This window comes from Macaca fascicularis, chromosome 9 (assembly GCF_037993035.2).
Source record: "Macaca fascicularis isolate 582-1 chromosome 9, T2T-MFA8v1.1".
Classification (NCBI taxonomy): Eukaryota; Metazoa; Chordata; class Mammalia; order Primates; family Cercopithecidae; genus Macaca; species Macaca fascicularis.
Window position 1 is genome coordinate 16,635,208 of NC_088383.1, and position 288,358 is coordinate 16,923,565.

The following is a 288,358-nucleotide window of genomic DNA, read 5'->3' on the forward strand; positions in this document are numbered from 1 at the left end:
GTTCAAGTGAGTCTCCTGCCTCAGCCTCCTTAGTAGCTGGGACTACAGGCGTCTGCCACCATGCCGGGCTACTTTTTTGTATTTTTAGTAGAGACGGGGTTTCACCATGTTAGCCAGGATGGTCTTGATCTCCCGACCTCGTGATCCGCCCACCTCGGCCTCCCAAAGTGCTGGGATTATTATTTTAGAATAATGCCTGCATTATTGAATGGGGTCCTTATGATATAGGCACTGTTGTTATTCTCATTTACTGAGACACAGAGGTGTTTACTGACTCACACAACATCATGCAATGGGTAAGTGATTGGGGTACCATTTAAATCCAGGGACACAGCCTGGGCAATGTAACAAACGTAGCAAGTCCTTGTCTCTACCAAAAACAAAAACAAATAGCTGGGCATGGTGGTGTGCACCAGTAATCCCAGCTACTTGGGAAGCTAAGGTGGGAGGACTGCTTGAGCCCCAGAGATTGATGCTGCACTCTAGTCTGGATGACAGAGTGAGAACCTGTCTCAAATACATACAAATAAACAGGCAGGGCGCAGTGGTTCATGCCTGTAATCCCAGCACTTTGGGAGGCTGAGGAGGGCAGATCACCTGAAGTCAGGAGTTTGAGACCAGCCTGGCCAACATGGAAAAACACCATCTCTACTAAAAATACAAAATTAACCAGGTGTGCTGGCATGTGCCTGTAATCCCAGCTACTCAGGAGGCGGAGGCAAGAGAATCGCTTGAACCTGGGAGGTGGAGGTTGCAGTGAGACGAGATCATGCCACTGCACTCCAGCCTGGGCGACAGAGCAAGATTCCGTCTCAAAAAATAATAAAAACAAATACATGAAAATAAATGAAGCCAAGGACTTGGATCCCAGAACACTAGGATTCCTAGTCACTATAATATTGATAAAAGTATTATTTTAGGGTTGATAAATACTATCCTATTTTTCTCTTTCCACTTAAAACTTTGTATGATGCTTAAAATATATATCTGTAGTGTTTTCTTATTAAAATTCTAAAAGGAAAAGCAGGTTTCTTTCTTCTTCTTCTTTTTTTTTTTTTTAAGGAAAATGGTGCAGTAGGCATTCACTAGCCGCTTCTGTAGCGTCCATCACCTCTCTTTCTCATTTATACAGTGAAGCTCTTCTTCCCGTCTTTTCTCCTTGCCCCTTTACAGAGCATCCAGGTGGGATGAACTCATCATCAATTCTATGGGTGGGCTCTGATTGGCATAAGCCAAACAACATGTCCTATTCCTTTGGCCACAATGATTGGTAGGGCTAAGGTTAGTGCTTCAGGCATGAACCAATCAGTGCCTCAGGCATGAACCAATCAGTGCCTGGCATTCAAATCACCACCCCGACTGGTTTAGGCTCAAATAGGAAGTAGAGATGGTGAGAAGTGAGGCTCCGTCTCCTCCTGGTTGGGAAAGAGGAAGCCCATAATCCCAATAGCTGCCAGTAACTATCAGGAGGAGCGTGGAACGTGAGAGCAGTGTGGGTAAGTGGAGTCAGCGTTGTCACCAAACCGTGCCTAATTTCTGCCTCTCTTCTGGACTCTTCAGTTATGTGAGTCATACTCTTTATTGTATTTCTGTAAGTCATTTTGGAGTTTGTTATACTTTCACCCCAAACCATGTTATCTGATTACAAATAATTTCTTGTGATTTATGCATATACATCATAAATATTGAAGTAGGTTTTTAAGAAAACAAACTCACAAGAAACTTAAAAAAAAAAATCTGAATTATCCAGAGGGCTTCAAATATCCAGAGAACATTTGCAAACAAATTGGGATCCCTGACGTATGTGCAATAAAGGTAATAATAATAATATAAATAATAAAGGAAAATAAAATACCCATAGCCCAGGTGATTTGTTTGCTTCACATGTGAGGACAATCAAGATTGCGAGTTAGTAGTTTGGGGCCAGATGTAACAGATGCTCACTTAATTGGCCCACAGCATGCTGGTTTCAGATTGTCCTGTACAGTTGTCTTGGATTTTGTTGCTAAAAACACTCCTGTTTTTGCCAAACAATACTGTTTTGGAGGTTTGCCACCACAAACAGAGAGCTTGCTGTGATGAAGATTTGTTCTTTTTGTGGGACCACAGAATACCATTAGATTATAATAATGTGAGAGGGAAGATATCGGCCTGTCTGTGTTCAGTTTATCACACACTACTCACTAGATTTAAAAGCATAGTTTTATTCTCAATAGCTAGCAACCAAGAGTGAAGATAATAGTGATGTGATTGGGCTTTTAAAATGCACGGGAAGTTGCATTCTATCAGAGTCTGTACGCGTCCAAGGACATTCCTTCCACAGCCAATTTAATGTTCCGTGGGATCTTAGCCTATGCAGAACAGAAGGCCAAAACTAATTGAGAATCGTTGGGATGTAGCACAACAAAGCTCAGCTTATAGCCAGCTGGGGAGACAGAGCCTGTCAAGGAGTTAGCTCTCTAACGGAGCCATCCCATTATGTTTTCAGCTTCATTATCTGCTTTGTTGGCTCAAACCTGGCAGCTTTCCGCTCTGTTCCTAGAACAAAATATTAAGAAAATAGAGGTCACTTTGGGAGGCCAAGGCGGGCAGATCACCTGAGGTCAGAAGTTCGAGACCAGCCTGACCAACATGGTGAAACTTCGTCTCTACTAAAAATACAAAATGATAATAATTAGCTGGTCATGGTGGCAAGCGTCTATAGTCTGAGCCGAGATTGTGCCACTGCACTCCAGCCTGGGTAACAGAGCGAGACTCTGTCAAAAAAAACTAAAAAGAAGTTGGTCTGACAGTGGTAAAAATAAATAAAAAACAGAAGTGGATAGAAGTTTTTTTTCATTTTTATTTCTTTTAACATTAACTACTGTATCTGACATTTGGGATGGGGATAGACATAAATCATAAATTTATTCCCTTAGGAATAAAATACATCTGGAACTCTATTAAAACTAATGAGGATGAAACGTCGAGTGTGAGTATAAAAACATCGTAGGCAAGCACAGCCCAAACTCTGACAGACTGTGCTCCCAAAGTCAGCTTTTATGGGTTGTATGGAACTTGGAGCACATCTTCTGATGCACACAAGCATGATGGTCAAAAACTCAGCCTGCTTGTTCAGAATGGCTTGAATAGCAAAACGGTAAAGCCCAAAGCCCAAACACAGTGTGTCAAGGTTGCTTCTAGGGGAAGTGGTTCGGACTTCACACTTGGCTTGCTGTTTGTCCCGGCTGCACTGAGCTTGGGCGTTCCTTGGCAGTTCCCCAGGAGCTTACTTAGAGCAGTGTGGGGGAGGCTGTTGATGAGTGGAAACAGACAAGGACTCAGGTGTGGAGGGAACTAGCACTGACGGGGATGTGAGTGTGAGCCAGTCAGGGCACAAGAAAGTTTGTGGCTCCTAACGGCATAAGCTGTAAGGTCTCTGCTTGTGATTCATCTCCCTTTTAAAAATTCTTACCTTCAAGGGCAAAATCAGAGAGGCAGACCTTGCCTCAGGTCACTTCGTTGGTAAAGGAAATGATGGGATATGTATTCAACTCAAAGAATTGTGGGTGATGTCCAGTGAATATAAGCCCGGACTCTTGACACAGTGAGCTTCAGAATTCTGATTCTGGGGACTACCACAGAGTTTTGTGTAGTAGAATAATCCCACTTCTTATCAAAACATGAGCAGAATGTTTTATTTTTTATAAATCTTAAGTTCCTTTTTTTTTTTTTTCTTTTTTGAGACAGAGTCTAGCTCTGTCTCTCAGGCTGGAGTGCAGTGGCGCTATCTCAGCTCACTGCAGCCATCACCTCCCAGATTCAAGTGATTCTCCTGCCTCAGCCTCCTGAGTAGCTGGGATTATAGTCATGCACCTGGCTAATTTTTGTATTTTTAGAAGAGATGGGGTTTCCCCATGTTGGCCAGGCTGGTCTCGAACTCCTGACCTCAGGTGATCTGCCCGCCTCGGCCTTCCAAAGTACTGGGATTACAGGCATCAGCCACCGTGCCCAGCCCCTAAATTCGATTTCTATTTTAGGAAGTACACCTTAATTTTTTACTGAAAATCATAAGTACACTTCTTCTGTATATAATTTGTGTATGTCAGCAAAACACATTTAGAATGAAATCAATTATATAAACATTTTTTTCTTGAGAGAGTACCTACCTTTTGATCAGCTCTTCAAAATGTTAATAACCCTGGAAAAACCAAGATTCACTGTTGTACAAAGACAGAGTAGTAATTAATTATGGGTGCAGTTATAGTTAGAGAGTGATGGATGGTTTTTCAGAAGAGCTAGAGATTTTTCAGCAGCATCCATAATGATGACTTTGGGACATATTCATTTGAAAGCACTAAAGTCTCAATTTGTTTTAAGATGACAAAAGCAAAATTTAAATATGATGCTTGTGAGGTTTTAATTGCATGATCTTGCAGTTTATTAAGGGGAATGGTTATAAATACACAATTATATTACAGGTATTTAAAGGTATGTGAACATATAAGTTATCAGATAGTAATTCCTGATTATTATTATTTTGAGATGGAGTCTTACTCTCTCACCCAGGCTGGAGTACAGTGGTGTCATCTCAACTCACCACAACCTCTGCCTCCCAGGTTCAAGTCATTCTCCTGCCTCACCCTCCTGAGTAGCTGGGATTACAGGTGCGCACCACCACTTCCAGCTAATTTTTTGATTTTTAGTAGAGACGGAGTTTTGCCATGTTGGCCAGGCTGGTCTTGAACTGCTGACCTCAAGTGATCCACCTGCCTTGGCCTCCCAAAGTGCTGGGATTACAGGCATGAGCCACCATGCCCGGCCCTGATTATTAAATGATTATTTCTTTCTATGACACTATGTCCAGGTTGTTGTTAATGAAAAAGTATGGTGTGTGAGCTCTTTGGGACTGGGAGCTCTACCTTCCCTGTTCTTTCAATTTCCCTAAAGACCTACTGTCTTGGTCTCCATTTTTTTAATATCCTCCATAATCTATTCCACAGCCAGGTAGGATAAGTACTTGTTCTGGGTTTGGTTCTCTTGCTTGCTTTCTGTCTTCTTCCTGCCTCCACATAATCAATATCTTAGTGATTCTCTTCAGGTGTTTTTCCCTTTGTCAATATCCTCTGCTACTCCTCTAAATTCTCCTCTAATTTTTTTTTCTGATATTCTGTTGTAATCTTTGCTCACTTAACCAGCTTTCTCTTGTCAAAGGCCTCCTTAAATTCCCCCACGCTCCAATGTCTTTGCTTGACAAGGAAGATCAAGAACATGAGCATTCAACAAGCATTCCCTCAACACACTGGTTTGTGGCAGGCAATATGCTGGGTGCTGGGGATGAGATGCACAGTCTCTACCCTCCAGGAGTTGAAATCCAGGCAGGTTAAACAGTCTGGCAAGATCTCCCAGGACCTTCTGTCACTTACCAAGGAAGGAAACGGGCTGTTGAAAATGAATAGTTTGGGTGCCACCCATTCTGCCATTTTATCCCGTGATGTCCCTAACCTTTGTGTGGGTGCTAAATAAGCCATTTCTCAGTCTCGTGTTACAGAAGAAAAGCAAAACTACACAGATGGTGACCATTGTAAAAATAAATTCATTTTTAAAAGTCAGTCATCCTGAGAATAGTCCAATTTCCCCCACCATCTCCAAAAAAGCCTGATTCCTTGCCAACCACTTGAGGATGCATTAATACTTTTATTTCATTTTTCACTTTATTTTTTAGAGTTTTAACTTTCATATTTAGTTCAGGGGTACAGGCGCAGGTTGGTTACATAGGTAACCTTGTGTCATGGGGGTTTGTTGTACAGATTATTTCACCACCCAGGCATTAAGCCTAGTACGCGTTAGGTTTTTTTTTTATCCTCTTCCTCCCACCCTCCAAAAGGCCCCACGTGTGTTCCCTTCTGTGTCCACGTGTTCTCATCATTTAGTTCCCACTTATAAGTGAGAACTCGTTGTATTTGTTCCTCTGTTCCTGCTTTAGTTAGCTAAGGATAACAGCCCTGCAAAAGACACGATCTTGTTCCTTTTTATGGCTACATGGTATTCCATGGTGTCTATGTACCTCATTTTCTTTATCCTGTCTATCATTGATGAGTATTTAAGTGGATTCCATGTCTTTGCTATTATAAATAGCACTGCAATGAACATATGCATGCATGTGTCTTTATAATAGAATGATTTCGGTTCCTTTGGGTATATACCCAGTAATGGGATATGCATCAATACTTTGAGGAAGATTGCTTTGGACTGTAATCCATCAGTCAGTGAACAAATGTTTACTGAGCACAGGTTGTTAGGTTCCAGGCACTGAGGACACAGAAGAGCCCAGGACAGAACCTGTGCCCTGAAGAATTTGGGATGTACTGTGGAGACAGCATATGAGGGATCTAATCCATCACTACCTGCCTCATTTCTCTCAGGCCTGGTCTAATTTCCTTCAAGTCAGATAAGTCCTATAAATAGCTGGTTTGTTTTGCTCAGCAGAACCAAACTTGAACTCCTGATTTCAAAGCCCTTGGGGGTATGGTGAGGCCCCTTCAAGTGGCTCCCTCAGTTGCCGAACAATGACCTGTCTGCGGTTGCTGCTGATTTCACTGACTGTGTGGGATCACTTTTCAATAGAGAGACGGCTGTAACCTTAACCACACTGCATTGAGTCACAACAATATATTTTTTTTGCCAAATTCTCCAACCAGAGGGGCTGTCTCCCACTCGTGTGTACTCCTGTGAAACTCATAAAAGTGGATGTGATTCATCATATTGCTAAGGCTTTTTCCAGAAATATCTTCATTCGATTTCTGTGAAAACAAATGAAGCAAGTTTTCTCCTTCAAAAGCATGGGATACAGGCTTCAAAGCACTTAAAGGTAAACATGCCATCAGAATGAGGTTTTAACCATGTGAGATTCCGTACTTCCCTTCACCCTATACAATCTACACTTTGCTCCAATGCTTTGAGACCTCACACATGTTCCTCTATTCTCATTCAAGCCCCTAGACTAACATACTCTGGATATGACAAAGGCTTTCTATAAATGACACTGTTGGTCTTTCTTGTTTTTACCAACACAAGGAATGAATACCATTCTGGCCAGATTGGTAGTCCTATAGATTGGGGGTCTGTCTGCACTCAGTTCTTTTAGCCATCCCTCTGGAGCCCTGTTGCTGAGTCCCTGTGCCTTTAATGGTATTCTGGGCTGATGAGGGCATCCACTCAGTGCCAAGACTGATTGTTTGGTCAACAGATGTCTGGGCCACCGAGATATCCTCACAGGGAGTCCTTTGGTCCCAAAACTTTGTGATGTTGTAGCTCCGGATAGCAGATAGATTGCTAGGTGTAGTTACCCTGCCTTGAAATAAGAAGGCAGTCATGGGAAGTGGAGAGTGCAGAGGAGAGGATGGAGAGTGTGTTAGGCAATTTTTACATTGCTATAAAGAAATACCTGAGGCTGGGTAATTGACAAAGTAGGTTTATTTGGGTCATGGTTCTGCAGGGTGTACAGGAAGCATGGTGTTGGCATCTGCCTCTGGTAAGGGCCTCAGGAAGCTTCCTATCATGGCGGAAGGTGACAGCGAGTAGGCACATCACGTGGTGAGAATGGGAGCAAGAGAAAGAGAAGGAGAAAGCCTAAGACTCTTCTAAACAAGCAGATCTCAGGTGAATTGGGCAAGAACTCACTTACCACCAAGAGGGGATGGTGCCAAACCATTCATGAGGGATTTGGCCCCATGATCCAATCACCTCCCAGCAGGCCCCACCTCCAACACGGGGAATAATATTTCAGCGTGTGATTTGGAGGGCATAAACATCTAAACCGTAACAGGGAGAGAAAGTGGCCCTAGGTATCAACCAAGGAGGCCCCAGCCCAGGTACTTGGCCTGCGTCATGGCACTGCACCCACTGACCACTGGGTCTATTTAAAACATTGAATGTGATCCAAAGAGACTTTTGGTGACCTTGCATCTGTCATGACATTTCAGCATGCTGCCATCTAGTGGATGTGTCTGTGGCTTGACTGACTAGTTAGAGGAATTTGGACCCTTGGATCATCTTCCTCTTGATCACATTGAGCACTTAGCACTGGGAACTTTGAAATGAAATGTGATCTCCTTACTGGAAATTGTAGCAAAAGAAGGAAGTGGAGACAATAATGGACTATATATGATCCAGTCTTCCACCCAAGCTCCCTAGGAGGATATTTTCATGGGTGGGGTGTAGGTGGCTGGCACATGATGTTAACAATCCCCTTGTGCTTGGCTTGATTGCTGCTGGAATATCAGTTTTTCCTTGCTTTCCCTATGAGGAAATCTGCTAAAGAAGTTGAATCTCTTCAACATGTTCCCTGCAGTGGGTACCATTCTCAAAGGACTCTACTTTCTCATGGCAACTGCTTCACCTCCTTCTGTCCCTCCACTCCCACTGTGATCAGAGCAGAACCTCACTTTCACTGGTAGCTCTTCTTGTTCAGTTAGAAAGTCTTTATGAGCCAGTGGCCTGCTTATTAAAATCCAGTCAGAAGAGTAGTGATCCAAATGCTATTAATCCCACCTCATTTAACTTAGTGAATTAAATACTTAGGAATACAGGGTGTATCTGGCTAGGTCAAGGTGACCAGAACAAGGTTATCTATGATCGATTATATATTTTAAAATATTATCAATATCTAAGCTTAAACATATTCACTGTGACTCAATTCTCTTCCAACAGAAATATTAATAATCCAAATAATATTCTTTGGGAAAGAACCTGAGCACAGACTAAAATTTGTCCTTCTCTCCCCTTGTACCTCCTAAAGTGAAATAATCTCAAACAGAAGTGGAAGTCATTGCCCATTAGTCCTATGGCAAATGTACATTTATCTCCCACTAATCTCTGTGTCACAACTGCCACCGAGTCTGTGAAGCTGGTCTTCTGCTTCCACAGATTTCCTAAGTCTAAAACACTTCCACAGATGACCTGGCTTCAGCTTCATGGACCACATAATATCAGAAATCAGCCCTCATTTTGCCTCCCAATTTGGGAAAGCATTGTTCCACAGTGGAGGCTTACTTACATCCTTGGCTGTGCCTCAAAATCGCTTGAGTTTTAAAAATGTAAAAGGACTCTCCAAGGAAACAACAGATGCTATCTTCAAGGTCCTTACACCCCAAGCATTCTACTCATGCTCATCCAAGACTCAATTATGTGCCATAATTTGACACCCGAATATTCTGATTCTTTAGACTTAGGACGAGGTCAATTGTCTGTAGTCGTAACTCCAATGATTTGTTGTCAGAACAAACAGCCGACTGTTCTAGAACTTCCAAGTCTAGTTCCAAATGTTCGCTGCCTGTTGTATACACACCATTAGCCATATGGAATGGATCAATTCATACTCAAATGGTAACTCCAGAATAGCACCTCTTACTAAAAAATAGACAAATGCTCAATGTATTCCCAACAGAATTCAGTTGTGGTGACTCACCACAGTTCGCTGGCCAGAACACTCCCTTTGGAATCCATCACTCTTCCACTTCTACTGGTCCTCCGCCACCCCTGGCACCACTGTTACCCCAACAGCTGGTCAGTATTAAGCTGTCGTCATATACATATAAGGAATTCAATAACTAGTGCTGGGGACTCGGGGGAGATTTGTGAGTCTTGGCTTGATTCCAGATGCAATGCACATTTTGCCCTAGCCAGCTGCTGGGAGACCACAACTTCTGACTCTCCAAGGAAACAACAGATGCTATCTTCAAGGTCCTTACACCCCAAGCATTCTACTCATGCTCATCCAAGACTCAGGACTCCCTTCTCTACCTTGAACCCTTATGTATGTGTTAGAAGAGGTTCTGGGAACACAGTGACATTAAAATCAACCACTGGGCCAAAGAGCTAGGTGAAGAAACCCTTCTTCCACTTCAGAAATGTTCTGGGGCACATTAGGGCCTGCCCTGCATGAACCTGGGGGAAGCTAAATCCCTCTCTGGTTGGTGGGAGGTGGTGTCTCAATTCAGAAAGCCCCTTGTGTAATTCATCCTACTAAAACCCAAGGGTGCAATTACCTTTAATAAAAGCTACTCACTGCAGCCATTTTCTCTGACTTGGAAAACGTTCCCAGACTCTGTGCCCACACCCTGGTTTCCTTGGCTTCCAGATGGTGGCCTCCCTCGCACCTGTATTCTCTCTCTCTGTCCCCAATCCTAGCCTGGGATTGCATTTCTGATCAGCCATCCTATAGGGTTCTGATCTAAAGATGCTGCTTCCTGGGTCTCCAGTGGTCAAGCGACTTTTTCCCCTAACATCCTTTCCAGCTTCCTGGCATAGAACATCATGGCTCAGGCCTCATATGCAAACTCCAATTTTTTGAGTAGGTGAAGGGGCTAGCCCCAAGGACTCAGTAAGAAAAATTAATACCCCTTCCTGAATGTTTGGAAGGAGCTGCAGAAGAACACTTAATCCCAGTGGGAGTCTTCCCCTCAATTCCCCAAGCTGTGACTACCAGTCCTGAGCTCTTTCCTTATTGCTGCATCATTTTAATTTATGACTTTTCATCTTCTTTCATCTGACCAGATTGTTAGATCTCTGATGGCAACAATGCACTCCCTAAACTTCGTTTCTTCATAGTATCTGCCGTAACCTTTTACTTCAAATAGGGGATCAAATAAATATCAATACATATAGATGCTATGAAATATGCAAACATCACTAGTGCCCTCTCTACACAAAGGTAGAGGTAAATGTGATGGGTTCAGGGGTTTCTGTGATTTTAGGTAAGATGTGCTGGTTGGGTAATCAGGCTTCTAGAGGGAGTCAATGACAGGGCGGGACTGCTCAGCCCTCACAGGAGGGGGAGTGTATTAGTCTGTTTTCATGCTGCTGATAAAGACATACCTGAGACTGGGTAATTTATAGAGAAAAACAGGTTTAATGGACTCACAGTTCCACGTGGCTAGGAGGTCTCACAATCATGGCAGAAGGCGAAACACACATCTTACATGGTAGAAAGCAAGAGAGAGAATGAGAACCAAGTGAAAGGGGTTTCCCCTTATAAAACCATCAGGTATCATGAGACTTATTCACTACCATGAGAACAATATGGGGAGAACTGCCCCTGTGGTTCCATTATCTCCCACCAGGTCCCTCCCATCACATGTGGGAATTATGGGAGCTATGATTCAAGATGAAACTTGAGTGGGGACAGCAAAAGGATATCAGGGAGAGCATCTGACAAATGCAATGGACAGATGTCTTGAGAATGCTTGAGTTCATATCCCAAATGAGAACCATATGCAATTTCCTATAGATTTTTCCAGATCTCCCCCTCAAAGCAATAAGGGGTATCTGCTGGATGGCTGTAACCATGTTCAGTTCTTCCTCATTCATCAACCTGTGAGGGCATTCACTGGAGTGGGCTCAGACTCTTGCGTGGAATCTTCTTTCTCCAGGCCTGAGCTTTGTTCTGCACCAGCTGTGCTGTGACATCTTTTATTTTCCCCCTTCAAAGTCCACATGACTAAGCACAGAAAGGAACTGGTCTTTTCTGATGTAATTGTTTTTAGCACAGCCTGTAAGTCATGAATCTTTACCTGTTGATTTTCAAGAAAAAAATTTTTTTCCCAATGTGTTATGCAAAATGCTGGCTATATTCTCTTCAAATAAAGTTGCATTTCTCTGTGTTTCTCTACCTAGATGAACTTCTACTTGGATTCTCTTTGCAAGCTTTATTCTCTGTGGGCAAGAAGGATCTCTTTGCCCAGTGAACATACTGTGTGCAGTTGTTTTACATAGCTCTTGTGGGTGCAACTGCTGCTTGCTTGCAGTCTGAGTTGAAAATGGATCTTCCTCTATGCTTCTGTGATACTCCCTGTGGCCGGGAATGAAACAGTTTGAAGTATTCTCGCCATCCACTCACTGTGGGCTATGTGGCAGGCCTGTAGGAGGTGTGGTTAACAGGAGGATGAAGAGGAGGAGAGTTGCTGGTGCTGTTCGTAATTAGAGGCTAAGGTTGTTTGATGAGGAGGATAAAGAGTACATAAGAAATGTCTTTACAACCCATAATCAATTCGATGTGATCAAAACAATAAATATAATGTAATCACTGCAGAGCCAGTAATAGTTTGTGAAGACAGAGTAGCAGGTGTAAGAGGACGTAGGAGGGGGTAGAGGGCAGGAAAGTCAATGAGGAATTCACTGGGGCAGCTGGGTCTTATGGCGGCATAATGTAACAAAGGAAATACCTGGGAATGAAAGGAATGAGAGGAAAGGTTAAGTACCTGGAACCTCAAAAGGATCCTTTATTTTTTTGAGATAAGGTCTCACTCTGTCACCCAGGCTTGAGTGCAGTGTTGTGATCATGGCTTACTACAGCCTCAACCTCCTGGGCTCAAGCAATCCTCCCACCTTAGCCTCCGAGTGGCGGTGACTACAAGGGTGTGACACCATGTGCCACTATTTTTTTTTTTTTTTTTTTTTAAGTAGAGATGTGGTCCTGCTATCTGGCCCAGGCTGGTCTCAAACTTATGGGCTCAAGCGATCCTCCTGATTTGACCTCCCATAGTGCTAGGCTTTCAGGCATGAGCCACCACGCCTGGGTGACCCTCAAAAGAACCTTGACACCACTGCCAACACTCAGAAACTCTGAGAAGTTGGAAGCTGGCTCTGAGTTAATGAGCTGAGTTTGTGAGTCTTTTTGACAAGAGGTCAACTGCTATGCTCATGGACTCGTGCGTTGCTCCGTCTTGGGTTCTTGAGTTTGGCCTTAGCCCCAGCCCATCCCTGTGGGTACAGGTTTTATGGACTGATCGATCCATGTGACTGCTTATTTTCCGCCATACTTTCTACCAGCAGTTCATGGAGAACTCTGCTTGCTGCCAGCCTGTATGTATCTTCAAGGACTTGTGTGACTTACTTTCTTCTGTAGTGCTATTATCAGAAGACTATATTTTCTTTAAGTGATTTTTCCATATCAGGCAGCTCTATAAAAATGATAACAGTGGGTGGAAAATAAATTTTACACGAATTCTTAAAAAATATCCTACCTGGTGGCATTCTTTTTCATTTGCATTTGGAGGGGACTGAAGGCTGGGTTAGCAAGTGAGAAAAAGGGACAACTTAGGAGATGCATTTTTGGCAATAGAAGAGGAGGCTTTTCTGGTGTGTGGCTTGGGGGTTCGTTGTTTTGTTTTGTTTTTCTTTCTTTCTTTTCTTAGAGACAGAGTCTCATTCTGTTACCCAGGCTGGAGTGCAGAGGTGCCATCCCTGCTCACTGCAATCTCTGCCTTCTGGGTTCAAGCAATTCACCTGCTACAGCCTCCCAAGTAGCTGGGATTATAGGCATGCACCACCATGCCCTGCTAACTTTTATATTTTTAGTAGAGACAAGGTTTCACCATGTTGGATGGGCTGGTCTCAAACTGACCTCAAGTGATCTGCCTGCCTTGGCCTCTCAAAGTGCTGGGATTACAGGCGTGAGCCACTGTGCCCCCACCCCGCCTTGTTTTGTTTTGTTTTGGAAAGCAATAAAGCCCAAAGCTCAATTTGTTTTTGATTAGCTGCAGTTGCTGAAAAGAAACTCTTTGTCTCCAGCAAAGACAGAGAGGAGGAGTTTATGTAGCAGTAACGTGATCACGGATATTTGATGTGGCCTGCATAATAAGCCAACAGTGAGAAGCAAAGACAGTTCTCTAGAGGAGACCAAGGCCATAACAGGTAAATGAACACTGTGCTAGATTCAGAAGATGGGATTTCAGGCTGGGTGTGGTGGCTCATGTCACTAATCCCAGTACTTTGGGAGGACGAGGTAGGTGAAGTACTTGAGCCCAGGAGTTTGAGAGCAGCCTGAGCAACATGGCAAAATTCCATCTCTACAAAAAATAAAAAAATTAGCAGAGCGTGGTGGTGTCTGCCTCTGGCCCCAGCTACTCAGGAGGCTGAGGCAGGAGGATCACCTTAGCCCCATACTGCAGTGGGCTGTGATTGTGCCACTGTACTCCAGCCTGGGTGACAGAGTGAGACCCTATCTCAAAAGAAAAAGAAAAAACAATGGGATTTTGAATGCATCTGGAATTATGGCTGAGTTGTCTCTTGTAACATAGGTGAGCCATTGAAATCAGAGGTCCTGGGTTCTGAATAGGGCTGAGCTACATCTGTTCTCATGAAGTTCTGGAGAGCAGCTGCTTGTGTGTATAGCTTAGTTCTAAGAGCTAGGTTATGAGAGCCTGTCTTATATTTTTTTCTTTTGGTGTTACATAATAAGTTTCTTCTTTTCTTTTCTTTTTTTTTTTTTTTTTTGAGATTGAGTTTTGCTTTTATTGTCCAGCCTGGAGTACAGTGGCGTGATCTCAGCTTACTGCAAGCTCCACTTCCCGGGTTCAGTCGATTCTCCTGCCTCAGCCTCCGGAGTTGCTGGGATTACTGGTGGGCGCCACCACGCCTGGCTAATTTTGTACTTTTAGAAGAGACGGGGTTTCGCCATGTTGGTCAGGCTGGTCTTGAACTCCTGACCTCAGGTGATCCGCCTGCTTCAGCCTACCTGCTTGCTGGGATTATAGGCATGAGCCACTGCGCCCAGCCAATAAGTTATTTCTTTTCACAACTGAGACATTCTGGGGTTCATGTGGAAGCATTCAAAAATACAATCACTGGAAAGACTTTAGTCAAGCCATTAACAGCTTGCTGGCACAAAATAAGGAACTGAGAGACGATCTCAGTGGTACTGTGAATCTTTGTGTGAACTGAGAAGGTTTTCCTAGTCACAGGACAAGGCTGTCTGCCCTTCAGTTTGTCCCCCCCACCACATCTGTCCTGTACACAGCTGGCAGCTCTCATGAGCTGTGTCCTGAAAGAATAACCAAACATCCTTTGTTTCTCACTAAAGTTCTTCAGCAATTCCCCTTCTTCCCCAACCCCTCCCAGTTCAGCATGTATATTTAAATCAAGAATGGTTCATATTTTAAGAAAGTGAAATACATAAAAAGTTTAAAAATCTCAATTTAAGTATAAATCGCATCTGTCATTATGCTGCCACCTTGCTACCGTAATCACATAATCTTGGCAGCCAATGGACAAATTTGAAACATGTCAATAAGTCCTTGAAGTTGTGACATCACACATGTAATTCTACTGAACGGAACAGATTCATGGAGAATCTCCCATTTTTACTGACAGCACCAAAAACATATGCTAATACAATGGTGTGAGTCGCTATTCATTAAACACTTATATTGTATTTCCAATGACAATTGTCAAGGCATGAAAGTGCAAAACATACGCCCAGGTAGAACTTCTGGAGCGCTGGCAAATTAAGACCCTGTCATGTCTTGGAGGGCAGAAGATTTTATCGTATTGGCGGCATTGCTAATATAATAGATAATTATAATGCTATATATTATATGTCATATTAGCATTATAATTAGCTATTATATATATTATATATAATATATAATCCATATTATATATGGTGTTTTTAAATATGGTTATAATCCATATTATATATTATATATAATCCATATTATATATTATATATAGTAATGAATAATATGCAATATATAATATATATAATACATAATATAGTATATAATATATAATAGTCAATATTTGGGAAAGTTTTCTACACATGTTAATAGTTGCAAAACCATATTTCTTTTTTTTTTTTTTTTCCCGAGACAAAGTTTTGCTCTTGTTTCCCAGGCTGGAGTGCAATGGTGCGATCTCGGCTCACTGTGACCTCTGCCTTCCTAGGTTCAAGTGATTGTTCTGCCTCAGTCTCCCCAGTAGCTGGGATTACAGGCATGTGCCACTGTGCCTGGCTAATTTTGTATTTTTAGTAGAGACAGATTTCTCCATATTGGTCAGGCTGGTCTCGAACTCTTAACCTCAGGTGATACTCCCGCCTCGGCCTCCCAAAGTGCTGGGATTACAGGCGTTAGCCACCACGCCCGGCCTAGAACTGTTGTTTTCAGGGGAAGGGAATGTGGGTGTATTAGTCCGTTCTCACACTGCTATAAAGAAATACCCAAGACTGGGTATTTGGAATATGCCTGACCATATTCCATTTTTTTAAGGTCCAATTGAGAGAAATGTATTTTTATTATAAAATCACAAATATTTATGGAAAAATTAGAATATACAACTAAGCATAAAAAATAAAAGAAATTGGCCAGGCGCTGTGGCTCACGCCTGTAATCCCAGCACTTTGGGAGGCTGAGGTGGACGGATCACGAGGCCAGGAGATAAAAACATGGTGAAACCCCGTCTCTACTAAAAATACAAAAAATTAGCCGGGTATGGTGGCGGGCGCCTATAATCCCAGCCACTGGGAAGGCTGAGGTAGGAGAATTGGGGAGGCGGAGGTTGCAGTGAGCTGAGATTATGCCACTGTACTCCAGCCTGGGTGACAGAGTGAGACTCCGTCTCAAAAAAATAAAAATAAAAAAATAAAAAATCAATAACTCTTCTTTCCCAGAATTAAATACTATTAAAGCCTTGATGCACATCTTGCCAGGTCCTTGGCTGTGTATGTGTGTTGTAGAGTGACCAGCTGTGGCAGCCTGCCTGGCACTGGGGAGTGTCCTGGGTTACTGGGCTTTCAGATCTAAAACTGGACAGTGTTGAGTAAACTGGGAGAACTGGATCGTATGGACAGACTCCTGTGCACACACAGATTTACCCACACCATAATATGTGAAATTATTTTATTGAGGACTCAAGGGCAGGGCCAAAGAACATTAAGCTTTTTCTATGCATTATTAGTATTCTCAGTTTTCAAGAGGGAAACCAGCTGCACTCATGCCTGTAATCCGAGGACTTTGGGAGGCCAAGTTGTCAATTGTTTGAGGCCAGGAGTTGAAGACCAGCTTGGGTGTTTGAGAACCAGTCTCTACAAAGAATGATCTGGGTGTGGTGGTACACACCTGTAGTCCCACTTACTCAAAAGGCTGAGGCAGGAGGATCGTTTGAGCCCAGCAGTTTGAGGTTGCAGTGAGCCGTGATTGCACCACTGCACTCCAGCCTGGGTGACAGAGCAAGACCTTGTCTCTTAAGGAAAAATAAAAAAGGAGGGAAACCAAGGCTTAGAATGGTGTTTTTATTTGTATTTTAAATGAGAGAGTCTCGCTCTGTTGCCCAGGCTGGAGTGCAGTGTCCTGATCTCGGCTCACTGCAACCTCTGCCTCCCGGGTGCAAGAGATTCTCCTGCCTCAGCCTCCCAAGTAGCTGGGATTACAGGCGCCCACCACCACCCCTGGCTGATTTTTGTGTTTTTGGTAGAGATGGGTTTTCACCCTGTGTTGGCCAGGCTGGTCTTGAACTTCTGACTTCAGGTGATCCACCTGCCTCAGCCTCCCAAAGTGTTTGGGATTATAGGCATGAGCCGCTGCACCCAGCCAGAATGGTGTTTTTAAATTAATGTCCTGTTAAAATGTTAGGTCTATTTTCCTGTTGGAGTAGAGTAGTGATGTAAACTATTAGACACGTACATGCATGTTTTTTCCTAGTTTGTCATAAAAAAAAATGTTAATTGGGGTTTTCCATATACAGACATTATATCATTTATGTATTAGTGCTTTCATTTTCCCTTTTTTTTTTTTTTGAGACAGAGTCTCACTCTGTTGCCCGGGCTGGAGTGCAGTGGCGCAATCTTGGCTCACTGCAGTCTCCAACTCCTGGGTTCAGGTGATTCTCTTGCCTCAGCCTCCTGAGTAGCTGGAACTACAGGCGCGTACCACCATGCCCAGCTAATTTGTTTTTTGTATTTTTAGTAGAGACGGGGTTTCACCACGTTGGCCAGCATGGTCTCGATCTCCTGATCTCATGATCCACCCGCCTCGGCCTCCCAAAGTGCTGGGATTACAGGCGTGATATCATTTTCCTATTTTATGTGACGCTTTAGAAAGTCTTTTTCCCTCCTGAGGCCATATAAAAAGTCACTTGTAACTTTTTATCAGAATTCTTAGGGTATCACATGCATTTGGGATATACTTTAGTGTAAGATACAAGGTAAGGATTTAACTATTTTTTTTCTCATATGGATACAGGTTGACAAATAATCCATCCTTTTCCCTTTTCTTTAAAGTTCACATATTTTACACACGCAGACACAGACATGTGTACACACATGTCCACATATATGAACACATTTCTATACCTTCTATTCTGCTCCATCAGTGTATTTCAGAAGCTGTATCCCATTATGCTAATTATTATAGCTTGACGATAAGAAGTATTACTTGACCAGGTGCAGTGGCTCACGCCTGTAATCCCAGTACTTTGGGAGGCCAAGGCAGGCAGATCACCTGAGGTCAGGAGTTCAAGACCAGCCTGGCCAACATGGCAAAACCCTGTCTCTAGTAAAAATACAAAAATTAGCTGGGTGTGGTGGCAGACGCCTATAATCCCAGCTACTTGGGAGGCTGAGGCAGGGAGAATCACTTGAACTTGGCAGGTAGAGGTTGCAGTGAGCCAATATCGTGCCACTGCACTCCAGCCTGGGCAACAGAGTAAGGCTCCGTTTTTTAAAAAATTAACCTTAACCCTAGGAAATATGAGAGTAAAGATGAACCTGTAGATAACAATTTAGCCATGAAAGATTTCCTCCAGCTCAACCCTACCGTATGTGTCTGGGGATGGTCCGTGGGGGTAACAGTCTATGTTTCAAAGTTGTGTGTTGATGATTTGCAGTTCCCATAGAGACAGGCCATGGAGACCTACAACAAGATATAGCCTTGTAAAGCTCTTAATTGCTGTAACAGACAAGTTTTAGCCTTCTGTCTGTTTCACTGCTACATAGCACCACACGGGGATGGAACAGTGTTCTTTCATGTCGAAGGTTTGGAGCTCTTCTGTTTTTTTCCCCTTGGATTCCTTCTATTTTCTAGCTACACAAGAAGGTTTGAAGGGATAATGAGGACAGTGATACCAAAACTGCAGAAAACAAATTGTTGCAGTTTTAAGGGTATTGCAAAATCGGAGATTCTGGTCCTATTTTTGAGTGGCTCAATGGAGTATTCCCAGTTTTCTTTTTTCATCTTTAGTTTTCCTTTTCATCCTTAACTATGGTATCAACAATTATTAAAAGATAGAAAGGAAAATATCAGTGACACTGCTTAGTTATAGTGATAGATGGGTTTTCTTATTCAGTGGTGCTCATAAGAGCCTAACACTGTTTTCTTTCTCTTTGTTCAGTAAATGTAATTGAAGCCATTTCATGTTTTTTTTTTTTTTTTTTTTTTTGAGGCGGAGTCTCGCTCTGTCGCCCAGGCTGGAGTGCAGTGGCGCGATCTCGGCTCACTGCAAGCTCCGCCTCCCGGGTTCCCGCCATTCTCCTGCCTCAGCCTCCCGAGTAGCTGGGACTACAGGCGCCGCCACCACGCCCGGCTAATTTTTTTGTATTTTTAGTGGAGACGGGGTTTCATTGTGTTAGCCAGGATGGTCTCGATCTCCTGACCTCGTGATCCGCCCGTCTCGGCCTCCCAAAGTGCTGGGATTACAGGCTTGAGCCACCGCGCCCGGCCATGTGTTTTTTTTTTTTTTAAGGCACTGAGCAAACAGACAAGTGATTTCTCATTTTGCTATAATTTCTTAGTGATAGCAAATTGATGTCTTATCAAAAACATGCCTGGCTTGTTTGCAGTTTGCTTTGGCTATTGAACTAATAATAGTAGTTTTTAAAGTTTATCAGGTTTTGATAAACATGACAGTTGTTTTCTGTTCAAGTCTTTAAGAGTGGGTAGAGTTTTTTGTTTTTGTTTTGCTTTTTCACTTAGATGTAGTGATGTAGTCTATAAGCAAAGGCATCTGAAAATAGCCTAAAAGACAAACAGCTATGATTCAGGCTTTGCTGGAGCTTATAATCAACTCCATGCATCCTAAAAAAACTTAATTTAGTTCATAAAGACTGCATTAAGCAAATAAGGTTTAAAAGTCACATATCAATGAAAGATATAAAACATGTATCAGTTTGGGCCATCAGTGCACAATAATAAAAGAGGCAGGAACTTCCTTAATAAAATAGTGGAATGTGCCATTTGTTCTAAAAATGGTAAAACTGTGCTAGGAGACATTCCAGCAGCCTCCGTTGCTCACTTTTCCATTTCTTTTTCACATTCACCTTCAAACATTTGGAAATTTCTTCTATTTGCACAGTCAGTAATTCGTTCAACAAGGAATGTTCAAGTGCCTGGGATGTGCCAGACACTAGGTCCTGAGGACACAGCAGTGGGTAGATCATAGCCTCTGCCCTCCTGAGACTTACATTCTAGGGAGGAGAGACACACAATAAAATAATGAACCATTCAAGGCAGAAAATGCCAAGTAGTAAAAAGTGCCATGGAGAAAAATAATACAAGGTAAAGGGGATAGCAAATGCCTGGCCAGTAGTTGTGGGTGGCAGTGGGGGGATGGGGGAAGGGGGGCATGCTGTTGCGATTTTAATGAAAGTAGAGAAGAAGGCATTGTGTAAAGAGCTGGAGAAAACGAGGGTGTGACTCACATAGGTGCCCTGAGGAGGAACATTTCAGACAGAAAGACCAAGAAGCACAAAGGCCATGCCTGGCGAATTCCTGGAGGAACAAGTTGGGGATGTGAGTGGAGTACAGGAAGAGCTGGGAGGGGAGGAGAGGCTGATAGGAATGATCTGAGATAAGACTACACAGTTGTGGATGCTTTTTGGCCATGAAAGGATGTTGTTGGTTTTTCGCTGAGTGAGAAGGGAAGACTTTGGGAGATTTTGAGTGGGGACATGACCTTGGCCTAAGTTTTAATAGGATCCCTGGGCTCCATTATTGAGCATAGACCCTAGGTAGTCAAAGGAGTGTGGGGTGCAGGGGTCTCATCATGAAGCTACTGTAATAAACGAGGAAGAGGAGGAGGCTGGCTGGTGGAGATGGGGAGAAGTGATTAGCATCTTCATTCACTTTGAAGACACAGCCAAAGGTATTTGCTGATGGACTGGATGAGGGATATGAGAGAGAAGAGGAATGAAGATGGTGCCATGGTTTGTGGCTAGGCAACAGGAAGAGTGGAGTGGAGCTAACAAATTGCAGCAACCATCCTTATCTGACTGATGGCTCTAGTTGTGGTTCTGGGTCTCTTTCCTTTTGTCTTAGACCCTACTTCTCTGCTCATCTCACTTTTAAAAACATTAATGAAATTTGATTTTTACAGCAGTTTTAGGTTCATAGCAAAATTGAGTAGAAAGCACAGAGAGTTCCCATATATCCTCTGTCCCCACCCACATATAACCTCCCCTACTAATGGACATCCGCCAGTGGCACATGTACTACAACTGATGAACCTGCCGTGATACATCATTGTCCCCCAAAGTCCAGAGTTGACATTAGGGTTCACTCTGTGCTGTGCATTCTATGGATTTGGACAAATGTATTATACCACTGTAGCATCATACAGAATAATTTTACTGCCCTAAAAATCCTCTGTGTACCTAGTCATCCTTCCCCCCAAACCTTTCTCCTAGCAACCACTGATCTTTTTCATGTATACATAGTTTTGCCTTTTCAAGAATGTAAATTTCCTCCACATCTTTTCATGGCTTGATACTTAATTTGTTTTTACAGGGAATAATTGTATGTACCAGAGTTCATGTATCCATTCACTCACTGAAAGACGTTTTGCTTGCTTACAAGTTTTGCCAATTATAAATTAAGCATAAACAAACATCCTCGTGTGAGTTTTTGTGTAGACCTGAGTTTTCCATTCATTCGGGTAAATACTAAGAAGCACGATTGTTGGAGTGTATCATAAGAGTATGTTTAGTTTTGCAAAAAACTACCAAACTGTCTTCCAAAGGGGTTGTACCGTTTTGCACACCCACCAGCAATGCATGAGAGTTCCTGTTTGCTCCACAGTCTTGTCAGCATTTGATGTCAATGTTTTGGACTTTGTCCATTCTACTAGGGTATATTGGTGTCTTGTTGTTAATTGATTTCAATTTCAAGACTTTCAGTTTGCCAAGCCTTCCTTTTAAAAATGACACTTTCCAAGCCCTTGTCCTTCTGGATCAGTAAGGCCTTTGAAACATCCTCAGTTATTTCAAAGTCCCAGATTAAACAAACCAATTGCAGCCCCCTGCAATGGGCTTTGCTAGTGGATGAAGTCATCTGAGACCCAGTGCCTGTATTTACACAGCTTCAGTCCACCTCGGCCTCTCCCTGCTCAGGTCATTGGTCTCTGTGAATGGCCCTATGGCTCTCCTTAATCCTGCTAATTTCTAAATAAGAATACCCACCTTTCCATGAATTGCTCTTCCTGTTCTACGCTTAGCCTATTAGTGTGTATGAACATTTGAGCCATCACATTTAGGCTGATAAGTTTCCAATTTACATCTGCAATTCTAACCTTTCATCTAACTTCTATCCCTGTATTTCTAGGTACCTAGAGAAGCCTCCCATCTTGAAAATCTTGCTATTCTTTCTCTTGCTGTCTCTCAAAACCTGCATGTGTTTTTCTCTCCCTCTCTCTCAGTGCCTCTCATTTTCTGTCTGTCTGTCTCTCTCTCTCTAGGCTCTTCAGGTACCAGTCTTGTAAGATTACGTTCTTTTCCTCACCTCCCACCTTAAGTCCATCAGCAAGTCCTATTGGCTCTTCTATCACAAAGTTTATCTACCAATTGGACAGTGCTCAGCTCCTCTGCTGCCAGCACGTAATCCAGGCCAACAGCTCTTGCTGAAGTCCTGCAGTAGCATTCTAACTTACCTCTTGGGTCCACTTTTGGTGCTTTATATTACACTCCCCACAGAGCAGAGTGATCTTTTAAATCAAATCCTAACACTTTCGTGTTTCATGTTCTCCAGTGGTGCCCCGTAGCTATGAGTATGAAATCCAAACTTCTCTCCGTAGCCTAAAACTCTGATGTCAACAGACCTCTGCCTGCCATCCTCCAACTAGTCTTCTACCTTGTCTCCTTCATTTCCAACTTTCTTTTCTTCTTCTTTTTTTTTTTTGAGTTGATAATTTTCCCTATTAATCAAACAGAGTCAAATTTAATAGACTATAATGTAAAGATGGGAACAAATTATAGTTTTCCTTATTGTTTTTGCTTGAACATGCATAACTTTTGAGCCTCCATTCGCATAGATGTCAGAAAGACACTTAGATTTGACAAGTAAAGATAATGGTCTTTTGCTCTTTAAAATAGCTCCTTCCAGGTAAATTGATTCAATTAATAAACTTCAAATTCCCTGTCAGGGTCTTTCCTCCCGCTCATCCTTCCCACAATGTCGCCTGAATGAAAAGAGAAGTTCATGAATTTCTGGGAAGCAGAGACGCCCTCTCCTTCCTGGTCGCTTTGTACCCTGCACAGGGACCTGCTGAAGTGTTACGTCTTGTGTGGCATCCTCCTGGTGCCTTCTGGGGAATTCTGTCCTCCTGAACTCTGAGATGTCTTTGGACAGACTCCAGACCTCCTCAGGCCATTGGTTCCCTCAGCATTTTCATTTGAGAGTCTGTTGAGGGAAGCAGGATACTCACAAGCATAAGAAACGCTATGAAGGAGGAAGCAGCATAAGAAACACTATGAAGGAGGAAGCACTCAGTGTCAGGAAGCACCATTTCTATGAAAATATAAACTATTTCCCACTTTCAAACATGCAAACCTAGTTCGCAGCTTAGAGCCTTTCTACTTGCTGTTCTTTCTACCTGGAATGCCTCCCCTCGAGATGGTTCCTTAGTGAGTTCATTCATATCATCCCCGTCTCGGGCTTTCCCTGACTTCCCCAGGTCATGAAGTTACCACCTCTCCATCAATCCCATTCACTGTCTGTCTTATTTCCAACTTTTATTTTCTTGATAGCATTTATATGTTATCAGAAATTATTTTGTTTGCTTAGATGGTTGCAGTATGCCTCTCTCCAGTGGAACATGAGCTGCCTGAAGGCACAAACCTTGTCTCATTTGCCACTGGAGCCTAGAGCTTAGAATTGTGTCTGGCAGTTAATGTTAGCTAAAAAAACATCTGTTGAATGAATAACTATATTTAAAATTGAATGTGGCCCTCAAATAACTTATCCTGCTACTCCTTCTGATTCCAGATTATTTTTTCCTCTAATTCCATTATCAACCCCTGAAATAAAAAAGTCGAAATCATCTTTATGTCCTCCTTCTCTTTGTACCCCATATCCAATGAAACCCTCAAACCCCATCCTGTTGATCTTTCTTTCCTGTGCTTGTTCATCTTTCTTTTTCCCTTCCCTAGTCAGGGGCCTCACCATTAGTTTATTTTTCCATCGTTGGTCTTTCTTTTCCTAACAATCTGATAAGTGATGCCAGACTGATGTTTCTAAACACTTGTTTTCAAGTTTTATTGTTTTTTTTTTTTGTTTTTTTTTTTTTTTGAGATGGAGTTTGGCTCTTGTTGCCCAGGCTGGAGTGCAATGGCACTATCTCGGCTCACTACAACCTCCACCTCCCAGTTTCAAGCAATTTTCCTGCCTCAGCCTCCCGAGTAGCTGGATTACAGGCATGTGCCACCACGCCCAGCTAATTTTGTATTTTCAGTAGAGATGGGATTTCTCCTTATTGGTCAGGCAGGTCTTGAACTCCCGGCCTCAGGTGATCTGCCCGCCTCAGCCTCCCAAAGTGCTGGAATTACAGGCATGAGTCACTGTGCCCTGGCTTGTTTTCAATTTTATGCCCGAATAGGGTCCAGTCCTTTTAGGGATTGGAAGCACGTGCAAAAATATCACTCGCTGCAGCTGATGTGAAGAAGCAGCATCAGGATTTGAATGTGATTAGCTATTAGGGTCACTAATCAACTGTGAGGCGTTATGTACATATTGTGGTTGAAACCAGTATCCTTGAATTTCTTCCAGAAACCACCAATTTAAACTAGAACTAGTAGAAGATATGTCCCTGGTTACCTGGTGCTATTTAATTCTGGCATAATGATTGCATGAGGTCATATTAAATCTTTACAGAAGAAATTTTGCAGGTGAAACCTGGTTTCCTTGTCTGTTGTACTGGAGGCTCCTTATATCGACTTTAATTGCGAGTTTCAGTGAGTGAGATGGAAGTATTCTTTAACTTAGGGAAAGGTGAAAACACCCTGCATCACTGACTTGCTGTAAGTGTCCTTTGACCACAGTTTCCTTTTTGCTATGTATTTGCTCTCCAAACAACCTGTAATTTGGTCTCTTACTGCCCCTCACCCACTGTGAAGATCTGTCACGTGCGCATAGACGGTACTGAGTTTTGATCTTGGCATATTTACTTTTTCTTTCTTTTCTTTTCTTTTCTTTCCCTCCCTCCCTGCCTCCCTTCTTCCTCTTTTCTTTCTCTCTTTCTCTTCTCTTCTCTCTTCCTTTCCTTCTCTTCTCCTGTCCTTCTTTCTTCTCATTTCTTTTCTTTTCCTTCCCTTTCCCTTTCTTTTCCCTTTCCTTTCCCTTTCTTTTCTTCAGAGTGTTGCTCTATCACCCAGACTGTGTCATAATCTTGGCTCACTGCAACTTCCGCCTCCCAGGTTCAAGCGATTCTCCTACCTCAGCCTCCTGAGTAGCTGGGACTACAGGTGCACACCATCACACCTGGCTAATTTTTGTATTTTTAGTGGAGATGATGTTTCACCATGTTAGCCAAGCTGATCTCAAACTCCTGGCCTCAAGTGATCTGCCCGCCTCGGCCCCCCGAAGTGCCGGGACTACAGGAGTGAGTCAACATGCCCAGCCCAGATTTTGGCATATTTTCTAAGAGAACTCAAGAAATTTATATTACCATTTACAAATCTGGCTTTTGCAAAGTTGTCTGTGTGAAAGGACCTCCTGAATTAGTTCACAATTGGGTAAAGAGATAAGTTTGAGATTTTTGGATATTGAATCTGTCTTTGGTGCAGACGCTGCCCGAGATGGCCTGTGTGTGACTTTGGCGGCCTCCAGTGACCCGTTCTCCCTAGAGCTCATGTCCTGGCGTGGTCACCTCCCTCACTGACTCTGAGCTTGGCCATGTGTCTAACCTTGGCCAATGGAACATCAGCAAACATACAAGTGAAGGTGTGCTTGGCTCTTACACTCTGGGACTTGTCCTCTTGGATTGCCCCCTTCTAGAATCCAGCTTCTGTGCTGTGGGGAAGTCCATCTGAAGAAGAACTGAGAACCCTGGATGCAACCCCAGCTGAACTCCCAGTCAGCAGCTAGGGCCAGCTGTCAGCTGTGCAAACAAGGCTATCTGGAACTTTCCACCATCACAGGGACCCAGCCTTGACAAAGGCTTCTCCATTCTCAAAATATCATTGATGTTTATATCATAATTTCAATTATGGTATAACCGATAATGATAACAGGCATAATAGCAAACCTGAACGCAGCATTTGCTCTGCCCCCAGCACACAGATAAATTGTTGATTGTGTGATTACAGCTCTGGTGGTAAAAATATTGTACTTTTTTTTTTCTTGATCACTGACTTAAACCACACTTGATCAAATTTCCTTTACCCATCTTTTGACCAGTTCTTTGCAGGAGTAATTCATTCAACACATGCTTATTGAATTCCCACTGTGTGTTAAACACAGTTTATACAGTACTGAACAAAACAAGCAAACATCCTTGCTTTCACTGAGTCTATATCCTAGTGGAAAATATAGATAATAAAGAGTGGATGAGTTAGCTTGGAATTAGTTATATACTGGAAATATTCTTTGTGTTTTTGTTGTTGTTGTTGTTGTTGTTGTTTGTTTTTTGAGATGAAGTCTCCCTCTGACAACCAGGTTGGAGTGCAGTGGTGTGATCTCCGCTCACTGCACACCCTGCCTCCCAGGTTCAAGCGATTTTCCTGCCTCACCCTCCCAAGTAGCTGGGATTACAGGCACCCGCCATCTTGCCTGGCTCATCTATCTATCTGTCTGTCTGTCTGTCTGTCTATCTATCTATCTATCTATCTATCTATCTATCTATCTATCTATCTGTCTATCTGTCTGTCTGTCTGTCTATATATCTATATTTTAGTGGAGACAGGGTTTTGCTATGTTGTCCAGGCTGGTCTCAAACTCCTGACCTCAAGTGTGCCACCTGCCTTGGCCTCCCAAAGTGCTGGGATTATAGACATGAGCCACTGCACCTGGCGGGAAATATTCTATGACTTAGAGAATGGTGAAAACATCCAGCATTAATAGCTTGCTGTAAATTTCCTTTTGACAATGCAGAGCTTCCTTTTTTCTGATTCTTTTCCCATCAAACAACTGGTAATTTAGTCTCTTATTGAGCCTTCCCCACCATGAGGATGGGCCACATGCACATGGATGGTGCAACCTAAATACAGCAATGAGTTTACATTATGTGCCTTTGTAGGCTGCAGCTCTCATCGTAGCACCTTCAAGGTCAGGGAGAACGCCCTCCTTGGGATGTGCTGGTCTGATGGCAGAGGGAGAAGAGAGGTGATAAAGCCATAGGATGGCTTTGCAGCTTCTGCTTAGGGGTAGCATGCATCACTTCCTCTGGCATTTAATTGGCCAAAACAGGTCGTATGAACACTCCTGACTGGACTGGGAAACAAACAGTTGAAAGTATAAATGTATATTCTACCACAGTTAGCAGAACATGCCAGATGTAGATAAGGGTTAAGTAGAGGAGAAGAAGAAGAAGAGGAAGAAGAAGAAGAAGAGGAGGAGGAGGAGGAAGAGGGGAGGAAGACAAAGAAGGAGAAGAAAGAAGAAGGAGAAGAAGGAGAAGGAGACCTGGAGAGAAGAAGTTCAATTTTAAATCGCATGGCCAGGGTGGACTTCTTTGGAAGGAGACATTTAAGCAATATAAAGGAGGTAAAGGGAGGAATCTTGGAATATCCGAATGAAGAGTTTCAATAGCCAGGTGTGGCAGCGGATGCCTGTAATCCCAGCTACATGGGAGGCTGAGCCACGAGAATTGCTTGAACCCAGGAGACAGAGTTTGCAGTGAACCGAGATCGCGCCACTGCACTCCAGCCTGGGCAACAGAGCGAGACTCCGTCTCAAAAAAAAAAAAAAAAACTGAAAAGTCTTATGAAGAGGGAAAGCAAGTGCAAAGGCCCTGAGACAGCATGCATGGTGATTTGAAGAACGGCAGAGAGGCCAGTTGTAGCTGGAACATATGAATGTCTTTGTGGGGTAGTTACTGGAAATAGAATCAGAGAAGAAATGAGGGTAGGTGAAGATCATGTGTCAGACAAGCACAGGAGGGTTTTGAACAGGGGAGTGACACAATCTGACTTGCGTTTAATAGGATCATTCTGTCTGCTGTGTTATAAATAGACGTAGCAGGGCAAGGTGGGAAGCTGGAATGTAAATGGGGGAGGCTTTGTGTAGTCATTCAGTTGATAGCTAAGGTGGCTGTATCAGAATGGAAGCAGTGTGATAGTGAGAAGCAGATGGATTGTGGATATCCTTTGAAGGTAGAACTGAGCCTCTTTTGGTGGTTTATGGGATGGAGAGAGAGATTAAAGATGATGCTAAGGTTTCCTAACTTCCTAACTTTCCACTCAAAGTTACTAAAATCAATTTAATCTAAAGCCTCAGTTTCAAACTCAGCTTCCCCCATATCCCATCCTGCCTGGGTTAGTACAGGCCTGAATGGGGAATTTGGCTGCTTGGATTGAGGGTGAGGGAAGTGCTGGGGGTGGGTCCAGGAAACTACCTCCCACATTCATGGTTGATATTACAAGGTGCCAGGGCGAGGAGGGAGGAAAGGGAAAGTGATGTACCCTTCTTTCTAGGAGCAGAAAGTCTTGTAGTCCTCTGTTGGAGGGTGGCCTCTTCTTTTCTGGCTAACACTGAGCCACCATTGGTGTTCTTTGTTCAGTGGGTTCCCAAATGCTGCTCTCTCAGGTGGGTACTTGGGCAGGTTCTTTGTGTGCTGAGGTGCCTCCCTTCTGCACAGGTTTTCGATTGATGAAGTACTAGACTCCTGATTGACTGCTGTCCCAGCTGGACCACCTGGAGATCAATCAAGCATGGCTCCCTTCCCCAGGGCCCTAGAAAGTAGAAATGCAGGCTGCCCTACTGCCATGCCATACCTTCTCCAGTTCTCTTCCTTTCTGTTCAGCAGGGCATGCCCCCTTCTCTGCTGTCTAAGAAGGTCCCTTATTCTTGCAAACACCCACTGTCTCAAAAAGTGTTTCTTTTGATGCATCGCTCACTTAGTTTCAGGGAAGGGAGGCAGCCCACTGGCTCCGAGACCCAGGATGCGGAAGGAGGGCATGGTCTCTCACCATGAATATTATACTTGTGCAAAGGTGACAACCCCAGAAAGGCCCTCTCTGCTCCTCCTTTTTCCTGTCTCATTTTCTTACACAAAGAAAGGGAGGTAGGACCCTGGCTCATGAACCAAGAAGCAGAGCTGAATCCAAAACACCAAGTAGGATTTTTTTTTTTTTTTTTTTTTTTTAAGAGAGCCTCGCTCTGTCACCCAGGCTGGAGTACAATGGCACGATCTTGGCTCACTGCAATCTCCACCTCCCAGGTTCAAGCGATTCTCCTGCCTCAGTCTCCTGAGTGGCTGGGATTACAGGCATGCACCACCATGCCTAGCTAATTTTTATAATTTTAGTAGAGATGGGGTTTTGCCACGTTGCCCAGGTTGGTCTCGAACTCCTGACCTCAAGCCATCTGCCCACCTTGGCCTCCAAAAGTGCTGGGATTCCAGGTGTAAGCCACTTCACCCTGTCGCAGTTAGAATATTGCACGTCCAGGTGGCAGGGAACTGACTGCAGAAGGAAAAGTATAATCTCCTCTGTGCTTTGCCTATGAAGACCATGGACTCTCTACTCATTGGTCTTGCCTTGCAGTGGGCTCAAGGACAAGTAGGTCCAGTGTTGCTACTAACTGGGGCCTTCACTTCTGGATTTTGCTGTCTCATCTGTGTGGCAGGGATGCAGCATGAGCTCTACCTGGTACCCTCAGTCTCCCTTTCTAGATAGCCCCCTCCTCCCTGCTGCTTGGAAATTCCCCCATCTCCAATTCCACCTCTTTGGGGCTGTCTGGTTTTGGCTCCTAACTACCTTTGATGTTGCCTGTCCTGGTTATGATACTGTTTCTTCTTAAAAATATTTAACTAGGTGTTTGCATTTGGCCTTCACCCTCTTCCTTTCCTGCCAATCCTCACCTCCTTTCCTCGGTGTCCTCCCGAGACATCTGGGTACCAGTCGGGCTCACCCTCACCTCCTGTCCTCCATGGAAGTCGGTCATGGGCCCCGCGTCACCCTGCTCCACTGTGATCTCAAACCCCTCTGTAGCCAAACCAGAGTCTCAAGGTTTGGCTCGCTGTTAGGAGAGAGACAGCACCCTTTCACCTAAAGCAGTCTTTCCTATCTCATTGCCAGAGGTTTGACCAATCTTGCAACGAACCTGAGAATCTCACCAATGAAGATTCATTTGAATCACCCAATATTGTCATTTTTGGGTATATGGGAGCTGGAGTCAGTTGTGTCTTAGTATGTTACTTTCATTCCATGTCTTCTCCTATCCAAGGTTATTCCAGCTGTTACACTTACCCAGGATAAGAAAACTCATATCCCGAGTTTGATAGAAAAATCAGTTCCTGAAAATTTCCTTCAGTGAACGAAGATTATAATGGATAGCAAGTGGGTGTTAATATTAAATAACCATTCAACACACCACTATTGAGTCCCAATTTTGTTTCATAAAGTGTTACTAGAACTACAGATATAAAAAGATCTGGTTGCTGTATCTGAAAGGCTCCAAACTTATTGCAGTGCTTGTTAACGTTGTGAGACCACAAACCCATTTTTAGAAATATGCTAGAGGCTGGGTGTGGTGGCTCACACCTGTGATCCCAACACTTTGGGAGGCCAAGAAGGGTGGATCACCTGAGGTCAGGAGTTCGAGACCAGCCTGACCAACATGGAGAAACCCCATCTCTACTAAAAATACAAAATTAGCGAGGCGTGGTGGTGCGTGCCTGTAATCCCAGATACTCGGGAGGCTGAGGCAGGAGAATCGCTTAAACCCGGGAAGTGGAGGTTGCAGTGAGCCGAGATTGCGCCATTGCACTCCAGCCTGGGCAGCAAGAGCAAAACTCCGTCTCAAAAAAAAAAAAAAAAAAAAAAATGCTGGAAACTGTTCCCCTCATTGCCCCATTCCCTAAAATGTTGGATTGTTGGAGAGCTTGAATATTTTATTTTGGAACTTACTTGTCCAAGGCTGCGTGGCTAGGACCTCTGTCTGTCAGGGATCCACTCTGACCTCAGAGTCGTCTACTATGCTAACTTCTAGCCCCAGGCTCTCGTAAAGAAATGCTGTACATTTCAATTAGGATTTCAGGACTCTATCAGCTAGGAAAAGATAGTATCAATTTTCTTGAAATTGTAAAAATAAGTGGATTAAAAAGGTGTGATAGTAAGTAAATGAGACTATATAGGAATTGCAGTAAATAAAAATAAACACTATTATGTTGTTTTGTTTTTCCAGAGCAGTGTGATTTTTACTGGGACATATTTCTTCTATTAAGTTTCACCATGAGTATAGATGTATTTATAGACAAAATGTTTTAATTCCACAAGGCAGCTGGAAATCGCTCACATTTGCTTTTTGATTCAAAATATTTGTTTATAATTAGTCGATTTAATATGTAACACTAGTGCGAACAAGAAGTGCAATTGACAGGGAGGAAAACATTACTGCGTATATAAGTGCATAAGCAATGTGTTGATAGAATGAGTTGGTGTTCTTCAGTATAGATGTTTAATATTAACTCTGGTTCAGAATATAGTGAAAAAATATTTGTACTTTTGGTTTTATACTCAGATCAAAATTCCTTCAGAGCAGATTTTTTTCATGCTTAGGAAATTAAGTTATATAACCTGACATGATAAGTACTATGTTACATGTCAGTGAGCCACGTATGTATTTTTCTTCTGTTAAATTTAAACTGATTTTCCATAGATTGAGCTGGTGTAAATTTTGTACGCAGTTGGAAGTGTCTCCTAGGGACATGTGGTAACATGTCTTCCCCTTTCTATCCACTTCATGAGGAAGAGACCGGCAGACAGAACAAACATTTGTTGACCAGCTAATATGAGCTAGCATGATTTATGCTTAATATCTTATTTAGTACCTATAGCCGTGTTCAATTAATTCTTGTGAATGAATGAAGATGAATATTATTTTCAACTCCTTTCTATTTATGGAAGGGTTCAGTGAATTACCTAAATTCGTACTAGGAAGGAAGTGGTGAGATGTGAATCTCACCTCTGGTCTGGTCTTCATTGCTTTGTGCCTTGCAAAATTGCCTGATTGTTGAAGGTATAGGTGATGTTGACTGTCCTCATGGCTTGGCACCAAACCGTGGTTCACAGGGGGTCAGAGCACAGCAGCCGTCCAGCTGGCCTCACTTCTTAGCACTGCCATGTTCTGATTGTGTGGTTATGGGCATTCATTTTCTGCATTTCAGGTGCCCCATTTACAAAACAGGGACTCTCATGCTATAGGATTGTGGAAAGGCCACGGAGCAAACCTAGTTACTGACTCAAAGGCACTGTGAGAAATGGTATCTATACTTATAACTTAAAGACTGAGAAAGTAATACTGGACAAACTGGGGGAGCTCATGCTGACATTTATTACGGTGTGACTTTTTTTTTTTTTTGCCTTTTTTGTTTTTATGTTTTGTGTTTTTCTATTTCTTTGACTGTCCAATCCCCATCGATTTATGCTTCCTGCCCATCAGGTATCTCTTTATCGCAACCTGCTCTCGGTGATTGTGTAAGGCGACACTTTACATGTTGTCTCCCTGAAACCACCTCTTGACCCCACAATTCTTTTAAATTTGCATATATTTTTTTTTTTTGAGAAGGGTCTTGCTCTGTTGCCCAGGCTGAAGCGCAGTGGTGCAATTGTGGCTCACTGTAGCCATGATTACCCTAAATCCATGCCCTCACTCTTCCTTGCTAGACTGCCACTGAGGTCCCCACTTCAGGTGTTCACTAATCAGAAACAGGCACCTCAGTGGCAGTTTAGTGGAAACCCTGATTGGGAATAAATTCAGTGAATGATGTGCAACTTTCTACACTGAAAACTAGAGAGCATTGCTAAGGGACAAAGCAGTAAATAAATGGAGTAATACACCACGCTCATAGACTGGAAGACTCAATATCACAAAGAGTCAATTCTTCCCGAATTGAGATTTAAATTCAATGAAATCCTAATTAGAATCTCATTAGAGTTTTTTTGTTTTGTTTTGTTTTGGTGGATTTGATTATCTGATTCTTCAATTTATATAGACAGTGAAAGGGACTGAAAGTAGCCAAGATAATCTTGAAGTAGAAAAACAAAGTTGGAGAAATTAATTTGTCAGATTTCAAGATTTTGTATAGTTGCAGTAATTATATGTGGTGTGTGTACAAGGAGAGATGAACCAGTGGAACAAAATGGTTCAGGAACAGACTCGCAAACACACCTGATTTTTAACAAAGGCTCCACTACAATGAAATAGAAGGTGAGTCTTGTTGATAAATATTGTTGATCGGTGTTTATTTGAAAATAATGAGCCTTAGACTTGTCTTATTTCATATACAGAAATTTAATTTAAAATGGATCATAGAGCTAATGTGAAAATAAAACCATAAGCTTCTAAAAATTAGGATAATTTGTGACTTTGCAGTAGTCAGATTTCTTTAAAAAGATATACAAAAATACTATTCATAAAAGGATGATAAATAGGACCTTATTGAGAATTTGTTCATTAAAATACAACATTAAGAGAGTAAAAAGGCAATACAGAGACCAGAAAAAGATATCTCCATTTTATGTATATGAAACAAAGGACTTATATTCAGAATATATAAAGAACTCCTACCAATCAAAAAGAAAAAGGCAACCAAATGTAAAAATGGGCAAGAGACTCGAATTATCCAGCAAGGAAATGCAAATTAAAACTACAATGAGGTGTTACCACACCTTCAGCCAAATCAGCTAAAATTAAAAGGAGTAATAATACAAAGTGTTGCTGACAATGTGGAAAAACAGGAACTCTTATATTGCTGATGGGAGCATAACTTGATGCAATATTTTTGGCACATTTATTTAGGCATATCAGCTGAAGTTGAATACAGCTATACCTCCCTTATGACTCAACAATTTCACCCCTGAGTTTGTAATCAACACAAACGAATGCTACATTCACCAAAAGTCATATATTACAAATGTTTGGGGCTATTTTCTCCATAATAACCCCAAACTGGAAATGATAAATATCCATCAACATATCCCAAATAGTATTAAGAATTCATACAATGGATAACTACATAATAAGAAATAATGAATCTGATGCATGCAAAAGGTGGGAGAATTTCAGAGATACAATTTTAAGCCACAAAAAAAAAAAAAAAAAAAAAAAAAAAAAAAGCCTGATACAAAAGAGTATGTGTGTTACTCTAATTATATGAAAGTCAAGAACCGGTGACATTGACCTATGACAATGGCAGTCAGAATAGTGTTACTTTTTCAGGTGATATTGACTAGGAGAGGGAAGGAAATATTCCCTATCTATCTTTATCTTGGCAGTGGCTATGTAATATGTAATTGTCTATTGTGTGAATTCATATTCCTAGGTATGTGGGGTTTTTTGATGCTACAAAAAAGTTAAAATTTTTTCTCATTGCCTGTTTCATGTCTATAAAAATAGTTTTTGTATATTGACCTTATATCCAGCAACTGGCTGAATCTACTTATGAATTCTAAGCATTTGTGTCTGTGTATCTGTTAATCATGTTATCTATCAATGATGACACCTTAACATTTTTCTAATTGTTTGATATTTTATTTCTTTTAATTGCACTGGCCAGAACTTCCACAGGACAGTGCCGTACGGAAGAGGTGAAATGACACAGTTGTCATGATCCTGAACTTGGGGGAGAAAGCATTTAATATTTTACCATTAAGAATGTTTTTTTTTTTTTCTAAACACTCTTTATCATATTAAAAAAGCTCCCTTCTAGTCTAAGTTTACTGAGATTAAAAAAATCATAAACAAGTTTTAAATATATATCAAATGCTTTTTCTGCTTCTGTTGAATCATGACTTTTCTCCTATTAATGTGAAAAATGCTTATTTTTAATATTAAACCAACTTATCACTTCTGCCATACTCCCCACTTAATCATGATGTATTATGTATACACACATACATGTATATATAATTTATTCATGTTTCATATTTGTATAGGATTTTTGTTCCCATGATCATGGGAAATATTTGTCTATAATTTTTAATGTCTTCGTCAGGTTTTAGTATTATATTAGGGTCATTCTGGATTCATAACTGGAATTATGAAGTTATTCCTTCTATTTCCTGGGAGCATTTAAAATTGGTATTAATTTTTCTTTAAGTGTTTGAAAGCATTTGTTAGTGAAGCCATCCAGGCCAGGGATTTTTCTTTGAGGAAAGTTTTTAAATTATTGATTACATTTCTTTAAGACATACAGAATTTCTTGTGTCAGTTCTGCTTCTGCTGTTTTTTTTCAAATTGTCTGTTTGATCTGAATTTTTAAATTTAATTTGGTATAAGATAGCTCACAATCTCCTCCAATTATTTTAATATCCAGATAACTTAATGTTTCCCTTTTTGTTCCTGATGCTAATGCTTTCTCATTTTTTCTTGACCTTGTTAGATTTATCAATTAGATTGATTTTTTTCAGAGACTTAAGTTTTGGATTTGCTGACTTTTTTTCCATTATGTATCTATTTTCTATTGTTTCCCCATTTATCTTTTATTCTCACAATTAAGTGGTTTTTAGTATATTCAGAGTTGCACAACTCTCACCATAATCTAATCTTAGAACATTGCATCACCCCAAAAAGAAATTCCATACACATTAGCAGTCACTCTTCAATCCTGTTAACCTACTCTGTCCCCCCTCCAGCTGCTGCAAATCCACTATGTTTGCCTATTCTGGACATTCCACATAAATGGAATCAGGCACACAGCCTTTGTGACTGGCTTCTTCCACGTAGCATCATGTTTTTAAGGGTCTTCTATGTTGTAGCCTATGTCAGTAATTCATTCTTTTTAAATGCCAAATAAGGTTCCATTGTATATATATACAGATGCTCTTTGACTTACTGTGGGGTTATGTCCTGATAAATCCATAATCAGTCAAAAATATCATAAGTCAAAAATGCATTTAATACCCTGACAAACCCATTGTAAGAGTTGAAAAATTGCTAAGTTGAATCACCGTAAGTTGGAGACCATCTATACTACATTTGTTTATCCATCTATTAGCTGATCAACAGGTTGTTTCCACTTTGTGGTTATTATCAAATAATACAGGTATGAACATTCACAAAAAGTTTCGTGAATATATTTTCATCATTTCTCTTGGTTATATACCTAGGAGTTGGGATTGGTGAGGCATGTGCCATCTCTGTATTTTTTTGAGCAGCTACGAAACTGAATCTGCCATGTCTTCACCATTTTACACCCCCGCCAGCAACGTGTGAAGGTTCCAGTTTCTCCCCATCTTCATCAACACTTGCTTTTGTAGATTTTTTTTTATTTTAGTCATCCCAATGACTATGATGTGATATCTCATGGTTTTCATTGGTATTTCTCTAAGGACCAATCTTCTTTGGGGGAAATATCTCTTCATATCATTTGTCTATTTAAAAGTATTTTTTTGTTGTCAGTTTATATATGCTGTATTCAAATTTCTTAATATAATTTACAAATATTTTCCCCATTCTATGGGTTGTCATGTCACTTTCTTGAGGGTGTCCTTTGACACACACAAGTTTTTAAGTCCAATTTATCTTTGTTGTCATTTGTGTTTTTTATCTTATCTAAGAAACCACTACCTAACCCAAGGTCATGAAGATTTGCTCCTTTGTTTTCTTCTAGGGATTTTATAGTTTCAGCTTTTATAATTAGATAAATAATCATTTTAAGTTACTTTTTGCAAATGGTGTGAGGTAAGGGTCCAAATTCATTCTTTTGTATATGGATATTCTTTTATGATTTACTTCATCTTATTTTGGGTTTGTTATTGAGATAAAAGCTTAGGTTCCCAATTTTCAAACATTTTACTTTTCTAATATATAGTATTTAATGCTATCTATTTATTTTTGCTATGTCATATTTTCATTAACACTCAGTAGAGAGTATGTTCTAATTTCCATTGCAATTTCTCTTTGACCCTTTGGTTATTCATTAGTGTGTCACTTAATTTCCAAGCTTTTGAGATTTTCTAGACTTTATTGCCAGCATATAATCTAGTTTGGAAAGCAGCCCAAGTGCATGTGGAAAGGAAATGTCCCCGTGGTTGTTTAATGTAGTGTTCTACAGCAATGATACCAAGCTAAGGTCCAGTCATGACTGCCATGTTAGTAGAGACAGCTTCAGATAATTCTAGCCCCTGGCTGCTGACTGAAGCAGACAAGCCATGCATCCGCACCTTGCCCCATTTGGATTCCTGAGCAAACAATTTGTACATTTAATAAAATGGTGGTTTTATGCCATAAAGTTTTGGGATAATTTGTTAAGTAACAATGTTAAGACTATTCTATTTCGTAGGCTTGATGTTTATGAGAAAATCTATGATTTTGTGTAATCCTTATGGAATATGGGATTATTAAACCAGAGTTTTGAGAAACTAATTCTAGCATAATATATTTTATACAGATTTGGAAGTAGCCTAGACCAAAATATTGACATTTGAAAGCTGTAAGTTTAGTAGGTAGTATCACACTCCCGAACAGAATGTCACCAAAAGTTATACACAAAATCTCATGCCTTTACCTATGCTTAATTATATTGTAATTGTGTATGAAAGAAAACAAAACCCAAACAGAAATTCACACAGGAACTATACTATTGAAGGTGACGTTCAGTTCTGAAATGTGTAAGAGGATACTACATATAATTATCTGCTTTACAAGTGGAGGAAAAAAAGTATTAATGGCTATTGTGATTTCAAATTGCTGGGCCATAAACCTATTGGAATACAGCAAATCTCTGCATCTTTGCTCACTGGTCTAGACAGCTGCCATGTGGGTTCTCGTGCTTCTGGCTGGCTGAGTTAGCAAAGCTCTTAGGTTAGCATAAGGCCTGGTCTCTTATTCGAGGTCCTGTATGACTTCATTAGCCATTTGTAGTACTCTGTGCTCTCAAGGTTGCTGGGTAGAAACATTTAGAAGTACGTACTTGTTTATTGTGAGCCACAAAGGTAAAAAATGCAAGGGTACAGTTAAAGAAAAAGGTGTTTATTTAGGCCATCAACTAGGATCATAATAAATAACACAATATACTAACGTAATAACAGATGTTCTCATGCATTTATCGTGTTTATAAATATAGACGAAAGCTGGCTTACAGGGCTGTTGGGATGAATTTGGAAAAGTGTATTTGGCAATTATACAGTAAAAGTTAACAGTGTTGACTATCAGATTCTATCAGTTTTTAGAATACATCCCCTATACATCTGTGAATAAATGGTAATGGTCTCTGAGAGTTTCTACTTTTTGTGAACATGCCAGAGTTAAGTCAATTGTCAAAGGATCCAAACTGACAATTTGTTATTTGTCAATATTTCTAATGAAAAACAGATCTTAGAAAAATGAACTCTTCTGCATTTCAGTGTAGAGGCTGGTATATGACAAGCTGGAATCCTTCAAACAATAAAAAAATGTGCCTCAATGAAATAAAACCCAAAAGTAGAAGTTTATAAAGAGTAACTCTGATACTCAATATACAAATGCTATAGTATTGCGTTTGTAATCTGGTAAGTAAATGACCAAATATCTGAATGCAAAAGTGATGAACTTTGATTAAAGCTTAATTTTGCTAGTAAATTTCACACAAAGGGTTAAAATAGGCTAATCTTTAACATAAAGCTTTAGGACAAATAATTTAAACATATCAAACACTAAAAATGTGTTTTTAATTGTTATGTACAGTTAATGATACCAGTGTTTAGCTTAATCCAGCCAATTGCCAGTCTTGACCCCCTCTTTCAACATCTGTTATTAAGATCCTCCTTATAAATACGTAGGCAAATTAATTTAGTGAAGGAGAGCGATCTGTGGTCCAGAGTAACTCAATGTACGGCCATTTGGTTTGGAGACAGCGTTTAATAGGAGTGTCGTCTGTCTGTAGCATGGGATCTTCAAAACCCATTACAACTGCAGTCCCTTCTACATACATGACCTGTTGAATAAAATAAAGCCACCAAGGTCAATCAACAGTCTTAGCAAATTCTTACGTGGAATGAAAACAATTTTTAGAGACTAGCAAATAAGGTATTACATATTGTTGCAGATGAAACTTTACAAGTAATTTTATTTTGTTAGAAATGAGCAGGAATATCTGCTTACTGATTTGTGTCAAAGTAAATTTGTAAATGATATTTAATTGCTAGCTGGCCAGGTGATTTTTAAAAATTCAAGATCGTGTGAATCATAAAACACAGACTGTTTCTAAGAAAAAAACATTCTTCAATAGATCTATACCATCGGAAAGAAATGTTTAATTATCATATTTACATATAATTTATATAGGTCCTACTGCTTTTATACTGAGGTTCTCAGATGCTCATACTGCCTCATGAAATGGAGAGCTATAAAAGGAATATAGCTATTATGTTCTCAGGAACATGTTTCTCCTTCTAATTTAACTATTGAATTTCTAGAGCTGAAAACAATTTGAATGTCAACAAAATTTGCTATTATGGTATTAAATATTCCTGAAATGCAATTCCATGAGTGCATTCTGTACAGCATGAAAAATCATGGAGAAAAAATTTAAAAAGATGTCAGGACAGAAAGAAAAGTAAAATAGAGGTTGAAGATCAAACTAACCAGATACTGTATATGCAGTGGCAATGATCACATAAATACATACTGACTGGCAGGTGAATACCAAGAATAATTTTATTCTGATTAATTTACAATGAAACATATTTAAAAAGTATTTTGGACATAACATAACAAAAACCCTAAGTCATTACCAAGGGCTCACTGTGGACATTAATGCACTCCTCGGTGGTTAATTTCTTTTTGCACCAAGACAAATTCTGATGCTGTGTAATTTAAAAGAAACAGACATAGATAGTCTTCTTCCCAAGTATGTAAACTTATTTTTACACATTCACTGGCTGATACACAGTGTAATTATGTTCTTCCAAAATAAAAGCCATAAGCTATTTAACTAAGAAGCCAAAAGAAACAACTTTATTATCCTTAAATGGTAGTTGCCTCTAAAACACATTAAATATAGGAACAGAATATATTACTAGATCAGATAATCTTGTGTCATGAATCTACTCATTCCTAAGAAAGCGCTAAAGCTATATTGTAATGTGAAATACATTTTTCTGGCATCTTTATTTAATATATTAGTTTCTAGTGTTGATGAAATAAATTGACATTGAAACTACAACTCTGGCTTTTCAGTCCCCAAAGCAAAACGGCCTTTTCTGAAAAGTTATACACCAATATAATTCAAGTTATTAAGTTAAATACAACCGGCTCTGTTTGTCACAAAGAACTTCATGTGCTCATGTCATTAGAGCAGAAGTGCTTGGGCAAGGTACCATGACCCACCTCCACGGCCTCAATCAGGCTCGGATGCCTGGTGGCTCAGACTCCACCTCACTTTGCCAGCATTCTCCTTTTGTCTGTTACCTTTTTAAATAGAACCTTGCTATGCAGCTTTAATTTTAGCTCTTGAATAACTTCAAAACATACTTCTGTGACTTAATGACTTCCATACTTTGCTTTATAGCTGTTGTATATTACCGTCATTCTAACAGTTCATCCTATTTGTTTTCTCATCTTTTTGTTAGTGTGTCAGAAGCTTGTCCCAAGCATGATTTGAAAACTTACACTATATACAGGTAGAGTGGCCAAGCAGACCAAGGACAGGATTGGGAATCAGGAACTCAGTTCCAATCCCTGCTCTGCCAATGACATGCTGTGTGACTCTGGGTGAGTCACTTAATCTCCCTGTCTCAGATGCCTCATCTGTAAAATATGGATAATATTTGAGATACATCTGGTAGGGATTGTATAGGTGAACAATTAGTGATTATAATGTACCTCCTATTACAAAGCTGTGCAAACATCAAACTCTAGATGAAGCACTCATTCGCACATTAGAAAACAGCATCCAAATTTTCTTGACAATGTACATTCTTTGCATATATATATATCTCTCTCTCTCTTTGGACCTGATAAAATTATCTAATTTATATTTTGTTATAAAGATAACAGTAAATTTTAGTCTTTTAGATTTGGTCTAATTAAAATTATGTACTTAATTTACACTATCTGTTTTCTGTAACCTTCCACAATTTAGATACATGAAGTCAGCATGGGCAGATCAAATTAAAAAGGAATGTTAGACCTTATTCCTTTAAAATTGGGTGTAACTAATATATATACTATAATTAGTATCTACTGTAACTGATACTTGAATAAATGCAAAGATAATAGACACTCAAAAAGGGGTAATTGATGCAACCGAACTCTAGCGTTAAGCCAGGTTGAGTACAGCTGGCAGTGAATCACCTATGTGCTTTGTCAGTGGTTAGCAAAGGAAAGCTGTGAAGCATCATGAGTAGGAGCAGGGGCTCTGAGCTGGACTAAGTTTCACTCCCAGCTCTGTCATTTCCTGGCTGCTTGACCTGTGAAATGGGGATATACAGACAACACTTACTTCATAAGGTGGTGTGGTGGTGTGAAACTTAAGCAAAGTACTTAACACAATTTTGGGTAAATGCTCAATAAATGCTGGCTACGAAGGTTGTTTATTTAAAAATATTTTTTTCCAACAAAAAATCTCACTGTTACCTCTTTCTTCCTTTAAATGGATCAGTAACAACTTTCACTGGACTAACTACAATGTTAATTAGAAACATGCTACATTGCCAAAGGGTAACGATCTGTATGGGGGTGTATTTAGTCACGGTGAAGCTACTGCTCTGAAGTCCAATGTCAATCTCCAATGTAGACTAACATCTACTGGTCAAATCGAAAGATGACCAATTCTAAAATGTGTCATCATAGTAAAGAGACTCTTGGAATAATCTCAGGTAGCAATTGTATGGGAATCGAATGTTGTTATATACTCACATACTTATTTCATCAACCCAGTTGAAGACCGACGACTACGTGAATTATCATACCTTTTCATTATAATTTGACTGCTTCAATCCATTGTAGTGGTAGACAGTAAAAGATTCTGGACCACTGGAGCCCTATTATAAATAAAGGACTATTAAAACTTTAAATTATATTTATATCAGGCAATTTCTAATCAACTGAAAGTAAAACACATGTTTCTCAAATCCTTGTCCTTTGATTGGGGACTCATTTGACAAAAGAAGGAACTTAGGTTTATGGAGTTATAACTACCAGAAAGCCCTGAAGCTGAAAGTGTTGCCTCTGAAGATGATGCTGGAAAGGAGGGAAGGTTGATTTCCATTATAAGCTCTTCCACACTAACTTAATGTTTTTAATTATGCATGTATCACTATAACTGTTTTTCAAAAGACAAGCTTCTGAAACAAAAATATTTCCTAAAATTTATCTTTCTATGTAAATAATTTGTTCCTCTCAATGAATTGAGAAAAGCAGTAGCATCACTTTTACTCAGACTAAATACACTTCCAGTATGTACCAATACTTCAAATTTGGCCCACAATATTGAATTAGTGGTTTCTTTTCCAAAAAATATCCAATATTTGAATATTGTCAACCATTAATTAGTGAAAAGAGCACTGTGAGAAATGAAAGCATACTTTAATGCTTAAGGCAACTTCAGTAATATTCAATAAAGGACATTATATCACTAACAGAGTAAGCTTATAGAAAAATGGGTCATGTTATTCCCACTATCTTAACCTTGCTTTTCAATTAGCTAAAGACCATGTTCAACCCTCCTAACTTGGCGTTCAAGGCCATTATGGGCCTGGCTCCCAGGGATTCTCCTCAGGGCCTCTGCTGGATAGATCCCCCTTGGCTTCCTGGCCATATCCGATGGATACAAGCAGGCATGTGGCCCTCCTTAGAATTTTTCCAACTGGAATTAAGGGAAGACAGCTGCTGGCAACTGGAGCTTCAGCTCCTACAGAAAGCTAGGCTGTGAGAATGTAGCCACTTTAGAAGAGGGGATGGGAGGTGGAGACGCTCCCAGTGCTGTTCAAGGACTCCAGGAGCACCTTCCCAGTGCTTCTTCAATTCACCTGAGCTACTCCTTTCCCTTCGTGTATTTTCCCCCTCACTTATGCCAATTTAGGCTGGGGTTCTGTGACCTGCAATCATGAGTCTTAAAATCGTACAGGGCTTTATCTACCTTTTTAGTCTTATCTCTAATTACTCACCTTTCTGAATTCTGTTTTGGACAAGCATGACTCATTTCCCTACGAAAAGATCTTTTGTTGGCCTTTTGCACATTCATGAATTTTTTTTTACTCTTCTCTAAAATGCCCTCCTCTCCTTCCTTTTTCCAGACCTGGTTTAAATCTTACTTTTTCTGTGAAGTGTTTCCTGAACACACTAGTTGGTTTTTTACTACACTGGAACTTAACCTTTATCATAACAATTGTCTAAATAATTTGAGAATGAATCATATAGTACTACCTTGTATCATCTCGTCTATTGTTATTTTGAAAGACTGTTTAACTTTTTATGTCTTACATTCCCAACCAGAGCCTAAACTCTTAAATGTTTTTTGTATCCCACTCAAAATGACTTACAGAAAATAGAAAAATCAATTTGATCCTTTCCTTAATTACGTGAGTCAATGCAATTAGTTACATAATTTGACTCTTGACTATCAAATTATTTAAACTTAAAAAATAACCATTTTCCTGTAATCGAATACAATTTATATTCCCTATTTCCAGTAATTAACTGGCATAAAATACAGAAATACCAACAAAAGGTAGTGTAGCCCAGTGGCAAAGTGCGTAGACTCTGGTTCGACAGACTATGATTCAGATTCCTGAATCAGCTACTAAAATACCTAGTGTAAGACCTTCAACAATTGTCTTAAGTTCTCTAATGCTCAATTTCCTCATTGTCAAAATGGGGAAAATAATAGTATGGAGTTTAGAAGGCACACAGTGCCTGATGGAGAGTATGTGCTTGGGAAATGGGAGCTGCTACTGCTATTCTTATTTAAACGAATGACCTTGAAAAGCTTATAAATATTCCAATTTTTTTCTCCTGCGTCAGCCTCTACCTCATAGCAAAGAAATGTTCTTCCGTAGGACCTACTTGAAGCATTGTAAAGATTACTGAAGTTAAATATTTTCCTGGCTGTCCTTGTCACTCCAGTTTCACAACTTCATTTATTTGTGGTTGATTAAATAAATGTTTACTGGGCCAGGTGCAGTGGCTCATGCCTGTAATCCCAGCACTTTGGAAGGCCCGGGTGGGTGGAACACCTGAGGTCAGGAGTTTGAGACCAGCCTGACCAACAAGGTGAAACTCCATCTCTACTAAAGATACAAAAATTAGCCAGGCATGGTGGCAGGCCACCGTGTGTAGTCCCAGCTATGCAGGAGGCTGAGGCAGGAGAATTGCTTGGACCAGGGAGGCGGAGGCTGCAGTGAGCTGACATCGTGCCACTGCACTCCAGCCTGCTTGACGGAGCGAGACTCCATCTTAAATAAATAAACAGTTTACTGAATGATCACTATATTCATCTGTTAGGGACAAGACAGTATGTGATTAATTGCCAAAAGGAGTGCTGAGTCACTATGCATTTTGTGGCTACAGGAGAAAGGGGACATCAGTGGTATGTAGGGCATGATCGAAAAAGATCTATGACACAGAGGGCGTCTGAGCTGCTACAGGATGGGAATAGGTGGTACTGTGACAGGTCTTCCTCTAAAGCAGCTGTTCTGTAACTTGGGCCTCCAGATCACCTGCAGGGCTTGTTAGACCACACTGCTGCACCCACCCTTAAAGTCTCTGCTTCAGGGAGAAACCTGAGAATCTGCATTTCTAACAAGCTCTTGGAGATCACACTGAGAACTCACTGCTCTAAAGGTAATCAGGAGCAGGATCACATGCTCTGAGGAGGGAAACAGCATGAACTATACAGAGGCAACGAGACAAACCAGGCTCAGGTGGAGAGTGTCTTCAGAATAGGCAACAAGCAAACAGAGAGGAACACAGAGGGAACAAACAGTACAACCAAATGGAAATGTCTGTTACAGGCGAAGGAGAAGGGACTGGAACCCTCTTATTACCTAAAAAATTACTACAACTGTCTCACTTTACATTTTTCACTTCAAAATCTTCCCCAAATTAAATAAAAAACAGGAATATTGTATTTTTACTGTATTTATAACTAAGAATATTTCTATCAAATGTTCCCATAGCCTTGAAATATAATTAAAATTAATACTGTATCAAAGTTTAAAATGCTATAATTTATTATTTATCCAGATATCTAGAACATCAGATTCCAATAAAAAAAAAATCTAGTAGTCAGAATGTCAACAAAGAGGCTATCACACTGAAGGGTCTAATGTCGGAAAATACAATCTAATTTTTCATGAAGTCTTTGCCAAAGTTTTAAAAAGTCCAGTGGTCTACACTGTGATATCCTCAGTTACTTTTTGAATCTTACCTCTTTAACAATTTTATCTAGAATTTAACAATCTTTCTTAACAATCACATCTTGAATTCTAGTAATTTTCCCTCTAGCTTTTAAATTATTTCTATTTGTCAATCTCTCTAATAGCGGTAAAATAGAAATTGGAATGTCTGTTCCAACAATGAACTTCAGTGCAAACTACACTGATATCTGATAAAATGACCATGATGTATATTATCTACTTAAGTAATTTGATTTAGTGGTAAAATGCTTCACTTAGAGAACAAAGACAGGTGTTGGATATAGAACTGGCTTGCCAGTGATACAGATATAACCCAAAAACATTAACGTTGGCACAGATGCCTCTGCTATTCCAGGTAACTGAACTATCGAAGCCCAGTGGAAGATATGTTCCAATGGGAAACAGCACAGACCCACTTAGGTTTTCTTCCACGCAACTGAAATTCTCCTGGAGCTTAGCTTCATTAGGTAGGGGCTTCTACTACCCACAGCCACCTTGACCTTCTCTCACAGTATTTAACAGTTTCCCAAGAGAAGAAAAGTGGGGGTGGGAGTGGAGAAAGATAATCTTTCTCTTTTTACTCCACAAACTTCCGAACTGTTCTCTCCATATCATTACGTGTATAGACTGGTGTCTGCATCATCTTCTGCTACCCTACCCATCAAGGCACTGCGTTACTGTATTCGAACACACATTCCCTCTGTCTGGGAAGGTTTCCATGTAACAGTGCTTTCTCAGTCTCATATCTGCGCATTAGGACATTGTACAGAGAGAGAAAATGCTGCAAACAATCACAGGTAATCATCCCAACAGAGTAACAGTAAATATATTTCCTCAACTATGTTACCTGATCAGGAAAAAATTCTTGAAGAAATGGGCCCAATAATATGATTCCTAATCCTTCTGGATCTAATTTATTCTTCATGAGATTTATACTATGGGGAGAAAAAAGAAAAACAGTGGATACCAGAGGAAAAAAAAGCTGCTTTTCTTTCATGATTAAATTACTGATACTACAACACATTCAACTGCCAAAAATACTAAGAGCTGTTCTTTTTAGAACCTTAATGACAAATACACAGGAATGACATCTAATTTGCCAAAACTTGGTTATTTTTAAACTAGAGTAATCTGTTACTATTTAAAATTTAAATTGTGACGACTTTGGAATTGTTCCTTATTAGGTAAAGTAATTTAAAAACCAAGGCTTATAAACTCAAGCTTGTAACTTCCCAAAGGCAAATTCTCTTTGCTTCATAGGTATGCCTGAATTTAACAATCAAATAAGGCATTTAACTAACAAAATGTTTATTTTAAGCCCAAGCAGAAAAAGAAACACGGTCAAAAGGCAGTGGAACATCAGATAATAGAAAACATCTCTTAAAAAGCTTACTTTTAAGAACTAATAGAAGCTTAAAATTCATAGACAATGTAATTTGAAGGTTAAAGAGCTACATTAATTCTCAAAGAGCTAATGTGTCATGAATGACAGTGAGTGATATATACTGTATTGGTCCGCAGCAGCCTAAACTGCGTACCAGCCCTTACGATGTAGGTGTACCAAGACTGGTGACAGGTGGTGGTATGTGTGACTAGAAAGAAGGCAGAAAAAAGCAGACTGCAGTTTAATTGGTTTAAAAATGGAAATAGTTTTCAGAAAAGTTTTATTTTCTATGCTATCTCAAACTATAAAGGACGAGTTAAATCTACCTTACTACACAACATGTAAAGTGTTATGTTTGGACATTTCAGGTGATTCTAGTCAACCACCTTCCTCAGGGGCAACTTCTCTCCTTTGAGTTTGCTGCTTCGGTCTGGGTCAGTTACCAGGTGTGCCTTTCACAAAAGGAGCTGAAGCTATTCTTGTGAGGGTCAACTGTTTTTAAGGTTTATGAAAGCTGCATCTGTGCTGACATAGCCGTCTCTCTGGGAAACACCTGGGTCAGGCTGCCTCACAGTCCTGCTACCTGACATGTAGTATTGGCCTTGTGAGATGCTTTTGTGGGCCCGTGGCTATCATTCTTGTATAGCATACTGTACAAAGGATATGGCATTTTAATGAGTCTGAGTAAGGCCAGGAGGTTATGATGAAGCAAATGAAGGCAGGGTCATATTACATTTAATTCATTTAATCCTTAGGATGGCCCAGTTATTTTATGGGCCATCCTGTATTATAACTGTAACTAGGCCAAAGTAGAGTGAATACTTCAGTCCAATCTTTCAGCTACTTCAAGAAAAACAACCTGAATCAAATGTACTAACTTTATGATTCAAGGTACGTTTTCTATCTGATAAAACAAGGAAAATTAGGTAGATGACATATAGCTACGTAAGAATTTGGAAAAAAAACCCACAACTTTTTATTCTTTCTCTTCCTTAGTCTGGTCAGTAGCAAAAATTACTTGAGTTAATTCTCTTTTGCAAATTAGAGCAGTGTAAACAAGAAGGTCTCTACTTGGAAATAAAGTTAGAAGAAGTGTAGTAATTAGTATCATACCATTTGTTGGACTAGGTCAACACTCTGAATTTCTGTTTAAATTGAAAACAATTATTAATATTCATTTGTTAATATTTCTATTGAGAATGGATGAAATCACAGCTCTAGTAAGATTGAGACAGATTAATTCAGATGTGGTTGGTTTATAAATGTTTATATGTATTGCATACTTTCAAAGAAAGCATGACTGAACTCATCTAAAAACAGAACAGGATCAAATTGTAAAAATGGTGTCTACCAATATTTCCTGTTGCTTTTGCTGAACCCTTTCATTATGTTCGATAAGCTCACGTTTTCTCATTCTTAGAAAAACTTACGGAAGGAAAAACTATGCTGAAAAAAGGAGTACAGATCCTATCTTAACTTTTATTCCCATATTTGATCAATACATATATCCACTTAACAAGAGTTATTTTTTCATGGATAATAACTAAAGATCTTAATCTACAGAGGAAGTTGTAGATGTAACAATGTATAAAACATAACAGTGAGAATGAAGACAATGACAGGATCCTAAGAAATACTGATATGCCATAATATATTGCAGCCACTCCCACGAGTTTCAGGTCAGTTAATCATTTAGAAATGTTAGGTATCTTTGATCATCTTTATTTAAGAGGGAAAGTCAGAGGCCTGGTGGTTATTTAAGCAGGGCAACTAGCACTATCTACATAGAACCGTCATTACTGAAGATACTAAAGTCACATAGAATTTTAAGACATGGGGAAGTCTTTGCAGAGAAAAAACTTTTTAAAGTTTATAGAAAGACACTTTTAGCATTTTTTAAAAAGCAGGACAATAACTGCTGGGTGGGAATGGAAATTCAATTTAAGTATGTCAAGTCTGCTATAACATTGGATTAGTTCGATTTCTTTCTAAATCTTTGCTTTACATGGATTGCTATGCTTCGTATATGCAGATATAGATTTTTAAAAAGGTAAAAATGTACAATATGTCTTAAACTTAAATGAATCTTTTTGAGTTGGCTAAATAACACTTCCTGTTTAGCTTACTATTCAGGATCTGAAACAAGGTCCAATGCTTTCATCACATCTTCCAGAAGTGAATCGGGTATGAATCCATTATCTGGGGGGAAAAAAAATCAGAAACAACTTGAAATAAGAATTTACTTCAAGAAATGCCGTTACTGCTGATCAGATTCCAGGAAAAAAATCGCATAAAAAATACAAAGAGTTAAAGAATAGTATGCTGCTTATTTTAGGCATCATACCTGTTGTTATTAGAGATTCTCTTCTATTAGTTTTCTAGGAAACATCGGCAAATATTTATTTTCTAGGTTAGTTTCAAATAAAAACATTTTATAACTTGAGAACCCCGAGAAAGCTTAAAGTCAAATTATTTGACCTTTAAACAGTGTTACAGCGTTAAGCGGGGAAAATATTTTTCTTTAGCGGGGAAAATATTTTTCTACTTAATCTTTCAATAAACAAAGTAAACCTTTACATTCCCATTTAAAAGTTCATTTAAAAGAATTCTTTACCAACAAATTCCCTTTGTCACAATGTTATTTAGTTTCCTGAAGGAATGTTAGCGATCCACTGATATTTAGACAACTGACAGATTAACAGCAAAGATATTCTAAAACAGACTTGGTGATTTAAATAAAAGCTGTAGGTTTTTTTTGAAAAAAAAAAAAACACCAAAAAATCCTGAAATGAAGAGTCAAACTAATGCTGATGATGACTACTTTATGGAACATGGCCCAAACTCTGATGATGCAACAGACCATGACACACACAAAGTCCTTGTGGGGTAGTTTGAAATGAGAGTGGTTTTAAACAAGTAACTTGTTTATTCCTTAAATGTACAGTGCCCAATTTCCCCTATCCATTTACTCATGCCTGAAGACTCTCAGCTTTAAATCAGCTTCCAATGTCCTTCAGGGATTAGATGATTAAAAAAAAATCTTGCCATGGAGAACAAGATGTCCAAAAGCCCTGCTCCTACAATCAAACTACAGAATAAAGTGTGCAGTTGCTCTTTCAGGATGTGGAATTGTACACTATCACTATCAGAAAGGAATGAAGTTACGATTGTAGACTGGTCTTTTCTATTCTTAAACCTCATAAGGAGCTGTTTATCCATTTGAAGACAGATTGGCCTTGACTAAAAGGTTATGAGTCATCTAGGATAATTAAAAATGTGCAATTTTTTAAGTGAAGGGTTAGAGTAATTCCAGTTTGTTAAGTTACCAGTAATTTGAGGTATTGAGAATAAAGAAGACCTTGGTTGAAGGCACTTGTAAAAACATTCAAGCTCTGTGGGCTTAGCTTTGATGAGTCTGATCACGATTTTGCTTAAGTTAGGTCACAGCTAAAAAGGCTCAGCATCTCCAAATGTGAAACAGGCTTTATGTGGCCACCAGCAGACAGGAACAATTAGGTTTCTGTGTTTATAGGCTATATCCATTTGGTAGTACAGGTGGAGTCTCCCTCATCCAAAACACTTGGTTCTAGAAGTGTTTTAGATTTCAGATTTCTTCTGGTTTTCGAATATTTGCAAATACATAATGGTTGAACATCCCCAATCTGGTCCAAAATCTGAAATGCTCCACAGGGTCATATAGGCACTCAAAATTTTGGAGGATCAAACTTTCGGGTTAGGGGTGTTCAATTTGTACAACGTTCTTCAGGAGCACTAACAGCATGTACTTTGTCACAGCTGTCAGCCTTTCGGCAGAAACTATAACCTGCAACTCAGCTCCCACCCCAAGAAAAAGTTAATTGGCAAATGACAACAAAAACAACGTGACCTTCTTAACAACATGCTTAAAATACTAATTTTAAAACTAAAGATGTAATAGAATTTTCTCAATAATTCAAAGACTTTTAATATAGTCAAGATTAGAAAGAGATTTCAAAATTATTCTCCTTTGTAGAAAACTTACTTTGATATGTTAATCATACCTACAAAAAAATTCTTTAGAAAAAGACCAGAATCGTTAAGTGTAAAAACAGATGAAACGTAGGTCATGTGACATTTCGTCAACTGACTCCCTAGAGAATAAGGAAACAGAGGCACAAAGACGAAAAGACGACCTGAAAGTCAACAGCAAAGGAAATCTCAGAATGCCATTTGATTAGTCAAGCAGATCTATGAAGAACTAAAATAAAAAAATAGAACTTGCATGCGTTGGTAAATTAACTACATAGATATCAACACAAAAGAATGGGGACTATGAAAAGAGGGCAGAGCAGCCAATGGCTAGCACATACATACTGTAATACTGTCGGATTGTGGCTGACAGGAGGAAAAAAGCTGTTGGTTTAAAATTTTTAAAGATTTTTACCAGTTAAATATCCAGATTGCTAAAAGTGTCAAGTCCTTAGAGATTGTGGGGAGGAATAACTCAATGCAAAAGAGTGCTGATGAAGGAGAGTGAAAGTGAGGCGTGTCATTTACTGGATAAGACAACTGTTTCATAACTGGGAGGAAACCTGAGTTGGGCTTTCAAAGGAAATATAAAACAATCAGGATTTCTGTTCTGAAAGATTAAGAAAGAAACAGGAGAGACCAGCAGGTCTCAATTTTAACAGAGATACTAGCTAAACTGGACACTGCAGGAAGAAGGCAAATATCAAATACTCAAAATTAACAGAGAAGCTGGAAAAAGGTTTCTCAAGAGTTTTGCAACAAATAGCTTATAAGGAAACTGTGAAGCCCAGCATACTTGAGGCTAACATTTTCCATATACTGTGGGAGAGGGAGACTATGGTTTCTTGGGAATCAAAAAAAATTAGAATTTAATGTCATTGTAGTCAAATATTAAGTGATTTTATTTTAAACATTGTATATTTATGTAGCAACATACCATTAAAACCTTAATATAGATCTACAATTTAATAAATACTCTTATTGAAAAAGCAAGTGACCTCTTCCCCAAGGCCAAGTCACACAGACACAGAGTTGAGCTTTTCCGGACCTCTTTGGCATTAACTTCTGGCTGGCCCACCTGGCTCCCCAGTGGGCAATGAGTTTTGGAGGGCAGGGAGTCCAGATCCCCAGGGCCTACCACAGTGCTTGACTCATAGCTGCTCGATAACATTTGTTACTTTTAATGATACAAGCTCAGAAGTAGCTCGTTTATAGCTCGTACTGCAAATTCATTTGTATTATGTGATGGAAAAGGTACAAAATATGGTGGCAATATACAGAAAACTGTTAGCTGGGGCTGCCTGACAGAAACAGTGATGACAGTGACAGGAGTGCAGGGAGGCCACAGCAAGGGCACAGGGAGGAGCATTTATTTAAAAGGAACAGAAAAGACAAGGCAATTCTGGAGGATGTCTAGGGAATGGTGTATATTAAGCTCAATCTACAATAGTCCAATTATTCTTAAAGACTGGGATATTTTAAAAGAAATGGTGTTGCTTCCTGACATGTAATTGTACAAGGGGGAGGGGATAAAGGAGAAAGAAGAAAACAAAATCCATTATGTATAATGTGAAAACCTGTGATGAGCACTTCAGACACTCCCTATGCAGACCTTGATGTCTTTGGAGATTATGGAATAAGCTCTGTGCCACACATTTTTAAAAAACAACACAACGGTTAAGGTATTGAGTACTGACTAATTCATATAAAGTAGTTGCTATTAAGTCCATTTTACAGTTGAAAAACTGAGTTAGGAACTTGTCCAACATCACACAGCTAGTAAGGAGTAACAGAGATGGTATCCAGAGTCACTAGAGAATTCTTGTTCAGTATCTTTGATCATATTAATGTATCTTCATCCTTATCATTTTACAAAAATTCCTATAAAACATGTACCTGAATACAAAGCACATATCCAAACACTTTCTTCCACAAAAAAGATCCACAAAAATAAACACTGTGGCCTTTCTCCGAAGCTCATGTGGAACACTTTGAATAGGCCTAATACCTGATTCTCTTTAAGCTGAGTACGTATGCTAGTCTCCCCTTTCTGAATGTGAGATTAAACTGAGCCAATTATCTAGAGGAGATACATCAAGGTCCCGCAGAAAGTACAATTTTGCTAGTATTCTAAATGAGAAACTAACAGTTAAAAAATATATTTTTGACCTTGTTTTATAAGTATGCTTGATATCAAAATAAGTATTGGGCTCCTAAGATCCTCAAGATTCTGAAACGGGCAGAAATTGCTCAACTAGAAATGGGAGTATCAAATCCTTACTCCGTTAAATTAACAGTTCAAAGTAAACTTAAATTTAGAAAGGTTAAAAAGTACCTCTTTATGACTTTAGCCCTTCAGAAAGATACTGGTAGTAGAGAGAAGGGGAAAGATTGCTGAAACACTTAAAATCTAGTCTTGGTTCTCACATTTAGGTATGTGGCTCTGGAGAAGTGACTCAAACCATCACAAGGTTGTTCTCTAAAGAACAAAACGATGATGATCCCTGCCTATCTCCTAGGTTTGTGGCAAGGTTTTAATGAGGACATGGAGGTAAAGTGCTTTAGAAATTGTAACATTCCATGCAAATGCCACACATCATTCTTAGACAGATCCCCACTTACATACCAGGTTTATGTTCCAAATGATCAGTACTAAATCACTTGTTTAGGTTATGGAAGATGTGGTCTCATAGAGGCAATGCTATAAATAGTGATTCGCCTGTACATGTCTATTTAATTAGGAATATACCCACAGCACAGTGTTAACAGTGTGACTGCAAATCCACCCAGTCAGATACCCGGGTTTAGCAACCAGGGGTGGGAGCTAAAAGTGAGATAAAAATATAAAAATACTCCTGGGTACCTTCAGTGTCCCTCTAGGTCAGTTATTCTACGAGCATTCTGAAGAGGGTGACAAAGGATAACTGTCCCTATACCAGTCTCTGCTAAATGGAAACTGTATCTAAATGCTTGTAAGAACTTTTTGTACACTAAGTGTTGCTTACATCTTGAAACAAAAGCATACCATTTGGAGAAAGAAAATTAAATTAGCAGATTAGTCTGTAAGTGATTGAAAAGAATAAAAACTGAAAAATTAATCTACTTTTAATCCTTCTACTTCTTAGAGCTATCACATAGCTAAACCGTGAACAATGTGATATTTAGATGAAAAGTAGATTTTATCTTCTTCCTAAGTCATATATAGAGGCATAGTTTCTAAGCTATCTGAATAAATTTTGCTTAATAATTCAGTTTATAGTCCTGATAAGTTGTTACACATAACTCTGTAGATTAAAACCATTTAATTTTCTTTGTCTAGTAGAAATACAGCAAATTTATTTTCATATGCATCTCTCACAACTCAATTCTGAAATAACTGCACTGATTATAAGTTATGTTTTAGTATTGGTAATCTGAGAAGTTCTAATTTTCCTTGGTACATTGTAAAAGAATAGTACAAGCCTGCTACCTCATTAGTGATTACTGAAAGCAAACAAAACTACTACTTTTGACAACTGTCTCCTACTTTAACAACCTTAACTTCAGTATCTTTGCAGCATTGATGAAATTTTTTTAGTCTTACAACATCAGCCTTCTAAAGTTGAGTGCTCCTTTGTCTGCTCTGAAGGCATTTTTTCATGCCTTTATTCTTTAATAGTTATTATCTCCTAAGATTTTCTGATCCTCTCCTTGTATGTTTCTTTTCTCAAGAAACTCATTCACTCCCAGTTTCCCATATGAAGGTTCCCAAATCTTCACTAGTAAAACACAACACAACACTTAACGATTACATGAAAGCTATGTGTTTGGTTTTGGAATGTTCGTAGTTATACTGGGTTAAGAATATGACTATCATCTTGGACAATCGCTTGTACCACTGGGCAAGGTGCTTTCTACATTATTCATTTAATATTCATAATGCCTCTAAGAACTAGGTATAGTCGTTCTAACAATGATACCTAAGAAAACAGCAGACCTAAAAGTAACTAGCCTAAAGTTATTTGCTAGTAAGTGCTAAGAGTATATTCTTAGAAATTTGCATGACATGGATTTTCAGAGAGGAAAAGAGCAGATCGCTAAGTGTAAAAAGTTTCAAGACAGAAGAAAGTATATTCATAAAGATAGCTGAATCCATTCAGGTGTCCACAAGGACTTCACTGATCCAGCAACTTCCATTTCTACATGGTACTTTGTAAGGGAACTTTCAAGTATGACAACTTAGTTTTGAAGTTATACTTGAAAGGTGAGTTAGCTATAATAAAGTCGTAACTGTTACCTAAATATGTAAACACAAAAGTGATCAAAACAACCTCGGTGACAATGACTCAGCAGACATTTTAATGATATATAAAACTATACTTTGTTAGGTAGAACAGCTAAACATAGGCTCCAAAGTGAATGATTCAGATGATCTTCCTCTGCTTCTTTATCCTGGGAGGTCAATTATATAGAAATATCCTGGAAGATCTGTTTATTTAATATTCGTTTGGACAAGTAAAGAAGAAAATGACTTACTTTTCAAACAGTTTGTTCAAAAGGTGGTATTTTTTCCCTGTTTGGGGTCAAGATTAATCAGAGGTCAACTATACCTTCAGTACTCCAAGAAACCCAACTCAACAAGGACTTGTGTGCTATTTCATTTGTTCACATTTTCACTATTTTCCTTTTAAAATGTTCAAGAAACACAACTTACGTTTCATTAAATAACCCAATATATCTTTTGAATAAAATCAGGTAGGTATCAATGTCTTTCAAACACATGAAGACAGAAAACAGAGATGATGTTAATAAAATCTTTTACCTTCTGGGTCGTAGGTTTGAAAAACTCTTCTGGCTTGTTCTGAAGGAGCTTCAGGGGCAACTAAAGCCATATCCTGAAAAGATAAGAAGCACGTTGTCAACTAGCTATAGTATCATGACATTAAAAAGAAAACAGATACTAGGGTAGGGAGACATAATGACATTGGAGTCAGAAGACTTTGAGTTATATTTGTATCACAGATGTGTAACGAGATAGGTCATAAACTCTCCAGGTCATTTATTTTACATTTGAAAAATGGCAATAAAACTTCAACCACAGAAAATTGTTGTGAACAATACATGTGAAGCTTTATATAAATACTTAAAACACTGGGGAAAAAAGTCTAATATATGGGCAATTACTATAAAAATGTAGCATAAAAAAAAAACAAACACAAAAACAAAACCCGAACCATTTTTTTCCACATTTTTTTTGTTCAGGTAAGAAGAAATAAAATACACTCTAGTTTTCAAATATTTGAAAATAAAATCCAGAGATTTATTATAGCAAATAATGACACAATTAGATAGCAGTGCATTAAAAATTTTAATTTAGTAACCTAGTCAAGGCTCCATCAAGTTCTACATGTCCAGAATTTTAATTTTTCAGAACTCAAAGGAAACACCCTAGAGACAGAAATTTCTTTCCCCCATAAAACAAATTCTCTACCATGACTAATTTCTCACAGAAAACATTTATCAGGATTCTAAGCACAAAAACTGTGTTATCTTTGATTCTTTACATTTACCCCACATATCTAAGCCATTACAAAATTCTACTTGACACACATGAATCTAAAATGCAGGCTCTTGTTGTTTACCTTTGGTTAGCTTTTACCTATAATTATCTTTGCCTATAATGGTGTTCACTCAGACAAACGTCATCAGAGAGTAAGTTTCCAAGTATCCCTTCCCTACTACCTTGAATCCTTTTTATGGGGTACAAATGTTAAAATCTAAAATGCTGTTCCCCTGTGGACACAATTTTTGCAAGAAATGTACTTCTCAACTGTTATTCTAATATCTCACCTTTACCCTGTTCACGGGTGAAGAAACTAAGAATCAGAGGAGTTCGAACTCAACCATGAGGACTCGGTTCCTGAAAACCTTATTTATAAAAAACAGGAATGGGAACTAAAACAAGGCAACCTGTGCAAGCCCTTACACATTTTTCATGTATTATAATAAAAGGTAAAGCAACTTAAAAATCACTTGATATTTTTTAACATCTGTAAAATTTTGTAATGTACAGTTGTCTCTCATTTACAATCCCTGGCTAGAAACTTCTTAGGCGCACCCTTCACTGCATTTCCAACATTATTTTGCTGATAATGTGTATGCCCAAGTGACATGTTTTTCCTTTGGCTTAACTTTCAATGCCTTTTTGATTTTATGATCTAGTCCTTTATTGCTGGATCCTTGAACTGTATCTAGTCTTTTGCTGTTACAAAAAAATGCTGAATCAAATAAACGTGAACATGTAACATCAGAAACGTGCAGTTATATTTGCACAGCAGGTCACCAGAGTGGGATGGCTGGGTCAAAGAAAGGTTTACTTAACCCGAACAATATTTCTTAAAAACCCTCTTTCCTTTTTCTGATACATTACCAATATAGCCTTAGCTCTATAATTAACTTTTATCCCAAAGCTAGGATTGCAGTGTTGGCTCTCAGATTTAGGGAACAATTGCTGACACATGGGTTATTATTATTCCTCAGTTCCCTTTATCACTCCCAAACCTTAGTTGCAGATTTCTACATTTATTCTAGTATAAGCTTTAGCTCCCTTAACTATTTCTAACACATTTTTCTTTTTCAATTGTCTCCATTTGACTGTTGAAATTTGTAGATGAACACTATAACCTTTGAAATTCTGGCTGAGAAGCTACATGGTTAACAGATCAAATTTTATGCAGAGGGGAACTTACAGGGGCACAAAATCAGGATACAGTTATTCTTTCTATTCACCATCTGTTCCATTCTCAACCTTTTTTTGGGTCACTAATAAGTGAGGAAAAGTTTTAAAATGAGTTTTAAGATATTGCTGGAAATTTCTAAGTATTACTTAAAACTATGATCTAAATAGAAGAAAAGGGAGTATCAGGTTATTTTTTCTGGGTTAAACTAAATCTTTGTGGGGGAAAGGTAGCAGAAATATAACTGAAGCATTACTTCAATATTCTACAAAGTAAAGTTTGGGAAATTATTGCTGTTTACATAGTAGAGAGAAGCAAGTAAAATTCCAGATTTTAGCCATAGAAGGTTTAGATCAGATTCTCTGGCATTAAGGAGCTGAAAGTTCTGGAGTGTAAAAATAATTTAAAGCAAACTACTTGATGCCTTTTCTCTAAGTGCCGTGTGTTTTTTAAAAAAATACTCTGCTAGTGGTTGGGCACTGGGGGTCACGCCTGTAATTCCAACACTTTGGGAGGCCAAGGCGGGCAGATAACGAGGTCAGGAGTTAGAGAGCAGACTGGCCAACATGGTTAAACCCCGTCTCTACTAAAAATACAAAAAATAGTTGGGCGTGGTGGCGGGCTCCTGTAATCCCAGCTACTTGGGAGGCTGAGGCAGGACAATCATTTGAACCTGTGAGGCGGAGGTTGCAGTGAACTGAAATGACATTGCACTCCAGCCTGGACGACAGGGCAAGACTCTGTCTCAAAAAAAACAAAAAACAAAAAACAAAAAAAAAAAAACTACACCAACGTAGAACGAAATTAAAGTAAACCTTAAAGAAAAGTATACCACTTATCTCTTTCTTGCCTCTGGTTATGAATAGGCTATATAAGCTCGCCTGCTATAGAAAGAGCAGTTGGAACTCAGGCAAATGTCCTGGTAGACTCTAGTTAACACATGTTCATTTAGAGCAGGGTTTGGTAAGCATTTTTCTGTAATGGGCCATTGAGTAAATGTTTATGTTTTGCAGGGCACATGGTTTTAGCAGCAAAATACATGACCATGGCTATGTTCCAATAAAACTTAACTTTACCAAAACAGGTAGTGACTTGATTTGGCCTGAGGGCCATCTGCTGACCCATGATTTATATAATGTATTACATACTTTTTTCCCCCAAATGCTCTAATATTTATTTTTTTGAGATGGATGGAGTCTTGCTCTGTTGCCCAGGCTGGAGTGCAGTGGCACGATCACACCTCACTGCAACCTCTGCCTCCCAGGTTCAAGCAAATCTCTGCCCCAGCCCCCCGAGTAGCTGGGATTACAGGCACTCGCCACCATGCCCAGCTAATTTTTGTATTTTTAGTAGAGACGGGGTTTCACTATTTTGGCCAGGCTGGTCTTGAACTGCTGACCTCTTGATCCACCCGCCTCGGCCTCCTAAAGTGCTGGGATTACAGGCTTGAGCCACTGCGGCCAGCCCTTAACATTTATTAAACATGCCAACTTTTTGATATATGGGGGCAATAAAGACATCTTAATCACCTTTACAGATTTTTACAAAGAATATATTTTGGCTATTATCAGAAATTAGAAAAGAGGGCAGGGAATTCTAGCTAGAAGGAATGGAATCATGAAAGGCAGGGAGATGTGACTTCATAGCACACAGGGAAACTGAAAAATGCGAACAGGACTCAGAACTGCGACAGAAAAGGAGGACTTAGGAAGGGAAATGAGCTTCGACAGAAGAATGAATTTGATTTTTGAACTTTTAGAGTTTGGAGGTAATGGTTAAACATCCAAGTAGAATACATGGAGTTATCTTAATACTTGGCACACTACAAACACTCACTGTTTGCCAACTGCGAGCTTCTCGTGAGCTATTAGAAATAGAATACTAGTGTTAGACTGAGGTTACGGCTGGGGAACCTGCCAGGGAAAATACTGAAAACTGATGAAAGCAGATTCCTTCAAAGAACTAAGAAGCGAGTACAGTTGATCCTCAAACAACACGGATTTGAACTGCATGGGTCCATTTATATGTGAAATTTTTCTCAATAAATATATTGGAAATTTTTCTTGAAAATTTGCAACAGTTTGAAAAACTCACAAACTGTGCAGCCTAGCGATATTTTCAAAAATTAAGAAAAAACTAAGTATGCCATGCATGCATAAAATATATGTAGATACTAGTCTATTTTTTTTTTTTTACTACCATGAAATGCCACAAATCTATTACAAAAAGTTAAAATGTACCAAAACAGGGGCATACAGACCGTACCTGGCACCATTCACCGTCAAGAGATGTAAATGAATGTAAAGATGCAGTATCAGATCATAACAGCATGAAATTAACTTTAGTGCATACTGTACTACTGGAATAATTTCATCACCATCTCCTGATGCTATTGTGGTGAGCTTGTGTTGTATCTGCTTAAAGCACAAGTGTGGCACTAATCATCTCCGCATGTGCAGCCCATCACTCCAGTGAGTTCCACATCACAGTAAAAAGTGATCCCAAACAGTCCTCACATACTTTTCATCATGTTTAGTGCAATACTGTAAATCTTGAATGAAACCATGGGACCCATATGAAGTGCCACTAGTGATGCTGGAAATGCTCCCAAGAAACAAAAGTCTGGACGTAAGAAAAAGTGGAATTGCTTGATATGCACCATGGATTGAGGTCTGCTGCTGTGGATACTCACTATGTCAAGAGAAATGAATCCAGCGTAAGAATATCATAAAAAAAGAAAAGGAAATTCGTGAAGCCATTGCTGCAGCCATACAAATCTTCCACTTTTTGCAAAATACCTCCTTGTACAAAAAATGCGACTTGTATGTAAGTGCAGGATTGCTATAGGAAAGGCACACCTTTAGATTCTAATAAGATTCAAGAAAAAATGCAATCATTATACGACAAGTTAAAGCAAAACAAAAGTGAAGGAGCTAAAGGTGGAGAACTTAATGCCAGCAAAGGATGGTTTGATAATTTTAGAAACTGGTTTGGCTTTAAAAATATCAAGGTAACAGGAGAAGCAGCTTCTGCTAACAAAGAGGCAGCAGGTAAGTTCTCAGAAACCATTAAGAAAATCTTTGAGAAGAAAGAGTATCTGCCTGAACAGGTTTTTAATGTGGACAAAGATGCCCTATTCTGGGGGGAAAAATGCCATAAAGAACACTTATAAGTAAGGAACAGAAGCAAGCACTAGGATTTAAGACAGGAAGCAAAAGGCTACTGTTTTATGCAAATACAGTCAGGGTGATGATCAGGACTGCCCTTATCTATAAAACTGCTAACCCCAAGCCTTGAAGGGAAAAGACAACACCAGCTGCCAATCTTTTGGTTGTATAAGAAGGCCTGGAAGAGAACGCTTTCTCTGGATCGGTTCTATCAATGATGTGTACCGGAAGTTACACAGTACCCTGCCAGTAAGAGACCATCTTTTAAAGTTCTTCGGATATTGGACAAGGTCCCTGGCCACCTAGAACCCCATGAGCTCACCACCGAAGGCATCAAAGTAGTTAACTGCCCTCTAACGCAACATCACTAATACAGCCTCTAGATTAGGAGGTCATAAGGACCCTTGAGGCTCATTACACACAGTACTCTGCAGAAAAGATGGTTATTCCTATTAAACAGAACCCCAACAGCAAGAACAACATGGAAGTCTGGTAGGATTACACAGCACTGAAGAGGCCATCATTGTTACAGAAAAAGTTAATCCATCCAGCCCAAAGCATATTCCTGCTAGAGAAGACTGTGTCCAGATATTGTGTATGACTTCACAGGATTTACACAGCCAATCAGGGTAAAGGGTTTCAAGATACAGATCTCGGAGAAATTCAAGAGCTAACAGACACCACATCAGAGGAAATAACAGAAGATAGTTTGATAGAGATGAATGCTTCTGAACCAGTGCTGGACAATGAGGAAGGTGATGTATAAGAAGCAGGACCAGAATACAAACTGACATTCATCTTAATTTTAACATATTCTTTTCTCCAGCTTATGAGAATCCAGTATATAATACATATAAAATACAAAATATATGTTAACCTACTGTTGGTTAAGGTAAGGCTTCCAGTCAACAACTGGCTAACAGTAAATTTTTGAGGGAGCCAGAAGTTCTATGTGGATTTTTGACTATGCAGGGGGTTAGCACCCTAACTCCCATGTTGCTCAAGGGTCAATTATGTTTTCAAAAACGAATTGCATTAGTCTGTTTTCACACTGCTATAAAGATACTACCTGAGGTGGGGTAATTTATAAATAAAAGGTTTAATTGACTCATAGATCTGCATGGCTGGGGAGGCCTCAGGAAACTTACAATCATGCCAGACAGTGAAGGAAAAGTAAGCGCCTTCTTCACAAGGCAGCAGGGAAAAGAGCATGCAGGGGAAGCACCAGATATATATCAACCAACCAGATCTCCTGAGAACTCACTATCAGAAGAACAGCATGGGGGAAACAGCCCTCATGACCCAATCGCCTCCCACCAGGTCCCTCCTTGCGATGGGAGATGAGATCTGGGTAGGGACAAACAGCCAAATCGTATCAGGAATTAAGGCAACTTATTGGTTGAAGTTAAGTGTAAAACAAGTAACTCAAAACCTTGTTTGTGGGGAAATGATAACAAACCCATTTGTTAGCTATCTAAACAGAAACTCTTTTTTTCCTCCCAACAAACAATCTGGCGATATTGGTTAGGTTCCAAATAACAAAACCACCAACTATAACTGCCATTACTAATAAAACAAACTGTGTCTTAAACAAGAAAAAAAAATCATGTTTTCCTTTTTTGGTCTCAGTCATATACTACTAACAGCTAATTTGGTCAACTCCTTAGGCATTAACTCTTAATCATATTACTTAAAAAAGATGTGTTTATACTACAGGATGAAAAAAAATGAAAAGAGAAAAAACCCAAGAGATTATTATAAATTCAAATGGAAATATTCCAGAAGTTTTCTTTCACAAATCAAAACCAGTACATAGTCTTCTAAAGTGATTACTGACTTGCTTATTTTGAGTGTTTACAATGCTTTTTGGATTACCATAGAAAATGATCTTTTAGTTAAACCTTGTTTAAATTTATGTAATGTTTAAATGTTTAGAGATGTAATCAGAAAAAGTTACAAAACCACCTTCTATTCCCATTAAAGTGTTTCATTTTGCTGTTCTTTTAACTCTGTAATTTTAATTCAAATTATAAACACTAATTTTTACCAATTTATTTAACTTAAACACTTGTAAACAGGGTTCCTAGTAAAAAGATCTGTAGAAAAATCCATGTAGCAAACTTAATATTAACATTCAATATACTGCATATTTGCATAGCAAGTTTGAAGAGCAAGTAAGTATAGAATTCCATTCAATTGAAAGTGTTTTACTGCCGTATTTTTCTTATTGTACGTAAAACGGTTAGAAAGAATGTAATAACTTTATAAATGTGAAGAGGAGGATTCTACCCCTCAGATTTTCCATTTCCAAAATGTAATACAGCAACAGTTTTTAGGTTCCATATGTAGTATATTTTCTCTAACTATACACAAAACCATAATTTCTTAATCATTTGGCAGGCTTAATAGATGGTAGAGAAAAACCCAGTCTGTGCACTCAAGGTCGCAGTCTAACAGAAGAGAGAAAAACATGCTACTCTATCTTTACTTCCATGAATATTAAAATTATCCTAAGAAAATTATATTCTAGGATGAAGTTCTAACAAATATACACTAATCCTATACTCCCCCCCAACACACACAAAAAACCCCCCCATGAATGATAATTAAGTAAAGGGATTCCAAGGTCAGCAAATATAGTTGCATTTTCTTTTCTTCATCCCTAGTTGTAATACTTAGGAGAAAATTTCAACATGTACTGCATTTGGAACTCTTTTAGGTACCCTCAGTAGGAACAGACCCTACACACATAAGACTCAACTATTACATACTGTTTTAGTTAGCAATTAAAGCTCTGATTTATCATCGAAATTATTTTTATTGTAAAAGCAGTTCTTTATATTAGTCTGATATAATCACATGATTTTATCAGAGGAATTTATATTCAACCAATTTACTGGTCAACAGGGATTGCTAAACAATCTAGCTTTTAAAATTATCTAGCCTCACTCAGCTTAATTGCAGGGGGTTGGCAGGGAGTTGGGGATGGAGGTAGGTGGACCAAGCTGTTAATGGGACTAATAGCCTACAATCATGAAACAGGTATCTCCTTTTCACGCAGCTCTGTATTATCAGTGTAACTATTCACTGTTCACCACAAACCTTTTAAAATGTTGTAACATTAGCCATCCTTCCAAACACCTACTGAAATATAAGGCCTGTGTACAGTGGGTTGGCTGGGGATAAGTAGTTCACGACTGAAAAGGTCTTTAAATTTTATTCATTAAGCCTTTCATCATTATGAAGAGCAATCTGCTGTCATGATTCATCAAAGAACCTCCGAGAGCATCGTCATCTAACTTCAAGAATGATTGCTCATATATTTATGACACTTTAGCTTGCAGACAACATTTTATAGTGTTAAAAGTCCCTCCAATAAATAAACAGAAGGTAACTGGTATATAATTTACCTTTAAGTAAAATTTTACTTTATAATGTTTCACCTTTAGTCTTTGCTTACTATCTATATTCATGACCAAATAATTTGGGAAACAGATTTTAAGTCAATTAAATTATCTCAAAACATAGTATGTCATTAGCACCAGCAAGATTAACCGAATTCAGTTAATCCCAATATCTGAAAGCAGGAAGGATGGTGGTCTTTTTTCTTACTCTTTCATTCTTTTCCAAATAATGTGTAACGCCCAGGTCACCTCCACAGTAGCCCACTGCTGTGAGGCACCAATCTGTGTAATATGGGCAGAGAAGCCAGGGTAGGAAACACGGCAGAGAGCCCTCTGAGGTTCCTCCTCTAGAAACACAGACTCTAAATGCACAAGTGGAAATAAGGCAGTGGGAGAAGAAGTTTCTAACAGATGTGATCTACTCTTGTGCCGTAATTAGTAAAATCATTAATGAGTGAGCTGCTGACTCTCCAAATTATCATAATTGACCAACTCACTTTAAAAAATCCGTCGAGCTTTTCTTGATGTTAGGTGATGTTCTTGGAGGTTCTTTGATTATTCATGACAGCAGATTGCTCTTCATAATGATGAAAGGCTTAATGAATATACTTTAAAGACCTTTTCAGTAATAAACTACTTATCCCCAACCAACCCACTGTACACAGGCCTTATACTTTAGTAGGTGTTTAGAAGGATAGTTAACGTTACATTTTAAAAGATTTCTGGTGAACAGTGAATATTTATACTGGTAATACAGATAAAGGTACCTGAAAAAATAAAGTTACTCTTTATTTCAAAGTTAGGACTCTTTGTATCGCTGGAATTAATTTAAACTGTTCAATCACCTAGATACAAGATAATCGATGGTGGTAGATATTATTGTTCCCAATCAGTTGCTGCTTCCTCCTTCTAAGAGGATTATTTGTCACTGTCTGTTGCTAAGTGACGTGAAGTACCTGTCTGTGAAAGGGGCCTACTTCCGTGCCTCAGTGACATCAGATTTAGCCAGAGAAATACAACTGGGAGTGACATTATGCCAGCTCCTAGCAGAAACTTTAAGTGCCACTATCTGGTTTGGCCAGGAGTCTTGTTCTTTTCCCTCTCTTATGAGAACTGCACATTCCAGGCAGAGGCTACTCCTTCAGCCCAGATTTTAAAATAAAGGAGACACGTGGAGCACACCTGCAGCTGACATGTAAGTTACGAGGGCGGTAAGCTTTGGGCTGGGTGTGTTGGGGAGAGGGTGGCAGTGGTGTGTTCCAGTACAGGCAAAAAGAGGGTACATTGTTTTTAGAGATGTTAAAACATTCTCAAATTCCTTTTTGCCATCACCACATGCAGGCAAATCTAAACAATGTCAGTGGTCAAATACTCCTTCTACCCGCAGGACGGGTTGTTCTCATCGCCCCCTTCTTGAATACCACTGTGTACATGACTGAAATGTCAGGGTTGTTGGTTACTGCAGCAAGCTGGTGAAAGGGATTAAAACCTAATATACTGGCTTGGGCTGTATGTTGCTTGTGCCACATGTATTCTATTTGATCTTCCTATTGAGAGCAGTCTACATTTTCCTCTTGTGTCTTCCCTCATGCTACCCAGGGACTCTGACCTTAACAATGTAAGCTGCACATGGAGGAATCTCCACATATGCAGACTTCATGTTTCCTATGAAAACGAATGCTTAAGAAGAGGACTGAAACTGTAGTCCACTCAATACCAATAATTTGATCTTGGGAGGCTTGGATTAGTATGAACAAAAAGTGAGGGCCCCCAACCAATCCTACCCTCCTTTTCTACAATTTTAAACAAGGTTTGCATGATTAAAAATTAGTCACAGTACTCACATTTATAATTTAAAATTTTATCACAGCTGTACAGAGAAGCTTTGATTGTTGACTGAGAAGGCCGTTCTACTTCCATGAATTTGCTTTATATTCATGCCATGGATATTCCTGTTTAGCTTTCTATATCAAGACAGACTTTCATATAGTAAAGATGATTTGGAAATAAATCTGATTATTTAAGCTGGTCCTATAGCTGATTGTCAACCTTTGCTTTCATCTTAATATCCTAGCACAACTAGTATGGTTTAGCTATAATCAACCAATTACTATTCCCCAAATACAGTATTAACTTTCCCATTACAACACTACATCTATACAGCCTTCATTTCATGTCAGTCTCAAAGTTACCATGTCCTTTCATTCAAGTATAATCTCTTCTACACCAACTTCTTCCCTCTTCCAGGCTCTACTCCACTCTAGCATAATGAGTTGTTTCCTTGAGGGAGGGAAGTTAAATGCACAGCTCAGAAGCCAGAAGACTAGAGTTTGAATCCTGCCTTGGTACTCACTAGTATCTAACTTTGGAGATGTCATTTTTCTCATTGGCCCCAGACTGTAACACGTAGATGAAAACGACATGCAGCTCACAGGGTTGGTTTGAGGATTAAATGAGGAATACTCCTGAGATGATTAATTAGTATACTGCCTAACACACAGACAACATTCAGTAAATGTTCACAGTAAACTATTACCAAGTATTATTAATCCTTACATTTCAACAGTACTTAGCACAATGCTGAATGTGTGTGGCAGTAGGTAGTGTGGGAAATCAGGTAGTGCCACAAGAAGGTAGTAAGCTGGAAGAATAGAAGCAACAAGAGAATAGGAGAATCAGTGGACACAATACGAATGATGGAAGGCTGGACCAGGAATGCTGAGCAAGATTTTGATAAGCACATTCTGGGCAGAGGGTAACATAAGCAAAGCGTGTGCATACACACGCAAAAATCCAAATTAAACTCAGTAAGACTTAGTGATGGTCATCTATTAACCGTACAAGACTTTTTTTGTACTCTGCTATCAACTCTACTGGCTATAATTTTTTTCTATCAATTCTAAACAGATAGCTCAGGGTGTGGGCTTAAAGATACTGACTCTTAATTAAAACTCACAGGCTTCATTCCTAACAGAATACTTCTAGGCCCTTCCATCAGTATTTTATGTTTAGACAATTACTTGGATACTATTGTAGGAGAAAAAGAAAAATTCAGTGGAAGAGAGAGACTTCTTCCAGGAAGGCTGACATCACTGATGACTGAGAAGTAATACCTGAAAGAAAAAGAAAATTCAGGGAAATCACAAACACCAGATATACAAATACCGCTGCATAAGGCAAAGAGTACATAAGGGTAATTGATGTTCACTTGGCTTAAGGAGGCAAGAACATTTATATTTTGAAAGTTTTCTGGTCAAAATGATTAGAAATAAAAAGCTTTAGTAGTATGGTGGCACAAGTCATTGGCGTAATCCTAGACTGCTGATGGGGGACAGCCCCAAAGCGTGCTAAGCAGCTAGGAAGGAGTTTGTGATTAAAAATTTACATATTTGTAGTAATTCAAATCATTGAGAATTAAGATGTCCAGATGTCTACCCAAACTTTCCAAGTAGTTCAGATATGAGATTAACTTCAGTATTCTTTAAGTTGCTATTTTAAGGTGTTAAAAGTCACGTAAATTATGATTAAACTACAAATACATTAGCATTTTCCCTATTTCCTTTCTGTACTAGATAAGGCACAAAATCTCAATATACGCACAAACTCCAGAATTTACTTAAGATAAGAGGATGAGGTAACCAAACTGCAATAAAACACAAAATGCCAACTGTGAATTTTCTTGGAACAGTAAAGCCTATAAAGCATCACTTTACTACTTTTCCTTAACATCGTTTTATTTATTTATTTATTTATTTATTTATTTATTTATTTATTTATTTATTTATTTTTTGAGACAGAGTCTCACTCTGTCGCCCAGGCTGGAGTGCAGTGGCCGGATCTCAGCTCACTGCAAGCTCCGCCTCCCGGGTTCACGCCATTCTCCTGCCTCAGCCTCCCGAGTAGCTGGGACTACAGGCGCCCGCCACCTCGCCCGGCTAGTTTTTTTTTTTGTATTTTTTAGTAGAGACGCGGTTTCACCGTGTTAGCCAGGATGGTCTCGATCTCCTGACCTCGTGATCCACCCGTCTCGGCCTCCCAAAGTGCTGGGATTACAGGCTTGAGCCACCGCGCCCGGCCTAACATCGTTTTATTACACGCAGAGAAATGTCAAAGTAGAACTGTCCAATTTTTAAACACCTAAGAGAAACAGGCTCTAACAGTTCACCGCAGTATTCTTCCTGCTACACTAAAGAGTAATAAAAGCAGCTTGTGCTGTAGAAATAATTCTCCCTACATTCCCAGTAACAGATCCCACTGGAAGAACAATCTCAGCTCACACAGCAACAGTTAAATAATTTTTTCCTCCTTAGCATTACATTCAGTTTCTTTGTGTCATGGATTTTCATGTGTTCATACCTGACAAGAAAACTGCTTTATCAAAGGAAAGGTCAAAGGTCAGGTTCTGCACATACACAGAGTCCCCTTATAACCATAAAAGGCAACAAAAAAGGGATGTAAAACTCATTTCCCCAACTTCAAAGGAGAGTTTAAATGGGGTACCAAGCAAATTAGCCACTGATCTTCTGAAGATGAAACTAGATGATATACGTAGGGTTCAACTATTTTTATATTGGATCAACGGCTGTCACTCCACATTGAGATTTAAATGCACAATAAAAACAAAAAAGGCATTTATTATGTCTTCCATTTTATACATTCTAAATTCTAGGAATATTTAAAGTAGATTTTCAGATTTAAAGTGCCCATTTTGAATTTGCATTGAAAATTAATTTCGTAATTAGTTCCCAATTTAAGGGAAATTAAGAAACTGACCTAAATAAATTATTCTTAAAACCCAAATATAAAAATAAAAGATGAAGAATCAATGGGGAAAATGATGGTTAGGGAGAAAAAAGAGGAAAAATGCCCTAGTATTTGAACACTTAAATAATTATGTATTATTATGAAAGACCTGACTCCTTAAATATTTAACATATTATAAAACAAACGTTACACAGCCTTCATCTAATAAGAGCTAGTTTTTTCTTCTGAAATTAAGGAAAAACAATTCAAAAAGTTAAGTTTAAGTTCTGTATTCCTTAACCATCTACTTTTCAAAGTACATTTCTTTTTACCTGTGCAGCAGGTTCGCATATTTTCAAGTAACCTCATTGAAAGTGCCATGATACGATTTCTGAAGACCCATGCCCACGGGGCACATTCTGTCTCCATGTACAGACCTTTGTTCTGCCATAGCTCAGATGACCTGCTTGGAAAGTTCTCCATCGTACTTAATAGGAATTAAGTTTCCCTCTTTGAAGAGGTCCATTTACGTACTGCATTTCACCTCACCCGTATCCTCTTATTAGAAGTTCTGTGGGAACCCTGCTGCTTGATGACTCTGCAGTTCCTATAAGGTTCCTGAAGTTAGATTCTGTGATATTTCCCTCAGTAGTAACTATACAGCTCTCATTTACATAGGGCGGCTTAGATGTATTTCTCACCACCAGACTCCTTAGGATACTATGTCAAGGAGTACAATAACAGTTCTGTTGTTTGACAGAGACAGAGGGTTAGTAAGAAAAGATGACTTTATATCAGACATAAAAGATGATTTATAAAACACGGCAGTTTAAATTAAAAAACTTAAAGTTATATTTCTTCATGAAAGAAATGTTATAAATGATCAACCTGAACATTTTAACAACCTGTTCATACAATTATTAATTTTTAATGATGATTTTCAAGTAAAACTGACTTGTGAAAAATCTCTTTTAATCCTACAAAATGTGTGGGATGATTATAGGTCAGGAGGAGGACTCCAGTACAATTAAAAAGGTAAATTCTGGGTCACTGGATATATCAAATATAAAGTGACAAGTACATTAAGTAAATACTTTGGCACTGAAAATTAAAATCATGAACCTATACTAGTGCCCTTTAAAAAAATATTTAATTACTTTAAGTCCTAAAAGTAAATAGTTCATTTCAAAAACAAAAACAGATAGTTAAGAGGTTATTTCACTGGACAGAAACAGTTTTCTTAACCATCCTCAAATCATGAAAGTAAATTTTTAACATGTTATACAGCATATAGGTAGTTTGACAAAGCTTATTTGTAAATACTCATGACAGCTGTTTCTATTCAATAATATGGGTGGTTTGAATTGGTCAGGTGGGATAGCAAAAGCTAGTTTTTCTATTTGCCCTCCACGTAAGATGCAGATCTATTGAATTCTGATGATCCAAGACTATTCAGCAATCTTAAGTGCACTTCCCAACCCCCAACTTATCAAGTAATAACATGGTTATCTCACAATTTTTTAAAGATTGATCTACAGCGTGTTCAATAATGTATTTGGTCAAAAAAAAGCCACTGAGAACCTACACTATGCCTGGCACCGCTCTAGGAACTGGCAAACAGTAGGTAACAAAACACAAGAATACTGCCTTCACAGAGCTTACTACTGAGAGACAGATAATATAGAAAACAAGTAAATACAGAGTATGAATCTAGTACCCAGAATATACTAAAAACTCTTATAACTCAATAACAAAAAGACAAACCACCCAATTAAAAAACAGGCGAAGGACCTGAACAGACATTTATCCAAAGAAGATGCAGAAGTAGACAACAGGCACATAAAAAGATGCTCATTAGTCATTAGGGAAATGCAAATCAAAATTACAATTACCACTTAACACCCACTAGGATGACTATAATAATAATTTTAATAATCCAGTATTGGCAAAGATGTGGAAAAATTCAGTTTTCAAACTATGCCGATTATTTTGATAACGCAAATGAACATGGGCCACAAGCTTCGACTTCTAAAGGAAAGTAGGTTAGGAATAAAGGTAGAGAAGAAAAGAAAAAACAACTCACTAAGAAAATCAAGTCAAATTTAAATAAACATAATTCACAATAAAACCAAAGTTGAAATGTCAAACATATTTTTTTCTGAGGAAGAACAATGCTGTAATTTTAAAACTTAGTCAATATAATACACTACTTTCATCATATTTAATCGCTGAGACCTTAGTTTGTCCTGTATATAAATATGCGAAAATACATTTTTAAAATTTACTTACAAAATTTAGAAAAAGGAGCCAAAGCCATCAACTACTTGACATCACAATATTTTCAGTGCTAGTCCTGAGACTATGTATAGATTAATATTTGTGAAAATTTTGGAGGTGATATTCACTTCTAACACAACACACAAATTATTCCAAAACTGCAATGTATTTAAAGTAGTGGTATATATATTTGAATGTCACTGATTTAAAGGAAATACTTTTAAATCATGAAAATTGAACTCAAAAGTGCTACTATTTAAGAAAATGTCAATTTGTGCTTCATCTTACTTGTAATATAGTTAACATTACTCATAATTTTTGCCCAAAGTCATTAATTTGCTTCAGGAAAAAGATAATATATGTGCACTTTCTCCTATTACTAGGGTCTAATACATAAAGCTTTCATTCCTACAAAAATTTAATTACATGTATAGAACATATAAAACTAGAACTTATAATCTAAAACTTAAGAATAAAACTTTCTAATTAGATGCTTAATTCAGTTTTCCATGTACATTTGCAATAATGCTTAATTCTTCATTTTACTTATTTATTTATTTTTTGAGATGGAGTCTTGCTCCTTCGCCCAGGTTGGAGTAAAGTGGCACAATCTCAGCTCACTGCAACCTCCGTTCCCTGGGTTCAAGTGATTCTCCTGCCTCAGCCTCCTGAGTAGCTGGGATTACAGGCGCCCACCACCATGCCTGGCTAATTTCTGTATTCTTAGTAGAGATGGGTTTTTCCATGTTGGTCAGGATGGTCTCGAACTCCTGGCCTCAGGTGATTCACCTGCCTCGGCCTCCCAAAGTGTTAGGATTACAGGCATGAACCCCTGTGCCCGGCCGATTCTTCATTTTAAGAAAGCAAAATCTTACTTTGTAAATTTCAATGTTCTATTATTTCTGGGAAATAGTATAATTATCCCTTCTCAATTATTCATGCATTAAATATTACTGGCAACATACTTTATTAATTCACTTAACACATATCTTTTTACCCCATACAGAAGGTTAAATTCAATACAGCTTCTGATATTTTACTCTGTCTTAGCTATCACATTTCTACCTTCCTACCCATGCAACATTAGAAAAGTTTTTAACTCCTCTATGGACTGGTTCCTTTGGCATAAAGTATAGATGTGGGTCAAAGGATTCTGACAGCTCTCACTAGTGCTAAATTTAAATGTAAAAACTAAGCAGTTTTTACGTGGTGCATCAGTCTACGTAATAGATTGTCTCCCATCACTGCTCTTTGGAAGGAAATACGAGAAAGTGATGTCAGAGAAGCCACAGCATAGCCTGTCTCAGCAAGCTCAGCATGCCTGCCTGAGAGGTATCTCTCATTTCCCCAATCCCACTTATTATGTGATATGCATATAGTGAACAAATTGCTTTCATAATGAGCAGTTACATTCAACAACAGCTAAACTGTTACATACACATTTTCTAAAGCTCTAAGATCTAATCATTAGCCACACCTATCTTATTAGACATTTCTACCCCTCTGCTGCCAAATCCAATCCATCACGCAGTCCTGTCATTCTACCTCAGGAGCAAATCTCTGAAATCCATGCTTATTCCCTCTACCTCACTACCCTGGACCAAATTACACTCGTTGTTTACCTGAAATACAACTAGAGAAGTCTTTTTTACCTATTCCCTGGGTTATCCTTCAATATATCCATTCTCTACAATTAGCCAGAGTTATCTTTTCCAAATGTGAATTTAATCCTGTTCCCTTCCTTCCCACCTCCCCCAAAACTACTCCCACTACCAATTTTTCATAAGTCCAGTTGTCGTAACTCTTAGTATCAAAGAGTAACATGGCTTGCTGTTCTTCCAGCCTCATCTTCCACCTTGTCTCCCTAATTCTCAGTGCTCCCTCCAGCCCTTGTCTTTCAGTTTGTTCTCACCCCAGTTCATCTGTCTGTCTGTCCTTCCTTGTTTAGGCATGAATTTGCTCTATTTGTGACGTAGAGAATGCTCTTTCCCCTCTCTTCTTCTGCTTTAATCTGATACCTCAGGTTCTCATTTGAGGCATCAATTTTTCAAGGAACCATCCCAGTTTTCCAAAACTACAATAAATTCTTACAGCATTACGGACCTGTGCTTTGTCAGCACTCATCACACTTGTAAATTTATGTGATTATTTGAAGATCCTTGAGTAACTCAAGGAGAATGTCCGCCTCCATTAAAAACAGGCCCATATCTACTTTTGCTCACCACTGTATTCACACCACCTGGCATAATGCCAGGCACATACCAGAGTCCAGTAAAAAGCTGATAATTGAGTATATGAATGAATGAAGACACTTGCAACTATTACCACCTTCACCGCGTAAGGCACATGAAGAATTCCACTGTTCTTCACAGGCATTTCACAATGCCAAATTATGGATTGCCTTGAAAATTATGAACTTAAAATAGACTCTTTTACTTAACTGTAACCAGAACAAAAGTCAGCACATGAAATACACCAACAAACATATCAGTTTTATAAAAAAAAGACATAATACTTACAAGGAACTGCTGGGGAAATATTAAAACAATGTTGTTTGTTTCAGGCCACTGAATGTATAATAAAGCAAACTCACCAAGCTCAAAAAAACAAAAACAAAAACAAAAAAAAAAAAAAAAGAAAAAAGAAAAATCCACAGCCAAAACTGCTTGCTCAAATGCAGAAATATTAAAGAAGGAAGGGCCGAATAATGGTTCTTGTTATAATTTTCAGAAGAGCAAAATTTCCAGTATTTTTTATGTGGTGAAGACTATAAGAACATCAGTTTATATTTAACAAATCCAAAACAGGACTCAATAAATGTGATCAAGTATTATTGTTCTCATTTGCCATTAAGGTGATCTTCCAGCTTTGTTTTACTTTTATTTCAAGGGGAAAAAAACAATTCTTCACTGGTAACTCATTTTAAAGGTAACATTTCAAACAATCCAAATTCGATATTCTAAGAATGTATATAGATACTACACAATGAAGCATCACAATGAGTTGTGTAAAATATTCTTAGGGGAATATAAATGTCACTGGAACCCAAATGTGGGAAATCTGTCCAAAAGTTTTATTCATTCAACTAATAACTCCTCCCACCCCTAATGTGCTAGACTATATACCAGATCCTGAGACTACACAGGTAAGTCTCAAAACAGTAACAATTAGTATAAAATTCAAGAGTTCCTACACCCACATGGCAGGAGTTTGTGTTTTTCTCTTAACTGCACGTCTCTAATTCAACATGTTACTGCACCTGATGGGGAACTATGAATAAAAAGGTGGGCGAGAGACAGCCCCTGCCCTAGACAAAGTTAACTGGCTGCCATGGAACATGCAGAAAACAGTATGGGAATTAGAAACTGTGTGCTGTGTGACACATGCAACAGCACAATGGGCAAGTGGTATGGGAACCACAAATGTATCAGGACAGGTAGGAAGACTGTATGTCATAAAAAGAAGGGCCTATTCCACTCTTAGGAACTCCCTCAACATCACTAACTTTTTCAGATAACGTCCTCAGACTCACCGCTCATTTGGCACTGTTCCTTGTATTCACCTTCTGTGAAATCTCTCCTACTGTTCTGACAACCAAATCGTTTCTTAAATATCAATTCTAAAACTTAAGATTTAAAATATTGTCATCTTTTATATTTCATATATTTTAGTTTCATCTAATTAGTTTTCCTTAGAGAATAAGGTTGCAGATAAACATGATTAAAAATTGGTTTGAAAATACATTTTTGTGTGTTAAGTCAGAATTAATTTTCTTTTATGGAAATGTATAAAACGAAATCCCCACTCAGGAATTAGTAATTGTCAGTTTTTGTAGTTCACATTGTGCTTTTTAACTTCCTACTTCAGGAGGGAAATAAATAGCAAAAGCTTTCAGACTAAATGCAATGTATCAGTAACACTGTACTTTTAGCGTTTAATTTTAAAGCTTTCTGTGCTTAAGAAAAGGTAATTATGTATCTTGCTCTATAACCCCTATCTGGATTTTTGCCAACGCAATAAAATTAAATACAGTAATACGTAATTACATTCACGAAAATTAGCATTGTCAATTCAGACTAGGGTACAATTTATACCATTTGTACTTTCTACAGAAACAAATAATAAACTTAGATTGACAAATGTATGCTCAAAAAGCTCAAGGAGAAATCAGGAAAGCACAATGAAGAAACCTCAAAAATACAATTCTGTATCTTCCTACGAACATTCAGCCACCTATCAAGTTACCTATGATCCCAGAGATGTTTAATACATGTTTCTTGAATACTAAAAATGATGATGATGATGATGATGATGACGACGACCACAGCTAAGATTTACTGAGTATTTAATTTGTACTAGGCACTGCTAATTACTTTGTATTTAAGCCTGACAGCAATTCTAAAAGCTAGGTACTATTATGAATCCCTATTTTAAAGACACAGAAAGGGGGCTGAGAATTGTTAGGAAGTGGCAAGGCTGGGATTAAAACCAAAGTTGTCTGAGGACAAAGCTCTTAACCACTCAATTGTGGAAAAACATGACATACAGATTATAGTTGAGATTTAAAAATAGTTTCGTTATAAGAATTTTGAAATAGAAATATTCAGATATGGCGGGGCACAGTGGCTCACGCCTATAATCCCAACACTTTGGGAGGCTGAGGTGGGCAGATCACTTGAGGTCAGGAGTTTGAGACCAGCCTGGCCAAGACGGCAAAACTGTCTCTACTAAAAATACAATTAGCTGGGTGTGGTGGCACGCACCTGTAGTCCCAGTTACTTGGGAGGCTGAAGTAGGAGAATCTCTTGAACCCAGGAGGCGCAGGTTGCAGTGAGTCGAGATTGTGCCATTGCACCCTAGCCTGGGCAACGGAGTGAGACTCCATCTCAAAAAAAAAAAAAAAAAAAAAACAAAACAAAACGAAAAGAAATATTCAGATATATTTCAGCTATTTCAATATTGTAATCAGGTATAAATTAAAATTGTGGGAAGTAATCAATCTTAAAAGAGCATTTGACTTCAATACCATTGAAGTACTAATAGACTTAAAAATTTTTTTCAAAGGAGATGCTGTAATTAAAACATTTTACATCATGTATCATCTAAGTTAATCTTGTATCCTACTTACAAAAAAAGCAATCTAAAACTTCAAAATTCAGTTGCTTTCTCCATAACAGTGATTTCCGAAAAAATTCAAAAGCTAAAGCTCTAAAGAAAGAAAAAGAAATTATAACTAAATCATGACAGATTTTGATTAAAAGACTCCAGATTTAGAGCAGGAAAACAGTATGTTCTTCGGTATTAGTTTTTGAGATTTTTGAACAATTCATTTGTTGTGGGAATAGACTGAAGTTTGCACAAAGATCCAAACCAAATATGAACTTATAATACTTGTTTGCCTGATGTCATAACTTAAAAAAAAAAATCCTGCTATAAGCATACCTTGGCAAAAAATACGGTGAGGTGAGTCTCACTGCCAACAATCCAAATAGGGAATTTTGGAGATTTCAAGTAAGAACCAACCTAGAACAAATGTAGCAAAATAAAACAAATAAACAAATTAAAAATTTATACTGCCTCTTAAATATTTGCCCATAAATATCTGAAGCATAAAGTGTCCAATTTATATTTAACTGAAATAATGTATTGTGCCCGAGCATCTCACCCACAGAGATCAAATGCTGAATGTAAAAATGAGCATAAAAGACTGTCGGTACTGAGCTTATATTGTACTTTGACATTAAAACAACAACAATATAGATTTAACACAGCTGGAGATAACTATTTAGCTCTAAGAGTCATTCTCAGGTTTTGCTCAAGTTCCTAGATAAAATGACCACTTCTTAGAATTTCAGCATGAAACCTCAAACCCTAAAACTATAAACTTGTTGATAATAACTTTATAAGGAAAATAATTATAGTTTATCAAATGAGTAGATTTATGAATAATCAAAGGGAAAGAACATCTTTGTTCCCAAAGAATCAAGAAAAATTACAGTTTAAACCATTTAAGTATGTAAGTGTCCTGTTATTTGACTCTTCATAATAAAAGGTAAGTTCAAAGTTTCACAATAAGAACAGTCTCTTTAAAATGTATAAAAAGCCCTATTTGTACCCTGCTCTCAAGGTTATATAATCTGTGAACATTACTATACCAAAAACTTGAGAACACAATTGTGTGTGTGTGATTGAGGGAAAAAAAGCATAATACTGAACAAATAGAATAGACTTATGAAACCCAACACGCTCATGTCATTCAATCCCACTCTCATATGAAGACAGAAACTTTAAGTTAAAAATGACGAATCTTACCAATACAATTTGCTGCATTTTCCTTTTTCTTACAGACTGCCTATAATTGGGGAATTCCAAGTGGCTGTTTGCGGCAGTCAGGCCAAAAACTCTTTCCTAATCAGCCAGCAGCCCCTGCTTCAACCACCACCCTGGCCCTGTGGAATTTATTCTTATCACTAGGAGGGAAGTGGAAAATAGGTATTCTTTTGTATCCATGGACAGAGAAACTAGTATCTTTGTCCTATGATGGGAGGGATGAGTTAGATGTGCTAATGTGGCAATGTTGAGCCAGTAAAGTAGGAAGGATGGTTTGGGAACAGCAGAGAAGAATAAAAGAAAAGGAACAAAGAAAGAGGGAAAGGTATGATCACAGTTCCAGAGTGGACAAGGATTTTAGAGGTGAGCCGTGCAAGTCCTTGAATTCATATATATGGAACCAGAGAAATACACAGGATCTGTGCCTGGTCTCATCTCAAGCAACTAAATAGTACAGAGCTAGAATTAGAACTTAGGTTTTCTGACTTCTACTCTGATAGATTTCCATCACATCACATGGTGCCTCGTGTGGTGAACAGATTAGATATTAACCTTTCTTTTAGAAAAAGTGTGCATTTGAATTCAGGTAGAAGTAAAAAAAGATAAAAGAATAAATGAATGCTAAACTCATGGAATGTGTTATAACAGTAAAAATATATTGAATGCATAAATAAGTGTAATCACTTTGAACAACAGTTTGACACTTCCTCAGAAAGTTAAAAATAGAATTACTGTTTGACCAGTAATTTTACTTCTGGGTATATGCCAAAGAAAAATAAAAACATGTTCACAAAAAATTCGTTCATCAATGTTTACAGCAGCCCTAGTCATAATAGCTAAAGTAGAAACAACCCAACTGATGAACAGATAAAACTGGTTTAACATGCAAAAGAATATTATTTGGTCATAAAAAGGAATGAAATACTAACACATGTAAAAACACAGATGAACAATGAAAACACTAAGCTAAGTGAAAGGAGCCAGAAACTAAAGGCTACATACTATATGATTCCATTGGTACGAAATGTACAAAAGAGGTAAATCCACAGAGGCAGAAAGCAGAGTAGTGGCTTCCAGGGGCTGAGTGGGAGGAGCATGTGACTGATAACGGGTTTAAGGTTCTTTTTGTGGGTAAGGAAAACATTTTGGAATCAGATTGGGGTAATGATTGCACAGCATCATGAATCTATTAAAAAGTCCTGAATTGTATGCTTTTAAATGGTGAATTTTCTGGTATGTGAGTTATAAATCTATTTTTTTTTTAAAGTAGAGTCAAAAGTAGCCATAGCCACCTTATTCTTCGTTGGGTTTGCACGTGTGTGTTGAGAAGGAGAAAGACTGCGGGAGGGAGAAAGAGATCATTTCATCACCTTAATTGTATTAATGCTTGTATGGTCAAAATGATATTGCAAAATGTTAATTTTGCCTTTAAAGGGAAATCTGCTACACTTATCAAAGCATGGGGAAATGTTCAGACTTACAAAATTAACAAAAGCACAATGACTTCCTTAATGCCATTCCTCTAAGCATCTGATAAAAAGTAAATGTAAAATATACATAGAATTTGAGAAGTTAGAGATGAACACTGCAGTGTAATACAGATTTTCAAAAAATGCTGTCTGGACTCACTTTTGAGGCCCTGACTAGAGGCCAGTCATTTCCTTGAAAAAGATAGCTAATTAAGTTCTTACTCCAGCCACTACCATTATAGGTCTCCCACACTCCAGGGATCACCCTAATCACCCTGGAGTCAAGTACCAGACTATTAGGGATAACCCAAGAGCCCCCCAGAAGTATTCAAATTAGCCAATCCACAGGGGAGTCCAGGCAATCTAGCTGACCCCATCCTACTTGAGGTACATAAGCTGTTCCTATGGCTCCAGCTTGCTGTACCCCAGTCCCCAGATGCAATCCTGCATGTGGCCCTGCCTGGCTGCCCTCTCTCATTTGCAGTTGGAAGGAACAGAGTTTTGCCTTTCACATATGCAAGTGTTAGTGTGTTTTGCTGCACCATTAACAGAGTCCTTATATCTTATTTAAAACCATAGTTAACTGCTAAAACACTACAGCAATATATAAACAGAAGAATATACAGCAGCAATTGACTTCCCACTAAGATCTTGAGGAGAATGTCCTTCTGTTCTACCTAAAAATTAAAGCAAAGTAAAGCTCACATTTAGAAAACCTTACAATTCTGGTGAATATGTCCATTTATTCATTCAACAAATATTTCTGAGCACCTAGCACCTAATATGTACCTAGTAATGTCCCTGTTTCCAAAGAGTCTATATTCCATTAGGGAAGACAATAGAAAAGCAAACTCAAGATTTAAAAAGTTAAGTAAATAAAAAGGGTCATTAATCATTCCTATTAAATATTGTGGAAAGGAGTAACTGAGGGAGTGGTCAAGAAAAAAGTCTCTGAGGAACGATCTGAAGTCCAGCCTGAAGGGGGCACTGAGCCATCCATCTTAAGAGCTGGATGACTCCAGGCAGAAAGGACAGCAAGAACTGGAGAGGGCTGGGCATATCTGGGAAAGTGAGAGGACACCAGTGTGGTTGGAGCACAGCAGTAGAGAAAGCAATGCAACTGCAAAGACCATCAAGGTCTTAAGGGATACACAGGAAATATTTCCAAATATAAAATCTCCACCCCCTAGCATCATACAAGACGCAGGCATGCAAGCACATCTCACCTGCCCCAACCCCCGCCTCCATGCTTAACTTTCTTTAGGATCTATGAATGTCTCTGTAAATGTGTTAGGGGGAAGGGGATGCACTTTGATTCTCTAGTTGCCAGGCTGTTTCAGAATAGCTTTAGCTTATACAGTTAAAGTCACTTCAAATACTGTTTAACAATATGATCACTACTAAAAGAGTAAGGGCAGGACAAATCCGATTTGATTATCATATGCATATCACCCAGTGTTCAAGTGTTACCATGAAAAAGGAAAGCTGTCTGACAAAAAAAGAAAGAGAATAAACCATGGTTATTGTTATCACATATAATCATCACCATCCGAACCACTGCTATGGAACCCTGTTCTAAAATAGAAAAGGAAGGCCGCTGCCTTAGGCTCATGCCGTAATCCCAGCACTTAGGGAGGGAGGCCAAGATAGGAGGATAACTTGAGGTCAAGAGTTTGAGACCAGGCTAGGCAACATAGCAAGACCCTGTTTCTATTTAAAAAATTTTTTTTAATGAAAAAAAACTAGACCTACGTCTTTCTCCCAAATTGTGACATCTTATGAAGTTCAAGTCAGTAATGATTTACATCCCATTTAAAATTATTTACAATACCCATTTCAGGTGATTTCAGATTGTGTAGGAGGAGAATGAAATAAACAGCAATAAATGAGAGTTACATGGCAGTTCCTAGCCCTAGTACATGTGTCAAAGAGTTTAACGCTGTAAAATGCTTGAATTTTTTTTTAGTGTGAAATCATTTTTCAGACGGAATAAAGTCAGAATTTCAGGCATCTGGCAATTCTTTCTCTTTGCCTAATAAAGTATTACCAGTTGTTTTGGTGAAGCATATTCTTCATTAGGTAATAAAGAAACAGTGCTTTCTTCATCCTCATTTTGCCAAAAATAAATTCATATTCAATAATAGACGTCTGTAGTTTTTTTGAATTATTTTGTACTGGGTTCTGCCCCTCCTCCCACAAAAAATAACAATAGACCTGGCATAGGAAACTCAGCATAATCAGCCAGCTTAACCACACTTAGGGGATAGGAAGGAAGAAGAGAGCGGTACTGAACAATATTGCTGTGCTCAAATGTACTGTCAGAGGAACAAAACAGTATCCACAATAGTGGACATCTGAACAAAAAAAACATTCAAAGTACCTTAAAAATCAATTTACCTTACAGTATCTTAAAGCTTCCATTAGTGTTAAAAATCCTACAGCTGCTTGTTCATGTATACCAAGAAGTTCTGCAAAAAACAAAAAAACAAAAAAACAAAAAAAACAAAAACTTAGCATTGTAGTAGTGTGTATAAATTTGAAACGTACTTATATGTATATATATTTATACTACACCAAAAATTTAACTTTTACCCAAAACTATACTTTAAAACTTAGCATGTATTTATTAGAAGGTAATGTCAACTAATCATTACAGTATTGCTCATTATAAAATACCATTAGATCAGCTTTGTGGTGGGTAAATGTGATACTTCAGATGTATATTAAATGTATTTATAAAACTTGATATTCAGTGTTAACTTTTTAAATGAAAGAATTTACTCCCTGAAATCCATGCGATTGTTGACAAAAATACAAGAAGAAAAAGAGACTTAATACCTATGTAAAAGGGCTAACTTGAATTGACTTTCATTTTGAAAAACAAAAATGGATATGCTAATCACTGGTAAAATTTATCATTGGGTAGCAGTGACTGTACTTGCCTAATACTTAAAACATGGGCATTTAATGCCATCCCTCTTTCCTGTAAATAAACACAGGCCGTGTGCTTAAGACTGGGGAAATAAAGATGAATAGAAAATGATCTCTACCATAGAAAGGCTCCGACTTTACCAAAGACGACAGATGAAAAAAACATGTGGTCTCTCTGTACACACAGAGTGGTATGAGAGTATCTGCTTACAGTGTTAGGAAAGGCTTATAAAAGTGCTAACAGGGAGTTGAATCTTGAAGCATATTATAGTTTTCCAGGCCAAAAAGAAGATGAGAAGAAAATTCAAAGCAGAAGAAACAGCAAACAGGTATGAAAAATCAATGCATTTAAGGAATGAAGAATTTGGCCAAGTTTCCTTAAATGTTTCTGGCTTGGGGAACATGATAAATAGTGATTAACAGAGAATTAAGAAGTAGGTTCTGGACTCGTGTCAAGAGGTAACATGAGTTTGGCTTTAGACAAGCTGGGACTGAGGTACCTTTAGGTGCTCTAGCTAGAGAGGGATAAACAGCTGGAAGTAAGGCTCATGAATACAGGGGAGAAAGGTCAGGGTTGGATATAAAGATTTGGGAATGGTCAGCATAGAGATGAGAGTTAAAGTTATGGATGTGGGTAAGTCAGAATAGACACACCACAGAGAACAAAAATGTGATGATAATGAAGTCTTTTCATAAACGATATCCTTCAGCTAACATACATTAATATAATAATATATTCGGGTCCATAATATATCTAAAAAGCATTTCTTTCTGGTTAAAAATTATGTTCACTGTGAACATAATATATATATAATTTTGCATCCTTTTTACCATCTGGTCATGTTTTGTCCATTTTTCCATTAGGATATATTTTCTTATCAATTAATGTAATAAGAATATTAACTCTGTCATTTTTGTGGCCAACATTTTACTATGTAGCCTTAACTACAACATCTAGATGGTGTAAGGCAAGAGCTGACAGTTTAACTTTCTGGATTGGTAAATCCAAAATTAATAGAAGGTGCATATACATACAGTTTGTACTTTGTCACTAGCTTCTTACAAGCACAGATCGGGGAGAGTGATGCTTCTTTAATTGTGGTTTAGGATTCCTTAGGGATCACAGGACCCTTTTAGAGACTATGTGAGATCAACATGATTTTAATAATATGATGTTAATTACCTTTTTACAGAGTTTTACAGAGGTTGAATGATCTGTTATGTTGTATCAGACTACATTTATAAGCATATATGAAGATCCGACTGTCTACTAGTAAGCCAAGCATTAAAGGGATTTGCAAAAATTTAAAACAATGTCACTCTCCTTAATTTTTGTTAATGGTTTATTAAAATGTTACTTATGTTAATATTAATAAGGGTATATTTTTTTTAATTATGTTTCATTTCTACAAATTTAGGAGGTAAATGTGAAATTTTTTTAAACACATATACTACATAATGATCAAGCCAGGGTATGAAGAATTTCCATCACTCAAGAACAATGGTTTTGTTAAGCATAGTGATCCTACTCTGCTATCAAATATTGCATTTATTCCATCTTACTGTATGTATGTTTGTACTCTAACCCACTCCCCTCATGCTTCCCCCACCACCCGCCACTTACCGTTCCCAGTCTCTGTTATCTACCATTCCACTCTCTACTGCCATGTGATCAAATTTTTTTAGATCCCACATATAAGAGCATGTGATTCTGTCTCATTGTTTCTGGCTTATTTCACTTAAGATTATAATCTCCAGTGCCATCCATGTATACTGCAAATAATAGGATTTCATTCTTTGTTATGGCCAAATACAGTTCCATTGTTTATAGATTCCAGTTTATCCACTGACATGTTGATGGACACTTAGGTTGATTCCCTATCTTTGCTATTGCGAATGGTGCTGCAATTAGCATGCAAGTGCAGGCATTCCTTTGATAAACTGATTTCTTTGTCTTCGGGTAGACACTGAGTAGTGGGATTGCTGGATCAAATGGTAATCCTAGTTTTTTTGAGAAATCTCCATACTGTTTTCCATAGTGGCTGTACAAGTTTACATTCCTACCAACAGCATATAGGAGTTCTCTTTTCTCTATCTTCGCCACACTTCTTTTGCTGTTTTTTAATAGCCATTCTGACTGGGGTAAGATGACATCTCACTGTGGTTTTGATTTGTAGTTCTCTCATGATCAGTGATGTTGAACATTTTTTCATATACTTAAAGTGAATACATATTTAAAATTTTCTCAACGTCTAACATGAAAAACACTGATTATTTGCTTTGGGATCCTTCATAAGAACATAAAGGGCATGAGATTAAAAGGTCTTAGAATCTTCAGGTTAAAGCAAAACAAGGGAGGGAACAGCCCAAATAGGTATAAATGGATACTTCATATCTTTGCAAACTTTTCTCTCCCTTTCCTTCTGAAATGTAAGCAAGTTTAAATGTTTTCATGTAAAAAGAATACACACATTGGGAAACAGTTTCACAGTTTAATTTCTAAAATCAGTTACCACCACCTAGTGTTACAATTAGATACTACATCATCTGTTTCCCTGGGTTTTTAAACAAATGTCTAATAATATTATCATGTTACTAAATACAGCAAACTAGTTGTTCATAATTCTTGGGTAATGAACTATTCAGATTTGATCAGTAAACACATGCCTAGACACCTAGTTTGGATGGTAACATTTTAAAAATGTATTATGCCTATTTTCTTAAACAGAATATGTACTTAACATTTTTACCTTCTTATGATAGTTTCAAGAGCATCATCACACTAGGAAAATTTACTTTTATGCCAAGTTGTAATACAGTGAGGATATAATATTCTCACGTTACAATTTACAGAATTTATTTGTATGAGACTTTCTCAATAAGCCTTGAAAGTGTCTATTTTCAAGTATCCCTAATCTGAAAGTCTGAAATCCAAAATGCTCCCAGATCTGAAGCATTCTGAGAGCCAACATGACTCTCGAAGGAAATGCTCATTACAGCATTGTGGATTTCGGATTTTCAGATTAGGGCTGCTAAACCGGTAAGGAAAAATGCAAATATTTCCAAATCTGAAAAAAAACCCAGAAATCTGAAATGCTTCTGGTCCCAAGCATGTACTCCACAGTTGCAAAAAATTCCAATTACTTTGTGATTATATTCTTGTCTTCTTTGCCAGAATTAATTTACTATCTTTTATTATCAGAGGCGGGGTCTTGCCATCTTGCCCAGGTTGGTTTCAAACTCCTGGCCTCAAGTGATCCTCCTGCTTTGGCCTCCCAAACTGCTGAAATTAAAGGCACAAGCCAATATGCCCCACCTGATTATCTTATAAAAGAGAATGAAACAAACCATGAAGACTCATTCAGTTTCTGACTCCATTTTTAGGAGTTCCACATACTAAGTGGAATATAACCAGAGAAGCACCAAAGAAAGATGATATTTTTTGGCCTAACTATAATATCCATTTCTGTTTATTTTTTAATTGACAAATTAAAGTTGTATATATCTATGGTGTACAACATGTTCTGAACTATGTATACATTGTAGAATGGCTAAACTGAGCTAAGTAACATATGCATTATTCTATGTATGATTCCATCATCTTTCAATTAGCTATGCATTGGACTGGCTGTTAATACTGATTTCTTTTTATAAAAACAAAACAAAACAAAAAAACCCACAAAAAACTATGAAACTTCTGGGTTTCTGAATTACAAGAGTTGACTCTTTCCCTATCCCATAAAGAAAATAATAAATAAAAATAACCATCAAATAAGCATACAAAAATACTATGGACAAAAATAATATACAAATACTGAAGAATTCCTTTAAGATAAAAAAGAGACCATGAAAAAATTAATCTCCAGAAAATCAAAATCAAAGAAAACTTTAGCTCAACATACATGTAGTGGTACAAAATGAAGATGGATGGCAGGTAGAGAGGAAACAGACCACAAAAGGATTTGAGAGCCTTAGGAGGAGTTTGGATTTTATTTTAAGTGCATAGGGAAGCCAGCCATCGAACGGTTTTAAGGGAGAGAGAAACATGATCTCACTGAGTTTGAAAAATATCACACTAGCCACTGTGAAAGAATGGGCAAGAATACATTTAGTTTGATTACTTCTATTGTGCCTTATTTCTGTTCTATTGGAGAAACAAAAGACCGTTTCAAAAGCTGGGGCAGAATGAAGTATATGGATTCAGGACCATATAATCTATATAAAACACTAAGTAATTTTTACTAAAGAATGTACAAAACAATATAGTTGGGAAGATAATATTGTGAAGATATAATTTCCTCAAAATAACCTATAAATACAATATAATCAATCCAAATCTTCAAAGATGTCTTAAAACTGGAACTTGAAAAGCTGAGAGAAAAGTTCAATTGGAATAGATAATGTAGAAATGACTATGACAATTTTGTAAAAGTATAATGTCAGGAAACACGCTAATGAATATCAAAGTATATTATAAAACTATGTAATTGTGAAGTTTTGCATAAGAAGTCACTAGTAAATAGATCAGTGGAACAGAAGAAATAAAAACACGTAAATATGGAAAAACGTGTCTAACAAAAAATGTATTTCCTATCTGTGGAGAACTGACTGGAATTAGGACATTAGGTAATTCTTTGAGAAAAAGTCAAAAGGCAGATCCCCAACTCATACCATTCATAAAAACATAATCCAGATAGACTAAAGAGCCAAACATTAAAAAACAAAAAGCCCACAAAAGTATTCTTGGAAAATACTAGAGAATATTAGTTTAATCTTGGGGTGGAGCCAGGCATGATGGTGCACGTCTGTAGTCTGAGCTACTCGGGAGACTGAGGCAAGAGGATCACTGGAGCCCAGTTCAAGGCTGCAGTGAGCTATGACTGCACCACTGCACTATGGCCTGGGTGACAGAGTGAGACCCCGTCTCTAAAAAATGAAAATAAAAAATCTGGGGGTGGGAGACACATCAAACTGATACAACGGGAGGAAAAAAAAAAAAAAAGCCCAAACAGAGGCCATATAAAAAAAAAGACCAAATGATTTAACCTCATAAATATGAAAGCCAGTCAGACACAGTAGCTCATGCTTGTAATATCAGCACTTGGGAAGGTCGAGGCGGGCGGATCACCTGAGGTTGGGAGTTCGAGACCAGCGTGGCTAACACGGTCAAATCTCGTCTCTACTAAAAATACCAAATTAGCTGGGCATGTTGGCGTATACCTATAATCTCAGCTACTCGGGAGGCTGAGGCAGAAGTGCTTGAACCCAGGAGGCAGAGGTTGCAGTGAGCTGGGATGGCACCACTGCACTCCAGCCTGGGTGACAGAGTGAGATTCTGTCTCAATAAATAAATAAATAAATAAATAAATAAAAGCCTTGGGTATAAGAAAATATATCATTAACAAAGTTAACGAGAGAGAAGGCTGGGTGACAATACTTGCAGCAAAGGTCAAATAGAGAAAGAACTAAGAGAATTTATAAATACCTCCTAGAAACCGAACAAAAGAAAATAGCTCCTTCTCCCCAAATGCCAAAAAGATGAGAAGAGGAAATTCACAGAAGAAGACGACTAAAAACTGACAAACACATGCAGAGATGATCAAGCTCAGGCTCAATGAGCACCAGAGAAATGTCAATTAAAACAGTCTATCATTTGTCAACAAACTGACAAAATGTTAAAGATGGACAATTCTAAGTGTCAGGGAGGATGCAGAAAAATACGAACTCTCCTACACACTTGAAAGAGTAAGTTTATACTTTTACCAGTTGATAAAGCAAATTTTAGAAGGACATCTGGCATTATCTATCAAAATTTAACAGCTGTTCCTCAAGAAGTTAAACCTTATGAGTTACTGTATGACCCAGGATTGCAACTCCTTGGTCTATGGCAAAGAAACCCTAAAATATAGATCTCATAAAAACCTGTATATGAATGTTCCTCACAGCATTACTCATAATGGCCGAGTGGAAACACTCCACATGTCCATTAGTTGGTGAATGAATAAATGTGGTACATTTGTGCAATGGTATGTTATTCATCAATAAAGAGGAGTGAAGTACTGGTACATGCTAAACCATGGTCAACATGAAAATACTATACTAAGTGAAATCAATCAGTCACCAAAGACCAGATAGTGTATGATTCCATTTCTATGAAACAGCCTGAACAGGCAAATCTATAGAGCAGAAAGTAGATGAGCAGTTGCCAGGGCTGGCGTGGAAGGAAGTATAAGGAGTTACTGCTAATGGGAACAGGGTTTCTTTTTGGGATGATAGAAATGTTTTGAAATTGATTGTGATGATGGCTAAACAACTCTGAGAAAATATTTAAAACACTGAATTGTACATTTTAAATGGGTGACAAGCATATGTGAATATCTCAACAAAGCTGTAAGTAAAAAAAAAAAAAAAAAAATTAACAGATGCCTATAATTTCAATATACTTTCTACTTTCAGAAATCTAACCTGTAGGTATATATACTTAAATATATACGGAAATACTTATATACAAAATATGTTTACTACGGCAGTTTCTTAGAGCCAAAAATGGAAACAATCTAAATGTTTACCATAAGGAAACAAGGCAAAAGACAGACTAGGAAAAAAATACATTTACTGACATCACACATACATTCATTCAGCATTTACTGGACTTATTTCCTGCTCTGACAACATAGTAGGAGGTAATATAGAAAGAAAAATTATAATTAAATTGTTACTAGTTGAAAATTCTTAGGCAAGTTGCTTTACCTCTCTAGACTTCAGTTTCCTTCTTTATAACATACGGAGTAATACTTTCCTTGAAGGGTTGTTGTAAAGATTAAGATCCTATTTCTAAAATGCCTACACTGGCCCATAGAAAAAACTTAGTTTCCCTCAAAAGCCTACGCACCTCGTTTATAGAAACAAGAACATGTACACAAATAACTATGATGCGAGGTATAATAGAATGAAGCAGACTGAGGTAAAGCACCATATATGATCAGAGGGAGGAGAAAACTTTTCCTGCTGTAGGGGTAGGTGGAGAGACATTAAGTAGGAGTTAATATTTTAATGGAGCCAGATGGAATGAGCAGGAGGACATTTGGGGGAAAGTACTATTAGCTGTCTGAAAAGAGCAGTGGTTCTTAATCCTGACTACACAGTATCACTTGCTTAAAAATATATAAATGCCCAGATTCCAGCTGAGAACAATTCCATTACAATCTCTAGGTGGTAGGGCCTAGGCATGTGATTTTAAATTTCTCCTAGTTAATTGTGATGTGCAGCCAAGTTTGAGAACCAGTGGATTAAGGCACTGGATTTGTGAAGGAGACTAGTAAAAGATTATAAACATAGGGTTGAGTAGGAACACAGACGCTCTTGAACGCTAAGAAGCTGAAACTGTAGTTGGTAAGCATTAGCAAGAGAGTCACGGAAGGCACTGAGCAGAGAAATAACCTAAGAGGACATGTAAAACAAAATCATTAACCTGTCAGTTTGTAGAATATACTGGAGTGGAATGACAGATAGAAAGCTATAGCATGATAGTCTAGACAGGTGAGAGTAATGAGACCACAACAGACTTGGCAAAGGAAGAAAAAAAGAGAGCAGCTAGCATTTCTGTGCTTGTGCTAGGCAGCGTATGTGAATATGTCTATTTTTAACCTCAATGCACAGGTAAGAAAACCGAGGCTCAGATAACTTAGTAGTTTGCCCACAGTCAAACAGCAGAGGCATAAACTAACTGGTGCCATCACCACTCCCAAGGTCTCTACTTGTTCCACCATGGCGCAGCGTCCTGCAGTACACTTGGCCTCCGTGAGAGAAAATTCAAGAATGGAGAATCTCGAGGACTCAGCAAGTCATTAGATACCTGACAGTAAGGTACAAATAACTAGCAGGTTTTCAAATAAAGCTTGTTGAATAAATTAACATCAGAAACATTATGGCAAACTGCGTAACAACCTTTGCCCTCGAGTGTTTCAATTTTCTACAAAGGGCAGTTACAACTATTGATGATTTTAAATTTCTCCTAGGTAATTGTGATGTGCAGACAAGTTTGAGAACCAGTTGTTAAGAGTGCTCATTATGCAGCAGTGGCAAACATGTATTGAACAGTGTTTAAGGACTTGATGAATATCCTTTTTGCCATTTTCTCACCTCATTCTAACTATCCTGTGATAATCACTCCCATTGGAGGATGAGAAAGAGGCACTGAGTGAAGTATCTTGTTTAATTCCACAGTTTAATAAATGGCACAACTGAGATTTCAACCACAGTAGTCTAATTCCGCACAGCTAACATACTTAATCATTATGATATACTGCCTCTTACACTACATGTTAGTCTTGAGTGCTATAATACATACGTGAGATGGCATGGGAGTTTATCTTATTTAAATTCCACAGTATACCTGAGAGGTAGGTATCTGCCCCATTTATAAAGAAGAAGCTGAGACTGAGATTTTAATCCAAAGATTCCTGTCCGTGGTACAGAGTTAGTAAATGAGTCATGCAGTGTGCCACTTTCAAGGAGAATGAGGGGTAAGAAAACGCTATGATCTTAGCAGGTAGTGAGGTCTTTGCTTTAGAAGAGCAAATGACACAGATTTCAGATCATAAAGAGTAAATATTTTAGTAATGCAGGCAAGGAAATTCTGCTGGTAAAAGGATGGAGAGAAAGAGGCTTTGTTGTCTGGTCGTTACACATCACGGTTTTTGTTTTAAGCAGCAGAAGCCACCTAAATTTTGTGTAGACCAGGGAAGAGAGTCACATTTAATAGAAGAGACTATAAATGGAATCAACAGTAACTCTGGAAAGATATATAGTTCTTCTAAAACAGGAAAAAAGAATATGGTGAAAAAAGACAACTTGAGATTCTAAAGTCGGCTGAGAGTGTGTGGGCAGAGGTAAAGTTAGAGACAGATAAAGAGGAGAAGGGGTTTGAATCCACTGCCTTAAGCAGCTGTAGATAAATGAGTTATAAGGAGTAGAAAAAAGGGTTACAATGTGCAGTCAGCAGTGAGAGTTCAAATGAGTTAAGTAGGATTAATTTACAGTACGCCCAACCAATAAAACTGATAATAAGGTTTCTTTTCTAGCAGTAATCACCAGCCTGGCAGCGGGAGAGAAAATGTGTCCTATGTGTTATCTCGGAAAAACCAACAAGTTCAGTGAAAGATAAGTGGGGTATTTTTCTCATTTTTAAGTTTAATGATTGAAAACAGTTCGCTTCAAGTAAACATTCCAAAATGCAGGAAATATACCCGATTTTCTTTTCCAAGTTAGCTATTTCAAAGTTATTGCTTAGTTTGGCTTTTAAACTACACAGAAAAAGGGTCCACAGCAAGATGACAGTCTTGAAAAGCATTATTTCAAGAAACAAAAATGATGTATGTGTACATCTCAAGAACTGAAACTGATAATTGACTAATACATTCTGTAAAGGAAGTAACGATTTCACGGCAAGAGCTGCCTAAGGAGCCTCCTATTCCTTTTTTCTTTTTTGAGATGGAGTCTCGCTCTGTCGCCCAGGCTGGAATGCAGTGGCACGATCTCAGATCACTGCAACCTCCGCCTCCCAGGTTCAAGCAATTCTCCTGCCTCAGCTTCCTGAGTAGCTAGGACTACAGGCGTGCGTCACCACGTCTGGCTAATTTTTATATTTTTAGTAGAGAAGGGGTTTCACTGTGTTGGCCAGGCTAGTCTCGAACTCCTCACCTCAGGTGATCCATCCGCCTCGGCCTCCCAAAGTGCTGGGATTACAGGTGTGAGCCACTGCACCTGACCATGGAGCCTCCTATTCTTGAAACCTCATTCTGACTGTCAATCCTGCCAATGAAAGGTACCTCATCTTAGTCTATGAGAGGCTGGGTGAGGAAAAGCCGAGGGAGGCAGAGGAGTATTCCGGTTTGGGGACTAGGATAAGCTATCGAGAATCCGGAGAATGCGTGGAAAGATGAACCACACTGATGGGTACCAAGTGTGAGAGAGAGTGATGCGCTAAAGACAGTGTGGGAAGGGTCAGGCCAGAGCACACAGTAAGAAGCAGCAAGGACAGAGGGTCAAGTGGGATGAGGCACCTCGACCCAAGTTCAGCGAACACCTATTGCTTCCCTAATCATATGAGATAAGATACCTGAGGGTCCAGAAACAACTGGAAGAAGAAGAAAGAGGGGAGTGTGCAGAAGCCATCACAGGTGAGAGCGAAACAGAGAGACCTAGAAAACCTGTATATTACCCAAGAGAGACTGAGATGAGACTTTTTTTCACTGACAGGATTAAATGCTTTCAGCTATGAATCAGAATAAGGGCTGAAGAACAGGATAAGCTCAATTACAGAGAGCTGAGCAAGATAATTTGTAGTTTTTGTTCACGAATTTCACTGTTTAAACTCTGACCTTTATTAGAAATCAGCAAAACTTGGTTCTCATTCTAACCTCACCACTAAGTAAATAATTTTGCATATGAATTAAATAAGAAGTGACCTTAGTTCTTAAATTTCTTAAATAGTAAAATGGGTTTTACTGTGGTGCTTTTTAATTCTGAAGTTTTAATTTTAATGATTTTTCCTTAATATTATACCCTTTCATGTTTCTGTTATTAACTACACATTTCGGAATTAGAGAAAAATTCAAATGGAAGATCATGAATCACTTCAATGGGAGCAAAAAGTGGTAACTATTATTTTCTCAATTATATTTGCTCTGTTTGCCTGTGAGCTCTGAGAACTCTAGAGCTTCGTGTCCTATACTACATACTTCATGGAGGTACACTGTGGTTACTCAATTTAAGTTAAATGAATAAATAAATGAATTCAGACTGACCCAGTAATAAACTGAAGGCAATTTTATTCCGTTATGTATCAGCTCTCCTTAATGGAATGGATTGGCCAAAATGGGATCCATTTCAATGTGCCTGGCAACACGTGAAGCCACAGGAAAGAAATAATTGAGACCAGAAATGGAAGTGGTGGTGGAAGAGTTGGTAGTTTAAAAGTCTCAGACAGTATTAAATTTGCTCTGTGTTTTAAAGTACGCACATTAAAAGTAACATAGGCAAAAACCCAAAGTAAATATTTCACATCACGAGGCTTTGTAATGCTCAATTTTAAGCAAAGAATGCAGTACTATCTCTGAATAAATATGCACTGTGTTTATATATATTAAGAGTCATAAATCCCAGTTTTATACCAGAGAAAATGAAAGGCTTGAGAAGTAACTTGACTAAAGTCATACATTTGGGATTTGAACCCAAGATCGCATGGCTTCAAGATTAATGGTCTTAACATTATGGTGCCTTGAAAACTGTAAAGGATTCTTCTAATTAGAAAGCACTTAACTTCTAGGTAATGTAGAGCCATTAAATAGATGAATAAAAATCAGCTGTATTCCACTGAAATATTATTCATCAAAGAGAGCAACATAACAAAGAATATACTTACTCATTCCTGAGCACTCTCTGTCACCATCCCATACATTAGAAACAGCATGTCCCGTCAGCAGGAGATTAATTAAACTTTGGCTATTAATAAATATTAAAAAGCAATTAAATATGAATATAACTAGTTGCCAAATCAAACAATTCCTATAGCAAGGTATAAAGTAATGACTTTTCACATTAAATTATGTAAGAATTTACAAAGTTAGGGAAAACCTTACATGTTCCATTTTATATATTCGGCCTTGCTAAATGTATCACTAAGTATATCAGCACAGTGGTATTTAGTGTTCTACATATTCACATACATTTAACAACTTTACCTAACATATATTTAAATGGATAAAAAATGATAGACTAATAATTTACTTAATATTTACAATCTTTAAAAATGAATATATAATTATTAATATTTTGTCTTTGATGAAAGATACATGAATTTTCATCTTTGAGGCAGAAAGGTCTAAAAAGGACTCATGTATTAGAGTAGGTTAACTATCACTGTTTCATTGATTTTTGGTAAAAATAGCCATAAAAAGCTTGAGAAGGAGGGTGGTCCGAGAGGAAAACTGGGAATTTTTTTCTCCCAAGCAGAGAAGCATTTACAAAGATATAATTATTTCTAAGTCAAAATGAATAAATTTTATCATTAAAAAATCATAAATGGATTTGTTAAAATACCTCCCCACTGTTATCTTAAAACAAAATATTTGCCACAATAAATACAACGCATACATAAAATGAAATTAACATTTCATAATCAAGCAAACAATGCATAAAACAAAGAAGTGCTCAAATCCATAGATGTTATACTGTTAACACCACTGACAAGCAAAATTACCTGACTCAGTCATGTTTTATCGTAAGTCAGGTTTCTAAAAACTAGAGTTCACATGAGGAGACGAGATTTTAGTTAATTACCTGCCATGTCCATATACAGGATCTATCAAGGGTTCACTTGCATCTTCAATTTCATTTTTTATGTTTTCAATGCCCTAAAGAAACAAAGAACTCATTGACTTATTTCAAAAAACGAAAATGAAAATTATGATAGTTTAAAAACTGACTAGTTTACACTATAAACTAATACAATTATTTAAGTAACTTTTCTACCATGAGTAACTCAGATTTGAAGTGGGGGGACATTTGAGATAACTGTAAAAAGTAGTTCCTCAAATATCTTTTATTTTCTTTCATGGGCTCTATATAAAGAACACTCATGGATGAAATATGTACTGTTGGTTAAAGGGGCAAGGAGAGAGAATTAACTTTTAATCGGAGAAAGGAGAAATTATTTAATAAATGAATTATTTAAAAGTTAAATGAGTATTAACCTGTTAAGGAAACTGATTTTTTTTAGATCATGTAAAAACTTATTGCAGTAAATACATACACAATGAATACTGATAGAGATATAACATTAAATAACTTGCATTTTAATTATTTAACTGGTACATAAAATGGAAGGTTTACTTCTGATTTTAAGTATTACTTCACAAATATTGGTCATTCAAATGTATACTTACAAAATGCAAATTAGAAGGCCAGGAAGTGCCTTCTTTTCTTAAAAACCAATTTCCTGATATTTTCTAAACCTCCAGAAGGGCACTCAGCTCCCAAAAGTTCTAGATACTGGGTAAGTACCAGAAGACCTACTAATTGTAACCTCATCAATTCCAAAAAGGACAAAGATAAACTGCCATTCATTGTTCTATTCACTTAACTTTAGCCGTTGGTTCTATCATTTCTAACAATTAAACAGATGATTAATTAACAACCAAGATTTTTAATGAATGACTAAATCTCGCAGGGGGAAACAAAGAAGCATGAGCTCTTGCATGTGCCATCCTCGTAAACAAAACAAATCAGGCTATGATAATGTCAAGATGAATACTATCAACAAGTGACACAATCACTAATGAGGAAGCGGATATCATTTTAAAGACCAGGTCAAGGAAGGACAACTTGCATGATAATTTATTGTCTGTAAAGAAGAAGAAACAGGAGATATCAAACGTTTTGAGCATTATAAAGTTAGAGAATACTGAACAGTCAAGAAGAACTTATAAGAAACCAGTCATCTTAGATACCACTATCACTGCTACTCCCAACATCTACACAACTAAGCACTTTTGGTTCTCTTATTTATACTTAATAATCCAAATAAGTATTTATTTACATTTCTAAATATGCTCCCTTTCTTTTCCACTCCATGACCTGTCCTAGTTTAGGCTTCTCTTATTTCAATACCCACTTTTCTAGTTTTCCTGACTCTAGTCTTGTACTACAAACACCAACTCTTATCCATCACAACTCCCTATCCCAATTTAATACATCTTTTATCAACAAAAAGATCTTGTCACTCCCTTGTTCAAACTTTTTACTGTGTTCCAATTCTGAGCAGATGAAACCTACTCTTTGCACAGGGTATGTAGAAAGGCCTTCATACTCTAAGTCTTTTCTTACATACGTGCCCAGTCTCATCTTCCACAATTGCCTCTGGTGTCTTATGCTGCAGTTAAGGCTCAACTACTTAGAGCTCCCTAAACCTGCATTATACCCTCAATCCCTTACACTTTTATACTTGCAGTGCCCACTGCTGGAAAAAATTTCCTCCAGCTTTTCCATACAGAAAACTTGCCCTCATGCATCAAGGTCCTATCTCTGTCAGATGGTCCCTACTAGAAACAGTGTGCCCTTGATTCCATCTAATAGGTTCAGACAGAACACCAAACGCCAAAACACACTGCCATAATGGAATTATTAATGTGTCATTTTTTTTACAACACTAAATACATATCACTAAAAATGTATCCCATATTATTAATACAAACAGAGTCCTTAGCATAGAGTCAATGCTCAAAAAACATTTGTCAAATAAAAGAAGTCTGATTTCAGACATGATAGATATAATAGGATAGTCAACTGAGACTAACACGTTACTAGAGCTATGAGACTGGTATTTGGGGAAAAAGAGTAGGACTAGAAAGGGACATATTGGAACTATTATATAGCTATTTATAAAGGTAACCTGAGTAAATGATATATCCATAAAAGGTATACTGGATCCAGGGAAGAAAATTTCTGGAATATAAAAATTTAGAGGAGGAGAGAAAAGAGCAGGAGGTAACAGGTAAAGAAGGAAAGGAAGCTATCAAAGAAAACAAAGTAAGAATCGTGAGACGTTATAGAAAGAAAACTCAAACAGTAATTTATCAAAAAAAAAAAAAAAAAGAAATCAAGAAAGGGAATGAAGGTCAAAAACAGCTTCCAGAAGGGGTTAAGGGGTCAAGTGATACACAGAAGGATCAAAGGAAACACAATTTGGAAGAACTGACAGCATTTCACAATTAGAACATTATTGATCATCTCTGTAGTTCAAAAGAGCAGAGGTGAAAGTAAGCATGAAACTGCTTAAGTAACGAGTGAGTGCTGAGGAAACAGAAATTAACTAATTTTCAGCGTAAAAGATTTTTATTCTAAGAATTTAAAAACAGCATCAGGAATAAAATTACTCATCACGGCAGGAAAAACAGCACTAAATAACATTAATCAAAGGCAGAAAAAGCATTTTCTTGAACACACCTTTGTCAGTAATACAGAATACAGAAAAAGTAATACTCCAAATTTATTTCCCCACATTGAATACTGGTCCAAGACAGCATCTTTTAATTCTGGTAAACTTCTGAATGATCTTTTTCTGGGGGAAAAAAAGAATTAAGTATTGGTATCATGATGAGGTTAACTACATTCATAAAAGGGAAAATTTTTAAATTTTCTTATACATTAAAACATACACATACAAACAGGAAACTTTAGGGACATTTCTAAATTTTTCAAATACAAATTTAGCCACTAAAACCAAAAGCTATTTCTGACAACTATCACAATATACGATATGTATCATTAAGAAAGAACACCTACTTGGCAGGGAACCTCTTCATCTCTTAGGTGAACTGTCTGGCATCAGTAAATTCTTCAATAATATACAGTTATTTAAACAATAGAGTGGCCTTCTTGTAAGAGGGGGTAAACACAAAGAACACTTCACTTTTTAAATCCTAGAAATTACTTAACAAATATCTGAATGCCAAAGATAACTTACATTTGCGGCTTCTTTTAAAAGAAATTAATGTTGCATTTTAAACCAAATGCCACCCATAATTCTATCAACAGCCATCTTTACCTTTAACTTTGTAATAAAAAGTTTAAATGCTCTAACAAAAATATGGGCATTCTTAATAAAAGGTATAGAAAACAGATACTGGCAAATAAGAAATAATTCTAATATTTATCCTACTAAAAATGTTTATATTTGTTAAGGACACAAAAACATTAAGCTAAAATGATTTTTTTCATTGTAATGGTGAAAAAGCTTTTTAATGTTTTTAAAAAGCGTATTTGGATAGTTAATTAAGGACTCAGCATAATTTAAACATTTACAAACTATTTTCATTTAAAGGCAAATTAATCCTGAAGCAATGGATTTAAAATTTATGTTTAAGTAGCGCATTTCTATGTAAAACTAAGAACCTTTGCACAGTATGAACAGACTTAAAGTGGCAATGTGTCCACAGAGTAAGTATTTTAAATGTTCCAATGTTACTTACTGAATTAATGCATGAAATCGCTCAAAGCCAAGCTCTTCGACAGCCAAGGCAGCTATACATAAAAGACACTTTTCAGCACTACACATGGCAAATAAATGACACAAGATACACACAGCAGGCTGTAAATACTTTCAAGCAATCAAAACTTTCCCTATTTCCTTACTCCCTTAAAATTCTCAGTTTATTTTCAACTTTATTAAAACATTGTATTTCAACATCTTTGTCATCATGAATATAACTAAAATGGATATAATACTGAGAATGTAGAAGGGTGATTAAATAGACATTTCAGTTCAGCTATGCTATGGTAGTTTATAAAGTATGAAAAATTACTGATAATCAGTGCTTCACACATCATAATGTGTCCTGCACTTTTAAATAATCTTTCAGATTATATAAATCCAAGTAATATCATCAGAGCTAACCTTCCTTTTCATAATATAAAATTTTAAGGTTTAATGCTTAATTATTAAACAAACGTGTATAAAAAGGCAAAACACTCTCAAACTACACAGGTTCAATGACAGCTTTAAGTTTGTTTCCTCATTTATTTGTATAACTGTTAAAAAGTTTTCAGTAACTTATTTAGATTATGTTATTAATCAAAGGAAATCAAAGCATTTTAATCAGAGGTAATGTTTATTGAGCAGTTTACTAAGTGCCAGGCCCTTTTTTAAATGCCCTACATGTCTTACCTCATTTAATCCTCATATAAACCCTCTAAGCTCCATTTTACAGCAGAGGAACCTGAGGTACACAGAAAAATCCTCTCAAGAGTACATAGGACTAAACAGCAGTGATGAGATTGGAGCCCAGATAGTCTTGGCTCTGGGGAGTTATTTATCACAATGCATAACTTCACATATATTTTATAAAGCAAAACTTACTACTACCAAATATAAATTCTCACTGGTGAGTTAAGAAAATTGATTCAATATGAAGTCAAAATTTTAAATTTTTATTTACAATTTAAAATGTCGCATTATGCTAGCTTTCCAAAGCCTAGTTGTAAGTGTTTCATATTTCGTTTTAAAATCTTTAGCAGTCCAAATGGATTCAGTTATCTCTTGGTTTATGTGGGAAACAAACTGAAATTGAACCTGAGTATTCACTACTGCGAACAACTGTGCATTACCAACAAGCCAAAACTATACACACCACATAAGCCAATGAAATTAATGTTTGTAGAGAAAGTAATATTAACAAGAGGGGAAAACACTTTACATTAAAACTTTCAGAAAATGAAAACTCTACCTAATCTTTTCCAAATTATATTATTTGTTCTGCAATGTTAGATGATCTAAATAGTTTTACTGGGTATACTACAAAAGTAGACATAAAGATAATAATTTAGAGAAAAGAGGCAAGCAAAATAAAAAGCTTAGCAGGCAGGGATGGTGGAAAAATATAAAACACAAGAAAAAGAACATAGCTGGGAATAAAGGAAAGAACAGGTAAAATAGATTGTTACATGGAATAAAAATTGTAATATAAATACAGTTCATTTGTCACTAAGGTAAATTCTCAAATTTTCAGTTAACAAAGTATTTCAAATGTATACAATATTTAAAAAATTTAAAATATGGTTTACTTCATGGCAACTTTTAAAAGAGATACAAAGTAAACTGGAAAATTACTAAAATGTGTTTTGGAGCGTAATTCAATATAATATGCCCATCTAAATTAGTTACTGAAGTACCAAAGTGAATGCATTATAAGGCCCTTCAACCTACAGCAATGTAACCTATCACTACAGAAATGCATAGCACATTCCATAGTGCGCACTCAGTATACTACTAAGATACTAATGGAAAATGTTATATAAAAAGATCTTACTATTTTCTCACACATCAATATACAGACTGGCTTTAAGCATATAATCTTCAAAAATAATTTTTCAAAAGATCAACAATTCCTCTTTCAAAATTTTAATATCCTAAATGAAACTATTAAGTGTGTTTATATCCACACAGTAAAACCTGGAGAATGTGTTAAAACCAATCTTAATGACACTTTGGACTACCATCCTTGTGACTGTTTTCCACTTGTTGTTTTCAAATGTCATTATAAACTCTAAAATATGTTCTTTTTGAAAGGCCATGTTTCAAAGGCTTCAAAAGGAAGCATCATTCAACTGTTTAAATGTTCAAAATTATTCCTTGCAAATGTACTACTATTAGAATTTGCCAGGCTTAAGGCATTTTAACTGCAAAGGTAGGAGAAAAAAGATACTGACAACACAGAGACATTTTAGTCCAGGGAGGCAACAGCATCTTACAGATAATACTATATGGAAAGAAGAATGTGTATCACATACAATTGAAATGTACTTTCAGGTAGGTAATCTCTCTACAAAAAATTTCCACAGAGATGATAGTTAATGTGATGCTCTGTGGGTAGAATAAATCACTTATTTAACGTAAGCACTTGGGACTACCAATTATCAAAAACCATCAAGTAGCAAGATTACTCCTGAAAAGCAAATCAGAAAAGCAACTCTTAACTAGCTTCCGTACCACTAGCTGTCTCCATTTCACATCGGCAGCTTTCGGGTCAATTACATAAGAATTTTCAAAAGTTAAAAACCACGGAATATATAATTTTTATGAATAATTAGAATAGCTATTATTTAACTTATCTGAAATCAAGGTATGAAAAACTTAAGGCATAACTAAAATTGCCTTAAAATAATCTATATGTATAAAAATAATCCAAATAATTCAGAAGGAAAAGCAACAGCTTGCAACGAAGAGAAATGTCCCCATCTTTGCTCTGGGAAGCAAGTAAAGATAAATTTATGAAATTTTCTGATGTCAAAAAAAACTTTTTTTGCAATACCAAAGCAAACATTAAGGCATCTGAAACTGAAGTATATCATTATTTCTAAATAAGAGTTCTAAAGCTCAAAAGAGATTATTATCAAGCAGAAGTTAACCAGAACACTTTAAAAAGTTTAAGAGATGCATTTTTTTGCAAAAAAGTAATATCTTCTGGTAATTAAAATAAATGAAATGGAAATAAAAAATATTAAGGCTCAGTAATTAAGCTTACGCTAGAAAAGAATACATGTTATGAAAATGTAATGTTTTATTCAAAATATTCAATAGATTCATTAAAACAAAGGTATAAGAAAAAAACTTCAGGAAATAAAAATGTATCTTACAAGAATGTTCCACTTGGCAACTAGACTCTGCAGGACTCCCAGAAATACTAGCAGTTTCCTCAGTTGTCTTTCCTCTTAACCATGAAACCAAGCAGTATGATCCAGAGTGGTCACAACAAGCACTTTCTAAAATATCACACAAGGTATGACAAAGGAGTTCCTTCTGTTCTTCCTCTAAAAATAACCAAAGCATAAGTTATAACGGTTTCCTCTGAAAAAAAAAAAAATTCTGCCATGAATAACAATAGTAAGAATGTGTTGATGAAAATCAAGCATTTTAAAAACAGGGAAAAAATCTCTAAATAGATGTTAAATTATATTTTAGAAAAACAATGTGTTTGTGGATTGAAATATCACTTTAAATAAAGCCATCCAAATAAAACCATCAAGTAGAAAAAGAATCCTGAAAAATGCAGAATTAAACATTATGAAAATCACAATCTGACACTGATCATCACTTTCTTAAACCTTTAGCAACTGCAGCATTTAAGCCATGAGGTTTCCTTTACTGCAGAACTGAGCACAATGGAAAGGCTTGTTGAGACCTCTATTTTCTCCCCTCACTTCTGAATTAGTCTCAAGTCCTGGACCACCCTGTCCCAAAGGGATAACAGTGAGATGAGATACTGTCAGCACCTATGTTACCACAATGCATTACATCAGCAGACGCCAGCGGTTAGAATACAGATTTGACAGAAAATAGCGCAAATGCTCAGACCATCTCTTTCTGAAGAACCTTAGCCGCACTCTCTTTTCAAGCAGTATTACTCTCAAGAAGTAGTATCACTTTCTGAAGCTTTCAAAAATTGTATGATGTAAGGAGGTTTCTATCTCTCCTAATGGATTAACAGTTCTTTAAAGGCAGGAACGATGTTGTTCACCTTATAATCACCACAGTATTTATGACACTTATGACAACGCTTTACAAATATTTTATCAAAGTGAATATAGTTCTGTGTAAGAAACAGTATAAATTTTATTAAAAGTTCAACAATAGTATCTCAAATAGTTTCTTCTCTACTAAAATTTTTTTTCTATTTCACCTATTAATTTAAAACTTATGGAAGTGATATTTTACCTCTTAAATTCAAAATCATTAGTAGATTCTATAGTCATGGTTTGGAATGTAAGCTGTTACATCCTTAGATACAAAACTGGGATTGTAATTGTCCTACTTTCTTCCAGAAGGTATTGTGAGGTTCACAGGAAATTGTGTACGTGAAGCAAAGATCTTTGTAAACTGTCACGTGGAATGCAAATTCTTATTATAAGGTGGCATCACATCTCTCTGGGTACAGAAGCTCATGTTACAGAAGCTATGACAGCTTCATTTGCAACTTCATCCAAAATTATTTGCAGTATTTGCATTGTGTAAGGCATTATACTAAAACATGCAGGAATATAATGATAATTCTGAGGTACTGCCCACAGCTAAGTAAGACCAAAAAAGAAAAATGACTATTCTTTATTGTATGCTGCCACCTAACAGTTCTAGGAAATGCACCATGTTTTAGCAAGAAGCCAAAGGTTTTTCCCTTAATTATACCATCATGTCTTATAACACCCAGTTAGAAAACCAAATTTGGAAATATGAAGTCACTGTTCACGACACTTTCTAAAACATTTAAAAAGGAAACCTCAGGAAAAAAAAAATCCCATTGATACTTAATTTTCTCAGATAATTGTAATTAAACTACTGCCAATGAATCCTGCATAGATCATCTCTATTAAAGCAGAGGATGAAGCAGAAGTTTTTAAAAGACAGCTATCATACCTGAACAATCCCGCCAAGAAGACTTCTCAGAAGAAAACAGGAGCTTCTTCAAAAGAAATGCCTTCACACAATTGAAGCAATAATTAGTGAAATGCATTATAACCATACATCATATCATTCTTCAATTTTAAAACGGAAAACAATCATTTGTACCGCCTTTCTAATCTTTTGACTAGTTCTGTAAAGATACCAAATGGGTTCCCCTCACATTTGACAGAAACTGTGCAGAGTTATTTATTCAGAGTATACTACTATAAACTTGATTCTAGATTCATAAAATTCTTCTTCTTCCACAGTACATATTTTCTGACAAGTAGAAGAACTCACTCACATAACAGAATAACTGAAAAGCACAGAAACTTACTCCTCTATTCACAAAGTGAAAGCCCTGTAGAACAGGAACAAGTCTACATTTCATTTAGATTCCTCCAGGTAAAAGAAATCTAAATATAAAAGTGGTTCTGTTCCCTTCGCCTTCATCTATGACACAAAAGTAACACCTTTACAGTCACCACTTTATTATCGGGAGCTCAAGATTAACTAAAAAAGCTACAAGATTCAGAAGAAAAGACAAATGGATTTCTAAACTTCCCCTTAAGCGAGTCAATGATGTTACATTGGCTATTTGATAAAAAGCTGCATAGGGAAGTGTCTCCTTCTCAACCTGTAGTTCAACAGTAGCTACATCCCAGTCACCTGACTTGTTTAAACTGCAGATTCTTGGGCTCCACCTACTCTATCTGAATCTCTAGAGGGCAGGTCCAAGAAAAACAGGTTACAATGATGACTTTTCCTCACCTGTGTTTGAAAGTATTAGTGTACAGATTAGGAAGACTGCTTTTTAATCAGGCAAACTTAAGTTTGAATCCTGGCTCCAATATTACTAACTAAAAATAACTGTACAAACTTTAAAAGGTTATAGTGAGGATTATATGAGAAAATCTATGTAATGCACTTAGCACAGTACCTGGCACCAATAAACAATTCAAGGTATTACAACAAAAAACTAAGTAATATTCCATTTACATAGGCATAAAGTCTACAAATACTGTAATCAAGTGCTTCTGATTTTTCCCCAAAATGGCAACAACCATCAAGTGGAACAGTATAACTACATCACAACATTTTAGAAGTGAGATGGGGAGATTCATTATTTCACTGCCAATATAACTACTGTTAGCATTCTGACATACTTCCTTCCCATGTTTTTTAATACCTAGTTTTAATTTTATTACAAGTGAATCATAATGGGCATATTAATGTATTTTCTGTTTTTCTACAGAATTCATAAGTATAATTCTTAATCACTACTTGTCTATCAAGCTATTTATCAAAATTTACTTATTAAATTACACTATTGCGCATCACATTGCTTGCAATTTTTTTGCTACTTTAATATATAAGCTCCTTCTTAAATACAACTTTTTCCATATTAAATATTTCTTTAGAAAAGATTCACAGAAACACAACTATTGCATCAGAATCTGCATTGTCATGGTTCCAATTATAGCTTAAAATTCCTTCCCAAAATCAAAGTACAAATTTGTACTATATGGCAGTATATGAGTGTGCCAGCATCGTCCCACCCTTACATGCACTGGCATTTGTAATTTTATTTTTAAAGATGAGAAAAAGTAAGAAATAGAATCTAGTTACAGTTTTATTTTTACTTTTCTGGCTTCCCAGTGAGGGTGAGCATCCTGATTCTTTGGCCGTAAAGCATCATTCCACCTGTTACAACTGCACATCTATGCCCATTTCACCCCTGAATCTTAGTGTTTTTCTAATTAACTTCTACAAGTTATTTATATAAGAAAGACAATATCCCTTTATTGCTAATATTTAATGAAAATATTTATTAGTTTGGAAGTCACTGTTTCTCTTAGAGTGTTGATGATAAATTAAGTTTTCTTATGGTTAAATATTATTCCAAAAATATATTTGATATATGGTACAAAATGATCTAAACTTATCTTCCCCTCAAAGTGCTAACAAGTCATCTGGATGGGATTTATCAAACTTTATTTTATTTCACCACTGATCTTAGTTCCTTCTTTATTCCTGGTGTGATAAATTCTGGGTAAATTGTTACAGGTAATGAGGTCTATGATTATATTAGCTATTTGGTTCCATTATTTTGCCTATTCTTTTTAAAAGGTATTATGCTCTAATTTTTATACTCTAAAAAAGTTTTAATATATGTACTTGCTCACTTCTAGTCATCTTTAATAACTTAGTTTTGACTTTGAAACTGAAATATTAATACACACAAAATTCTTCACAAAGTGTACGTGACTCGGCCAGGCACGGTCGCTTATGCCTGTAATCCCAGCACTTTGGGAGGCCAAGGCGGGTGGAGCACCTGAGGTCAGGAGCTCGAGACCAGCCTGGCCAACATGGAAAAACCCCATCTCTACTAAAAATACAAAAATTAGCTGGGTGTGGCCTGGCGCGGTGGCTCACACCTGTAATCCCAGCACTTTGGGAGGCCAAGGCGGGTGGATCACGAGGTTAGGAGATCGAGACCATCCTGGCTAACACGGTGACACTCCAGCTCTACAAAATACAAAAATTAGCCAGGCGTGGTGGCGGGCACCTGTAGTCCCAGCTACTAGGTAGGCTGAGGCAGAGAATGGCGTGAACCCAGGAGGAGGAGCTTGCCATGAGCCGAGATTGCGCCACTGCACTCCAGCCCGGGAGAAAAAGCGAGACTGCATCTCAAAAACAAAAAACAAAAAAAAACAAAAAAATTTGCCTGGTGTGGTGGTGCGTCCCAGCTACTCAGGAGGCTGAGGCAGGAGAATCACTTGAACCTGGGAGAGCCGAGATTGCATCATGGCACTCCACCCTGGGCAACAAGAGTAAAACTGCATCTCAAAATAAAATAAAATAAAATAAAATAAGTAAATAAATAAAACTTTACGTGACTCTTTTTTTTTCCTTTTTAGAAATGGGGTCTCGCTCTATTGCTCAAGCTGGAGGGCAGTGGCATGATCATAGCTCACTGCAGCCCTGAACTCCTGAGCTTAGACCCTTTCCTTTGAGCCTCTTGAGTAGCTAGGACTACAAGTGTGCACCACCATGCCCAGCTAATTTTTTCTTTCTTTTTTTTTTTTTTTAAGAACAGGGCTGTCACTATGTTGCCCAGCCTGGTTTTGAACTCCTGGCCTTAAGCAATGCTCCTGCCTCAGCCTCCCAAAGTGCTAGGATTACAGGTGTGAGCCACTGTGCCTGGCCTATGTGATTCTTTTTTTTTTTCTGAGATGGAATTTCACTCTTTTGCCCAGGCTGGAGTGCAGTGGCATGATCTCGGCTCACTGCAACCTCCAGCTTCTGGTTTCAAGTGATTCTCCTGCATCAGCCTCCCGAGTAGCTGGGATTACAGGCGCCTGCCACCACACCCGGCTACTTTCTGTATTTTTAGTAGAGATGGGGTTTTACCACGTTGGCCAGGCTGGTCTCAAACTCCTGACCTCAGGTGATCCACCTGCCTCAGCCTCCCAAAGTGCTGGGATTACAGACGTGAGCCGTGGTGGCCCGGCCGTGATTCTTAAACTTAATTACCACTCAAAGATACAGAAAAGTAGGTTCAGGATTTTGAATATAACCATCACTGCATAGCACCCCACTTGCAAAAATAACTACCACTACTGAAATATACTGTATTTTACAAAACAGGAAACTCCTGTGGTATACCCTCCATTTAACTATATTCATGCACTACTTGCAATAAAAACCATGCTATTACGGATTAAGAGGGGCAGTATTTATATAATCTAATTTACATATGGACACAACAAAGGAATCTTCAAATTCAGATAACATTCCTACTAATAACCAAAATTTGTTTCAGTCACTCAGTACAACAGCTATAATTGCTAATTTATAGTTAAATTTCATTCTTCACTTTCCATAATTCCAAGGCAAGATTCGGACATTCAAATTTTTCTTCATTTTAAAAAAATTCTCCTAATGTAAAAAAAAAAAAAAGATCTATAAAAGATATATTTTCGAATCAACCATAATTTTTTTCTTTACAAAAATGTATTTTTAGCAATGTAAATATATAGAGTATAACTTCTGAGAAACAATTTACTTTGTAGCCAACAGTTTAGCAATGCATTTTTTTTTTTTTTGAGACAGAGTGTGCTTTTTCACCCAGGGGAGTGCAGTGGCACAATCTCGGCTTACTGCAAGCTCCGCCTCCCGGGTTCACGCCATTCTCCTGCCTCAGCCTCCCAAGAAGCTGGGACTACGTACGCCTGCCACCACGTCCGGCTAATTTTTTGTATTTTTAGTAGAGATGGGGTTTTCGCCATGTCAGCTAGGATGGTCTGGATCTCCTGACCTTGTGATCCACCCACCTCAGCCTCCCAAAGTGCTGGGATGACAGGCGTGAACCACTGCACCCAGCCAGAATGCATTCTTTATACCCAAAGAATAATAAATGCCACATTAAATATATATTTTCAAAACATGATGGTTAAAACAATAAATTAGCTGTAATTTTCATAACAGTTCTTTTATAACAGTTCTAAAGTGACACTGTCATTCACAGACATCAGTACTGTAGTAAACTGAGAATTCAATTCTTAGTTTTTACAGTTTAATAGTTTATAGTGAATCAGCCTTTGAAATTCAAACAATGTAACACATCAAGATTCCAAATCAAATAAAGACATTTTGATAAATCCTATGTTTTGTGCAAAGAAAAACATTTGGTTTTTGAAATTGTTTGAAATCAGTTGTTATAAATTTCAATCAGAAAAGTCAAAGTTATAGCATAAAATAGTATAAGCTGCCAACTTATTTCAAATTTGAAAAAGTTATAGGCTATAAAAATATGAAATCTTCAACTTTAAGAAAATAACTTTTATAGACTGAACAAATGAAAATAGTACAATTACAGCGATTGTACCTATCTAAAGTATAACATGTTATTACTTAATAGGATCTCTATATTAAAGATGTCAAGAAACTTCCTAATTTTCTCAAAGTCACGAAACACCTATTATCTTTCCTTGAAAATATAGTCAAAAGGCTAGTGTTGTGCAACTCATCAATATTCTGAATTCATTTTTGTTTTGGATATTTATTGTAATTTACAAGAGCAAAATTTAAGAGTTAACTGATCATGTCTCATAATTACTATATGGAGTACAGACATTAAAAAACAACAAGTATGAAAGATTTCAACATGTCCCTCTAAGGAGTTGGTAAAGGAGTCTATGTTACCTGAACAGGTGCAATAACAGCACAGGGGCCACCTTCAAACTGTTCTAATGCAGATCCCTCTGATTCACTAAACACAAACCCTAAAAATGAAAGCAAGTAGCAAAGATTAAAAATATAATTCAAGTAGCAGCTAAAAGAATCTTTCATGTACTTTGCTTTGAGAACCATCACTTATCACAACAGCAAAATACCTTCAAGTCATGAGATGCAGATTAAGGAACCTTTTGGAAAAAAAATCAATAGAACCTATGCTCCCCCACCCCAGAATGTACGTAAGAGTACATATACCCACACAATTTTGCACCCAGGAACTCCTCTAGGAGGATAAAGTATGGACTTTAGTAAAATGACACTAAATCTGACTTTTCATCTGAGGAGGACTAGTTAATCTACTAAATTCAAACAATTTTTAGAACTCTTTAAATACCATATCATTGTATCATTTCAATCTTTCACTCACATTCTATAAGCTAAAAATTAAATGGCATCGGCCAAGATGGCTCATGTCTGTAATCCCAGCACTTTGGGAGGCCAAGGCAGGCGGATCACGAGGTCAGGAGATTGAGACCATCCTGGCTAACGCGATGAAACCTCATCTCTACTAAAAATACAAAAAATTAGCTGGGCATGGTGGTGGACACCTGTAGTCCCAGCTACTTGGTAGGCTGAGGCAGGAGAATGGCGTGAACCCAGGAGGCGGAGCTTGCAGTGAGCCGAGATCGCGCCACTGCACTCCAGCCTGGGCGACAGAGCAACACAATGGCATCATAGACAGTACATGTGTTTATATTGGCTCCACCTTAATTTAAATATTACCTAACCAGCACTGACTGATAGCAACTAGTGGAAGTTCTTCAGAGGGCCCTAGGTGAGAAGTTGGGAGAACCCAGTGACCATCTGGATAACCCTTTGAAGATCATTTCACCTGCTTAGGCCTCAGTGTTCTCATTAAAATAATCAATCCCAATTCCAAAATGCTAAGAATCTATAAATTCCATTAATTGTTACTATTCAGTCATTCAGCCAAATCACTTCACGTTAATGAACATCTGATATTATGCCAAACATCTAGGATATATGCCTGGATGACACAGTCTCTGGTCTGGAGGAGCCACTAGTCCAGGTGAAGAGAGACATACAAATAGATAATTACTAAAATAAAGGAATAAACGAATGTTGTAGCAGAAGAATGCAGAGTATTGTAGACACAGAAAGGCATGCTCTAGTCTATCATAACAGGTAACTTCCAGGCTCATCTTGAACAGCAATTTGCCAGAGAGGCAAAGGTGAATGGATAAAATTCAGCTACAGAAAATACCTTAATTAAAGAAAAAAGGTTTTCCAAGAGGAGGGAATGTGTATAAATCAGAGACAATTTAACATAGCTAAAGGGTAGCATGGGGGTAGGATGGAGGTGCCAGCAAATGGGCGGCAGGAAAGATGACAAGTGGTTAATATTGCAAAGGGCCAAAGGGCCAAAGAACCAGGACTTAACCAGCAGAGATCTTTCAGTAAAACAGTAGTATCATCTTACTGGGCTTTTTTCTTTTTTTCTTTTTCCTTTTTTAAAGGAACAGAACCAGGAAGAAGTTGTTTCAACATCCCTATAGAGATGCTGCTGACCTAATGAAAGCAACATTAGCGTGGAGAAGAGAAAGTATATTCAAGTAATATTTCTGAGGTAAATATAAGATTTATTTAGTATGTTTAAGTAGGGCAATGGCTTGGTACAAAAGAAATTAGAGCTGTTTATGAAGTTTCTAGCTTGAGACACCAGATGAGAGCAAAGGAGAGGGTGCTATTCCATCCCACCTCCTCTCTTTATCTTCAGTCTCTTCTAGAAAGCATATAAACATTTATCTCACATATTAAAACAAAACCTTAAGATTCCACCAAAAACTCCAACCAGCACTCCATCATTCTTGTCCTCCCAAAGCCCAGCTAGTCATCTATATATACCTTGTCTCAATTTTCTTACCCATTTACTTAACCCTCACTAATCTGGTTTTCAACCCATGAGTGAACCAAACTCATTCTCACCCAAGTTCATCAGTGACCAGTACAGGCTAGTTCCCAAGTCTTATCTTATTTAATCTCCCAAAGAATCAACCTGAAATGCTGACCACAAATCTGAGAAACCTTTGTCCCTTGGCTTTTCATTCCAAGTTTTGCTTTTCTAGTTCTTCTGTCTCCATGATCACTGCTTGTAAGTGCTAATGTTCCCCAGGTCTTGGCTTTAGGATCTATGCTCATTTCATTCTATGCATTCTTCCTGAATAATCTCATCTACTCTCAGAAATTCCATTACTGGTTATAACCACGTAATTCCCAAATACAGCCCAGATTAGAAACTCCAGACACAGACAGAGTCTAAGTCCCTTAACATGGTCCTGTATAATCTGGCTTCTGCCTGCATCTCCCTCTTCACCCTTTGCCATTCTTCCTTTCAGACTCTGGGCACATTGAGTTTCTTTCAGGTCCTGAGATATTTCATTTTCTCTCTCTCTTACCCTTTGTACATGATGTTTCTTCTGCTTGAAACACCTGCTAACCATTTCTCTGGAAAACTCAAACTTATCTTTAGGTTTCACCCTAAGATAAGGTCTTCCTGCTTCAAGGCTTCAAAACATATCTTGAACATGTTCATTTCCATCCCATCTCGAGTTCACCTTATAGTTCAAAGCACTATAATCTTTGACCTTAAATACTGTCAAGAGTTTCCAACCACGTCTCCCTATTCCTTCCTCCCTCCTGTCCAGTCCCCAAGTATTTACCATAGTTGCCAGAAGAATATTTTAGAAATGGAAAACAGATTTTGACACAGCCTGCTTAAAACATTTCAATGGCTTCTCATTGCAATTAAAATAAAACCCAAACTCCTTTTTGTGGTCTGGAAGACACTGTATGATCTATCAATCCAGTTGACTCTGTTTACACTTACAGTCATTATCTGCTGTGACCTTAGGTCCTCAGAACATCCCAGAGACTTTACCTGTAGCCTCGATGCTTACTGTTCTCTCTACATGAAAATGCTCTTTCCTCTACTCTCCATATAGATAAATCCTTATTTGTCAGGTCTCACTTTAGGTGTTAATTCCTCAGAGGGATATTTCCTTACAAACCTATCTAAGTAGTCTCTCCCGTCATCCCCCAGCACAACCAGTACTTATCATAATCTGTAGTTATTGTTTGTTTACCTGTTAATCATCTGCCTTGCCTGACCAGTGTTGTATCTGTGTTACTGATCACTGTTTTCCCACAGTATGTTGTATAGCTATTGCTCAATTAATGCCTGTTGATGTTTTGGCAGGGAAGATAATGGCGGTGTTTGTTTCTAGGAATAACAAGTTCAGTCTCAAAAATGTGAGATAACCATTTGGCAACGTTTAGAAATCGGAGATGTAAGTGTGTAGCTCAGGGCAGGACTGAGGATTAGAGGCAGCAATTTCAATCATCTTAAACATGTCAGTTAAAGTGCATGAGAACCTGTAGAACAAAAATAATGAAGCTGGGAACATTAAAAAGTGAGCAGAGGCTGAGTCGGCAAAGAAGACTGACAAAAATTAGAAGGATAAGAGAGAAGCACATTAACTGAGCTCTTGGAAAGGAAAAATCAGAAGCAAAGAGTAGTCAACTATGACAAACGCTGCTGAATAAAGATATAAATTAAAATACTAGATTAAGCATGTCACTGGGATACTAAAAACATAAATTTACAGCACTGGGAAGAGTAGCCAAATTTTAAAAGTTGAAGTGTAATTCGGATTAGAAAGAGAAATAGTAAAAGCAAACTACAGTTGGCCGTCCATATCCATAGGTTTGGTGACCACAAATTCAACCAAACACAAATGGAAAATATTTGAGGGTGATTAAAAAAAAGGATGGTTGGGTCTGTCTTAAACATTTACAGACTTTTTCATATCATTCCCTAAACAATACAATGTAATAACTATTTACATAGCGTTTACATTGTATTAGGTATTGTAAGTAATCTAGAGATGATTTAAAGCATAGGGGAAGTTGTGTGTAGGTTATATGCAAATACTGCAGAGCGTCTATGGATTTTGGTATCTGCAGGGGGGTCCTTGAACCCACTACCCCTCAGACACCAACAGACAACTATATTCAAGTTTGGCGGAAGGGAAAAAGAATGATAGCTTGAAGGGTAGTTGGATAAAGAATTATTACTTTGTAGGCTGAAAGGCATGACTTAGAAAAGGGAACGAACGATTATATGGAAAAGAGGAAGTTTAAGGTCTCCAAGTCCTGAAAAAGAGCTGAGAAAGACTTTTAAAGGTGGTCCACAGACACCTCTGGAAGTCTTAGAGACCCTTCAGGAGGCCCACTGGAGGTTACAATTATTTAAATGATAAAACTAAGACATGATTTGCCCATTTCACTGTGTTGACATTCACAGTGATGGTACAAAAGCTATGGTGGATTACATTGCCGGTTCCTTAGCACAAATCAACACAGTAACATCAAGCTGTCCTAGTGGTCACTGTCCTAAAAAACACCCCCATACAGAGCCAATTTAAGAACACACTTACTGCTGCAGTCAAAACTACTAATTTTATTACATCTTGATCTTGAATACAGTGTCTTTTTAAAAATATATTCTGTGGAACAAAATGGAAGCTACCCATAAAGCACTTCTGCTACATACTGGGTATGATGCTCAAAAGTTATCTCAAGGAAAAGTATCTGTGTAATTTTTTTTTTAATTGCAAGCTGAACTAGCTACTTTTTTTTTTTTTTTAAATGGAGTGTTACTTTTACCTAGTATAACTACCAATAAGCTACAATTATTCAGACTTGAGTATCTGGCTGACATTTTCTCAGAAATAAGTGAGTTTGACATTTCAAGGAAAATAGCCAGTGATAAAATTTCCAGCTTTCAAGCAGTAACTTGGAAAACTTGTGTCCACCACTGTGAGTCTGACAGCTTCTCAATGCTTACAGATTGTTCTGATGAGCTCACTGGTAACAGAAACAAACGTGACTTCTAGTGTGGTTATCATGACATACATCAACATTTGGAAGACTGTCAGTACACCAATAATTTCCAAATCACTGATGCATACTGTTACAAATTAATGCACAGGTAAGAGATCCACTTGAACTGCAAGACAGACCAAAAGATTTCAATTTAACAGAGGATGAAAAGTTATGTGATTCAGTTTTAGATTTCGTATTGCAACTAATCTCTACAATACTCTGATGTGTCAAGTTTTGGTGTGGTATTAAAGAAGATTATGTGTAATTATCCAAAAAGGCTACTACCATACTTCTTATACCTTTTCCAATTACATATGTGAGGCCAGATTTTCTGCATCCACTTCAACCAAAACAATATATTGCCACAGACTGGAGAAGCATATGTGGGAATCCAGCTGTCTTCCAATATGATAAACATTAAAGAGATTTGCAAAAATGTAAAACAATGCCAAAGTCTCACTAAGTTTTAACTTTTTCATATTGAAGCCCTCAACAATTTTTAACACTGTAATGGGGACCTGAGTTCCAAAAACTTGAGAGCCACTGGCTTAGGAGAAGAAGTAAATTTTGGAAGACTTTTAAGTTAAACATATGAGGAAAAATGAAAAAGTGAAGAGGTGTTACATATTGAGAGTGAGAGGAATGAGAAAGGTACAGAATTGAGGAAAGTGTTAATTCCGAAAAACATAAGGAAAGAACTAACAGAAGCACCGAGGGCTCAGCTAAGATTTAAGTATTGGTGCTGGACACAATTTTCTCCAGCAATACATAGCAGCCTGGGAGATCAAAAATAGGACAAATGGAGAACTGGAATAGAGAAGATGCATGGAACCAAGTTAATAAGGAAAGTGACAACTAAGGTTTCTGGTTATGTTAAAACAACCAAATTTAAGGTCCAACCGAGGAAGAAGAGACGAAATCTTCACTGTTTGGCCAGCTCTCCTCCTACTGAGAATAAGGAAAGGGCCCCTAGTGTTGTACCCAAGTGCAGAGGTGAAATTAAGATCTGCTAAACTTTTCGTGTATGAAATTAAAGTTTGAATTAGTAATGGATCTTGCCTTCCTTAAAAATTTAAATAACGTAACCCAATTATCCATGGGTGGGGCTTTTAGTTGGAACTGCATTATAGTGAGTTGCTTTTGCACTCTGAATATTAAAAACCCATGGAGAGAATTCTAAGCAGTTATACTTCATGCCAATTTCTGTTTAATTCCAATATACATGTTTCAGTGTGTTAAGTGATAATGGACAAAGGCTATTAGAGCCAAAATGAAATAAAGTCAGCTAAATGAAAATTAAGTATTCTATCCTAAAACAGGACTATGCTAAGGAGACTTTCTCTTTCTATAATAAGGTTTTACTTAAGTTTGAATTCCTTAGGACACAGCATTACTTTTCTTGTCAAGAGTTCTCATACTCAATTATTTCCTAGTTTTAGAAGGACTTAACTTACCATAAATGGCTGTTTTTCCTGATTAGGTCTGAAACTATCCATCTTAAAACATCTAATCCTACGTATACAATTTCATATCACATTACACAGTACCAGAGATCACAGAAAAGTCTTTCTCATTTTCACATTTTATAGCTCAGAACCAGGGTAAACCTGAGCCATGAACCTCATCGCAATTTTTCAATTTCTTGTTTTCATATTACTTACTATATATATTTATACACACACATAATGCACACCATTTTGACAACTATAGCTTCTACAATTCTAGTCTTCCATGTAAACAAGGCTATAGAAAGACTTAGTTTGACATCCAGGCTGAGTCAAATATCTCAACTGGACCTTTCATCTTAAAAAATGAGGATAACTACATTTATTATTTGTTATCTTTCAGGGATGTTGCAAAGATTAGGTAAGATTTTCAAAAGCTGTAAAATATAGTATAAATATATTATGACAGACAAGACACTTTGAAGTATTTGAATAAAACAAAGTACTAAGGAATTAATTTTGTCGTATATGCTTACCAATTACGAATTACAAAATATTGGCTGTTATGCAAATCATAATTTAGGTATGTTGAAGAAAGGAAAAACCTACATAAGAGAATGTTAAAACCTTCCAAAAACAAAAAAATATTTGAAACGAGGTGATCCACAGTATTAACTTCACTTTGGAAGAAAAATTAATGATGCTGGTGTATCATTTTATTACTTTGATAGAATAGTAAATCACATTAAAATAAATACCCAAACATGCCTTTAAACCTTAAATTAACCCAAGTGTATTAACTCTTAATATATTTTATATTTATATTTTAATGGATCCTTCATTTTTCCTAAGTTATTTGTTAAATCTCATTTTTTTTTCATATTATGTAACAAAAATTGTGCTACACTGAAAGCCCAAAACTCTAGTTCAATCAACTACACCTACACGCCCCTCTTCCCCTGGGGAAAGAGAAAAAAAAAAATCCACCCACTGCACTGCTACAAATAGTGAAAATAAATATCTCTCTTTCTGACTAGTCTTTAGGAGAAACAATAAAATAACTGGAAGAAGGAAAATAATTGGAAGAATGAAAAATGGCTTCTAAGAGTTTACACTCTCCATCAGGCGTCAGCAAACTACAACCCTCATCTGCTTTCATGTTTTGGAATGCAGCCACACCCATACTAACTATGGTTGCTTTTGCTGCAATAGCATTGATGAGCTGAGAGGCAATAAAAAGGCCACTCACCCTCTAGAGAAGTTTGCCAAACACTGAGCTAAGCAATCAATGTTGAAAAGAAAATAAATTCCAAATAACTCAAAATGTTTTTATTTATACAAGAAATACTACTTCTGTCAGGTCTAGCTGATTCTTATTTTGGTTCTGTTGGGTTATGGTCAGTCTGCCCGCTTCTTACCATCTCCAGTGCCACTACTCTGGTCCAGGATGGCATCTTTTCTCCCCTGGATTGCTGCAATTGTCTCTTCTCTGATCTTGTCGTCCCAATCCACTACAGTCTATCCTCAAATACACCAGGCAGATCAATCCTTTAAAAGCTTGCCAGGTGGTATCTCTCCTTTGCTCCAAATCTTCCAAGGACCCCCGTTTCATGTACAAGATGAGCGAAAGTCCTTCTAATAGGCTAGAAAGCTTTACATGATTTGGGCCATTTTATTTCTTATATCATCTTTTATTATTCTCCTTTTCCTTTATTCCCTCTCTTGCCACACTAACTTCCTTCTTGTTGCTGGAACAGACCAAGCGTAGTTTGTGTGAAGTGTTTTGTAACTACCATTTGTTCTGCCTGGAGCACTCTTTCTTCTGACTTCTGCATGACTAGCAGAGTGACTCCAAGTGTTTGCTCAAATCTCATCTTAAAATAAGGCCTGCCCAGGACACCCCACCCAGAACTCCATATCTCCTCATCTTCAAACTATTTATTGTACATGTGTAATTTATGCTACATTATGTTTACTGTTTGTCTTCCCTCCCACCCTACTGACTCTCAACTGTAAGAGCTTGGAATACTGGTGTAGTTTGTGGGAAGGGAGAGGATAAATAGTGCTAATGAGCTAAGGAAGTGAAAATTATATGCTATTCTTTAAAAAGTACTATAGGCAATTGAGCAGGAGGGAAGCAGAGAGGAGAATAAATTTTCAAGTTAAAATAAAACCCTGCCAACTTTAAGCCCTTAAATTACATGGCTTATTGCCTTTAAAATTAAAACTGCCCAAAAAAAGAAAAAGAAAAACACCCCACATTTTTTTAAAACGAACAGGATTTGTAGAAGAGAATTATCTAAAAATGTCAAGCCAATTAAAAACAACTATGTGCCACTCCTGCAGCTTATTGTTTTAACAACCATATCAAAAGAATTTAAGTTGGTCAATCAATATAATTTCATAGATGAACTATCTCTAGATATAATTGCATAAATATTCACGCCAAACATCTTACACCTGTATCTTGCTTCCAGAAGACTAATGAGACTGCAGTTGTCAATTGGAGACAGTCACAGACTATGAAATAAAGCCAGAGTTGATGTCACATTAGTAATGCAGCAAAGCAGTGTCTTGTGTCTATTCCCACAATCCCAAAGGACTGCCAAAGCAATATTTAGCAATGGCCTCAAAGAACAAACAAATGAATACAACAGTTAACATACCAAAACCAGTAACAGGACCCCTCTGATTCAGAGGTGATAACTTCAAAAATATATGTTTGGTTGCCTTAAAATCTCAATCAGTGTAAGGCCTTGAAGAGTTACATATTCAAAATATAACTAACTGCACTCTATAAACGAAAAAAGAAAGAAAGAAAGAAATCCTTTATTTTGAAATGGTACTGACAGAACTAATCCTGTTAAAGAATTTCTGCATGATTAAAGGTGGCAGAGCATTCTAATAAGTCATTATAAAGTCCTATTGAGAATAATGATTATCCATCAAATAAACAACTTATTGTAATTGTCGGGAAAAAGCCAAAGAGTGAATGTGGCTTAGTCTACAATTAAAATAACTTAAAATAAATATAAAATTATTTTTAAAAATAATATAAAAAGAGCTACCATATACCGAGTGTTCACTATATGTCAGATAGTGTCCTAAGCGCCTAAATTATTTACATGGCCTTTAATCCTCACAACAACTTTATAAGGTCTATTATCCGTACTTTACAGAGAAGGAAACTGAGGCTTAAATAAGTTAAATTGCATGAACCTGAATCTATTCCAAAGCCTGTGCTCTTAACCATTACTGGAACTGCTGCCCTGAATCTTCCTTGCATTTGCATTACAGTATAAATATAAACAGGGCTGAATATTATCTTATTCTACTCTGTAAAATGTTTTATAAATGTTAATTGATTACAATGGAAGTAAATTTCTTCTTAGTCTTTCACAGTATTTTAGAGCTGTTTACTATTAGAATAAGTAAGTCAAAGCGGGAAGTGTTGAAATAAAATCTCCCTCTAAGGTGCCCAAGATTAGGTAACTGACATAATTCAATGTGGAAAAAAAGAGCCCAGGTCATTACATGTAGGGTTTGGAAACTCAAAGGAAGATAATAAAAACAGAGGTGTATTAGGAATTCAGACCTGGAATCCATTCCCAGTTCTATCAATTTGTGCAAGTTTGGCCCAGTCATTTACCTTCACAACTAATTGTTTTCATCTGCAGAGCAACAGTGAGGGACTAAATATCCCAACTTATAATATATTATAATTGTAATTTTACCAGCTCTTAAAACATATCTGGGAGGGAAGGAGAGATTACGTAAATCTTGAATTTTTTTTTACAAGACACGCGTTTTGAAATAGGGGTTTATATTTACTCTGCCAAAATTCCCCCCAGTCTATTTAGGGAACAGGTGTTCTCTAAACAGATGTTTTAATAATAATATTGTTTTACATACATAAAGTATTGATCCTTCTGACTCAAGGTTATGCTTTTAACCTCATCATCATCTTTCCTGAGTCACCTTTAGGAATGTGTCAGTTGTTTGCCTATCGAAACTTAAGAATTAGGGATAGTTACCAGTATAAAACGCCCAGCCTGTTACGGTGCAGGAATTCAATAAATGCTTCTTTTATTTCATTATTGTTTGTACTAAGACTCTTTATATAAGTAAAAATCCTGTCTGGGTTACAAGTATACCGATAGAGGAAGTACTATGATCCATATTCCTTTTTTAACAGTGACAGATAATAAACCATATCCAAAACGGGGATACTTTGGGCCAAGAGTACACTTTTTAGCAAGCAACAGTGTTTACACAGAGAGTACCACACCTTACCACATAATGACAATACAAATAAAAAACTGCTTTTTGAATTAGCCACTTGGACTTTCCCGTGGACGTCCCTCCTTCTTACCAAAAATAGACCAACCACCACCAATAGAGAGCTCTGTTAGGGGGTAAAGATGGGGAAGGCCACAGCACCCCCTTGAGAAAGTGGCACCAGGGCACGGGGCGCACCTTCCGTGTCACGCCCTGCAACCCAGCAAGGGGCCACCCCCTCCTCCTCCCCAGCCGAAGCGCAGCCCGGAGGATGGAAGAGGCGCTGCGGGTATTTAGTGGCAGCTGTAACCTTTCTCCTACTCAACCTCTCCCCACCAAGGCAAGGCAGGGCGTGTCTAGAAAGTCCAGCTTCAGCGCTGAGCACCGCGACTGGGACAGAGTGCGGGGCGCGCGAGGGGCTGGAGCGAGAGGCGTCACAGGCGGACTCTCGCAGGGCAAAGGAAGCAGCGGCTGAAAGTGAGAGAGCCCCGCCAGGGTACCTTGCGTCCAGCGGCAGAAAATGGTGTCCGAGAGACCCGGGCTGCTCTTGGTGCCCCACACCAGCTCCATCAGCTCTTTAGTCAGTTCGGACATGATGGGAAACGGGCGGGCGGGTCTTCGCTTTGCGGACTCCTGCCCCGGAACATGGGGAAGGGGCAACTCCAGAGACAGCGGCTGTGGGACGGCGGCGGCAAACGAGTTGGAAGGTGAGGCAGGAAAAAGGAGAAGGGGCTGAGAGCCACTTGCAGAGACCGCGCCTGTCAACCCAGGTCCGCGCAGCAGCGAGTTTTCCGTACCGGAAGTACTGGTGCCACTTCCGACTCCTCTTTAACTCCCGCCCCTTAGAAGCTGAGGGCCCGGAAGTGCCCTCCCCGGAAGTGAAATTGGAGGCGGAAACAGCCACGGAAAGCGGTGGAAGTAGCTTCTCTGCTTTCTGAACCGTCTGCGACCCTTTGGTGGGATGGTAGTTTTTTATTGGGAGGGGGCGTCGGCGTATTTCTAACTTCCAGGAATACCTCCTTCCTCTAGGCACTGCTCTGGGCTCAGCTGGAGGCTCTGAGGCCCAGGCCCTAGGAACTAGAACATATGCCCCTTGCTTGTATTTTACAATATTAATTTTGTAAAACTAGAACTATAAGGAAATGGTTGAGTCACAGTGCGGTACCATCTTTGCCTTGGTAAGGCGCTTCTCATAAGCTGGAGGCTGTCCACCTCTGTACTTCAATAAATCAAAGTCAGACCAACTAGTACCTAAAACCATGGCAAAGAATGTGGCATAATGTGCATTAGAAATGCTTCTACCAGCTGCAACACAGAATTACAAGGTATTTGTAGGGAAACAGATTCAAAGCAACCTGTTTGTAAATGTTACAGCATTTTCATCTCCAGTTTTTGAGACTGCAGAGTGTGTGGGCAACACCTGGACTAAAGTTTAGGTTTTACTAATTAACTAGCAGTTAAATTGAGTTCATGTGAAAACTTATGTTTGTGCTGGTTTAAAAAAGAGGGCTTGTATTGCCCAAGCTTTAAGTTTAAAACGAAAGGGCAAAATCTGATTTTAAAAAATATATATATGCTTTTATTTTGGTTCTGTAAGGTTTTTGTACTCCTTGGAAACCATATTACTTTGGGATGCAGTAATGCATAGTTAAGAGGCCAAGCTGTGGGTCATACTGCCCTACATTCCTACCTTTTGCGCTTACTAGCAAGTTACCTACTCTCTACCTAGGCTTTTTTCTTTCTAAAAGGGAGATTGCATACATTTCATATATTGTAAGGAATAAATGGAAAAAGTAACACATGCAGAGGATTTGGTGTACTTCCTAGCACATGGAAGGCATTTATGCAACAGTGGATTTTTTTTTTACCTGGAGAAGCCATTTTGTGGGAATTTGATGCAACAGTAGTTCTGACTTTTTTACTCATACATTCTAGCCAATTGTATTTTAGTATAATACGTTATGTTCTCTAATTCCAAAAACATGCAGTTTCATTGTAGAATACCCTTGTATTTGGCTAATTAAACCATTTGGCTAATTTAAAATCTTTTAGATTGCAAATAAGGTTTTGTTAATTTATACTTTATTTCTAGCTATTTTTTTTTTTTTTGCTATTTGTACATTATTTCTAATTTTATTTTAATTAATTTTATTTGTTCAGTACTCTTTACTGTAATCAGGGGGACTTGCCCAAAGTGCCTGTACTAGAGCCATAGCGTTCCTCTTGATCTTTATTCCCTTTAGAATATTCCTTGCCTTATTTTTGCAAATCAGATCTTACCTATCCTTCGTGTCATAGTGTGCATGCCACTTTTTAATAAAGCTTTCTCCAATCATTACAATTGAAAGTAATAATTATAATTTCTGAAGCTTCATAGTACCTTATCTGTAACTTGCTTATGACAGTTCCTATCATCATTGTATTTGCAAAGAATTATTTGTTTTTCTCTTGGGATATAAATTTGTGGAAGCAAAGAGCTGTCCATAATCCTAGCAAGGGGCCTTGAACATCACTGGATCTCGATAATTGTGATTCAAAGGAACAAAACTTGCCTTTACTGGAAATTAAGAATTCATTGTCTCTCAGCAAGTGAGAGATCGGGGAAGTAGTACTGACTGCTCCAGTTAAATATCTAATATTTGCATGCTGATTACAATTTACGTAATTCTTCCACTTCCTGAGAGACACAGAAGAGTCTATGTACATAGACCTCATAACTGGCAGACTTCTAAATTCAGAGGTGTTTCCACGTTTGACTTTCTCCATTAATGTATGGAAATATTAATGGTATAGTATATATAACACCACATTTGTTTCTGTTCCATTAATATACAGATAGTAGTTATAAGTTTGATTAGTTATGAAAAAACAAAAAATTGTATTTTCAAAATGTATTTTTTTAAATGAGAAGTTTTTTGATCTATGATTTTTCTTAGTTTCCAGCTACAATCATGCTAGTAAAATTTTGGATAGACATTTATAGGAATGTCCTTTCCACTTTCACATTATAATGCTTTTTTTTTCTTTTGGAGGCAGAGTTTCGCTCTTTTGCCCAGGCTGGAGTGCAGTGGCACCATCTCGGCTCACTGCAACCTCCGCCTTCCGATTTCAAGTGATTCTCCTGCCTCAGCCTCCCGAGCAGCTGGGATTACAGGCACCCACCACCATGCTGGCTAATTTTTGTATTTTTAGTGAGATGGGGTTTCACCATGTTGGCCAGGCTGGTCTTCAACTCCTGATCTCAGCCTTGCAAAGTGCTGGGATTACAGGGGTAAGCCACTGCACCCGGCCCACATTGTAATTTTTATTTGAAATCTTTTAAATTTTTTAATTAGCAGTACATGTCTTTAACAAGGAATATTTTACTGTTAATTTATTGCTTAATTATTCATTAGATATAACATTTAAATATAAATATTCATTAAAATTGTTCTTATTCAATAATTATCTATAAAATAAATATTTAAATGAATCACGTTTTGCATCTATACCTGGTGCTGGATGAAAATGCCTTTCTCTTGTTTTAATGACTTGGAAAATTATGTAAATGTTCTTTGATGTATTTGTAACACTTCATATTTTAGCATATTGTTTTTCTCAGGACTGTCTATGGTTTTGATTAAACTTGTATCACTGAGGTGTATATAGGTTGTATTAATAATCTTTCACTTCCTATTTATATGTAAGTTTTATTAATAATACTTCTGTTTCTTTCAAATTCAAGTCAGGGTGCTTCCATAAAACTGGGCTGAGATTTCCATTATAATGAATTCTTTTTATCCATCTTTACTATTTCAGGCAACAAAATTAATTACTCAGCATTAAACTCTAAGTCTCTGTTTAATTATTTTCCTGTCTTTTCTCAAAGTTTTTTGCCAAATAAAAGCACAACAGCTTTATTACCTAGTTCCTAGCAACTAATATGAAAAGTACAATTCTCCAGTTGGAAACCCTGGACTCCTAATTTAGTGTATTTACATTACTCCTTATCTAGAATAAATCAAATCTTTCAAAAACTCACCCTGTAATAAGATTAATAACTTTTAGGTGGGTCATTAAAACAACCCCATACTCATTTATTAATAAAACTTTTTCATTTGTATGTCCTCTGCCTTCCAATAGCAGCATAAATCTAGCAAAGCAAATGAAACTACTTCCTTCTGCATCATCCTAACCTTATCTCAGCAGGATAATACTTGTCCAGTTGAGCATACAAGTCCCTTTCAAACTCACCAACATCATATTCAAGGGTAGCGTAGTGCATCACTCCCCAGTGTGTCTCCTACCAACATTAATACATGGTGGCAAAGGGGATCTGTCATTAAATGCTGGGTCAAGTAAACTTAAACAAGCCTTGCAACTCTCCAAGAGTGGGGATCGTGTTTAATGTTAAAAGACATTTGAATCATTTCATTGACTGAACTTCTTAGATTGTTTATGTTCTGCAAAATACTGTTAGGGAATCATGGGTCTAATGACATAGTCTCTTGAAATGGAATTAGAAAATCTGAACGTTAGTCCCTATATGGGCAGTAAGTGTGATGTTCGGTGGATCATTTAACTAACTGTACCTTGCTTTCTTCATCTGTAAAATAAGAGAAGTAAATTTAGATTATCTCTTAAGGTCGTATTTGCTGCAGGTCCTGTTCACTTCTGTGATTCTGAAAAGTGGCTGTCTTTAATTTGAAATGTATGGGAATAATGGGGAGAAAAAGAATATTGAAAACGTATATGGAGTAGACAAATAATTATGGCATTCTTTACTAAGACATAGAATAAAAGAGGTTATTTGCCATTTTAGCACTTGTGTTAACATGAAATGAAAAGATAAAATTCCAACTTGTACATTAACACAAGACTGTATAAAGTAAGCATATAATATTTACACACTTGGATATGTCATAGGTACCTCAAACTCAATATGTGCCAAATTAAACATGACTCTTCCCACAAACCCTGCTTTACTCTCCATGTTTCATATATCCGTGAATGGTGCCAAGATCTACAAAAAGCTCATTCCTTAATGTTCTCAATTGTGATAGAATGAATAAACACCCTCTTTGAGGTTCAGTTACCACATTCATAAAGGGGACTTACTAATAATTGCATCTTACAACGATTGTGATATTTAATAGGGAACATTAGGCACGAAAGAAATACGAGCATTGAAAAATACTATTCCTGTGTTAGCTTTATTAATGATTTAGGCAAAACATTATAAAGGAGCAAAGATAGCATATGAATTATTTCTGCATTGAAGTGGGGAAAACCCAGAGAAGTTTGAGCTGGATAGAATCTTGACTAGAGAAGAAAGGGAGGATGCGCATTTTATGCTTGAAATACTCTGGTGGCAGAATCTTAGCATTTGTGTTAGTGAAGAGAGATAAGTCAGGAATATCAGGCTATGGAGGGTGTGATGGACAGAATTCTGTCCCTCCGAAATCCATATATTGAAGCCCTAACCCCTAATTAAACTGTGTTCGGAGATAGAGGCTTTAAGAAGGTAGTTAAGATGAAATGAGGTCCTAAGAGTGGGATTCTAATCCAATAGGACTGATTTCCTTCAAAGAGGAGAAAGAGATACCAGAGCATGATGTCTCCCTCTATATAGAAAAGGCCATGTAATGACACAGTGAGAAGGTGGCCATCTACAAGCCCGGAAGAGAGGCCTCGCTAGAAACCAACCCTCTCAACATCTTAATTTTGGACCTCTAGACTCTGGAACTGTGAGAAAATAAATTTACACTGTTTAAGCCACCCAGTCTGTGCTATTTTGTTATGGCAGGCCAAGCAAACTAATACAGTCTGTTAAAAATATTAAATGTTAAATACAGGCATGCCTCAGAGATATTGCAGATTGAGTTTCAGATCATCACAATAAAGTGAATATTGCAATAAAGCCAGTCACACAAATGCTGTAGTTTCCTAGTGCATATAAAAGTTATGTTTACACTATACTGTAGTCTATTAAATGTGCACTAGCATTATGTCTAATAAAGACAATGGACATATATACCTTAATTTAAAAAATACTCAATTGCTAAAAAATGCTGATGACCATTTGAGCCTTCAGTAAGTTGCAATCTTTTTGCTAGTGGAGGGTCTTGCCTCCATGTTGGTGGCTGCTGATTGGCTTCTTACAAAATTGGAGTCAATCCTCTCCAACCCAGCTGCTGCTTTATCAGCTAAGTTTATGGAATATTCTAAATCCTTTATTGTCATTTCAACAGTGTTCATAGCATCTTCACCAGGAGTAGATTCCATCTTAAGAAACCGCTTTCTTTGCTTATCCATAAGAAGCAACTCCTTATCCATTAAAATTTGATCGTGACATTATAGCAATTCAGTCATACCTTCAGCCTCCACTTCTAATTCCCATTTTCTTGCTATTGCCAACACATCTGCAGTTACTTCCTCCACTGAAGTCTTGCTTCCTTCAAAGTCATCTATAAAAGCTAGAATCAATTTCTTCCAAACTCCTGTTCCTGTTGATATGTTGATATCCTTCCATGAATCACAAATGTTCTTAATGCCAGCATCCAAGGTGGCAACCAGTGACCATGCCTCTTGATAGTCATATCCTTGGGTAGTTCCTTTCCACATTGAAAAGACCCCAACTGCCTGACCAATTGGATATTGTGAAAGTAACGGGATGTGATTTTCAAAGGCATTGCAGTTTCTACCTGGTCTCGTGTCTCTGTTTCTTTGAGGGAAGCCAGCTGCCATGTTGTGAGGGTACTCAAGTTGTCTATGGACAGGCACACATAAAGAGAAATTGAAGCTAGATGTTCCCATCCCCAGTCTCTAAGATCCCCATTGGTTATTATTAGGACCTTCACCAAGACAAAGCAAATTCAGCTTTTTCTGAAATTTTCCTACTCTCAAAAAATAAATTATGTCTTGGCCTTCAGCTTTGTTTGTTTCGGCCACTGCAGGAAGTAAGTTTTGTTTGGTTTAGTGTGTTTGCTTTAAATGCTGCCAGGGACCATTTTTGACTCTCATGTTTCATCTTAGGTTGCTGATTAATAAATACAAGCCTGTCATTTTCTTTCTTTATCGTTTCAATGGTACTTAAAAAGCAGACAGTCTTTGTAATTCAATATCAGTTAGTGATTAGCCACGGATTGTCCCTGTGGCTCTAGTTTGGTCAAGGATAATTACAAATTGTAGAAAGAGACAGTTATAAACTTTTAACTGCCAAGAATTTACAGTAGCTGGGGGATGGATATACCGACTGGTTCAATGAAAGGAATTTAGGTGGAAACTCACGCATCCATATGCATACTGAAAATCGAAAAGTCTTAAGCAACAACATATTTAATGAAGAAAAATTTCTCTTTTAGATTGGCAACAATATAAGGCATTCTACAACCGTCACTTCTATTCAATATAATAAAGGAAGGCCAGAAGAAGAAATAAAAAGACTAATAGAAATAAAGCTTCATGATTCGTAGCCTGTCTCATGTTCAATTTTGTAATTAGCATTTTTCTGGACTTCTATAGCACACTCTGCCCTTAATCCTTAAGACCTTTCTCTCGAACTGTTACTTTTTTGCATGTCTCTGACTCCCTCACAGCAATGATCAAATCCCCTCTGGATGAATTGAGACTCCAATAAAAACATATCAAATCCAGCAGCTTAACTTTTGCCAATATGGCAAAATATTCATGAGGGATACATTCCAAAACCCCCAGTGGATACCCGAAACTGCAGATAGTACTTCATGATAAAAATACTATGTTTTTTCATATACATACAAACCGATGATAAACCTTAATTTATAAATCTGGTATAGTAAGAGATGAACAAAAATAACTAATAATAAAATAGAACAATTATAACGATATACTGTAGTAAAAGTTATGTAAATGTGGTCTCTTTCTTTCTCCTTCCCAAAATATCTTACTGTATTATACTCAACCTTCTTGACCATGGGTAACAAATATGGAAAGAGAGACTGTGGCTAAGGCAGGGGATTATGGTACAATACTGAACTCTTCTTCCATAGTCTGGAAGAAGAATGACAATTTCTGTTGGGGAAAACTCAGAAACTGAATGGATTTGGATGCCCAGAAAAGAACGTCTGGCAGTTTTGAACTAAGTCAGCAATAGTAAAACAAAATGGATTCTATGAGTTGAGACTGCTTTTAATTTTATCCCAGACTCTCTCCCAATTTTCTTGGTTCTCTTAGAAGGTGTCCAAATTGGCTTGGCTAAAAATCGATATTGGAATGTTGCATATAAAACCCGGGGAGGAAAAGGCATATGATCATTAACAAACTCCCTGGTTGAATTCATGTCATGATCACCAGCATGGCTTCTGTCCAGGCAGAAGGTCATGCTTGCTGAAGAATGAATGACCTCTGCCCCTGGGCATCGTGTCACACATTCTGTGGCTTTGGGAAGCAGCCTTAGGCAGGATTGGAGCCTAGATGGACAGACAGAGGTCTTTTTTACCTTCAAAAGTAAACAACAGTAGAACCCCCAAGGCTGCTTCTACATTCTTTGGTTTATATTTTTGAAATGTGTTATTAAAAATGTCAAATATATGAAAAAATGGAGAGAAAGGGATAAAAAACACCTGTCACACCTAGATTTAATAATTAAATCATTTGTTTCATCTATTTTTGGTAAATTTTAAAATAACTGATTATAGATGTCATAACAATGTTTCCCTAGTTATTCCAGAATGCATCTCTAAGAATTAAAACTTTCCCACAAAACCACATTATCACGTCCAACAAAATTAATAATTTCCTAAAATAATTTATTATCAGTCTTTATCTGCATGTCTCCATTAAGTTTTACAATACCTTTTAGAGCTAGTTTTGACAGTCCACGATACAATCAATGACAACATATGGCATTTCTCTAAAGAATATTTTAACGTAGAACATTCCTCTTCCCCTGTTTTTTCATGACAATTTGTTGAAGAGACTGCATCAATTTTCCTTTAGAACATTTGATTCTGATTGTTTCCTTCTCTGATTGTTTCCTTGTAGGAATGTTTCATTTGTACCTTGCTTAGGTTTTGGAATTTCCTGTAAATCAGAAGTTTAGATGGAAAGATTTGATTCAATTTAATTTGAGTACATTAATTAGATGGCAAAACAATTCGCAAGAATATCTTAAGAATGTTATGTTTTTCTTATTGCGTCACACCAAAACTGGTCGGTCATCTAATTACTAGTGTTGCTAATATTGATTCTTCATGCAAGGTGTCCCCATGCAAATAACCTGTGGGCTCCACCTTAGCTCTGTGTCATTTCAATTCTCTGTTAGCCTTTTATTTAATGGTTTAGCAGCCACTAAAAATTCTTGCCTGAATCAATTATTCCATTGAGAGTTGCAAAATGATCACCTTCTGTTTTTTGGTGGTTGTTTTTCTCACTTGTTGAGTTGGATGATTGATTCATTATTTTTCAACCTTCCTACTGCATTCTAATATAATATTTAGTGCTATAAAGTTACAATCTAAATCTCACACAAATGTTGATATATAATATAATTATCATTCAGTTCAAATGTTTTATGATTCCCTTTTTTTCCTTAACCCATTTGTTATTTACAAGTAGGTTTTAAACCTTCAGACATCTCTTAGAGTTATCTATTTATTATTGTTTTAATTATATTTTGTTCAGAGGACAATTGTTTTTATAATCCTGATACTTTGGTATTCGGTGAAAGTTGCTTTTAGGCTTAGTTCATAGTCATTTTTAAAAAAGGTTTCATGCATAATTGAGAAGAATATCAGCTCTCTCTGATTTTTTGGGTTTTATGTATTGCTAACAGTTTAAGAGATTAATTCATTGTTTTATACATCCATAGCCTTAAAAAATGTTTAAATCTAGTTAATCAATCATTTAGAAAGGAGACTGTTAAATCTCCCACTGTGGAGGTGGATTTGCCAATATTTTTCTTGCTGTTGTATCGAGCATTGCTTTATATATTGCTATATTATATATCTGATACCCACACATTTAGAGTTGTTATACCTAACAAATAATTCATTTAATCTGTAAGATCATATTAGAATAAATAATGGCAGTGTCCAATATTTAGTTCCTCTTTGTGTAATCTCTATAATTAGTCTTCATATGTATTATGTTTTTATAGTCAAGGTTTGTTCAGGTTTACTGTCCTACTTGTCACTTTCTTTGCTTACCTTTCCTTCTTTTTGGATTTAATTTCCCATTTCTTAAAGCATATAGTTTTTGAATTCTTCCAATGAGAAATTTTATTGTCACTAAACATTGGTTTGTAAAGAGGGTGCTTATTTTTGTCATTCTTGTTTTTTTTTTTTTTTTTTTTTTTTTTTGAGACAGTGTCTCACTTTGTAGCCCAGGCTGGAGTGCAGTGGCACCACCTTGGCTAACGGGAGCCTTGAACTCCCAGGCTCAAGTGATCCTCCTACCTCAGCCTCCAGTGTAATTGGAACTACAGGCATATGCCACCATGCCTGGCTAATTTTTTGGAGGGCTGGGATTACAGGCGTGTACCCCCACACATGACCCATTTTGTCATTATTCTTATGTGTTAATTTAGGTGGGATAAAATTCCAAGGTCTAAATTCTTACTAGCCGTGTACCTTTGAGAATGTTGCTTTACCTAACTCTTCCTCAGTTTTCTCACCAGTAAAATGAAAATTAGAGTATGCCCACCACTGGGTTTGCGCCTGTGGTCCTAGCTACTCAGGAGGCAGAGGTGGAGGGTGGATTTTATGTATTTTATTTTTATTTATCAAACATTTGCATAGCATTTACTATGAGCCAGCCCTGTTGAAGAGTTACAAATGTTAACTCATTTAACTGACATAAGGTAGGTTTTTTTTTTTTTTTTTTTTTTTAGGGATGAGACTTTGTCTCTATTATTATGATTAAATTAAATATAAAATAAACTGTTTTTGGAAATATGCTGGTCTAGATAAATAACCAGTAAACACATTTTAAAATTACTTGTATAACATGGCAAACATACTGTCAAAAACTTATACTTGTAAGAATGTAACAGGTATCCCCATAGGCAAAATCTGAAGCAGAACCCGGAAAATCAGAGCAATAAACCAAAGAACTCATTATTTCTCAGCTGCACTGGAGGAAAGTACACATGCTTTGTGGAGTGGGAATTAGTTTCCAAGTTGTTTGGTTTTAAGGGCTAAAGCCAGAAGATAATGACTTGAACTTGTGTGATTTTACCAGTTGAAACTGAGCCAGTCAAATGGCTGTACCATTAGTGAAAGTGTGGAATAGGAAAAAAATCCTCGTCTCTAATAAATTACAAATAAAATACATGAAATAAATGAATAAGGTGTGAGTTGCTTTCTGTCATTCCTTAAAAGATAACATTCTACAGTTGTCTGCCGTTTATTATTACTTTTGAAAGGTTGGTGGTTTATCTAATTGTCATTCCTTTTTAGGAAACCTGTCTTGTTTCTCTTTTTGCATTTGGGATTACTCCCTCATCTTTAAGTTTCTGCTATTCCACTGGATTACCTAGGTATTTCACTTCTATTTATACTGCTTGGGAGTGTTATATATCGTCAATTGAGGAATTTGTGTCTTTCATCATTTTGGAGAACATTTCAACCATTTCATTTTTAATATTTTCTCTCCATTATTTCATTTCTTGTTCATCTCTGGAAATCTGAATAGACATACATTGGGCTTCGTTCTTCCATCTTCCATGGCTCAACTTCTCTTTCCCATTTTTCATTTCTTTCTCTCTGGAGCATTATATATCTGCAATAAAGTCTCCCATTTATTAATTCTCTGCTTAGCTCTATCTTATCTGTTTTGTCCAACCTATTAGGTTTTCAATTTCAATAACGTATTTTTATTTATACAAGTTCCATTTGATTGTTTTCCAAATTTGTCTGAACTTTCATGATAGTATTTCATAGCTCACTTACAATAAAATATTTTCTTGTTAGTTTTCTGATTTATGAGTTATGCACTCATGTTCAATGGGAGGTTGTTTGTTTGTTTGTTTGTTTGTTTTTTGCAGGATTCCTATCTGGTTATATGGTCTAAAGAGAGTATGTGTCCCATAAAAAGGTTTTGAATGTGCTTCACCCACGTACTTCCAGTGATATTATGCAGTGATGCAATCACAGGCCAGTTTTATGTTGCTTTCTCAGCTGAAACATTCCTGAACCACATAGATAATGGACTGAAGAACTTGAGCCCATGCCAGGAACTCCATTATCAAAAATTCTCAGATCTGACATTTTACTTATCCATCTAGATTCCCAGGTCAAGATATGCAAGCATCCATGCCTTTTTCCTGGGCTGGCAGATATTCTTTTTTCTATTCCACAGTTTCACTAATGGTACAGCCATTTGAATGGCTCAGTTTCAACTAGTGACATCACTAGTCAAGTTGAAGTGATTATATTTTGGCTTGAGACCTTCAAACCAAACAACTTTGAAACCAGTTGCCACCACCAAAATACATATTCTTTCCTCCAGGACAGCTGAAAAATATTAAGTTCTTTGGGTTGTTGCTCTTATTTTCTGGGTTCTTCTTCTGGTTTTGCCTACGGGGTTTCCCTTACTTTCTTGCAAGTATAAGGGTTTTTTATTTTGCATGAGTTTTTAAAATTTTTTAAAAAATTTTTATTATACTTTAAGTTCTAGGGTACATGTGCATAATGTGCAGGTTTGTTACATAGGTATATATACATGTGTCATGTTGGTTTGCAGCACCCATCAACTCGTCATTTACATTAGGTATTTCTCCTAATGCTATCCTTACCCCAGCACCCCACCCCCCGACAGGCCCCAGTGAGTGATGTTCCCCACTCTGTGTCCACATGTTCTCATTGTTCAGCTCCCAATTATGAGTGAGAACGTGCAGTGTTTGGTTTTCTGTCTTTGTGAGAGTTTGCTGAGAATGATGGTTTCCAGCTTCATCCGTATCCCTGCAAAGGACATGGAATCATCCTTTTTTATGGCTGCATAGTATTCCTTGGTGCATATGTGCCACATTTTCTTAATCCAGTCTATCATTGATGGACATTTGAGTTGGTTCCAAGTCTTTGCTATTGTGAATAGTGCCACAATAGACATATGTGTGCATGTGTCTTTATAGTAGCATGATACATAATGCTTTGGGTATATGCCTAGTAATGGGATGGCTAGGTCAAATGGTATTTCTAGTTCTAGATCCTTGAGGAATCACCACACTGTCTTCCACAATGGTTGAACTAATTTACAGTCCCACCAACAGTGTAAAAGCATTCCTATTTCTCCACGTCCTCTCCAGCATCTCTTGTTTCCTGACTTTTTCATGATTGTCATTCTAACTGGCATGAGATAGTATTTCATTATGATTTTGGTTTGCATTTCTCTGATGATCATTGATGAGCATTTTCTCACATGTCTGTTGGCTGCATAAATGTCTTCTTTTGAGAAGTGTCTGTTCATATCCTTTGCCCACTTTTTGATGGGGTTTTTTTTTTTCTTATAAAATTTTTTAAGTTCTTTGTAGATTCTGGGTATTAGCTCTTTGTCAGGGGGTAGACTGCAAAAATTTTCTCCCATTCTGTAGGTTGCCTGTACACTCTGATGATAGTTTCTTTTGCTGTGCAGAAGCTCTTTAGTTTATTTAGATCCCAATAGTCTATTTTGGCTTTTGTTGCCATTGCTTTTGGTGTTTTAGTCATGAAGTATTTGCCCATGCCTATGTTCTGAATGGCATTGCCTAGGTTTTCTTCTAGGGTTTTTATGGTTTTAGGTCTTACATTTAAGTCTTTAATCCATCTTGAGTTAATTTTTGTATAAGGTGTAAGGAAGTGATCCAGTTTCAGCTTTCTACATATGGCTAGCCAGTTTTTCCAGCACCATTTATTAAATAGGGAATCCTTTCCCCATTGCTTGTTTTTGTCTGGTTTGTCAAAAATCAGATGGTGGTAGATGTGTGATGTTATTTCTGAGGCCTCTGTTCTGTTCCATTGGTCTATATATCTGTTTTGATACCAGTGCCATACTGTTTTGGTTACTGTAGACTTGTAGTATAGTTTGAAGTCAGGTAGCATGATGCCTCCAGCTTTGTTCTTTTTGCTTAGGATTGTCTTGGCTATGTGGGCTCTTTTTTGGTTCCATATGAACTTTAAAGTGGTTTTTTCCAACTCTGTGAAGAAAGTCAGTGAAATAAAATTGTTTACAGACAAGCAAATGTGGAGAGATTTTGTCACTACCAGGCTTGCCTTACAAGAGCTCCTGAAGGAAGCACTAAACATGAAAAGGAACAACTGGTATCAGCCACTGCAAAAACATGCCAAATTGTAAAGACCCATCGACACTATGAAGAAACTGCATCAATTAATGGGCAAAATAACCATCTAAGATCATAATGACAGGATCAAATTCATGCATAACAATATTAACCTTAAATGTAAATGGGCTAAATGCCCCAATTAAAAGATACAGACTGGCAAATTGGATAAAGAGTCAAGAACCATCAGTGTGCTATATTCAGTAGACCCATCTCAGGTGCAAATACACATATAGGCTCAAAATAAAGGAAGATCTACCAAGCAAATGGAAAGTGAAAAAAACAGGGGTTGCAATCCTAGTCTCTGATAAAACAGATTTTAAACCAACAAAGATAAAAAGAGAAAAAGAAGGTCATTACATAATAGTAAAGGGATCAATTCAACAAGAAGAGCTAACTATCCTAAATATATATGCACCCAATACAGGAGCACCTAGACTCATTTAAAAAAAGGCCTTAGAGACGTACAAAGAGACTTAGACTCCCACACAATAATAATGGGAGACTTTAACACCCCACTATCAATATTAGACAGATCAACAAGACAGAAGGTTAACAAGGATATCCAGGACTTGAACTCAGCTCTGGACCAAGTGGACCTAGTAGACATCTACAGAACTCTCCACCCCAAATCAACAGAATATACATTCTTCTTAGCACCATATCGCACTTATTCTAAAATTGACCACACAATTGGAAGTAAAATACTCCTCAGCAAATGCAAAAGAACAGAAATCACAACAAATTGTCTCTCAGACCACAGTGCAATCAAATTAGAAGTCAGGATTAAGAAAGTCACACAAAACTGCACAACTATATGGAAACTGAACAACCTGCTCCTGAATGACTGCTGGGTAAATAATGAAATGAAGGCAGAAATAAAGATATTCTTTGAAAGCAATGAGAACAAAGACAAAATGTACCAGAATCTTTGGGATACATTTAAAGCAGTGTGTAGAGGGAAATTTGTAGCACTAAATGCCCACAAGAGAAAGCAGGAACAATCTAAAATCAACACCCTAACATTACAATTAAAAGAAGTAGAGAAGCAAGAGCAAACAAATTTAAAAGCTAGCAGAAGGCAAGAAATAACTAAGATCAGAGAAGAACTGAAGGAGATAGAGACACAAAAAAACCTTCAAAAAATCAATGAATCCAGGAGCTGTTTTTTTGAAAAAAATCAACAAAATAGATAGATCTATTTTGCTATTTTATTAGCAAAACTAATAAAAAAGAAATGAGAGAAGAATCAAATAGATGCAATAAAAAATGATAAAAGGGATATCACCACTGATCCCAGAGAAATACAAACTACCATCACAGAATACTATAAACACCTCTATGCAAATAAACTAGAAAATCTAGAAGAAATGGATAAGTTCCTGGACACATACAGCCTCCAAAGACTAAACCAGGAAGAAGTTGAATCTCTGAATAGACCAATAACAGATTCTGAAATTGAGGCAATAATAGCCTACCAACCAAAAAAAGTCCAGGACCAGATGGATTCACAGCCAAAATCTACCAGAGGTACAAAGAGGAGCTGGTACCATTCTTTCTGAAACTATTCCAATCAATAGAAAAAGAGGTAATCCTCCCTAACTCATTTTATGAGGCCAGCATCATCCCAATACCAAAGCCTTGCAGAGACACAACAAAGAAAGAGAATTTTAGGCCAATATCTCTGATGAACATAATGGCAAAAATCCTCAATAAAATACTGGCAAACCAAATCCAGGAGCACATCAAAAACCTTATCCACCTCAATCAAGTCGGCTTCATCCCTGGGATCCAAGGCTGGTTCAACATATACAAATCAATATATGTAATCCATCACATAAACAGACCCAATCACAAAAACCACACGATTATCTCAATAGATGCATAAGAGGCCTTCGACAAAATTCAACAGCCCTTCATGCTAAAAACTCTCAATAAACTACATATTGATGGAATGTATCCCAAAATAATAAGAGCTATTTATGACAAACCCACAGCCAATATCATACTGAATGGACAAAACCTGGAAGCATTCCCTTTGAAAACCAGTACAAGACAAAGATGCCCTCTCTCACCACTCCTATTCAACATAGTGTTGGAAGTTCCGGCCAGGGCAGTCAGCTAAGAGAAATAAATAACAGGTATTCAATTAGGAATAGAGGAAGTCAAATTGTCCCTGTTTGCAGATGACATCATTGTATATTTAGAAAATCCCATCATCTCAGCCCACAATCTCCTGGAGCTGATAAGCAACTTCAGCAAAGTCTCAGGATATAAAATCAATGTGCAAAAATCACAAACATTCCTATACACCAATAACAGATAAACAGAGAGCCAAATCATGAGTGAACTCCCATTCATAATTACTACAAAGAGAATAAAATATCTAGGAATCCAACTTACAAGGGATGTGAAGGACCTCTTCAGATTTTATTTCTCCTTCACTTATGAAGCTTAGTTTGGCTGGTTATGAAATCCTGGGTTGAAAATTCCTTTCTTTAAGAATGTTGAATATTGGCCCCCACTCTCTTCTGGCTTGTAGGGTTTCTGCCAAGAGATCTGCTGTACTCTGATGGGCTTCCCTTTGTGGGTAACCTGACCTTTCTCTCTGGCTGCCCTTAACATTTTTTCCTGCATTTCAACCTTGCTGAATCTGACAATTGTGTCTTGGGGTTGCTCTTCTCAAGGAGAATCTTTGTGGTGTTCTCTGTATTTTCTGAATTTGTATGTTGGCCTGCCTTGGTAGGTTGGGGAAGTTTTCCTGGATAACATCCTGAAGAGTGTTTTCTAACTTGGATCCATTCTCCCCGTCACTTGCAGGAATACCAGTCAAATGTAGATTTGGTCTTTTCACATAGTCCTGTATTTCTTGGAGGCTTTGTTTCTTTTCACTCTTTTTTCTATAATCTCGTCTTCTGGCTTTATTTCATTAATTTGATCTTCAATCAGTGATATCCTTTCTTCCACTTGATTGAATCAGCTACTGAAGCTTTTGCATGTGTCATGAAGTTCTTGGCCATGGTTTTCAGCTCTGTCAGGTCATTTAAGGCCTTCTCTACACTATTTATTCTAGTTAGCCATTCGTCTAACCTTTTTTCAAGGTTTTTAGCTTCCTTGCGATGGGGTTAGCTTCCTTTAGCTCGGAGAAGTTTGTTATTACCGACCTTCTGAAGCCTACTTCTGTCAACTCGTCAAACTCATTCTCTGTCTAGTTTTGTTCCTTTGCTGGTGAGGTGCCGCAATCCTTTGTAGAAGAAGAGACACTCTGGTTTTTGGAATTTTCAACTTTTCTGCTCTGGTTTCTCCCCATCTTTGTGGTTTTTATCTACCTTTGGTCTTTGATGTTGGTGACCTACAGATGGGGTTTTGGTGTGGATGTGGTTTTTATTGATGATGATACTATTTCTTTCTGTTTGTTAGTTTTCCTTGTAACAGTTGGGCCCCTCAGCTGCAGGTCTGTTGGAGTTTGCTGGAGGTCCACTCCAGACCCTGTTTGCCTGGGTATCACCAGCAGAGGCTGCAGAACAGCAAATATTGCTGCCTGATCCTTCCTCTGGAAGCTTCATCCCAGAGGGGCATCCTCCTGTATGAGGTGTCTGTTGGCCCTTACTGGGAGTTGTCCCCCAGTCAGGCTACACAGGCATCAGGGACCCCCTTCAGGAGCCAGTCTATCCGTTCTCAGAGCTCAAACGCCATGCTGGCAGAACCACTGCTGTCTTCAGAGCTGTCAGACAGGGACATTTAGGTCTGCCAAAGCTGTCTGCTGCCTTTTGTTCTGATATACCCTGCCCACAGAGGTGGAATCTATAGCAAGGTAGTAGGCCTTGCAGAGCTGCAGCGGGCTCCACCCAGTATGAGCTTCCTGGCCTCTTTGTTTACACTGTGAGCACAAAACCGCCTACTCAAACCTCAGCAAGGGCGGATGCCCCTCCCTCCATCAAGCTGCAGCGTTGCAGGTCAATATCAGACTGTTGTGCCAGCAGTGAGCTGTGGCCCCGGGACCTGCCGAGCCAGTCACGGGAGGTAATTTCCTGGTCTGCCAGTTGCAAATACTGTGGGAAAAGCATAGTATTTGGGCAGGAGTGTACCATTCCTCCAGGTACAGGCTGTCATGGCTTCCCTTATCTAGGAAAGGGAAATCCCCTTACCCCTTGCGCTTCCCCGGGTGAGGTAACGCCCTACCCTGCTTCGGCTTACCCTCTATGGGCTGCACCCACTGTCCCACCAGTCCCAATGAGATGAACCAGGTACCTCAGTTGGAAATGCAGAAATCACCCATCTTCTGTGCCGATATCGCTGGGAGTTGCAGACCAGAGCTGTTCCTATTTAGCCATCTTGGAAGCCTCCAACTGTTTTTCTTGTTTGTTTTTTTGAGAGTATGTTTGCTATAAGAGTAATTTTTAAATGTGTTTACTGGTTATTAATCCAGTCCAGCATATTTCCCAAAAATGAGTTTAGTTTTCCAAAAATGAGTTCTGAAGAACCATCATATTCAATCCAATGTAACTATGTGTTGGAAGAAAAAACTTAACGTTAGAAAAACTGTTTCTCTAGAACTTACATTTAAATATATGTAAGAAAACTAATCTTAATTATACATTTTCTTATGTTCATGCAATGATTAGCCCTTAAGCAAATGCTGTGCCATTCTACAGAATGCCAGAAAGTCAAAGTAGCAATTGATATAACCAAATCAAATATAAGCTAGCCATCTCACTGATACATTATCTGATCAGTGGTCAATGACCTGTGTTCTATCTCTTGATTTAAAATTCCAGTAAACATTTGATATTGCGTTGTAGTCTTAGAATTCAATTCTGCCATTCCATCAACAGGTGGTGCCATTGTACTATAATTTGAATGTTGTAAAAGAAAAATATTTTGTCATTAGTTGCGCTGATAAGCATCTCAGCTTTTTTAGAGCTGCTTTTGCACCCTGAGAAATTTTGACTTTAGGGTTTTAAAAAATGTTACATGGTTAAAGTCATATTGCAGAGCAAAACTGGCTGGATTCTTCTCATGTATATTAAGTTTAGAAATTGCATGCTGTATGTCTATTTTGCCTACAAAGTCATAATAACCAAAACTAAAATTCATAATAGGTAGTTATATATTCCAATATATAGAGAATATCTGCTTTAATATTTTTGATCCTGAAAATTCTCATCTTATTTTCGTTTTATAAATTTAAAAAACTACTAGGTATTAGAAAAAAAAAGAAAAAAAGCTTCACTATTTTGTAATACCAAGAAAAGCAAGACAATATTTGTGTTTTTTTCTTTACATATACCATTAAATATAACACGGGACAAGGGTCACAGCTCTGCCAAAAGATCTCTTTGTAGCTATGTGTTGCCAGAAACAACACTGTGGAGCTCCCTTTGGTGTTGTGGCAAGTCATGTGGGGACAGCTTGACTTGGGTAACCTCATATGCCCTGTCATAAAGTGAAGTAAGAGAGGATGACATCAGACTCTACTCCACTCTTTGTTCTGCCTGCAATTCACTATGTAAACTGGCAAAGCTATTTCCTCAAGGGTAGCTGTCAAAGTCACAGCATGATCACGGGAGGTGGTAATAGGAAGTTGGCATGAGCCACTGACAGAGAAATTAGTTTGAGGCTTCTTGTGATTCTCCTCAGGGATTTTAGGAACAGCCAGCTTTTCTAAGCTAATTAGTCCTACATTGTTGTGATGGATGATCAGAAAAAACAGTAATTGAAAATGATACAGTTCTTTAGTAATGCTAAAACTGTAAACAACAGAAATATCAAGAAATGAAACAAATAGTTAGAACCATTTGGATAAATTAGACGAATAGGTCAGCAGATGAAAAATTCAGTTTCAAAGTAGACAAAATAGAATTTATTTGGGAGCAGACATCCAAGTTAGGGGCTATATGTTAAATGATGCAATTATCAATACACCGAACATATTTTTTTCTTTTATTAATAAACTGGGAAATATTCTTAAAATCATTTTCCTTTGGTTTAAGTTTGAATGTATAGTTTTCGTTTACACAGCATATATCTGTGGTTCACATATACATTCTGAAATTTATTCTTGAGTTTATTCTTGTTCATTCTTATTATGCAACTCTGTCACAATCCCCATTTCACAATTAAGATACATTTTGAAAAGTTACACTGAACGTAAGAATTGGAGCCCAGACTAAAAGCCAGATCTCTCTAAATTATGTTCTCTTTTTTATTCCACAATGGAGACTGAACAGATGAAATTTTAACTATAACTATAGTTGCTCTGTTGTAGAGTAAGTGAATAAGTTTAGAGGACAAAGACAGTGTATAGAACAGTACAACTGTTAATTTTATTTGTTTACTCCTTTTAGACATGGGAGTCTCACTAGGTTGCCCAAGCTGAAGTGTAGTGGCTATCCACAGGCGTGATTATGCTGCACTATAGCCTTGAATTGCTGTGCTTGTGATCCTCATGCTTCAGCCTCCTAAGAAGCTGGGACTACAGGCACGTGCCACTGCATCTGGCTACAAATATATATATTTGTACAAATACAAATATATATATATTTTAATATATATAACAACAACATATATATATATATATATATATATATATATATTTTTTTTTTTTTTTTTTTTTGAGACAGAGTCTTGCTCTATCACCAGGCTGGAGTGCAGTGGCACGATCTCAGCTCACTGCAACCTCCACCTCCCCGATTCAAGTGATTCTCCGGCCTCAGAATCTCGAGTAGCTAGGACTACAGGTGTGAGCTACCACGCCCAGCTAATTTTTGTGTTTTTAGGAGAGACGGGGTTTCACCATGTTGGCCAGGATGGTCTCGATCTCTTGACCTCGTGATCCACCTGCCTCAGGCTCCCAAAGTGCTGGGATTACAGGCGTGAGCCACCGTGCCCGGCCAAATATTGTTTTTATTAAATTGTGATAATAGATATTTTTCCCCTATCCTTTCCATGAATTGTGTTACCATATGGTTCTATCTTCATTAAGATTTGAATTGTGCAGGCAGGACCTTTTTGACTTTCAGATCTGGCATTTTTTTTTTTTTTCTAATTGGAGTAGTAAGTGAAGAGTGGAAAATATACTTTTGCCTGGCACAAAAGAGAATGAGGGCAGATCCAAGCCTTATTTTGTTATTATTCAATTCCCATCTGCCATTACACTCTTTTAAAGTTTGTTTGCAGTTTTTTATCCATTCTGTGAGAGATAACAGAGTACACTTTTGCCCTTTTTCCTTTATGTCAGGGAAGTGAATAATGATTTTTTTTTAATGAGGATCAACTTTTAATTTTGAGACTTTATACGTCTTGAGAGCAGTAAGCATGCTTTTTGTTAGTTAAAAATTGTAGTTCTTTTTACAGAAATTTTATGTAAAGTAGTCATATATTATATTATGTCATATTCTTTTTTTTTTTTTTTTCTTTCTTGAGACAGAGTCTCGCTCAGTCGCCCAGGCTGGAGTGCAGTGGCGCGATCTCGGCCCACTGCAAGCTCCCCCTCCTGGGTTCATGCCATTCTCCTGCCTCAGCCTCCTGAGTAGCTGGGACTGCAGGCGCCCATCACTATGCCGGCTAATTTTTTGTATTTTTAGTAGAGACGGGGTTTCACCATATTAGCGAGGATGGTCTCGATCTCCTGACCTCATGATCTACCTGCCTCAGCCTCCCAAAGTGTTGGGATTACAGGCGTGAGCCACTGAGCCCGGCCTACATCATATTCTTTAACTTAGAACTGATAAAAATAGAGGGTTTGATTTATCATTGTTGAAGGTCGTAGAAAACAGATTTGGAGCTGCAAGAACACAACACACTTCCCCTGGAAAATATTCCAAGAAGTAAATCTCTGGACATTGTTTACAGCCCTAGTAGGATACAAGAAGAAATGTTCTTTATTTAGAAAAAGAATCATAAAGCTAGGAAATATTAGCTAAAATGTCTATAAGTAGGGAAGAAAAGAGAGAGGAATGGTAGAAAAATGCAGATCTCCATAAATGTTGTGGCTGCGATAGCTTGGGCTGCCATGGAAAATACCACTGATGGAGTGGCTTAAACAACGGACATTCATTTGCTCACAGGTATAGAAGCTGGAAGTCCAAGGTTAAGGTGCAATCAGGGTTGTTTTTTGTGAGGCCTCCCTTCTCGGCTAATAGGTGGCTGCCTTCTCTCTGTGTGGTCACGGCCCTTCCTCTGTGCAAGCTTGGAGAGCACGCTCACTCTCCCTTCCTCTTGGATCCTCACCAGTTCTATGGGAGGCCCCACTCTTATGACCACTTCACTTTCATTACCCCCTTAAAGGCACTATCTGTAAATATAGTCACATTGGGGAGTTAGAGCCTCATCATATGAATTTGGGGGCGTGACACAGTTCAGCGCATGACAATAACCTTAACACTAGGACAGTTGTTTTGCAGAATGTCACTCGATCTGAGTTTCATGTTTCCTCATGAGGAGATCTAGGTTAGGGATTTTGGGTGGGAGTCTCTCAAAGGGATTACTGTGTTCTCACTGCATCCTCTCAAGTGATTTTAATGTGTCCAATGGTGTTTACTCTGATCATCTGAGTGACCAAAGTGGTGACTCTCAAGACTTCTCTGTTATAAAGTTTCTTGATGTGTTGCTAAATAACAGTTAGTAAGCATGGCTTTTAGCTTGGAAAAACTGATACCCCTCATTAACAAAAGTAGAGATGCCAGAAAACTCATGAGAGATTGTGGAAGAAGGGGTGTTCAAGGACTTAAAAATGCTAGAATGAGTCTACTGTACCTAACCAGAAAACCCACCAGCTGACCGTCCTCAGGAGGGTCCAGAAAATACGACATTGGCCAAATTGATAAGAAATGCCCTGGTGAGGAGAAGGGGCACCAGCATTTTGAGAACCTCAGGAAAGTCTGTCTTCTGTAAGCTGGGGCTGAAGGTAGCTGACGGTGTTGCAGAACTGAGCTTTTTAATAGCAACGAGGATAGTAGATCCCAGGATAGCGGAGGCCAGGAGGCAGCCTTTAAGAATCAGAAGAAAGATGAACATAATTCCTATAACAGGTAGTAAGACTGGAATTGCATTCAGGGGAACCTGATCTGCAGGGGACTTGGCAGATGGCATATGGTTTTCGTAAGGGCAAGAGTGTTGAGCCGCTGTCACAGGCTGGGTTCTCTAGAAACGGGCTGGTGTTTAGGAAGCAGGTTGTTCACTCAGGTATGTCCTTGGGATTGAAACTTGTGAAACTGAGGGAAAGAAAGTGGCATTAAGCAGAGGGAAATGAACTTCATACAAGCCTGGCTGACCCACAGGGTGAGCTGTGAAACTCACATGGTTTTTTAGCAGTGTTCCAAGCTGGGTTGGGATGGCCAGGCCTTATTGTCCCACATTGATCAATGAATAGATGTTGGCCACCTTGGGAAGGGGCAGGTATTAGTCAGGATTCTGCAGAGGAACAGAATCAATGGGACAGACATCTAAATCTCTCTCTCTCTCTCTCTCTCTCTCTCTCTCTCTCTCTCAAGAGAGATTTATTGTAAGCTATAGGCTCATATGACTATTCAGGCTTACGGAGGCTGATTCTGGAGGCAGATGTGATTCCACCGTCTGCAAGCTGGAGACCCAGGAAAGCTGGTTCTGTAGATTCTCCTCCAAGACTAAAGGCCTGAGAAGCAGGAGGGCTGAGTGCAGGGGAAGATCAATGTCCTGGCTCCAGCAATCAGATAAGGAGGGAATTCAAACTTTCTCCACCTTTTTTGTTTTATTCAGGTCCTCAATGGATTGGATGATGCCCATCCACACTGGGGAGGGTGTCTTTTTTACCCAGTCTACTTTGTCAAATGCTAATCCCTTTTAGAAACATCCTCCTAGACATATCTAGAAAGGATGTGTCACCAGATATCTGGGCATCCCCTGGTCCAGGCAGGTTGAACCATAAAATGACCCATCACTGGGCATAATGTTGGGTAAGGCAGCTCTCTGTCACTGACAAATCCCAAAAGGGTTTGCCAACTGAAGCCTATCTGATAATAACATCCCTAAAAACTGGAGCAATGAGCCCTTTATTGACTGAGGACCTGGGTGATGTATTAGAGTGTTCAGTACAGTCTACCTCTTGTGTCTACTTTGTCACACATTTTCTAGGAACTGCTCTTTCAGCTGGTGTGTCTGTGGGACACCAAGAAGAGGAAGGTTAGTGGGACCAACTACAGAACTCACTGTCGCATATATATTTCCAGTGTGCACAGGCTAAGTCTTGCAGCTCGTTTTGAAGTATAGTTTCCTTTCTTTCCTCATCAGGCCCAGCACATTCCTGACTGGCCTAAGTTATGACTTCACCTGACTTATAGGCCTAGAGAGGCCAGGAAAGGACTTAAAGGCAGATCTCAAGTGGGACACATTTTGACTTGCAAGGAAGAGATTTCTAGCATTGTCTTCAGGCAAGGTGGAGCATGCTAGCTTTTAATAGAAAGAATGGACATTTGTGCAGGCTCAAAGGATTCAAACACATCTAGGAATTTAAGATTTGGGGAGAGCATCAAACCAGACACCTCCTTCCTATGTATCAGGACCCTCTCTCTCTCTCTTTTTCTTTTCCTTTTCTTTCTTCTTTCCTTTCTTTTCCTTTTTCTTCCTTCCTTCTCTCCTTCCTTCCTTCTCTCTTTCTCTTCTTTCTTTCCTTCTTTTTTCTCTCTTTCTCTCTTTCTTTTCTTTCTTTCCTTCTTTCTTTCTCTATTTCTCTTTCTTTCTTTCTTTCTTTTTCTTTCTTTCTTTCCTTCCTTCCTTCCTTCCTTCCTTCTTTCTTTCTTCTTCCTTTCTGTTCCTTTCCTTTCTCTATCTCCTTGTCTCTTTCTCTTTCTCCCTTTCTCCCCTTCTTCCTTTCCTCCTTTCTTCCTTTCCTCCCCTTCCCTCCCTCCCTCCCTCTCATCCTCCCTTCCTTCCTTCCTCCCTTCTTTTTTTTTTGAGATAGAGTCTTGCTCTTGTCACCGAGGCTGTGACACGATCTTGGCTCACTGCAACCTCTGCTTCCCAGGTTCAAGTGATTCTCCTGCTTCAGCTGCCTGAGTAGCTGGGATTGCAGGCATGGGCCATCATATCTGGCTAATTTTTGTATTTTTGGTAGAGACATGGTTTCCCCATATTGGGCTGACCGGTCTCAAACTCCTGGGCTCAAGTGATCTGCCTGCCTCAGCCTCCCAAAGTGCTGGGATTACAGGCATGAGCCACCATGCCTGGCCAGGACACATTCTTTCTAAACCAAACCCTGACCTCAGTATAGTGGATTTGTCTTTAGTTTTATTTTAACTAAACTAATTGTGGAGCTCAGTCACCTCCACAATTCATACCTGGACATAGCCCTCAGTTCTCACTGCCTTCCCAATGTGAGGTATATGACAAAGAACACCATCTGGCTTTCAGACATAGTTTTCCATTAATAAGTCTCAGATTTTTGTTACATATTTCCAGAGTTTAACACAGTTTAACCCTACTCATCCAATTTTCTTGACCTTGTAGCTACGATTCCCTCCATCTTTCTCAAATTTCTGATACACCAGCTAGTGCACACTGTACTACTGATAGCCATCCCGGTTTACCACCAGCAAAAGTTTCTGGGAGCACCTGTGTTCTGCCTACCCCTATGGATGTAGTCCTTACTGCAGCCAGTGGCAGGTGCTATCTTCAAAACCCCATCTTATCTCCTGCTTCCACAGAATACTCCTGGGATCAACTGTTGCAGGTTCTAGGACAGAATTTAGGGTGTAGGTGGAGTCAATACCTGTGGAAGGCAGGTTATGGAAGCAAGATTGGGCAGAGGGAAATCCAGCTCTGTGGCAGACCCAACACTAGTCTTGGCCAACTGCAGGGCAGCCCTGGAGCCGAAATGGTCCTTTAGTATTGTCCTGAGTTGAGTGGGGATGCTAGCCCTTTATATTTCTGCACCAAGCAGTCACTGGATGTAGGCCATTCTGGGAAACAGCATGACCTTAGTAGACAGTGTCTCTACAGCTGGGTGACACCTAAGGATGCTGGCAGTTCAAAGGTGCCTTCAGAGAGCATCCCAGCATCTGGGACTTCAAGTCGTTCATAGAAGAGGCACCTGAGTGGTGCATCACAGTGTCCAAAGCAGTTGTCAGTAAAGGCCTTGCTTACTCTATGCCGTCAAAAGATACAAAGAGTGTATGAGCAGGCCAGGCATGGTGGCTCATGCCTGTAATCCCAGCATTTTGAGAGGCCGAGGCAGGTGGATCATGAGGTCAAGAGATCGAGACCATCCTGGCCAACATGGTGAAACCCCATCTCTACTAAAAATACAAAAATTAGCTGGGCATGGCGGCATGCACCTGGAATCCCAGCTACTCGGGAGGCTGAGGCAGGAAATCACTGGAACCCAGGAAGCGGAGGTTGCAGTGAGGCAAGATCACACAACTGCACTCCAGCAGGGGCGACAGAGTGAGACTCCGTCTCAAAACAAAACAAAACAAAAAAACCCAAAAAAAAACAAAACATGGATGAGCAGAGGCTGAAGTGGGTGCTCCGACAGAAAATGATGAGATCCTTTGGTAGTTCGTAAGTGTGATGATTGAGTATTCACATGCATGTGTGAGATGTGTCACTCTCAAACCTTATTGCAACATGGGCACATTACTCATCTGACATGGAAAAAGCAAATAGGTCAAGTACAGTGGCTCATGTGTGTAAACCCAGCACTCTGGGAAACCAAGGCACGAGGATTGCTTGAGGCCAGGAGTTCAAGACCATCCTAGGAAATATAGTGATACCCTGTCTGTATTAAAAACAAACAAAAAAAATTTGCCAGGCATGGTGGTACATGTCTGTAGCACCAGCTAGTCGGGAGGCTGAGGCAGGAGGATTGCTTGAGTCCAGGAGTTCAAGGCTGCAGTGAGCTATATGGCACCACTGCACTCCAGCCTGGGTGACAGAGAAAGATCCTGTATCAGATAAATAAATAAATAAATAAATAAATAAATAAATAAATAAATACGCCCTTGTCCAGTATCTAGGCTTGAGCTTTCTCACTCTGAACTCATTGACTGAAGAAGAGCTAGAGTCTTCACAGAAAAGAACTCTGCAACTCCACAGCACGTGTCTGAAATAGTGATTGTCTTAATCCTTCAACGAAGACCCCTAGAGCCATTTATTTGGAGAAATGTACACTGGAGAAAGGACAAGACCCAGCTGTCTTGCCAGCTGTTGGATACAGATCCAAGTTGGAACTGATATCCAAGGACCCTAAGTGGTATCATTTCCCCACACAGCCCCCATCCCATGCCCCAGACATGTATATACAGGGGAAAGGAAATCGATGAAGTCCTGGCCCAGGTCTGTTTCACTCTGAGTCCACTGGGTTCACTTAAATTACAGTCAGTGTATTTATCAAGTTGCTGTGTTTTAAATCTTTCACTCTTGCTATTTGTTTCCTATCTGTCTGGTATTTGTTTTTTTCCTCCCTCTTTTTTCTGCCTTCTTTTGGAACAAATGAGTGTTTTTCAGAATTCCATTTTATCTCCTTTCTTGGCTTTATCTTTTAGTGGCTGTTCTAGGTTTGCTATACATCTATTTTATTTTATTTTACGTGGAGTCTCACTCTGTTGCCCAGGCTGGAGTACAGTGGCCCAATCTTGGCTCACTGCAACCTCTGCCTCCCAGGTTCAAGAGATTCTCCTGCCTCAGACTCCTGAGTAACTGGGATTACAGGCGCCCACCACCACGCCCGGCTACCATTTGTATTTTTAGTGAGATGGGGTTTCACCATGTTGGCCAGGCTGGTCTCGAACTCCTGACCTCTGGTGATCCATCCACCTCAGACTCCCAAAGTGCTGGGATTACAGGCATGAACCACCACGCCTGGCCGGTTTACTATATATCTTGAATAAATTACAATCTACCTTCACCACTTCATATAGAGTACACGAATATCACAATGTTGTACTTATATTTCATCTTTGCTGTTCTTTGGGCTATTATCGCCAGTCCTTTTACTTCTATGTATGTGATAAACCCTGCAACCTTTAATAAGTGTGGGTGATGGGTGCCTCAGTCCCAGCTCCCTTAAGTAGGTACAAGGCCTTGTTTCCTGCTCCCTAGAAGTGTATCAAAATACATGATCCATAAATTTCAGCTTCAGCTACCATTCAGGTTTCAGCTTTCTAAACACCCTATTGTTTTTCCTAAGAATTTTTCCTATTCTTGGATGCTTAGCTCTTCATTTAAAGAGTACTCGTCTATCTATCTATCTATCTATCTATCTATCTATCTATCTATCTATCATCTATCTATCTATCTATCTATCTATCTATCTATCTATCTATCTATCTATCTTTTTTTCTTTCTCTCTCTCTCTCTCTTGTTTTTTTTTCTAATGGAGTTTTGTTCTTGTTGCCCAGGCTGGATTGCAATAGCGCAATCTCAGCTTATAGCAACCTCTTCCCCCCGGGTTCAGGGGATTCTCCTGCCTCAGCCTCCTGAGCAGCTGGCATTACAGGCATATGCCACCACACCCGACCATTTTTTTTTTTTTTGTATTTTTAGTAGAGATGGGGTTTCTCCATGTTGGTCAGGCTGGTCTGAAACTCCCGACCTCAGGTGATCCGCCCACATTGGTCTCCCAAAGTGCTGGGATTACAGGTGTATTTCATTTCTAGGTAGTTTGGGATAATTTTTCAGGATATATGGTCTGCCGTATTTCTGGAAATACAAGTATGACTAATATAATAACAAAAAATGTTGATTTTACAGTTACATACATACATGTTGCTAGGGTTTGGATGTTTAGCCTTTCTAAACCTCATGTTGAAATTTACCCCGAATGTTGGAGGTGGGGCCTGTTGGGAGGTGTTTGGGCCATGAGGGAGGATCCCTCATGAACAGATTAATGCCCTTCCTTTGGAGTTAGTGATGCTCACTTTATTAGTTCCCAAGAGAGCTGGTTGTGAAAAAGCTCCTGGCAGTTCCCCACTTTCCCTTTTGCTTCTTCTGTTGCCATGTGATCTCTGCGCATATCAGCTCCCATCACCTTCTGCCATGAGTGGAGTCAGCCTGAGGCCCTCACCAGATGCAGATGTCCAATCCTGGACTTTCCAACCATCAGAACCATAAGCCAAATAAGCCTTCTTTTCTTTTTAAATTACCCAGTCTCAATCCGTTATAGCAACACAAAGCAGATTAGGGCACATGTATAAATATTATAAACTTTGCATTTGTTACTGAGGATATACATTCTCTTAAGTGGTGCCTTTGAACATTTATCATAATCAATGGTGTATTTGGCCACAAATATGTTTCTCAGTAAATGTGTAAAGTCTGCAGAACACATTCTTTAATCACAAAGCCATCACATTGATATTAATAACAAAAGGTCAATAATAAAAATTAACTACTTGAAAACATGTAAAATATTTTCTTGTATGACTTCTGGGCCAAAGTAAAACTATTTACTTCACAAAATATTAGAAATTCATGGCCTCATTGTTTATTGTTAAGCAACAAGTCATAGATATAAGTTAACTAAAGTACCATTCAATGAAAACTAATAAAGGAATATTAAAATATACCGAAGAGCTATAGGAGAAAGGTATAGCAGAAATAGAGAAAAAAGGAGAAAATAATAAACCAAAAGCAGTGAATAGAGAAGTTTATTTTTGAAACAACACATAAAGCATATGAGAGGAACTCTGATTAGATTAATAATCATAGAAGAAATGCAAAGATTACATTAGAGGAGTGGTCCCCCAAACATATTAGACCCAGGAATGTATAAGCAAGGCCTGTGAAATGTTCTAGACACACAAACTGTGCTATCTACCTTAGTTAAAATGTTTTGCTTAAAGTAAAAAACAAACAATAAACTTATAAGCTTAAAGAACTAAGGCACTTTATTGGTTCATTTCACTGCATCCTTTAAAGATATATCATGAAGAATTTACTGTGAAATCACATGATGACAAGCATCAAATTTTTAAAACATGAGGGGGAATAGATAAAACAATTGGGGAGGGACCTCCTCTTTTGGCTTTGGAGCCTCCCCCCTCCCCGACATCCACCCCGTCTCTGTATGGGGGAGCTTCTTCTTTCTGCCTTCTCTTGTCTTTCTTGCCTATTAAACTCTCTGCTTCTTAAAAGCACACATATACACAAACTGTGACGAATTTGGTCGTTTTTGAAGTTAGGACCAAATGATGGATTCACTGTACTTCAGTTTACTTTTCCATAGGCTTGAAAATTTCCATAATAAAAAAGTTAAAAAAAACCCCCCACAAAACCACATGGTTAAGAATAGAGAGAAGGGTAGTTACTATCACCAGAGAACGGGTGAATAATAGAACAGACCTCCTCTACACAGTTAACTGTTACTAGACAGTAATAGGAAATTACATTTTGAATTCTTTTTCTATAGCTAGTATATTCATACTATAAGTACTAGAAAAACATGTAGAAAAATAAAAATGATAAACAAGTAGTACTTATGAATATAGATCTTAAGGTTTTCAAAGAGGAATTAAAACATATAATGCCATCATAACCAAATTAAATTTTTTCTAGGATTTTAAGGATGGTGCAATATCAGAAAATCTATTAATATAATTTATCTCATCAATAGGTCAAAGGAGAAAAAATCAGCTGTAGAGATGCTGAAGTGGCATTTGAGCAAAGTCAACTTCCAATTTGCACAGGACCTCCCAGGAAGCTGTGAACGGCAAGTTACTTTGGTAGTATAAACAGGGTGTTTCAGAATCCAATTGCCGAACATCGACTTAACAGAAAAACACTACATGCTTTTTCCACTGAAGTTTGGAACAAGACATAGGATGCCTACTATCTATGTTGGTTTTTTTCTTTATTGACTATTGTTTTGGAAATTCTAGTCAATATAATCAGACAAAGAAAAAGGAGGAAGGAAGAAGAAAGGAAAAACAGTTTTAAATAATACTACAGAGATGATCAAATGATTCCCTTCCTGGAAAAACTAAGAGAACCAATTGGCTGGTTATGTAATCTTGGAACGCAAGAGGAATTTCTAAGTGTATTCTCAGATGCAGAAATGTAGAAGGTTAAGATTGCTATATGATAAATTAAGAAAAATTTAAAACAAAATGGTCATAAACCCACCAGACAGAAAAATGAAAGTCAAATAACAAACTAGGGAAATGTATGTGTAGCACATATGCTAAAATGGGACTGATATTTATATTCAAAATTTCTTTTAATATATTTAAAATATTAAAAATTTGTCAGTATTCTTCATCTTTCATCTCCTCTCTAATTCCATGATCCAGATCTATCTCAGAACTCCTTACTTTTAATATATTTAAAAGATCTCTTACAAATCAAAGAGGCAAAACCATATACCTTTTTAGAAATGAGTTAAGATTGGGAGGCTGAGGCGGGCCGATTATGAGGTCAGGAGTTGGAGACCAGCCTGGCCAATATGGTGAAACCCCGTCTCTACTAAAGAAACAAAAAAATTAGCTGGGCGCGGTGGTGGGCACCTGTAATCCCAGCTACTCGGGAGGCTGAGGCAGAAGAATCGCTTAAGCCTGGGAGGTGGAGGTTGCAGTGACCTGAGACTGCACCACTGCATTCCAGCCTGGATGATAGGGTGAGACTCCAGGAACACTTTTACACTGTTGGTGGGATTGTAAACTAGTTCAACCATTATGGAAAAGAGTATGGCGATTCCTCAAAGATCTAGAACTAGATGTACCATATGACCCAGCCATCCCATTACTGGGTATATACCCAAAGGATTATAAATCATGGTGCTATAAAGACACATGCACACGTATGTTTATTGCAGCACTATTCACAATAGCAAAGACTTGGAATCAACCCCAATGTCCATCAGTGACAGACTGGATTAAGAAAATGTGGCACATATACACCATGGAATACTATCAGCCATAAAAAAGGATGAGTTTGTGTCCTTTGTAGGGACATGGATGCAGCTGGAAACCATCATTCTTAGCAAACTATCACAAGAACAGAAAGCCAAACACCGCATGTTCTCACTCATAGGTGGGAACTGAACAATGAGATCACTTGGACTCAGGAAGGGGAACATCACACACCGGGACCTATCATGGGGAGGGGGGAGGGGGGAGGGGGGAGGGGGGAGGGATTGCATTGGGAGTTATACCTGATGTAAATGACGAGTTGATGGGTGCTGACGAGTTGATGGGTGCAGCACAGCAACATGGCACAAGTATACATATGTAACAAACCTGCACGTCATGCACATGTACCCTAGAACTTAAAGTATAATAATAATAAAAAAATTAAAAAAAAGAGTTAAGAATAGAATGTATAGAATGTAAAAGTATAATTAACAAAGAAAGAAAAAGACCTACATGTGAATAAATATTGTACTGCTCTAGTGATCAAAGGGCTGTACCTTAAAACAGGATGCATGTCTCACCTCCTATTTAACTAGTCAATACTTATAGCTAGTTTTGATGAATTGTTACATATTTATAAAATAATTTGTCAACATGTCTCAAAAGTCTTAAAAGAAATACTCACTCTTTGATCCAGCATGTATGCTACTATAAATTTATCCTAAAGAAACTATGCAGATGTGTGTGTGAAGATTAATTAAAGCAAAACATGTACAAAATAGGGATTAATTAAATAAGTTATGGGGCATTTTCAGTGCAAAATGATGCAGTAATTAATGTAGAAGAGGTAAATCTATATTTATTAATATGACAAAGATTCCTGCGATATTACTGAATGAGAAAAGACAGGTTACCCAACATCTGTGTGTGTGTGTGTGTGTGTGTGTGTGTGGTTGCCAAAAAAAAAGATGCTAACTTGAATAGTCAAAACAAATAAAAAGGGAATTTATTTTAACAAAAAAGAGATCTCAAGGATCCCAAGGCTACTTCTTATGAGAAATGTCCCAAGAAAAGTCTCACCCATGTACTACACGTATTAAAAAATTGTCAGTATTCTTCATCTTTCATCTCTCTCTCTTTTAATTCCATGATCCATGATGGGTTATGTCTATCCCAGGAGTCCTAACTTTATGCATTACAGTCCAGCTATATCTAGAAAATGCTAGGCATTCTGTAAATTCCAGTTTCAAATTTCTGGAGAGACTTGGACCAATAATATATACATATATGAGGTCTATCCTTAGTGTATGAAGTATGGCCAGAGAAATAGATTATGTCATTTCAAGTGTGGCTGCCAGGAATAGGTCTGTGGAGTCGATGATGTTACTGGAATAAAGGGAATGCGCAGAGCTGGGTACAAATGCAACAGGTGTCATAAAAATGAGGAAACATACTCATTTAAGTTGAATCACCTATAGGTCTTCATTCAATAATTAGAAGTATGACATCTTCCTAAAATTTGAAAAGCAATGTAAATTTAAATGGCATACATTTCTTAAACTTGCTTCTGTTCTCTCAGCCTCTGTCTCTGTCTCTCTCTCCTCTACTCAAAGCTTTATCCCATCTCTCCAGATCACCTAAAGTTTCACACCACAGTCTTTACTGGGCTGGTCTTTTCTCTTTTCCTTCCATATTCCAGATCTATTTTATTATGCTATGCTCTTTTCTATGTAGCTTATTCAAGCCAGCCTTGCTTCCTCTTGTATCTCCCCATCCCCTACAACCTCATTCTGGACAGTAAACACCAAGGCACTCTGCTGTCAGCCATGGGATTCCCAGCCAGCACAGAACTAACAATGCTGTATTTTTCCTAATCACATACAATTCACTTACATGCATGGAAAAAAGGCTGAAAGATATAAAGTCTTAATACCATTTATTACCAGAAGGTGAAATTATGGATGATTTTTAAAGGTGTTACACTTTCTCATTTTGTATTAGTTGTAAATAAAGAAGTAAAGATGCATGATATGGAAAATAAACATATAGTTACTTACCTTGTGCCAAAGATTCTCATTAATATTGCTAAAATATTTTTATCTTATCACTTTTATCCCAAGCATATTAAAGCCTCCAAATCAAATACTTCATTTTCTATAATGCCTTAGCAAAACACTTTACATATAGTACTAATACATTTTTTAATGAATAACTAAATATACAAATAAAGTAAAATTAATTTTGTAGTTTCAACAACTATCAGAACAGAAAAATCTATAAAATCATGTAACCAAGGCTAATATTTTTCCAAATCATAAAAAGACCCAGTGTAGCCATTATACCAAATTGCTTCCTACCAAGAAGTGACTGCATCATTTTGCAACATGTTGACCAAAATTAATATCCTTTGCTCAGCAGGAGTTGAATAAATATTTAACAAAATCCATTAAGTTATTATATGATGATCTATTCTATACTTTGTACTACATATGTACACTATGTATATACACTATAATAGTATACACTGATATACTATATGTAGATAGTATATTTGTATATATAGTTAGTATATGTGTATACTATCTATTTATAGTATATATGTATATACTGTAGTACTGTATATACTATAGTACATGTATACTATATATACACATATGTGTATACTAGAGATAGTATATACTATACATAATATGTATGTGTATGTATACTACATATAGTGTACATAGATAGTATACATATATGTGTATACTCTATTATATATAGCATATGTATATACATGTATGCTATAGTACTATATAGTACTATATGTGTATATGTGTATAGTACACTACATATGTGTAGTGTACACTACATATATAGTACACATAGTACACTACATATATAGTACACATACACATATAGTACATATACATATATAGTATATACGTACCATAGTATGCACAGTACTATAGTGATGTAATGTCCTGAGCTAGAAGCTATCTACTTATTGTGGAGTTTTGTTGTTACTTATTGCTAAAAGCCAATATTCTTATTTTGTTTTAGCCTTTAATTTCAATCAACTTAATCTTGTGAGAAACCCTGCAGGACTTGAGACTTGAGAATTTCCCATTGTGGGAACATATACACCATGGACTACCAGGCAGCCAGAAAAAGAATAAAATCATGTCCTTTGCAGCACCACGGATGCAGCAATATCCTAAGTGAATTAACGCAGGAATGGAAAATCTAGTAACACATATTTTCACTTATAAGGGGGAGCAAGACATTGAGTACATATGAACATAAAAATGGGAATAATAGACACTAGGAACTATAAGAGTGGGGACAGAGGGAAGCAAGGTTTGAAAAACTAATGCCTGTAATCCCAGTACTTCGGGAGGCCGAGGTGGGCAGATCATCTGAGGTCAGGTGTTCGAGACCAATCTGGCCAACATGGTGAAATCCCTTCTCTACTAAAAATACAAAAATTACCTGGGCATGGTGGCGGGTGCCTGTAGTCCCAGCTACTCTGGAGGCTAAGGCAGGAGAATTGCCTGAACTCAGGAGGCGGAGGTTACAGTGAGCTGAGACTGTGTCACTGTACCCCAGCCTGGGCAACAGAGCGAGACTCTGTCTCAAAAAAGAAAAAAAAAAAAAGAAAAAAGAAAACCTATCTATTAGGTACTATGCTTACTTCCTGGGTGATGGGATAATTCGTACCCCAAACCTCAGGATCACACAATATGCCTATGTAACAAATTTGCACATGTACCCCCTGAATCCAAACTAAAAGTTGGAAAAAAAAGAGTTACTCACTGTGGTATTTGTATGTCATTGTCCCTGGCAGCTGTCCTTCCCCACCTTGCCTTCACTTGAATTTATCCAGTGACTATTTCTCTTCACTTTTCTTGGTGAAACCAAGCTGCCCAAGTAATGGCTGCTAAGATGCAAGAATAATTTGCACTTGCTGACTTTGGTGATGCTCTCTTGCCAGAACCTTATGAAACATTCCACTCTCCTTTCCAAGAAGGAGCACCTCTTGGGAAACTTCTCCTACCAGACATTGCTGAATAGAGGATTCGGCTGACAGTGTTCTGGTAGATTTTTCTTCCAAAATATGAATAATGATTAATAATATTAGGGGAATAAAGTTAAAATAGAACATTGTTAAAAAGTTTGTCAATGCAGCAAGGATTCTGATTTCAGGGGTTGAGTGTTAGGTTAGTAGAGTGTGGTTCAGTGTGGCAATTATATTGTTAGTTTCAATATGTCTATACCTCATGCAAAATGTAAGACTAGATACCTACCAGCAAAAAAATGACCCACAACCTATCTATCTCCCACAGCTGTTGGTACCAACCGTGGCATCTACCTACCAATCAGCAGAACTCCAGTCAAAAGACAGGTGTTCTAGTCTGCCCCAAACATTCATGCATTTGGATCCTGTTAATAGACTAAATGAATTGAATATTATTTTTGAAGCCTATTATTTAATTTTCCAAAGATACAGAAAGCATCTATTTTTTAATAGTCAATATCTTGACTGATATTCAAATGAAGACTTAAGAATCCTTACATATATTGAGAAAAATGATCTAATTACTGTATTTTTGTAAGATAAGGAGAGGTTGACTTTTCCACCTGTGAAATTTCACAAGGCTCTTTTCCTATAGAATTTTGCCTGCCCTGCTTTGTAGATGCCAACCGCCTGGGAATTATTCTTGAAATTGGACAAGACATCCCTTATAGAAAATTTATTGTCTACTATTATATCAGAAAGTAGCATATTCTTAGTACTATTCAGTGGAATTTAGGTTTTTAGGAAATTTTGCTAACCCTAAGAATGGCAAAATAATAGATTCTTCCATAACTCTACAAGACCACAGGAACAGGTGCTGTGACTATGACCTCACATTATACAACTGGACTCTTCATTGAGTCGTTGGAGTTACAGAAAATGAAAGGCAATTAACTGAAATATTTCAATTTGTCAAATATTTTCTTAACATTTCTGCTTTGAGGGCTACAGAAGTAATGGAAAGTCTTTGTCTTGGAGGATTTGTAGTTCATAAAGGGATGTGTTGGGGGAGTTAGAATACGGTGAACTATGTTGTTTTGATAATGGTGATTAAAAAGACAATTGAATAAATAACTTGAATATGAAGAAGAATGGGCTAAAGGCTCTAAATACGGTTGATTCCTTGCGGGAAGAAGTTATAACATACAGTTGTGTCGCAGGACAGGTGAGCCCCCAAAATGGGGCTTAGCTCACGTTTTTGGCCTTGCTCAGGAAGGAATTCAAGAGTGAGCCGGTGGTAGAAGAAAACAGCTTTACTGAGGTGTCAGCAGTGTTCCAGTTCCGTGACTGACCCTGTGGAGCTGGGCTACTCCATAGGCAGAGTGCAGAGAGTAGCAGCCCTAGGGGCAGTTTGGCAGTCATATTAATACCCACTTCATGCTAATGAAATGGTGAGTTGTTCAGGAAATAGCTAGACAATAGGCAGTAACTTTTGGGTGTTGCCATGGCGATGGTAAACTGTCATGGTGCTGGTAGGTGTGTCTTATGGAAAGGTGCTTTTGGTGCCTCTTCCAGGTTGTGGCCAGTCTTCAGTCTGGTCCAGAGTCAAGCGCCACCTACCTTCTACCTCAGTTGGGAAGATCACTAAAGCTTCCATGGTTGCAATGCGTGGGTTGGGGGTTGATATTTGAAGGTTTCCAAGGATATAAACTCCCAACACCCTATGGTTATAATAGAATTTGACAAGGCGCTTCATTCGACATTGTATTTCCTGTGCAGGGTATCCTGCCTCAACATAGTAGGTGTTCAGAAGCATTTTTTTTTTTATTGAATAAAACAAAATTCTTTTTGAGAAATTTAGATATTTCAGAAGTTAATTTATAGAAGCCCTAAAACTTCCCATTACCTTATCGTGGTATGGATTTTTAAAATAATATATTTAGGGGAGATGACATTATGTTCCTTTAAATATTACCATTTTGATTTTTGAGCCTTCCTGTTTAAAAATGTTGACCTGTCTTCTTGGTAGTCAGGAATCTTGAAAGCTCAGGCTTCTCCATTTTATGACCTCATAGATTTTTGCCAGAAAATGCTACTCTGGGAGGAAAGTAGTGGAGCTGAAACTTCAAATAGAATCTCATGAGTCATACACATGTCTGCTAACAGGAGGGAGAACAGGATGGACGCACGAGTAGGGACAGTCATGCAAAGGGAGTTACTTGATTTTTTTTCTTCTCCTCTTAATCAGGAAATAGTCGTTCCTCCTCCACGTTTATTATTTCTTTAAACAATATATTCCTCTGACAAGAAGTTAATGATGAGTCACTTCTAGGAGGCAGAAATTTGATTTTCTAAATACTTAGTTCTTCGTAGTTAGCAGAGATCCAACATTGACATTTAAAAATTATTCTGTTTCTGTAACTTGGATACTCTTTAAACTAACAGGACTATGTATGTGGAATGGTGTACACCTGCGTGATAATTCATGTCAACCATGCACTTACTAGAAAATCTCAAATGCTTCCCTACATAAATCAGTTCTGAGACCCAAGAAGCCAACTCATTAAAATTTACTTGAGATTCCTGTAACCTTTTCTCAGGAAGCAACAGCAGGTAAAAAATGTGCAGCTTAAAAAAAAATGTGCACAAAACTTCAATTCTAGTCTATAAAAAAATCTTTTTTTGTGGGTAGTTGAAAAGCCTGGCAGAGGGTGGGTGGGAAAGTCATGAAAGTTTGGAAGGATGACATAGTAGATTATGGCAAATTAGAAATTTGTCACAGAATATTGATGGAGGAGATGCCGGGCTGAGTCAGATTTTCTCAGTGCTGAGGTGATGGTCGATTACAAATTAGGTTCCTTTGAAAATTGCACTAATATTTTGGGCCACTAGGTCATTAGAATTTGCTTCTCCCCAAAGCAGTAACGATAATAGTGACTCAGTCTGCATATGTTGAAGCTGGTATTATATTATTTATTGCTAGGGACATTGTCAATGTCTGGATGACTGCTGTTTGCAGGAATCTCATGCCATTCCCTTGCTTGATAACTACCAAGGGCTCTCTATCAACTACAGAATACAACCAAATCCCTTAGCATGATGTGCAAGGCCCTCTGCCATCTGAGAAGCTGCTTAGATTTTATTGTCTCATGCTAGTACCCATCTAGGTCCCAGGTCAAGTTTCAGATCCATCTCCTATATATTCAAGAGTTCTCCATTCTTGCACTCACCACAGTAAACCCATATTATAAGTCAATCTCCTTGGGGGCAGGGACTATGGTTTATTAATCTTTGTAGTAATAGCATCTGGTACATGGAGTGCTATAGATGTTTGTTAAATTAATAAGCATATGTTCTATCTTATTCTTTTTTTTTGAGATGGAGTTTCGCTCTTGTTGCCCGGGCTGGCACGGTCCCAGCTCACCACAACCTCTGCCTCCCAGGTTCAAACAATCCTCCTGCCTCAGCCTCCCAAGTAGCTGGGATTACAGGCATGTGCCACCATGCCAGGCTAATTTTTGTATTTTTGGTAGAGACATGGTTTCTCCATGTTGGTCAGGCTGGTCTCGAACTCCCGACCTCAGGTGATCCACCTGCCTCAGCCTCACATAGTGCGGAGATTACAGGCGTGAGCCACTGCACCTGGCCATGTTCTATCTTCTTTTAATATGTAGCATAACTACCAACTAAGTAACACACTTGGCATGCAGTAGGCAGAATTCTATAGAAGTCCCCGATAGCCCTCACCTTTGTGTAATTCTATTCCATTTCAGTGCAGTGGAAACTTTGCATATGAGGAGATACCACACCCATGACTACAGACTATATTATATTATGTGGCAAAAAAGGAGATAATCTAATTACATGAAACCCTTTAAAAGCCAACTTCTAATGTACTGGTGAAAGGAATCAGAGATCCAAAGCTTGGGATGGGATTTGATGCATCTTTGCTGGTTTCGAAGATGAATGGGACCACTCCCAGCTCCTAGAGGCAAAGGAATGCAGGTGGTCTCCAGGAGCTAAGAGTGGCTCCCTGCTGATAGCCAGCAAGGAAACGGGGACCTCCACTTCTGCCAACAATCTGGATGAGTTTAGATGTGGATTCTTCCATATCCTCCAAATAACAGACTAACCTGCTGATACCCTGGTTTCAGTACTGGGACACCCGATGAAAATAACCCAGCCATGAATGAGTCATGTCATCCTAGAGTTCTTACTTACCTGGCTGTGATATAACAAATTAATATTGCTCAAAGCCACAATGTTTGTAGCAATTTGCTTTGTAGCAATGAACAACTGGTATACCTAGTATGCAACTTCATCAGATAAATTGTGTGTGCGTGTGTATGTGTGTGTGTGTTTTTGTTTAATTAATAGATAATAGGTGCCCTCACATCAAATTGATGCTTGCTAATTAAATCAGAGTACTTAGTCTAAGGTGATTTGTTCATTTCAAATAATGTAACAAACTGTTATTGGGTATCTGCCATGTCTCCTGTATTACGCTGTGTCCTGGCTGAAATTCAATCCTGAATATAATATATACAAAATACCTTGATGTTCTGGATCACAATGGCTGAGACATAATTGCAGACACAAATTTTATGTCAAATAAGTGAATGTAATAGTCTTAGAGTTTGAATATTTAGGGGGTTTCTGCTATAACAAGTACATTTATTTTCTAATAAATATTCTAATTTTATGTTTGGTTCTTTGTCAAATATGCTTGACATTTTTGGATAATATCCTTTTTCTCTGATGTATTTTTAAGTACTCTGCCCCAGAAGAATGTTTGCTAACGTGTATTTAGCTTTTCTAATGCTTTAGTGTTGGTGTTGTCATGTTAATTTGTCAGTCATATAGCTAGAAATGAAATTCTTAGGTTGTCTGGAATTGCTAAAGTAACTATATGTTATGTAAGGCATTCGTCTATTGAAGTAATATGTATACTTTAAATAATTGTACTTTTGCAGCCTAAAAACAAACAAATTCAAAATACTGATGTATACCCTCTTTAGTACCCTTAAACCAGAGATTGCAGACAGCAGTATAATGATGACTGTCCATGATTATGGTCAACTTTTCAAGTATTTATCAAGAGTTTTACATATGAAACAAAAGCCCAACATCTCTGATCATTAGAGAAATGCAAATCAAACCACAGTGAGATACTCATGCCAGTCAGAATCCCTATTATTAAAACGTCAAAACCAACAGATGCTGGTGAGGTTGTGGAAAGGAAAAAGGAACATTTTTACACCGTTGGTGGGAGTGTAAATTAGTTCAACCACTATGGAAGACAGTATGGCAATTCCTCAAAGACCTAGAGGCAGAAATACCATTTGACCCAGGAATCCCATTACTGGGTATATACCCTAAGGAATACAAATCATTCTGTTATAAAGATATATGCCCATGTATGTTCACTGCAGCACTATTCACAATAGCAAAGACATGGAATCAATCTAAATGCCCATCAATGATAGACCGGATAAAGAAAATGTGGTACATATACATCATTAAATACTATGCAGCCATGAAAAGGAATGAGATCATGTCCTTTTCAGGGACACGGATGGAGCTGGAAGCCATTATCCTCAGCAAACTAATGTAGGGATGGAAAAACAAACACCACATATTCTCACTCTTAAGTGGGGGTTGAACCATGAGAACACATGGACATATGGCAGGGAACAACACACACTGGGGCCTGTTGAGGGGTGGAGGGAGGAAGAGCATTAGGAAGAATAGCTGATGGATGCTGGGCTTAATACCTAGGTGACAGGATGATCTATGCAGCAAACCACCATGGCACATGTTTACCTATGTTAACAAACCTGCACAACCTGCACATGTACCCCTCAACTTAAAAGGTGAAGAAAAAAAAAAAAGAAAAACAGTTTTAGTGTATGCTGAATTATGATAGATCCCATTGCACATAGAGAAGACTAAAATAGGATATCTAAACATGGTAGCTGAGGAGCCAAGGACTACTCTAATATATACAGAGCTGGCCACAAAGTACGCTAGCCAGGAAACTGCTCTGTCTCAGTCTGCAGGGCATGCCAAATAACAGTAGAAAAATAACAAGACTGGGAAGATCCTATAAACAAATCATTTCTGAGGGTATGCACTATATGTGTTTGGAATGAATGTTTTTGATTAGCTTCTTGGGGATGAGGAAGAGGACGGTGAGACCCTTAGAGACATGCCATGCTGCAGGCCGTGTGTTGTACGGAGTGAAGTAGGAAGGTCTTGGAAACAGTAGGGTAGTGACTGAACTCTGTGGTCCCTGCCCTATGTGCTTCCTCATACCACGTGAATCTCTTCCGGATTAACAGGTAACTAACATGAACTAGAAAGGTACCAAATTATTAACCTTCCAGGGGGTCCTACACATGTATTGGCTCAGAAATTGACAAGAAAACAGTAAATACAACACGACATATAGGAGCAAGTCTAAAACATAATGAACATGAAGGATTTAGAGAGTTAAGACACGGTAGATGGTAGCTGCACAGTACAGTAGATGCCGAGACTTGAAGTAGACCCTGAAAAGAGAGGAGAAGTTACATTTTCCTGCAGGAGTGATTAGTATTTTTTTTTTTTTTTTTTTTTTTTTTTTTTTTTTTGCAGGGAGACCCATGGCAGAGTGGGGACCAATGAGGGGGAATCCTCACTGGAATCCAGGCTTTGGACAGGAATGTGAGCAGGTGAGTCAAGACCAGCTGGCGGAGAGATTAAATTCCTGCCAGAGAGAGATTTTAGAGTTGATCTAACAGACAATAGGGAGTGAGTTGCTTTTGTTAAACAGGTGATGCTAATTAATTGAGGGTACCCAGGAGTCAATCAGCAAGTTAGCAGCTGAAGAAGTTTAGTGTACTGAAGAGTATTTCCTTTGGAGAACTGCTCCCAAACTGGTCCAATAAGAACCACTCAGGGCCAATTGTTTCAACTGAAGATTGCTAAGCCGCTCTTGCAGCGCTCATTTCCATGGGTTTGGGATGAAAGCAGTATTTCTACAGGCTCATAGAGTAACTCTTATTTACACATAATTCTCTTATAGGTGGTTAGAAAATATATCTTATAACAGACTTAGTGTTTGCCATCTGGGGACTTTTGGTCAGATTAGACAGAAAAAAATTCCCTAATCTTGGTGAGGAAAGCAAGAACTTGAGTGAGCTTCATTTGAACAATCTAACATTTTCCATTTAATGGCTTTAAACGAATCCCCCAACTTTTGGAGTGTTTTGTATTATTAATTCGTTTCTGAATTGCGGTATTTATAAAAAAGACTTGTGCAGCTTAAAATAAGACATTCCGCGAAATTGCCAATATTACTAAATGGTTTATAATTAATTATCCAGTCTGTCCAACCATTGCATTTTGGTATCAACGGAGGATTTTTCTCCTTCTGACCAGTAGAGGGGGCTATAACTCTTGATATGGATAGCTGTTTTTTCTAGACAGAAATTACATCACCGACCTGTACTGTTGTTGAACTATTGTACCCTTGAATTTATAATTAATATACTAGAAATATAATGTGGTGCATATTTTTCATACTTTATCCCTTTAGACTTACATACATTATTTATGGTACCGCTTGTATTATATCTCCCAGTATAAACTTCTTTGCCAGCCCAAACAGACCACAATTATTAGGATAAATGTGGCTCTTTTCTTGCATCCAACATTACTTCTGCCTTCCCCCTTTTCTGGAACACCAGTGGTTACCATTTGTTTGAATATAACTTGCTTGCTTGAAACCCAGTTCAGCAACAACTCTTTAATAAATCCTTCTCTTATCTTCCACTTCTCAATTTGCATAGCGTGATTAAACTCCTATTTTACTGATGATGATCAATTGATTGAATGAAAGGGGGACTCACTCTGCCACCCAGGCTGGAGTGCAGTGGCGCGATCTCGGCTCACTGCAACTTCCACCTACTGGGTTCAAGCAATTCTCCTGCCTCAGCCTCCAGAGTAGTTGGGATTACAGGCATGTGCCACCACGCCCAGCTAATTTTTCTATTTTGAGTAGAGATGGGATTTCACCATATTGGCCAGGCTGGTCTCGAACTCCTGACCTCAAGTAATCTGCTCACCTGGGCCTCCTAAAGTGCTGGATTACAGGTGTGAGCCACCACGCCTAGCCTAAGCTATTTTCTAGTGCTTAATACAACTGTTTATTTTATGTTTACTAAATACATCATGATTTTTATTATTCTCCTATTAGATCATATGTAAATTTCTAGAAAAAGTACAAAATGCCCTGTTAAGTTTGAATTTCAGATGAAGTAAATTTTTTTTTTTTTTTTTGACATGGAGTCTCGCTCTGTTGCCCAGACTGGAGTGCAGTGGTGCGATTGCGGCTCCTTGAAAGCTCCAACTCCCGGGTTCATGCCACTAAATGTTTTTTAGTATAACTAAATCCCATAAAATATTTGAGACATGCTGACAATAAAAAGTACTTATCCAGAATTCACATTAACTGAAAGTTTAGTATTTTTATTTGCTAAACCTGGCAACCTTAATTATAAACACTTTGGTTGTGGAGTCTTTGTCTTGTTCACATCCATGACCACAGAGCATAGTGTCAATTTATAGTAGCTGCTCAATAAATGAAAGGGTCAAGATGTTATATGTGGCCAAGTTATTGTAGAATGAACATTATTTCTTTGAATAACTGCTTTTAAATGATCTCCACTACTATTACATTAATGTGTTGACAGTGAATTATTATTCATTCTAAAAAAGAAATACTTGTAAGGAAAAACTTTGTGCTAAGTAGAAATTTAAGGATTTAAAAATAAAAATTGGAGGGAACATTTGAAAGATATTTAAGTGTCTTAAAATATCTCTTTGAGTTGTTAAGAAACATGATGTGATTAAGAAAATTCTCTTGCCAAATGAATCCAAGAAAAAATGTATGATTTTAAAAGATGCATGATGTGTTGAATCAAGACATACATTATAAAAAGATGGTACCAGTAATATTCATTGTTTAGAATAATGAGTTTGTTCCCATACTTGGACTTGGAAGGGAAAGAAAAGGTGCTATACAATCGGGGTAGTACCCTGATTGAATAAATATATTTTGTATACTTAATCTAAAATATCTATAAGTCTAGCTACCTTAAACCAAATCTCAGGCATTTCTCCACAAGCCGCTTAGGCGTTGGGAAAGATTTAGAAAAGAACAAACCATTATAATTAACCTCTATCAACAGTTAAATTCTGCACAGTCTGTCAAACCTTCCTCTGACAGTTAGAAGTCTTACGTTGGGTGATCTTATGTCCAAGTTCCATCATAGTCAGCTTGACACGACACTGATATGTAGAAAGATGAAATTATATTGACATAGCCGATTTAAAGGAATAGCAGTCTAAAGCAGAGGATACACACACACGTGCACACACGCACATATGTGTGCACATGCACACACACCAGGACAATCACAGGCGACTGAAACTTGAACGCAATTTGAATCTCATTAGCAACAACGAAATACAATTTATAACAGCGAGATACAATTCTTCACCTATTTGCTAAAATAAAAAAAAAAGATACTACTCAATACTGGCAGCACTTCACACACTGTTGGTGGGAGTAAAAATTGGTATATTCTTTCTAGAAAGTATCTTGGTTTTATATATATATACATACACGGATATATATATATATGTATATATATACTTTACCTAGTAAGAGCCTTTTTATAAATTCTCAGGAAAGAAACATACAGAAACTCATATAAAGGAATATGTGCAGATAATCTCATTACATTTGGAGGAAGGAGGGGATGTTCATCCTTGGTGGCAAGGTAGAGCAGCTCCCTTTGCTGGTCTGCTTCTTGGGGAACAGGCACTATTGGCCCAAGATTTGCTTTATCACATAGGACCTTTTATTTCTGGCCCTGTTATTGTCTCTTGTTGAGATCTCTCTCCCCCCGCCACCACCCTAATCCCCAGCTCCCTGCACAGAAGGCCTGATGAGGTCCTAGTATTTCGCAAAGGAGTAGAGTTGGAGGCCTTGCTCGGCTTTTATTCCTGTGGCCTGGAAAGACAGGCCTCTTTACGTCCACCTCTTTTCCAGGTACATTTCTGGAATTTGTCGTTTTCGTGTAAATATTTAAGTGTTTAATGAAAACAAGTGGCTGTATAGTTGGCTATTAATATTTATTAAATAATATTTCCTTATTGAGTTGAAGTGCTACCTTTAACTTATAATGAGATCACCATTTGGGGAACATTTTCTACTCTCAATTTGTTCACTGATGTTTCTGTATATTCCCTCCATAGGCTTTTCAATTTTGTAAATACGTAAGGGTAACTTTTCTTATCATTCTACTTCTTCTTCTGGCTTTGTATCTAACTCTAGAATGAGTCAATGCGTTCAAGGTCAAATGATCCTGTTGTTCATATGGCTTTATCTGGTGTGAAGAAATGGAGTCACAAAAAGTCTGGGATTAAGTTCCTTTTCTCTGTGTTCCATAGCAGCCTCATTGCTTTGCTTTATTGAATCTCCTTATTACCTCTACACTACATTGTGTCTTCAGGCCAGGACATACCCATCCCTGATTCCTCTGTGCCTGGCTTAGAACTGGTACCTTGTCCAAGCTTCTTACTTTATGGGTGTCTTACTCAGTCTAGGCTGCTATAACAGAAAGCAATCAAGATAGATGTGAGCTTTAAAGATTAAGAACTACATCTCCATCTATTTAGATTGTTTGTTTGTTTGTTTTGAGTATGAGTCTCTCTCTGTCACCCAGGCTGGAGTGCAATGGTGCAATCTTTGACTCACTGCAACCTCTGCCTCCTGGGTTCAAGCAATTCCCCTGCCTCAACCTCCCAAGTAGCTGGTATTACAGGCACCTGCCACCATGCCCTGCTAGTTTCTGTATTTTTAGTAGAGATGTGTTTTCACCACATTGGCCAGGCTGGTCTCTTGGTCAGGCTGGTCTTGAACTCCTGACCTTGTGATCTGCCCGCCTTGGCCTCCCAAAGTGCTGGGATTACATGCCTGAGCCACCATGGCTAGCCCATCTCCATCTATTAATATGTTCATCTCTGCTGTGAATCTGGAGAAGCACAAAGGGCTGTGGATAAAGCAGACATTGGGATAGATTTTCCCAGTGATCAGGACTGCTTGCCGGTGCTTCTGATTATCCTTCCTCTGTTAGTGTGTTGTTCTAAGGAAGGCTGTAATTAAAGCTGTAGCCTTTCAAGTTAGAATTAATTTTTCTGGAATTTTATTTTGTTCTCTGGGAACAAGGTCCGCTCCATCCCTTGCCAGTCATATCATGTATGTATTATCTAACTTACAGACATTCACATTTGAAATACATTTTCAAGAAAAACCGTTAAAGTGACTGATCTTCCAATTTAAACAAAATTTGGGACAATGAATCCTACATTCAACTGACTTTTAGGATTCAGTATCTTTTCCCTGTGGCCTCCTGTTTTCTAAAAGTAAATCTTCAAAATAGCATTTTGCAATTTCATAGACCTTTTGGTATTTGAACCACTTTCAGTATGCTTCCGATATATTTAATTAATTCTTTCTACTTTATTACAATAGAATAATATATTTCCACATTATTCCTTATGGTCATTAAAAATTTTAAATATCAGGTATCTGGTTCTTATCTGTTCAAAATGAATCCAGATGTTCACGTACCGCATGGGTGCCAGATTTTTTTTTCCATCCTAGGCTTAACTTTGGAGAATAAATTTGGAACAATTCTGTGGGGACTGTTGGTCACAGATGGCTGAGTAATCATAAATCCTCGGGTGGAGATAGAGTCCTTCTGGATAGCAGTGTAGAAATTGATTTTCATAATTTAAAATACTCAACCCTGCATCAATCCACGTAAACAAAAGGTGTCTCTTGTTTTTTTCTTTTTTAAAAAAGTGACATGTAATTAGCTTCTAACACCTTAATTTCATGTTTACTCTTAACTTTATTTTTTGGCGTCTCTTCCAGAAATTTGTTCCTTCCCTTCAGGTACAAAAGGGTTCAGTTTCTTTCAGTTAAAAAAAAAAATCCCTCTTCTTGCTGAAAACTTTTGCTTGTATCTCGAGTTGAGTTATAACACACTGTCTCTTCTCATCACCCTTGTCGCACAGCATTATAATAATCGGTGCATATATGTGAGCTCCTTCAAGGCAGCGATTGTCTCTTATCAATCGCTGCAACTCCACTGCTTAGCAGAGTGTCTGGTATATAACAGGTGCTAAGTGAAAAATGAAGGATGGTCTCTTAAGTCAGAGGTTTATACTGCATCACGCTTATTGTCCAGTAAAGGATAAAGGAAGGCTTTAGTAAGTTCTTTAGTCATTTTACTTAAAAATGTTTTAACTATTTATTTTATAAGCAAAAGGAAAGTTATACATTCTTGATTTGCAGAAGAATTTAACACAATTTCTAGGCGCTCTTTATTACATTTAAGAGCTTAAAACAGTTTTTTTTTCTGATGCTGTTAACTTTATCAATCAAGCCCAAGTAAAATCTGGTGGCACACTCGAGTTAGGATAATTCATGAAGGGGCAGTGGTGTTTTGTAAGGGGACTACGTAAAAGTGGTAGCCAGGGAGCCAAGAGAAATTCTGAGATGGTGCAGTGCCTTGGGGCTGATATACCAGGCATGGCCAACCTTAGGACCAAAAGGAAGAGTGGAGATAATGGTATTGGAGATTGAAAGGAGAACATCGTGTGTTTTGAGAACTGTGACCTTCTGTGGAGGGACATGACCAGCCTGAGGCAACCAACTATACTTTCCTCTGTCCCTCTGATGGTCTGCTGGGACTCTCTATTTGCTATCCCAAAAGTAAGCCTGAGGGAAGGAGCACCTGTTGCTATTGGCCTTAGGGGTTGACCTTCCAAGCAAGAAACAAGATGGCGGAGGATGGAGAGTAGATTTCGAGGGGAATGACAGATCTGGGGCACAGTTATCACAGTTTATTATACTGAAGGTACTTTTTCTGTGGAATAGCCATCCTGCTGAAAGAAAGACACAAAACCAGAAAACAAATGCTCAATGTAGTAGGGTCTGCCTTTTTTTTTTTTTTCTTTTTTGAGTGCATTTAAAGCAATCCTGGCCTTCAGGAACTGCACTAGGTGGCAAGATATGATGAGCCCAAGAAAGCCTTCAATTGTATAATATTATCCCAAATGTGAGTTGTGTTCCATCAATGGCACTGCCTTTGGCCTCACCTTCATATGGAGTTCAAGACCACATTTGCACTAATGAGGTAGTTTATCCCATAAGAGAATGCATTTCTCAATGCACTAAAATGCTTTCCTTTTGCATCAGTCTTTTTAAAAAATAATGTAGAGAGATTTCTCCAACTGGATTCACTCTGTGTGGCCTGTGCGCAATTTGTTTTCTAAATGCTATATTATCTTCATCCACCACCTTCAATTTAAATTTTAGTAAATGGTGCTTTAGTTCTCTGAAAATTCTCTTTATGCTCTATATTGGACTTAAGTAGATGCCAATTTTCACATATCTGGCTAAAAAGAATATTGATGTCTAAATAAATTTGAGAATAGAAGACTTTATACATATTGATTTTATCACATCACAGATATAAAGCATATATTTGATACTTACCTGAAACAGGCATCCTGATACAGCAAAGAAATGCCTTTAAAAATATGTATACATAGAATAAAAAAGTTTTCTTTTCAGACAAACAGGCCAAAGACGTTCAAACAGGAAAGCCAGTCCATTTAGGCAGCAGACTTGTCACTGAAACCATAGTTTGAAAATCACTAGGCCATGTACAAAAATAGCAGAGTTAAACTGCTGCATTATCACAAACATGATGTCTCATAATTGGACAATAAATATCTAAATTTGAAAAATCTAAAGCCCTTTGGAAAATATTAATTTAGTACAGCCAGCAAGTTAATCGACTTTTTTTTTTTTTTTTTTTTGAGATGGGATCGTGCTCTATCACTTAGGCTGAGTGCAGCGGCATGATCGTAGCTCACTGCAGCCTGGAATTCCTGGACTCAAATGATCCTCCTGCATCGGCCTCCTAAGGAACTGGGACTACAGATGCACACTACCAGGCTTGCCTAATTTTTATTTTATTTATTTATTTTTTTTCAGAAATGGGCTCTCAATGTTACCCAGGCTAATCTTGAACTCCTGACCTCAAGGGATTCTCCCACCTCTGCCTCACAAAGAGGTAGGATTATAGGCCTGAGCCAACACACCCAGACTTAATGAACATGTTTGAAGTAAAACTTCCTGCAGTGCGAAGGCACTGCCAGGTGAGTAGCTTTTGACAGTGTTGGGCTACGTTTTATCACAGATAGGACTGACTCGTTTTCATTAAAAATCAACTCATTTAGGTAACAGCACACTTTGACTCAATACATCAATATTTCTGTATGTTTTTTAAAAATAAACAGAATGCCTAACCTTCTAACTAGTTATGAAAACATAAAAATATCTAAGATGAAACTTCTGCAAAGAGAACAAGGTTTGGAATTAAGACGGTCCCAACGGAACTGACTGCATTTAGAAAAAAGTCAGCATGGTACAATGAGACTCATTTATAAAGAGGAAATCTGAGATTGAACTCGTTATATTTTTCCATTGAATTGGAGGTGGTAGTTAATAGCTTAGGCTAGGGAGCCTGACCACCTGCATCTGCATCCCAGCTCAACTCTTTTAGGAGTCACAGGAGCTGGAGAAAATTATTTAGCACTTTTTTTTTTTTTTTAAATGGAGTCTTGCTCTGTCCCCAGGCTGCAATTCTGCCTCAGCCTCCCGAGTAGCTGGGACTACAGGTGCATGCCACCACGCCTGGCTAATTTTTGTATTTTTAGTAGAGATGGGGTTTCACCATGTTGGCCAGGCTGGTCTTGAACTCCTGACCTCAAATGTTCTGCCCACCTCGGCATCCCAAAGTGCTGGAATTATAGGAGTCAGCCACCGCGCCTGGCCTGTTTAGCCTGTCTGTGCTTCAGTTTTCTTGTTTGTAAAATAGAGATTCTCATATAACTACTAAATGGGATTGCAGTGGGCCTTAAAATTACTGTATGTAAAATTCTTATAATAGTGCTTGGTATATAGTAGTGTCATGTAAGTATTAGCTATCATTATTAATTATTAAATTGAGTACCACTTTATTGACTGACAAGTGATTTTGTGTAGGTTACCTAGTCTCAGTACATTTCAATTTAATTGACATCAAAATATGCTAATGGGTGCCTCACCTAATTTTGAATGTTTTTGTGACTATGTATTTACTCAACAAACATTTATTGAGCCTCTACTCAATACCAGGCAATGTGATAAATATTGGGAAAAACATATTGAGTAAGAAAGACAGTCCCAGTTATCATGAAGCTACAGTGAAACAGGCAATGTTGACATTCTGGTGTGTAGAGCTCATGGTGATATAATTGGGTCTGAGAGTTGAATGACGCCCGATCTCCTATCTTATGAATGACTCCAGCTCCAAAACCATCCTTGTAAATATTGTATCTCTCCAAATTGTCATGAATGTCCTGTCTTATTCTTCAAGTTCTAGCGAGCCCCTCAAAGTTTAAAACTCTAGGTCAATAATCCTGAATTGTATCCAGAGAATAAGATACACCATAGACACACCACCTAGAGAAGAGAGTGGGCAATGTGATATTCCATATGCCAATCCTGCCTTCTGCATCCCCGTCTGTGGCCATCAGTGATGACATGAAGCTTACAGTCAAGCGGCTTTCCTGTACCACCACCACCATGACTGTACCCTACCAAGGCCTTGTTGGGGTCCTACCTTCAGTGCTCACAAACAGGACTTGAAGACAGAAGGTCTCCAGGTCCTTACCTCACTTCTCATTTTTCTTAAGATCCCCCCTAAGTCAATGAATTAAGGGCCATTTTTAATAAATGAAAACGCATTTTGTTGGATTGATTCATTCTTATTTTAGAATCTGTGTCTGTCAACATCAGTGGAGCTCCTCTGGGTCTCAATACGTTGTGTAACATTTCTGCTCATGTTCCTTCGTGTTTTCATGTCTCCTTTGGTGCTTAGCTACTGTTTAGTTTGTGCCGGTTGTTGCAATTGCAGAATTGTTTATAGAAATAATTTGAGGCCTAGGATGGTATCTTCCTCCTGAGAGGGCTTTACATGTGCCTTTTCCAGGCCCCTGAGAGCGGCAGCAACCTGGGATCATCTCAGACCAATTTCAGAGACTGCAGTGCTCTGAAGCTGGACTACATGCCCTAGGAGGGCCTGTTGGCTTCTGGGTCACAGTTACTTTGGGGACGTCAAAATTCGGGTTTCCACCCTAAGCAAACCCCTCCTCCCCAATGTGGGGGAGGGTCCCATACTTAATTCCCCTCAGCTTTATCCTATTAGCCTGTTACAGTTCTTCTATCCCTTCACTTCTCAGCCACTCTCTCTGCAATCAGTGTCACTTCTAGTGAAGAAGTGACCTTAAAACAAAGGAGGAGGAGGAGGAAGGGGGAAGGAAAGAAGAAATGGAAAAGAAAAGGTATATGAAACAAATTTTGATTATTGAGGGAGTACAGGCTATTTAAAAAATAATAGTGCCAGGGAACCTGAATCAGAAAAAACTGCAAAAAGGTTTGTGAATAAAAGAGACGGTTTGGGGTCTGTCTTGAAGTTCATTAAAAAATACTAAAAATCCTTCTCCTCTGTAACAAATTCATTGACCAAACTGTACAGAAAACGTGTCTCCAATTTGCAGTTGACTGTACTATGAATTAACTAGGAATTCCTTTGTAAACATTGTAATGATGACAAAATGAACTGAGGAGAGGGGATGGGAAGGAAACAAGGGAATAGGATGGGATGGAAGATTGGGGAATTTTTGGTGAGACTGAGACTTTGCTATGGTCTGAATAAGTCCCTTCAACATTCATTTATTCCTAATTACCATTATGGTGATATTAAGAAGTGGAGCTCTTGGGAGCTGGTAAAATCATGAAGGCTCTACCCTAATGAGTGGGATTAATGCCCTCATTAAAGGGGTTGAAAAAGATGACTTTGCCCCCTTTGCTCATGTGAGAACACAGTGTTTGTCCCTTCCACTGTGGGAGGATGTGATAAGAAGTGCCATCTTTGAAGCAGACAGACCAACTCTCCCCAGAGACTCAATCTGTTGGAGCCTTGATCTTGGACTTTGCAGCCTCTGAACTGTGAGATATAGACTTCTATTATTTGTAAATTACCCAGTCTGTAGAACTTTTTTAAAAAAATAGCATCACAGACAATTGCAAACCCAGGTTTTTGGATCCAGAACCTGTGAAGCAACCAGTGTTCTGATTTCTATCACTAAAAGTTAACTGTAACTGTTCTAGAACTTACCATAAATGAAATAATAAAGTATCTATTCTTTTGTGTCCTCTTCTTTTGCTAATAATTGCTTTGAGATTCATCCATGTTGTTGCATATTTCAGTTCACTTTTTTCATTGCTGAATATTATTCCATGATACTAATATACCACACTTTGTTTCCCCATTCATCTTTGATAGGTTGTTTCTAGATTTTGGTTATTATGAATAAGGCTGCTCTGATCATTATTATTTTTGTGGTTAAATTTCTAGGAGTAAAGTTGCTGGAATATGGGTGGCCAAATATTTAACCTTATACAAAATTACCAAAGTGATTGTTCCACTTTACACCACCACTGACAATGTGTGATCATTCCAGTTGTTTTCATCGTCACATAGAGTGTTGCTGGTCTTTCAAATTTTAGCCATTCTGCTGAGTGTGTAGTAGTATCTCATTTTTTTTAAATTTGTGTTTCCCCAATTAATCATGATTTTGAGAGCCTTCCATTTGCTTATTGGCTTTTAGTATAAGATTTTTTTTTTTTTTGTGAAGTGTCTGTTCAAATCTTTCACCCCTTTAAAAAATTTGAGTTGTTCATGTCTTTATTTTCGATTTGAAGGAGTTCTTTAGGTGTTCTGGGTATGCGTTCTTTTCCGGATATGTGCACTGAGAGTCAAGTCAAGCACTTCCAGTCAAGGACTTCTCCATTTAGTTTCAAGTTGACAGGTAAAAATCAATCATCACAGTAGGGTAATTCCTCCATCTTTGTTTTACTACATCAAGAATATCTTGACTATTCTAGGTGAGATGGCTGGCTGTGTTCCCACCCAAATCTCATCTTGAAATGTAGCTCTCACAATTCCCACGTGTTGTGGGAGGGATGTGAGGTAACTGAATTATGGGAGCGGGTCCTTCCTGTGCTATTCTCATGATAGTAAATAAATCTCATGAGATCTGATGGTTTTATAAAGGGGAGTTCCCCTGCAGAAGTTCTCCTCTCATTTGCCACTCTGTGAGATGTGTCTTTCTCTTTCTGCCATGATTGTCAGGCCTCCCCAGCCATGTGGAACTGTGAGTCCATTAAACCTCTTTCTTTTGCAAATTGCCCACTCTTGGGTATGCCTTTATCAACTATGTGAAAATGGACTAATAGACTTGGTTCTTCGCACTTCAATATAAATTGTAGAATCAGCTTGTCAATTTCTTCAAAAAATCATGTGGGAATTTTTATTGGAATTGTGCTGAATCCAAAGATCAACTAGGGGAGAATAGGTGTCTAAACAGCATACACATACAATAAACTTGGCCTATCTTTCTATTATTTAGATCTTTCATTTCTATCACAAATAGAAAAATCTATATTCACAAGCAAAAGAATGACGTTGAACCCTTCAGCAATAGTTTTCTAGGAACACTGTTCGTAGAAATCTGGTATAGCGATCTGGTATGTCTTTTGTTAGATTAATTACTAGGTATTTGCTTTTTTAAATGCTATTGTAAATGGTATTCTATTTTTATGTTTCATTTTCCAATTATTTATTGTTCTTATATAGAGATGCAATTGATTTCATATATTGATTTGGCATCCTGAATCCTTGCTGGATTCTCTTATGCACATAATCATGTTTTCTGCTAATAGTGACAATTTCATTCTTTACTTTCCAATATTTATGAAATTTTAAAATATTTATTCTGTTGTTCTTACTGCTTTGGCTAGAACGTTTACTACATTGTTGTATAACACGGTAAAAATTGATAGTCTCGCTTTTCTCCTGATTGTAAGGGGCAGGGCTTAATATTTAACTATTGGTATAATTGTAGCAGCAGAAATTTTTTTAATCCATGAGGAGTGCTGACTTTTGCCAAATACTTTACTACATCTTTTGAGGTAATTACATAATATTTCTCATTCATTTTGTTAATATGTTGAATTACATTGATTGATATTTGAATGTTAAGCTAATCTTACACTTTGAGGATTGGGGAGGAAAACTCCACCTAGTAATGATGGATTTATTATTCTTTTGATATATTCCTGGGTTTAAATCGCAGTATCTTGATTTTTGTGTCTATGATCATGTAGGTTATTTGTCTGTAATTATATTTTTGAAATGTTTTAATTAGTTTTTTTAAAAAACCATGTGGCTTCATGAAATGAGTTGAGAAGATTTTTTGCCTCCTCTATTTCTTGAGATAATTTGTATGTAATTTTTATTATTTCATATTACTTATTTGGCCAATTTTAAATTGGGTTTTTTGTTGTCGTTTTTGAGTTTTAGAAGTTTTCTATATAGTCTGGATTTTAATCCCTTAACAGAATCAGATATGTAATTTGGAAATCTTTTCTCCCAATCTGTGTGTTGTTTACTTACTATGTTGATAGCGTCTTGTGATCTATGTTAAAAAATTCACGAAGTCCAATTTTTCTACTTTTTTCTTTTGTTGCCTATACTGTGATGTCACATTCAAATCATTGCCAAAGTCAGTCTCATAAAGTTTCCCTGTGTTATTTTTCTCAGAGTTATATAGTTTTAGGTCTTACATTTACGTACTTATTTTGAGTTAATTTTTAAATATAATGTTAGGTAAGGGTTCAACTTCATTATTTTGCATGTGGATATACATTCTTTTTCCAGGGCCATTTGTTGAAAAGACTGATTATATATTAGGGATTGTTTCTGGGCTCTCTAATCTATTCCATTGCTCTATACGTCTGTCTTTATGCCACTAATACACTATTTTGTTACTGCAGTTTTATAGCAAATTTTGAAATCAGGAAGTATGAGTCCTCTAGCTTTGTTCTTTTTTCAAGATTGCTTTGGCTATTCTGCATCCATTGAGATTTCATATGAATTTTAGGATAAGGTTTTCTTTTTCTGCAAAAAATAGGAATTTTGATTGGATTGTGTTGAATCTGTAAATCACTTTGGATAGAATTAACATATTAACAATATTAATTCTTTCAATCCATGAACATGGGATATGTTTTTCATTTATTTATCTTTTAAAATTTCTTTCAGCAGGATTTTGTAGTTTTCATTGTATACGTCTTTTACCTCCTTAGTTAGTCCCTGAGTATTTTGATCTTTTTGATGCTATTGTGAATAAAATTGTTTTTATAATTTCTTTTTCATATTGTTGAAATGTTAGTATATAGAAATACCGCTGATATTTTATGTATTAATTTCTGCTACTTTGCTGAATTCATTTATTAGTTCTGTCAGTTTTTTAAAAAAAGAATCTTTAGTTTTCTACATACAAACTTATATTGAGAGAGAATTTTATATCTTCTTTTCAAATTTGGAAGCATTTATTTATTTTTCTTGATTCTTTGCTCTGGCTAGAACTTCCAGTACAATATTGAATAGAGGTAGTCAAAGCTGGCATTCTTACCTTCTTTCTGATCTTAAGGAAAAGCTTTTGGTTTTTCACCATAAAGTAAAATGTTCATTGTGGTTTTTTTCATATATGGCTTTTATTATGTTGAGGTAGTTTTCCTCTATTACTAGTTTGTTGAGTGTTTTCATTATGAAAGAGTGTTGAATATAGTCAAGTGCTTTTTCTACATCAATTGAGATGATCTTTTTTTCTTCATTCTGTGAATGTGGTGCATTGCATTGATTGATTTTCTTATATTTAACTCTTCTTGTATCCCAGGAATAAAAGATATTTGGTCATGGTGTAAAATTATTTTAACATGCTGCCTAATTCAGTTTGCCAGTATTTTGTTAAGGATTTTTGCATCAATGTTTACAAAGGGTATTGGCCTGTAGTTCTCTTAAATTTTAGTGTCTTTGTCTGGCTTTAGTATCAGAGTAATGTTGGCCTCACAAAATGACTTAGAAAATGTTCCCTCCTTTTCACTTAGGATTGTCTTGGAGATGTGGGCTCTTTTTTGGTTCCATATGAACTTTAAAGCAGTTTTTTCTAATTCTGTGAAGAAACTCATTGGTAGCTTGATGGGGATGGCATTGAATCTATAAATAACCTTGGGCAGTATGGCCATTTTCACGATATTGATTCTTCCTATCCATGAGCATGGTATGTTCTTCCATTTGTTTGTGTCCTCTTTTATTTCACTGAGCAGTGGTTTGTAGTTCTCCTTGAAGAGGTCCTTTACATCCCTTGTAAGTTGGATTCCTAGGTATTTTATTCTCTTTGAAGCAATTGTGAATGGAAGTTCATTCCTGATTTGGCTCTCTGTTTGTCTGTTACTGGTGTATAAGAATGCTTGTGATTTTTGTACATTAATTTTGTATCCTGAGACTTTGCTGAAGTTGCTTATCAGCTTAAGGAGATTTTGGGCTGGAACAATGGGGTTTTCTAAATATACAATCATGTCATCTGCAAACAGGGACAATTTGACTTCTTCTTTCCCTAACTGAATACCCTTGATTTCTTTCTCTTGCCTGATTGCCCTAGCCAGAACTTCCAACACTATGTTGAATAGGAGTGGTGAGAGAGGGCATCCCTGTCTTGTGCCAGTTTTCAAAGGGAATTTTTCCAGTTTTTGCCCATTCAGTATGATATTGGCTGTGGGTTTGTCATAAATAGCTCTTATTATTTTGAGGTAAGTTCCATCAATACCGAATTTATTGAGCGTTTTTAGCATGAAGGGCTGTTGAATTTTGTCAAAAGCCTTTTCTGCATCTATTGAGATAATCATGTGGTTCTTGTCTTTGGTTCTGTTTATATGCTGGATTATGTTTATTGATTTGCGAATGTTGAGCCAGCCTTGCATCCCAGGGATGAAGCCCACTTGATCATGGTGGATAAGCTTTTTGATGTGTTGCTGAATCCGGTTTGCCAGTATTTTATTGAGGATTTTTGCATCGATGTTCATCAGGGATATTGATCTAAAATTCTCTTTTTTTGTGTGTCTCTGCCAGGCTTTGGTATCAGGATGATGTTGGCCTCATAAAATGAGTTAGGGAGGATTCCCTCTTTTTCTATTGATTGGAATAGTTTCAGAAGGAATGGTACCAGCTCCTCCTTGTACCTCTGATAGAATTCAGCTGTGAATCCATCTGGTCCTGGACTTTTTTTGGTTGGTAGGCTATTAATTATTGCCTCAATTTCAGAGCCTGCTATTGGTCTATTCAGGGATTCAACTTCTTCCTGGTTTGGTCTTGGAAGAGTGTAAGCGTCCAGGAAATTATCCATTTCTTCTAGATTTTCCAGTTTATTTGCATAGAGGTGTTTATAGTATTCTCTGATGGTAGTTTGTACTTCTGTGGGGTCGGTGGTGATATCCCCTTTATCATTTTTTATTGCGTCGATTTGATTCTTCTCTCTTTTCTTATTTATTAGTCTTGCTAGCGGTCTGTCAATTTTGTTGATCTTTTCAAAAAACCAACTCCTAGATTCATTAATGTTTTAGAGGGTTTTTTGTGTCTCTATCTCCTTCAGTTCTGCTCTGATATTAGTTATTTCTTGCCTTCTGCTAGCTTTTGAATGCGTTTGCTCTTGTTTCTCTAGTTCTTTTAATTGTGATGTTAGAGTGTCAATTTTAGATCTTTCCTGCTTTCTCTTGTGGGCATTTAGTGCTATAAATTTCCCTCTACACACTGCTTTAAATGTGTCCCAGAGATTCTGGTATGTTTTCAACTTTTTGGAAAAGTTTGAGAAGAATTTGTGTTCTCTAAATGTTTGGAAGGATTCACCAGCAAAGCCACTGTGTCCAGGGCATCTCTTTGTCAGGAGATTTTTTATTCCTTATCCAATCTCCTTACTAGTTATAGGTCTATTCAGATTTTTAAGTTATTCCTAATTTTGTCTTGGTAGGTTTTGTGTTTCTAGGAGTTTGTCCACTTCATCTAGGATATACAATTTGTTGGCATACAATTATTTAGAATGTTCACTTATAATCCTTATTCTTTCTTAGAATTGATGATATCTCCAATTTCATTTCTTATTTAATAATTTGAGTCTTCTCTGTGTTTTTTAAAATAGTCTAACTAAAAGCGTTTCAAGTTTGTTGATCTTTTTAAAGAAACAACTTTTGGATTTGTTGATTTTCTCCATTGCTTTTTTATTTTCTATTTTATTTATCTCTGCTCTAATTTTCATTATTTCTTTCCTTCTACCCTTGGGTTTAGTTTGCTCTTCCTTTCCTAGTTCCTCAAGTTACAAACTTAGGTTGTTGATTTGAGACCTTTCTTGTTTTTTAATATAAGTGTTTATAAATTTAACCCTTGACACTGCTTCTACTGTGTTCCGTAAGTTGTGCTATGTAATGCCTAAGGATTTTCTAGTGTCCCTTTCAGTTAGTTTATTTTGTTGATCCATTGTTTAAGAGCATACTGTTTAATTCTGAGAAATCTGTAAAATTTCCAGTTTCACTCGTTGATTTCTAACTTCATTCCATTGTGGCCAAAGAGAGTATTTTGTGTTATACGTATTTAAAAAAACATACTGAGACTTAATTCTTAGCCTGACACAGGCTCTATTTTGCAAAATCTCTCATGCGCTTGGGAAGAATGTGTTTATTGTTTAGGGTAGAGAGTTCTCTATATATCTGTTAGATCTAGGCTTTGTTGTTGTTGTTAAGTCCTCTATTATCTTACTTATCTTTTTTTCTGGTTGTTCTATTAATTATTGAGAGTAGGGTATTGGAATCTTCACCTACTAGAACTGCCTATTCTTCTCTTCAATTTTGTCAGTTCTTGATTCATATATTTAGATGCTCTGCCATTAGCTTCATACATGTGTTTGATTGTTATATCTTCTTGCTGTCTTGACCCTTTTATTGATATATAATGTCTTTTGTGGCTCTCGTAACCTGTTTTGATGTGAGGTCTATTTTGTTTGATTTTCCTATGCCCAACCCTGTTCTCTCTTGGTCAGTATTTGCATGACATAGCTTCTTTCATTCTTTCATTTTCAATCTATTTATGTTTTTTGATCTGAAGTAAGTTTCCTATAGACAACATAGAGTTAGATCTTATTTTAAAATCCATTCTGCCAATATCTTTTAGTTGGGGAGTTTAATCCTTTACATTTAAAGTAATTATTGATAAGAAGGTACTTTTATTATTTTGCTATTTGTCTACATGCCTTATAGCAGTTTTGTCCCTCATTTTCTGCATTACTCTCTTTTATGTTCAGTTGATTTTTTTATAGTGAAATGTTTAAATTCCTTTCTTATTTTCTTTGTATATATTCTATAGTTTTCCTTTGTTGGCACCATGGAAATTGTATTTAATATCCTAAAGTTATAGCATGCTAATATGAATTTATATCTGTTTAACTTCAATAATACACAAAATTCTGCTCCTTTAACTGCTCCATTCTCACCTGTTTCAGTTGAGGTAAAAATTACATATTTATTGTGTGCTAAAAAACATAAATCTTTTTAGTGCATTAGCCTCTTAAATTATTTAGAAAACAAGATATAGAACTAAAAACCAGTTACGATAATTCTAGCTTTTAGAATAATTACTTTCTAATGTAATAGTCTCATATCATGTAGAAAACAAAAGTGCAATTACATAGCATTGTTATAACACTTCTAGATTTTATAATTGCTCATGTATTTACCTTTATGGAGAGATCATTTTCTTCATTTGGCTTTGAGTTACTGTCCAATGTATCTTTTCCTGCAGGACATCCTTCAGCGTTTCTTGTAGGTCAGTTCTAGTGGTAGTGAACTTCTTCATGTTTTGTTTATCTGAAAATCTCTTAATTTTTCTTGCACTTTCTAAGAATGCTTTTGCTAGATGTTTGATTCTTGTTTGACAGGCTTTTTTATTTAGCACTTTGAATATATTGGATCACTGCCTTGTGGTTCTCCATAATTTCTTTTTAAAATTTTTTTTAAAAATTATTTTGAGGCAGAGTCTTGTTCTGTCACCCAGGCTGGAGTGCAGTGGTGTGGTCTGGGCTCACCACAACCTCTACCTCCTGGGTTCAAGCGATTCTCATACCTCGGCCACCCAAGTAGCTGGGATTCCAGGTGTGGGCCACAATGTCCATCTAAATTTTGTATTTTTAGTAGAGAGGGGGTTTCACCATGTTGGCCAGAATGGTCTCAACCTGACCTGATCCGCCCACCTTGGCCTCCCAAAAGTGCTGTGATTACAGGTGTGAGCCATCACCCCTGGTCCTGGTCTCCATAATTTCTGATGAAAAATTTGCTGATGATTTCATTGAGGATCCCTTGTATTTGACAAATTGCATTTTCTCTTGCTGTTTTCATGATTTTCCCTTTGGCTTTCAAAATTTTGATTCTAATGTGTTTTGAGGTGGGTCTCCTTGAGTTCATCTTACTTGGAGTTTGTGGAGCTTCTTGCAGGTTTATGTTTATGTCTTTCATCAAACGTGGCATGTTTTCAGCCATTATTTCTTTAAATATTCTGCCTTTTTCCTTCTCTCTTCTACTTCTGGGACCCCCGCAATCTGTATGTTGGTCCCCTTGATAGTGTCCCACAGGCACAAGTCTTTTAAGCTGTGCTCACTTTTCTTCAGTCTTTTTTCTCCCATCCCTTAGATTTGATAATTCCCATAATTCCCATTGCTCTATCTTCAAGTACATTGATTCTTTATTCTGGCTACTCAAATCTGTTTTTTGAATGCTTCCAGTGCATTTTTCATTTTAGTTATTGTACTTTTCAGCTCAAGAATTTCCCTGTTTTTTTCTGTTTTAAAATCTCTTTATTGATATTTTCATTTTGTTCATACATTGTTTTCTTGACTTTCTCCACATGTTCTTTTAGTTTTTTGAGCATATTTAAGACAGTTATTTTAAAGTCTTTGTCTAGTAGATCTGCTACCAGCTCTTTTAAGGACAATTTCTGTTAATTTACTTTTTTTCCCTTTGAATGGGTTATACTTTCCTGTTTCTTGGTATACTTTGTGTTTTTTTTTGTTGTTGTTGTTGCTGTTGAAAACTGTGCATTTGAATGTAATAATCTGGTAACTCTGGGAATCAGATACTCCACCTTCCCTAGGGTTTGCTATTTTTTTTTTTAATTATTGTAGGCTGTCTCTGTGCTATGGATAAATAAGCCTAAGGCATAAACTTAAGGGTCTTCTCAAGTCTTTCTGAGCCTACACCTTTCCATGGGCATGTGTGTTCACTTTTTAATTTTCCCCATATATGCCATTGTGTTTGAATGTTCTGGTTTTTTTATGTCTGGCTCTCCAAAGGGAAAAACAAAAATAATAAAGGTAGGGAGGATGGGTACTATCCCTTTAAGTCACCCAGCAGTCACTTCATCCAGAGGAGAAGGAGCTTGCAACAATATGTGAAGGTGCAAACCCAATGGCCACTGCCTCTTTGTATCTCTGTGATTAGAAACACCAATTAGAAATTACAGATCCCCAACACTCGGAGGACAAGGTCCCTTTTTGCGCACTCTGGCTCCCACAGGCTGTGTACAAAGACTATTATTCATGTATCAAGCACTATTATAAATGCTTTATATGTATTAACTTATTTAATCTTCACAGAGAAGGCAGAAGACAGGTGCTGCTTGTTATACAGGAGACAGAGGGAAAACTGTTAGAATTTGCTATTTGTTTCAGATACTCTGTATCAAGTTAAGAAAATTTCTTTGTGTTATAAATGGGTGATGATTCTTTCAGAAACTTTGTGGCATCCATATAGATCATTATACTAATACGGTAAGTTATATGGAGATCTCCTTGTATTTCTGAAGAAAACCCTGTTTGATCTTGGTATGGTAGTTGCTTAATTTTACCTTTATTCATTTGCATATTTTAGATACTTGTATAGTTTTTTTAAGGTGTACACTTTTGATCAAAATTACACTAATATCAATGAGTAAGTGGGGTGGTGACTCTAATGATACTTTTATTATCTTTGTGTAGTGTCTTACATTTTGATAAATTTTTTTACTTTGCCTTATCAAGCTCCAGATGATACACAAATTAATGTATTAATAGGTTACTTAACAGATTACCCTGTACCTCTTACGAAAAACACCGCTATTAAGAAATTAATTAATTAAAGCACTTTGCATGGTGCCTTAAATTTTCATAATTTTTTTTACCTTGTCTTATCAAGCTCCAGATGATACACACATTAATATATTATTAGGTTACTTAACAGATTACCTTGTACCTCTTATGAAAAACACCACTATTAAAACCTTGACCTTCTACTCTAATTTAACATAGCTTTAGGATATATTTTACCTCTTCCATCAAGCTTCTGGGACTTACAATAGGAACAGGACACTTTCTACTACAATATTTTCCATTTGAAGACAAATACCATGTTCCTTTCATTCTTTGTTTCCTCCAGCTCCCGTAGAGATTTGATGAGTAGTCAAAACTTATTAAATATTTTTTGAATAGATGTAGTTACTGTGACTTGGGCGAGAAGATAGATTTGAGTTCTTATTATTGACTAGATCTTACACTGAGTGTTTCTATACCCCTTTTTATCTTCCCTTTTAATGACAACTAAACCCAGAAGGGAGGCAGAATTCTAACTGTAAAAAATTAGCCTCGTGGAAAACATGGTTATGAAACCACTGCTTTCCTGTTGCAGTGTTGGTACCAGTGATGCTTACTCCTAATTCTCTATCTTTGGACTAAAGTAACAAATAAAGAGAAATTCATTGGAGATGCTGCTATCAGACACATCACCTAGTGGACTTCTTTGGGTGGCCTTTATTAAGGCAGATTTTTCAATGTCAAGTTGTAAAACAATAAGCATATGATTTTACTATTAGTTTCCTCTGAGATCCAGTCTCTCTATTTATGACAAAAATATGTTACTAGTATTTTTAATCCAGAGTTTCTGTAGTCTATAAATTTAAATCTGATCTTGAATATAATATATGCCTCCTGTAGATAGAAAAATGTTCCTATTCACACTGGTACAGTTACTTCAGATTATGATTTTCAGTGTCATATTTTTTTAAATAAAATGTTTTAATTTTCTTTCATCCAAGCACTGCAAGCTTTATTTTTAGGACTAAAGATTTAATTCCAACAGGATATGTTTAGAACTCTCTTGTACTGGCTTTCTGAAAACATTGCGTTTCATCTTATTATGAAAAGTGTAAACAGGTTATAGCTCAGAAACAGGTGCTGAAAGGCTCAGCTCTTGAACTTCATAGGGATGTCTTCCAGCTGAGCACAGCAGACTGTTCACATGTGATTTCAAATAACATTGAATTAGGATCCCACATCTTTCCATCATTTTTCTCTCTTCGTTTGTTAACTGGCAGTACACAGTGTAAGCTTCATTCATATGTTAAATAAAAAAGCATCCCTTCCCAATTCTGTCAACACATTTCCACAGGAAACCACATGTCTAATAAGCAAAAGAAATCTTCTAAATGAAATTTTCACAAATACAGTGTCAACTGAGATTTAGTACAAGTGCACCTTTAAAAAATCCAACAACGTTTACTGAGCATCTACCCTCTGTCATGTATTTCTTCAAGAATACAACTGTAAATATGACAGGTAAGATCCTACCTGTCGTCGGGATTACATTCTGGAGGAGGAAGATGGAAAACCAACCAGCCAGCCAGCCAGTCAACCAACCAACCAACCAACCAACCAAAATCTTTCCAGTTAATGATAATTGTCATGGAGAAAATACAATGTGAGCTAGAGAGTGGGATAGGGATTTCAGCATGGGAGCACATGGCAAAGTTGGAGAGAGGACATTTTGATTTTTCTTTAACTCTTGTTAAAAGGTTAAAAAGGGATCTAAAGCACTTAAAGAAACTACTGATGTTACAGCATCTCACTAATAAAAAGTTAATATGCATTCCTAAAAGGAACATCTTACCATATAGACAAAATAACAGTATCATATTTAATAAAATCTATAATTCCTCAGTGTAATCTAATAGCTGATCCATATTTAAATTTCTTCCAATTATTCTCCAAATGTCCTTCACAGTTCATTTGTGCAAACATGACTGAATCCAGGGTCCTATATTGCAACTGATTGTCACATCCCTTACGTCTCTTTTGATCAAAAGCAATTCATAACATAGGGACTTGACCAATTGTCTTGTTGAATAGTCTACCTATTGGACCTTGTCTCACTGCTTTCTCATGATGTCATTTAACTTACAATTCGATACCTTGATTTTCTGTAACTTGAAACTTAGTTTGAAAGTCTTGATTAGGTTCTAAACATTTTTAGATAGAATACATCATAAGTGATTCATATTTCATACCATATTATATCTATAAATATATATTAGTCATACAGCCATCACTGAAACTCAACATTGACCATCATATTAGAGCGATGATAGCCTTGTCCCTTCATTGTACATTAGAACTTCCATTTACAACCAGAAAATAGCCTGTGTGGCACACTTTGGCATCATATATGCATCTAGTTCCCAAATATTCACATAATGGTCTTAAAATCAATTTGTAATCATTGTCTGAATACACAATTTCACTAGCCATTGCAAAATAATTATATTTTTCCTAATTTTTTCCTTCCTTTTATGGGTTATTTTAGTTGGCAGACTTCTACAGTTTTCCCTCATAAACTGGGTTTATTTGGCTACTTGGAAAAACAATTTGTATTGGAAAGACAGAGATACAAGCATTTAGTTTTTTCCTTTGATTTCTAATTTTCAAAGAAAGAAATTGATTTAATAGTGAAAAAGGTGAAAATGCATTTTTTTCCGATTGTTTTCCTTTTTTGATTATTAGGGATTCATAGATTTTTATTAATTTAATATTTCATTGAATGTTCAACAATCATATCATTAACCTATTTTTTTAATGCTCAAACAGTAACAATTTTGACTAGTGGAAGGCTCTTCAACCTGGCCCTTGGTAATTTTGATGTCTGTTCCTTGAGGCATTGATTAGGAAAAGTTTTCCTGAAAAGGACACAAAATCACATCTCTAAAATTAAAAAGTTGGTAAAATGGACTCTATGAAGTCAAACAAACTCTTGCCTTTCCAAAGGCACTGTTAACATAATGAAAAAAGCACTTATAAAATAGTCCTAGGGTCAATAAACTACTTTGGCAGTCACAATTCCATCCCATTAGATGTTTTTATAAATAAATATAGTTTTACTGGAACACAGATACATTCATTCATTTAGGATTGTCTACAGTTGCTTCTGTTCTACAACAGGAGACTTGAGCACTCTTGAGAAAAACTTTGTGTCCTGTAAAGCCTGAAATATTTACTATCTGGCTTTTTGCCAAAAAAGTTTGCTGAATTGGGGTTGGGACCATAAAATTTAAAAGTTTATGAAATGTGATTTTTTTTTTGTTTGATGTTGTTTCATGGGTTTGTTTTTTTTCCAACCAAATTATTAGCTTCTGTTAAGAGAAGGAATGTCAATATCTTTCACAATGCCCAGGCAGATAGCTAGCGTAGTACAGATTTTTTAAAAAATCTGTTAACAGCCGGGCACCGTGGCTCACGCCTGTAATCCCAGCACTTTGGGAGGCCGAGATGGGCGGATCACGAGGTCAGGAGATCGAGACCATCCTGGCTAACACGGTGAAACCCCATCTCTACTAAAAAATACAAAAAACTAGCCCAGCGAGGTGGCGGGCGCCTGTAGTCCCAGCTACTCGGGAGGCTGAGGCAGGAGAATGGCGTGAACACAGGAGGCGGAGCTTGCAGTGAGCTGAGATCGCGCCACTGCGCTCCAGCCTGGGCGACAGAGCGAGATTCCATCTAAAAATAAATAAATAAATAAATAAATAAAATAAACTTGAGAGTGCTAATATTCTTTCATGATCCTGATTTCATTTTTCTGGGTAAATACTTAGAGGTGAGATTGCTGGATCATAAAATATTTCTATTTTTAATTTTTTAAGGGCCTTCCATACAGTTTGCCATAGCCCATAGCTACTGTACCATCTTGCATTCCCACCAACGGTGAACAAGGGTTCCAGTTTTTTCCACATCCTTGCAAATACTTGTATCTTTTGGGATTTTTCTGATAATACCATCTTGTACACTTAAAAATTTAAGAGAGTACCTCTCATGTTAAGTGTTTTTACCTCAATAAAATAAGTATTTTTTTTAAGTGACAGCAAAGGTGGGTGCCTATCACTGTGGTTAGTATTTTGCACATGCATTATAATTAATATCTGGCTCTGTGCAAATTACAACTCAGCTTCAGATTCTGAAACAGTGAAACCTGTATGGCAGTAAAATCTGTTAAATAAATACAATTTCTGTGCAATGAGCAAATTATTTCTTGTGCTATTGTTCATAAATAATGGAACACTGTGAAATGAATACTCAAAGAAATATAGATCTATTAAAATAATGCACCATTTGCCTAAGTTTATGCACTTAGCAAGATTTACTGTAACTGTAAATTATTTCAAAATTGACTGCAGTGTTTCATAAATTTACTGTGTGGATAATTTGGAAAGCAGTCTATTAACAAAGCAAAGCAGAAGAACTTAGTTTCATCTACTTTTCCTAAGTTAGAATTATAGACCAGTTAGTTTTGTTATGTTAAATACTTTTATAGACATTCTGTTTTACACATATTAATATTTCTTTAAAATTATAGCTGAATGCTATTCACATCTGTGTGCACTTGTATGTATATGTGCAAGTGTAAAAGTCTTAGATTACAATAAAGTTCTTAGATTACAAAGAGGTTTTATTTTCCTTTTTATTTTTAAACTGTTGGTTTATAAGTCTTAAACCTTGGAAACTCAAAGTAGATCATGGTTTTTCTGCCCTGGGATTATGGCTACCGGGTTAGTTTCATTTTGATGAAATCTGTCATTGATAAAAGAGAGTTCAAGCTTCTCCAAACCAATTAAAATGTTTTTGCCTCAGGAGGTAAATAAAAGCACATGATAGAACTAACACAGAGTGGAGAGTGGTAATCAGTATAGTAGTTCAGTATTGAACAATATTGAACACCATAACAATAACACCTAATAAATCATTCTGAAAGGTACATTGGATATATATATTTTTTCAAGGACAAATAAAGTATACCCATGAGGATCAAAAGGATGTCTGTGTTACTTTTATGATCTATTTTTGTAAAGTATTGGTTATTTCTTCTAAGGTAAACTTTAAATTTCCTTAATATATAAAATAGTCCTCAAAATATTAGAACATGTCATATTATGTTTAGGTATAATATGAATTAAGATATATATTGATTTAGAGATGTATGTAAATCTATTTGGAATCCTATTTAAATCATTTTAGAGCCTTAATGCTTAAAAAAATTTTTGCACTGCTTTTATCACAAGACTTTTTAGTGTTTAATGCAAAGCCTTGCTAATGTTAATTTTACTCTTAGATATTTTTCATTTAGTTTCAGACAATAGAACAGTTAAAAATTTTTTTTTGTAATAAAATTAACAAATGTTTTGCTTCTGTCTTCCTTTTTTTTACTGCTTTTTTCTGGTGAGAATTTTCCAGCCATCAATGGTCTAATGATCATGTCACAATTGGAAGCTAATGAATTTGAGTGAGGATATGAGCACAGTGGTTTTAAAGAAACACGTTTGGTGCATTGGCTCATTTATTCATCCATCTGCCCATTAATCCATCCGTCCATTAATCCACCTGCCCATTAATCCATCCACCCACTCATCCATCTACCCACCCATTCATCCATCAGCCATCCAATGTTTTTGAGATCTACTATGTCAGACACGTTTATTTTCCTGGGGAATGACTTTGAAAACAGAAAACCATAAAGCCCACCATAATTTTGGAAGTATGAAAACACATAGTATAAATGTTAATTATATTGTATTTGAGGGGCAGCATACCTAGAGAACAAGTATCTTCTGTAACCGGAGACAGCACTGTTAGTTAAAGGAAGCTGGTTAAAACCTCTGTAGTGGCTTTCTCTAATAGATTTTAATAGGTGTTTAAATAGTGTTAAGCATTTGATACAGAACACCACTCTGTAACTTGATTTAGTCATGTAACTGCACTAAAACTAGAAATAATGTCTTTTTCAGACAGATTAGGTCTAATAATGATTGTGAAGGTCTTGAACGTTAAGTTGGTATCATCAGTGTATGAGAATGATTATTTCCTTGGTGGGTATTATTCTTCTTACTATTATTCTTAGAGATGGGGTCTTACTATGTTGCCCAGGCTGGAGTGCAGTGGCCATTCACAGGCATGATCATAGCACACTGCAGCCTTAAACTCCTGTGCTCAAGATATCCTTTCACCTCAGCCTCCAGAGTAGCTGGGACTACTGGTGCACACCACTATGCCCGGCTTATTATCACTCTTTTTATCCTTGCTAATATAAGTGGAAAAATTTTTACTGCACTCCCTATTACATTCTTTAAATTTATGATGTTAATCTTTACAGTATACTTAGTGGTCACTTGTCTTTCTACTTCAGTAAGTAGTATATGTGTGTTCTAAAATTTGTCCACTTTTGTATGTGGAGGTGTCTTTTTAAAAAAACGGATTCATAAGAGCTCATCGTATATTAAAGAAACTCTTTGTCATTTATATGGTAAATATGTTCAGTCTGTTCATTGGAATTTCACATATATATTAGCATAATTTCTTATATGGTCAAACTTACGGCTATTTTATATATTCATTTTTTAATTGCTGTGATTGGTGTTATTTTTTGAAAATGTTTTCCCATATTTTACAAATATCCATGTATATTTTATCCAGTAAGTTTCAATCTTTACATTTAATTTGTGAATTTCCTGGAAACAATGCTAGTGTGTTTTGCAAGATGGAAAGCACACTTTAAAAAAATCATTTGTTCATCCAGCTTGTCTCAAACTGTGGGGACATTTTCTTCAAAAAAAAAAAAAAAAAAAAAAAAACCTTTTACTTTTAGAATAGTTTTAGGTTTATAGAAAACTTGCAACAATAATACAGAGAGTTCCCACGTACCTCATACCCAGTTTCTCCTGGTACTGACAGGTATGATGGTGTATATCTCACAATTAATGAAATGGTGTTGATACATTATTAACTAAAATCCATAGTTTGTTAGATTTCCTGAGTTTTAAAAAAAATCTAATGTATCCCCTTTCTGTTCCAGGATCTCATCAGAATACCACATTATATTTAGTTGTGTCTTCTTAGACTCTTGCTGGATGTGACAGTCCCTCAGACTTTCCTTGTTTTTGATGACTTTGATAGTTTTGAGGACGACTGGTCAATTGTTTTGTAGAACGTCACTCGACTGGGATTGTTTGTTGTTTTGCTTGTGATTGGACTGGGTTATGAGTTTTGGAGGGGGGAAGACTATAGAAGTAAAGAGACATTTCCATCCCATTATGTCAAGAACACATACTATCAACACAGCTTACCACTGTCATTGCTGATATTTACCTCTGTCACCTGGCTGAGGTCCTGTTTGTCAGGTTTTTTCACTGTAAGGTTATTCTCCCCCGCCCCTCTTTTTTTCCTTACTTTGAGACAGACTCTTACTCTGCCATGTAGGCTGGAGTGTAGTGGCGTGATCTTGGCTCACTGCAACCTCTGCCTCTTGGGTTTAAGCAATTCTCCTGCCTCAGTCTCCCAAGTAGCTAGGATTACAAATGCAGGCCACCATGTCTGGCTAATTTTTGTGTTTTTTAGCCAAGACAGGGTTTCACCATGTTGGCCAGGCTGGTCTCAAACTCCTGAACTCAAATGATCCGCATGACTTGGCCTCCCACAGTGCTGGGATTGCACGAACCACTGTGCCCGGCCCTTTTTTTCCCTCTTTCCATATGGTGCTCTTGGAAGGAAGTCACTATGTTTAGCCCTTACTTAAGGAACAGGAGAATTGTATTCTCCCTACTTGAGGGCAGAATGTCTACATAAATTATTTGGAATTCGTCTGCACAGATTTTTCTACAACAAGCACTTCTGGTCCTTGCTCTTCACAGAAGATGAATTCCAGATAGCCAGTACCACTGTTGCTCCCTGAAACCAGTTGACCCTCAATCTTAGCCTCCAGTTACAACTTGGTGCTATTGGTTTTGGTCCAGATGTGTTTTTGAGGGTAACTACGTAATTTTAATTTTTAAAATATATACTTTATCTACCATTGCTATAAATTTTGATGGAAGCAATATTTCCATGTGAATTCTCTTCACCATCTTTAATAAAAGGCCTTCAGACAGATATTATGTATCCTTTCAAGAAATTATTGTTTTAATTCCAGTTTACTTAAAGTGTTTATTTTAAAAAGTAGAAAAGGGCTGGGCGCAGTGGCTCAAGCCTGGAATCCCAGCACTTTGGGAGGCCGAGACGGGCGGATCATGAGGTCAGGAGATCGAGACCATCCTGGCTAACATGGCAAAACCCCGTCTCTACTAAAAAATCCAAAAAAACTAGCCGGGTGCGGTGGAGGGCGCCTGTAGTCCCAGCTACTTGGGAGGCCGAGGCAGGAGAATGGCGTAAACCCGGGAGGCGGAGCTTGCAGTGAGCTGAGATCCGGCCACTGCACTCCAGCCTGGGTGACAGAGCGAGACTCCGTCTCAAAAAAAAAAAAAAAAAAAAAAAAAAGTAGAAATGAATCTTGATTTTTTATCCATTGCTTTTCAGCATCTATTGCATTAATTTTATTATTTTCCTTCACTCACATGTTTAATTATATTAATAGATTTCCTATGACTATATCTTCTTTGAATGAGAATAGTTCTGTATGACCAGGTTGTGTGTATATACTATATATATGATTTTTATACATTATATGTATTAAAATGTATTATATACTTACATAAATTTTGTATATATTTACATATAAATTTTTATATATACACATAAATGTGTACAATTATGGATCACTTTAATGACACGGATATATCTGAGAAACATGGCTAGGAGATTTTGTCAGTGTGCGGATATCACAGAGTGTACTTGACCGAAACCTAGATGGTACAGCCTACTGTACAGCTAGGCAAGAGGGTATAGCCATTGCTCCTAGACTACAAAGCTGTACAGCAGGTTACTTTACTGAATACTGTAGGTAATTGTGAACACAACAGTATTTGTGTATCTAAATATATCTAAGCATAAAAAAGGTACAGTAAAAATACAGTATTATAATCTTTTGGGATCACCATCATACACGTGGTCTATCATTGACCAAAACATTATGCCACAGCTGAGTGTATACACATTCATGAAAAACACATGTTTTCATTTAACTTCTAATATTTTACTTAAGATTTTGCATATATATCCACAGGTGACACTTATTCATTTATCGTTTCTACCTTTGTCTGATTTTTTTTTAAAGCAAGGTTATTCTTGTTTTGTATAAGAAATTGTGATGCCGTCCATCTTTTTCTCTGTTACAATGAGGTCCTCACTCATCTATTCAGGAGATCCCAATCCTCCCAAATCCAACATTAATAGTTTCACCTCAGAACATCACAAATGTTTCATCGTACGTATAGAACGCAGCTGCATTAAAATAAATATTTTTGTGCTTACTCACATCTAGAAATACATAATTCTGCCTCATTAAGACTCGTAATATCAGGCAAACTGTATTGCCAAGCTTGCAATGCCAGATGGTCCCTGCGAATTTCAAGTCTCCACTCTAAGGCTACCTGAGGTCTGGTTGACACCATGGTGGCCGGCCTTGGTATTCCGACCTGTGCACTAGGGTTTGCTTTTTAGATACCTCCTGGCCAACATCTGTGAAGCCTCATTGTGTCCAGCACCTTTGCTGTGACCCACGTTGCTTCTAGAGCCTACACGTCAGGTAAGGGCTTTGGTATTGCATAAGGCAGGTCATGGCCACCAGTTGTGTATTTATAGTCTGGTAAATGCAGCCCTGCCTCAGTAAAGTAGCCACTGTCTGGATAAAGCTGCCTTAAGATTCAGTGATCATCAAATGCACAACTTCATAGTACTGTGCTAAAGACAGAATAAAATCTAAAATCGTGACTGTATTAGTCTTTTCTCATACTGCTAATAAAGACGTACCGAGACCGGGTAATTTATAAAGAAAAAGAGGTTTAATGGACTCACAGTTCCACACGGCTGCGGAGGCCTCACAATCATGGCGGAAGGCAAAGGAAGAGCGAAGGTTCGTCTTACATGGCGGCAGGCAAGAGCGTGTGTGCAGGGGAACTGCGTTTTATAAAACCACCAGATCTTGTGAGTCTTATTTACTATCACGAGAACCGCACGGGAAAAACGCAACCCCATGATTCAATTACCTCCTGCTGGGTCCCTCCCATGACACGTGGGGATTATGGGAGCTACAATTCAAGATGATATTTCAGTAGGAACACAGCCAAACCGTATCAATGACTGTAAAAACTCAGACCCATGGCTCAGTGAGGTCTCTACAGACTGCTAAGCCTGTTTCACTAAAGCCTAAAAACGAAACTGTGTTCCCTGGCTCCATTTGTCCTGTCCATCTTGCTACTTTAGTTCCTGCATTCAAATCCTTACCTATTTCTCAGAGTTCCCTGCCCAAGGCATTAAATGATAATACCACTCTGAAATGAATTTACTATCCCTTTCATCTGGGAAGGAGGAGGGACCCCAGGGGCCAGGGTGCTCTGTGAGTGGAGCTCTTCCTTGCAGGGGACATCAGCAGGGAGAAGGAGTCCTCTCTCTTCTGCCTTCTATTCGTTGGGTTGCCTATGTCTGTCATTAAAATATACTGCATTTCCACCCCCTCCCCATTATACTAACTTTTTTTTCCTTTTGCATTTGGGATAACTATTCTCTATATAATTGTTTTGATTGTTTGCAACCTGAGTTTTGCTTTTTACTTTTATTTAATTTTGATTATCCTTGTAGTATTCATTTGTTTCTGCTGTATAAAAAATCAGATTTTTTTATTCCTAGACAGTTATGACATTCAATTCTAGTTTATTAATGAATATATCATCCCACATTCTATGGGGCTTCCAAACAGTTTTTTCACTTGTTCTTTTTTGTTCAATCCACAGGTTTTCCCTTGTCTCCCATGTTACTTTACTGCCTACTCATGCTCAAAGTAGGAGCATGAGTAGGAATGTTCCAATATAGAGAAAAGATAAATGTGTATCCTAATTTTATTCCCCAATTATCCTGATTTTATCATTACATATTATATACATATATCAACATATCATAGGCACCCCATAAATGTGTAAAACTACTATATATCAATAAAATTAATAAAGCAAAAGAATAAGATAAAAATTGTTGGGATTTGAAGTACTTCAACAAGAATGTAGGAGAATTTAAGTAAAATTGAAGTAAATTGTTCTAATTTTCAGTTTGCATTGCACTGAAGAGGAGTAAAGGACATTCAGGTGGTAAAATTCTTTTATGGCTTTGAACTTTAAAAGTTAAATAAAATAAATAAAACTGAAAATAAGAATTCCTTTGTAGCTCTTGCCCTTTGACCTCCCCAAAACAAGCAGCTCTGAAATATAAGCCATGTAGTAAGATTAACAATTCTTTTGATAATATTTTTTGGACAGTGAGATCTTTTTAAGAAGTTGCTTTCTATGTCATTTAAATGAGGGAAGAGCCAGCGTGCACAACTCAAGATTTTAAGCTGCCAAAATTACTCCCTGATTTGTTTCCCATATTCCGCATTTATTTTATTAAGTTAATGTAGCCTGGGGTTATTTCCTAACACCATGTAGTTGAATGTACAAGCCCAGTCTTTATTATGTACAGGTGGGAAATTATTTTCTTGGCCTGAGATGGAGCCCTAATTTCATCTCTGCAGAGGAACTGAAGAAATGTGTTGAGTGTTGTTAGACACCCGAGCTGCAGCAAAACTCCTTGCCAACACCAACACACTTGGCAGACAAACTGACTCTGGAGACCTTGCATGGTTGTGACCCAAGCTGAGGCTTCAGCAACAAATCGGGAAGTCAAGGGAACACAGAAGGTTATCTAAAGAGTCAGTACTTCCAAGAGAAAATACCCTGTTAGTTTTTACTGTTGTGTAGCACATCGTCACAAATTCAGCAACTTCAAACAACAAACATCTATGATCTCAGAGTTTCTGTGGGGCAGGTGTTTGGGCACAGTGGAGGTAGGCTCTCCGCTCGGGGCCTCATAAGGTTGCCATCCAGACAGCACTGAGAGGGCTGCATGGCTGGGCGATGCAGAAAACTTGAAAACACTTCCCAGCATGGTGTCAGTGCAGGGAAATGATATTTCTGCACTGGAGGTGGCTTGGCACAGCAGCTCCTGGAGTTTTCTGCCTCCAGTCTGACCTGGGGATGACATGTTGAATCCTGAGGGCACTAAGCTGTTACAGAAAGCCAGATCCAGAGGGGTTTTGTTAGTGGGATGCAGGAACAACACAGAAATAACTTGCGTGGATTGAGAGATTTTGTTAGTGTCTTTTTTTCCCCCAAGAAAGTCTCATTCATACTTACAGTCCCTGAGATCTTGAATAATTGACATTGTTTGCTTTTAACAGCTTTGTTGAGATACAATTCATATACCATACAATTCACACATTTAAAATAGATGGTTAATTGGATTTAAGTAATTCAGAGTTCTGTAACCATCTCCACAATCAGTTTTAGAACATTTTCATCACCCCAAAAAATACGGAACACTCCAAGCTGCCACCCCCTCAATCCCTCCAGCACCCCAGCCCTAGGAAATCACTAATCTACACTTTGTTTCTATAGATTTACCTCTCCCGGATATTTTGTATATATGGAAGCATATGATCTGTGGGCTCCTTTCAGCGTTACTTAGCATAATGCTTTCAACATTCATCCATGTTGCAGCATGAATCAGCATCTTGTTTATATTTATTGTCTAATTATATTCCATTGTCTGGATATATCACATTTCATTCATCCATTCATCAGTTGATGCACATTTGAGTTGTTGCAATATTTTGATTATTATAAATAATGCTGCCTTGAACATTCACGTACACGTTTTTGTGTGGACATAGTTTTTACTTTTCTTGGGTATATTCCTAGGAGTGGCATTGCTGGATCATATGGAAACTCTGTGTAGATAGAGAACCTCTTGAAATGCCAGGCTGTTTTCCAAAGCGATTGCACCATTTTTGCATTCCCATCAAGTGCATGAAGGTTCTGACTTCGCCGTACTCTGCCCAACACTCATTCTCTCTCTCTCTTTTAATTATAATCATCCTAGTGGACATGAGGTGGGATCTCACTGTGGGTTTGATTTCAATTTTTCTCATGGCGAATGATGAGCACATTTTCATGAGCTTAGTAGCCATTTGTATATCTTTTTATGGAGAAATGTCTACTTAGATCCTTTGCATGCTTTTTTGTGTTTACCATTTAAATTAGTTTTATTTATTAATACTTCCAGTTATTCAGTTAAAAGCAAGGCATATGAAATACATCCTCTTATTGCTCTATAAATGCATGCAGTTCATTGTGTATATCATAAAGAATAAATTATGCAAACAAACACCACCTTCTCTTCACTCTGTTGATTGTTTCTTTTGCTCTGTAGAATCCTTTTAGTTTAACTGTTGTTTGTCTATTTCTGGTTTTGTTGCCCATGCTTTTGAGGTCTTAGGCATAAAAATCTTTGCCTAGATCAATGTCTCAAAGAGTCTTCTCTATGTTTTCTGTTGGTAGTTTTATAGTTTCAGGTTTTATTTTTAAGTCTTTAATCCATCTTAAGTTGATTTTCGTATACGGTGGGCGGTAGGAGTCATTCTTCTGCATACGGTTATACGATTTCCCCAGCACAATTTATTGAATAGTGTGTCCTTTCCTCAGTGTATGTTGTTGACAGCTTTGTTGAAGATCAATTGGCTATAAATATGTAGATGTCTTTTTCTATTGTTTTTAAGTGTGCATGGCATCTTGGCTTGGTATTAAATTTGTGCATCATGCCTTCTTTAAGGATTTTGTACATGTTTCTTTCATATGAAACACGTGTGAAATTTTTCTCTCAATCTTGCCTTTTCTGGCATTTTGCAGTATTGAACACAGTTCATTCTTATTTCCCATGTCTTTCTGGAGGAAAAAAATAATTTCTCTTCAGACAATACCACTTCTAATAAAAGATTTTGGCAAGCAAGACACATATGATGTTGAAAGTTTATGACGATACAACGTTTTCCTCACTTAAAATGTTACTGTCTGATAGCTACTCTTCAGAGTTGTGGATTAGTGTTGTGGCTATTTCCTATTCTATTGAGGTTAGAATTTTATTTGCTGTTATTATTGTTTGCACTTCGGTTTCACAGAGGAGAATGAGGTAGAAATGCTTTTAATGCACCATCTTATATTTTGACTAAAAATGATTGAGAAGAGGCTGACAGAGCTTCAACAGAACTGTTAAAGTTGAAGAACTGAGTGAATATGTATTTTATATAAACCGTATGACAGGTTTTGTCCCGTAGTTGTCCTAGTTAACCTATCGGAGGCTGGTATTAATATCCACCCTTTTGGCGGGGTGCAGTGGCTCATGCCTGTAATCCCAGCACTTTGGGAAGCCAACGTGGGTGGATCACCTGAGGTCAGGAGTTTGAGATCAGTCTGACCAACATGATGAAACCCCGTCTCTACTAAAAATACAAAAATTAGCCAGGTGTGGTGGCAGGCACCTGTAGTCCAGCTACTCAGGAGGCTGAGGCAGGAGAATCGCACACAGGAGGTGGAGGTTGCAGTGAGCCAAGATCCCGCCATTGCACTCCAGCCTGAGTGACAGAGCGAGACTCCATCTCAAAATTAAACAAATAAATAAATAAATAATAAAAAATTCCACATTTTTATAGATGAGTAAACGGTGGTGCTGGCTGGGAGGAAAAGTGTACAAAAGAACTGGAAGACTCCTACAAGAGCAAAAATTATCTGCATTTAGAAATGGGATGGATATTCCTAGAGCTGATAGGAGACGGATGATCTGAAAGAAAAGAAAAGATTGGAGGAGCTTAGGCAGAGATCCTGGTGTGCAGAAGCCGGAACTCTATAAAGATGCCTAGGAGAGGAGAGAGTTGGTGCAGACATTTGAGGAGAGGAAGATATGCTCAAAGAGCATTTGGGGAAGAAATTGTACCATGTGTTGTATAGTGTAATTCATGTTTCATTGTCCTCATTGTTCAGTGAAACATACATTGCTTTTCATGATGTTTTGAATGCATCTGTGTTTCAAATTTGACACTGGGATGAGTCTGTCATTGAGTGGTCCAATTTTTTTTTCTTTTAATTTTTATTTAGGATCAGAGGTACATGTGACAGTTTGTTGTATGGGTAAACTTGTGTCACAGGGACTTGATGTACAGATTAATTGGTCATCCAGGTACTAAGCATAGTACTCAATGGATATTTTTTCTGATGCTCTTCTCCCTCCTCTCACCTTCTATCCTCAAGTAGACCCCAGTGTGTGTTTTTCCCCTCTTTGTGTCCGTGTGCTCTCATCATTTAACTCCCACTTGTAAGTGAGAAGATGTGGTATTTGGTTTTCCGTCCTTGTGTTAGTTTGTTAAGGATAATGGCCTCCAGCTCTATCTATGTCCCTGCAAAGGATATGATCTCATTCTTTTTTATGGCTGCATAGTATTCCGTGGTGTATATGTCCTACACTTTCTTAATCCAGTCTACTGATGGACATTTAGGTTCATGTCTTTGCTACTGTGCATAGTGCTGCAATGCACACATATGCGTGCATGCGTCTTTATGACAGAAAAACTTACATTCCTTTGGGCATATACCCAGTAATGGGATTGCTGGATTGAATGGTTATTCTGTTTTGAGCTCTGTGAGGAACTGCCACACTGCTTTCCACACTGGCTGAACTAATGTGCTCTCCCACCAGCAGTGGATATGTGTTCCCTTTTCTCAGCCTCATCAGTATGTGTTACTTTTTGATTTTTAATGGCCATTCTGACTGGTGTGAGATGGTATCTCACTGTGGTTTTGACTTGCATTTCTCTAATGATTAATAATGTTGGGTATTATTTCATGTGCTTGCTGACCACATATATGTCTTCTTTTGAAAAGTGTCTATTCATGTGAGTGTGCCAAATTTTTAAAATCTGGGTTATGGTATCAATGTTTACCTTAAAAAATAATGATTGATTTTGTATTTCCCAGAGGTTCTGTGATTTCTTTAAGACAGGAGAAATGCTTTAATATACCTCCCATAATACTTAATTTTTCCTATAGGCATTCTTTAAAGTATTAAGCGTTAATATTGACAATAATGGTAGGAAGAGCCAAAAGTTTAGTTAGCACGTATTTAAGCTTGCTAATAAATTCAAGAGAAACCCATAATTTAATCTAGTATTGAGTTGTAAAAATAAGTTTTAAATTCTACACATTAAAAAATCATCTTCTAATTAATATTTTAGTGTGCCTTTTAAGTGACTGTTTTTCTGACAAAGTAATACATTTATTGCAGAAAATCTGGGTAACACAAAAATGTATAAAAAAGAAAATTAAAATCACCCATAATCTTGTCATCCAGTAAGTATGTTGTAGCATATTGTTTCATTCATACATATATATATATCTGTTTTTCTGTATATGTATACGTTGTTTTAAAAATCTCTTTTTAATCTCCACCTTTCAAGTATACTTCTAAAGCATGATTTCAAATGTTTTCATAGCTATAGTTACTTTTAGATAATTTCAGATAATTCTTTATAATTTCTCTTTCATTTAATTAATTTCTTATTTTATAAATAATAATGAGATGAATATCCTTGAATGTACACATTTCCTTCTAGCTCAATTTATTTCATTAGGATAACTTCTCAGAAGAGTAATCATTGGGAAAAATGTAAACAACTTTTCAGTAACCAAATTTTTATGTGAAGGGTGATAGGTACACATTTTTTAAAAAATCAAAGAGTGCAAGAGAGAGAGAGAAAAACCTAAGGTTTTTCTTTATATCTTCCAAACTCCTGGCCTCCTTTCCTAATCCCAGAATCAAACTCCATTACTCCATTTGTGTGTGCATAAAATTTGCACCTCCCTCTCTCTTCCATAGAGGTAGATTACACATATACTGTGTTCTACAGTTTATTACTTTCCAATATATCCTGAGTATATACACTCATTATCAGCACATGCAAACATACTGCCTTAAAAGAATACATCATGGTGTTCTATTATATATACTACAATTCCTTTGACCTGTTTACTTCTATATGAATTCCTTACCATCCTCCCAGTCTTTTGCTATTCTGAAGATTCTACAAGGAATGGTCTTCACCATAGTTTTTGTGAATAGGACCAAATATATACTAACGTTCTTTAGTTTTGGATACAGACACATGCATCTATCCATATCTGCATCCTCACCTCCTCTCTTTGCTTTCATGCTTAGAAACTGTAATAAACATTTGTCATTTCTTATCTTCTGTGTCCATGTCCACTTCATACAGCATCCCAGCTTTCTTTTGGAAAAGTTTTTTGCCAGGTGCTGTGCAGCCTTAATATGATAATACATTCAAGTGTCAGCACTCACATAACAGGATCCAAACATGTCCTTGGAGATTCTTCTATTAGATTCTTCCTCTAACTGACTGGGTTCTGCCATGACAAAGCATATATATGATCTCTTGACTAGTCAGATTCCTGGGACTTTGAAATCTTGAGCTGTGGACACTAGAAACAAACATCAATGCTTAGAGTTCTTTCAGACTTCTCAAGTGGAGTCTGGATAGGACTGCCAAACAGTGTCTTCTTGGGAGACCTTTTGTCGTGACCTGATCTTGTCTGCCTCTACCTGGTCCTTCGGCCCTTCCTTCCAACCAGAGAAACTCCCAGAGACTCTTCTTTTGAAAACTTCTCTTCTTACCTTTCCTTGAGTTAGCCAGAACTGGCTTCTGTTGCAACCAAATAAATCTAGTGAATACAAAGAGTATCCTTCCATTTGCTCCTAGTTGACTTATCCTTTCTCTTATTGTGTCTTTGCTACTTGCTTTGTTTTGTGTCTCTACTATTTGCTTTGTTTTAAGACGTAGAGAATTCTCTAAAAATTTTAAGCAAGTGGATATGTGTTATTAAGGACAAATTAATAACCATTTAATTATTTTCTAAAAAACATTAGCTCGATGTTGCTTTTATCTCACTATGCAAGTATCTCATGGCAGCACTGTTTCCTCTCTGATGGGTGTAATTCTGTGTAAGTCCCAGGGCTCTGCTTACAGACACAGGGACCTTCAGACTATCAAAGGAATTCCCTTTGGTGTGATCCTCACAGGGACTGCTGCCATCACAGTCAGATCAAACTTCTCCACATCAATGGATGTTACTTATGTTCCTCAAGAATGTCCTGGAAGAAACTCATTTCCTTAAAATGCTGCTCTGATTTCTCTTGTTGAGCAGGGGACAGTATTCGAGCCCTGGGCAAGGTCTCACATTAATCCAGCCCAATTGGCTCTAAATCTGTCAGTTATTCCTCAACCTTTCTCTGATGCAGATAGTCCTTTTCTCTTGCTTCTAGTATAAATGTAGAGTTTCCCCCTCGTATTATAGAACTCTATCATTTCAACAGATACCTGGTAGTCTAATATTCTTAAAGGGATAAGAAGTGGATTTTATCAACCACATATTATAGAGAAGAAAATGGTATTGAAAAATTATCGCTGGGATTAGTTCCATTTTAATTAGAGACAAAGCCAGGAATAGAAGTCAGGTGTTGCATGGTTCCTTTACATATGTCATTAACTCTATCATGTTTCTTATATAAACCCATCTAGAGGCAAAAATTGGTTGCTAAGATTTTTCAATCTTGTATTTTAAAACATGCTCATGACTAATTTCTCACTACATGTAAAAAAATTGTATACAATAACTTCAAGGGAAAAGTGAGTCTATATTATGAAAAGAGCTCTGAGAGTCAACTACTCTGCAGAAAACAAATAAATGAATGGATACCAGCGCTCCAGATCTCCTTTTGGAGGATAAAGTTTTAACCCATGTGTTATCCTCACTTCAACTTCTGTCTCCTGACCCTTCTCAGCTTCTGGATTTGTAAGAAAATAATAATAAATGACATCTTACATGTCTTTAGATTTTTGTTGTTGTTTTTGAGATGGAGTCTTACTCTGTTGCCCAAGCTGGAGTACAATGACGCGATCTTGGCTCACTGCAACCTCCACCTCCCGAGTTCAAGCGATTCTCCTGCCTCAGCCTTCTGAGTAGCCAGAATTACAGGTGTGCACCACCACACCTGGCTAATTTTTGTATTTGTTTTTCAGTCGAGATGAGGTTTCACCATGTTGGCCAGGCTTGTCTCGAACTCTTGACATCAAGTGACCCACCCACCCTGGGCCTCCCAAAGTGCTGGGATTACAGGCGTCAGCCACTGTGCCTGGCCATGTCTTTAGATTTAGGACAGCACTTTCCTATACCTCTCTTACTGAATTCTTACAATACCAGATGGCAGGTATTTATCCCACTTTAATAGATAAGGAAACAGAAACTGTGCAACGATAATACCCAAGGTCACACATTAACAAATGGATGTACTGGACTTAAATTCAGCTCGGAGTCTATCCTGGTTTCCTGATGCCATGCCACGTTAGTTATTTTATTTTGTTTCATTTTGGTTGTCTGGTGTTTGGAGGTAGTATTTATTTGTACATTTGGGGTTGTTTGATGAAAATGGAAAGGTCATTAATAGCTTGACAGATATAAGAAGTCATATTACCGTCTCCCATTTGTATGTAGTTTTAGAAGAGTTGTATCTACTTTTTAAAAGATTTCTCTAAAATTTAATATGACCTCAAATTCTTTTGGGGGAGGTATGTTTTCTGAGGGAAGGATCAGAGTTTTGCCCTGATGATGTCATTGTTCTCTTCAGTATTTCTAGGTTTATTCTTTCCACTCTAACCATTCCATCCACCAACATAAACAACTGTGATGCTTTGCTTTGCTTTTTGCCCCTTATTTGCTTTCTTAGACAAGAGGCTGTTGTCTGACTCCCCATCTTTCTAAGTCTTATGAACTGAAATCAGGCCTTAGTGTAGTCTCTTGCACATAGTAGGTGCTCTAAAAATGTTCCTGGTCTTTTACAAGCTACTTGTTGAATGAATAAAATTTTAATTTTACTTGAACTATGAGGATACAGGGCCTATTTATGTTAGAATCATGAAAATGACTTGATTGGCTTTCCTTTGGTTCTTATTGCTCTGTGTGTGTGTTGCCCCTAAGTTTGAGAAACAGGTTCTAAAAAAGTTGCCCTTCCCTTCTATTATCTTAGCATGTAGCAATTTTTAAAATTCACGTATTTATTTGCAGCATACTTGAATTTCATGTAGATGTAGATTTGTAATAGAAGAAAGATTGGTGAAATTACAGAAATAATTTAAAACTATGTAGGACACCATAGGGGTTTAACATGCTTCATTATGATACAAACTTAACTATATCCACTGAGAGAAGGTTGGCTGATAAATTATTAGTATTTATTTAGAACGCTCATTCTTGAATTTCAAAGCTTTCAAAACTAAAACTAATTCTACATGCAAAAGCCTCCAGAAGAAGAATGCAAAAGTAAAGAATTAAAGAATTTTACTCTAATATCAAAACTATATTATGCTAATATGATAAAAAAATTAGGCACTATAACATTTCAGGATGTAAAAGGATGGATATTCTTTAAAAGGTTTGGGTTTTACTATTAGCTATATTATTTTCCAATTAATAGTGGAAACACATTGATATATTTTCCATCAGCATAAAGTTATAAGTATTTCCTCACTAATAATAATAAATGGTAGCATTTAGCATATAAATGGTGCAAACTCTTAAATTACCTTTACTTTTGCTATATGAGTGCAGCTGAGGAGAATTTAATGCATTTTTTTACATGGTATAATTTTATTTTGCTCATACAATGTGAGGTGAGTAATAATGATATTCTAATATTAATATAAGTACAAAATATACATATTGATGAGTAATAGCCATGTTTTTCAGACCTCCTTGCCAAGTCATATTAAAATGACAAATAATTGCAATTGCTTAACAGAGAAATGGTGCAGGATCTGTAGTCAAAAGCACATTAGGGACCAAGAGTATCCATTTGTTATCCTTTGTCAGAAAAACATGGCTCCTAATGAAAGTGAATGTAGAAATACTGATTGAGGACCGCGACACTAAACCTTTTTCTCGACAAGAGTCATGATGTGGGTATTAATAAGAGGACTGAAAGGCGAAGTCAAAGCTTTGATTCTTAAAATGTGTATAACCTGGATTTGGTTTTTGTTTGATTTCTTTAAAATTAAGACCTGTTAATTTTGAAGGATGGGGGGATCATGGCTATGGGGGAAGAAAGTACAGTATAAAATGTGGTAGAGACATGCCAATGATATTCCACGGTCAGAGTGTTCAAGCAGGATTCCTCGGGTAACTTGGGCAAATGTTATTTAAAATCTGGACAGCTCTCAAATCAGAATCTGAATACCTCTTAAAAAAGAAAAAAAAAACCTCTGCTATTTCTCCTCTCCACCTGTTAAACATTCTCTTCCCTCTTAATTGCCTTATCTTTTTGAAGATTATGGTCTGTCTATGCAAAATATTGCTGTAAGAAGAATTTTTTGACCAGGAAAATGAGTAACCTGTTAAAAGGAAACAAGAAAACAGAATTCCAGTTCAGGGATGCCTCTGTACAATTTTCAGAAATTACGATGACTTTGTTATAAGCCCAGGCATATATAGTTTCATAGCATTTTGAACCCACTGATTCCTGTTCCAACAAGATTTAATATTAGTGGTTCCTTCTGAAATGGAGTAAACCTGCATGTATATTTCTATGAACATACAGAAAAATTACGTTCTAGTTTCTAGCAATTTATTCAAGATTTAGGTATAGAATATCATGGAGCAAGAACTGTGCTAGGCATTAGGAATACCGTTGTTCACAGCTCAGCAGGAAGAAAAACAAGCAAACAATATTGTCACTAATTGAACACACTGAATACCAGGAACCTTGCCGAGTTTCACATAGATTATCTCATTTAATACTCACAACAGCTATCTGCTATAGACACATTATTTTACAGATATGAACCTAAAGCACAGGGAAATTTAATGCATTGCCCAAGATCATACAGTTAGTAGGTGCTGACGTCAGGGTTTGAACCCAGATTCCAGCCTGTGCTCTTAATTGTGATATTTTGCTACACAATATAATACAGCTGGAATATAAGCACATGGAAACTACAAGGGCATGAAGGAGGTTGTGTCTAATTGTCAGGGATATGGGGTAGGAGCTGAGAAGCAGGCTATAGAATAGAGAGAATTACTCAGCAAAGGAAAACTTGTAAGGGGTTCCAAGTATCAAGTGGTACACCAGGTTAAATACCATTAGCAACTGTAATAGAACTTGGCATTTTAGTTTTTCCCTTCATATTTGTTTTTATTTTAGTTGTTCTTTGCTTCTTTCTACATGCTTACTAAATGGGCAAAATAAAAATTGGTGTTGGGGGAAGGGAAGTAGGGTGGAAGATAAGATTAGAAAATAAAAATGTAGAGTTTTCATTCCAAATTAAGTGAGAAAATATGCTTTATATTCCCTAAGTTAATAAAGGTACTTCATAAAGTAGAAGAAATTACAGCTTATTGATAGAAAAATATAATCTAGGATCAGAAAAAATTTGAATAAAATTGAACCATTCTTGAACTGTTCAACTTAAAAGTGTATGTATGTGTGTGTGTGCATGTGTGTACATGTGTGTGTTTGTGTACATATATACATATATATACACACACATTAAAACCTCACTTATCCTACTGTCTTAGTCCATTTGTGCTGTTAAAACAAATTTTTAAAAGAACAGAAATTTATTTTCTTACAATTCTGTAGCCTGAGAAGAACAAGATTAAGGTACTGGCATCTGGTGAGGGCCTTCTTGTTGTGTCCTTACATAGCAAAAGCTTGAAGGGCAAAAAAGACAATATCCCTCCATCAAGCTCTTTTATTAGAGCGTTAATCCATTCATGAGTAGAGCCCTCCTAACCTAACCTTTCAAAAGATTCCGTCTACCATCACTCTTGCATTAGGAATTAAGTTTCCAACACATGAAATTTGGGGGACACATATAGACCATAGAACCTAAATACTTTAAAGCCTAACTTATCTTCAGTTCAATTACCGGACAACCTCAATTATCTTTAATAGAGCAAAGAATCAGAAAGTGAGTAAATAAGACTTCTGAGTACAATATCCTAAATAACTTTAATTCCTTCAATAAAATATGTGAGCCCCTTTGTGCTCATACACAATTGTGATCAAGACTGACTTAGCCTGACCCAGAGCTTTTGTACTGAAGTTAGGCTATTTTCCTTATGGAGGAACTCCTTGGGTTTTTCACTTAGGACAAACTGTCTCTTATTTCCTGAATAACTTGTCTACTATAAGTGGCAGATTTCAGGGATGGGAAAGCTGGAGTGGAAAAAGCTAGAGATGGGTGGAGTAGTATCAAGAAAAAGGAGAAACTAAGAAAGAAATACATAAGAAATTAAGATAATGTCATTAAAATCCAATAGCCATAGACCTTTCATAGACCATAAGTATATTAGAATATGGCATAACAGAGGTTCCTAATAACTCTGAAGGAATAATAACATACAAGATGATATGGTTATCATTTAAGATATAATATACATTAGTATAATTTTAATCAAAATTCTACATTTAAAATCATAAATCATTGTGACATTTAAAGCTGTTTAAAAGAGTGGACTATAATTAGGATGAACACATCCTTCTTAGTGATTGCAATGTAAGAAGCAACTAGACTTCACATATTATGAAAAGATGGAGTGGATATTTGCCATTGCTATTCTCTCTTCTTCTGGAAGAAGCCATGATATTTTTGGGAAGCTGTTCCTCTCCTCCTCAGTCTCGTGGAGGCTCCACCTCTAATACTAAAGTGGAACATATGATCCAGACTTAAGCCAATCAAGGAGTCATATTTTCCCAACAACACAGTGTAATGTTCAAAGATGCATGCAGTTGATCCAGTAGGAGTACATCTCAGAATGATTTCTGAGAATGGTGAGAGAAAGGCTACGCCTCTTTCTTTCTGGTTGTCATGCTGAAAGAATATGGCTCTAGGAGTTGCTAGACACCATCTTGTGACAGGAAGGGGAGAGCCGATCTGGGAATGAGCCAATCATGGAAGCTGAGAGGGAAAGGGGATAAACCAAATATTGGTAATATTGCAGAACTTTGTGAGCAAATCCATTCCCATTTTGGTTAAGCAGACTAGTAGCTTTCTTTCTAAATTTATAATGACTAGAATCTTAACCAAATACGTGGCAAAAATAATAAAGAACCACAACCCTCCTATTGGTGAGGATGTGGGAAAAGTATATGTATACATTGAGGTAAAAATATAAAGTATTGCAGTCTTTCTGGCAACATCCATTAGCATTCATCTTGCTCCTGAGAATTTATATCTTAGAAGCAACAACAAACACAGATCATAAATTTCTAAGAATTGAAGTTTTTTATTGCAGCATTTTTCACAGCAGCAAAAAGGTGGAAACAAAACGAATGCCCAAAAGTGGGGTAATGGTGAATGTGTGACAGCCCAGTCACACCACAGAGAGCTAAGACTATTATCTAGCTTTAAGAGAATGAGTAAAGCCATATTACATGACCAATTTTCACAAGGTATTTTAGAGTGAATATCAAAATACAGAGAAATAACACACCATGACCTCATATTAAAAAACCAAGACAAGCTCCAACATATAACTATGCATAACTATATAGGTTTACAGGAGTACATAGAAAAATATGAATAGTATTAGATTTTTAATGTGGATTATTTGGGGGGGTATCTGATGTCAATTAAGAGAAAAGCATAAGAAAAGGAGAAAAGCTGAAAAGAAAAAAAATACTGTCTTAGCTGATGCTTGCACATTTACGTAAAATTATGTGTACCTGAAGTATATGTATATATGTTAGGCATGCTAAGTATGTACAAAGAAATTAAATATAAAAGAGTATTTTAGGTAGACTCCAGGTTTACTGTTATATCTCATTAAAAAAGAAAAGAGAAGAATAATAGTTGATTGAGTTCAAAGGTGTCGTGTCCATTTTGTTACAGGTAAATCCGTGAGACTGATTGTACCAGGGCTGGAAGGCAGTCCGAGGTCCATCCTTCCAGTCCACCATGTTCAGCTTCTTAAGACCTGGGCTCTTACAGAGAAATGGCTGGTAGTTCTGCATATATTCATCACATGATAACACCAAGGGAGAGAAGCAGAGTAGTGCAGAAGACAAACTTAGACATCTGTTCTCACACCTCTGACTGACAGGCCACTGGTCATGGGCTTTACTTCCCAGTGGACTGGTGGTATTCTTTCCAGCTATATTTTCAATAGCCACTCTAGAGTCATTTTGTATCAGATTATATTGTATTATACTCTAGTCTACTCAAGCCATATTTTATTATAGTATTCTAATGATTCATGTTGTGTTATGTTGTTTTGTGTTATTATGATTTTACTATTAATATATTATTTTGGGGGTGATATATGCTTTTCATAAACATTTCAAATTGCCCATTGCCCAATTTATTTTTCGTTTTGTTCATTCAGGTCCTAGGTTTGGGGTGTAATTTTTAAAAATCATTTTTAATTTTTTTAATAACCATTTTTTTTAAGAGACAGATTCTCACTTTGTCATCCTGGCTGGATTGCAGTGGCATAGTTACAGCTCACTATAACCCTCAACTCCTGGGCTCAAGCGATCCTCCTACCTTGGCCTCCCAAAGTTCTGGGATTGCAAACATCAGCTACTGTATCTAGCTTAAATCCTTTTTTTTTTTCTTAATAATAACTTTGTTGAAATAGAATTCACTTGCCATCAAAGTAATCATTTAAAAATGTACAATTTGGTGTTTTTTTTTTAAATAAGTACATTCACAGAGTTTTACAACTCTTACCACTGTCTAATTTAAAAATATCTTCATCACCTTCTCCTCAAAAAAAACTTCGTAACCATTGGCAGTCACTCCTCAATTGTCCTGGATAAAACTTGAATTACAATATTGGATGGAAGTGACAACAGCAGACATCCTTGTCTTTTTCTTAATCTTAGGAGGAGGAAAATGTTCCATCCTTCAGGATTAAGTAAAATGCTAGTTGTGGGTGTTTTCTTTTTTTTTTTTTTTTTTTTTTTTTTTCCTTTTCAATTGATGCCTATTCCTAGTTTGTTGAGAGTTATTTTTATGAGATGGTATTACATTTTGCCATTTCAGCATCTATTGAGATGATCATGGTTTTTTTCCTTTATTCTATTAACATGGTATAGTGCATTAATTGAATTTTGGACATTAAACCTGCCTTACATTCCTGGGATAAATGCCACTTGGTCACAGTGTATAAAACTTGTTATATGTTGTTGGATTCATTTTGTTAGTATTTTGTTGTAAAATTTTGCATCTGTTTTCCCAAGGGATATTGGTTTGTGATATCTTTGTGATGTCTTTCATTTCAGTGTCAGAGTAATAACATCTTTATAGCATTAGTTAGGAAACATTCTCTATTCTACTTTTTGGAGGAGTTTGTGAAGAGTTGTTAGGAATTCTTTCGTGTTTGGTAGCATTCAGCAGTAAACCATTTGACCATGAGCTTTTCTTAGTGGGAAGTTTCAAATTCATAATTCAACATCTTTACTTGTTATAGATCTATTCAGATTTTCTATTTCTTCTAGAGTCAGTTTCAGCAGTTTGTGTCTCTAGGATTTCTTCATTCATCTGCATTATAAAATTTAATGACAAAGTTGTTTATGGCATTTTAAATAATCATTTATATTTCTTTAAGTTTAACTAAGGGTTTATAATTTTTATTGATCTTTATAAAGAACCAACTTTTGGCTTTGTAAATTTTCTGTATTGCTTTTCATTATTTCATTTATTTCTGCTCTCTTCTTCATTAGCTTATTTTAAAATAATTTTTGGTATACAATTAAGGTATGCAATGTATTGTTATAATATACATAGTAAAATCACTACAATTTGAAGCAAATTAACATATCCATCATCTCACATAGTTACCTGTTTTGTTTTTACAGCAAAAGCAGCGAAAATCTACTCATTCTGCATGAACCCCATATGCAGTAAAATTTTATTACTTATGGTCCTCATGTTGCACATTAGACCTCTAGATTTGATCATCCTACATATCTGCTACTTTATATTCTTTTACCTTCATCTCCCCTTTGCCTCTTACCTACCTCCTTCCCTCCCATTCCTGGTAACACCTGTTTTCTATCTACCTGTATTAAATTGTTTTCTTTTAGATTCCACATATAAGTGAGATCATGCAATATTTTTATTTCTGTATCTGGCTTATTTCACTTAGCATAATATCATCTGGTCTCATTGATGCTCCAGCAAATGCAAGACCTTGTTCTTTTTTAGGGTTGAATTATTTATTATCTTATTTCTTCTGTTTGTTTTGGATTTGGTTTAATTTTTAAGTTGGAAGGCTAGATTATTATTTGAGATGTTTCCTATTTTTTTATTACTTGCATTGACAGGTATAAATTTCCCTCTAGTTACTGCTTTAGCTATGGATGCATAGGTTTTTGTTTGCTGCATCTTCATTTCATTCATCTGAAAGTATTTTCTAATTTTCACTGTGATTTCTTATTTGATCCATTGGTTATTAAAGAGGATTAAGTCCCACATATTTGTGAACTCCCCAAATTTCCTGTTGTTATTGAATTCTAATTTCATTCCTTTGTTGTTGCAGAATATATATGCTTTCGATCCTTATACATTTAATGAGGCTTATTTCATGGACGAACTTAGAGTTAATCCTAGAGAAAGTTCCAAGGACACTTTAGGAAAATGCTCATTCTTTTGTTGTTAGGTGGTGACATCTGTTACATCCAGTTGGTATATAGTTTTGTAAAATCCTAGAAAGTTTGTTCATACATGCAAAAGCTGATGTTGGGTTTTATCGTATTTTCTACCAACTGGTAAATTTTATAAATTACATATTTTTAAAATGATTTATTTTATAATTGACACAGATTATCTTCTCAGGTATGCTATTTCTCGAAGTCTTAAGACAATTTTTTGTTTGTTTGTTTTTCGAGACAGATTTTCACTCTGTCACCCAGGCTGGAGTGCAGTGGTGTGATCTCGGCTCACTGCAACCTCCACATCTCAGTTTCAACCAATTCTCCTGCCTCAACCTCCTGAGTAGCTGGGATTACAGGCACCTACCACCACGCCCGGCTGATTTTTTGTATTTTTAGTAGAGATGGGGTTTCACCATGTTGGCCAGTCTGGTCTCGAACTCCTGACCTCAAATGATCCACCCACCTCGGCCTCCCAAAGTGCTGGGATTACAGGTGTGAGCCGCTGCACCCAGCCGAGACTAATATATTAAATCAAGCCAAAAATCAATTAAAATTACATTTGCCTTTTAATAAACTGAAATATATACATACTAGTAAGTTCTACATGAGAATATTTACACCAGAGAGAAGCAAATCTTTTCTTCCTCCAGTGTAAAGGGGTTTCTACATGTCATTTTTTTGTGCCAGAAATAACATTCGTTTCCTTCCAGGGATGTACTCACCTTCTAGAGTATGTCTATATTGTGGTTCCAGAAAGACAAATCCTTCACTGATATATTGTGATCTGGGCTTTTCAACCTCGTTTTTGGAGTGGGTTTTGCATGGTGGGAGGGATAAGAAAACCACAATGTAAAGTAGCGTATGTTACATAATGCAGGGACACTTTTATCGTTTTTGCCTAAACTATTATGCATAGTTTGGTTATAGATGACCTCAGAACCACTTTTCTTGTAAAATATGAAGGACTCATATACTAAGTAGAGAAAGCTTGGGATTCTAGTTCTGGCTATACAGTGATTTATTTGTGTGATATTTGTTTTTATTTCATTTTTGGAGATGGGGGTCTTGCCCAGCTGGAGTGCAGTGGGGCAATCATAGCTCACTGCAGCCCTGACCTCCAGGGATTGCACCATCTTCCTGCCTCAGCCCCCCAAGTAGCCAGAACTGCGGGTGCTCACCACTATATTAGGCCAATTTTTAAATCTTTTGTAGAGCCAGGGTCTCCATTTGTTGCCCAGGCTGGTCTCAAACTCCTGGGCTCAAGTAAGTCTACTGCTTCAGCCTCCCAAAGTGCTGGGATTAAACATGTGAGCCACCATGCCTGGCCTTATTTGTGTGATCTTTGAACAAATCATCTGATTTTTGTCTGCCTTATTTCATTTTACTATCAAAAGGAAGAGGGTAGATAAGAGTACTTAGTGGCTTCCTTTCAATTTTTGCATTTTTGCACTACATTTAAATGTGGAAGAATCACTCCCAACAAAAATGGGTAATTAAAATGTCAGAGTTAGAGTGGGTATGAAGAACTGTTTTGCAAATGAAAGAAATAATGGAGAATTTAGATTTTTTTCCAGTAATGTAAAGACATCTAAATCCTGTTGTATAAAGGACAAACTCATAGAATCGGACGTAGCTCTATGCTTTTGTTTCTGGGACCACTTAAAACTAACACATTCTAACCGGGTGGCTGCCTAATCTCTATCTGTATCCTTAGAGATCTCATGATTTCTTTAGATGACGTGTTGAAAAAACATGCTATGCTTTTGGCTTCACCATTATGACCTGTTCCTTATCTAAGCAAGAATTATTAAATGTGTGGTTAGCAAATGCTCCACGAAATCAAATTTCTTGCTTCTTTGTTTCATATTTTTCTAGAAAAGTGAAACTTTGAAGGAAATACTCAATAAACAAGAGTATTTTCTCAATATTGTTTTTAAAAAGTCAGAAAGCACATCATCGATAGCAATAATACTAGGCTTTGATTAAATAGTCAACTCCTTAAGGATGTTCTAAGTCTACTCACATTAAATGCAGTCGTTTATACTTTTCCCCCTGTACATCTACACAGTTTGACAGTAATATTTGATGTACCCAATGAGCTTCTGCAAGACCTTAAATCACCATATAGAACTCTACTACTCACTATACCACGTACTAAAACAAAAGCCATCTTATGTTGGAAACATTTTGAAAGGTAAAGACTGAAATAAAAAGGTCTTTCTTGTAATTGTTCTAAAAATGCAACAGAAAATATATCGTTTGCTGAGAATTCTATAATAATTCTGCATATTATTAACTGAGAATAATGCTACTATTTTCTCCCTAGCGTCTTCCGGTGCATTGGAGTTAAAGTTGTCAGGCCATCAATACTCTGCTATTCCTTCTCCCCTGGGTACTACAATCTTTTTCACTTCCCTGTCGTTTGCTATCCTTCGTGTGTCTCTAAACCAGCCTCTCGAGTACCCTTGCCAATTTCTTAAGTACACACACTTATGCAAGTTGTAAAATGAGTATCATCAAGCCCTGATTTGGGATCATCTGATATATGTCCCCTTGTGGCACTAAGCAGCCAAAAGATCCCTCCAAGAAAATCTCCAAAGAAAAAGAAAACCTCCCAAAGCATAAACTTAACCAATCACACAAACACATACAAAAGAACAGAGAGAGCAATTAATTTTTGAACCATGACAACCTGCTTATTTCTTCACACATAAAAGTTATTACCCTTTTCTAAGCAACATTCCTGCTCAAGTAATTATTGGCCATAAAATTATCCATAAAAGCTGTTGAGGAATCTGAATAATTAAAACTGCCTTTGGTCATAGCTGGATTAAATACTCAAAGGTGATATGTTAATATTTTTTCTAACTTTGTGTTTGTCTTCGACTTGAAAAACTAGCTTAAAATGAACTTTTTGAAAGTGATATAATTAAATGACATTTATATATTTAGCGGAATTATTTTATTTTTAAATAATCGGTATTTAAAAATAATTAAGTGCTTTCATATAATGTATACATTAATTTTTATATTACAGTACAACACGTCCTTAAATGTTTCTTCCTTTTGTCCTATTCTAATCTTGTCATTTCTCTACTTTAATAGAAAAATCATGCAAGGAGGCCATGCCGACAAATGTACAGCAGTCCCGTTAGCATTTAATCTCCGTTTAAAGAAATGCAAATATTGCTGCTGATGGTATTGAAGCCTTGTCCAGTAATCATTTGGGGAGCTCGCCCGTTCATTTTTCAAGCTGTGTCTATTACAATCAGTCACTGAAAATTGTGATCTAGGATATTCGTTCTTCACGAAAACAATGAAATTAAACTACAGGGCATTGGAAAATTGCTTTCATATTCAAGCTGGGCTACACGTACACAGACACCTTGTTGATGATTTTACTGCTTCGAAGAAAATGTATTGCTACTGCCACAAGCCTGTCTTTTGGTACTTTATCACTTACAAGTGATGATAAAATTGCGACAACGAGACTTCTTTTTAATCTTATAGGTCACTGCTGGTAGTCTGGACTCTCCACCCTTTTGTCCTCTCATTTAGGGTAGATAAGGTGGAAAATTCCCTTTAGCTGTCTCTAAATTTCATTTAAACAATGGCAAACACTGACTTTGTCTTCTGATTTTCAAGTCCCCAGATCTTTTAATGTATCAGTTTTATTTCTTCATATTTTAAAATTAATTTTTAGAAAGAGTTCTGAGTCTATTTGAAATTGTTTTTATAAAACTAATTTACTAGATGTATTCTGAAGGGTGCAAATACTTTTATGAATCATAAATATGAGAATGCTGACTATAAAGCGATTTTGTTGCTGAGTTTCTTTTCATTATTATAACCATGAGTTTTTACTAACTACTCAGATAGGGATATTTAGACAGATATTGCATCTGGCAACATACAACTGCCAAAAAATAGTATTTCTCAATAAGTTTCTCGAATCCTTGAGTCCTATATAACAAACAGTGAAGCAAATAATCAAATACTTATTTAAAGCTCCTATTTTTGAGGGTTTTTTTTCTCTTTGATTTGTGAACTTTTTCACAGGTTTTCTTCAGGGAATCCTTCTCTAAAGCCACGGATGCATAGTGCCATGCTCTATTTCTCTGATGCGGATTTTGTATGTTATTTTAACAGTCTCTCAGCAATAAAGGGAGCCTTTGTTGCTTCCATAATACACTACGTCTTACAGAAGAATGCTTTATATTATATGAATGAGGAGTAACGGACTCTCAAAGTAGCATTTCCACTAAAGTATCAAGGGTGCAATTCAGAATGTCTTCTCTCAAAAGGTTCCAAATAAACAGTTTACAAATGTATTTTTAATTTCTGATTTAAATATGTACTCCGCCTGGCTAGCTTCATTCTATAGGTATATAAACCATCAAAAAAGGAAAGTTAGAGTGTTTTTACATGTTTATTTAGTCAGGATGCATTGTTTAGATAGCAAAAACAGGCTGGCGATGAAGTCTCACTAAAAGGTTATTCGTGACCATTTTCATGTATGGTGAACCTACTGTCTGTCAGGGACTTTGCTGGGTGCTTTATAATATCTCCAGTACTGCCTGTCACCCAGGAGGTTATGTCTTATTATACCCATTTAAAAGATGAGAAAAGTGATGCATGGGAAGTTGGTGCCCAGGTAGTGAAGGACTGAGCCAGGATTCAAGTAGTGCTTTATTCACCATTAAAAATGATCCGGCCAGGCGCGGTGTCTCACGCCTGTAATCCCAGCACTTTGAGGAGCTAAGACGGGCAGATCACGAGGTCAAGAGATTGAGACCATCCTGGCTAACATGGTGAAATCCCATCTCTACTACAAAAAATTTAGCTGGGCATGGTGGTGCACACCTGTAGTCCCAGATACTCAGGAGGCTGAGCTAGGATAATCACTTGAACCCAGGAGGTGGAGGTTGCAGTGAACCGAGATTGTGGCACTGCACTCCAGCCTGGCGACAGAGGGACACTGTCTGAAAAAAACAAAAACAAAACAAAACAAAAGATCTGAGCAAAACATACTGTACTGTCTATAGTTGTCAAACAAGAGTTTGACAAATGAGCAAAACTAACGAAAACTCAAAGGGACACTGACATTGGGTTTCCATCCTTTTGCAACCCTGTGCAGGGCTGCCATGGGCTATCAGTCTCTAGATCTACAACTCAGCACTGTGTCCACAGGACTCATTTAGATTATTACACATGAGATTATTCTCTAAGCATGTCTCCTGATGAGTGAACTTTTTGTAGGGAGGAGGGTTTGTTGGAAGAGGCAGTTAAACCTACTTGATTTTCTTTCTGATTAGCTTTTATTTCAGCTTAAGTGCAGGGCTTACAGCTTATGTAGTTGTCTATGCAGGCGTGTTTTCTCACGCTGTGATTCTATATACTTGAATTCAGAGAATGACACCCACTCTTTGCTTCTTATCATGTGTGGCTCTGTGCAATCCTACCTTTGTGGACTGACTTGCAGACCCAAATATAAAAACAGCAAGGAGTTTACTCATCAAGTTACTCCCCTTTTCTTTCTTGCTAACATCACCATGAAGTCTTGTATGATCAATGGGAAAAGAGAAAATCACTTCCTACTGGACTGACTTTATATGAAAATACAGCTCTCTGGAAGCCATTGTTCTAAGGGAATGAACACAGGAACAGAAAACCAAAACCAAATACTGCATGTTCTCATTTATAAGTGAGAGCTAAACATTGAGTACACATGGACACAAAGAAGCAAACAGTAGACACTGGGGGTGGAGGGTGGGATGTGGGTTAGGACTGAAAAACTATAATACCTATCAGGTACTATACTCATTACCTGGGTGACAAAATTATCTGTACACCAAACTTCCATGACACGCAATTTATACTCACGTAACAAACCTGTGCATGTACCCTGTATTAGTCTGTTCCTATGCTGCTCGTAAAGACATACCCGAGACTGGGTAATTTATAAAGGAAAAGAGGTTTAATGGACTCACAGTTCCACTTGGCTGGGGAGGCCTCACAGTCATGGCATAAGGTGAAAGGCACGTCTTACATGGTGGCAGGCAAGAGAGAGAGCTTTTGCAGGGAAACTCCCTCGATAAAACCATCAGATCTCATGAGACTTATTCAGCATGGGAAAGATCCGCCCTTATGATTCAATTACCTCCCACTGGGTCCCTTCCATGACATATGGGAATGGTGGGAGCTACAATTCAAGATGAGATTTGAGTGGGGACACAGCCAAAGAATATCACACCCCATTGAACCTGAAATAAAAGTATAAAAGTTGGAAAGAAAAAAAAAATGCAGCTCTCGTAAGTACAGAGATAAATAAGACAAGCATTTGCCCTCTTGGCCTCTCTGCAGGCTTGTTTTTGTTAAATGTGATTGTGGTTGTAAACTATCTCTTCAGTGATGAGGAAGGACCATGATGATTTAATATAACTTTGCATAGTGCCTAGAACTGTGCCCTGAATGAGAAATCATGAAAGTGCATTTACTAATATTCATGAAGCCAGAAGATGACCAGAACCTCAACCTCGGCTGATGTCTGTTTACACATACAGGTTGCAGGTCCAGTTTTATTCTGGAAAGAGCACCTTCAATACTGCCTCAGAATTTTAACTCCACCACATTGCCTGAAAATCCATAAAAGTACATGGAAATCCTAAATAATTTTATTTCTGCTTCAAACTAAAAGTCTTATTTTTGCTTCTAAAAGCTGTTTTTGGAGTGTTCTCCATAATTATAAAAAATGTCTGTATGTGTGACCAGAAATTCTTTAATGGTGAATGCTTAAAGATTCTAAAAGAGAAGTAATTGGGTCATTTGTAAAAATATCACAGCCTGTGCTTTACTACAGAATGTTTTTCCCTTATGCAAATGGAGAAAGACTCTTAGGATTTTCTTAAGAAAATGATTAGTTTCTTGAAGAAATATAGCAAAAGCTTTTAAATCAGAATCTTCTTGCTGAAGCTTTGCCTGAAGAGAAATTATTGTTGTAGTGGGGGTTATGGGAGAAGGCCGTACTCAGAAGCACAGGTGGTGGCACAGCTTAGTAATTTCACTAGAAAGTAAGGTTTGTTTCTTTAAACTTGCAGGTCTGGAATCTGGATTTCATTAGTAAAATCAAAGAAGATTTGATGGATAATGAACTTATATTATGTGAGACTGATACATAAATCAAGAAGTCAATTTATTAATTTTAATGTGGGAATTTAAAATTCTAGTGACTGGGATGCATACATTTCCTATTAAGGTCATATTTTTTCCCCTGTCAAGATTCCTGGGAAGCCAGGCAGAAGTTTCCTTAGTGAGCACGGATTTGTGCAAACCTTCAGGCATGTTTCATGGTGAAAGTTTATGGTAATATATATTCTCTACAGAAGAAGTAAGTTCTCTTATATAGGAATACTTGCACGTGTCAGATTCAGCCTCTTTCCCACCTATACTATGCTAGACCAAAAGTTCACATTTTTATTTGCCAAATACACTTTTTCTATGTAAGCCAACCTCATTAGTTGGACATTGGTTCTTTACATGTGTGTTTAGAATAGACAAAGTTGAAAGTCCCATTCAATTTCTAATGGAACTGGAAACTGGAACTTCAATGAAAAAGAGTTTTGTTTAGGTATAACTGACTTACAATAAACTGTACTTATTTAAAATACACAATCTGGTAAGTTTTGACATATGATACACTCATGAAACCACTACCATGATCAAGATAGTGAACACACCCCCCATCCGTCAAGTGAGACCTCTTTTTTCCCTGCCATGCCTCACTTCACAGGAGACTACTAGTGTGCTTTCTATTGCTGTAGGTGAGTTTGCATTTTCTAGAGTTTTATATCAATGAAATCATATGGTATCCATTTATTTGTCTGTTTTTTTTTCACATGGCACAATTATTTTGAGGTTCATCCATTTTGTTGCAAGTAACAAAAGTTCATTCTTTTTATCACTGAGTAGTATTCCATCATATGGATGTACCACAATTTGCTATTCTTCACTTATGGATAGATGTTGGGCTATTGCCAATTTTTGGCTATTACAAATACAGCTGCTATGAATATCAGGTACAAGTCATTTCTGAGGACATGTGCTTTCTTTCCTCTTGGGTAAAAATATGTAGGAGTAGAATGTCTAGATCATTAAACGTTGTAAGAAATTGCCAACCTGTTTTCCAAGGTGGTGGTACCATTACACAGTTTGATTAATAGTATGTGAGAGTTCTAGTTCCTCCACACTTGTCAACACTTGGTATTGTCAATCTTTTAAATTTTAGCCATTCTAGTGGGGGTGTCATTGTGGATTTAATGTACATATCGTTAGTGATACTGAGTATGTTTTCATCTGCTAATTTGCCATCCATTTATTTCCTTTGATGTAGTGTCTGTCCAAATTGCTTGCATATATATATATATATATATATATATTATTAAGTTTTAAGCATTCTTACATACATTTTAGATATTCTTTGTCGGATATATGCTTTGCAAAGATTTTTCTCCCAGTCTGTGACTTGGTGTTTCATTTGCTTCATAAGTGTCTTCTGAAGAGCAGAAGTTTTTAGTTCTTATAAAGTTCAATTTATCACTTTGCTCTTTTATGGATTCTGCTTTAGGTGTTGCATTTAAGAAATCTTTGCCTAATCCAAGCCTGTAAAAGTTTTCTCCTGATTTTTTTCAACATGTTCAAGAGTTGTAGGTCTTATATTTAGATCAGTGACCCATTTTGAGTTAATTTTTATATATGGTGCAAGAAAAGGATCCAAGTTAATTTCATTTTTGCATATTACTATCCAGTGTTACAGCACCATCTGTTAAAAAGGCTATCCTTTCTCTACCACATTGCCTTTGCTCTGCTGTTAAAATCAGTTGTCATATAAGCCTGAGTTTATTTATGGATCTTCTATGCTGCTCCATTGATCTATTTGGCTGTCTTTATGCCAATACCACATGATTTAGCTTATCGTATCTTTATAATAATTCTTGAAACCATGTAGTGTTAGCCCTCTAACTTTTCTTTCTCTCTCACAGTTGTTTCGGCTATTCAAGGCCCCTTGCATTTCCATGTGAATTTTAGAGTCAGTTTCAGCTGGGTGCAATGGGGCACGCCTATAGTCCCAGCACTTTGGGAGGCCGAGGTGGGTGGATCACCAGAGGTCACGAGTTCGAGACCAGCTTGCCCAACATGGCAAAACCCCATCTCTACTAAAAAATGCAAAAATCAGCCAGGGATGGTGGTGCACGCCTATAATCTTAGCTACTCAGGAGGTTGAGGCGGGAGAATCGCTTGAACCCGGGAGGCGGAGTTTGCAGTGAGCTGAGATGGTGCCATTGCACTCCAGCCTGGGCAACAAGAGCAAGACTACATCTCAAAAAATAAAATAAAATAAAATAAAATAAAATAAAGAATAAAAAAAGTCAGTTTCTACAAAAAAACAACCTATGAGGGTTTTGATTTGGTATTGATACTGCAGATCTATTTGGGAAGCACTGACATCTCAGCTATCTTCCAACCTATGAACGTGGCTTACCTCTGCATTTACTTATGTCTTCTTTAATTTGTCTCAGCAATAACTTTGTAGCTTTCAGGGTGCAGATCTTTCGTGTCTTTTGTCAGATTTACCTCTAGGGAGTTCCTATATTGTGACACCATTTTAAATGACACTTTAAAATTTTTCAATTTCTGATGACTTTACAGAATAAAGCCCAAACTTTGTATTGATATTCATGGCCCTTTGTTCTCTGCCTCCAGCTTTGTTTCCGAGTAATTCACTTTACTCCACATTTGCTGCACTGCAGCTTCACGGAGTTTCTTGTCATTCCGTGATGAGAAGTCTGTTCAGCCTCCTGGTCTAGATGCATCGCATGTTCTCCACGTGAAATAGACTTGGCTGGTTCTAGGCCTGAAGACACCCTTTCAGACCTTAGCACATGTATTCCTTCTTTTTTGACAACTTACTTTTTCCCCTAAGCAGATGAACATGACCCTCCTTTATGCTTAATATTTTTTCTTCTACAAGACATATCACATTTATAAATTATTCTTATTTGTTTACCTGGCTGGCTGATTTCCCTATTAGAGTATATGTTCTTTCAGGGCAGAAACGATGTCTTGTTCACTTTGGTGTCCTTAGTATCTGGCAAAGTTTCTGCACTATATAGGAGCCCAGTAAATTGTTAAGGAAATAAATCAAAACAAAAAAGTCAACCAGTAACAAATTTATGGGAAGCTTAATTTTAGTATATGAATGCTATAGTTAGCAAGTATTAATCTTTAAAAATCATTTTTCATATTATAGAACTTATCTATGTTTATCATAAAAAATTGCTATGTATTGCTATGATACATGGTGAGTTCTGACCCTAGTGGCCTCAGTAGAATGTGTCAAGTTAATCTACATAGTAAATGGGTTTCTATTAAAACTAAGTGTACATTACATTTTCTTTAGGGGTGGCGCACCAAAAAGAAATGATTTTTCAAGACACCTTAACCTAATAGTACTCTAACTTAGTTCAGAACTGAAGCCTACAGCCATTTAAGCTTTAAGTTATAGCTTTCACCTAAGAAAAATATACTACTCATTTTGAAATATCTCAAAATATTGCAAAATATCCATCAATCAGGGTCTTAAAATATTTGTGATTTGTATCCTTTGGAAACCTTTGCCATAATTTTGTGTTACTATTTAAAATAGAGCAGTTTAGGCAGTCAACTTGCTATTGGTTTTTTTTTTTTTTCCGCCACCAAGATAGCAGCTACAATTTTATACATCCTCATAAAACTTTATCATATAATCAGCATAAGGTCAGGAGAAGTTGAATCGAGTAATGAAACAGTTCTCAGGAGATGACTTATTTTAAAGGAAACACTCCCAATGCTATTTTTTTTGTAGATCTTTCTTATTCATAGAACGATTCAGAAAGTTTTCTGTTCAGTAACATTCAAGACTCCTATGGGGTATTTATTCTCTTACATTAAGAGACTTTTTTTTTTTTTTTTTTTAGAGACAGAATCTTACTTTGTCATTTGTGTTGGAGTGCAGTGGTGCTATCATAGCTCACTGCAGCCTTGAACTCCTGAGTCCAAGCAATCCTCCTGCTTCAGCTCCCTGAGTAGCTAGGACTATAGTTATACACCACCACGTTTGGCTTATTTTCTATTTTTTGAAGAGTCAAGGTCTTGCTATGTTACATTGCCCAGGCTGGTCTCAATCTCCTGGCCTCAAACAATCCTCCTGCCTCAACCTCCCCAAAAGCTAGGATTATAGCATGAGCCATCATGCTTGGCCAAGATATTTTGTTACAATGAGGACATAATTTATAATAAATTCCTGTGGTGATGGTATATACATAATACATTCTGATGTCAGTGATTTACAAATATATGATTTTTATTTTATTCCTCAAAGTTAACTGAAAAAGAATTATTCTCCCTCTTTTAAGTCAAATTTACCTTTAACTTATATTCTATAATGTAATTCTTGAATAGAGACTCTGGATTAATTCAATGTGTAGTTTTCTAGAGGGAAAAAGTGAACACAGTAATGACAAATGATGCGTTTCAAAGAAATCATGTGAATTATGGTGAAATCAAGACTTCATTTAACTTTGAAACCCTTTAACTATATTATTAAAGAGTAGCATAGAAACATCTTCCCCACTTTGCTCTAAAATACCATCATACTTTAAAGCTATGTGTATTTATCTATAGACATTCCTTAGCATTGTATAAAATGGCTAAAAACATTAAACTTCTGATTTTTTACAATATTTCCTAAGTTCATTTACAAATCTTAACCACATACTAATTTTTTCTTATAAAAATTGCAAACACACAAAAAATTCAAGTGGTATACAAGTGCGTGAAGTAAAAACACCTAAGGTTCCTTGTCTCCTTAAATCCCACAATGTCTCAGTGTTTGATGGATATATTGATAGTGAAAGAAGTCTTAGTATAAAACTTTTTGCATAAGCAGAGGATAATGAACTTGCTTTTCCACCAAAGAGCAAAATGCTAGACTTGTACCTGGATGTCATCAAACTCGAGCAAATAGAAGCATTTGAAATTTGTGCCTTGGAGCTGAAAAACAAGTACGCCTGAATGCTAGAGGCTAAGGAATGATGGGAAAAAAAGCATTAGAGAAACGACCTAGAGAAATATAATATGATTTGTATCTTAGTGCATCTGCCATTGTTTAGGGATATCTATTTTCCCTATCTGTCTTTCTAATCTAGTGTTCTCTTTTTCCTTTAATAATATGAAATCGTATTTTTCTTTTCTCATGTGTTTCATTTATTATTCTTTGCTGTTTATAGAGATACATATCAGAGTATGCAAGGAGTCGCTTTAAAAAAATGCTAGAAGATAAGGACGGCTACGGAATGTTAGGACCCCGAAGTTCATAATCAGATTTCATTTGTTCTGATGAGGGAAATGCTGCACAAGGCTGGAAATGGGGTATTGATCTACTCATATGTGGTTGTTCCAACAAAGCTCTTGAAAATTTCCCTGTTCAAAATTGCTGTAACTACACTTAAAAGGCAAAGAGAAAATCTATGAAAACAATGCGCAACATTTATGATAGAAAAAGCCTCTTAGTAACTGTAAATGTCCACATATTGAAACCAGTAAGAAAATAACAGGCCGGGCACAGTGGCTCATGCCTGTAATCCCAGTACTTTGGGAGGCCAAGGCAGGTGGATCATTGGAGGTCAGGACTTCTAGACCAGCCTGGCCAATGTGGTGAAAACCCATCTCTACTAAAAATACAAAAATTCGCTGGGTATGGTGGCAGACACCTGTAATTCCAGCTACTCCGGAGGCTGAGGCAGGAGAATTGCTTGAACCTGGGAGGCAAAATTTGCAGTGAGCCGAGATCACACCACTGTACTCTAGCCTGGGTGACAGAGTGAGACTGAAAAGAAAAAAAAATAGGAGCTGCCCCCAGTAGAAGATATATATAACAGCTCTGTGTTAAAAGAGTGAAAGATTAGCACCAGCGTTCACATGATAGGGGCAGACTGATAGGGGATTATTTAATGAATAACGAACAGAATAGTGATAGTATGGAATACTATGCAACTTTTTTTTTTTTTTTTTGTAAGACAGTCTTGTTCTTTCGCCAGGCTGGAGTGCAGTGGCATGACCTCAGCTCACTGCAACCTCCAACTCCCTGGTTCAAGCGATTCTCTTGCCTCAGCCTCTCAAGCAGCTGTGATTACAGGCACATGCTACCACACCCAGCTAATTTTTTGCATTTTTAGTAGAGACAGGGTTTCACCATGTTGGCCAGAATGGTCTCAACCTGACCTGATCTGCCCACCTCGGCCTCCCAAAGTGCTGGGATTACAGGTATGAGCCACCATGCCCAGCCACAACCTTTTAAATAAGGTTATAGAAGCAGATTCACTATTGTAAAACATATTATGGTCATCAGGATTTAACCATAGGAATCTTATAGTTCCTAGCTAAATGGAATGTGTCTTCTAACAACAGCAACAACAACAAAAAATCAGTCAAACCAGCAATCTCTTCTTTCCCCCTACCTGACGACGGGCAACATTTCAGAGGGTGACTGTTCCTTCAGCCTGGGTTTCAGAATGAAGACAGCACAGTGCAGGCCCATAGCTGATCCAGAATGGATATGTAACATACGTGAAAAATCTTTATGATGTCAAGTCACTGAGATTTGGGGGTTGCATGTTACTGGTACGTAATCCTGCTTCTCCCGGCTGATTACACCCTCCTTCTGAAGTAACAAGCTTAGTGTCCACTGGGATACACCCATCTAAGTCGTTATCTTGGCTATACCACTAAAAAGCTCTGTGATTTTAAGTAAATGATCTAAATGTAATTATAAACCTCAGCCTCCTTACCTGCATACAATAAGGTTAATAATACTATTTTATAGGGTTATCACAATGATCAGTAACTAGAACATAGTTAATAACATGGTTCTAGTTAATAGCATAATACTTGGTACATGGAATACTTTCATTGGACATCAGCTATAATATTATTACTACCCCAGCTGGAGTTGGTGGAAGCTCAGGCAATTCATGCACTCACTTTCCTTTACTTTTTGCCCAATATACCAGGAAATGTGGTTATTTCATTTTTTTAAAATCAGTGTAATACCAGGAGTCCCCACATCATTTATCCTCTGTGGGTAACCTGGGGAATGACTGTAAAGGTATCTTGTCTCTAAGCCCAGCTTGCCTTAAAGACATCTCAAACAGCTCCAAAACATTAGCAGGCATTCTCTGCAAACTACTGTTGGGCCTCATTTCCTGTTTCCATGGGAGAAGTGTCTGTGCTCTTACCGAAAGCCAACACCTCCACTTGTTTTCTAGATCCTATCTTCTCTTGCCTACCCAAGGACATCACCACCACCACAAGCTCTTTTTTCTCCATTTAAAAAAGAGACCTTTCCCATGCTTCTATATGTCTCATTGCAAATACCATTTCTCTATTCCTCTTTGCAACAGAAAACAGGTGGAACTATGTGGGTGGGGAAAATTCTGAGAGACCGGAAGCTCGATCCTAAGATGATGTATTTGGAAGTTGAGACCAGATTTCATTCTATCACTTTCTCTTTAGAACAAGTAACTAAAGTCATTATTCAAAAGGACAAAAACATTGTATCCATCTCCAAGCATGCCCAACTCAAAGAAGATCTTCAGAATATTTTAGTTTGGCCGTGTGGCAGGAGATCAGGAAGCATGAGCAATTTGTGGTCTCGCTTTCCTTCACTTTTCTTTTTGCCCAGTATACCAGGAAATAGAATAATTTCATCGTTTTTTTTAAATCAGTGTGATACCACAAGTGTCTACATCATATATTCCCTGTGAATAACCTAGGAGGGTGACTATAGAAGTACCTTGTTTATAAGTCTACAAGTCTAGCTTGCCTAGAGAAGACAGCTCCATCAGCACCAAAACATCATCAGGGATTCTCTCCAATATACTGTTGAGCCTCATTCTTTTCAGATTCCATATTTGCGAAATTGCCTACTCACTAAAATTTACTTGTAACCCCCAAATCAACAGTTGTGGTGCTTTCACAGTCTTTCACGCACATTGCAGGGTAGCAGAAAATGTGAGTCGTCAGATGCACACATTACCAGCTGAGATTAACAAGGCGACGCTCCATCTTCCTGTTTTAGCTCTGTGAACAAGTGTCCTTTTGCAGTCTATTTGTGCCATGGTTTTTGCATTTTTGTGCTTTTTGTTGGTGATTTTGCTGCTTAGAACGGCCACCAAGCAGAGCACTGAAGTGCCGTCTAGCGTTCCTAAGTGCAAGAAGGCTGCGAAGTGCTTTACAGAAAAAATGTGTTAGATGAGCTTTCTTCAGGCTTTAGTTATAGTGCTGGTGGCTGTGAGTTCAATGATAACTAATCAACAACATAGACTAAATAAAATGTCTTTAAACAGAGATACACACAAACCAATGTTATGTACCAATCAGTTTATAAAAAGGTCAAGATGACAATGTTAAGACCGGAGGCTCACTGGAACCTATCCTGTATTTCCCTTAGGAAAATGGCTCAGTATTCAGTAATTCAGTATTCTTGGAGACTTTATAGAACATAACTAGTATGAATAATGAGAATTAACTATAGCTTCTTTCAAGTTTCTGTTAAATCATCTGGGAAGACATATAAAATGAGAAAAAACCACACTAACAGAATATGGAATTAAGGCTAACATTTAACCCTTTTCTAGGGGATGGTAGGAATTTCCATGAACTACAGGGTAGATAGAGCCAGATTTTACTGACTTCACTGAACAGAAATAAAATCTTTTCATACTCTATCAGTATTCTTACTGTCGATGGCCACAGAGAGCCCAAAACATTGGTTTGAAAATATGTACCGATACATGTATTTATTTGAATATATGAACATATATCCGAATATATTTTTATATGGAGATTTGCTATGAAGAATTGGTGATTATGGAGGCTGAGAAGTCCTATGAGCTGCTGTCTGCAAGCTGGAAACCCAAGAAAACTAGTGGTATAATTCAGTCCAAGTCCAAAGGCCTGTGAACTAGGGCAGCTGATGGTATAAAGCCCTGTCCAGAGATGAGATGAGATGAGATGAGATGAGATGAGATGAGATGAGATGAGATGAGATGAGATGAGATGTCCCAGCTCAAGAAGTGAAGCAGGAATAAAAGGGGCAAATTTCTTCTCTGCCCTTTGTTCTGTTCAGGCTCTCACTTGGTGCCCACCCACATTGGCAAGGGTGATCTACTTCATTGATTCCACCAATTCAAATGCTAAGCTTATCTGGAAACAGCTGCTCGAACACACCCAGAATGATGTTTAATCTGGGCACTCCATGGCCATTCAAGTTGACACATAAAATTAACTATCAGAAGTAGCAAGTTATAGGTAATATATCTTTGCATTTCAGAGTCCCCGAGGATCTGATCCGATAAATACCACTTACTCCTAACACTAAGCATGCCCGATGGAGGGCAGATGGAGAAGCTCCCACTGCATGAAGCACAGTTCAATTTGCACAGATACCAGGTATCTCGTGAGCAGTAATTCCGTTTCTAACAGAGCCTGGTCATGAGCAAGAACTGTTTCTCCAAAGGATGGTAGCAATGCATTGAAGAAGTCTTAGTGTTTTCCTTTCAAATCCAGTGGCCCCATTGTAATTATTTTCTTGGGGTTTACCATAGCACACACGCTATACCTGGTCTACTTCAAAGAGACCACACACTCTAAGGCTTCTTGAGTCACGGGGAGTGGGTAGCAGCCTGGGTTACCTAGAGAGCTTTCTGCTCCTCCTGGCCTCCAGGAATAAGGAGTCAGGTGAGTCACAGAGCCCTTCGTGCTATCAGAGAGGCCACTTCTGCTCCTTTAGCTCTGAAGTTCTCGCTAGAGAACACGTGCATAGCCACTGCCATCATGCACCTCAGCCACTTACGCCAGGCACAACAGGGACTCAAGGTTCCCACATCTTTCCTTGTTATTTGGACCTTTATCCCCAGTATGGTTCTGCACACCCTCTGGTATGCTTTGACTGTGTCCCTACCCAAATCTCATCTTGAATTGTAGTTCCCATAATCCCCACGTGTCATAGGAGGGACCCAGTAGGAGGTAACTGAATCATGGGAGCAGTTTCCCCCATCCTATTCTCATGATAGTGAGTTAGTTCTCATGAGATCTGATGGTTTTACAAGAGCCTTTTTCCCCCACTTTGCTCTGCACTTCTCTGTCCTGCTGCCATGTGAAGAAGGATGTGTTTGCTTCCCCTTCTGCCAGGATTGTAAGTTTCCTGAGGCCTCCCCAGCCATGCAGAACTGCGAGTCAATTAAACTTCTTTCCATTAGAAATTATGCAGTCTCTAGTATGTCTTTATTAGCAGCGTGAGAATGGACTAACATACCCTCTAATCTGACCATATGTCTATACATTCCTGACATTCAAAGCCCTTCCACTGCGTTCTCTGGAATTCACAGTCATCACCCACAAAATCCCACATGACTTCAGCTGTGTTTCTGAATGTTCCATTTAGCTTCTCACCTTCAGTGAAATCTGGCTATTGCCCCAGACACTGTTTCTCTGGTCCCTCAGAAGATGGCTGTTTTCTCTTTCACATTCTTTGTACTCCTGGGCCTCCCTGACTTTTCTTAAGCCTTTCCCTCTCCATCCTCCCTAATGCTTCATACCCACCATTTTCAAACACATGCCATAACCTGAGTTCATTTCCTAAATCCGACCCTCCTTGGTTTGCCCAGTTACAGACTTCCTTTTCTATACCCTTCTTTCTTGAGGATTTTAGCTTCTGGATATCTGCTGTTGTCTCTATCACTACTCCTTTAATAATTCATAGTGACTTCAGTATATACATAGATGATCCTTCTGATACTCTGACATCTCTGAGCCTTCATCTTCTTTCTGTGAATGACCTCACCATTCCCCTCACCCACCATAGTCCTATCCTAAACTTTGTCATTAGCAATAAATGTATAGCTTCTATAATTGTAGTTTCAAGGATTTCATTGTTTTACCACAACCTTAAAAATTTTGCAGTCCACATTCTTCAGGACCCTGTGTTTATCAAATCCTTCAACCCTCTGAGTCCCACAGTTCATTGACCCTACTAACCCCTTAATGTCCCTTAACCCGTTATGTTATGCACCTTCCTCCTTAGTGGGTCTGGATCCTGTGATACATCATTAACACTCCGCTGCTTACACCTTCGGCTGTCACAGTCTCCTTCCCTCCTCTGATCCCATGGTCCTTGCTAGTAAAACCTCAGGACCTGTTTAAACCTATACTTGTACTATTCAAGGGTTGTACTTGTGCTGTTGGAACTAGCTGGAGAAACATACCCAGTCATGCTAACTGGACCAACCTCAAATGTTGCCTGGAAATGCCGCATTTCCCTATCCACGACTTTCCTTTGCATCTGTCTTGTCTTCCTCTCTGCTGATTTTGTATTTAGTCATCTCTTGTAAAACCTTCAACACCCGCTTAACAATTCCCACTTTTCAGATAATCTTGCTGCTTCTCTCATTGCCAAAATAGCAATAATCTGAAGAGAGCTTCCACAAGCTCCCACCCAGCCTCACCTCTTGTTCCCATGGAAAAATTGTCTATGCTCTTGCCTAAAACCAACACTTCCACTTGTATTCTGGATCTAATCTCCTTTGCCTCCTGAAGGACATCATCACTGCCACAGTCTCTTTTTTTCTTTTTTTTTTTTTTTGAGACGGAGTCTCGCTCTGTGGCCCAGGCCGGAGTGCAGTGGTGCAATCTCTGCTCACTGCAAGCTGCTCCTCCCGGGTTCACGCCATTCTCCTGCCTTAGCCTCATGAGTAGCTGGGATTACAGGCGCCTGCCACCACGCCCGGCTAATTTTTTTTTTTTTTTTTTAAGTAGAGACGGGGTTTCACCATGTTAGCCAGGATGGTCTCGATCTCCTGACCTCGTGATCTGCCTGCCTCGGCCTCCCAAAGTGTTGGGATTATAGGCGTGAGCCACCATGCCAGGCCTTTTTGCTCTTTTTAAGAAAGAGACCCATCCCATACTTCTATATGCCTCATTGCAAATGCCCATTTATCTATTCTTCTTTGCGGCAAGCTCCTTGCAACTCCTTGCTACATTCACTTCCTCTCTTCCTTTTTCTTTTGGTAATGCTTGAAAAACCCTCCAAGGCTAAAAGTCAGTTGCAGCAAAAGGGAAAGTGGATGAGAAAATAAAAGACATACACAAAGAATATTTGAATCACACTTTCATTGGGTCCCTGTTCTTTAAATTCCATCCTAATAACTGACCAGATGCCTGTTTTACCCCTACCCACAGCTTCCTTTCCCCTTTTCCTACCATTGAGAGAATCCTTATGTCAATGCCTGAGTCAGAGTTTTAAGGCTGCAAACCTAAACTTTTCTCCTAGGACAAAACCAGAAGTACACTCTTTAAGCAAAGATAAATCCCACATAACATATTTCTCCAACGTTCTGTGTATGTGTGTGTGTGTGTGTGTGTGTGTGTGTGTGTGTTCACAAAATTATGAAGTCATACAAATTCAGTTTGAGGCAAATAACAATGATTTACCCTACAAAATTAAGCAAGCATAGAATAGAACTAAAAATACAAACTGTCCTCTACTTTGTTTTTGAGATTTTAGGATTGCGCTGCTTCTTACCTACAAAGGGCTATGAGAAATTCAATGGGTCGTTCAGCAGGGTGTGTTTGAAGATTAAAGACTAAAAAATATTTTGCCAAAGCTGTCTTTGTGTGCTTAAATACTTTTACAGTTTAAGGTGAATGGACCATACAGGTAGTTGTATTCTTTAAACAGCATACATTTTTATGTGCATTTTAGCCACAGCTAGAAATCAAAGTAAACACACACTTTCTCAAACTAGAAACACTTCTACACTAATTTCTAACATTCTAAGGTTTAATGATATAATTTGCAAATTACTTTGTCTAATGAATAATGTATCCTCTCTATGAAACCTATGAGCAACAAACAGATCCTCTTTTCAAGGTCCTTTAAGATGACGCTGAAGCCACCCTTGAATACTTACTTTTGGTCTCTCTAATCTTGAATGGTGAAATACTTGAAACTATCTGATCATAACATACAGAAAACTTTCTGAGATGAATTTGCCAAGTCATGTAGTTTGCTTTCCCTGGTCCCCAAAATTTCAACTCATGTGTCCTGGCTTTTCTTTGGAGGAGAAGGGGAACCAATTAGTCATATACTAATCAGAATTCTTGGTTTGAATGTGTAATTAATCTTTTTTTGATCAATCATTAATTTTTATCAAACAGCCAACTCTGATACAAATTGGGATGGCTCATTTCAGATGGAATAGCATGAAGCAGTCTTGACCAAAAATGAAAGAAGATCTGTATGTTTTCCAGATGCTACCTGTTTGAAAGGCCCTTATCTTATTAATTCTTCTTCTTCTATGTCTGAATTTCTAGGCTCACATCCCAGAGTTTGTCCCATCACAGAAGAGATAGTTATTACCGTTAAATATTTCAAAACGTCTTTTTGAGGCTCACTCTTTGCTCAGGGCGAGGAAACTTCATAGAGAAATTAGTTTAACATCAGGTCACACTAGGCCTATTATTCTTTCTTTTAATAGGTAATTACCTGCTATCCTTCTAACAAATAAGTAGTTAGATATCATCAGGCCATACCAGACATACTGCCACTGTGAAGTAAAAGTGCTCAGTTATGTTATTCATTAACTAATTCGTTCATTTTTCTCTTTACTTAACAAATATTTGTTGAGAATATCAGACTGTACCAAGCACTAATAACCCACATGTGGTTAGGACATAGTAGATGCCCTCAAAGAGCTCACATTTAGTGGAGGAAATAATAAAATGATACAATTTGATAAGAGGCTATTGTGACTCTGTATCTGGATGTCTTGTCCCAGTCCTGGCCTGAATCCTTTTGGAGTGAATATTTGCCATTCCTTTTTAAAACCCAGTATCTGAAATCCATCTCTCACAAGTCTCAGGAGGAGGGAGAGCCCTTCTTCCACTATAGATGTTAAACCTGTGGATCTTTCCTTTTCCAGCCTCCCTTGCAGCTAAATTGTAAGTGCATGACTTAGGCTCCTCTAGTTGAATGCCTCTGTTATTTATTTTGCGACAGGAGCCTCGTAGGATAGCAGTTGGTAGAGGTGGTAGTTGAAGCATAGTGTTTAGCACTAGGGGCATTGAGAGTGCAGCAGCCCTGTCCTCACCAAATATGTTTGGTAGTGTTCCTGGCTGCATAGACAGGAGCTTAGATCTTCAGTCTTCTTAGCTATTCTGTGGACTACCTACTATTCTTCTAAATGACTTCTTTTTCTGCTTATATCATGTGAATGTCTGAAAATTAAATGTGTTGGCAAGTCAAAAATTTTAGCAGGTGGGAAGGAGATTGCTTGTTTTGTTGTGGAAGGGAATTATTTAGGTGCCAAGTCAAGAGGAGGGGATTACATGATAACAATATTTAGAACTTGGTTTAATTGGATTTTGTCCAGAGACTCATGTGGATCTTTTACCCTAAGGTGCTAGCTCTTATAACCCTGAAATTTTAAGTCATAATCTGAAATGTTATAGGCTTCAAAACTAGTAGTTCTGTTGCTCAAATGAATTTCATTGTCTCAAAAATATCCATTGTATTTACTATTGTTTTCAGATATTTTTTGAAAGTCCAATTCGATACTCTTTATTATAAACTGGGTTTATTATTTTGTCCTTTTTTGTTCTATCGAGTATTTAAAAAAATATTTGGTTTTAGCTCATTTTATTTTTACTTTTTAGAGAAAGGGTCTTGCTTGGTTGCCCTGGTTGGAGTGCAGTGGCACTATCATGGCTGACTGCAGCCTCAACTTCCCAGGTTTAGGTGATTCTCCCATCTCAGCCTCCTGAGTAGCTGGGACTACAGACACATGCCACCATGTCTGGCTATTTTTTGAATTTTTTGTAGCCATATTGCCCAGGCTGGTCTCAAACTCTTGGCCTCAAGCAATCCTTCCATCTTGGCCTGCCCAAGTGCTAGGATTACAGGCCATTGTTTTTTAAAAAGTATACTTTCAATGACTGTTTTTATCACTTTACGTAATGTTTTAAGATAATCACAGCAGAGCATCAATGTTGCACAGAATGTAGCACAGATGATAAAGGCCCACTTAAAAATCATTTTCAATAATTTAAGATGATTCTAAAAAAGTTCCCCAAAATACTGAAAATGACTTTTTCCATAAATTATATCTAAAACTCCAAATGACCATCTAATCTGGGCAGCTATGAGTTAAATGATGGCACCATGCTTTTCTACTTAACAATACATTTTGGGGATCTCTTCATAATAATATAGAGGATCATCGCCCTTCCTCTTTACAGCTACATAGTATTCCAATTCGTGAATGTCTCACAGTTTATTTAAAAAATCCTCTATTTTTTAACATTAGGGTTTTTTCTAGTCTTCTGCTTTTATAAATAAGACCACAGTGAATATCCTCAGACAGATGCCATTTTTACCCGTGTATCTTTGGGATAGTCCTAAACATAGGATTGCTGGGTCAAATAATAAATATGTATAATCATTCTGTAACTTTTTATTTTTAAATATCACGTTCTAGTCCTTGTCCATATGTGTCTATATTTTACAGAATGTCACTCAAATTTATGAGGCTTTCTAAATTTCATATTTACTTTTTTTTGACATGAGATCTTATTCTGTTGCTCAGGCTGAAGTGCCGTGACACAATCATAGCTCACTGAAGCCTCAAACTCTGGGGCTCAAGTGATCCTCCTGCTTCAGCCTCCTGACTAGCTGGGGACTAGAGGCCCACATAACTGGTGACTAGCTAATTTTTAACTTTTTTGTAGAGACAGGATTTTGCTTTGTTGCCCAGGTTGGTCTCAAATCCTGGCTTCAAACAATCTTCCCACCTTGGCCTCCCAAAGCGCTGGGATTACAGGTATAAACCACCACACTTATCCTGTATTTATATTTAATATAATGTTTGTGTTTTCATACAGCCTCATAATTATTTTTTATTACTCTATAATAGTTCATCATTGAAGAATGTCTCAAAATCATTTTTATCTTTTGTTTCTTTCCTTCCTGAGTTACTATTTAATGTTAAACTGAAGGGCATCTATAATACTTTTGTTTTTGCCACGTGTAAGGCACACTAGGAAGTATATTTGTGTGTGTATGTGTGTGTTCATATGCATAAACATTTCTGTCTCTCTCAGAACATCTAATGCCTATACATTTTCAATTTTTTCATTTGTACGTGCAAATTTTTGAAAAAACTGGATTTTAGATTAGACCATCGCATCTTGTACTAAATCCATTAGGTGACAGAGAGGCAGGCTTGATCCAAGGCAGGCATTTCTATATACTTGGAGCAAAAAGACTGAGCATGACCAGCATTCACAAATTGTATTAGTTTTAAATATTTAAAAAGTTCTGCAATCACAGCCCTTTGGGAGGCCGAGGCAGGCAGATCACTTGAGGTCAGGAGTTAGAGACTAGCCTGGCCAACATGGCGAAACCCCATCTGTGCCAAAAATACAAAAATTAGCTGGGCGTGCTGGCACAGACCTGGAATCCTAGCTACGAGGGTGGCCGTGGCATTCATCTCTCCTTGCCTACATTCCACTATTTCCTTTTCCCCTTGTTGAGGGGTCGTGCTGTGGGTCAAGAGGAAGAATTGCTTCCCGAACCCAGGCTTAGGAGTTCCGTACCTCCTTGTGAGTCCTCCTAAACTGGATTTGTACCTGGGCACTCCCTTCTGCTTTCACAGCTTGTTACAGAAACTATTTAAAATTACAAAGCAAATTACTGAAAAGTGTGTATTTAGACAGTCTCGTTGGTTTGGCATCGGAATCTCCCTGCAACTTAGGAGGTGAATTTTGCTCAGTTTTCTACTTTATATAGTGGGAATCCTTAAATTTAAATAATTTAAAAGAATTGTGAGAATTAAACACAACTTAATATAAAAATATTTTAGCTATTAAACTTTAGTTTCTTTTAAAAATTATATTCTAAATAAAATTATGGTCACTTTGGATATTTCTTTTCTTTCTTTCTTTTTTTTTTTGCAACGGAGTCTCACTGTATCGCCCAGGCTGGAGTGTAGTGGGGCGATCTCAGCTCGCTGCAACTTCTACTTCCTGGGTTCAAGTGATTCTCCTGCCTCAGACTCCCAAGTAGCTGGGACTACAGGCGCCTGCCACCATGCCTGGCTATTTTTTTGTGTTTTTAGCAGAGACGGGGTTTCACTGTGTTAGCCAGGATGGTCTTCATCCCCTGACCTTGTGATCCACGCGTCTTGGCCTCCCAAAGTGATAGGATTACGTGTATGAGCCACCGCGCCTGGTCTGATTTTATATTTCTTAATCCAACTCAGAACCTCTGTGACTTCTCATGGAAAAAATAGAAACTTAACATGGTTAAGCCTAATATAATCATTCAGCTATTCACAAACAGATGATTTATGTGGTACAGAAAGTCAGATATCATATTTCTTAGCTGTTTTCATATCAGAAATTTATTGTTATAAAAATCTAGTTTTTCTCTTAAAATATACAGAGAAGTAAAAATATTTTAATTGCTAAAGTCACACTTTAATGGTAAAATGCAAAATTATTAAGATGTGTAACAAATGCCAAATGTGTTTGTTAAATGAAGAAATCCATGAAAAATCATATGAAAGTGGACATGAGAATCACTTAAGATTATTTACGGTACGATTACCTAGGAGATTTGAACAGGAAAGGAAACAAAAAGAACATAAACGATGAAAAAAATAAATAATGAAAGAACACCTGATTTTCTTTTTCTTAAAGAGAAGCCAGAAAGAAAGGGAATCAGGGGCATTTAAAATGTGATATAACTGTGTGCGATTTTCTTCCAGGACCAAGAGCCACACTGTTATCCAGTGAAAAATGAATATGAGACATTTATTGCTGCCAGGGGATTCCCTGGACTGCCCGTGATAGGCTTGAACTGAGGCTTTGCTTGAAGGTTATGTGAAGACTTTGTCATTCAAAGTCGGCACCACTGACAAGAACTATCCTCAGTAGGGTTACGCGGAGCTCCAGTGGATAAACAAAGGGGCAAGATATATTAGAAAGCACGTGAATGCCCTCTGCCTCCACACCATTACTCATTCAGATTTATGGTGTGTGATTTTTGACTCACTCTGGCCAGGGTCACTGGTCATGCTATAAGGCGGTCTATCATCAATAAATACACAATGATCACAGGTGCCAAAATATGCACAAGCCACTGTGGACATCTCAAAAGAAAACCAGTTATTAAATTATGGTCATACTCATTTTAGAAGTAAACAATAATTCCCTGGTTTGATCAACCACCATTTTCAATGGACCCAGTACTAAATAATTTTTCGGCTGTTTCTAAAAATCAAATTCACCCTCATGGACCAGAGATTTACTGCTCCAGAGGATATTAAGAAAAAATATTCTACAGGTTTTGATAGCAGTCTCTAAAAAAGGAGTCCCAAAGCTATTTTGAAATGCCACCATCATTGAAATAAATGAAAGAATTCCCAAGATGATTATTTCGTACTAGACAACTCTAATTTGTGTTGCATATGCTTGCATTAGTAAGTTCTGAAATTTTCATCAAATATTAGATGTTTTACCTTATACAACCTTAACTCTTGATTTTGCACTCACTCCCTACAAATAGAATTATTCATCTGTTAATCTTCACCATGTCAGTAAATGGCTACTAGTAGTCTGTCAGTCCAAAAACCTGATAGTTGCCAGTAGGGTGAACCACACCTGTAATCCCAGAATTCTGGGTGGCCGAGGCAAGTGGATCACTTGAGGCCAGGAGTTCGAGACCAGCCTGGACAACATGGTGAAACCCCATCTCTACCAAAAATACAAATATTAGTGTAGTGTGGTGGTGCCCCTCTGTAATCCCAGCTACTCAGGAGGCTGAGGCAGGAGAATTTCTTGAACTTGGGAGGCGGAGGTTGCAGTGAGCCAACACTGCGCCACTGCCCTCTGGCTTAGGTAACAGAGTGAAACTCTGTCTCAAACAAACAAACAAAAATCCAAAAACCTAATAGTTATCTCTGACTCCTTTTAATTTTTCACATTCTACAGCAACTTTAACAGCAAATCTCTCCAGTACAATGTAGCACTTCAGACATTTATGGGAATTTCTCCATTATATCTAAATTAAAGCTAACATGTAATTTTTTATTTGTACACATTTATGGGGTACATGAGACATTTTGCTACATAATATAATACATATTGATTAAGTCAGGAAATTTAGGATGTCCATCACCTGAGTACAAAATATTTTTTTCTGAGTGTAGTCATCCTTCTCTGCTGTCAAACACTAAATTTATTCCATCTTACTGTATGTTTGTATCCTTCAACCCACTTTCCTTCATGCTTCCCCCAACTCCCACTCGCCCTTCCCAGTCTCTGAAAATATATTTTTTTAAATGTAGAGTAGAGCTGATGAAAAGTAAATCAATTCTTTATAGGCCAATAATGAAAGGTATACACAAATTCTGAGTGTGAAGTTTGTCCCTGGGTAAGTGTCTATATGCTCACTGGCTGAGAGCTTGCATTTTAAGCGACTATAAAAGCAGTGGAGAAAAGTCAAATGAGAAACCTCCGAATGGCGAGAGACTGGACTGAAGACTTGGCTCATGAGATGCCCCACATTCTTACAGGGCAGGAATCTAGGTGAAGAAGGAGAACATAAAGAATTTCTTAGGAATTCTTCAGCCGGGCACCATGGGTCACACCTGTAATACAACACTTTTGGAGTCCAAGGCAGGCGGATCACCTGAGGTCAGGAGTTCGAGACCCGACTGGCCAACATGGTGAAACCCTGTCTCTACTAAAAATACAAAAACTAGCTGGGTGAGGTAGCAGACATTTGTAATCCCAGCTACTGGGGGAGGCTGAGGCAGGAGAATTGTTTGAACCCAGGAGGCAGAGGTTGCAATGAGCCGAGATTGCACCATTGCACTTCAGCCTGAGTGAAGTGGGACTCCATCTCAAAAAAAAAAAAAAAAAAAAAAATTAAATTAACAAAAATTTCTTAGGAATTCTTTACTGTGAGCTCGTATTCAGAGGGGTTTGGGGTCTGAAATCATATTACATGTATGGTCGCCCCAGAAAAATCAAGCAAAATTTTTGTCACTGCTCAGTGCCTTTTATTGATTCACCCTCCTCCTTTTATTGTTCACCTCTCCTCCCTGAACACTTAATGTTGCAGAATCTGGGCGCTTAGATCTTTTTCCCTACATTCACTCCCTGGTGCAGATTCACTCATAGACTTATGTTTCCCTCTGGCCTAAACTCCAGACTCACATATCCACCTGCCACTACACATCTTCACTTGATATCTTGGGGTGCTTCATACCTGAGTTTCATGACTGCATTTCTCACTTCTCCTCACTCCCCACCAAACCAGCTACACCTCAGTTTTTCCCACCTCGGTTGCTCAGACCAAAACCTTGGATCATCCTTCACTCCTGTCTTCTTCTCACATCCATATCCAATCTTCTAGAAAATTCTGTTGGGATCTACCCTTAAAAATATCTATTATTGGCCGGTGTGGTGACTCACGCCTGTAATCCCAGCACTGTGGGATGCCAAGTTGGGCGGATCACCTGAGGTCGGGAGTTTGAGACCAGCCTGACCAACATGGAGAAACCCTGTCTCTGTTAAAAATACAAAATTAGCTGGGCATGGTGGCGTATGTCTGTAATCCCAGCTACTCGGGAGGCTGAGGCAAGAGAATCATTTGAACCTGGGAGGCTGAGATTGCAATGAGCTGAGATCACGCCATTGCACTCCAGCCTGGGCAACAAGAGTGAAACTCTGTCTCACACACAAATATATATATATACACACACACACACACACATATGCATATATACATATAATATATAATATATATACATGCATATATACATATAATATATAATATTGTATGTATATCTGGATTCTTGCAATAGTATTCTACTAGGTTTTTGTTTTTGCCTGTGCCTCTCTGTAGTCTATTCTCAGCACAGTAAGTTGCTGGAGTGATCCCCTTAAAATGTAAATTAGATCATTTTTCTACTCACATCTTACAGTCATTCCTGGTTTCACTCAGAGTCAAGTCAAGTTCTGATGTAAAGGCTGTGTCATTCAAAGTCGGCACCACTGACAAGAACTATCCTCAGTAGATCCTATGGGATTCAACTAGACCACCTCTCTCACTGCATGTCTTTCCCTCACTTATCCCTTCTAGCCACCATCAACCCCAATGTTTCTGGAACACATTAATAGACAACCCCACCTTATGATGTTTTCAGTAACTTTTCTTTCTCTCTGAAACACTCTTGTCCCAGATACCCACATGACTCACTTCCTCACCTTCTTCAAGGTTTTCCTCACAAGCCACCTTTTCAATGACAACTACCGTAACCTCTCTATTTGAAATTGTGACTTGCCTTTCAGTTACATCCCTGATCGTTTTTTTTTCCCTGTGCTTCTTCTTTCCATAGGATATGGAAATATCCCTTTTAATATACTACACAGTTCATTTATTACATTTATTTTCTGTTTTGCTATGTTAAAAGGTAAGCTCAACAAGCGTGAAGATTCTGACTGTTTTGTTTGTTGATTTCACCAAAGCACCAGAACAATGCTTAACATAACAAAGCCACTCAAAAAAATCTGGTAAGTTAAATTAATATAGAACAATCATGATGCCCAAATAAAAAAATGGACAGTATGAGAAAAAAATCACTGGTCCTTTTCATTTATAAAAATAGATGTAAAAATTCCAAAGAAAATTACGTCAATTTAAATTCTCCAATATGTAAAAATCTGAAGTGTAAAAATCTAAAGTTTTTAATACATCTCCAATGTGTAAAAATCTTTAGTGTAGTATCTGAAGTTGTTTCAATACTAATAAGTTTATTAATTTACTACATGATTATCTCACTTAGACAAGAAAAATTACTTTATAAAATTCAAATATTATATAAGTATCTCAGAAAACTAGGAATAGAAGAAAATATTCTCAACCTTGTCAAAGACCAGGTTAACATCACACTTACAGGTGAAATTTTTAAAGCATTTTCTTAAAACTGAAAAATATAGATAAGGATGCCTGCTATCACCACTTATAGGCTATTTTTTCCAGGAAGCATTATTCAGTGATCTAAGACAGGAAGAATAAATTAAAATCATAAGGATTGGAAACAAATGTCATTATTGGTAGGTGATACAATTTTTTTTTTTTTTTTTTGAGATGGAGTTTTGCTCTTATTGCCCAGGCTAGAGTGCAATGGTGCGATCTCAGCTCACTGTAACCTCTACTTCCTGGGTTCAAGCTATCTACTTCCTGGGTTCAAGCTGGGTTCCTTCTGCAGCCTCCCGAGTAGCTGGGATTACAGCTGCATGCCACCACATCCAGCTAATTTTTGTATTTGTAGTAGAGAAAGGATTTCATCATGTTCATGTTGGCCAGGCTGGTCTCGAACTCCTGACCTCGTGATCTGCCTGCCTCAGCCTCTCAAAGTGCTGGGATTACAGGTGTGACCCACCACACCCAGCCAGTGATACAATTTTTTACATCAAAATCTAAAATAATTGATCAATTATTAGAATAAATAAGATAGTTTAACATCATCAATATAACACAAAGTTCAATGTACTCCTATACTACAGCAACAAGCAATTAGAAAACACACTTTAGAAAGCAAACTCCATTTATAACAGTAATGACACCATAAAAAATAAATACCTGATGTAAAGCTAATGACCTGCAAGATATTTTTGGTTACTTCTAAATAAATAAGAGGAGAAAAATAACCCGTTAATGGTTTGAAACACTCCATAGTGTAAACATGGCAATTTTCTTTAAACTGAAGTCTGAGTAATATATTTCTAGTTGAAATCTGATTGAAATGGTTGCTTTTCTTTGTGGAACTTTAAGGCTAATTCTAAAATGTGTTTAGAAAAGCAAATACATATTTGACAAAGAACTAGGGATTTAAATCTTCCATACCACCTAACAAGTCTTATTGTAATGCTATAGCAATTAAGTAAATAGTAATGTATAGTAATTAGCATTGGGGTGGGAAGTAGCAAACAAACTAGTGGAACATGACAGCCTAGAAACAGGCTTTATCTCTATGTCAAAGTCTACTATCTGATAGAACAGGCATTGTAGGTCAGTGGAGAAAGGATGGACAATTTAATTAATTGTACTCTGTCAATTTTTTATGTACATAGTAATAAATGAAGTGAATTCTACCCCATGCCATACATAGAAATCAACTCTGGAGGTTCAAAGACTTAAGTGTTAAACACAAAAAACTTTAAATTTCAAAAGACAATATACAAAAATGTTTTTACCATATTGAGAGTAGGGAATGATTCTTAAATAAGATCCCAAAGCACAAAGAAAAAAGAAAAACAATAAGCTTTACTTTGTATCTGGGGAACCCACACCCAATATTTCAATGTAGGTTCTTTCTATTTTCCCTAAGTGTTGGCCAGTCTGAGAAATAAAGATAAAGAGTACAAAGAGAGGAATTCTACAGCTGGGCCACCAGGGGTGACATCACATATTGGTAGGTCTGTGACGCCCACCTGAGCCACATAACCAGCAAGTTTTATTAAGCATTTCAAAAGGTGTGGGGGTGTAAGAACAGGGAGTAAGTCACAAAGATCACATGCTTCAAAGGACAAAAGGAGAACAAATATCATATGCTTCTGAGGAAACAGGGCAAGGACAAAAGCAAAGATCACAAGGCAAAGGGCAAAATTAGAATTACTGATGAGGGTCTATGCTCAGCTGTGCACATATTGTCTTGATAAACATCTTAAACAACAGAAAACAGGGTTCAAGGGCAGAGAACTGGTCTGACCTCAAATTCACCAGGGTGGGTTTTTTTCCCCACCCTAATAAGCCTGAGGGTACTGCAGGAGACCAGGGCATATTTCAGTCCTTATCTCAACCACATAAGACAGACACTGCCAGAGCGGTCATTTATAGACCTCCCCCGAGGAATGCAATTCTTTTCCCAGAGTATTAATTATCAATATTCCTTGCTAGGAAAAGAATTTAGTGATATCTCTCCTACTTGCACGTCTGTTTATAGGCTCTCTGCAAGAAGAAAAATATGGCTCTTTTTGCCGGACCCTGCAGGCAGTCAGACCTTATGGTTTTCTTCCTTTGCTCCCTAAAATCGCTGTTCTTCTGTTCATTTTCAAGGTGCACTGATTTCATATTGTTCAAACACACATTTTACAATCAATCTGTACAGTTAACGCAGTTATCACAGTGGCCCTGAGGTGACGTACATCCTCAGCTTAAAAAGAAAACAGGATTAAGAGATTAAAGTAAGACAGGCATAAGAAATTATAAAAGTATTAATTTGGGGAACTGATAAATGTCCATATTAAAATGAAATCTTCACAATTATGTACAGAGATTGCAGTAAAGACAGGTGTAAGAAATTATAAAAGTATTAATTTTAGGAACTGATATATGTACATATTAAAATGAAATCTTCACAATTTATGTTCCTCTGTCATGGTTCCAGCTGGTCCCTCCATTCGGGGTCCCTGACTTCCCACAACAACTTTGATAAAATTTCTAATTATCTATCAGCAAATATTATAAAGAAATAAAAGTAAAACTGGGGGAAAACTAGTAAATACTTTGATTACAGATGTATATGTTAGTTGCACTCCATGTAACTAATAAATGACTAGACCCCACATTATGTAACAAACTCCTAGAAATTAACTAAACAATCAACTCAATAGAACCATGAAACAAAATCACAAACTGGTCTCTCTTGGAAGAGGAAAATATAATATCTTCTCTTTAATAATAAAATAATTAATAATTATCAAATATTAATAATTAAATTAACAATTATTAAATTATTTTATTTTTAAATATTGTATTTATTAAATTTTATATAATTATATTATAGAGAAATTACACTTATAAAATTTCTCATTTGTATTTTATCAGTAGATTGCCTATTAAAACTATAATAAGATACCATTTCACATCAAATGGATTAAGAAAAATTTAATAAGCTGAAAATGTCTTGTATTAGTGAAGATAGAGAACCAAAAACTGAGAGCCAAAGACTGAGAGCCAAGCAAAAGGGGTTTCCCCTTATAAAACCATCAGATCTCGTGAGACTTACTCACTACCATGATAATAGTATGAGGGAACCCACTCTCAATAATTCAATCATCTCCCACCGGGTCCCTCCCACAACACATGGGAATTATGGGAGTTACAATTCAAGATGAGATTTGGGTGGGGACACAGCCAAACTATATAATTGTATAACAAATTATCCCTAATCTTAGTGACATAAAACAAGAAATGGTTATTATCTCATCATTTCTGTGGCCCACGAATTCAGGAGCAGCTTAGTTGCATGGCCTCGTTCGAGTTCCCTCATGAGACTGTAATCAGGATGCTAGCAGGGCCACAGTCATGCAAAGCCTTGACTGGGAATAAATGATCCACTTCCCATTGTATGTGTGTGGCTGTTGACAACAGGCCTTAGTTTCTTACTGGATCTTCACTGTGGCCTCGGTTCCTTACCACATGAGCCTCTGCATAGGGCTGCCAGCGTATCCTTAAGACTGGCAACTGATTCCAGAGAAAGAGAGAGAAAGTGCAAGATGGAAGTTATGATGTCTTCCATGACCTGGCCTTGGAAGTGACGTACTATCACTTCTGCCACGTTCCATTGGTCACATCGACCAACCTGATAAGATATGGAAGTGGGAAGTTCTCACACCAGGAGTCAGGGACTGCTGGGGGTCAGCTTGCAGATTGGCTACCCCAAGAGGTTACACCAATTCTTTAAGCCAAAAATGATCAGGCCCTAATAAAAAGAAATCACAATGAGAGGAACAAAGTAGAGAATGACTTGATAAATATGTAGGAAATGAAATTAATAGTGATTGCTAAGGTGTGGGGAAGAGAGAAGAGGGAGAACAGAGACAACCCCGGATTCTCAGCTTGCATACTTAAGTAGAGGCCAATACCTCAAAATCAGGAGAAAGAACAGTGAAAACAAGTTTTCTCTTATTCTTTATCATATTTATCAGTGACTTTTCTGAGCACTTCTTACTGTCTTCAACCCTCATTATATCCTAAGGTCAAACTATTCTCAACTGACAACATAGTTTCCTTACAGAGAACATCAAGGCAATCTGATACTGAATTTCATCAACTTTTAATCTTATCATCACACAGTACTGTGCTTCTTTGGTCCTGAGACACTTTTTTTCGTGGTTTAATGTATTTTAAGTTGGAATATGTGTTCCAATCAATTAGGCTTTAGATTCAATGAAAAATGGCTTATTAGTAACTTGATTCCTTTTTTTCCCCCTATACATTGTTTCCTCAGAGAAAGATGAAGTAGTTTTGTTTGTTTGTTTAAAAAAAAAATGCTTGATTATCTGATGGAGTCTGTGTGTCTTGGAAGAGTCAAATTTTAACCCCTTTATTTCAGCCTGCTTTCTGAAAAGTGTAAACTTTGTATCGTCCCTAGATTCATCATGGATCTTGATGGTTGAGATTTAAAGTAGGGAGGCAAATATGAGTGAATATAAATTATGTTGGGTTTTTTTTTTTTTTAAACTAGTCTTAAGTTCCCAGTAAATCCTGTGATGCTGATACTCCATGCTTCAGCCAGTATATGGCTGTTAGAAGGCTTCTTTAACATCATGGTGGTTGGGTCTCCATCAAAACACTATGGTCTTTTCAAGGGTTAAGTGCTTGCTTGGTCCAAAGACAGGACTTTTGGTCCCTGACAGCCAGACCAGATAGTCCAAACCTCCAGCTGGGCTCTCAGCTGACTGTCTTATTCTACTTGGCATGATGCCTCTCTCATATCCTGTTAGAAAGAGAAAACCCAGCAAGAGAACCTTGCTGTCCAATTAAACGTAATAGACCAGGAACCATGATCTAACCCTTAAGAGCCATTTTTGGATGGGAGGAAGCATTAATGATTTTCATCGACTTAAAAAAAACCCTCATCTATAGAATTATTTTTCTATCCCTAGAGCATTAAATACCCCTGGCTGAAGATACTTTCTTTTAGAAGTGGGAGGCCCTAAAAAGTTATTTTGGCTTCTATCTAACACCAAGGTCTGAGGTTAAACAAATCTTGTATGTCATGGATTTCTCATCAAATTCTATTTTTCTTTTTCTTTCTTTTTTTGAAATGGAGTCTTGCTCTGTCACCCAGGCTGGAATGCAGTGGCACGATCTCGGTTCACTGCAAGCTCCGCCTCTCAGGTTCACACGATTCTCCTGCCTCAGCCTCCCAACTGGGACTACAGGCGCCTGCCGCCATGCACGACTAATTTTTTGTATTTTTTTAGTAGAGACAGGGTTTCACCATGTTAGCCAGGATGGTCTTGATCTCCTAACCTCGTGATCCACCCACCTCGGCCTCCCAAAGTGTTGGGATTACAGGTGTGAGCCACCGTGCTCAGCCATCAAGTTCTTTATTTACATCATGACTTTCTGAAAATACTTTGTACTTATTGAATTTACTCTAAATGAGCATGGGTCATCATGATAGGGGTCGTTTAGCTCAGGACCAAGGTTTTGGTGTCTTAATTGCACATTGACCCCATCCTTTCCTCACTCTGTCTGGTATTTCTTTCACCTCCTTTGCATTTCCAATCTGTTCTTTGAATTCCTCCCATTCTTGTGATAAAATTTTCATGTCTCTCAACTACTCTATGAACAAAGAAAAACCCTTTCCTAGATCCTGCTACTTCTTTTACAACTATTTAATCCATCTCCCCCCCTTTGGTTTTCTAACTTCTTAAAAAATGTGACACCAACTGTCTTCCTTTTTCTTCTTAAATTCTTTGCAATCAGGCTTCTCTCTCAGTGGTTACACTGAAACTGCTGTCCCAAAAATCCTGAGTGCTGGCCGGGTGCAGTGGCTCATGTCTGTAATCCCAGCACTTTGGGAAGCTGAGGCGGGCAGATCTCTTGAGGTCAGGATTTCGAGACTGGCCTGGCCAACATGGTGAACCAGCATCTCTACTAAAAATACAAATTAGCCAAGATAGCACCATTGCATTCCAGCCTGGGTGACAGAACAAGATCTTGTGGAAAAAAAAATCATGAGTACTTAATTGCTAAATTCTTTGAGATTTCATGCTTTTCTCAATATCATTGACTTTCCAACTTTCTACTTTTCTTCCTTGTGTTTTGTAAAAATTCTACCCACTCATCCACTTTGGGATCTTTCTAAAGTGCAACTAGTTCGTGTCGTTTCCCTGCTGTCTCCTTCGGCCTCAATATCGAGTAGAGACTCTCGAGGTCATTTATAGGGTCTGCCATGATCTGACTCCTGTTCTGTCATCTCCAACCTTATCTCTTTCTACCTGCTACCTTACACTCCATGCCTCAGCCAAGCTGAACTACCTGTAGTTCCTCAAACATACTAGGCTTATTCTGTTTCACCTCTGACTTTTGCATATGCTTTTCTCACTTGCTGTGACATTCTTCCATATTTATTCTTATTATTCATACTTACGTTGAATATGTTATTCTTACATATTTGTGTAGCCTGTAAGCTTTTAGAAGAAAAGACTATGTATCATTTTACTGTTGTATGTTTATCACTTACTACAGTGCCTCTCACTTAGCAGTTTCTCAATGAGTATTTGCTGATTGACTGTATGCATTATTCATGAATGAATGCAGCATTTGATACACGAGGCTACTCACACTGTCAACACTCCTTTCTTTTCCTGTTGGCCTTTACCTTGTTGAGTCTTCTTTGATCTCTTAGTGCTTGGTTATCTTCTCTGGTTTAATCTGTTTCAGGGTCTTTTCCTTCCATTGTCTCCCACACACCTGCAGAATGTTGTTCATTCGGCCCAGCTCTGACCATGTCACTCCTTTGCTATCACTAAGTAATTTTCAATGATTCCTCACTGTTCATATTATAAAGGTCAAAGTCCTTTGTACCCTCCTAGCAAATTTCTGCAGGCAGTGATTATATAGTTTCCTGGTTTTATCTCTCATTAGTCTCATTCTACTAATCTCCACTCCAGTAACCAGACTACCTTGCTCATGATTTTCTGTTTATGCCGTTCTCCTCCTTCAGAATATACTTCTTCTACTTCTAATAAAAGTTTAGCTGTGCTTCAAGGCTCAGTTCAATTGCCACTGTTCCATAAATACTGCCCTGGCTCCCCAGGGGAACAAAATAGTTTCCTTCCCCTGTGTTCCCAAAGCACTTTGTTTGCGCCTTCTTAGGCACTTGTTATATCTTACCTTCTGTTAAGGATATTCTTGCATTTGCAATTCAGTGATAAGGTGAGAATAGATCTTATTCATTTTTGTATTCTCATGAGTGCCTTGCCCATATGTGTTCGATAAATGTTTGTTGAATTGAATGCTAATAAATCAAAGATATAAAGCCTTAGTGTTAAGCATTAAATCACGGTGAGTTATACATTTTATTCTTTATCCAAAAATACATGGATGGTGAGCACACCAGAAAGCTAGTGGCCATTTTGCTGATGCTTTTCTTCTTCAGGAATAGGAACTTCTTTAACTTATATAAAAGGAAGATTAGCTTAATTGAACAGGGCATGAAATTTATGCAGTCCTTAAAATATTATAATAAATAAGAATCATGAATATTAAACATGTTTCCTATGTTCAAAATTGATTTTAAAATACAGTGGCTAAAGCATTTCGAAAACAAATGAGGGTTGTTTAGTATTTCAGAAATTTGTCCTCAGTTTCAAACTCTCCATATACCATAAGGTTTTCAAAGGAAAGAACTATTTCATCTTGTTCACAATAATGACTATTTCTGTTGGATTCTGCGCTTGAGAAAATATTTGTTGCTTAAATAAACAAGCACCTGTGTTACAGTGTAACAATCAAGAGTCTGTATATTTTTTTCCCACTTATTCATTTTGTATGTGACCTAGGAAAAGTCATCTCACCTCTTGAGAAGGCAGCCACCTCATTGGTAATATGGAGGTATCAGTACCTTATCTGAATGAGGGCAAAAAGTTACCTGAGACAGCCTAAGACACTCTTATTTTTCACCCCTTCTGAAGTTCTCTTTTACTCATGTGTACCCTGATCTTTCTTAATGAACCCTTCCCACATTATCAATGACATCATGATCACAAATGCCTCCATGAAGTTCAATGGTGTAGCTCTACATTGCAAGGAGTTTTTTGGTAGACTTCAGTCTTTACATAATAGAAGCACTCTCCGGATAAGACAGAGAAACCTGATGACTCTGCAGAAGAGGCTGCAGGCAAGGCAAAGCTATCTATGCCCTTGCCATGTCTAAGAATGGTCAAACATCACAAGTGATTAGTCTCTCAGATAAGGGATTTGCTTTTATGAAAAACCCCCAAGGAGGGACGGAGGCCAATCTGGCATCTGCTGCAGCATACACGCATCCTGGCAAACTACTTCAGGTCAGTAGTCAGGAACCATTTCTTCTGCTAGGATGAGCTTCATGTGGAAGTATTGTCTGAAATATGAGCCCAAAGCCACACTGAGTATCATCTGCAAGTGACAAAAACTATATTTGTTCATTAGCAGGGTTAATAGGCATATTCCAGCAGGTCTTATTTCAAATTGTGCTTTCCCAGGCATGAATGACGTGGCCTTTGAAATTTAATCAGGCATAAAAAAATTACACACATTATTCGTACGATAACTGTTCACCTGATAGAAACATCATAGGCAAACTATGTTTTAGCGACCTCAACATCTTTTCACAGACATCTGTGGCAACCCACAAATGGAATTCAGCAACCAAACTGGCATTTCATGAGTGGCCTTCCTGGCTAACCCCAAACAGTTCATAGAAGCCAGGTAATATGATTTGCTTCCTCTCAGGGGGCACTAAATTATTTGATGAGATGACACTGAGATTCAGCAATACTCTTCTTTACAATAGGACTGACAGTTACTCTCTCCTGAGTAGATGGAGACTTTGACAAGTACAGAGTCAAAGCAAAATTTGCTTGGGACATCCAGGTAGAAATTTCTGGCTGATGCTTGGGTAGACGGTTATGGTATTTATGTCAAATCATAGATTAGTAAAGGATTTTTTTTCTTATTCAGTCATGGATGAGTATGAAAACAAAGCTGTATACACTTCTTTCCCATTTAAAAAAACTGTGATATGAACACTTAACATGAAATTTACCCTCTTAACAAACTTTTAAGTGCACCATACAATATGTTAACTATAATCATTCTATTGTATGGCAGATATGTAGAACTCATTCAACTTGCATAACTGAAATTATATGCCCATTGGAAGCCACTCCCCATTCTCCCATTCTCTCAGCCCCTGGAACCCACCATTCTAATGTTTGTTTCTGTGAGTATGACTATTATAGATACTTCATATAAGTGGAATCATGCAGTATTTGTCCTTCCATGACTGGCTTATTTCACTGAGCCTAACGTCCTCCAGGTTTCTCCATGTTGTTGCATATGGCAGAATTTCCTTCTTTTTGAAGGCCATAAAATGTATACATACATACATTCTATTGTATGTATACACCACATTTTCCGTGTCTATTCATCTGTGAATAGACAGTTAAGTTGTTTCTACATCTCGGCTACTGTGAATAATGCTGCAAAAATATGGTATGCAGATATCCCTTTGAGATCCTTTCAGTTCTTTTGGATGTATACTCAGAAATGGAATTACTGGATCATATGGTAGTTCTATTTTTAATTTTTTGAGGAACTTCAATACTGTTTTCTATGGTGGCTACGCCATTTTGCATTTCCACTAAAAGTGTTCCATACCAGTTCAATTTCTCCTCTTTCAATCCTCACCGACACTTACTATTGTTTGTGTTTTGAATAACAGTCATCTTAACAGGTGTGCATGGACATCTCATTATGGGTTTGATTTGTATTTCCCTAATGATTAGTGATGTTGATCATGTTTATAAATGCCTGTTGTCCATTTGTTTATGTTCTTTGGAGAAATGTCTAAGTCCTCTGCCAACCTTTTAATCCAGTAAAGTTTTTTGCTATTGTGCTGTAGAAATTTCTTATATATTTTATATACTAACACCTTATCAGATATATGGCTTTCATATATTTTCTCCCATTCAGTAGGTTGCCTTTTCACTTGGATAACTGTTTCCTTTGCTATGAGTGGCAAAGAAAGGGGCTATGAGTTTGCTATAAATGCCTGGGTGATTAAATAATCTGTACAACAAACCCCTATGACACAAGTTTACCTATGTAACAAACCTGCAACAAATCCCTGAACTTAAAATAAAAATAAAATAAACATAGCCACCTTTTCAAATAAAAATGAAGCTTTTTAGTTTTATATAGTCCCACTTGTCTTTTTTTTTTTTTTTTTTGAGACAGAGTTCCGCTCTTGTTGCCCAGGCTGGAGTGCAATGGTGCGATCTCGGCTCACTGCAAGCTCCGCCTCCTGGGTTCAAGCGATTCTCCTGCCTCAGCCTCCTGAGTAGCTGGAGATGCATGCCACCATGCCCTGCTAATTTTTGTATTTTTGGTAGAGATGGGGTTTCACCATGTTGGCCAGGCTGGTTTCAAACTTCTAACCCCAGGTGATCCACCTGCCTCGGCCTCCCAAAGTGCTGGAATTACAGGTGTGAGTCACTGTGCCAGGCCCCTCCCACTTGTCTTTATTTGCTATCATTGCTAATGTTTTTGATGTCATATCCAAGAAGTCAGTGCCAAGATCAAAGTTATAAAGCTTTTCCCCTGTGTTTCTTCTACAAGTTTTACTGTTTCAGTTCTTATGTTTAAGACATTCATTCATTTCGAGTTGATTTTGCATATGGTGTAGGGTAAGGTTCCAATTTCATTCTTTTACATATGGATACCCACTGTTTTCAGTGCCATTTTTTTTAAGAGACCATCCTTCCCTCATTGTGTATTCTGGCACTTTATTGAAGATCAGTTGACTGTACATGTGTTGGTTTATTTCTGGGCTCTGTATTCTGTTCCATTTGTGTATGTATCTGTGTTTATGCCAGGACCATACTGTTTTAATTACTGTAGCTTTGTAATAAATTTAAAAATCAGCAAGTGTGATGCCTCCAGCTTTGTTGTTCCTTGTCAGGATCTCTTTGGCTTTTCAGGGTCTTTTGTGGTTGTATACGAATTTTAGGTTTGTTTCCCTATTTATGTAAAATATGTCATTGGGATTTTGATAAGGATTGCATTGAATCTGTACATTGCTTTGGGCCATGTGGACATCTTAACAAGATTAAGTCTTCCAATCCTGGAACATAGGATGTCTATTTATTTGTGTCTTTTTAAAATTTTTTTCATCAGTGTTTTATAACTTTCAGTGTACAAGTCTTTCACCTGCTTGGTAAAATGGATTCCTAAGTATTTCGTTTTTTCATGGTATTGTAAATATTATTGTTTTCTTAATAGATTCATCTGTGTTTCATTGCTTTGTCTGAGCAATCTGTATCAGTAGAACTCACCCCGACCCATAAGAAATATGTTGGGTGACTAGTCACGTAAACGAAGTGCCTATTTTCAACATATTAATCTTTAACTCTCTTAAGAGGAATTAGCATTTATTGTCTACTGAATGCCAGGCACAGCCTTAGACTCCACATACATTATTCCATTTGATCCTAGCATCTGTCTGAAATAGATATTATTAAACTCCCTTTTCATAAGGAAACTCATATTTAGAGAGGTTGAGTAGCTTGTTAAAATTCACATGGTTAAGAAATGGGAGGGCCAGGTCTATTTGATTCCAAAGTCCGAGCTCTTTTTACAAATATACACTGTCCTAAAATTAAAACATAGGCCTTGCTTAATTAGTTCTAGTATGTTGTGCATCAGAAACGGCTCCTAACCTACGCTAAAAATTATCACATAAGGGGTAATTGAAATTATTTTCAGTGTTTTCTGCAGAAGTCTGCAGAGTTAAGATTTTCTGTAATTAAGTTCTGTATTTTAGCAGTCTTCATAAGCTTCTTGGAAAGTGGAAAAGCATTCTTCCTTTGGTTGGAGGGTCAATTCTTATCCAAAGGATTCTCTGAGTTTCCTTTCTCCTTAGATCATGGAGTTGGACATGACTTTGGAGGTCACAAGAGTCAACCACTCATTTTATGCATAAGCAACCCATAAAAATCTTTGGAAAGGTCAACCAGGTTGATTAAGATCACTCAGCACTTACTGGCAGAGTTAGGAATTACATCTAAGCTTCCTTACTCTAAATCCCATGCCTTATTATCAGTGAAATTATTAGTTTCTAAACTAGGACTCATGCTTTTGTTGCATAAAGTAAATTTGGCCACTTTTTTAAATGAATTGATTACTTCCAGTATGACTGTGACTTACTCTGTTTTTCTCACACATATAGTACATATCCTTTGTACATAGTCTAGCCAAAATTCTGACATGACTTTGCAGCAACATGGATGCAGCTGGAGGCCATTATCCTAAGCAAATCAATGCAGGAACAGAAAACCAAATACCACATGTTCTCACTTATAAACGGGAGCTAAACATTGGGTACTCATGGACATAAAGATGGGAAAAATAAACACTGGGGACTACTGTAAGAGGGAGGCAGGGTGGGAGGTGAGGGTTGAAAAACTGACTGTTGGCTACTGTGCTCAATACATGGGTGACAGGATCATTTGTATTCCAAACCTCAGCTTCATGCACTATACTCAGGTAATAAACCGGCACATGTATCTCAAATCTAAAATTTTTAAAAAATGAAATTATAAAAAAATTCAGGCATGAATTGTATATTTGAGCTATCCAAACTCATATTCCATCCCTGAACATCTGCTTGGACTCTTTACACCAGAAACTAAATTTCTTGAGAAAGTCCATCTTAATTACTCTGTATTTATAGAGGCTCAAATGGTCCTAATATTTATAAATGCTTATTAAATATGATTGGATTATGCCATTTGCTTGATATTCTTTATTAATGCTAATGTGCATTAGGAGCAAATTTTTAAACTTTTATTTTATGTTCAGGTGTATGTAAGTGCAGGTTTATCACATAGGTAAACTTGTGTCATGGAAAAGCAATTTGTAACAAGCAACCCATTATCAATGTGTCCAATACTCGTGGCTTTACTGGTATCCTTGGGACACAGAAAAAAAACAGAGACACTAGTTTGTACAGCTACTAAAATATTACTGATGCCTTTGCTAATAGAACATAAGTTTTTCTATTTAAAGCCAAAAAAAAAAAAAAAAAAAAACCTTTGGTTAATGGGTACAAAAAAATAGAAAGAATAAGACCTACTATTTGATAGAATAAGAGGGTGACTATAGTCAATAAGAACTTAATTATACATTTAAAAATAACTAAAAGAGTTTAACTGAATTATTTGTAACACAAAGGATAAATGCTCAAAGGGATGGATACCCAATTCTCTTGGGTATGATCTGCTTGTTTTATTATATTAGTGTATTGCATGCCAGGATCAAAACATCTCATGTACCCATGAACATAGATACCTACCATTTACCCACAAAAATTACAAATAAAAAAAATTTTTTAAAGTTCTTATAATCCCTTAAAATTATCTTAACAATAAGGCTTAGTTGAATGGGTAAAAAAACCACACACACAAAATGGTAGCCAGAATGATGAGTCTACTAAGTAGTGGAGTTGTATTATGATGTATGATCTTTGATTCCAACTTCAGAGAATCTGTTAAGAAAGAAAATACAGATGTAGGATTCCAGAAGGCATGAACAATCTTGAACTGTTAAGTTCTTTTGAAAAATGAGCTGAGCAGAGCTGAGCTATAGAGTGAAAGCAAGTTGAGTTATGTCGAAATAAATTACTGGGTGCCATTTCTATAGACCCAAAGGATTCTGCAGGTTGAATATTTGCAGGTTTATATCTAATTTTAGGGATCGGGACATTTCTGTTCTCTTCACCATTTTTCTTGCCATACAGAAGGAGATCGAAATAAGTGCCAGTTACTGAGAACTAACCGATGGCTTCCCGAGGTTGCAATGTTTTAATTAGAGAGATAATAGGGCCAGATTCTGCTGTTCAGTGAAGGGAATCTTTTATAAAAAGGCTTATAACAGCATGAGACAGATTTTTATTTGATAATGAGAAACAAAATGTGTAAAAATGAAATTGTAAAAAGGACTAAGCAATGGAGTGGTACTAGATGAATATTCTTTTTTTCTAAATAACTTTAGAGACAATTGGCCCATTTGGTAACTATATTGACTTTTTCTATATGGAAAAGTATCAAAACTTCTTGGAAGTGACTAGATTGAGAAACAGGGGTACAGAAACTGGCCCCTCTGTAGTTTGTAACCTATGCTTCTTTTGCTTTTCTTTTCCGGTTTGCTCCTCACTGTTTTCCCACAAGAAAGGATTGCATAAAAAGATGTCAAGCCGTGTAGTTCATAAGGAGGAACACATTGCTTTTATATCTGGATTTGTAAAAGACACTAACTTAATGTGTTTTAGTTGTATTATTTTAATTATGGCAGCAAAAGAAATTGGAAGCTATAAAGAGCCATTTTCTTAAGCCAATTATGTGCACGTTATGTTTATAAACAAAATCCATTGAAACTTTATAAAAATAAGAAATTTGCATTTATATTAAATCCTAACTCAGTTTTAATAATGCACTTGCTAAATTTTTTAACCACAGATCTGATTGCCTACAAAAAAGGAAAACAATCATCTCATGACATGCCTAAAGAAAGGTCAGGAAATTTTACATTTTCTCAGATACTCACTGAAATTAAAGCAAACTAAAAAGAAAAATTGGCCTTTACTTCTTCTAGTCTCCATTGCAAATATAAAACATCAGGTCAATATTATTTCAATAAGGAGCATTTTAAAAAGCAAACCAAGTAAACAAAACATCAATTGTACTTATTCAGCTGATGGTCTTAGACCATAGTCCTGGACTGAGATCTGAATGTTTTGGAACAAGAAGCCCAGCATGCTTTGCCTTTCTATCTAATTTTACAGAAAACTAGGACAATGGCAACATGTCATCACTGAGGGCATGCTATGAAAGATTTATCTTCCTGTGTTCAAACAAATCATTAGATTTATCGCTTTTGGTATCATAGGTCTTCATTGAGTCAAATAAAACATATTTTGTTTACTACACTGGAAAGATATAAATGCTAAATACTGTTTAACTTTATTTTATGAGAGCGAATATTATATTCTTCTTTCCAGTGACCTTTTATTGCTTCGTGAATAAAGAAATAATTTGCTAGACAGAAATAGCAGCAAGAGACTCATGGAATTTATGACCAGACAAACTCTCCTAAAACTGAAAGATAAACATGATAGTTTCAGATAAAAATAGAGAATTTTTCTGTACTCCAGTCTCAAAACTTTCACAAACTTTATATCATACAGGAAATAATATATGATTTAAATGGTAGACAACTCATCAATCTTTTGTAACGAAAAATAAAATCAAAACCAGTGACAGATATGAGACTTTGCCAAACTCTTAAGCATTTGCTCCTTTAAAAAATATCACAAAAGGAACAGATAAAAATGAGTTTACCCTTCACAAGAGAAAAACTATCCTGATAGCACCAGAAGGAAACAGTACAACATAGAGGTCAAGACTAGGACCCGTGGAACCTGAGAGAGCACTTCATGGTTCTGTGACTTCGGGCAGGTCTCCTGCTTTCTGAACCTCAGTTTCCTCTTGTAGAAGGTAGAGATCATATCACTTGCTATCCTATAGTGATGGTAAGAAAACTAAATGGGATAGACATAAGACCCCTTGCTTTGTGCCTAGCACATGTTAAGCACTTGATACACATTAGACGTTATTACCACTTTTAGTTAACAGCTGATTTTTTTTGTCAGATCTCCGTAAATCATGGTGGCATATTAGAGTTATGGCCATTCAACAAAAAGTTGTAAAAATACAGGCCATCAATCCATTCTGCCATCTCTCTTGAAGCACTCTGAACAATCTTTTCTTGACATTTTTTTTTTTTTTTGTACTTGATATTGTATCAGAATATCATAGTTTGAAAGAAACTTAAAAACCAAGTATTCAGGGATTTTGCTTAAGATGTAGAAAGCTAAAAAGAGTATGTTCAGCACCCTTACAATAACAAGATGGAATGTATATGAAATTTTAAACTTTCCTGAATGCATTAGAGAGCTTAAGTCACAGGGAAAGTCTAAAGCTGAGAGTGGTAAAATAACAGAAAAAAAATAAACAAAAAAAACATTGCATCAGTGCAGCCACAACCCTAAACACAAAGTGTCACTAGAGGAATTTTAATTCTAGGGTGCACTCATGGTGACCACAGCAAAAAGAAAACTAAAATCCAGGTCAAGTCATGGCTACACTGACTCAACCCCCATGCTGATTATCTACCAAATTAACATTTTCTGGCCATTTGCAGGCCCAAATGCTATTTATATCAGGCACTGTTGTTTTATGCAACGTGTCTGACATTCAAACAAGAATTATGAGAAATATTAAGAGGCAAGAAAATACATGCTGTCAATAAAACCAACAAAACCAGACTCTAATATGCTCCAGATGTTGGAAGTCACATAGGGAATTAAAAATAGCTATGATTAATGTGTTAATATGATTAATAGTGAATAAGATACACCACATATGTGACTAGATAGGGAGTTCCAGCAAACAAAATAAAACCATAAGAAAACAATCAAATGGCAATGCAGAAATAAAAAACATAACAGAAATAATGTCTTTGCTGGGCTCAGCAGTAGAAAAAACTGACACAGGTGACAGCTGACTGAGATCATTAAAGTGTTGAAATTTTAAAAGAAATCATCAACTCCAATGTATATATGCAATGAAAATATCTTTCAATAACAGCAGGAAAATAAAGACGTCTTCAAATAAAAACTGAGAAGCCTTCAAACAAATAAAACTCACAAAATTTACAACAAGAATATCTGTGTTTCAAGAAATGTTAAAGAAATTTCTTCAAGCAGAAAAAATATGATACTAGATAGAAACTGTGATCTATGAAGGGTGCTAGAAATGGCAAGAGTAAAGGTATGTATAAAATTTATTTTCTCATTTAAATTGCTCTAATAGAAAATTATTTCTTTAAAACAAATAAGTAGCAATTCATTGTGTTTTAGCTTTCTGTATATTGTGTGTAGTGAACTTCTTTTAAAAAGCCTTATGTACTACAGTTGCTACGGCAAAAGATGTACATGAGCAATTGGGAGTATATGGTTGTGAAGTTATTACATGACATGTGAAATTACATATTATTATTTGAAGATAGGCTGTGATTAATCACAAATGTATATTATGAACTTTAAGGAAATGACTGTCTTTTTTTTACAGAGCTATAAATAATAAGTTAATAGTGAACATAAAAATGGAATCATAAAGTACTCAATATATTAGGATGTAGAAAAAGACAGACTAACAGCAGATATCTCAGCAGAAACTCTACAAGCCAGAAGAGAGTGGGGGCCAATATTCAACATTCTTAAAGAAAAGAATTTTCAACCCAGAATTTCATATCCAGCCAAACTAAGTTTCATAAGTGAAGGAGAAATAAAATCCTTTACAGACAAGCAAATACTTAGAGATTTTGTCACCACCAGGCCTGCCCTACAAGAGATCCTGAAGGAAGCACTAAACATGGAAAGTAACAACCGGTACCAGCCATTGCAAAAACATGCCAAAATGTAAAGATCATCAATGCTAGGAAGAAACTGCATCAACTAACGAGCAAAATAACCAGCTAATATCATAATGACAGGATCAAGTTCACAGATAACAATATTAACCTTAAATGTAAATGGACTAAATGGTCTAATTAAAAGACACAGACTGGCAAATTGGATAAAGAGTCAAGACCCATCAGTCTGCTGTATTCAGGAGACCCATCTCACATGCAAAGGAGGGGTTGCAATCCTAGTGTCTGATAAAACAGATTTTAAACCATCAGAGATCAAGAGAGACAAAGAAGGCCATTACATAATGGTAAAGGGATCAATTCATAAGGAAGAGCTAACTATCCTATATATATATATGCACCCAATACAGGAGCACCCAGATTCATAAAGCATGTCCTTAGAGACTTACAAAGAGACTCAGACTCCCATACAATAATAATGGGAGACTTTAACACCCCACTGTCAACATTAGACAGATCAACGAGACAGGAAGTTAACAAGAATATCCAGGAATTGAACTCAACTCTGCACCAAGCAGACCTAATAGACATCTATAGAACTCTCCACCCCAAAGCAACAGAATATACATTCTTCTCAGCACCACATCGCACTTATTCCAAAACTGACCACATAGTTGGAAGTAAAGCACTCCTCAGCAAATGTAAAAGAACAGAAATTATAACTGTCTCTCAGAACACAGTGCAATCAAACTAGAACTCAGGACTAAGAAACTCAATCAAAACGGCTCAACTGCAGTGAACCTGAACAACCTGCTCCTGAATGACTACTGGGTACATAACGAAATGAAGGCAGAAATAAAGATGTTCTTTGAAACCAATGAGAACAAAGATACAACATACCAGAATCTCTGGGACACATTTAAAGCAGTGTGTAGAGGGAAATTTATAGCACTAAATGTCCACAAGAGAAAGCTGGAAAGATCTGAAATTGACATCCTAACATCACAATCCAAATAACTAGAGAAGCAAGAGCAAACACATTCAAACGCTAGCAGAAGGCAAGAAATAACTAAGATCAGAGCAGAACTGAAGGAGATAGAGACACAAAAAACCCACCAAAAAATCAATGAATCCAGGAGCTGGTTTTTTGAAAAGATCAACAAAACTGATAGACCGCTAGCAAGACTAATAAAGAAGAAAAGAGAGAAGAATCAAATAGACGCAATAAAAAATGATAAAGAGGATATCACCACCGACCCCACAGAAATACAAACTACCGTCAGAGAATACTATAAACACCTCTATGCAAATAAACTAGAAAACCTAGAAGAAATGGATAATTTCCTGGACACTTACACTCTCCCAAGACTCAACCAGAAAGAAGTTGAATCCCTGAATAGACCAATAGCAGGCTCTGACATTGAGGCAATAATTAATAGCCTACCAACGAAAAAAAGTCCAGGACCACAAGGATTCACAGCTGAATACTACCAGAGGTACAAGGAGGAGCTGGTACCATTCCTTCTGAAACTATTCCAATCAATAGAAAAAGAGGGAATCCTCCCTAACTCATTTTATGAGGCCAACATCATCCTGATACCAAAGCCTGACAGAGATACAACAAAAAAAGAGAATTTTAGACCAATATCCCTGATGAACATCGATGCAAAAATCCTCAATAAAATACTGGCAAACCAAATCCAGCAGCACATCCAAAAGCTTATCCACCATGATCAAGTGGGCTTCATCCCTGGGATGCAAGGCTGGTTCAACACACGCAAATCAATAAATGTAATTCAGCATATAAACAGAACCAAAGATAAAAACCACATGATTATCTCAATAGATGCAGAAAAGGCCTTTGACAAAATTCAACAGCCCTTCATGCTAAAAACGCTCAATAAATTCGGTATTGACGGAACGTATCTCAAAATAATAAGAGCTATTTATGACAAACCCACAGCATCAGAGAAATACACAGGCATCAGAGAAATGCAGATCAAAACCACAATGAGATACCGTCTCACACCAGTTAGAATGACAATCATTAAAAAGTCAGGAAACAACAGGTGCTGGAGAGGATGTGGAGAAATAGGAACACTTTTACATTGTTGGTGGGACTGTAAACTAGTTCAACCACTGTGGAAGACAATGTGGCGATTCCTCAAGGATCTAGAACTAGAAATACCATTTGACCCAGCCATCCCATTACTGGGGATATACCCAAAGGATTATAAATCATGCTGCTATAAGACACATGCACACATATGTTTATTGCGGCACTATTCACAATAGCAAATACTTGGAACCAACCCAAATGTCCATCAGTGACAGACTGGATTAAGAAAATGTGGCACACATACACCATGGAATACTATGCAGCCATAAAAAGGATAAGTTCATGTCCTTTGTAGGGATATGGATGCAGCTGGAAACCATCATTCTCAGCAAACTATCACAAGAACAGAAAACCAAACACCGCATGTTCTCACCCATAGGTGGGAATTGAACAATGAGAATACTTGGACACAGGAAGGGGAACATCACACACCGGGGCCTGTTGTGTGGGGGGAGTGGGGAGGCATTGCACTAGGAGATATACCTAATGTAAATGATGAGTTAATGGGTGCAGCACACCAACATGGCACATGTGTACATATGTAACAAACCTGCATGTTGTGCACATGTATCCTAGAACTTAAAGTATAATAATAAAAAAAAAAACATTCAAATAAAAATATAACTAAAGTGACTATATTTTTATCAGACAGAGTTTATTTCATAACAAGGAATGTGAGAGATAAAGAATAATATTATCTAACAATTAAGGGTCAAGGTACCAAGAAGATACAATGATCCAAAATATGTATTCAACTAACAATGCTTCAAAATATACAAGGCAAAAACTTACAAAATTTATAAGAGAAATAGACAAGACTTCAATCATAACAAAATTTATGCTTCTCTTTCAGTAATAAAACAAGCAGTCAGAAAGTCAGCAAAGATACAGAAGATGTGAATAACACTATGAACCAACTTTATCTAATTGACACTTATACAACACTCCATTTAATAATATCAGACTAACCATTCTTCTCAAGCACATATCCAAGATATTCTGAGCCATAAAAGAAAAAAGCAAATTTAAAAGAATTATAATCATTTGAAGTAATTTTTAAAAACATAACAAATTAAAAATTAATAGCAGAAAGACATCATAAAATACCTAATACTTGATTTCAAGACTAACTATAAGGATACAAATATATAGACAGCCTGGGATTGATGAAAGGATAGACATATAGCTCAGTGGAACAGGAAATCCAGATATAGAATCACACATGTATAGTCAGTGGGTTTTCAACAAAGGGGAAAGGGGAATTCAACAGAGAAAAGGTATTTAGTGTAATAAATGGTGCTGAAATAATGGGCTATTCATATGGGAAAAAGTAAATCCTGGTTCTTATCCTGTACCATATACAAAAATTAGCTATAAAAGAGATCATAAACATACATGTAAAATGTGAATTTAAAACTCATAGAAGAACAAGTAGAAATTTTGTGATCTTGGATTGACCATGATTCCTTAGGCATGATAACAAAACACAATACATAAAGAAAAAAAATTATAAGTGGTTTTCATCAAATTAAGAGTTCTCTTCTTTAAAGGTCACTGTTACAGAATGAAAAGATAAGCCAGAAATGGGAAGAAAATATTGCAAAATACATATCTGATAAAGATCTTCCATCCAGCATAAAAAGGAATTCCCAAAACTCAATAATAAGAAAACAATAAACTCAATTAAATAAAAAAAGCAAAGGCTTTTGGAGGAAAAAACTCCATTTCACCAAAAACTTATATAAAGGATAAAATTAGTAAACTAAAAGAGAAGTCAGTAAAAATATGCCTACTGAGGTCCAAAAAGAAAAAGGCAAGGAGAGTAAGATATGTGAAGAGTAGTAAAAATTCTTTAAAATTGGATGAAGTCCCCAAAAGAGAGAAAAGAGAGAATAAGGATGAAATAATATTTGAAGATACAGCCAGGTATTTTTCAGAGCTGATAAAAAACATCAACCCACAGAATCAAGATGCTCCTGAAGCCTCAGTCAGAACCAATATAAAGAAAACCACACCAAAGACCGCATTTAAACTGCTGAAAATGAAAGACTAAAAGAAATCTTAAATGACTGTGCAGAAAAGGGGCATATTAACTTTAGAAAGTAAGTACAAAACTGGAAGCTGATTTTACCATACACTAAGAAGCTGGAGGAAAATATCATGATATTTTTTATAAATTTTTATACATTGAAGGAGTACAAGTGCATTTTTGTTACATGGATGTAGTGTGTGACGATGAAGTCTGGGCTTTTAGGGTAACCATCACCCAAATAGTGTACATTGTATCTATTAAGTAATTTCGTATCCCTCACTCCCTTCCCAATGTCTATTATAGAACCATATCATTCTTTCAGTAATGATCACATTTTTAAACAAAGGTGAGGTCTTTCACCAGCTGACCTACACTAAATTGTAAGAGGAGTTCAGTGGAAGGAAAATTAATTCCAGAGAGAAATGTAACAATATATGAAGACCCACGGAAAGGAAAGATGTTTGTAAATTTAAATGATTGCTGACTGTAGAAAACAATAGATAATGTTGGGTGTTTAAAATATGTGTGGGATTAAATTGTATGATGATAATAATACAAAGGTGTGAGAGAGTAAATAAAGTTGGTGTGCTCTAAAACTCTAGCACTGGCTGAGTGGGGTGGCTGACTCTTACAATCCCAGAACTTTGAGAAGCTGAGGCAGGAGGATCACTTGAAGCCCAGAGTTCGAGACCAGCCCGGGCAGCATAGTCAAACCTTGACTCTGCTAAATTAATTAATAACTCTAGCATTAACTGCAAAGTGGTCAGGTAATTTGCACAACGTTTTTAAAGTAAAATATCATGTTATAAGTTATAAAGTAGCCATTAATGGAAACAGGAAAAGAATGTAGAACTTGCTAGCTAACAGAGGGAAAAGGTGAATAATACAGACCTTTATTAGTCAAGAAGACAGAAGAGGGAAAAAAAGGAAGAATATAAAATGGGAGGAGGTGAAAATAGAGAACATTTTAGATTGTAGTTTTAAACACAAACAGAATTGTAATTACATGAAGTGCACACAGGCTATATAATCCAATTTGAAGACTGAAATTAACAGATTGGTTACAAAAGCCAAATTCAATGATAAGCTGCTTACAAGAAACATATTTTAAATAAAAGAACCAGAAATGTTATAAAGAAAAAAATGGAAAAAGATGAACCATAGAAACACTAACTAAAGGATGGCTTATGTAGCCTTACTAATAATTGTCACAGATGATTAAGGCTTAATTGGAAATAAATATGAATATTTCATAATTATGAGTTTAATCCACAGTGAATACAATACAATTCTAAATCTATATATACTCAATAACATAGTTTTAAAAATAAATTACATAACTAAAAGGACAAGTATTAAATTCATAATTATAATTTAAGACTTTTCTATATCTCTCTCTATAGTTCATAGAAGAAACAGACAAAAACATCAAATATATCTGAGAGACCTAGTACAGTTACTGTCTGCTGCTGAGGTTTACACTACAGATGCAAGAAAAAGGGTCCTGTGCTTTCTGTCTTTCTGATTGACTACTGAAGTTTGTAAAATGGTTTTTCTTCATCCATCAGGCTCATTATATGATTTTTCTTCATCCATCAGGCTCATTATATGATTTTTCTTCTTTTGTCAGTTAAGGTAATCAACTAAATTAAGTTTCAACTAAATGAAATAATTATCAATGAACCACTTTGCACTGCTGAAATGAGACTCACGTGGTAATATTGTATTATCCTTATCTGCCTGTATGTAATATTCTAGTGCTGTGTTTCAGATTTTTATATCTAATGCCATGACAGGGATTAGCCTCTACTTTAACAAAGAATAAAAGGAAAATCTCTCATTCAATAAAGAGTAACCACAAATAAAACATGTAAAGAACTTCATATTTAAGTATGGGTTATTGAAAGCTTTTCTCCTGAAATAAAAAAATCAATGATATAGTCTACTAGTTTATTTAAATATTATACTGGAAATCTTAGCCAGTACAGTAAGACAAGTAAAATATTGTATTAGAAAAGAAGAGGAAAAAAAAGGTCGTTTGCAGATGACATTTTTGTGTTTACAGAAGAACTGTTGGAATTAATAAGCCAATCTAATTTTAAACCCAGAATTTCATATCCAGCCAAACTAAGTTTCATAAGTGAAGGAGAAATAAAATCCTTTACAGATAAGCAAATGCTTAGAGATTTTGTCACCACTAGGCCTGCCTTACAAGAGACCCTGAAGGAAGCACTAAACATGGAAAGGAACAACCGGTACCAGCCATTGCAAAAACATGCCAAAATGTAAAAACCATTTAGGCTAGGAAGAAACTGCATCAACTAACGAGCAAAATAACCAGTTAATATCATAATGGCAGGATCAAGTTCACACATAACAATATTAACCTTAAATGTAAATGGACTAAATGCTCCAATTAAAAGACACAGACTGGCAAATTGGATAAAGAGTCAAGACCCATCAGTCTGCTGTATTCAGGAGACCCATCTCACATGCAGAGACATACATAGGCTCAAAATAAAGGGATGGAGGAAGATTTACCAAGCAAATGGAGAACAAAAAAAAGCAGGGGTTGCAATACTAGTCTCTGATAAAACAGACTTTAAACCATCAAAGATCAAAAGAGACAAAGAAGGCCATTACATAATGGTAAAAGGATCAATTCAACAGGAAGAGCTAACTATCCTAAATATATATGCACCCAATACAGGAGCACCCAGATTCATAAAGCAAGTCCTTAGAGACTTACAAAGAGACTCAGACTCCCATACAATAATAATGGGAGACTTCAACACTCCACTGTCAACATTAGACAGATCAACGAGACAGAAAGTTAACAAGGATATCCAGGAATTGAACTCATCTCTGCAGCAAGCAGACCTAATAGACATCTATAGAACTCTCCACCCCAAAGCAACAGAATATACATTCTTCTCAGCACCACATAGCACTTATTCCAAAATTGACCACATAATTGGAAGTAAAGCACTCCTCAGCAAATGTACAAGAACACAAATTATAACAAACTGTCTCTCAGACCACAGTGCAATCAAACTAGAACTCAGGACTAAGAAACTCAATCAAAACCGCTCAACTACATGGAAACTGAACAACCTGCTCCTGAATGACTACTGGGTACATAACGAAATGAAGGCAGAAATAAAGATGTTCTTTGAAACCAATGAGAACAAAGATACAACATACCAGAATCTCTGGGACACATTTAAAGCAGTGTGTAGAGGGAAATTTATACACTAAATGCCCACAAGAGAAAGCAGGAAAGATCTAAAATTGACACTCTAACATCACAATTAAAAGAACTAGAGAAGCAAGAGCAAACGCATTCAAAAGCTAGCAGAAGGCAAGAAATAACTAATATCAGAGCAGAACTGAAGGAGATAGAGACACAAAAAACCCTCTAAAACATTAATGAATCTAGGAGTTGGTTTTTTGAAAAGATCAACAAAATTGACAGACCGCTAGCAAGACTAATAAAGAAGAAAAGAGAGAAGAATCAAATCAACGCAATTAAAAATGATAAAGGGGATATCACCACCGACCCCACAGAAATACAAACTACCATCAGAGAATACTATAAACACCTCTTCGCAAATAAAGTAGAAAATCTAGAAGAAATGGATAATTTCCTGGACACTTACACTCTCCCAAGACTCAACCAGGAAGTTGAATCCCTGAATAGACCAATAGCAGGCTCTGAAATTGAGGCATAATTAATAGCCTACCAACCAAAAAAGTCCAGGACCACAAGGATTCACAGCTGAATACTACCAGAGGTACAAGGAGGAGCTGGTACCATTCCTTCTGAAACTATTCCAATCAATAGAAAAACAGGGAATCCTCCCTAACTCATTTTATGAGGCCAACATCATCCTGATACCAAAGCCTGGCAGAGACACAACAAAAAAAGAGAATTTTAGACCAATATCCCTGATGAACATCGATGCAAAAATCCTCAATAAAATACTGGCAAACCGGATTCAGCAATACATCAAAAAGCTTATCCACCATGATCAGGTGGGCTTCATCCCTGGGATGCAAGGCTGGTTCAACATTCGCAAATCAATAAACATAATCCAGCATATAAACAGAACCAAAGACAAGAACCACATGATTATCTCAATAGATGCAGAAAAGGCTTTTGACAAAATTCAACAGCCCTTCATGCTAAAAACGCTCAATAAATTTGGTATTGACGGAACGTATCTCAAAATAATAAGAGCTATTTATGACAAACCCACAGCCAATATCATACTGAATGAGCAAAAACTGGAAAAATTCCCTTTGAAAACTGGCACAAGACAGGGATGCCCTCTCTCACCACTCCTATTCAACATAGTGTTGGAAGTTCTGGCTAGGGCAATCAGGCAAGAGAAAGAAATCAAGGGTATTCAGTTAGGAAAAGAAGAAGTCAAACTGTCCCTCTTTGCAGATGACATGATTGTATATTTAGAAAATCCCATTGTCTCAGCCCAAAATCTCCTTAAGCTGATAAGCAACTTCAGCAAAGTCTCAGGATACAAAATTAATGTGCAAAAATCACAAGCATTCTTATACACCAGTAACAGACAAACAGAGAGCCAAATCATGAATGAACTTCCATTCACAATTGCTTCAAAGAGAATAAAATACCTAGGAATCCAACTTACAAGGGATGTAAAGGACCTCTTCAAGGAGAACTACAAACCACTGCTCAGTGAAATAAAAGAGGACACAAACAAATGGAAGAACATACCATGCTCATGGATAGGAAGAATCAATATCGTGAAAATGGCCATACTGCCCAAGGTTATTTATAGATTCAGTGCCATCCCCATCAAGCTACCAATGAGTTTCTTCACAGAATTAGAAAAAACTGCTTTAAAGTTCATATGGAACCAAAAAAGAGCCCGCATCTCCACGACAATCCTAAGTCAAAAGAACAAAGCTGGAGGCATCACGCTACCTGACTTCAAACTATACTACAAGGCTACAGTAACCAAAACAGCATGGTACTGGTACCAAAACAGAGATATAGACCAATAGAACAGAACAGAGTCCTCAGAAATAATACCACACATCTACAGCCATCTGATCTTTGACAAACCTGAGAGAAACAAGAAATGGGGAAAGGATTCCCTATTTAATAAATGGTGCTGGGAAAATTGGCTAGCCATAAGTAGAAAGCTGAAACTGGATCCTTTCCTTACTCCTTATATGAAAATTAATTCAAGATGGATTAGAGACTTAAATGTTAGACCTAATACCATAAAAACCCTAGAGGAAAACCAAGGTAGTACCATTCAGGACATAGGCATGGGCAAAGACTTCACGTCTAAAACACCAAAAGCAATGGCAGCAAAAGCCAAAATTGACAAATGGGATCTCATTAAACTAAAGAGCTTCTGCACAGCAAAAGAAACTACCATCAGAGTGAACAGGCAACCTACAGAATGGGAGAAAATTTTTGCCATCTACTCATCTGACAAAGGGCTAATATCCAGAACCTACAAAGAACTCAAACAAATTTACAAGAAAAAACCAAACAGCCCCATCAAAAAGTGGGCAAAGGATATGAACAGACATTTCTCAAAAGAAGACATTCATACAGCCAACAGACACATGAAAAAATGCTCATCATCACTGGCCATCAGAGAAATGCAAATCAAAACCACAATGAGATACCATCTCACACCAGTTAGAATGGCAATCATTAAAAAGTCAGGAAACAACAGGTGCTGGAGAGGATGTGGAGAAATAGGAACACTTTTACACTGTTGGTGGGATTGTAAACTAGTTCAACCATTATGGAAAACAGTATGGCGATTCCTCAAGGATCTAGAACTTGATGTACCATATGACCCAGCCATCCCATTACTGAGTATATACCCAAAGGATTATAAATCATGCTGCTATAAAGACACATGCACACGTATGTTTATTGCGGCACTATTCACAATAGCAAAGACTTGGAATCAACCCAAATGTCCATCAGTGACAGACTGGATTTAGAAAATGTGGCACATATACACCATGGAATACTATGCAGCCATAAAAAAGGATGAGTTTGTGTCCTTTGTAGGGACATGGATGCAGCTGGAAACCATCATTCTTAGCAAACTATCACAAGAACAGAAAACCAAACACCGCATGTTCTCACTCATAAGTGGGAACTGAACAATGAGATCACTTGGACTCGGGAAGGTGAACATCACACACCGGGGCCTATCATGGGGAGGGGGGAGGGGGGAGGGATTTCATTGGGAGTTATACCTGATGTAAATGACGAGTTGATGGGTGCTGACGAGTTGATGGGTCCAGCACAGTAACATGGCACAAGTATACATATGTAACAAACCTGCATGTTATGCACATGTACCCTAGAACTTAAAGTATAATAATAATAATTAGAAAAATAAATAAATAAGCCAATCTACAGAAGTCTCTCAATATGAGGTTAAAATACAATAATTGGTTGTATTTGTATCAGTGACAAAATTTACAAAAGTGATATTATTTACAGTAGAATCTAAAATATCAAATAGGAATTCATGTAACAAGTGGTATCAAAAACATTCCTGTACTACACTGAAAACTACAAAATACTACTGTGAGAAATTAAAGAAGGCCTAAATAAATGGAGAAATATTCATGCTCATAGAAATGAAGACTGATATTGATTATCCCTGAAATACCACAAAAATTTAATGCAATACCAGTAAGAATTTCAACCAGTTTGCTTGTGGAAATTTACAAAATAATTCTAAGGTTTACATTTTATAGTCAGAGAAAGCTGAGTTAACCAAAAGGTCCAAGGATATGCAGGGAAACCTTGACAAATAAACTATAACTGAAGGATCCACATTACTAGGTATCGACCCCTATCATACCCATATATGTCATGTGACAAAGGTGGCATTATAAAGTTGTGTTGAAAGAATGGGAAAACATTAAAAATTGTTTACAAAGTAGAGAAGAATATGTTTAGATAGAGAAATATTCTTAAACGAGAACCAAAACTCTAAAAATAAAGTTTGGAAACCTGACCTCATTAAAAATATTTTCCATGCAACAAAAGAGATTATATGTCATTTAAAAAATGAGATAAACTGTAGGAATGTATTTGTATACAACCAAAAGAATACTATGTTGAACATTGGAAATGTTCAAGAAATCCTACAAATTCGTGAGTATAACACAAAACAACTAAATAGAAAAAAAGAAATCAAGTCATATTTATGGGTGGTAAGTTAAAAAAAAAACTATAAATATTCAATCAATATATGAAAGAGTGTTTAATCTTGCCAGGATCCATACAAATGCAATTTGAAGCAGCAATCAGATACAGTTTTGTATTCATTAAATCAGTAAAAATTAAAAATCCTGATAATATTAAGTGTTCACAAGCCTATGGAAGAATAAGCTCTCTTATACATTGGTGGTGGTGCTCCTTAGGAGCAGTTGGGTAATACAGATGGCCCCCAACATATAATGGTTTGACTTAAAATTTTTTGGCATTATAATGGTGCAAAAGTGATACACCTTCAGTAGAAACAATGCGTCAAGAACCCATACAACCATTCTGTTTTTCACTTTTAGGTCAGTAATCAATGAATTACATGAGATAGTCAACACTTTATTATAAAATAGGCTTTCTATTAGATGATTTTGCCAACTATAGGCTGATGTGAGTGTTTTGAGCATCTTTAAGGTAGACCAGGTGTATTCAATGCATTTTTGACTTATGTTATTTTCAACTTAAAATGGGTTTATCAGGTGATAACCCAACTGTAAGTTGAGGAACATTTGTAATTTCCAGTAAAGTTGAGGAAACATATGCCCAGCAATTCCACTTCTGGATATACAACTTCAAAAAAAAAATTAACAAGTGTACAAATAATTGCATTGTTCAATGTGACCTTGTATTAATGTAAAACTGAGAACAATATCAATATCATCCATCGAGGATTAAATTGTGGTATAAGCATTCGATGAAACTGATACATCAATTAAAATGAATGAATCATTATGGATTAATCTCAAAAGCATAATTTAAGTGATTAAGAAAACAAGTTAAAGGATATGGGCAATATATAATTCATAAAATTAAAAAAAAATCCACACAATCATCTTCTATGTTATTAACACATCCATATTTGTTAACGGTGTAAAATTAGCCAGGAAGGAAATTTTCTAATTTAAGAATTATGGTCACTTCTGGGGAAGAGGAAAGAGATGTATAGTAGAGATGATAGAAGAGATGAGGGGATAATCTTGAAAACTTTATGTCTCTTTAAAAAAGGGATCTCTGGTGACATAGTAAAACATTAATATTTGTAACATCTGGCCATTTTTACAGATATGTCTTACATTTATATGCATATTTTTCTTTAAGTTTGAACTATTTCATAATAAAATCATTAGAAAGTTAGTGACCCTGACTGGGGATGGTAGCAATGGAAATAGAGATAGAAAACAAGTAAGAAATCTGAACTGATAAAATTGTCATCTTGGCACCTGGTTAGCCAATGGGGTTGGGGAGAGGGAGAGAGGGCAGGGAAAGGAGGCAGATAACAGAGAGATCAAAGATGAAACAAAAGTGTTAATCTTAGGTGGGGCAGATGTTGGAGTGGGTGGGGGGTGGGGGCTGGATTTGAGGAATATGGGGAGATGCGGGGCAGGAGGCTCGAGAAGAAGAGGATGAGTTTAATTTTTAAAAATAGTGAGTTGGAGATGTTGATAAGACATGCAGTTACAGATGTCAACAGAGAATTGAAACCAGCAAAAGTCAGGAGAGAAATTAGGGATGAAGCTCTACTGTTTGAAACCAATAGAACTGATAACTAAAACTGTGAGTTCAGTAAGTTCCCAGGAAGTGAAGGTCAAGAGAGAAAGGAGAACCACAGCAAAGTTTTTGGTACAACATCTACATTGTGGTATAAGCCTGCGAGGAGGAGCCACAGAAGAAAATGTAAAAGGCTCCAGAGAATCAAAAGCCAGCCTGGCCTAGAAGCCACGTGGAAAAGAGAACCTCATGAAGGAGTTGCGGTCTTGATGGTCAGTGTTGTGGAGAAGGGAGGGAAGGTGAGAATGGAGGTAAAAACGGCTGTGTTTGCTGTTGGTGGGAATGTAAATTAGTTCAATTCTTATGAAAACTGTATAGTGAGCTAAAAGCAGAACCACCGTTCAACCCAGAAATCCCATTACTGGATATATACCCATAGGGAATAGAAATCTTTCTATCAGAAAGACACATGCACGTGAATGTGCATTGCAGCACTACTCACAATAGCAAAGACTTGGAATCAACCTAAATGCCTATCAATGACAGACTGAATAAAGAAAATATGGTACAAATGCACCATAAAATACTGTGCAGCCATAAAAAATAATGAGATTACGTCTTTTGCAGGAACATGGATGGAGGTGGAGGCCACCATCCACAGCAAACTAATGCAGGAACAGAAAACCAAATACCATATATTCTCACTCATGAGTGGGAGCTAAATGATGAGAATTTATGAATACAAAGAAGGGAACAACAGACACTGGGGTCTACTTGAGGGTGGAGGGTAGGAGGAGGGAGAGGAGCAGAAAAGGTAACTACAGAGCACTGGGCTTAATAGCTAGTGATGAAATAATCTGTAAAGCAAACCCCCATGACACGAGTTTGCCTATGTAATAAACCCTCACCTGTACTCCCGAAACTAACATACAAGTTAAACACACACACACACACACACACACACACAACTGTTGTGTTTGGCAACTAGGGGGCCTCTGATGACCTTAGGAAGAAGTAGAGAAGATGGTGGCCACCAGGATACTTGTCTGGCTAATAAATGTGTACAGAAAGAATTGGGAGCAAAAATGAATCACTGCATCCTGGACCGTGTGAGCTGCTGTCACTCTTTCCACCCATTCCGGTGGCTCCCCTGAGCCTGGCATTGCTCCAGACTCGGTGGGTACCCACCCAGCTGCTGCCATCCCCTCACCTTCCTCCTGTGGCTCTTAGCTGAAGACAGTTGGGGAAGTGATTCAAAAATAAAGCTGTTTATCCCGGCCCTGCATAAATAAATGTCACTTCACTCTTCCCTGCCTCTGAATCACGGATATCCTGTATTTCGCTGATCTTGTTTATCCTTGAAGTTGTCTTCAAACATTTCCCAGTCTCCTGAATTGCATACAAAAATAACGAATATTTTTAAAAGTGTAATTGCTGTTGTTTGTTATTTTGTCCTGCCACTGTGCTGCCTTAGACCATCTGGACTGGAGGTGGACTTGTTAAAAAAACACCCAGAAAGGACACTCTCACTAATTTGAGCCTTAAAGAGAGAAGGAAGTCCTTAGTCTCTCTCCCTAGCAAACAGATCTTTATAGAGTTTCCTGGCCGCACAGGCAGCCAAGATGTGGCTAAATCTGGGAAGCTTCTCGAGAGCAGTCTGAGACTTCTCTCCACAACTGTGCTCAGCTACACATGGTCTGTTTGTTGCTTTAAATGAACATCACAGGCATAATCATAACATACACCTGTATGGAACTGCGCACTTTTCGAATTAGTTTCACACACATGAGGGAATTTCATCATCCCCAAAACTCTGAAGTCCTGAGACTCAGAGAGGCTGCAAGATCAAGGAGAAAATCATGTCAAGTCGGATGGTGCCGGGACTTCCACTTCCCCATCCAGTGTTCTGCACCAGTGTGGATCATCTTCAGCAGACTTCACCACTGAGACGTGAGATATGACTTTGCCTACAACAGCAATTAGGAGGGGGGAAATGAAAAGGTCAATTTCCATTCCACATTGATAGATACATGATTGAGTCATTATTTCTCTATGCCAAAGCTGGAACAAAATGTATCCAGCAGAGTTCCTTTTAAGGAGAGCATTGTGTGTGTGTGGACGATGTTACTTAACAAGCCAGCCTTGGGAGAATCCTAGATCACAACTGGTTTGAGTTTGCCCTCTACCAGACAAGCAGAGGAACTTCTTGATTTAATTGGGAGGAGAAGGAAAGAAAGAAGGAAACATAATATGGGAGCAGACCCAGGGAAAGACTGAAGTCTTTACGTTCCGTAGTATTGGTATTATTGAGACAGAGTCTCACTCTGTCACCCTGGCTGGAGTGCAGTGGTGCAATCTTGGCTCGCTGCAACCTCAGGTTCAAATGATTCTCTTGCCTCAGCCTCCTGAGTAGCTGGGATTACAGGTAGGTACCACCATACCTGGCTAATTTTTTGTACTTTTAGTGGAGATGGGGTTTCACCACGTTGGCCAGGCTGATCTTGAGCTCCTTACCTCAAGTGATCCGCCCGCCCTGGCCTCCCAAAGTGCTGGAATTATAGGTGTGAGCAACCGTGCCTGGCTATGTTCTGTATTACAAATATCTCCCTGATCCACCAAATCTGCAGGCAAATAATGAAGCACATGGAACGGCTGGGTCAGGTGCATGTCTTTTGGACAATGTATGGATTCCCCCAAATCTGCAGGTAAAGAATGAAGCACATGGAACAACTGGAGTGGGTGCATGTCTTTTGGACAACAGGTGGATACTTTGTGTCCCTATTTAAAAGGGTAGAAACATCTAGGGGCTGAGCGATGACTAAATATTCAATTAGGCCAGGTGTAGTTGTTCATGCCTGTAATCCCAGTACTTTGGGAGGCCAAGACAGGTGGATGGCTTCAGTCCAGGAGTTTGGGACCAGCCTGGGCAACATAGCAAGACCCTATCTCTAAAAAAAAAAAAAAAATGCAAAAATTAGCCAGGTATGGTGGCATGCACCTGTAGTCCCAGACACTTGGGAGGCTGAGGTGGGAACATCGCTAGATCTCAGGAGGTTGAGGCTGCAGTGAGCTGTGATCAATGCCATTGCACTCTAGCCGGGGTAATGGAGCAAGACCCGTTTTTTTGTTTTTTTGTTTTTTTTTTCTAAGAAAAAAAGAGAACTCAATCGAGGATGCCAGAAAAGTTGTGGGAGTTCTCTGAACTGTCACAGGTTGTGGGTTTGGGATTTAAGCCAAGTTCCACCACATTTATGAAGGGCAGGAGGTATCAGCAGGCATCTGAGTTACTTTAGAAATCAGAGAGCATTTTCAAAGTACTTATTTGCATATCTTTGATCCAGTGTCTAATTAAATACACAAAAAAACCATGTGTGTATATATATATATATACAAATACACACACATTTCCTTAGAATAATTGATTAATCCAAGAAAAATGTGTCATTGTGATATAGAATTTTAGTTTAAGTGGGGAAGAACATTATTGTTTCACGTGCACTCTCTTGAAAAGGGAGCTTTAGCTAATAATGAGTGCATGCTCACTGGAGATGTTTAAGAAGATACTGATAAGATCTGTGGAGGATGATACAAAGGCAGTCCCTTCACTGGCTAGAACATTGATTCCCATCAACTCTAAAATCTGTCCTTTATTATTTAATTACGAGAGAAAAACAAAGGGCATGAAGCCTTCAGAAATGCCACCTAAGGTAATTTCTAATCTTAATAACACAAAAGACAAGCATAGCAAAGAATTTAAGTATAATTTGGCCTTAACCTTCAATTTCTGACAGGGTTAGATATTTTCTCCACTGAGTCGTCTGATAGTTTGATGCTGAGGCTCTTTATCCTTTAACTCAGATGACTGGATTCTGAATGAAACGGCTGGAGAAAGTTTTATCCACCCATAGTAGCGGTTTCAGTTCTTTCCTATTCCTTATTACTGCTGATGATACGTAAGAGAGGCAGGGAAGTGCTCAGAGAAAAGAGACGCATGTCTATTTTTCATTGCAAGAGAGATACCGTAGAAAAGTTTTTTACAAAGTGGAAAACTCAAGGATAAATACAACACCCAAGCAACAACAAAACTCCTCCTTCAGTTTTGTCTAACACTAAACCATGAGACTGAGCCCAGCCAAGAGATTGCGATTCCAGGTGAAGACTGCAGGCATGCACAACTGGTACCATGCAGCCTGTGGAAATTGTGAAAGGTAGAGTAAAACTGCGGAATGTAAATGTCACACATTGATAATATCACAAGCTGGAACTCTTTGAGATGGGAAGAAAGCAAGCTTAGGTAGAACTGACCTCTGAAATAAAGGAAGAGAAGGGAAGAGAAACTCTGGAAACATGAAGGGGGCATCACAGGTGGTCAAGAAATAGGATAAGTGTATTTGCTTCCTTTTGCTGCTGTGACAAATAACCACAAACTTAGGGGTTTAGAGCGACGCAAGTTTACAATCCTACAGTTTTGAAGGTCAAAATTCCAAAATCACTCTCAGTGGGCTAAGGTCAAACTATTGGCTGGCCTGTGTTCCTTTTGGAGGCTCTAATGGAGAAAACATTCCTTGCCTTTTTCAGCTTGTAGAGGCTGCTGATATTCCTTGGCTCATGGGGTGCCATGGTTTGGCTCTGTGTCCCCACCCCAATCTAATCTTGAATTGTAGCTCCCATAATTCCCACACGTTGTGGGAGGGACCCAGTGGAAGGTAGTTGAAGCAAGGGGGCAGTTTCCCCCATACTGTTCTTGGGGTAGTGAATAAGACTCATGAGATCTGATGGTTTTATAGGGGAAACCCCTTTCATTTGGTTCTTATTCTGTCTTGTCTGCTGCCACGTAAGACATGTCTTTTGTCTTCCACCATGATTGTGAGGCCTCCCCAGTCAGGTGGAACTCTGAGTCCATTAAACCTTTTTTCCTTATAAATTACCCAAGTCTCAGGTATGTCTTTATCAGCAGTATGAAAACGGACTAATACATGAGGGCATCACTCTAACTTCTGCTTCCATGGTCACATTGTCTTTTCTCATCTTTATCCTCCCATATGCCTCTTAAAAGGATCCTTGTGATCACGTGGACTGCCCCTGTATCATCCAGGAAAACCTCTCCATTTCAGCCTCTTTAATCACATCCACGAAGTCCCTTTTACTATATAAGGTATCTATTAGGTTGGTACAAACATTATTGTGGTTTTTGCCATTGGCAAAAACTTTGGATTACTAAAAATTTTACTATATTTTTAGTACATTTTTAGTTTCATATCCAACTCAAAGCTCTTCTTCTCCCTTCTCCCTAGAGAAGGGGATAGGATAGGATAGGATAGGATAGGAGAAGGAGATAATTTACTAAAACTACTAAAAACTACTTTGGATTTTATCCAAAGTAATGGCAAAACCACAATAATGTTTGCACCAACCTAATATTAACAAGTTTCTTGCATTAGAAGGTGGACATCTTTTGAGGGTGGGGTTGGGGAGGTAAAATGCAGACCACTACAGAAGGCGACCACAAAAATATCATCAGGAATATCTGTGATCATAGCAAAGTATATGAATGAACATTTTAGTAAACAGGAAACAACCAGCCCTATCATCCAGGAAATCTCCCTGTGGGGTGAAGAGTTCATGTCAATGTACATTGATACGGTGCCATCTGCATGCCAGGATTTGGAGGGTGAGAGACTTTTGATCCTAGCTATGGGAAAAAATAGCTTGTGTTCGTGCTCATCTCCTTGCTACTTTGTCATTCCTTTCCCTCTCCTGGAAAATTATTTAGCTTTCAATTCTCTACTTAGGCATTCAAGGACATTTTATATAAGCCACTACATCCTCTTGAGACAGGGAACTCCCTGACCTCACCTCTTTCAGGATGGAAGAAGAATTTTCTCCATGAAGCCAAGGGAGGCAGATTCTAAGAAAATCACTTGTAAAGTTGATGAGCCTCTCAACTGGATTCCCACTCAAATGGGTCCAGGGCTATCTGTTCTGAAACTGTAATGTATCTAATTCTGTGGAGCTCTCTTGGAGTGGAGGAAAGAGAAAGATACCAATGACGATTGCAGAAGCATTATTAAAGCAGCCTGCCTTCCCACTACTTAGCATGGTAAAGCTATGGAATTCCCATGGCTCAAGTGGACACTGAGGGCTGTGACTTGGGTCAACTCGCTGGAATTCCATTGAAAAGCAAGAAGATCTAAGCAGTTGGAAGCTGTGGGACAATCCACCTGTGCTGTGAGCTATGGAATGGAGGGAGGATGATGGAATTGGTCAAGTCAGAACTAATCTCCTATGTCTAGCAACTGAGTAGTGGTGAGGTTCCCATAGGTCCTGCCTCTAGAACTTGCAGGGGTGCTACACGTGAGCACCCATTTATACAACCTGAACACACAGCCCCTAACCACAGCCCGCACACAGTGGTCATCAACAATGTGCCAGCCACACAGAGCACACCCACAATCAGGCAGCCTTAGGTGGAGCAGTGGCATCCACAAGCCCCGAGAAGCAAACACTTATTTACCCTTTTCTGTCTCTTCCCTCTCACTAATTCCCCACAGAGAAGGAGCAAAAGACCTCAAAGAGGAAGGGAGAAAAATGTTTGAGAGCCACACCACCCCCTATACCCTTCTCTAGGGAGAAGGGAGAAGAAAAGCTTTGAGTTGGATGTGAAACCAAAACAATTTTAAATAAATCAGACTGAATCTTAAATACTGGAATGAGAAATTTCAAATAACTACTATGTGTCTGAAGAACCATAGAATCTGGCCAATATGATATTAAAGGAGCCTGTTATTGGAATAAACCATTTCATTTTTATACCCCAGGAAGTTGGGTCCAGTGCATAAATTAGTTACAGAAGCATTTAGGTACAGAATTATATGTAATTTTTTACTTTCACTGTCAGCTCCTTGAGGGTAGGGAACTACCGTGTCATAGAAAATATTAATTGAAAGGAACTTAAACCTACTCAAATTACATCACAAAGAATGTGTTTATTAGAAGCGCAGTGGGCTGAAACAGAAGAGGAGCTGAAAAAGCAAGCCTTGGAACAAAGTAACTGAGTACCTTGTCTACTGGGAGTTCAAGTTCATGGACCTTCAAATGAATGCTTCCCCAATAATGAGATTCAGCCAACATTTGGCTCAGCATTTTACTTCAAATGAGGAGAAAGAAAGGCTTAGTAAAGGGAGATAGGGAGGAAGAGAGGGAGGAAGGGAGGAACGAAGGTAAGGACTGGGAGAAGGGGAGAGGGTGAGGCAGGGGTGATGGTGGGGAAGGAGAAGGGAGAGAGAGGGAGGATGGGAAAGAGGGTAGAGAGAGAGAGACTTAGCCAAGCCCATGGATCTGTTCAGTTGAGGTTAGATGAGGGATTGGTGTGGTTACAAATAGCATGTTCAAGTTGTATAAACATTATTGGATCATTTAATAAATGGAATGTGTTTTCCATCAATTCATGATCACCATAGTGCCTCAATATCTAGGGTGTCCATGTCTCCCATTTAGTTCAAAGGGCTGTATTTTAACTAGAGATATATACATAAAATCCTATATCCCACTTGTTGTCTCATTGAAAGTTTTTCAATACTTTCTTGGTTTTAGCATTTTATTACAAAAGCCAGCTGCATTGTCAGGGACAAGTCAGCCTGCCACTGTAATTTTTCCACCCACTTTTGAGATGTTTATCCTGAGCAGCCTCTTCCTCTCCTCTTTTCATGACATTTAAATATCTGGTAAAAATCAGTTTGTTGTTTTGGCATATCATATAAAACATCAAGAGAGTAAGAAAACAACCCAAACTTGGTTAGCCATCGAGTCAGGGGTAAGAATGGTAAGTGGAAGAGTTCATCCCATCACATCAGAAAAAATGTCAATTTTTCAAACTACCAACCTCCTTGACTCCAGAAATTCTTATCTACGCCCAGTGTGATATAATTCCACCTCCCACATGCCCCCAGCCTGTCCAGAGCACTTCAGTGAGGTACAGCAAAACTGAGAACATCTGAGCTGAGTCAGTTATTACCTGTGAACAACTAAGGGAATATGAAATGTCAGAGAGCTGTAATGACATCATGAAAGGGACAAATTGACAGGAGATATTAACCAGGGTGGCTTTGAGTCTAGACCTTCTCAACTCAGGAAAATTCTAGACTTAGCTTTTACAAGACTGTCCTTACCTGATTATGCTCCAGTTAATGGCTTTGTCTTTAAATGTTATTTATAGACAATTTCAAGTTCACATTAGTTATTCGTGTTTTTAAATTCATAAAGACGTCTACATCAACCTGGATAGAGATGGGAGGAGAGGAAGCATATGGACGTGTCACAAGGAAGGTTCTGCTGTAGAGAAGGCAGATAAAAACTTCAGATGTCAGAAAATGATGGAAAAATACAGCACAGTGAACATTTCCTCGTCTGGCACGGGGCCAACTTGTGACTGGTTTAGTTTGATGCACAAGCTCTGATCTTTGAGCTTCTGAAAAGTTTCTTGCTTTTTCTTTCCTATGCGTCAGATTCAAAATTGCATTGCCTTCAGTTATTCTGTCAAGGGAGCTATAAGAGATTATGAAGGAAAAAATAAAAGATATAGAAATAAGTAAACTTAGAAAGTACCATCAAAAAATCATCATAATGCAGAGCTTACAGAGGAGGAAAGATTCCACAGCTTTCCAGTAAGATCAGGGAGAATTTCGTCAGGATGGAGAAAACACTGTAATGTTGGAAACTAAATGTTCATCAAAAGCAGTATTTATAGGTGGGATTAAATCAGTGCAGATTGAAAATACAAGTGAAAAGGTTGATTAGCATTACGTCAGTGCTTTCCTAGAGCATAACCATAGCTGTGTTCCAATAAAACTTTATTGGAAAAAAACAGCTGATAGGCCAGATTTAGCCTGTGGGTGTAATGTACCAACCTTTGTGGTAGAGAATTCAGAGGGATATCAGATAAAATGCAGAGGAAGAAGGATGAGAAAAGAGGCCTTGTATTCTAGGTGCTCTTTTACCATGCGCAAAAGGCTTTTCCCATGCTTCTCAAAGCACCCCATGAAACTTTCAGAATAAGTACATACTCAGAGAAAAAAAGGCATTATAATGATGTAAGTGGTCAGCCAAGTCCAATATTGGGGTTTAGCCCAGGAGGGTTCTTAGCTCTGCCTAAGAAAGAATTCAAGAGTGAGCCAGTGGTGTTAGACAGCAACTTTCATTAAACCAGATCTGCTCTTTGCAGAGCAGGTCAGCCTCATAGCCAGTGCACCCAAAAGTCAGCACATGTATGCTATTTTCTAGCTGTATTTATACCCACCTTTAATTATATGCAAATTAAGGGACTGGTTATTCAAAAATCTCTAGAAAAGTGGCAGTAACTTCCAGGTTGTTGCCATGGAATGGGGCAGTAACTTCTAGGTTGTTGCCACGGCATTTGTAAACTGTCATGGCGCTGCTGGGAATATCTTATGCTTATGAGCAGCAAAGCCAACTACAGGATGCTTTTGGCATCATTTGCTGGTTATGACCAACTTCTTCACTTCATCTTCTCTGGACAGGAAAATAAGTCCTGCCAGTCTCCTACCTCAATAAGGCAAATATGGATACATAATACACACACACATATTTCTATGTAAATTACAACTGATTGATAACAAAAATAGCTCCTCTAGCTCCTGAAGATGGAGTAAGGCAAGGAAGTGCACCTTCTTCATAGGACACTGCAGTCGCTCTGTACTATATGTGAATCCATGCATGTATTGTCCTCATGCATGCTGTCACCCCCAAAGCCCGACACCCACTCTTCTTCTCTCATGTAACTCAAGCTTGAACACTCGGATTTAGGGAAGTCCAAGGCACTAATCGATTAATTATAAACCAAACTCTCTCTCACCTTCGTCTGGCTATTGCAGAAATAAAAACATTAGGTAACATGAGAAAATGTGATTTTCCTGGAATTAGCAAAATGATGACGTAGATATGGTTTTCTCTTATTCTGTAGGTAAGCAGTTTTTTAAGTATTTATTTATTTAAAGAACTGCTGTGGTGGATAAACTGTCACAGGGAAACCTAATCATGTATAACCTGGATCAATAGGGAGCAGACCCTGTGCGTCCCCCGAGAATGTCAAGGCAATTTCTTGGGAACCTTCAGGTCTACTGAGCATATCTCAAATCAACTTCCCCAAGGAAGTTGAAGCATTTGAAGAAAACGTCTCCGCAGTTGTTCATCTAAAAATACCTGTGTCAGTTCATGTGGAAAATGGTCTTATAGAGCTGGGGAATATCATGATCTAGCTGGTGAGGCCTCTCTATGGTATTGTCACCACAGTGCAAAGTAGAATTAGTGGTATTACATTTTCCTCATCTGTGAAATGGGAATAACAAGACATATCTTGTGACTTCATAGAAATGACTGAAGATCATTCACTAAAATGAATATAAAAGAACACTGCAAACGACGAAATGTTACATCACCTTTGTTCTTTCTCCTTTCTATTTTGGACAACAGAAGTCAAAAAGGGGGGCCTATTGATTTAGATGAAATGTAACTTTAATAGAAGTAGCAGAAAGTAACCACAGATACATTTTTTTTTCTTCTTTTCAAATGATTAGGGACATGGAAAAAAAAATGTTCATAAGATGTCTGCAAAAGTCAGTTCAATGTTTTTTCTCTTTTCCTGGAAGTCACCAAAAACCTAATGTAAGATGAAAGCAAAGAAGGTAAAATCTATCTTCAGTAATCTTTGGAAACATATCCACATATCCAATCAACAGTTGGCAAAATACAGGTGAAAGCCACCAAAAGCAGGTGAGATCAGTTGAAAGCTGTGCAGGAGAAAGTGACAATAACTGTGAAACCAGCAAGAGGGCTCAACATCAGCACCTTAAGAAAAGCAGCAGCAAAAGCACACGTCTTAAAATTAAGGAGTGATGTTAAAATATGGAAACTGTATTTCTTGCTTGCAAAAATGAGTGTGAGAACTTGGATGAGAAGAGCTGGTGGTAGAAACCATTTGGCATCTGGCTCGATTCAGAAAATGTAGGCAGAGCTACACAAAGAATCATCCAGAGAAACCACATCAGGAGTCAGCAGTCACAGAGATGTAAAGAATCTCTGGAATGGGAAACTTGTTTAGTTCAGAGACTGTTCTGGGCCCTCTCCTTTGTCTACCCTGTCATCCCCACTCCACACATGTGTAAATATCTGCTCCAGAAAAATTCATCTGATTCTATGACAAATAAGAAAAAAAAACAAAACAAAAAACTAGCCCAGAATCAACTCCAAGATACCATAAGAAAAAAAAAACCTAGGGGAAGGAGGAGGGAAGCAATATTTATTAATAGAAAAAGAAAATGCATAAAAAGTAATCATGGTACAGAATAAAATGGTAACAAAATATTTTTTCCCATAAATTTAAACCAATTGAAGTCAGTCTCTAGGAAGGAAGAACAAAAGCAGCAATATGAGAACTCAGATGATGAAACAATAAAAATCAGCAGAGTACAGGAAAGAAATAGGAAAAAAAAATGTCACTTCAGAAGGGAAGACAAAACTGGAAGGAATACAAGAGACAACAGGTGCAAGGAAACAGTAAGAAAATAAGATGTCATTAAAATGAAAATAAAGAAGCTTAAAAAAGTATTAGGAAAGAGTGATAAATAAAACAGACAAGCAAAGAAGGCTCAATATACACATAATTGCAGTCACTGATGAGAACCAAAATATTGACCAAAACAAAAGACTAGGAAAAAAAATTTAAAGGTACAATCTTAAAAACTGCATGAAATAAAGACGACTTGGGCTTACAGTTTAGATGGCTACATTGTACTGTAAAATTGTCTCAGAACTTTCAATGTTAATACATACCATAAGGCCAGGCACAATGGCTCATGCCTATAATCTCAGAACTTTAGGAGGCTGAGGTGGGCGGCTTGCTTGAGCTTAGGAGTTCAAGACCAGCCTGAGAAACATGGCAAAACCCCATCTCTACAGAAAATGTAAAAATTAGCCGGGTGTGGTAGCTCATGCCTGGAGTCCCAGCTACTTGGAAGGCTGAGGTGGGAGGATTGCTTGAGGCCAGGAAGTCAAGGCTGCAGTGAGCCATGATCATGCCACTGCACTCCAGCCTGGGCAATAGAGCAAGACTCTGTCTCAAAACAAAACAAAACAAAACAAAAAACAAACAAAAAACTCAAAACAACAACAACAAAAAAACCAGAGAATTATTCAACTCTAAGGGCAGGGAAAGGACCACATCACTACGAGGTAGGATGGCTACTTAATTTAGCATCCAGACTAGGACATTTTGAGAGTAAAAGGGACAAGGAAAATGCTAAATAGAGTGAGATGCTGAGACACGCATATGGCAAGACTGTCTAGGAAAAACCAGGGCCTGTAACCACACTACTTTAAGAGAGAAGCATCGGGTCACATCAGGTTTCTCAACAGAAAGGTAGTAGAGCGACATTCTAGATTTTCAAACTAAAAAGTCAGAAATTTGATACCTAGAATGTTCTTCAAGTATGTAAGACAAAGAACATGAAACACACCAGAACTCAAAGGATAAAGTACATCCCAAGATGCACTAGAATAAGGTATTAGAGGATGTCTTCGGCCAAGCCAAGGACGATGGCAGAAATTATGGTGAAAGTACTGTTGGTACACATGAAAAATGCTTAATTGATGAGCAGATCAACAGATGTGGAGATTGGGGTGACAGGAAGGAAAGGAAATATTGTTTGCTCTGCCAATGCAGAGGTACCACAAACGCTAAAAATTAGGAAAAGAGAAAAAAGTGGCAGGTAGAGTTCACTGACTATATCATCTATGATAGCAAGGAGTTAAAGGATATCATTTAAAGACAACAAGCGTGGTAATAAAAGTTCTTTTTCTTTAAATAGAAGTATTTAAGAATACAAAAATAAGCACTAAAAAATACTACTGACAAAAACCAGAATGGTGGAAGAGAGAAGGGAGGGAGAGTAACACGAAATTTAGTGATCCAATCAATGGTTTAGGAGACTAAAGGTATTATATAATAGTATAAAAAAGGAACTTTTAATACCAATTAAAATCCTTATACATAAAAGGAATTCAACTTCAACAAAGCAAAGCAAAACATAATGAAACTCTTTTAAAATACTATTAAAGAACTCTTCAAAATGGGTAAGAAAAAAACTAGCAACCCCATAGAAAGAACACAGGTTGTCAATGGAGTTCACAGAAAAATAAACTCCTTCCTTTATAGTAAGAGAAATAAAAATGACAACTACCCCAAGATACTATTTTCACCTACCATAAGGATAGAAATCTAAAGGTTTCATAATCTATTCTGTGGGTGAGGTTTTGGGGAAAGGCTATTTTAAATAGACTTTATTTTTTAAGAGCAGTTTTAGGTTCACAGCAAAACTAAATGGCAAGTACAGAGATTTGCCATCTAATTCTGTCCCCACACATGCATGGCCTCCCCCATGACCAACATCCCACACCAGAGCGATCCATTTGTTACAATCTGTGAACTGACACTGACACATCATTATCACACAATGGTGAGAGTTTATATTAGGGTAAACTCCTGGTGTGTACATTCTATGGATTTGGACGCATGTATAATGACATGTATCTACCATTAAAGTATTATACACAGCAGCTTCATAGCCCTGAAATCCTCTGTGCTATGCCTATTCCTACCTCCCTAACCCCTAGCAACTGCTTATGTTTCTCCTATCTCCACAGTTCTGCCTTTTCCAGAATGTCACATGGTTAGAATCATACAGTATATAGCCTTTTCAGATTGGCTTCTTTCACTGAGCAATATGTATTAAGTTTGTTCCATGTTTTTTAATAGCTTGATAGCTCATTTCTTTTGGGGAGACACTTTTTAAATGGGAGTTTTGCCGCAACACTTATAAAGAATCATTTTGCACACCTACCGCAATTGACAAATGCATCAACCATTTGATCTAGCTTTAGTGGTGAGCTCACACTGGGGAGGGCAATGTGTAGGTTATGTCCTCTAAGTACTGGGGAGATAAGGAGATTTATCAGTATGCAAGTGATATAATTAAATTTGCATTTTGGAAGCGCCAAGTGGTAAAAATATGTAGGCTCTTTTGGACCAAGGAGAAATAAAGTCAGAGTAACTTGATTAGAAGACTGTCTTAGGCATAAGATGATAAAGGTAAGAACTAAAAGGGTGATGATGGGAACTAAAAAGAGATGGTTAATAATTTAGAAAATTCCCAGGAGGCCTGGCATAGTGGCTCACACCTATTATCCCAGCAGTTTGGAAGGCCAAAGCAAGAGGACCGCTTGAGCCCAGAAATTCAAGACCAGCCTGGGTAACATGGCAAAATCCTGTCTCTACAAAACATGCAAAACAATTAGCCGGGTGTGGTGGTGCATGCCTGTAATTCCAGCTACTCAGGAGGCTGAGGTAGGAGGGTTGCTTGAGCCTAGGCCGTCGAGGCCACAGTGAGCCATGATCCCACCACTGCACTCCAGCCTGGGCAATGGAGCGAGAACCTGTTTCAAAACAAACAAACAAAATAATCTAAAAACCTTTGTGCATCTCTTAATAAGGATTTATTTATTCATTCATTCATTTAACAAAAATTTATCTAACTGTAACATGTGCCAGTCTTTAAAATTGATATTTACACATTGGGTTTGACATAAAGAAAAAAAAAAACAAGGGTAAATATGTTACAACATGTTGGAGATAGGAGTCTAAAGCTCAGATGAGGGCTTGTGCTTAAGATAGGCTTAATGTTCGAAAGTCATCTCAAGGAGCTAATGGTTGGAGCAAGGAAGCAGGAGTGGTTCACTCTTTTGTACACTTAAGGAGAAGCTGAGAGGCAGAGAGTATCTAAGAACTGGATGTGTTTAAAATTATAGGGTAGTAGAAGTGATAGAACTCAAAAAAAAAAAAAAAAAAAAACCAGATACAAATAGGAAGAGACTCAGTCATGTTCACAACCAGGGAAATAAAATGTAGAGAACGTCCAAGAACTAGAAGATGATCAACAATATCCAAGTTCATAGACAAATCTCCAAGAAGAGGTCACTGAATTTGACATGAAATGTTTCCTTAGTGATTTTAGAGTATAGAAGCAGAATTTCAAAGACCTAGTAAGTAACAGATGTTGAGAAAACGTAGGTAGTGGATAGGAATTATGAATTCGAGAGCTAAAAGTAAGGCAGACCATAAGGAGGTTAACAGAGGAGGAAGGAACTTCAAAATATTTTTAAGGTAAGTGGGAAACTGTCCATGTATAAAGACACTGTGGAAGGTATCAGTGAAAAAGCAGATATTTAAGAATCAAGAGAGGGCAAGATACAATCATGGCACTAAGCTCTGGGAGACCAAGTACGTTTTGATAAAAGATTATGAGAGAAATCATATACCATCCTCCTAGGGATGGAACTAGCCCTGGAAATAACAAGATAGAAGAAAAATATCGATTCTAAATCATTGGATCAAGGCCTACTTATTTAAGAGAATCAGATGAAATCAGAAACAAAGTTGTAAAACAGAATACTGTTACTGTAAGTTTTGTCCTCTGTATCCCCAAAGATTCTGGAACATAAAGATATTTAAACTCGAAGGGTACAAAGTCATGTAGCTCTACTTAAAATCATGGAGAAGCATCCCACCAAACCAATACCTCCTCTAATGTAGACCCAATTGAACCAGGCAATGTTGTGGATTTCAGTGATAAGAAAGTGGCAAGTATATCCAATATGCATTATACAGTAGATAAAATGTTAAGAGCTATTCCTACATAGAATGACAGAGCAATTCCATCATCCAGTGAAGCATAAATACTGTGCTATCTAATCCTCTTGGTTGGAAAATCAGCATTCTCTATTTGTTTCTCTTTCCATGTATACAATGGGTGAAGCATGTTAAGAAGCATCTATGGATATGGTAGACAAATTATGCATATGCCTACTAGATGTTCAAAAACTTTTATTTCCTAAGCAGGAGTGTATCCAGTGTCATCCTGACTCTCATTATTAATAATAATTCACGGAGTGCCATCAATCCATTAGAGATGAGAACCTGGGCATCTAGAAAATTTCAGTGTGATGTTTATACTTTACATTCCAAAGTTGTCAAGGAAAAGTAATTGAAAACCTCATCTCTACTGTTTCATATTCTTCTACTCTTATACTGGGGAAAATGGTCCCAAGCCTGAAATCACTATCATAACAAAGGGATTCGCTCGGCCAGTGAAGGATTCATGTGAACAGAAGGCCTTTCTGGCAGGGTGGCAGTGGATGGCCACCTACATAAATTTGCCACATATGTCCAATAATGTCACATAATGTCAGATGCCATTATTTTCTTTTACAAGAGTCACAAATGCAAATCTCTATTTTTAAATGGATACAAACTTTTTTAGCCATTAAGTCTAGATATTAAGATTTTTGTTTATTTCCTTGTGCTTTATTAATGAAAGCCTTCTAACTAATTTCAAAGACTCCAAATCAACTTATTTTGTAGGATTGTAATCTACCTATAGTTGTAGATTTAGTTTGCTGAGTTATAAAGTGTGTCATTTTAATCACTAATGGATAATTTCAATAAGCATTAAATATCAATTTTACTAGAAGTATGTCGTTATACTGTGAGTAGCAACCTTACCTTCACATCTGAAGTAAAACGAAAATCAGATATTATAAGTTATCTTAACCAAAGTTGAGACTCATGGAGAATTTTACTTATTAATCATCTGCTATCCCTATCTCAAACTTATATACATATATGAACTTTCTTCAAGATTAATTCTTGTATATTTATATGTCTTCCATATTTTTAAGTAAAAATCATCTATTTCTACTTTGATATAAACACCTGTGACATATACCCATCTAGTTTGAAAGATGGCATATTAAATCTATTAAGTACACATATGGTGGTCTATTCATTTTTTTTAACTTGTTCTAGTCTTTCATGATCATCAGCTGATATTATTTAGCTCTTGCTATGAGAGAGATGTCCTGCTAGGCAGTTGAGCTACGTTGAAGCATAAAACCAAGTCCTTTCCAAGCATTTTCAAAATAGGTGGGGAAACAAACTTAAACTAAAAAATACTTTAATTGATAGAAGGGATATACATAAAGTCCCCTGAAGGAGGTAAATGAAGAAGAGAGCCATTTAAACATGTGAAGACAGAACAGCATGAATGAATTAATTCATTCACACTCCAATTATCACACACCATTGTATGCCAAACTAATTAATTCAGTATCAGTAACAATATGCAAACAACAAAACACAAAGGAACATCATCCCTTATGACAGTAGGATCTTTTCAACCTGATTCTTAAGAAAAGTTACACTAAGTGCCTGACACTGTACACATGCTATCTCAGCCGTTCGATTCCCCAGGTAAACCTGCGGAGTGAACTCAGAAGGTCAACAACTTCCTGAAGGTCATTCATCTACTAAGTGAGCCCAAGTCCAAACCCAGTTGTATGACATCAAAGCCAATGTTTCTTCCATTATATGTCTCTGTCTCCTTTAAAACATAAATCACATAGGACCCCTTTTCATCAAGGCTTATTTCTTCACTGAATAGACCCATCCTGGGTCAGATCAATGTCTTTTGAATGTTACTAATTACATTTAGTAAAGGTTGATATAAATCATGAGACTTTGAAACAGCTTATAAAACTTTCCATCTCCAGGCCGGGCGTGGTGGCTCATGCCTGTAATCCCAGCACTTTGGAAGACCGAGGCAGGTGGATCATGAGGTCAAGAGATCGAGACCATCCTGGCCAACATGGTGAAACCCCGTCTCTACTAAAAATACAAAAGTTAGCTGGGCGTGGTGCCGCATGCCTGTAGTCCCAGCTACTCAGGAGGCTGAGGCAGAAGAATTGCTTGAACCCAGGAGGCGGAGGTTGCAATGAGCCGAGATCACGCTACTGCACTCCAGCCTGGGTGACAGAGCAAGACTCCATCTCAAAAAAACAAAACAAAACAAAAAAAACCTGTCCATCTGCAATACTATCACAGGCATTTTATGGAGTCCTGGGTACGTGCACTTTCCTACCTCTCCTCCCTCGAATCAGTCCAGCTTAGTTACACAATGCTCACCACTCAAATTAACCAATGCTTACACCAGGAAGCCCCTCACAATCCTCCTAGGTAGGTCAAATGTTCTTCTTAAACACCCAGCAGTTTTCCTTGGACTTCTTGTTTCCAGTCCAGCACATAAGAAGCTGGGGTTTGGTTGCTCCATCCTAACGACAAGTAAAAAGCTTAACAAATTGAAAAACCAACAACTCTTCTTAAAAGTGAAGTGAAAGGCAAACCACTGCCCCCAAAACTTAAGAGACCAACAGGCAAATACAGAGAATCACAACTTACCAGAGCCCAAACGGCCCAGGAAGCAGCGCTGGGAGGGGACAGCAGAGCTGTAATTAACCAGTTCCTGGAGGCTCCGAGTGGAGGAGTCTCAGAGGTGAAAACTTTAGGGAGACCCAGTCATTGAGAAGGCCCCACACTTTTGGGAGTTTTATGTCCTGGATCTCTACCAGGTCCTCACTGTGAATACTGTAGAAACATCCCGTCAGTCTCCAGCAGCAGCAGGAGAAAGCAAGCCATTTTGAAATGCACCAGAGCATTCTGTGCGCTTAACAAGGTCGGCCCTCAGGTGAAACTATTTAACCAGAGCCTAACCTGCTAGTTTTATCAGAGACAAGTGACCTGGGGAAAGGA

General features: G+C 37.5%; 1 protein-coding gene, 2 long non-coding RNA genes and 1 other non-coding gene across 30 annotated transcripts; 3 read left to right on the plus strand and 1 right to left on the minus strand.

Moving 5' to 3' along the window:
• The first annotated feature begins 1,399 nt into the window (after positions 1-1,399).
• LOC141407652 (uncharacterized) lies at positions 1,400-111,022 on the plus strand. The gene is made up of 2 exons (XR_012417504.1): positions 1,400-1,496; positions 109,724-111,022. It is a non-coding gene; the product is annotated as an uncharacterized lncRNA (long non-coding RNA).
• On the minus strand, positions 38,133-119,677 carry MINDY3 (MINDY lysine 48 deubiquitinase 3). 27 transcript variants are annotated; one of them, XR_012417492.1, is made up of 17 exons: positions 119,374-119,677; positions 108,153-108,232; positions 102,918-102,978; positions 101,144-101,317; positions 97,981-98,032; positions 96,956-97,070; positions 94,292-94,365; positions 93,375-93,454; positions 81,416-81,486; positions 76,662-76,742; positions 75,983-76,104; positions 55,714-55,786; positions 49,031-49,103; positions 46,368-46,455; positions 42,074-42,145; positions 40,773-40,910; positions 38,133-39,096 (listed from the first exon to the last, which is right to left on the minus strand). XR_012417492.1 is itself a non-coding variant. In XM_005564712.4 (15 exons), exons 1-15 carry the CDS (start codon positions 119,465-119,467, stop codon positions 38,947-38,949), a joined length of 1,338 nt encoding a protein of 445 aa, XP_005564769.1. In that variant the 5' UTR covers positions 119,468-119,677; the 3' UTR covers positions 38,133-38,946. The 27 variants fall into 27 exon arrangements, 10 of the variants coding, with proteins under 10 accessions (XP_005564769.1, XP_045255561.1, XP_065376421.1 ...); XR_001493314.4 differs by lacking the exon at positions 75,983-76,104; XR_012417491.1 differs by lacking the exon at positions 40,773-40,910.
• A 25,993-nt stretch (positions 119,678-145,670) lies between these two features.
• Positions 145,671-145,774, plus strand: LOC123567013 (small nucleolar RNA U13). Its single transcript, XR_006689722.1, has one exon. It is a non-coding gene; the product is annotated as a small nucleolar RNA U13 (small nucleolar RNA).
• A 3,977-nt stretch (positions 145,775-149,751) lies between these two features.
• LOC135965022 (uncharacterized) lies at positions 149,752-169,224 on the plus strand. The gene is made up of 3 exons (XR_012417505.1): positions 149,752-149,836; positions 161,608-161,680; positions 169,090-169,224. It is a non-coding gene; the product is annotated as an uncharacterized lncRNA (long non-coding RNA).
• The last annotated feature ends 119,134 nt before the right edge of the window (positions 169,225-288,358 follow it).

Excerpts from the sequence above, each read along its gene's own strand:
- MINDY3 (XM_005564712.4), bottom strand. The coding sequence starts at position 119,467 with ATGTCCGAACTGACTAAAGAGCTGATGGAGCTGGTGTGGGGCACCAAG. Across the intron at positions 49,104-55,713 it reads TCAAACCTACGACCCAGAAG|ATAATGGATTCATACCCGAT; the intron begins GTAAAAGATTTT and ends TTTTCCCCCCAG. Across the intron at positions 39,097-42,073 it reads AGTCAAATTATAATGAAAAG|GTCATGTATGTAGAAGGGAC; the intron begins GTATGATAATTC and ends TTTATTCAACAG.